The sequence below is a fragment of the Pelobates fuscus genome, chromosome 6, assembly GCF_036172605.1.
Source record: "Pelobates fuscus isolate aPelFus1 chromosome 6, aPelFus1.pri, whole genome shotgun sequence".
NCBI classification, from domain to species: domain Eukaryota; kingdom Metazoa; phylum Chordata; class Amphibia; order Anura; family Pelobatidae; genus Pelobates; species Pelobates fuscus.
The window spans coordinates 178,901,888-179,164,064 of NC_086322.1; the positions used below are offsets into that span (position 1 = coordinate 178,901,888).

The following is a 262,177-nucleotide window of genomic DNA, read 5'->3' on the forward strand; positions in this document are numbered from 1 at the left end:
ATCCTGATGAAGGTGATGTAAGCCAATGAAACGTTCTCAGGCATACATTTTTTTACTCGCATTTTAGCACTTTATTTGCACTATACTGATGGTATTAGCAGGCATTTAGTTTATGTCTATTCCTCTTGCCCAGATATTGCCCAGATATTGGATATAGATATTGTAACGGAGATATCTGTACCCCTGGCTGGGTACCTCTGTCAAGGACTGCTTCCTAGCTGGAACAGGGGACAAACCGCAGCACTTCTGCCCACAGTCGCCGTGGCTTGACTGGGGCCCTTGAATCGCTCCCTCCTGGAGCCGAATGGGCAACCTGCGCTATCCACCCTCTGGCACTGGATGACACTCAGTCCTGGGAGCTCTAGTCCTTACAATGACTTTCCCCAATGAATCCTCCACACTGGAACAAGCTGGAGTAGTGATTAGCCCTTTCCCCTCCCAGTAACCAGACGACACATAGTTCTGGCAGTACAAACTGGAATGTTTTAATCTGGCCAGATGGCCTGCTTTTATACAATTTCAGACACAGTTAAGCATGCCCCTGACACTCCCACAAAACAGGATAATCCCTCTCCTGGGACTGAGAGGGGATTAGTTACACGTTAAAACTCCTCCTCTGTGCCTGAGAGATATTTGAGTCAGGAACTGAACTAACTCAATTATCTCCAGGCACAGAAAAACACACACTATTACAACACACCCCAAATCATTGGCGTACATACCGCGGTCGTAGGGGTCGCAGCTGCAACCGGGCCCGTCACTCCAGCGGGCCCGGCTGCCCTGCGGACCCCTGTGACCAGGTACCCGCCCTCATCTTTTGCAGCCCCCGGCCCGCGCAGCAAACCGCCGGGGTTGCCATCTAAGGGGTCCGTCGGGTGGCCCATCCTGTCAGGGCCACACGATGGATATGGCTTGTCAGGGGGCCCGGTCAGCACTGGGCACTTTAAGAGCGCGACCAGGCCCCCTGTGATGAGATAATCACTGCTGGGAGGAAGTGACTGCACTGTCTTTACCTGGCATAGATTCCCTATGACACTGTAAACCACTTACTAGATTAAAGCCACAGGGGACCTCAGGTGTTCTCATTAGTGACAGTACTAAGTTCAGGCTTGTCCCCCAGACCCCAGCAATATTAACTCCCCAGATGCCATTGCAAAAAGCGTTAACTGTTACTGTACTTTAGCTTCAATATGCTGTTTATTAATTAAGCCTGCATAAATAATTCATAATGTGCAACATATATCCTACCATTATAGCTGTCGTTACTAGTGATGCAATATCTTGGACATACATACTTCAGTGCTACTAGTCAAGACAAATGCACGTTCACTCTAGCATGCTAAACGCTACTATCTTTATGTTTAACTACCTGTATTCCTCATGTCATATATATATAAAAAAATGTGCTGTCTACACTGCAAACTGTTATGAAAATGTGTGCAGAAGCTGTTGTGGCTCTGCACTCCTGTTGTTAATCTGAGCACATGAAAAATAAAGAATAAAAAAAAAATTCAGAGTAGGGTTTAAGGAGTCAATAACTTTTTTTTATTAATGACAACAAAAAATGCAAAATGTAGTCAGTCTCAGTATATTCCTGAGACTAGTCACATATCTGGAAATATCTATAGCGATAGAGTGTAATCCAACAGTCCTGGCTTAAAAAACTGTAAATGTAACTAGAGACCCATAAACAGAAAAAATAATAATAATCAAATAAAGTGTGTACAAGTGGTACTAGAATTCCATGCCATGCAGAGGGGGTATAGGTAGGGATATAATTATGCCATATAGCATCATGTCTCAACCCTAATTATCAGCTTTATTATAATTCGCTATAAGGGTATGAGTATCAAATGGCTAAGTCCCAACCATAGATACCCCCTAGAAGATGTCAATTATTAGTATAACAGAAGCTCAAGATAGAGCTAACAGATATAGAGGGAGATGGAAAATAATATAAAGTTGTATTAACAGTCAAAAACTGATAGTTTGAATTACAAAAAGCCTCTCTCCCTGTAAATCTAACTAGACAGGCATAGGAAAGAAAAGAAGAAAATGAATACATTGAATTAAGTGATAATCATGGTGCTACAGCCACCAGTGCCCAGTGCTCATATACATAATATGAGAAGAAAAACGCCCAACGTACGTTTCGGTGCTAAAGAGAAGCACCTTCGTCAAAAAATTAACTTGCAAAAATTAACTTGCAAATAAGTTATTTACCTGTCAAATGTGTGAACATTCAGAATTTTGGCCCACACTGTATTTGAAACAAAACGATCACACTGCACAGGTAAAAGGTTTTTCTTTTTTTTTTTTTCAGTGAAAGCGTGTGTGTACAAAGAGAAGCAAGTTTACACTAAAACAGTTTTGTTACAAGCTTCAACAAAATACAATACTTTATCCCACCCATTGATATATGGGTTACATCATTTCAAAATTCTTTCTACCAGACACTGTCACAGCTTTGTGGTGATCCGAATAGATGTAAGGGTGTGAGTTTGACAGTTACATTTTTCAAATTCTCATTTTCATGGGTCTAAACAAACACATTATCAACATCTCGATGAAGAAGGAAATTTGTGTAATCACTGAGAGAAGCAATGTATCATACCTTAAACAGATGACGTGTACAGGTTTTGTAGCATAAGGGATGCAATTTATCACTGACAATGGAAGAACAGTGAGTCAAACACATTTTCTACCTAATTTGTCAAGCTATAATGTAGTAATGAGATGGATCTTAGGAATGTGGTGACATTCAGAGCCCCAGCACAGCTGGATTCAAATTGTCTTTTTTTTGCGTGTCACATAAAATTGTCTTCCCTGGATTAACATCACAAGGGGAAGTTTAAAAAGTTGAACCTGTTCATCCTGAGTCTATTTTAAAGCTAAACTACACTATTACATAATGTGTGTTATTCATTATTTTTTGGCAATAAACCGAAAAAGTAAAATTTTTTAAACCACTTGTGTTTTAATTTGGAGATTGACGAATAACGCTATGTAAAAGTACTTTGAATCCCTGGCAATTCACAATTTAGTGAATAGGATCCATAATGTATTTTTCATAGCATTTAGATTAATGATGTTATGTCGAATGAGAACACATAGAGGGATTTATCTACTAAAATTGAAATCCCAAATCTAGGCTGAAATATCTGATCTGGAAAAATGATCGCACTCATCAATACTCTAAGTCTACCATTCAGGTTTCAATTTAATACAATTTGGAATTTAGTGGATAAACCACCAGTGAATAATTCTGATAATCAATAAAAAGATTCACACACTGAATAAGTATCTCCTAGATTTTACCTGGTATGGCAAGCCTATTCAAAGAAGCAGTTCACATACACCTGTAGTGCTTGTCCCCAAAAAATGACTACTTTACTATTTAATACCTTCTACCAATGGTATTTAAGCCTCTTTAGTTTATAAAAAATTTGCCTGAGAGGGTATATGATAACATTATTGTAGTGAAAGCCACTTCGCCACTGTGTTTTGGAGGGGGCTGCTTGCCCGCCTCTTACCCTGTGACTACGGTCCCTGGGCGATTTGGCCCTTTATGCACGGTATTTGGGCATACTGTGGTTATTGGGCTGCCCCAGGATTATGGGCCCTGTCATCAGCCCATACGAAACTTAAACCCCATGGCGTTTGAACTGTGTTTGTGGCATCTGAGCGCTGTTTGGATATGTTGAGCGCTCAGATCCAAGCCATCTGGGGATGGGTTGAATGTGGGGGTTCTGTTTAGTATAACAGGAGTTATGTATTTTTATGTCTTTTGGTGGTTGCTGGTAACATGTGCTTAATGGAGGCTGTGTTTGTCCCTGGATATAATTAAATCAGCTTCTCCATTGTCTCCAGGATAGAGGATTCTGTGGAACTAGTTTGAGCTGGAAAAAACATGCTTCCAGAAGGTCAAATGCACATTTGTACTAACTTTTGAACCCCTGGTCCAATTCGTATGATTTTTGAGTATGTTGTTCCCCCGAATGGATTGATTGTGAATATGTATTTTTATGCGAATGTGATGTATATTTTGGGAGTTATGAATGTTGTGTAAAAACGGTATTTTCCCTACCTATGATAATTGTATGTTCCTGTGTGTACAGATAATTAGTTTACAGGTAGAGGGGAGGGCTATGTGTGGGATGTAACTATTGTGTGATTGGTTAATGTACGTTACTGTGTGCGTCCCTCCCCTTCATGGGAGCACCTAATAAAAAGGGCTGCAAGCTAGCAGCCAGAGAGTTCTATTTTTACCCTCAACTTGAGTCCTGTCTCTTATTGGGGGAATCTGCTACAAGGGATTGCTATGCTAGGCATATTCCCTTGCTATAATCACTGAGCTCTTGTAAGAGCTTGTTCCTGCTTCGTTCTGAAGGGAGATAGCTGCAGCCTGCGGTGCTTATGGTGTCTGGTGGAGTGCTTGGAGTCCTCTGGAAGCGCTAGGAGCATCTTTCAACGGAGGTACCCAGTCGGGGTGCCAGTCGATCCGTTACATTGGTGGCAAGCGGTGGGATGGCGTCCTAGTGCGAGGAGAAGCAGCTCAGAGACACCGGTAACGTGTGGAGTTGTGCAGCGTCCCTATCTTCAGCAACATAATGGAACCAGCAGTGGCTACAGCAAGCATGGCGTATAGCTACTCCGTACTAGAGTTTGGCACGATGGTAGGGTTGCACCTGAAGTTTTACGGACCCAATCCAGAGGAGAAATACGTGCGGTTCGTGTGGGACATGGTGACCCGGAACCTACAACACAGGGCGTTGAGGGAAGACCAGTGGGCACGTTGGGAGAAACTCCAGCCACAGGTAGAGTGGGACGAGGAAGAAACTGAGGTGGCCGGTGGAGATGGGACCGAGGTCTCTCTACCGGCCCTACAGGGATGCTGGGCACCTGGCCCAGATCCCCAGCGGCAGTATGTTTTACAGGGAGGGGAGACAGTCGGTCTCACTCCCCAGCGGCAGAATGTGTTATTGGAGGAAGAGACAACCGGTCTCCCTCCCCAACAGCAACCAGAGGTACCCGAGGTAGAGGACCTCATAGACTGGTCCTGGGAGGACCCCCTGCAGGCAGGTGGAGATGGGACCGAGATCTCTCCACCGGCCCTACAGGGATGCTGGGCAACCGGCCCAGATCCCCAACTAGAGCTGGAATTACAGAAAGTGGAGAGCATCGACCTCCCCCCCCCCCCAGCAGCAGCCGGAGTACCAGGGGGAGGTAAGTGATATTTCTCCTCCCCAGTCAACTCCTTTGTTCCCTGACCCTCCAGCAGAAGAGCTGGCAACTGGGCAGAGCGCCGCTGGCCTCTGTCCTCCCTTGTTTCCTTCCCCTGAGCCTGACTTTCTACAGGCTGCCCCAGCGGAAGAGCTGGCAACTGGGCAGAGCGCCACTGGCCTCTGTCCCTCCTTTTTTCCTTACCCTGAGACTACCCCAGCTCTGACCCCGTAGCAGAGCACATCGGGCATCTGGCCCCCAAGTACTCACAGCCATTTGCCCAGCAAGGCCGAGGGTGCCACAGTTTCACCCCACAACTTGGGACCTACAGGCCAGTATGACTTATTGTGGGGGGGCTATTCTGTGAATTCTTTATTGTGGGGGGGCTACACTGCTAAATTTGTTTTGTGGTTTAGACCCTCTGTGAACTATGTACCGTGGGTGGGCCATTCTGTGAATTCTTTATTGGGGGGGGCTACACTGCTAAATTTGTTTTGTGGGTGGGCTACTCTGCTAATTTTGTTTTATGGGTGGGCTGCCCGACTAATCTAGGTACTGACCGGCAGAAGGTCAGGTACCTGGTTAGTCTACCCCCGAATGGGAAGATATGTAGCGAAAGCCACTTCGCCACTGTGTTTTGGAGGGGGCTGCTTGCCCGCCTCTTACCCTGTGACTACGGTCCCTGGGCGATTTGGCCCTTTATGCACGGTATTTGGGCATACTGTGGTTATTGGGCTGCCCCAGGATTATGGGCCCTGTCATCAGCCCATACGTGTCAGGATCGGGTCAGGGATCCAACACGCAGAGTACAAAGAGTAGCAGATACGTATACCGGTCCTTAGAATGGCCGGACTAACGTAAAACTACAATAGAATGGTCAGAGACAAGCCGAGGTCGAGGGAACGAGAAGACAGGTAAGCGAGAGACAAGCCGGGTCAAGGATAACAGAAAGACAGGAGAGTAAATACCAAAGCCGGGTCAGAACCAAAAGGCAAGAGAATATCAGAGCACTGTGTGACTAGGCAGACTAGAACCACGACAGGGCAATGAGTAAATGAGAGAACCACTGTTAAGTATCCTGGTTAGAGAGAGAGGACACGCCTCCGGCGAGTCCTGATTCGTCTCCAGAGATTTGAGTGACAGAACGTTCCGGGTTGGCGTCACGACGTCGACCTCCGGTCCTCCTGCTATAAAAGGAAGTGACTCCCTCGCGGCCGGCGTTTGCAAGACCGGGTGAACCGCGAGGGACCGAGGAGACATGCCGTCCGGACGGATAAACTTCTAAGTCTCTACCTCTCTCAGAGGTAGAGGCTTCAGGTACCCTGACAGTACCCCCCCTCTCAGATACGCCCACCGGGCGGAAGGAGCCGGGGCGAGATGGAAAGCGGGAGTGAAATGCCCTGCGAAGGCGAGGAGCATGAACATCCTCTTGTGGTACCCAACTCCTCTCCTCAGGACCATAACCCTTCCAGTCAACCAAATATTGTACTCTCCCCCGGGAGACACGCGAATCAATAATGGAGTTAACCTCATACTCCTCCTGACCCTCCACCTGAACAGGGCGCGGAGGGGCGATTGTGGAGGAGAATCTGTTACAGATTAGAGGTTTCAGCAATGACACGTGAAAGGAGTTCGGGATGCGTAAAGTAGCTGGGAGAGCTAGACGATACGCTACTGGGTTAATTCGAGTCAAGATCCTGTAGGGACCAATATAACGAGGAGCGAATTTCATGGAAGGAACTTTAAGGCGAATATTCCTCGTACTCAACCAAACTCTATCGCCTGGAACAAAATTCGGAGCCGCCCTTCTACGTTTGTCAGCATGTTTCTTAACCAGCATAGAATTGTGTAGAAGAATCTGTCGAGTCTGATCCCACAACTTCCTCAAATTGGCCACATGGACATCAACCGACGGTACTCCTTGGGAAGGAGAAACCGAGGGAAGAATAGATGGATGAAAGCCATAGTTCATGAAGAAGGGGCTTGAATGCGTAGAGTCACAAACGAGATTGTTGTGCGCAAACTCTGCCCAAGGAATCAAACCGACCCAATCGTCCTGGTGTTCGGAAACAAAACAACGTAAGTATTGCTCAATCTTCTGGTTGGTTCGTTCGGCAGCTCCGTTAGACTGAGGATGATAGGCGGAAGAAAAATTCAATTTGATGCCTAATTGAGAACAGAATGATCTCCAAAAACGTGAAACAAATTGGGAGCCTCTATCAGAAGTGATCTCCGAAGGGATCCCATGCAAGCGAAAAATCTCTTTAGCAAATATCTCCGCCAATTCAGGAGAAGTCGGAAGTTTAGGCAAAGGTACGAAATGTGCCATCTTGGTAAACCTATCGACTACGGTGAGGATAACAGTGTGTCTTTTAGAAACAGGCAAATCCACAATAAAGTCCATTGCCACACAGGACCAAGGTTTGTCAGGAATTTCCAGAGGTTGTAGAAGACCACAAGGAAGCGAATGCGGTAGTTTAGTTTTAGTACAGACCTCACAAACTCCGATAAAATCCTTAATATCCTTCCGTAACGAAGGCCACCAGAAATCTTTGGAGATCAAAGAATACGTCTTGCGAACTCCCGGATGCCCAGCCACCTTACTCTCGTGAAGACACTGTAAGAGCTCCAGTTGGAGTTCAGGAGGAACGAAATGTCTGGAAGCAGGAGTCAGTCTAGGTGCCAGATGCTGCAAGCTCCTTATCTGATCAAGCAGCGGAGAGTGGACTTTGAGAGTAGTGTTAGCGATAATGTTACACTTGGGTACAATAGAGGACAAAACCGGCTCAGATATGGCAGCAGGTTCATATTGGCGAGACAAGGCATCGGCTTTAGAATTCTTAGAACCTGGCCTATATGTGAGTACGTAGTTGAAGTGAGTGAGGAATATGGACCAACGAGCCTGTCTAGATGATAGTCGTTTAGCCTCTCCAATATAGGATACGTTTTTATGATCTGTCAAAATAGTAACAGGATGTAAAGTACCCTCCAATAAATGTCTCCACTCCTTTAAGGCCATTATAACCGCTAGGAGTTCCCTGTCACCAATGTCATATCTGCTTTCAGTACCCGACAATTTTTTAGAAAAGTATCCACAAGGATGTAATGGTTTATCTACACCCAACCTTTGGGACAGAACGGCACCTATACCAGTCTCAGAAGCGTCAACTTCGAGTAGGAAAGGCAGCGTAGTATCAGGGTGAACTAAAATTGGTGCGGAAGCAAACAGCTCCTTGAGTGTCTTAAAAGCCAGAAGTGCTTCAGTAGACCAATTCTTAGTATCAGCCCCTTGTTTGGTCATATTGGTGATGGGAGCAATGATAGAGGAGTATCCCTTAATGAAACGTCAGTAATTGGAGAAACCAATAAATCTCTGGATAGCCTTGAGACCCTTAGGTAAAGGCCAATCTAATATGGATTGGAGCTTCTCCGGATCATTTCAAACCCCTCTCCAGAAATCACGTAACCAAGAAAGGTAGTTTGGGATTGGTCAAAGCTGCATTTCTCTAATTTGCAGTACAAGCCATGCTGAAGAAGTTTGTGTAAAACCCTTCTGACTTGTCCGTGGTGAGTTTCAATATCCCTGGAATGTATAAGTATATCATCAAGGTATACAATCACACAGTCATCTTGAAACTCCCTAAGAACCTCATTAATAAGGTCCTGAAATACCGCCGGGGCATTGCAGAGACCAAAAGGCATTACAGTATACTCATAGTGCCCATATCGAGTATTGAATGCAGTTTTCCACTCGTCTCCGTCGTGAATTCTCACCAAATTATAAGCACCTCTAAGGTCTAACTTAGTGAAAATCTTAGAATTTTTTAATCGATCAAAAAGCTCGGTGATCAAGGGAATCGGATATACATTTCTAATGGTTATCTTGTTAAGACCTCGGTAGTCAATGCAGGGTCTTAAAGAACCATCCTTCTTTTTAACAAAAAAAAATCCAGCCCCAGCAGGAGAGGAGGATCTTCTAATGAAGCCCTTGTCTAGGTTTTCACGAATATACTCCTCTAGAACTAAGTTCTCATTCGTAGACAAAGGGTATACATGACCCCTGGGGGGCATAGTACCAGAAAGTAAATTAATTTTGCAATCAAAAGGCCTATGTGGCGGTAAGGTATCAGCCTTTCCTTTGTCAAATACTGCCTTTAAATCTTGATACAAGGACGGTATCTGTACTTTGGTAGAGTCGGTAGCATTATTAAGTGCGTTGACACTACAGAGAGGTGACACTTTCTTTAAACAATTCTCTTGACAATCCTGACCCCACGAAACTATTTCCCCTGATCTCCAATCTATAACGGGGTTATGTCTCTTAAGCCAGGAGTATCCCAGGACTATGGGAACAGAAGGAGATGAAATGAGTAGTAGGGATATTTCCTCCTTGTGTAGAATACCAGTAGTTAAGTTAAGAGGTGTGGTCTCCCGGAAGATCACAGGCTCAACTAAAGGTCTACCATCAATGGCCTCAACAGCCAAGGGTGTCTTCCTTAACTGGGATGGGATAGCGTGTTTGGTGAGAAACTTTTGGTCGATAAAACTCTCAGCAGCGCCGGAGTCTATCAATGCCATAGTCTCTAAGGTTCCCCTCTCCCAAGTTAAAGAGACCGGTAATAGGAGTCTATGTTCTTTGCAGTTATGAGTAGAGGACAAAATCGAAACACCCAAGGTCTATCCTCTAGAGAAACTTAGGTGCGAGCGTTTCCCGGACGACTGGGACAGCTCAAACGTACATGACCTCTGACTCCACAATACATACATAGTCCCTCCCTTCTCCTGTACTGTCTTTCCTCCTCTGACAGACGAGTAAGGCCTAACTGCATAGGTTCTGAAACCTGTGGAGTCTGGGTTTCAGAAATTTGAAATGATGGTGCTAGTCTAAAGGAAGATTTACCGGTTCTATCTCGAGTATTCTGCCTCTCCCTTAGACGTTCGTCAATACGAGAGATAAAGGAAATTAAGTCTTCCAGGTTCTCGGGAAGCTCTCTTGTCGCTACCTCATCAAGTATTACATCGGATAATCCATTTAAAAATACGTCTATATAAGCCTGTTCATTCCATTTTACCTCTGCCGCCAAAGACCTGAACTCTAGTGCGTAATCCACAAGTGTTTGGTTGTCTTGTCTAAGGCGCAACAGTAATCTGGCTGCATTGACCCTCCTGCCAGGGGGATCAAAAGTTCTTTTAAAAGCAGCTACAAAGGCATTATAGTTATAGACTAATGGATTATCATTCTCCCACAACGGATTAGCCCTTCTCAGAGCTTTCTCAATGAGTAAGGTAATAATAAATCCCACTTTTGCCCTATCAGTAGGGTAGGAGCGGGGCTGTAGCTCGAAATGGATACTGATCTGGTTCAAAAACCCCCGACACCTCTCAGGAGAACCAGCATAACGTACAGGTGGGGTAACTCGGGAAGAAGCACCTACATTAGCTACCTCTAGTCCTGGACCCACAGAAGAAGCAGACGTATTACGCATCTCCTCAGGTGGATTAATAGGACGTGATAGCAGCGCCTGTAGTGCTAGAGCCATCTGATCCATCCTATGATCCATGGCGTCAAACCTAGGATCAGGAGAACCAAGCTGACAATTTGTACCTGCAGGATCCATGGCCCTGTCGTAATGTCAGGATCGGGTCAGGGATCCAACACGCAGAGTACAAAGAGTAGCAGATACGTATACCGGTCCTTAGAATGGCCGGACTAACGTAAAACTACAATAGAATGGTCAGAGACAAGCCGAGGTCGAGGGAACGAGAAGACAGGTAAGCGAGAGACAAGCCGGGTCAAGGATAACAGAAAGACAGGAGAGTAAATACCAAAGCCGGGTCAGAACCAAAAGGCAAGAGAATATCAGAGCACTGTGTGACTAGGCAGACTAGAACCACGACAGGGCAATGAGTAAATGAGAGAACCACTGTTAAGTATCCTGGTTAGAGAGAGAGGACACGCCTCCGGCGAGTCCTGATTCGTCTCCAGAGATTTGAGTGACAGAACGTTCCGGGTTGGCGTCACGACGTCGACCTCCGGTCCTCCTGCTATAAAAGGAAGTGACTCCCTCGCGGCCGGCGTTTGCAAGACCGGGTGAACCGCGAGGGACCGAGGAGACATGCCGTCCAGACGGATAAACTTCTAAGTCTCTACCTCTCTCAGAGGTAGAGGCTTCAGGTACCCTGACAATACGAAACTTAAACCCCATAGCGTTTGAACTGTGTTTGTGGCATCTGAGCGCTGTTTGGATATGTTGAGCGCTCAGATCCAAGCCATCTGGGGATGGGTTGAATGTGGGGGTTCTGTTTAGTATAACAGGAGTTATGTATTTTTATGTCTTTTGGTGGTTGCTGGTAACATGTGCTTAATGGAGGCTGTGTTTGTCCCTGGATATAATTAAATCAGCTTCTCCATTGTCTCCAGGATAGAGGATTCTGTGGAACTAGTTTGAGCTGGAAAAACCATGCTTCCAGAAGGTCAAATGCACATTTGTACTAACTTTTGAACCCCTGGTCCAATTCATATGATTTTTGAGTATGTTAGTTCCCCGAATGGATTGATTGTGAATATGTATTTTTATGCAAATGTGATGTATATTTTGGGAGTTATGAATGTTGTGTAAAAACGGTATTTTCCCTACCTATGATAATTGTATTTTCCTGTGTGTACAGATAATTAGTTTACAGGTAGAGGGGAGGGCTATGTGTGGGATGTAACTATTGTGTGATTGGTTAATGTACGTTACTGTGTGTGTCCCTCCCCTTCATGGGAGCACCTAATAAAAAGGGCTGCAAGCTAGCAGCCAGAGAGTTCTATTTTTACCCTCAACTTGAGTCCTGTCCCTTATTGGAGGAATCGGCTACAAGGGATTGCTATGCTAGGCATATTCCCTTGCTATAATCACTGAGCTCTTGTAAGAGCTTGTTCCTGCTTCGTTCTGAAGGGAGATAGCTGCAGCCTGCGGTGGTTATGGTGTCTGGTGGAGTGCTTGGAGTCCTCTGGAAGCGCTGGGAGCATCTTTCAACGGAGGTACCCAGTCGGGGTGCCAGTGGATCCGTTACAATTATACAAATATATTCGGGGCCAATACAAACTATTATCTGGAAATCTATTCATAAACCACTTTACATAGGACACGAGGTAATGTGTTTAGACTGGAAGAAAGAAGATTTCGTCCAAGGCAAAGAAAAGTTTTTTTACTGTCAGAACAATAAGGAGGTGGAATTCTCTGCCTGAAGAAGTGGTTTTATCAAAGTCCATACAGATGTTCAAACAGCAACTAGATGCATACTTGCAAAAACAGAATATTCAAGGATATAATTTTTCAATGTAGGGTAATAGCTGCTTGATCCAAGAATTAATCTGACTGCCATTCTGGGGTCAAGAAGGAATTGTTTTCCTAGTTTGTTGCAAGTGCTTCAAACTGTTTTTTTTTTTTTTTGCCTTCTTTTGGATCAACAGCAAAAAACAAATGTGAGGAAGGCTGAACTCTTTTCAGCTATGTGACTATGGTACTATGTATTCCATAAAAAATAAACTGTAATCCAATGCAGAAGAGCCTTAGGGTGGATGTTTAATGTTATGGAAACCAATACAATTATAAATTATAAAATCTTATAAAAATAAAAATATTACTGTTAAAGTATAACATTCAGTATTATATTCAGGGGGACGGGGCCTGACAGCCGACTGAAGTGGTTGCATGGTGCTGAAGCTCCTGCAGGAAATGTATTTATAATGCTTTAAACTGGGCTTAACTACTCTCTTTTTGGCAGAAATTAGGCTTTTCTACATGAGATGCACTCTGCTTCCAATTTGTGACTCCTGCCTGCAGCTGACAGACACAGACTTTGCAGGACTTCACTGCGGCCTACTGCTGGAATCGAGGACGGGGAGGCGGCTGATCCTTGGCCTTGATTTGCATCCTGCTTGTCTCACGCCCTGTCCCCCCCCCCCCCCCCCCTTTAGACCCGTGGGGGATATCCCGGTCCCCACTGGTGTACTTACAAGGTCATACCTCCGAAATCTCCAGCTACTGAGTGAGATGAAAGGGTCGAAGCCTGGCAATCAAAAAGGCTGCCCCGCCGGGGCTTGCAGATACAGACATCTCCCTGCAGACGCGCACGCATGTGGACAAGTTCACCCTGGCATTTGATGTTATTAGTGAGCACTTTTGGGCAAAGTTCAAGGATCGGAGACCTACCTCTGCTCCTGCTGCCTTGGCCGCAGCCCCCCAGAGCCATCCTGTGCCCAGAAGCCGCAAGTCTCCACGCTCCCCACATCTCCCTTAGGGGACTAGGAGGAGGTGCGTGAAACCATTGCGGTTGCCAACCATCATCCGGCCGCTCTGACCTTCCTGCCTACCGCAACTCACATCACCTATGGCATGGCGAATCCCTTCACCCACAGTACAGCCAGCCTCATAGGGAGGCATATACTTCAAGCCACATGACCAGAGAAGTGGAGGTGCCGAAACATCGATCCCCAGTTATCAGAGTAAGACACATAACACAGGACTGGTTAGCTGTTTGGAGCATATGGGGGAGCCTCCTGGGAATAGCCGACAAAGACAACATATGGGACTCACCATCTCTTGGCATCGGCTGAGGGGTCCAAAAGACTTTCCAGAAGTCTAGCAGTTCTCTCACTGTTTTCATAAGTACCACGTTAGCTGCAGCCCTGATATTTAAGTTTTTTTATGCTTTGACTACATGGCTACAAAAATCCACTCTACCTATCCAGTGGAATATTCTTCTTGTTATCTCATATAGCTCTATTCTACACCTTCTCTTACTCTCTCCTAGTTCAATCTCACAGCATGGTGCTCCTACTGTCTTCCTAAGTTCACTCTTCATTACTTTAAAAATGTGCACAGTTAGGGGGGCGGGGCCTGACTGCCATGCTGGGCAGACGTGTTTCACATGGGCTCCAAGCTAATTTGCCCAAAATGAGGTTTTCTACCCAAATAAACAACGAAAAATCATACCAAGCTGGCAGATTACACTCTGCGGCAAAACTGAACGCCGGAGAAGGGCTATGTTCCCACAGACCCAGATTTAGAGATGCAGCATGAACTCACGGGACAGATAATAACTAAGGCAAAGCACCGCAAACAACGTGTCGGCTAAGATGTCTACAGGTTTTGGCACTAATATCTTACCCATCACTATCCTGTTTGCCCTCAGTTAGCTTTACTTTACACTGGGGACTCTTACTTAATGTTTGCCTACACTGTCTTGGGGATTCTGCTTGTCCTGTAACTCTTAAGCTTAAACAACAACTATAAGCGGAGCCAAGCAGCCAAGCAGCCCAGACGTGTTTGGAGAGAGCTCCCATGTCTGGGGACAGAATACCGGGAATTAAACCCACAAATTCTTACCCACAAGCCGCAGATCAAGAGATCCACAACCGTGAGGGGCTGCTGCAGACCGAACATATCGAGGCCTGGGGCCTACTCGCGACCAAGCCACGAGGAGACAGCTGCTCCACAGCACGAGAGCAGGGAACAAAATCCCAGTGAAAAGTCTCCCGCCTCCCCCCCCAGGACCAGTGGGGGTCGTCCTGGTCCACACACCAGAGCGGAGAACAGTCAACCAAGCGCTGCACTTGGGCATGCGGCGGACAAGAGAGAGCCATGAGGCCCAATCAAAATGGCCGACGGCATCATCACTCAAACATCGCAACAGACCCCAAGCGACTGGGAGGCAGCCTCTAATGCAAGGTTCGAAGCCATGTGGGAGCAGTTCTGGGCTAAGCTAGCACATAAGCACCGGCTGACTCAGCCACTAAATCTTGGGAAGAAACCCAGAACACCCACGGTACGACAACCAGCCAGGGCCGTACACCCTAAGCAGCCCACAACCGGGACAAGCATACAGGCTACAAACCAGCAACAAGCCATCGCACCTGAGGGGCATGCACCCATTACTGCCCATCGGAGCTCCGGCAAGCATAGAGGTCTCGGCAACACCCCCACGCGATGGAAAAGTGGGAGGGGAAGACCCCAACAAGCCCAGCGTATTGGCACCCGAAGGTGGACGGGTCTACGCGGCTCGCAATACCCACGAGACTACATACCGTAGCCCGCTCAACAAGACCGGGGACATGCATGCAGACAAGCCGGGAGTCCAGCTCAAGTGGCTGCTCGCAGCTGGGAATGTACAGCCGCAACACAGGAGACGGCTATTACACGGAATGCCTCTGAATGCTCCCAGACCTATGCCGAAAGCCTACCGACCTCTGGTATAGGGTGAATCAGGACACTTGCAACAAGCTAGCATACTGATGTTATGCCTACTGTCCCTGGTTATACATTAGGGGTTCAATTGTTCAATTCTGTCTTACTGTCCCCTTTCTCTCCTTACGTCCCCATAGAATAGTTATCACCAACAAAGTTATATTTGCTTTGTACCAGAGGATAGTTCCTACCTACCGGTGCACGCAACTACAATCACATACGTTCACTTACAAGACACTGTTTTGATTAGTCTAGCATACTCTAACGGCTGCCCTGCTGAAATATCAACGAGAGCCTAGCATGTTACTCTGTTTTTTCCAACACAAATATGTCTCCCTACCGATGTTATTACTCGTCTGCATAACTATGTGTACATATTTGTACAATTGTTTTTATACGTCTATCGAAACACTGGCAACAGCTGTTGTGGCATTGCTAGCTTATATGTAATATGTATTACCTGTGCACAAAAAAAAATAAAGAATTAAAAGAAAAAAGTATTCATTCTCCAATCCTATTCTCTTCAAACGGTTACTGACTAAGACATCTCAATCAAATGGTTATGGTAAAAGCATGGCCCGGGCGCCATCCCTTGATTGCATGTCAGACTGACACAAATGTAAGGTCCCCTGAGTGCCTGTAGCACAGCATTTTGTTATTGTTAAACCTGTTTTCTCAATCAATGAATGCAATGCAAAAAATTGACTTAATGTATATTGCTAAAGAGGAAATATAACATCCAATAGCAAAGCCTATTGGAACCTCAGTTTGTGTCAAACTGCTCTTTTGTCTTAAAAATATACCGTGAACACCTTAAATGTGACCCAACCATAAGGTAAAGTGAGACAAAGTATAAGTGACTGCTTTTCGATCATGTTTAGAATGTGCATTATCTCTAGAGGAAAAAAACAATAGTCTGAGCAGACATCACTACTACAGGTGGATAAACAAATTGCAGACGTCCCTTTAAATGATAAGTTCAACTTTTCAACAAATACCATCTGGCATTTCAACGAAAATGGATTAAAGAAGTAGTTGGTATATGAAGATCCCCAGCCAGATCCTACCTTTAAAGATGCTAGCATAGGCTAAACAATGCTCAGCTTTCTCTTTGCAAGGAAGTTAGTCTGTATTGCAATGCAGAAACTCAACCAGACGACTGCAGTAACTAGTGCACCACAACATTTAGGATGTAAGTAAACCAACTTCATGTGATTCTTAAAAATCTTTCAATTTTATAATCCGTACAAAAACTTGTTTAAACTATAAACAAAAATGAGGAATGAAAATTGGTATGGGTTTTTTTCCCACTTAGACAATGCTCATACTATTGTAAAGCTTTGAGTGCATTAGTGTGTCCATTGGTCATTTTGTATCGTGATGAATGTATTTTCATTTTCCAGAACAGTTCACACAATCTCGTTACCTCCCTTATTCAATTCCAGATCTTCCTGAATTCCCTCATCCTTTTTATTATTGTTGTGTGCTCTTCTATAAGCTTTGTCATTTATAAACATCAGTCTAAGCACAAAGTACAAAATGAACAGAGACATCAAAAATAAAACCATCTTCAAAAATATTCTTGCATAAAATATACATTACAATCTAGCAGGCAACGCACATAATTGTTTTTTTTGTTTTTTTTTTATAACTTTATTTATTTACCAAGAACAAATTACGGTAACAACTTGATTTATTAAATTTATGAATAAAAAAAAATTCAACATTTAATGTTGTAAAAATATATATTTACACCTATGTTTTTGCAATATCATCTGTAAACTGAGAATAAAGAAACTTTACACTTTAAAATGAAACAATTTTTTAAAATTTCTTAATTTTTGTTTCTTTCATATAAGCAAAAATGAAAATAAATACACCAATATATAATTTTCTTATTTATTATATTCTTTATGCTTTCCTTTTCTGTATGTTTTATCATTTGAAAATGTCTTACTATGGCCTCTTTGGTATGCTGCAATGTTAATCAAAAATATAAAAAAAAATATTTAAAAAAACAACGCATAAGTATTTTAGCAGACACATATGATATTACATTCAGTTCTGCTTCACAGCTGGTCAAGCAAAGGATGGGCAGTTACATCATCAGTTGATGCAGAAGTAAGTGATTTCTGACCTCTGAACGTCATTTTATCTTGCGTTTAACACATTTAGAAGCTAGTGTACAACCCCACTATTAATAGAATATGATATAAAAATAGTGGTTTATGTTATCATTGTCATGAGGGTATAATTAATTGACAGTTCTACTTAATTTTCATTGTTTAACATGCTTCTGTAGCTGAAACAGTACCCAAAGTACTAGAATACGCAGTACAGATATAGTAGAGCAGGGGTAGGCAACCTTCGGCACTCCAGATATTGTGGACTACATCTCCCTTCATGCTTTGCCAGGATTATGGCTGTAAAAGTATTATGGAAGATGTAGTTAACAACATCTGGAGTGTCGAAGATTGCCTACCGCTGCAGACAGACCTTAAACTACTAGAATGTAAATATATTGCTATGTGGTTCTGAGATAAAGACGGTGACATGGGATCTACCTTGAATTGTCAACTGTGCTGTAAATGCAGAAACAATCTGTACCCCCAGCTATAATAGGCTACTATAGCTCCCTTGGCATTTGTCATGTCATGTCTGAGGGCCCTGTCATTCAGCATTGTCAGGAACATGAAGGAGCAATGATAACAATCTGAGAAGGAGGAAACACTGACTGATCATCATACATATTGAACACCATGGATGATATTCTGCTCACGTACCTACGAGATCTGACTTTATGTTTCAATAACTATTATGTATCACTTTTATTGTTATTATTAAATGGTGGATGTCGGGATAGTTTAAAACACTGAGGGTGGATGTTGTGTACAGCATAAAATGAATTAGAAAATTAGGAAGGAAAGCAAGATGAGACCCCTGCAACGCACAGTCTAGGAAGCCACAATGGGAATAATTGTGTCATATTTGACCAAATAGAGAAACCTAATAGAGTTGATGATACCATGTTATCTAAATATTATTTGTGTCACACATTGAGTCCGTGTCTTCATAAAGATCAGAGATTATTTAAACTAAAAATTGTGAAAGTCGTTTTTTGTGAGTTCCTGGGACTGAGTGACCAGACATAGAACAACTCAGTAAGTTCTTTGACATAGAGACAGTGAATATATGTAAAATGTCACTCAACGTGTTTTTTACATGTGGATTGGGTGTACCCAATATATGTTCTTCTCTCTACATCACCATCAATATAAGCCATGAGGAAAAGTTACCTGTAGAATATGTATTATATAACCCTAACATCATGCAGTGGTATGACTGATTTACTGCATCATGGATGGAAACCTAGATCGGTGGGAATGAATGACTTACAGCACTTGAGTGACAGCATTCCTGAGTAATTGGCATAGTTAAATGACAGTATTAGTGTGTGACCTCACCTGACATTGATTGACAGTGTGATTGAGTGACAGGCCTGTAAAGGTATGAGAAGAGGACATAACATCTTTGCCTGACTATGTACAGAGATGTATTAATATTCGACAATATTAACGCGATATGTCATTCCACTGAGATAATCCTATTACTATCTTACACTGTCACATTAACTTATCTACTAAAGTCTATTTCACTTGTTATAGTACACAGAACCGAATGTATCAATAAGTAAATAGAACTATAGACTCTCTGTTGCCATTTTGTCCAATCAGAAACAGCAGCTATCAATCAAGAATAGCTGTGTGAGAAGCCTGCAGGATCAACTCATCATTATAGGTTATTATGCATGCAGACATGGAATAACATCTGCATACATAAATCATCATTTAAATAAACTGTCTGAGTCTTCTCACATCATTGGGATTAAGCTGCGGGATATTGTGTTATTCAGATAGCAGATAAATATGGACTGGAAGGCAGGAATGTAATGTTGAGTGTTTCAATATGTGTATAAAATATATAGCTATACAAAAATCATGTGATTAAATGCAGTGTTCAGTGCTAATGGAAAGGAAAGTTATATTTTAATGTATTAAGATGATGCATTACCAATATTTATGGAAAAAAAATGTATATGTTTCACACACAATAAAAGAATGTGTAATGGGAATTTGTTCTATTTTCTTTATCTTCATCCACTAGTACAGTAATTAATAATTCAAAATAATATTAGTTCAATCATTTGTTAGGGGGTGTAGGATCTTTATAATGGCAAATATTAAATATAATTAATGTTGAGGTAAGTTTAAAAAATATCTGCTGTGTAAAATGAGTGCAGATGATAAATAACTTTAGTACATGAGCAATGCCAAAATCCAGCCATACATGTTCTTTGCAGTCTAAAAGAAGTGGGATGGTATATTAAGGGGATTGGTAAAGAATTAGGTGAGCACGAATAATCAATTGTGGACCTTGCATCCACTACGGTAGACATGTCTCTTAAATAGAACTGTTGCAGGTCCAGCCCTAGGAGCCTAGGCACATTAAGTGATTTCATTAACCTCCTAGATTAATATGCATTATTTTACACGGTTAGCCGTCAGCCCCTCTAGGTAGCTATTTAGTTCACACTTACTGACTGACCCTATTCCAATGATTTTATACATGTGTAACTTGCATTTGCAAACTTGCATTTGCATAATTGCATTATGTTTCCATGAATTAATTAGTGCTATCAGAAAGATGTAGATGTATGCTAAATACATCATGTAGCCTTGGTTATGACTTATAGTACCTCTTGACCATATGTAAAAAGTCCAAATTTTTCCAGATGGTAAAATCAGAGGTTGATCCTTTCTACATGCCACCAGGCTACCCACTTTTCTTATCTCCCCTGGCATTGATGGGGTACATGGTTCTGTATGTGTACATGCTCCAGTTACTGGAGCTATATTGCTATACTGTTAAGCTATACTGGCAAGGTACGTAGTTTAAAGTGTAAGTGAGTGAGTGTGTGTATGTATGTATGTATGTATGTATGTATGTATACTTGGTGATATGTATCCTGAGGGGCTGTATCCAAGGATTGGGTTTGCAGAGAGAAGTACTGTGTATTTGGAACCAAGCACAAGTTGTTGGCTCTGCTTATCCCCCATTTTGTTTCTCTCAAACCAGTTTCATAGGACTTTAGTGAGACTTGAAATATCTGCATGCACATTGTGGAGTTACATCAGGCAGAAATTGACAGAATCCAATGATAATATCAATGATTATGAATTTAGAAACGTTGGAACATCATAAAAACAACACTGTCTACTGAAAGGATGTTAGCCTTGTACTTGAAACACTCACAGTTCATGATATAAAATGAACATGTATCCTTTGGTACTGTGATACTCAGATAACCCTCTGTGTACCAACAATAGGGTGGCTACAATCAATTCATGTAGTAGTGACTTAATCTCTACCATGCAGTGCAAATCCAAGAACTGCAGATTCACGTGACACATTATTTGGGTGATTACCACTAAACAGCAAGTCAAATTAGATTACAGTCTACTATGTTGAAGACATTTTGCCGTCCATTGTGTATGGATTTTATCTCACTGTTTGAAGAAAAAACACCTTTGGCATCAAGTAAAACTTTGCAAATTAGGATGATGAAATCCTAACATTTAAATACATTTAGATTAAAACACTTATAGCATCTTTTAAGTTATTAAAAAACATTATAAAAACATTATATTTCTTTCTTCAAATCTTTTCACCTTGCATCATTCAAGAGCCATCAACGGTCATTTTCAACACTGGCGTCGTCATGCTCATTGTCACTACAAAAGAAATGTACGATTTATATAGTATCACAGTGATGCATATCGTAAAGCTGCTATTACACTATCCTATATTAGCAGTTTTTCATCCACAGGCCAAGTTATAATTCACATCATGTTTAGCCAACGAACTGTGAGAGAGAATGCAGCAGTTGTAGAGGAAATAAAAAACATATAGGTGTACTACTATGGCAAGTGGTATTTACAAATAGTGGCAAATAGGGTGTGCTTAGTAATTTTTAGGCTGTTTCAAGACCATTATTCTAAAATAGCAGGATGCCCTTAATGGACAAAACAAGCATACATTAATATTCACTATATATTTTGACCCATGCCAATAATTATTCTTTATACTACCCATTCTAATGTATACATCAACATGCCATATACATATTATCCACAGGGCATGTAATAATAATATAGCTATCTAGCTTACATTTTTGCAATTCAACGCACACATTTGGTATAGCATTGCTTAAAATGTGCTGAGATGAATCTTGTTAGCTACACACAATGCATCAGTAGTTCTAGGCTGCAAGAGAGCATGCTGAAATATAAATAAGGACAATCTGTTCACAGGTAATCGACTCAGACACAAAATCTGCTTTGAATACAGGCACATCTGGATTGTAATCATCTTCATGCTTTTCTCATTGTGCCAATTTGCTCTCTAGACTTTTACACACACATACAAAGCACTAATATCAGCAAGATGACCTTGAATGTTGACAGTCAAGGTTAAACGTGCACTCCCCTTTCTAATGGACTACATCAAGCTCAGTGTATCTGTATGCATTCCTACATTGCAAAGCAGTGATGGCTATCACTCAGAATAGGGAAGCTGGTTAAATAGGAATTCCAAGTCTGACAGCATGTCAGATACAAATAAGAGAATCTTGTTACTGATTCCTAGTTTTTCATTTAGAGATAGTCTAAACAAAATAGAATCCACAAGCTGGATAAAGAGGTTTAAAGGGGCAGCCACCACAGGAGACATCTATACAAATACGCAGCATCATGAGTCACCTTGATCTCCAATGTCTTCAGTGTGAGAACATGTTGCACATTAAAAATTTGGATATTAAGAATGAGAGAAAAAAATCTGCTCTCAAGCAATATGCATATATAACGTGGAAACTTGTTTGTGCAGGACCCTCAGCAAGTTTTGTCCCTGTATGTTTTTAAGGGTTCCTATAACCCTTTCCTCTCCAATTTGTTTAGCTTTATTATGCCTGATCTTATATTATACTGATCTTGTCCACCCGTCTTTTAATTGAAAAAAAAAAAACACTATTAAACAGATTAAAACTTACCTCCTTGCTTCATTTCCACGCTCAGTCTGTCATCACATAACATTATTAATGGTCTGATCAAATGCTTCTCATAGAGAAGCATCTGATTTTAACGTTTCACAGACTCGGAGAGCACGCACGCTCTCTAGACCAGTGAGGGGAGGCTTTGATAAAAGGAAGTCTGTTCCCAGCATGCAGTGCGTACTCATGACAGATGTTTTTGTGCACAGAATTGATATTAGACAGCAAAGAACTGAGTGTGCTGGGGTGCAACTAAAGTATGTGCAGCGTTTCACACAGAAACGCTGCACATACAGACTCCTACAATATTGACCATTTCTAAAAGTAGAAGTGGTCATGGTGGTTGGAGTAACCTTTAGCTTATCTTATTGCAACTATGTGTTTGTTGGTCTGTCTATTTTACAGTGTTACAAAATGTGTTATCGCTCTATAACGGACAACAATATTATATTCACGGATAGGCAGCCCCGTTAGTTGGCAATTAATAAATGGGGTATGCTAAAGGACCTTTCCTGCTGTAAAAGAAGGAAATTAACCATTTTCTATACAAAGAAAATAAAAACAACAATAAATAATATACTATTGTTCCTTTCATTTTCTACATTATTTTTGACTTTTACCACCATCTGGACAGTGTCCAATCAACACATCCAGGGTTAGTCTACATAGACTGGTACTCCCATGATCCACAGCCAGTCATTAGGTCATAGGTTACAGCAACAGGAATTCTAGAGGATGCCTATCACTGAAACAGCCAGCAATCTCTTCAGTTTAAATTGATCGCAGTGTACTGAGACATTCTACAAGGGAGGCTTAAATGTGACTTGTCTAAATAGCATAGTCGTTCAATAAAAATTCACTATTGCAAATTAATACAGTGCAGAATATGTCAGAAGAAATCATTATAGCAGTGGCATGGGAGCTGAATTTTCATTAGATATGTATTTTAACCCAAGAGAAAACACAGTTTTTTTTCACAACGTATATGCATAAAATGGTTTGCTCACTGGTACATTCTTACCTAACACTGAGACAGACGAACAATGCTATTGGGCGGATGCTATACAGGATTCCATTGACTCTACGCCAGACTGTGCTCTAGCAATCTTTATAAAATAATTGCCTAGCAACAGGGGTGCATGCTAGATAGGAGGATTGATTTTTTTTCTTCCTTTAATGAATCTCATGGTGGAGGCAGGAGGTTTGAAAATTGGCTGGGAATATAGAGTGGGTGCCAGTCTCAGTCCCTGCTGCTTTTTCAGACACGTAATAAGGACTTCTCTAATGATATACTATAACACATGTATCTTTATTTTTTCAATTGTTTAATGATTTTGAGTAACATTTTTTTGTTTTGTTTTGTATGACTTTCTTTTTACACTCAATTTCTGAGAAACTGCATTTCTAGAAAAAGATTTTTAGAAAATACTCCTGGATAATAATAAACGGATTAGTTATGAATGTACTTTCCCTAATAAAGAGGAAAATCTCAGAGGATGTAATTGGATATTTCCCTGAATGCTGATGAAGAATATTAGAGAATTTCAATGTTTAAGTATAAGACCCCTGGTGCTTGTTTGTGTCCTTCTGACAGACAGTCTATATTGATTTGCGAGTCTTACGTCAGTTGTGATGACTTATGGCTGTAACACCAGATTTATATTTTGCTTTTTTTAGTGTTAATGAAAATGGTGTCAATGATCTAGATCTAAAACATTTCTACTACATGGTCCAAAGTATGTTGGCATGTCCAGTGCATTTTCTATGTTATTTATTTATTCACCAACAGCACCCTTAGAAAGTATGCATGTTTAGTTGAGTGCAGCCATTCTTGTTTATAACAATAATTCATAGGGAGCCAAGATGGAGGCACTCATATGCAGGAAGACAATGTGTTGATTCACACATTTAATTGTAATACATAGTTCTTACACATACGGGTTAAGCAAGCATAATGTTCAAAATCCTGAGAAGCGATAGATCCCCTTTAAGGAGACACTCTAAGCACCAAAACCACTTTATCTTATTGATGTGGTTCTGTTGCCTAGATCCTGCACCTTATTTAAGAGAAAAGGCAATGCTTACATTTCTCCCAAAACACCCTCTAGTGATTGTTAGATTGACAGCTACTAGATGCACTTCTTCGTGAAGACCTTCAATTATTGATAGTCTTCATGTTTGCAGTTGTAGAGGTTTAAAAGCATTGGATTCAATGCATCCAGTTTATTGAACGAGGCAGTTGCTGAGCGTGTGCCATTAGAGGGGTATCTAGGTTTCATGGCACCTGGGATGGAAGTGCATTTTGGCACTCCCCCATCCGAACCGTAGACTTTTACTTTGTGTCTTACTCTGTACCCCAACCCCTTCTGTTGGCGAAATCACAGACATATTTTCATGTTAATATACATACACATTAATATTAACACATGCTTAGATTCATATACACACATACACACATATAAACAGACATACATATTAATATGCATAGGCACAGACCCATACACACAGACATTAATTTACATGCACAGCCTCAAACACACACACACTCTATTCTGTAGTCAAAGCTCATCCATGCAGTTCAGTGGTTTACTGCTGGGATCTCTCTGCACTAATTGCCAAGTGTCAGGAAGGTACAGAGTCCCCAACATGCAAATCTAAAACAGCAAATGGAAAAAGCATGTATTACCGATAGGGCTGGATTTACCAGTTTCCTCAATACGCCCCAGCCCGTCATATATATGAAGCTTGGTGTTTGTGATTGGATGGATGAATGGGACTGGTTTGAGGTATGTGATTGGACGGATGAATGTGAGTATTTTGAGTTGTGATTGGATGGATAAATGTGAGTAGTTTGGGGTATGACTATATGGTAAATATGACTAGGTGAGTGGTTGGATGGCAAGAAGTGCAAGGTGGGGTTACGTGATATATTATGTTGCTAAGTGTATGAATGTGAAAGGGTGAGTGGATATGACTGCGAGGTGAGATGGAACCATCTGACTCTGTGGATAAGGGAGTATGATTGATTCAGAGTATGTGGTTGGTTCTGTTGGTTGAGTGGCTGAATGGCTATCTGTAATGTTTTCCACCGGTTTCTTACTTGTTCACCACTTCTTTACCCCCACCCCTCACTTGTATCCCTCTTCTTTATCCTCGTTCCTTGATTGTTCCCCTCTTCTTCCCCATCCCTCTCTTGTACCCCTCTTTATCCCCATCCTTCACTTGTACCTCTCTTCTCTACTCCTTATATCACCTGTTCCACTCTTCTGACCGACAGACATAAACTCACTGACAGATACACACTCACTGACAGACACACACAGTCACAGACATGCAAACACTGACAGACACACAAATTACTGACATACACTCACTGACAGACACACAATTAACTGGCAGACACACACATCACTGACAGACACACTCTCTCACTGATTTGACACACATAGAAAGACACTCAAAGATACAAACACATTCACGGAACAAAAAAAAGGGATATTTTTCAGAACACTTTGATAAATTGTTTCCACACCTTTAAGGTTGCTTAAAGGGTTACTCACTGAGTTTTGAACCATCTGAAATTTAGAATTCTAGGCCAAAATATCTAATCTGAAAACATAGTGCAATCACACAATTTTATTTTTTAATTAGGTATTTTGGTCTACATTTTGAGATTCAATTTAAATTCAATATGAATTCCAAACAATTCACATTTTAGTGAATAACTCTGCAATATGCCAGTAAGCACATACAACACACTGTCCACAATTATGTGAATTCCATTTGTATGTGTGTGCTATTTTAATCATAACCTTTAAGCCAAAGCAACGGGTACAACTGGAAATATATATCAATATACTGTTCTGCAGTACTTTACAATGGGCAGACCAACAATCAAGTAATTATCTGGACCTACAGAAGGCTAGCCTTTTTTTAAATACATGGACGTCTCTTGTAGTAGGATCCACAGGAGAATGTGTCTGAGCTTGATAGTTGCTGGACACGCCCCTTCTAATTGTGTTTTGCGATTATTTGCCTTTAATTAAGTAGACGCTAATTAATGGCTTTTTTATTCACATGTTTAAGGTTTAGTAATCAGCTCTGACGTTGCACTGCAGCTATAATTAGTGATCCACAAAAATGCAACGAATCTGCCGCTTTTATTAAAGGATATATTTCTCTTTTTAGAAAACTAATTAACAGGACAGGTGAATAAAATGTATCCTATTTTTTTTAATTATTCCTATATTGATGTTATGGCACATATATTGATACAGCTAGTTGGTGTTTTGTGAGACTTTGATCACTTTTACAAGACTGTCTGTACTGCCAATACGCAGTGTTTACTGTTGTGTGATGAAAACTCAGCCCTCTTTCTGAGCGATGAATACCCTCTTACATCCAAAAAGATGATGACACAAGGTAACAACACATGTAATAATCCCAGCACGCACAGCTAACTTGTTATTTGATAAATGCAGCCTCCCTGACAGTCTGTGTAGCAGCTAGAGCCACCTAGTGGCAGCTATGTTGTAACTGTAACGATAAAGACATACCTCATTTGGAATTTGCTTTCTTCTTCTAATATGGACAAACGACTACCTGCACAAAAGAAACAAACAACATAAACAACAAGAATACCTACACAGGTCAGAATGTCTACAGTGTATAAATTAAATAATATCTTTAGCCCAGCATAGCATCTCTGTATTAGTTGTTTGCTGAGAAATATACGTTTCCCTCATAATATAATGTCAAGAAGTCTGTAGCGCAAAATAAACTTGCAAAAGGCAACTACAAAATATAACAAAGCAGCAGCACAATGACAGGAATCCACCTCTCAATATATCACCATCATCAATCATATGACTTAAAGGACAACAAACTTCAGATTCCATATTTGACTTCTTCTACATTTAATGGAACTTAATGATATATTTTTGAAATTATTGTATATTGATTTTTTGAGAAAATGTCGCTTTGTATCTGGTTAAGCAGCCTTTTTCTACAGTTATCTGACCAACTGCTGCTCAACCTAACTTGGCTGCTGCAGCGATTGTTCTAGGTGATACTGCAGCAGCTGGCAAGTTAGTCTGAGCAGAAACTGGAGAGAAACTAGATAATACCCAGTGTGTGTAGAGGAGGAGGCCGGGCACAGACTCAGACAGCTGAGGTGAGAAGTGAGCAAGATGATTTATTTACTGGGAAAATAGGATGGAAAGCTGACAGCATGGAGATCAGCAGGCGGTGGAGGTGACGTCTATAACAATATTGCGACCACCTAATGCACTCAGCAGTGTATATTTCACAGTATAGTGATCTCTATCTGTGCTCAACAGTGTATATTTCACAGTATTGTCAGGGTCGTCTTTAATATTGATTGGACCCTGAGCAAGCATCTGCTTGGGCCCCCTTTACCATGCTCTCCTAAAGGGGTAACTGCGGCAAGGTGAGTTTTCCAGGCCCCTAGAGGAGAATGAGACAGGGTTTGGCAGTAAGTGACAGGGTGGTGTGGCATGGTTGTGGGGTGAGTGTTACAGGGTTGGGGTGAATGTGGCATGGTTGGAGGAAGAAGTGCGAGAGCGAGGGGAGGTAAGCGTGACACGAGTAGAGGAGTGTAACGGATCCCCAATACTCCAACTGAGTATATCCACTATAGTTCTCCCAAATCCCAAGTGAAGCAGTGATTATAGCTCTGGTATACCCAAACATCAGCCTAAACTTGATGAAGGGTACAAGAAGACAGAATGACTAAGCATAAAACATAAATATGCCTAAAACCATCATAAAAATATATAATAACCACAGAAAAATTAAATCCTTAAGTAGCACTGATCTGAGTGCCCAAGTTCTCCAAATAGCGCTCTGATCCATGCAGTGTAGGGGAAACGCCACCGTGTCACATGGTCCTATGCTCAAAACGGTCCCAGGGCAATTAGTGCTATGGCCTGTGAACTTTTGGGAGCTCCTGTGGCCACAATACCGGGGGCTCTGCCTGGGTCTTGGGTAGGGTTTGTTCCCCTTAGTCACAGATACCTTCCCTCCAAACAGCGCTCCCCTGGCGGATCTCAAAGTCGTTCAAAACCCCGGACCAAGTTGTCCGGGAGCCGCACAGTCACGTCATGCTGAAATCAGTTACATAACATTCGCAGCTAAGTCCCGCTGAGGTGACCGGAAACCCACAAAGTCCTCATGCCAAATTTAGCTCCATAACGATTGCGGCTAAGTACCGCTGAGGACAATTCTCGGGTTTCTTCATGCGAACGGCCTCCAGGGAGCTAATGTTCGGTGCCATTCAAATTAAGGGAAAGTGCGGAATCAGGGGCACCCAGGGAAAGCTGCTAATGGCAGCTGGGGAGATTTAACTCCCGAACAGGGTCTTTGTATGTGGCCCAATGTCTTTGGGCAGGAGACTAGTTAGCAGACTCCTCCAGGAGTTCATGACAAACGTCCAAGGTAAGGAGCGTTTGTCACAGGGAGCTTTATGTAAAAGGGTGTGTATTGCATAGTTAGGGGATGAGTATGACAGAATTGGAGGGGTTAATGTGATAGGGTGAGTGTGGCAGGCTCAAAGGGAATTAGTGTGACAGGGTTTAGGGGTGAATGTGACAGTGCGAGAGAAGGTGAGTGTGACAGGATTAGGTGGATTAATGTGTTAGGATGAGTGTGGCAGAGCGAGAGAAAGTGAGTGTGAAAGGATTGGGGGAGCTAATGTGAGTTTTGTAGGGTGAAGGGGGTGGCATTGTGTGGAGGTGACAGGGGTATATTTGTGTGCAGTGTTGGCATTGGAATGCAGGTATTTTTGCACTGTCACATGCATAGATATGCACACACACTCAGAAACAGACAAATACATAGGAGCTATAAAAAACACAGACACATAGATACACATATGCACTAATACAAGTACAGAAACACACAGGTACACATACACACAGGTACACATACACGCTGCCGCACAAGTACACATACACAGAAACACAGGCAGGGCCTGCCTTTGGGGTGTGCGAGCTGTGCGGCTGCACAGGGCACCAGAGCAACAGGGGTGCCAGGCAGCCAACGCAGCTCGCAGTCGATCACTCACTGTCCCGAGTTATGTGTCTGCGGTAGTGCAGAGCAAGTCAAGTGCATAGTGCTGCTTTGCACTTGACTTGCGAATGGTGAGGGGAGAGCTGCGGCCGGGAATCCACTTGGGTGATGCAGAGGTCCGGTATGTGGAGGAGAAGGAGTGTGAGGGCAGGAGATTGGTAAAGGGGGGCTGGGGATTTGATGAAGGGGGGCAGGGGATTTGTTAAGGGGACTGGTGAAGGGGGGCAGGTGACTGGTGAAGGGGGCAGGGAATTGGTAAAGGGGACTGGTGAAGGGGGCAAGGGATTTGATGAAGGGGGCAGGGGATTGGTAAAGGGAGGGCTAAAGACAGGTGAAGGGGGGCTGGGACTGGTGAAGGGGGCAGGAAACAGGTGAAGGGGTGCAGGGGATGGGTGAAAGGGGGCAGGAACTTGGTAAAGGGGGGTAGGAAATTGTTAAAGGGGGCTGTGGATTTGATGAAAGGGGCAAGGGATTGGTAAAGGGGACCGACTGGTGACGGAGGGCTGGGGACTGGTTAAGGGAGCTGGGGACTGATGAAGGGGCAGGGGTCTGGCGAAAGGGGGCAGGGGACTGGTGAAGGGGGTAGGGGATTGGTAAAGGGGGGCAGTGGATTGGTAAAGAGGGGCAGGGGATGGTGAAGGGGGATGGGAATGGTGGTGGGGGAACAAAGACACAGGGGCCCAACTGCGGCCCGTGGGTAAACACAGAGATTGAGGCCCGGCTGCGGGGGATCACTGTGACAAGGGCTGGCCGTGGCCCACGGGGAAAGAAAATGATAGGGGCCTGGCCACGGCCCGCGTGGGAATACAGTGAAGGAGCCCAGTGTGGTGAAATATTAAAGCACCTAAATAAACTGTTGCTGGGCTCAAGGGGCAGCTGCTTTGGGCCCCCAAGGGATAAATGGGCCCGGGGCACCTTTTGCCCTGCGTTAAAGATGGCCCTGAGTATTGTGATCCATCTCTGCACTCAGCAGTCTATATTTTACAGTACTGTGATCTCACTCTGTGCTCAGCAGTCTATATTTCATAGTATTGTTATCACTCGGTGTTCAGCAATGTATATTTCGCAGTGTTGTTACCAATGTATATTTCGCAGTGTTGCCAGGGTTCAAAAAAATTCCTGAATTTTGCTGCTTTAAGTGAATTCACTCTTGTGTGCACCTTTAGATGTATATTGAGAGACTTTTGTCTTTTAGTTTTTGACTATATTTGGTGGATTGACATTCCATTGACATTGACATGGTTCAATATATTTGTGGATTTTAGCTAGAACAGTTAATCTCAAGTTATTTCTTTCCAGTTTTCGCTTTTATTCTGCTAGTGGAATAATATTCTTTTGAATTAAATATCAATTTGCAGTTGCCTGCAAACGGGATATACTTGTTTAACTTCCTACTATATATTGGTTTTACTATACTGCGTAATAGTATGATAAAGCACTTCCCTCTGTGAGCATACTGCAAAAGTGTAGAATATTGATTTAAAATCATCTAATCCTACTGAGGAAGTAAGTTAACAACATTTTAATTCGCCTATTTATGAGATGTGCTCATTTATTGATGCCTCTGTGTCTAAGTCAGTACAGGAGGAATTCTTTAAAGGAACACTGTAGACATTACAACATCATCTTATTGATTAAATTATAGTGTCTTCAGCCCCACCTCTCAAGTCCTACTCCCCAAAACCTTTTGTTTTAATAATTAGAAAGCATGGATTTGTGGCTTCAAGCCAAGTCTCCAGGCCATTTGTGTATGAGAGCCAGTACTTCCTGGCTCATCATTGACGCATCATGGCAACTGTCGTACATGCGCGACCACGGTCCTTAATACTCCTCTATGAGGAGCACAGGATGCTGGAGGCGTCCGACATGGAGAATATCAGACAATGAGGTGGCTCGGTGCTGGATAGAAGGAAAGTAATTTTATTTTCTTAATTTTCTTTTTTCATTTAAATTCTTTATTTTTGATGTGCATGTTAAGGACAAAGCAGTAAACGGTCTACACCTTTGAAGCATAAAAAGTATAACATATTTCAGGAGATGAGGTGTATAATAAGCACATTTTTAGAAATAGGGAATAAAGACAAGAGTGAGTAAAGTACACCTGGTCATCTTGGTCTGTGATTATTTGCAAGGGTGAGCGTATAACTCTACACGTCGGACTCCACACCAGGTAAGATCCTGACACTTGGCTTCTGATATCCAGTACTCTTTTTACAAGTCTTGCTTGGTTTTTCTGGTTTTCTATTCTATGTCTGGTTTTCTTTCTGCTGAGTTTTCTGTGTTCATTCCTATATTCCGTTCCTGGAATTCCCAGTCTCCTGGATTCCTTTAAATGTTTGTGTGACGGACCGCCTGGCACTCCGACCGGGTGCCTCTGCCAATTGATGCTCCTTGTGCTCATCGAGTACTCCAAGCACTCCACCAGACACCATCAGCACTGTAGTCCCCACTTCCAGCATTACAGCTTGGTTGGGGTCTCGCTGTCCTTCACCCACCCTAGACCCAAGACCAGGATCCAGCTTCCAGTGGGTAGACCTCTCCTCCAAGAGAGTATAACAATATTCTCTTAAAAGAGCAAGTGATTATAGCCTCGGGGAGTATCGTGATATAGCAATCCCCAAAGCAGATACAGCTGTTCCCCCCCACACATGAGATGAGACTCTATGTTGAGGGTAGGCAGGAACTTGTTTATTGGTTGCCACGACTGGCCTTATATGCAAGTCCCCATGCTAGGGGCACTCCCCACTGGACCGGAGAGTAAACCACAGCAGAAACAAATACACAATTACATTGGCTCTCAGATCCAGGACACTCCCATACATAATGAGGCAATCCCTCCCCTGTGGAGATAATTGAGTCATGGACTGTACTAACTCAATTATCTCCAGGCAGAAAAACACACATTTCAGCAGTACCATGAAAGTACCCCTAAGACCCATGGAAACCCCACAAATGTTACATCCCCTGATAGCCCCGATCTGGGTGACCAACATATGCAAAAATGAGGATATCCATGGAAGTCATATTTTGACCGACCGCACACGAGGCTCCTGCACAAAAGAGTTCCATGAATTCAGGCTGTGCGTTCGGTCTCTTCCAGGAATACCCAATGTAGTGCAAAACACCGAACGTAACAGTTCGTGGGTAGATTCAGTCTATGCCTCTCATTTGGGAGCTTGCTCCCACCGAACGCCACTCTTCTCATTAGAACGCCACCGAACATACTTGGAGATGGAAGTCCCAGCAGTATTCGCGCTGTCGAGTGTCCGATTATAGTTCCATGGACTCGATGACCAAACACCGCTGTATGTGTTCGCGGCTAAAGATGGCTGCAGCCACATGTTCGCACATACGAACGACGGCCACCCAGCTAACCACATAGAACGTTGCGGTTAAGGTGTTGATAGGGGTCAAAAGAGTCAACAAGCAGCACACGACCTTTCTGGGTGGTCGGTCCGTTCGACGGTTCATTCGGTATACGAACAACATTAGTCTGATGCGTTCGGCAACCCCAAATACCGAACCATACAAGTACAAAAGGCACGAACAGTGTCTGCAAGCAAGGTTTATCACAGGTGCCATAGTCCTGGGGCAAGAGGCTGGCAAGCAAGCCCCTCCAAGAACCAGTGGCAACATTCCTTTCGCCACAGTTTGTTTTTGTTGCCACACACAATCACACTTTGCCATTTACCTTTTCTGTCAGAGTGTTTCCTGCTAGCAGTGGTCTCATTTCCTCCACACCTTTCCTTGCAGGTAAGTACTGTGTGTGTTTTATTGTTGTACATTTAGTCATGCATATCTAGGTAGTTAGGACCCATCGTAATTGGTATACTTTGGCGCAGTTGTGGGCTGCATACATCTTGGCCATTTATGTATGTCTAAATCTCCAATGTTTATTATATATAGTACTTAGTTATGTCTTCTCTTGTCTTGCCTTGTATCTCTTGTCTTGTTTTATTTTGACTTGTATTCCCAGTTCATGTACAGTCCTGTCCTGTCCTGCCCTGTCCAGGTCCTGTTCTTGTTTCCCTTATTTATTGTGTGCATGTTCTGAGTTCTGCTTTCTGTCCAGCTCCGGTTCTGGGTTCTTCTAGTCTTGTCTTGTTTTCTTGTTTGGTGCCTGTTCTAGTCTTACCTTGTTTCTAGTACTGGATACATATCAGCTAGCTCCTGGCTTCTGCTAAAGCTGCATCAGGGCCCTGGTATGTGGCCGCACAAACCCAACACCAGGGGCTATGTGGTTACACTGCACCAGACCCTGATAGTCCTTTTCCATGCTGAGACTCCTATCATCATAAGGCATACATGGGTCCCGGTCTTCGGACCGCCACACGTGACAGTAATTGTCTCGATTAAGGGCAGTGTAAGCCAAAAGTTAGCTCAGTTTTGTCGGAGCGTTCAAAAGATGCGTCTGGCCATTTGCCCAACTGTGATGTTTCACAATATAAAGAAATCTGAGTCTACTAAATTCAGAAGTAAATTCAAAGAACTTTTGCGACCCATTAACTAATCGCACATGCTAGTGTCCAGGTCCAGAAGTATTATTGGTAGATATTAAATGCTTGATTTTAGCCAGCCACTCACACTTACCGTATGTATGAATGAATTCACCACGCAGACCTATTTTTCAATTTTGGAGTATTTTTTGTGAATTACAAATTTCTATAAGATGAGAATTTGACTATTTTAAATACGGTATATCTACAGTATGTGATGGGGTTTTACAGGATACTGTACATATAATCACAAATCCTTCCTTATTTATGTGAGTGAAGGCAAAATGAAAATTGAGTAAAAATATATAATCCACATTTTTTAGTATCCTTTTAGCAGTGACCTCTGTATGAAATCTCTGCTTTTCCCGAGTTGCATGGCATTTATTCCAGGTTTAAAACAAGTTTAAGCATTTTTTTTTTTTTTTAAATAAATGATGCAAACTTGGTATTTAAGTGGTTATATCCATCAGAGAATTTGCAATATTGACTAGAAAAACACATGGTCCATGTAATTTGTTCATAGCCAAATCACGATTTGCAATGCATTTTCATGCATTTTCTTGATTTCATCAACAATATGTACAACTGAAGCAATGTACCCTTAAAATAAGTCTACAAGTAAGACGTGAGACTCAGTGTTTTGATAACTGAACATATATAGCTACAAGAACAGCAGACCAATAAAAAAAAATATGTTGCCATAGCAACAATGAGCACTATAATTTTTTTAAAGTAATTTTTTTAAAAAGATTTTTCTAATTAGGGATAATGTTCTATATCTCTGCATCTTAACACAAATGCAGGGGCTCCTCTTCAATTACCTTTCCATGCAGTTATTTGTCAAATAGTACCAAAGTACCTGAGCCCAGCATGCTAACCTACTATCTAACAAAGGACACAGCAGGCATCTGTGGCATTAAAAAGCTTAAAAGCTGTTCTTATTTTTTTTCAAGCCAATACACACATTGTATATTTATGACTTTATAAACTTTAACATAAGAATGTGTGAGAAAAACTCTTCGATCTGTAAAAGTGACTGGATTTGCAAGAGATAAGAGTCTGGAATGGAAAAGAAAAAAACAACAAAAAAAAGATTGTACCATTTTTACGCATATTGTTCATCCACTTGTCGAGCTCTTCCATTTCAATTTCCATGACAGATGGTGTATCTTCTTCAAATATAGGGCTGAAACAAAATGAAAGAGCAAGAGTTCAAAGTTAGGGAAGCAAACCAAGACATAATGGAGTACCACTATGACTTAAAAAATACAAACAAATGACGAATTATAACTGCTGTACATATACTTAACCCCTTAAGGACACATGACATGTGTGACATGTCATGATTCCCTTTTATTCCAGAAATTTGGTCCTTAAGGGGCTAATGTTGTTATTTTTTTATATCCCTGAATAGCAATCTATACACTAAACAGCCTTTTAGCTGATGTTTACGCACTAGCTATACATACTACTGTATAATTGATGAACAAATACATTTTATTTTACAAGAACTGGGTAGTTAAAGTGTCTAAAATAAGGCTTTGCTCATCCAAACATTAGAGCCCTACCTGTTGGATGTGTTCAGAGTTTTGTAAGCATTCAGAAAGAGTTAAGCTACGGTAGTGATTAGCCATAAACACTAAAGAATTCATGGAATATATGTGAAAGATAATACATTGCGAACAGAAAAGGCTGGTAAGGATGGAATATCTAGAATATTATACTGGATGAATACAGGGAGTGCAGAATTATTAGGCAAATGAGTATTTTGACCACATCATCCTCTTTATGCATGTTGTCTTACTCCAAGCTGTATAGGCTCGAAAGCCTACTACCAATTAAGCATATTAGGTGATGTGCATCTCTGTAATGAGAAGGGGTGTGGTCTAATGACATCAACACCCTATATCAGGTGTGCATAATTATTAGGCAACTTCCTTTCCTTTGGCAAAATGGGTCAAAAGAAGGACTTGACAGGCTCAGAAAAGTCAAAAATAGTGAGATATCTTGCAGAGGGATGCAGCACTCTTAAAATTGCAAAGCTTCTGAAGCGTGATCATCGAACAATCAAGCGTTTCATTCAAAATAGTCAACAGGGTTGCAAGAAGCGTGTGGAGAAACCATGGCGCAAAATAACTGCCCATGAACTGAGAAAAGTCAAGCGTGCAGCTGCCAAGATGCCACTTGCCACCAGTTTGGCCATATTTCAGAGCTGCAACATCACTGGAGTGCCCAAAAGCACAAGGTGTGCAATACTCAGAGACATGGCCAAGGTAAGAAAGGCTGAAAGACGACCACCACTGAACAAGACACACAAGCTGAAACGTCAAGACTGGGCCAAGAAATATCTCAAGACTGATTTTTCTAAGGTTTTATGGACTGATGAAATGAGAGTGAGTCTTGATGGGCCAGATGGATGGATTGGTAAAGGGCAGAGAGCTCCAGTCCGACTCAGACGCCAGCAAGGTGGAGGTGGAGTACTGGTTTGGGCTGGTATCATCAAAGATGAGCTTGTGGGGCCTTTTCGGGTTGAGGATGGAGTCAAGCTCAACTCCCAGTCCTACTGCCAGTTTCTGGAAGACACCTTCTTCAAGCAGTGGTACAGGAAGAAGTCTGCATCCTTCAAGAAAAACATGATTTTCATGCAGGACAATGCTCTATCACACGCGTCCAAGTACGCCACAGCGTGGCTGGCAAGAAAGGGTATAAAAGAAGAAAATCTAATGACATGGCCTCCTTGTTCACCTGATCTGAACCCCATTGAGAACCTGTGGTCCATCATCAAATGTGAGATTTACAAGGAGGGAAAACAGTACACCTCTCTGAACAGTGTCTGGGAGGCTGTGGTTGCTGCTGCACGCAATGTTGATGGTGAACAGATCAAAACACTGTCAGAATCCATGGATGGCAGGCTTTTGAGTGTCCTTGCAAAGAAAGGTGGCTATATTGGTCACTGATTTGTTTTTGTTATGTTTTTGAATGTCAGAAATGTATATTTGTGAATGTTGAGATGTTATATTGGTTTCACTGGTAAAAATAAATAATTGAAATGGGTATATATTTGTTTTTTGTTAAGTTGCCTAATAATTATGCACAGTAATAGTCACCTGCACACACAGATATCCCCCTAAAATAGCTATAACTAAAAACAAACTAAAAACTACTTCCAAAAATATTCAGCTTTGATATTAATGAGTTTTTTGGGTTCATTGAGAACATGGTTGTTGTTCAATAATAAAATTAATCCTCAAAAATACAACTTGCCTAATAATTCTGCACTCCCTGTAGTAGCAAGCCAAATTGCCGGTTATACTCATATCTTATCTTGCAGAATACAGAAGACAATAGCTTTAACATAGCAACAAACTGAAATATATAATATATATATATATATATATATATATATATATATATATATATACATATTAAAAATTTTATTGTTACCTTTTGATGTTTTCATCTCTGGTCCTATCTGAAATGAAATAAATATATCTAAACAAAAATAGAAAATAAATTGTTCTATGTCACAGGTCCTCAATGTTTACTTAAAGGCCCTGAACAAATGTAAGGATAGAAGCATTGGATATGCACAAAGAGTGTTATCTATCAAACTCTGAAAGTAATCCAACTTGCAAAATCCATATATAATAGTTGACAAAAAAAGCAATAATATACCGGTAATTATCCAAAAAGAAAAGCCATATGAGGGAAATCCTATAGGACCCATTAATAAACACAATTCCATTCTGCTTCTTCCATTTATACGAGGTGGAGAGCATGTTAGAGACATATGGGAAGTAAAGGGGAAAATGTGAAACCAGTCAAAGAGAGGAAGACAGCCATAGAAGGTGGTGGGTACGATGGATGAATAGCTGAAAGACAGAAACAAGAGCTTTGAAGAAGAGTGAGAAGAGCAATAGACAAAAGGAAGAAACAGTATTAAAGGGAGGTATAGAATTAAATTGGATTGTAGTGAAATCAGAAGAAGTGAGAAATGCATATAGAAGAGAGAGGAGACAACGGAGAGAGTAAAAAGCCCTAGGTAATGAGGTCACTTATCAAATACATGAAGAATATAGGTAAGAGGCCACGTTAATGAGATATAGCGTAGACGGGAGATGAGAAAACTTCTACAAGAGGTCTGGGTTCTGCTGGTAAGAGTCCTAGACATTTAGAGTAACAAGGATGAAGCTACAAGACCTATGGGAATCAAATTTAAAAAAAGGAGTCTAAAAATAACATAAATAGGTAATGGGTCTCATAAATCTTATCCAGAAAAGATTGATAATCACCGAAACAGACTGCCTAACTGACATGAGCTGGTGCATACCATGAAATTCTCTAGATGCATTTAATTATTTTTTTACATTTTCAAATGACAGATTCTCTTTTGATTTGATCAAGATTTAGTTATTATGAGTAACTTTTATGTTCACTAGCTCATGCCAATTCTAACCCTGTGCTATGCAATACAAGTCTACCAGCGGAGATATTGATTTGAATATTGCAGCTCCGCTACACTATATAACAAAAGACTGTAGCTAGTATCACATTTGGATAAAAATTAATCTAGAAATTAACCAGGGCATTCGGGACTTTTAAAACTGAGTTATAAAACGTTCGGTGAGAAGTTGCTGTTTCGTTTTTCTTTTTTTAATTCTTTATTTTTCGTGTTTGGTTTGTTATTTCAACAAGATCATCAGTTTCACACGGCAAAAGAAGTACAAGGTTAATGGTGTTTTGCTTGTGGAACATTTTGGTTAACAACAAAAAGAGAAACATTTACATGGGGGTATTAAGCACATTTTCTTATTACTAACAGGTGAGGTGACAGACCCGGGGTAGGCATAGTATTAACAAAGTTGAAGAGATGCATGATGTGTCCCTGGGATTCTCCAAGTGTGGGAAATTGAGTATGCTCATAGAGTGGATCCATGATGGAAGAAGTGTGAGAGCATAAATGTGTGCAAAATCAAGCTAGATCACGTGTGCAAGTTAGATGCCTGCGTGTGCTAGTCGACTGAGTGCCATGCATAGTATGTCTGGTCAGGTTGGATTGCTCTGTATGGGCGCTACTCAGAGACACAGGGAAAATAATTTGGCATCATAGCTGTTACCCCTAGCCATTGGGGTGGCGAGGGGAGAGGGGCGGTTAGTTAAGATAGACTCCATCAATCTGTTGGTAGTAGAGGAAATATAAACCTCTGTTGAAATTAGTAAGGGCTCCATTAAACCGTTCAGGGTATCTGGTACTGTCATTGCTGTTGAGAGACTGTTTCAGATTTTGAAGGGTACATATACCAAAATTATATTTTCACAAACTGCAGAACCTGCTGATTTTCCTCTGTAAACATTGGGATATTTAAAATGAAATGTTTCAATCTTGCAACATAATAAATTACAAATACCAATACGTTTACTCATATGAAAGGGATAGAAAACTACACAATATCTAAATGTGAATGGGCAGTATCTGCAGAATAGCAACAGCATGTAGTAATCTATCTCGTAATATGCTAAATAAGGATTCCCTGCTATAGCAGTAACATCGCATGTGGTGTACTATGATGATGTTTCAAATAGTGGATTAAGAATCAAATTATTTATTCCACTTTTCCTACTGTAATTCTTTCAACACAATGTTTCGGTAGCCTCCCTGATAATTCCTTACCTACTCTCCTACCATGTAAAATTCCTTAATACAATGGCTCTTTTGGTCTTTTCCTTTGTCTGCACTGGCAAACTTTCTAGAATTGCCTGTGACTGGGGCAGTTTAGAAAAGGCTTCAGTCAGTTAACAGCTAATAATAAGTTCTTTTTTTTTTTAAATTCTTTATTTATTACAAGGCGTGAAACCACAAGCATGTGAAAACAGTAGGAAATAACACAAAGTGCGGTAATACATTATCATATATAAGAACACTGAGAATAACAATACATAAAAGCATTGAAAACATTTATGCTGAGGAGAGTAGAAATGATGATCAATCCGAGGTTTTCATAACAAATAAGTGTTCCGTAGCCATAGGTGTGTAAAAGTTTATGGCATTACACCTTGTTAGTTTTATTTTATTAAAATAAGAAAATATCGGACATCCCCTGTACACCTGTCAGGCCTATGTATATCCCACGTTTATTAGGGTATCGGGCACGGGCTCTCGCCCAAAAAACCTAGTAGCTCAAATCCAGTAGGCCCCCTCTCGTCTTAGCCCTATAGTGAACGTTTCGGGAGATCCTGTGTCTTTTGTTTTGCCAAATGAATTTCCCCATCGCCTGTTGGAGTGCGCATAGATCAGATTTGGTCACTTTGACCGGGAGGGCCTGGAACAAGAACAAAATCCTGGGGAAAATGTTCATCTTCACCGAGTGGATTCTGCCGATCCAAGAGATCGGTTTATCTAGCCATTTCTCCATATCTGTCATCAGGGTGCGAATCAGAGGTGTATAGTTTTGTGTGTATAGCCGGGCAGGATCCGCCGTTAACCACACCCCTAAGTATTTGACATGGTCTCTCGCTATGCGAATCCGATATGTGGTGTCCATGGAGGCTATGTCAGGTTCAGTCATGCAGATAGGTAGTGCGCTAGATTTAGGCATGTTTACCTTGTATCCAGCCAGTCTACCGTAGGCAGCAAGGACATCCGCCAGCGCCTTTATTGACTGAAGCGGATCCGTCAGGGTCAGCAATATGTTGTCGGCGAAACCCGACACAACATACCGCTGGCCCCCAACCGAGATCCCATGGATATCCGGACTATTTCGTATCTCCTGCAGAAGAGGTTCTAAGGAGAGGACGAACAGCAAAGGAGACAAAGGGCACCCGCCTGGTACCGTTCCCCAAGCCAAAGGGCGTCACCTTCGCCCCGATATCCGCACCCGTGCCTTAACATCCGTATACTTTGCCTGCACAGCAGTTATAAATGTGTCCGGCAGGCCAAAATGTCGAAGGACCTCAAAAAGATAGGGCCATTTAACCCTATCAAAGGCCTTCTCAGCGTCAAGGGATAAAAACAATGTCGGGATTTTCCTATTCGTTTGCCTCCAAATGAGGTCAATATTCCGCCGGGTATTTTCAAAAAGTTGCCGGCCAGGCACAAATCCCACTTGGTCAGGGTGTATCAACTTTGTTAATAAGGGGTTTAGTCGGTTAGCCAAGATTTTCGCCAGGATCTTGGAGTCGTGATTGATCAACGAGAACGGGCGGAAATTGCCCGGGACGAGATCATCCTTGCCCGGTTTTGGTAGGAGTACTACATCCGCCAACGACATATCCCGGTCTGGGACGCCACCCCCCATGAGGTCATTAAACTATGACTCCAAGTAGGGAACTAGCTCCTCACGAAAAACCTTGTAATAACTACTCTCAAAACCGTCCGGACCTGGAGCTTTGTTGCCTTTCAGCATTGAAATTGCATCATCTATCTCCTCAGCGGAGATGCGAGCTCCGAGAGCCGCAGATTCTTCACCCCGTAATTTTGACAGGGAGAGGCGAGACAAAAAGGTACGGGTATTGTCCGCTTCGCGTTGAAGGTCCCAAGCAGTTCCGTTGGAATGATTGTATAAATTGGTATAATACTCCGTGAAGACCCTAGCAATTTCAGTGGGGTCCGTACAGAAATTACCTGAGGCGTCTTTAATTCTCGTGATATGCGAGTGTCCCTGTCTCGGGCGGAGAGACCTGGCCAACAGTGTATCCATTTTGTTGGATTTCTTGTAAAAGGTCCTTTTGGACCATGTTATGGCCCTGGCGGTCTCGTCTATGAGTGTGTCGCGGACCGAGGATCTTAAGTTTTGAACGTCCGCCAGAGTGTCTGATGATGGGAGAGCCTTATGCTTTTCTTCAGCTTTCCCCAATGCCTCCAATAGTGATGACAACAATTGTGTTTTACGCTTTTTCTTCAGAGTGGCCTCGCGAATCAAAATACCCCTAATAACCGCTTTATGTGCGGCCCACACCGTAGCCGGTCGAACGCCAGCAAACGCATTCCTTGCGAAATAATCGAGCAATTCCCTGCGAACAGTCTCCACCACGGCCGGGTCTTGCAGTAAAGAAGTGTTTAATTTCCAAGACCATGGGGAGGCCACACACAACTTGCCCAAAGTCAGCGTGACCTCCGCATGGTCCGACCACGTGATAGAGCCGATCGCAGTACCTGAAACTCTGGATGCGGAACAGGATTTAACCAGGAATGAGTCTATTCTAGAGTAAGTTTTGTGGGGTGCTGAGTAAAAGGTATAATCACGACTGTCAGGGTGATGTGCTCTCCAGATATCTATGAGGCCCGTGCGGTGTAGAAAGGAACTAAGCAATTTGTCCTGGCGACCTCTCCCGTGCGACCTCGGGAGTCCGCCTCGTAGGCTCCTGTCTACCGCAGGGCACGGGGCAGCGTTAAGGTCGCCCCCCACAATTACCATGCCGTGAGGCAAACTGTTCACCACCTGGATCATGTTGTCCCAGAAGTCTACAGAGGGGTCATTAGGGGCGTAGATATTCAGAATATGGATGGTATGAGAATACAGAGTTCCAGATATTAATATAAAACGCCCACTCGGGTCAGCTGTGACAGTCCCCACTCGGAGCGGGCATCTATGGTGTATAAGCACCGCCACCCCATTCCGTTTGTTTAATGCCCTTGCTTCGTGGGCAGTCCGAAAGGTATGGTCCCTGAGAGCAAACTTCGCTGAAATCGGTATATGTGTCTCCTGCAGGAGTGCTATATCCGGGTTTATGCGCTTAAGTTCCCTAAACATAAGGCGACGTTTACTTGGTGCATTCAGGCCCTTAACGTTCAGGGATAATAGTTTCAGTGGCATTGATGTTGATCAAGGGGGAGGCCTAACCTACAAGCCATTTTCACCAGGGGCTGGTGATAAAGGAGTAATAAACAGAGTGGTATCGTAGAGCAGTTGTCCATGCCACATGGGCCAGGGCAGAATATCAAATCACAGCTAATTGTACCAACGTCCCCTCCTAAAGGGAATATCAGAGAGGAAGTGGGGAAGGGGGGGAAGGGGGGGAGGGTAAGAAGGATTAGAGGGAAAGGGAAAGAGAGAAGCAGAAAAAGAGATAAAGAGCAACATGAAGAACAAACTCCTGGTCTTACTTGTAGCCAGGGTCAATAGGGGAATACGTTGAAGCTCCTCCAAAGTCCATAAAAGGCTCCAGAGTAGCAAAAACATAGACCAACGAAGAACGGGCACCCACAGGGTGCCAATACAAATAACTTAAGTAAGAAAAACGATACAAAAATAAACGATATGTATTGTGATCCTGCCAAAACCAGCCCGGGAGGCCCCCTGCCCCACCCCGTCAGCCCACCTCCGTGAAAGACACTGTGTTCCCCTTCCCCCCCCCCCCCCCCCGTTCCCAGGAGGGATAACCCCCTCCGAAACCGACAAGCGGGCGGAGTGGGGAGGAACAGCTAAGAAGATGTATTGGAATGGGATGGATGAGGGGTATATAGTGAGGGGGGGGGGTAGTCTCCGCCCCGGGGAGTCTCTGCACTGACGCCGGGATATGGGTACCCAAGCGCCAGGTCCCGGAACCGTGAGTGAATCAGTAACAGGGTATAAAACGTAACATAATATAGCATAATATGATATAACATAGCAGGCCTGGGGCATACAGCAGCCCAAGGAGAAGAAAAACTCAAGCCCTCCCGCCACCCCCGAGGGAGTACCGCCCCCACCGCATAGTCCCGGGAGGGAACAGACTCGAGTGGGCACAAACCTGAAAACTTAAAATGGGGGATGGAGTATAATACACACAGTGGAGGAGGGGGGGGAAGCACCGGCCATAAGGACTGTATCTCTGCAATGGTCGGCTAAAAAGAGGCCGGGAGATAAGCCGTGATTCCAACCCCCCAGAGCGCCATATACATTGTAAATTCAATAGGGATATCCCGGCAAAAATTATCACTCGGTGTATATTGTAAAACAGTCGACCCACCCCCCCCCACCCCCTAGAAAAACTGAGGCATCCCGCATAAAAAAGCAAAAGTTCAGTATATAACAGGTGTTAACCATGAAAAGTAAAAAGTACGCCCGTTGCCGCCACGATCTTGCAGGGGCAATCAGGGAGAGCCCTCCACCGCCATGCCTTCGATCACCCCCCTTCCCGGGGTCACAGAAGCGCATATGGGCTAAGGGCCAAAACAAAAGGAACGGCAGGGGATGTGAAGGTATACTTGTGGGTGAGGGGGAAACCCCTAGCCCACCCCAAACATAGTAACCCCCCCCCGACGAAATGAAGAGAAGCCGCATTGGGGCGACCCTATAAGGGATCCCTGGAACCCGGGTGAAAACAAAAATGGGGGAGGATAAGGAACCCCCGCAACCCTCCCTCCCAAACAACAGGGGCCCACCCGGAAAAGCTCACCGCCCGGATCCACCGACAGCTCACCCAGTGCTGCATTAGAGGGGCCGACATCATTCGCCCGCCGCATACCACTCGCGAGGCAGGGCAGGAAGGACCTCCGCCGACGACCTCAGGACTGCGAAACCCTCCGGAAGACGGATCCCGAGCTCCGATAGGAAAGTCGCCGGATCGCCATCAGCATGCAGAACTTTCGTGCGACCATCTTTGAAGGCCAGTAGCCGAAAAGGGTGACCCCATGCATATTTAATGGATTCCTGCTGCAGGATTTCGGTTACAGGGCGCCATTCACGCCTTTTCCGCAGGGTAGCAGGGGTCAAGTCTTGATATAAGGCAAGGTCTGTCCCTTTGTAAGTAATTGGGCCTTATCTGCCCTGTTTCATTAAGGCCTCTTTTGTCTGAAAGGACAGGAACTTAATGATGACGTCCCTCGGTCTCCTATCATCCACCCTCCTGGCTCGAAGCGCACGATGAGCCCGCTCGATGTGCCATAGATGTTCCAGCACGTCGGGGAGAAGCGGTTTAAAAATATTCGAGACCACCTCCACTAGGGACCCTTCCCCCTCCTGCTCCGGGAGGCCACGGAGACGGATATTATTCCGTCGCGACCTGTTACCCAAGTCGTCGATCGCCGCCGCAGCCATCTGTAGTTGGGATGTCAGGGTATTAATTTGAGCAGCCGATTCGTTGTGGGCCAGCACAGTAGACTCCATCCTTTGCTCGAGTGCCGCCGTCCTCGTGCCCAGGGCCTGGATCTCGGCCTTCACTTCCGCTGTAGTACGAACGATTTCTGTGGCCAGGTAAGTGCGTACCTCCGACAGCTTGGCTAATATTTGGTTGGTATCTGTGTCTGATGTCCCCGCAGCGACACTGCCTCCTGGGCTCGCAGGAGAGTGAGGCGTTCCCATGCCGTCCCGTCCGCCATCTTGGGTGGACAGCCTCGCGGCGTGTGTGGCCGCAAACATTTCGGGGACCGATGTCACCGATTACGAGGGTTTTTTCACCTGCTTTCTCTGGGTCCGTTTATCCATCTCGGTCCCCCGTGCTGGTAGGCCAAAATAAGATCGATTTTCAGCTTTTGTATGCTGTTGGCACTGTGGTTACAGTGGAGCTCTAGCCAGACACGTCCAGCTCGCTCGGCTGCAAACCACGCCCCCCCCCCGTAATAATAAGTTCTAAAGCAGCATTCACTGACTATCATAGATTCTCCAGCACAGATGGAAAAATATCCATAGTACCCTTGACCTTAATTACGTTGCTCAGCATGAACATACATTCCATAACACCTGAGCTTCACGTACCCTTTGTAAAAACATTAACCAAATGGCTAAATCCTACTGTAACCTCCAAGATGAATATACAACATCCTTCTTTCGCCAAGTACTTTTGGCATGGCTTTGAGTATCACCAACTCAGCAAGCACCCAAACACCAAAGCAAAGTTTATCTAAATTTCTAACAGTTCCACGGATTCTACACCAAAGAACCAGGGCCGGATTAAGCGCCTATCAAGCCTGCTGCTGAAAATTATGATTTGCCTAATTACAGAGTCTTATCGACAGAAAACAATAAAACATACCTCCCAAGTGTCTTGTACCTGGTGGAGGTGGAGTCAGAAGGAAAATCACAGGATGCATTTATAAGGATACACATTCCCTATGCTAATCTCTCACTTTTATCTCTCAACTAAGTCCATGTCCCCAACACTGGCGTCCTCTTAAGTGGGACGCTGGTGGGGTAAAAGAAAGTAGGCCAGTGATGCAAATCACGTCACTTGCACTGTCCAAAGGGGCAGACCTTCCCAAAGAATTGGAATGTTAGTCTAGTACGAATGCAATGCAGGCCTGCCAAATAAGGGCAAATTATGCAAACAGCACTGTTTCAGCGCCCTGAGCTTCCCGCAAAAACATTTAATGTTGCACTTGCTCTACACTTTCTGGAGACAGTTCCATGGTGTCACTCAATACTAACTTATCCACTCCTCTCCTCCCCTTCTAAATAGTAAGCAGTAGCTCCTGGTAAGCAGTGTGTGACAGAGAAAAAGATGGATCTAGTGAGTGTAGGAGCATGGGAATATGCTGCACTGTAGTGAGACCTAAGCAGGGCCGGTACAAGGATTTTTGACTACACAGGCGAAGATGTATTTTGCTGCCCCTCCTCCGCCAAAAATGCCTCTTCACTTGTGTGTCATGTAACCCCCTCCCCTCCTTTTGAATTTCCTACCCCTTTCAGTGTTTTATATCCTATCATTCGAATATCTTACTCCCTTTTTCTCCTTTGTGTGTCTTTCACCCGCTTTGCTGTGTTTTATCTCCTCGTGTCTCTCTTACACTTGTGTGTGTTTTTTTAATTACTCCAGCCCCTTTGTCTGCCTCTTTCTTCTCCCCAGCTCCTTTGTGTGGCTCTTTCCCCCCCCTCATTCCCTTTGTATGTCTCTTTGCCCCCCCCCCCCCCGTGTGTCTTTATCCCCATTCAGCCTCTATGAGTTTCTCTTAGTGCCTGTGCCTTTCAATGGCCCCCCCTTTACCTTTCACTGTCCCACCTCCCCTCCTGTAACTCTTCTTGTCCCCCCCTACTGTAACTCATATTGTCCCCCCTCCTGTAACTCATATTGTCCTTCCCCTCCCCTCCTGTAACTCTGATTGTCCCCCCTTTGGTAACTCGTATTGTCCCTCCCCTCCTGTAACTCTTGTTGCCCCCCTCCTGTAACTCTTCTTGTCCCCCCTCCTGTAACTCTTATTCCCCCCTCCCATAACTTTTATTCCCCCCTCCCAAAAGTCTTATTGCCCACCCTCCAACTCTTATTCCCCCCTCCCATAACTCTTCTTGTCCCCCCTGTAACTTTTATTGTCCCCAACTCCCCTCCTACCTTTCATTGTGCCCCCTTCTTCTCTCCATGTAGTGTGGTTGAGCAGCCGGTACGCAGTAGAGGATCCTGTTTCCTGTCCCGGTCTGACAGGAAGCAGTTTGTTGCATCTCCTATCAGACCAGGTAATCCGCAGCCGCTCTACATGCAATGACCGGCAGGAGGGGAGCACTATGCAGGGTGCTCTCCTCCTGGCGGTCACCAGAGGACCGCGTGCCCCAGGCCCTAAGGCGGCCGCTTGTGCCACCTTATGGTAGCGCCGGCCCTTGACCTAAACAGCAAGAGTTTTGCACTAGTAAAGTCAGCTTTTTGTTAACTAATTTATATTCAGCCAGTCCACACTAGTTTTGTTCCCCTGCATTCCTTCTACGTTCCTATACTTAATTCCCTCTGCACAAAGCAAGAGCATGTAAAAAGTAGTACAAAATATATATTTTTTTAAATCAACGAGTCTATAATAGGAGCATGGGCCTGGAGGTTTAGCTTTTTTAGCCGCTATGTTAACACGGCCCTGCAAAGAACATCATACCAAAAACAAGACTATCAGATTAAGCCATTGGTAGAAAACCGACTGCTGTCATAAATTTCTGTTCTTTACATTTAGACATGAAACCTGGTAGAAACCATTATTTTCTCACTATACTTTAGAGTTGTGATGATATTTTGCTAATTAATAATTATTTTTTTATATTACATATATTTTATAAACACTTGATTTTTTTACCTTCATCCTCCTTTCTCCATCGTTTCCGTTTAATAATGTAATAAATCAGTGGTATTAGCAGCAGCAGGACAACTATAGGAATGATGAAGAGCAGGATTGTCATAATGCTTATAGTATTGGGGTGCAATGAGCTATTATCATTTGATGTTGTTGTCTCTAAACTCTCATTACTCAGGTATTCCACTGTGGGATCAAGTACTTCATTCTCTTCATCACCAGAAGGTGCTATAGCAGTAGGTTCAATGAATGTTGTGGTAGAGTGTTCCGTAGATGTGAATTCGCCTGTAAAACATACAATAATATTATAAAATGTTTGTATTGTGTATATGCTGCTAACAGGGGACCTGTCCTTCTCAATGAATGAGAGTCATTTTGAAATACTTACATTCATTCAATGTAATGGTGTACTTCAAATGTCAATTTTAAAATGCAGAGTGCAAAGTCAAATTTCATAACTAATGGTTTGGTCAGGGTCACATGATGCAGGCTCTATAAACTCATATTCTCTCAGGTGTGAGTTATATCCATGTCAGTGGACAAAGGGGTAAGTGACTGTTTCAGGAATGTCACACACCAATCATTTTAAGTCCCACTGGTGGCAAAAATTCCAAAGTAAACTCACCTTTTTAACAGAAGGAACCCCGTCAGAAGGAACACCGTGGCAGAAGGAACCTCGTCACCTAAACGGTGACCTGGGCACTATAGCATTAGGAATACACATTCATGTTCCTATACCTATTGTGTCCTTTTTATATTAAGAGCTGATAATTGATCAAATTTAAACGATAATTGATCAAATTTAGAAGATATTCCACATGGATGGAGAGTATACAGAAGAAAACATATATTTCTTAAAGGTAATTAAGTGTATTTTTGGCAAAATACTAAGTTTTTACATAACGCTACATGCATTTTCTACTGTAGAATATTTGATACAGATTTAGATTTTCATCAGCCTGTTGAAATTTGTTTGCACCTAAAACCGTTCTTCCTGTGTGTTATTGCAAGATGCTTTTGTTCCTCTTTCTGATTGTGGATGCTACATCAGTGGCGGATCCAGAGCCTGATCTCGGGAGGGGCACTTGTAGATTATTTAAAGAAATAATCCAGGCACAATAACCACTACAGCTCAGTGTAGTTGTTATGGTGCCAGTAGTGCCAGGATCCCATCCCAGAGTAAGTAGTCAAACCGTTTAAGAACAGTTTGACAACTTATCTGGGGTCTGCTGGGATATAGGGCATAGGAGCAGTGGTATGTGTGAGGGGTGAAGTGTGTGTGAAAGGTGCAGTGTGTGTGAGGGGTGAAGTGTGTGTGAAAGGTGCAGTGTGAGTGTGTGTGTGTGTGTGTATGTGTGAGCGGTGAAGTGTGTGTGTGTGTGTGTGTGTGAGTGTGGCAGTGTATGTCAGGGTTGCAGTGTGTGTGTTAGGGAGCAGTGTGTGTGTGTTAGTGGTGCAGTGTGTGTGAGAGTTGCAGTGTATGTGTGTTTGGGCAGTGTGTGTATGGGGGCACTGTATGTGTGTGTATGGGGGGCACTGTATATGTGTGTGGGGCAGTGTATGTATGGGGGCAATGTGTGTGTATGGGGGCAGTGTGTATGGGGGCAATGTGTGTGTGAGGCAGTGTATGTATGGGGGCAATGTGTGTGTATGGGGGGGGCAATGTGTGTGTGAGGCAGTATATGTATGGGGGGGCAGTGTGTGTATGAGGGCAATGTGTGTGTGAGGCAGTGTATGTATGGGGGGGCAGTGTGTGTGTGAGGCAGTGTATGTATGGGGGCAGTGTATGTATGGGGGGGCAGTGTGTGTGTTGGGGCAGTGTATGTATGGGGGGCAGTGTGTGTGTTGGGGCAGTGTATGTATGGGGGGCAGTGTGTGTGTGTTGGGGCAGTGTGTGTGTGTGGGGGGAAGGAGGGTAGGCAGGATTTTTAATAATGTATTTTTTTAAATTTAATTTAAATAAATACATTTATGCCCCCCCTCCCTTCTTACCGTTACTGAGGGAGGAGGGGGGACATTTCTCCATCCCTGGTGGTCCAGTGGGGATTCCCTGGTGGTCCAGTGGTGAGAGTGAACTCTAGCCTGTAGCTGCAAGGCTAGAGTTCACGCTCGCGAGAGTAGGACCCGGAGGAGTTGCAGGCTGAGCTCCAGGGTCCCCTCTCCCTCCCCTGCCAGCACAGTGCCTGCGGACCGGGGAGGGAGATCACTTGGACAATGCCCCCCCCCCCCCCCCGATCCGCCACTGTGCTACATTAATGCATTTCTACTTAATGAACAATATAAAGAAGGTGTTCTGTGTACAAGAGGCGCTTAGTGAGTTGACAGAATAACTGTAAGTGGGTGAACAGCAGCTCTACACATGTGTAAATACCCCCAAAATTACACACAAATAGTATTGACGAACAGGTGAATCAGGTGGAACAAACCACCAAAAGAGTACACTTAGTAGAGCGCTATAGCAAAAGTGGACTTACCCCGGGGGGTGTGGCCTGACCGCGAGGGAAGCTGGACGCGTCTGACTAGAGCTCTGCTCCAATCACACTGCAATTAGCTCACAAAAGCACTAAAACTACGCAAACCAACCTTAAAATATGGAGAAAAGGCACCCTAAGAAGACTGCTAAAAAAGGCACGGAAAGCGGGAACACGGTGATGGGCCTCTTTGCAAGCCCAGAGAGCCGGGCAGCAGGAGAATCAAGATGGCGCTGGAGAGGGCTTATCATCCCCACCACCGTCACCACATGCAGCCCTTGTGGGGGACATGTCCTCAGGGGACTCAACCCAGATACTAACCAGACTTGCGGAGGTCCGATCTTACTTGGCTGGGGAGATTGAAAAATCTACGTCCACGTTGAGGCCGGACTAGAAACCACCACCATGGCTCACAATGCGGTGGTTGCACAAGTAAACCGCCTCTCTAGCCGCATGGCAGAGCCAGAACTGATGATGGAGGATATGGCCAATAGATCGAGGCGCAACAACATTCGCCTGCGAGGCCTCCCCGAGAAGGAGAACAAGGGCCCCGTCCGAGACCTCGTACTGGAAGTCCTACAGCCCCTACTACCGGATATCCTGGCGGAGCACTACGCACCCGGAGAGTGGATGCTGCCTTCCCTCGGGATGTGGTTGTTCGTTTCCTCCATTTCAAAACAAAAGAGGCCCTGTTACAGAAGAGCAGAGACGGGCCCATAAAACATGGAGGAGCTGAGATTTCCCTGTATCAGGACCTGGCGCCCGGCACCCTACAGCGTCTCCGGGAATGGAAACTCATAACCGAGGCCCTGTGATGGGCGGGATCAGCTACGCTTGGGGTTTTCCTTTCAAGCTCCTGGCCTTCAAGGACGGCCGAACACATGTGCTTGCACCCGGCGGGGACCCGCAGCACCTATTCCAAGGCCTGGGACTCCCACCCCCTCTCAACTTACCTGCAGTTCCACCAACGTCGGAGGACTTGAGCTGTCTACCTACTGAATGGCAGGAGGTCGGAGATGAGAGACAGTAGCAACCGTGATGGGTATCGTATGATACCCATCACGGCTGGGGCCGACTGTAACTGACCTGGGGACTGCCTGCGTTTGCAGGCGACTCGAGGGGATTGATGCGGGACACTTGGGTGGGGTATGGGGGGGTAGGGAACTACCCATTGGGCCTTGTTCAGCTCACCGGGCCTTCACTGGGACCAACATGCCCAATACATCGGGGGCCGTGAATGTGGCTTGCAGCCAGGGGTGGAGGGCCACCTTTTACTTGGGGCGGGGGACGGGGACATTTTTGTCCAGAGCAGTCACGCTGAGCCTACACCGGTGAGCACCTCAGACATGCCTAAGCACTGACATCAAGCCCACTCAGGGCTATCATGAAAGCACCGGGGCCTCTGCAGAATACCCTAATGGGCACAAGGCGGACTAAGGGCTCTCACCTACTGACCTGGGCTTCCCCGATATGTATGGGACACAGGTCACTGGGTACTCATGCACCTCGGCCATGGTTCGCCAGGGAGGAACTGGCACACTCATGGTTTGCTATAGCTATACCCCACAGAGCCAACACAGGCACAAGAGTGTAATATACAATGCTAACAGTGTACCTCACACTAGCACCCATCAGCACACTATGGGTACAGAGGGAGCAGAGGTGGGCGTACTGATTCGCAAACAGCCCGTATCACATTTATGGTTTTAAATATCACTTCATTGAATGTGAAGGGCCTAAACGCCCCTGCAAAGCGGCGCCTATTGTTCTGCGAATTAAAAAGGATGAAATCGGACATTGCATTCATTCAGGAGACCCACCTACCTAGACACGTTCAATTTAGACAACGTGATCACACATATGGTACTACATATGAAGCACAGGCACATCGAAAACGCAACTGGATGGCAATATTAATACGCAATAGCTGCCCTTTACGGTTTTCAAAAGCTGAAACCGACCCAGAGGGAAGGTACATCATCTTATTCGGTACCTTACTCTCACATACAGTCCACCTCATCAACATATACGCACCCAATCAACCAGAACCAAGGTTCTGGTACCAACTACAGAATGCGCTGCAATGGGTACTTTAATGCGGGGCCGTGTCCCGCCATTGACAGAAGCGCACACCGGGGAGTTCCTAGGTCTCAAGGGAGAGGGGGACAAGATAAATTGCTGCATGAGTTTATATCCAAAGCGGGCCTGATAGACGTGTGGAGAGCTCATCATCCCGGCGTGGTCGACTACACCTTTTACTCAGCACCACATGGCACATACTCCAGGATAGACCTCTTCCCTGTTAATGATTGCAGCCTGGCAATGGTCACAAACTCATCTGTGGATCGATAGCATCGTCCGACCACGCAGAGGTGACATTAACATTAGGGAACCTATGCATAGCAACCCCATGGACGTGGAGGATGAACACATCCCTCCTAAGAGACACTGAAATCACAAAACAAATAGGTACGGAAATCCTGGAGTATTTCGCCACGAATGATAGCCCTGATATGAAAGCACTACATGGGCAGCCCACAAAGCAGTAATACGGGGCGCACTTATTCGCCAGGTGACTAGAAAGAAAAAACAAAAATCACAAACCTTAGAATGACTTCTCTCGGAGTTACTGACACTAGAGCAGGCACACCAACTGCACCCAGACGGGGAGACTTTCCGACGTCTAGACACAGTGAGACACACTATCCGAACCCTGGTAAGCCAAAGCCATGACTTACACTAGACGAACATTCTACGAGAAAGCCAATAAAATGGACACATTGCTGGCCAAGACCCTGAACCCCTGACAGAGATGCACGCACATTACCTCTATTCGACACACAGACGGAACTATCAAAACCACACCGGCTGACGTAGCGTCAGTCTTCACAGATTTTTACAAAAATCTGTATAACCACTCACCACAGTCAGAGGGGGGTAACGAAATAGATGAGACACAGATTCACAGTTTTTTTAGGGATTTGGGGATTCCCAAACTATCACCAGAAGCGATAGCTACTCTAGCCGCCGAAATCACAGGCAAGAAATAGACCAGGCTATCACAGCACTTAAAGGGACAAAGCCCCCGGGCCCGACGGATTTGATGGAGGGTACTACAAAACATTCCAAGAGGAACTCATACCTCACCTCCTAAAACTATTCAAGGAACTTAGAGAGGGGGGCACTCCAGACCGGGACAAGTCTTACCAGCAAGCTATAGGCCCATTTCCCTTCTTAACCATGACATGAACCCTTTCCTATCGACACTAATAGATGCTGACCAGGTTGGCTTTATCCACGGTAGACAGCTATTTGAAAATACACGTCGCAACATAGACTAAAAATATATTAATGCATCTACAATATTAGTCATGCAATTTAAAGGAAATATATAAATTCAAGAATGTATACAGGGGAAAATATATAAAAATATATAATATATAATAAAAGAGTTAAAAATGGACTATAGAGTTACTGATATCTTTTAAAGGGAACAAAAAATATATATTAAAAAGTATAATATATATATATATATATATATATATATATATGTATAAAGAATCAGGAAAAAAGGAAAAAAGGGGGGGGGGTTAAAAAAATAGGGACACCCGCATAATCGATTAGATAAGTGCAGACATCTCAAAGTCGACATTGAGACCACTGGGAGAGAGGATATCCAAATTATATATCCACTTCATCTCACAGCGGCTCAATGTCGACTCCAGACTATCCCCCCTCCAATGATTCAGCATCATTTGAATGCCAAAAAACTGGAGTCCAGTGGGGTCTCCTCCATGGCTATTTAAAAAATGGAGTGTGCCAGTATGTATTAGTGAGTTTGTATGTGCCTGTGTGTGTGTATCTGAGTGTGTCAGTGTGTCAGTGTGTATCTGTGGGTGCAAGTGTGTGTATTTGTGAGTCAAGGTGTGTGTATCTGTGTGTCAGTGTGTATCTGTGTGCCAGTGTGTGTGTATATCTGTGTGTCAGATACATATACACACTGACACAGAGATACACACACTGGTGCATACAAACACAGATATACACACCTTGACACACACCGGCACATGCAAACACAGATACACACACCTTGACACACAGATACATACATACACACACAGATACACACAGTGTGTTAAGGTGTGTGTATCTGTGTGCCACTATCTGCCAGTGTGTGTATCTGTGTGTCAGATTCATATACACTGGCACATACAAACACAGATACACACACCTTGATACACAGACACATACAAACACAGATACACAGACTTTGAAACAGACGCACACACCTTGACACACAGATACATACATACATACATACACACACACAGATACACACTGTGTGTCAGGGTGTATGTATCTGTGTCAGTGTGTGTATCTGTGTGCGACTATCTGCCAGTGTGTATCTGTGTGTCAGATTCATACACACCTGCACATACAAACACAAATACACACACCATGACACACAGACACACACCTTGACACACAGATAGATAGATACATACATACATCCACACACACAGATACACATTGTGTATCAAGGTGTGTGTATCTGTCAGTGTGTGTATCTGTGTGCCACTATCTGCCAGTGTGTGTATCTGTGTGTCAGATTCATACACACTGGCACATACAAACACACACACACACACCTTGACACACAGATACACACACTGTGTGTGTATCTGTGTGTCAGATATGCAACTGGTACATACAAACACAGATATACACACCTTGACACACACCGGCACACCGGCACATTTAAAAAAAACAAAAAAACGTCGCAATTTAAAAAAAAATCGGGGGGGGGGGGAGGGGGGGAGGCGGGTTCCACGATGTTAATACACTATATCCGTCACGGAACTTTTGCACGATATTCTAATTTTTCGCGTATCACCTGTATATAATAGTATTGACTATGCATTAACCCCTGGTTAACCACATGATGTGTAAATAAACAGATAATATCTACTAAACAGTTGACCAGAAATGCCATATGTGAATTATCCTAGAGCCTCTTTCTTAAAATATAATTGTTAGCCCAGACTAAAAATTATCTGTCATACAGACCATAAATTAAAATAGATAAAATCAAAAACACTAAAACATCCAACGTAAAAACTACATTATTGTCAGAAAAAAAAAAAGTTAAAAAGCAGTTATAAGAAGTGACAAAGTTCAAAGTTGTTAATTAGACAATTTGGTTGAAGTGTGTTTAAATTAAAAATCCACTCCCATTTTTTTTTACAATGTCGTCACTTCTCCAATTAAAATTAACCTTTAGAATACCCATAAAGTTCATGAAGGTTGGGTCACTATTGTGTTTTATTTTAAAATGTAAAGACACACTGTGTTTAGTGAAGCCATTTTTAATATTGCGGATATGCTCCTGAATTCGAACTTGTAGGGGTCGAGTGGTACGACCTATGTAAGAAAGTTTACATGTACATGTGATCATATAGATCACATGTTTTGAATGACAAGTAATAATTTCGTTAATTTTAAAATTCGAATTGTCATTTAGTGGATGTGCAAATTATTTTATATTTCTTTTTGTGCTTTTTGTATCTCTACATACTCCATACATCCCACACCTGTAAAAACCTTTAGACCCTGAAGGGTCGAAACGTTGATGGATAGGTGGTGATTTTTTTTTTTAAATACAATTGAAAAACCAAGAGTGCTCCTGTCGTTACTTTGTTTATATATATATTAGGGAAAATGTATTCATACTTACCGTAATTTTCTTTTCCTGGCTATTATTCATGGCAGCATTTAACATAACCTCTAACCCTCAGGACAGGAAACAAAAATAATTAAACAATTAAGCATACCTTCCCCTGGTATAATAGGAACCCCATCAGCCATCACACCTCAGTCAAGTAACAAGAAGTAAATCCAAGAGAGGGTGGGAAACCAAATGCTGCCATGAATAATAGCCAGGAAAAGAAAATTACGGTAAGTATGAATACATTTTCCCTATTCCTGGCTAATCATGGCAGCATTTAACATATGGGATTCCCCAAGCAATAATAACACAGGGAGGGAAATGCATGCTACAAAAATTGTTTAGTATAGAAATCAGCTATGCGGATTAAAGGAGTTCAGGACCGACAGGCCAAACTCTGAATCCGAGCGAGACGCAATATCCACTTTGTAGTAATTCACAAAGGTCTTTAGAGATGACCAATTGGCAGCCTTACAGATTCTCCCTGCAGGAACTCCTGACTCTGCAGCCCATGAAGTAGCGATGGATCTTGTGGAATGAGCCCTGATGTTTTTTCGGAATAGGAACATTACACGCTCCATAAGCCCTGGAAATAGCAGAAACTGTCCAGGAACGAAGAGTGGAGACTGGGTTCACCTTTGCGAGAACCCCAAGGTACAATGAACAATTGAGAGGATTTCCTCCAAGCAGCAGAGCGCTCTATATACATTAGTAAACATCTACGAAGATCCAGCATATGACACCTTGACTCCTCAGGGGTAGAAGGATGCTGAAAATAGGCAGGCAAGACAATTTCTTGATTGAGATGGAAAGATGTAACAACCTTGGGAAGAAATTCAGGTCTCGGTCGGAGAACGACCCTACCGTGTTTCCCCGAAAATACACCCTACCCTGAAAATAAGCCCTAGCTGAATTATCGGGGTGGGCTGCAATATAAGCCCTACCCCGAAAATAAGACCTAGGCATTGCACCTTTGCAGCCCGGCGGGACTTCCTTCTTCTATGAGGAGGAGGGGGAGGAGCGTTGCGGGCCGCGGCATCGCGCAACGTGATGACCACGCGCGCAGCGCCGTCAGTCTGCCTTCACGGATCTTCAGCGGAAGGATCCATTTCCGGGCGGTGAGGCACCCAGTGGTCGGACTCTGCAGGCAAGGAAGGCATCTTTGAAATGTGAGTAGATATTTTATGTCTGGGACTGAATTAATTAAAGGGGGCGGTGAATTAATTAAAGGGGGGGTGAATTAATTAAAGTGGGCAGTGAATTAATTAAAGGGGGGGTGAATTAATTAAAGGGGGGCTGGATTAATTAGTGGGGGGTGGATTAATTAAAGGGGGTGGATTAATTAGAGGGGGTGGGTTAATTAGAGGGGGTGGATTTATTAAAGGAGGGGTGGATTAATTAGAGGGGGGTGGATTAATTAGAGGGGGTGGATTTATTAAAGGGGGTGGATATTATTAAAGGGGGGTGATTAATTAAAGGGGGGTGGATTAATTAAAGGGGGGTTCAATGTACATACCGGTGCCGTAAATAAATAAGCCCTACCCTGAAAATAGGCCCTAGTGTGTTTTTTGTGACTAAAATTAATATAAGACCCGGTCTTATTTTCGGAGAAACACGGTATCATCGAAGAATGAAGTGTAAGGTTCCTCGGCTGATAAAGCCCTGATGTCAGACATTCTTCTGGCAGAGACTAGAGCCAGTAATAATAGTGTCTTCTGAGAAAGGATCTGCATATGTATGTCCCCAATAGGTTCGAAGGGAGGCTCCATTAGAGCCTGCAGCACCAGAGGCAAATTCCAAGGAGACGCCAGTTGTCTGATAGGAGGTCTAATACGTAAAACGGCCTTGAAAAAAATGAACCACCATTGGATGAAGTGCCCATCGAATGCCAGAAAGAGCAGAGATAGCTGAGCAGTGAACTTTCAGGGTGTTCAGTCTAAGACCCTTCTCCAGGCCTGCTTGTAGGAAACCTAAGACTTGAGAGACAGTAGGAGGACTCATGTTCTGTACAGAAGAGTTCAACCATACCGCAAAGGCTTCCCTATTCTGTGGTAAGTAGAAGAAGTGGAGATCTTCCTGGAACATAAAAGGGTAGAGACCACCTGTTCCGATAAGCCTTATTTCATCAGGGATTGCCTTTCAGAAGCCATGCATGAAGCCTGAGCTTGTAAGGTTCTGGATGAACCACCGGGCCTTGTGTCAGTAGATCCTCCGAGACCGGAATCTCCCAAGGATCCTCCATTGCCAACCTCCTCAGAAGAGGAAACCAAGGACGTCTTGGCCAGAAGGGGATCACTGCAATCACTTTGCAACGCTCTCTGGAAATCTTCCATATGCAAGACATATGCAAGATGAAAGTGCCATTTGATTGACAGAGCATCTTGATCCAGCGCCTTCAGATGGAATCTCCTTGAAACAAAACAAGGAACTTGAGCGTTCTGAACCGTAGCCATGAGATCCACTTGGGGAAGACCCCACCTCTGGACCAATTGCTGAAACACAGTTCTTGAAAGGTGCCATTCTGTGGCTTCTACCTGGTGTCTGCTGAGGAAGTCCGCCAAGACATTCTCCTTTCCTGGAAGATAGACCGCACGTAGACCTTCCACATGTATTTGTGCCCAGGTCATGATTGCTGTCACTTCTTTCATCAGTGCGACGCTCCTGGTGCCCCCTTGATGGTTGATGTAGGCGGCAGCCGCTTTGTTGTCCACTCTCAACTTCAGCCAGGCTCCTTTGATCAGGTGCTGAAAATGAAGAAGAGCCAGAAACGTTGCCCTCAATTCTCTTATATTTGAAGGCAGGTACTGAGAACTCTGAGTCCATTCTGCTTGAACGAAGGAATTTCCCAGATGTGCACCCCAACCAAATCGACTGCCATCTGTCGTGATGACTACCCAGTCGACTTCCTTCAAAGGAAAACCTCTGGAAATGTGTTCTTCTTTCATCCACCAACGAAGCTTCCTTTTCAGGGTGAGAGGGATGTGGATATGTTTTTCCCAGTCCTCTGACCTGGTTTCGAAGTTCCTCAGGAGATACTGTTGAAGCGGACGAAGATTCCAATGTGCCCATCTAACCAGATCTATAGTAGAGGTCAGGGTACCCAGGAGTTTCATAAACTCCCTTGCGGAAGCAGAAGCCTTTTGAAGAAAAACCTGAATACGATTCTGCAGTTTCAACTTTCTTTCTTGGGCGAGAGATACAATCGCCATGAGGGTATTGAAGTTTGCCCCTAAGAACACCAGCTCCCTTGATGGTTGAAGATGACTCTTCTCGTGGTTGATGAGCTACCCAAACTGAGAGATGGTCTCGAGTACTAGATGTCTGTGTTGGAGTAAAATCTCAATGTCTGAGGCCACTACCAGAATGTCGTCGAGGTAGTGGTAAATGGCTACATCCATCTTCTCAGGAAAGCAATCACCGTGACCAGTATCTTCGAGAAGGTCCTCGGGGCCGTACTTATCCCAAAGGGAAGAGCCTGAAACTGGAAGTGATCCTTCTTTACACAGAATCAAATAAACTTCTGATGTCTTTCTGTGACAGGAACATGGAAGTAGGCATCTTTTAGGTCTATGGAGATTAACCAGTCTCTGTGGTGTATCACTGGAATGATGGAACGGATGGATTCCATGCAAAACTTTCTTATCCTCAAGAAGAGATTGAGCTGATGTAGATCTAGAATAGGTCTCCACTTTCCTCCTGGTTTCTTTACCAAGAACAGGGGAGAATAGAACCCTTGGAACCTCTCTCTCACAGGTACCGGAACAATGACCCATTCTAGAAATAGATTGGCAACATAATGGGTCAAGACTTCTCTTTTTTGTCTGTCGACAGGGAGTCTTGTTCTGATGAATCTTGGTGGAGAGAATACCCTGCGGTGATTACGGAATTCACCCAAGCATCTGGAATCACACTCCAGATCCTCCAGAAGAACGAAAGGCGTGCTCCTACATGGGGAACCAGGCGTAAGCCACCTTCAGAACTGTCTGGTGGGGCAAAAGGAGGAATTTTGAGCCTTTGGTCTGGAAGATTTTCTGGTTTGACCACACTTCCAATTGGAGAGCCGAGTATATTCTCTGCCAGGTCGATAGGTTTTACTATCTCTATAGCCTCCCTGTGTCCTGTAAGGACGATGGTCCTGTTGTGGTCTCTTTGGACGCCTGTCTTGTGGAAGCAAGATTTGCTTGACCTCAGCCACTTTTTTTAATAGCATCCTCCAGTGGTCTGCCAAAAAGCACCTCTCCCAGAAATGGTAAGGTACATAAATTATTCTTGGAAGAGAGGTCAGCTCCCCAGGATCTCAACCAAAGAGCCCTTCTGGCAGTAACAGAGTGTGCCATGACTTTAGAAAAAATCCTGATGAGGTCTGTGGAGGATTCCAACAGCCAATCACTGGCGAGTTTGATCTCCTTCAAGGAGTCCGTCATGCGACGTCTACTCACGCCTCTCTCATTATCCTCTTCTAAATCAAGGATCCATGAACGTAATGCTCTGGACAAAGCAGAGATAGAGACTGCTGGGTGACAACCCAAGCCTGCTCTCGTGAAGACTTTAGAAAGATCTGCATCAATTCTCTTATCCATGGGTTCCTTGAGAGAAGCATTACTATCAATCGGCAGAGTTGATCTTTTTGCCACTTTAATAATCGGAGCATCAACCTTTGGGACCGCCGTCCACATTCTTGAATCCTCCTCCTTAATAGGATACAATTTAGATAATCTACCCTGACTTGTAATCCTTCTTCCAGGAGTATTCCACTCTGAGCGAATCAGTTCTTTAATGGATCTGTGCACTGGAAAGGAAGGTTTCCTCTTATGGAGATCTCCGATATGTCTATCAGAAGTAGAAACTTCCTTGACTTCTTCTGGCAAATCTAGAGTCTTTCTCACTGCCTTGATCAGATGCTCCATAGCCTTAGTGTCCAATGAATACGGTTGTTCCGTGGACTCTTCCTCACTAGAAGAGATAAGCTCCAAATCCAAGGAACCAGCAGGGTGTCTGAAGTCTTCTTCAGATAGGTCGGATTCTTGGCCAAAGCTCTCACGCCTGGGTCTTTTACCTCTATTGGATTCTGAAATCCCTTCCACCACTGCTTGCTTAATCCAATAAGCTATGTCCTGAGTTGAGGACGTAGAGGCTTGAGGAGACCTGCGATGTTCCGACTCTCCTGCGATCATGGATAAACATTTGCGGCATAACCTGCAGTTATCTAAAGGCCTTGCGCCACATCCAGGGCAGGCCGCCGGTTTATCCCTCCTCTTAGATGGAGATCTAGGGCCAGACGGGTCTTGAGGGCTGTAAAACACAGAAGTCATATGACTGTACCCTCCATGCACTCTTTTTAAATGTAATAAATAGTAATACAAATGAATGCTCACCTATGACCTATTGTAGATCTTGTTGACTTAGCAGATGGAGATGCTGGATCCATCCTAGTAGAAGGGCTGTATAACAAAGGTGTCACAATGAACTTCATGCAGCCAAACTTGAACAGAATATGGCACTAGAGAGCACTGTACAACGGAGGGAAATGAAAACGCTAGCTTATTTGCAGAAATACCGCCATTTTCAAATTTCCCGCTCTGCGCCTTTAAGGAGGCGCACATGCGCCGATTGGCCGCAAGTCCGCGAGTCCGCCATTTTAGATAAGGGCAAATATGCCAAAAATCCGGCCCTGGCCATTGCGCATGCGCGGGCGTCTTACCGGACGGATGATCGTCTGATCGAGGTCTGGAGGCTTTAATCCTGGCAAACTCAGGCTCCAGATGCCAGGGGAACTACCCACCATGGCTCCCAGGGGTTCCCTACTCATGGAGAGAAAGGGCTACATGTGCCTGGGCTTCCTGTGGAGGGAGGCTGACCTCTACAGAGTGAAGATCATAGCAGCATGATCAGGTGAGCATAAAGAAAAACTTTACCCTTTAGAAAATCAGGGAGGAAAAAAAAAAAGATAACAACTGTCCTAGGGCTATGAGGACAGGAAAAAAAGACTGAGGTGTGATGGCTGATGGGGTTCCTATTATACCAGGGGAAGGTTTGCTTAATTGTTTAATTGTTTGTGTTTCCTGTCCTGAGGGTTAGAGGGAGGAGCTAAACCCATATGTTAAATGCTGCCATGATTAGCCAGGAAATATATTTTGGAAGTGCGCTAGTGACTTACTCTGAGGCATTTAACCCCTTAAAGACACAGCATCAGAAGTAAAAGACCAGTGTGATGAAAAATTTCCATAATGTCCTTAAGGGGTCAAATATTTATATACAGTGAGACCTCGGTTTACAAACAACACGGTTAACATAATTTTCGGTTTACAAATAAAAATGCATTGAAAATAATGCCTCGGTTTACAAAAATAGCAAGGGTTGGAATTATGGGTAAGTAGGATTGGCTATTTAAATGAGCAGCCATTTTAGGTGAGTCATTCTAACTTTCTACCTGGTTGAGTTTGTGTTCACCTCGGTGTGCGCGGACTTTGCTTGGCCGGATTTCTTTTGTCTCCTCTGCAGGGCCAATGGACGACGTGGAGCGTTTGCTGGAGGGGATCAGGTCGGCAGCACGGCATCAGGGTGCGGACTGGCTATGGGCCCAGCTAGGCCCTGCCCTGGCGGAGGCGGCGGATCGGGACGGCGATGGCGGTAGACCGGTTCGGGCCCGGAGGCCCCCGAGGAGGCTAAGCCCGGGCGCGGGGCCCGGTGAAGTTATCCCCGGAGGCAGTGGAGTTTCGGTTGCGGCCGGCAGCAGGCCCGGTAGCCGCGTGGTCGAGGCCTTGCCTCCCCGCGTGCGGCCGGAGCCTCGGATGAGCACTCGGAGGCAGAAGGATATCGTGGACGGGGGCGCTGCTGCTTTCGGGTCGGAGGTGACCGGGCGGCCCCCTGGTGGTTCGGGAACCACGGAGGGGAGGTCCAGGAGGGCTTCCCCCCTATCGGAGAGTGATGAAGATGATGAGTCTGGATCCGGGAGACCGCATGGCCGGCCTAGGAGGCAACAGGCAAGTGCAGAGGGCTCCGGCCGGGGCCCTCTTGGCGGGAAGGACACTAGGGGGAGCTCTGCCACAGGGGGGGGCAGGAGTAGGCCAGTAGAGGGTGCCCGGGCCCTAGTCGTAAGGGGGGAGGGTCCTGGGGCCCCTAAGAGAAAGTGTGGTTTAAAAGGGGTGAGTTCCAAGGGCGGTGAGGGTTCTCGGGGAGCGGCCAGGTCAGTGAGCGGGTCCCCCAAGGGGGTGGATGGTAGGTCTGGGCTGGCAGGGTCTGGTAAGCATGGGGGGAAGGGTAAAGGGGCTGTGGCAGTTGGTGCGGGGAAGGAGGTCCCGGAGGTAGATAGGCAGAGAAGTGGGGTAGGCGGGGGATTGGGATCCTCTGTAGTGGGTGGGCGGCGGGGGGGCAGTGGCCTACGGGGGGGGCCCAGGTTCTGGGAGTAGTAGTGGCAGCCCCTCGCCAGTTAGATCTCCGGGGTCCCGTGATACTCGGGGGAGGTCAGGTCGGCACTGCTCCCCCTCGGACAGCTCGGCAGGGGATGGTGAGGCAGCCGCTAGGTATGGTCGGCGGGGGCGGCCTACTGGTAGAGACGGGAGGAGTCGTAGCCCATGGGGTTCCCAGGTGCCGCGGGGTAGTAGAGCTCAGCGGGAGGCTTCGGTGCAGAGCAGGCGCTCCCGGGGTCGTGACGGGAGGGGAATTGATGTTCGTTACACCCTACCCAGGACTTCTTCTCCTTGTCCTAGGTCTCGGAGCCGTTCCGCCTCCTCGCAGGCAGGACACCGGGTGGGCTCCCCGGTCGGCGAGACAGCGGCGGAAGTTCCTCTTCCTGGACGTCGGGCGATCAGCACTGCAGCCCCCACCGTTCAGGTGTCAGGGGGCTTGGCCGGTGAGTCCAGTGGGTCACTACACTCCAGCGCTTTAGTTACCACACTTCAGGCACTACTCCACTCATTGGGGGCGGGGGGTGACACTAGCGGCATTGGTCAGGTGTGGGCTCCAGGAGCTGTGGCTACGGGCTCTCGGGTCGGGAATTCCACAGGGCCTAGTTCGGGCGGGGACATGGTGGTGCCGCAGGAAGTAGGGGAGGCTGGGAGTGAGCGGGCTGAGTTGACTGGGGGTATCCCCGACGCGGCTAGGCAGCACGCGTATGTATCTTTTGCGGGCCCGCTGGGGGTTCACTTGAAACAGGACGTAAAGGATAAGATATGGAAGGGTGAGTTCTGTGAGATTTTCTCCCTCCTCCCATTAGAGGACTTTATTGACCTCAAAGAGGAGGATAAGAAGGATGAGAAAAAGGAGGAGGAGGAAAAGAGGAAGCGGTATCGCAAGATTCCCAAATCCTTTGGTAATTGGTTGAGGGCCTTTTGCGTGCTGGCTAGCGTGCTCGGCGAGAAATCGCCGGGGTTATGCTCGTCTCTGTTTTGCTATCTGGATGGCATTTGGGAAGCGTACCGTACTTACGGGGGGTTGGCGTGGTGGCGGTATGACGAGCAGTTTAGGCAACGGCTGGCGGCTAATCCAGGTATGAGGTGGGATCAGATGGACCTGCCGCTCTGGATGAAGCTGATGATGGCGCAGAAGGCGCAGCCCTTTCAGAACTCGGCCGGCGCAAGGGTGCAGTCCGCCTCGTCGGCCACCTTACAAAAGGGCTTATGCTGGCTCTATAATGAGGGCCAATGCAAATGGGGGGCCACCTGTCGTTTCAAGCACGAGTGCTCCGGCTGCGGGGGCGCTCATGGGCTCAACCGCTGCTTCAAGAAGGGTAAGTCCGGAGGCGCCGGTGCGGCTGTCGCGGCCGGGGGAGGGGGTGCATCCGCTTCCCCGGGGCTTAACCCCAGTGAGGCTAAGCGCGATGGAGCCGTGGCTAAGCCGCTACGGTAACAGGGCGGATGCTGCTGTGCTCCTGGCGGGTTTTGCGACGTTTTTCCGTTTCAGGAGCGGGAGGGGGGATCGGGGAGGCTGCGCAACCTGAAGTCTGTTGCTGACTTCCCGGACGTGGTGAGGGAGAAGCTGGGCAAAGAAGTCGGGCTGGGCCGCATGGCGGGCCCGTTCGCAGTGCCTCCGATGGAGGGCCTGCGGATTTCCCCACTTGGGGTGGTTCCCAAGAAGAAGCCGGGTAAATTTAGACTCATTCACCATCTCTCATACCCGAAGGGGGAGTCGGTGAATGACGGTATTAGTAAGGACTTATGCTCGGTGTCGTATGCATCTTTCGACCGGGCGGTCGAACTGGTCAGGCGGGCCGGGCATGGGGCTCTGATGGCTAAAGTGGACATTGAAGCGGCGTTTCGGCTGCTGCCGGTCCACTCGGACTGTCATCACCTACTGGGGTGTTTCTTCGAAGGGGCCTACTTCGTGGACTTGTGCCTGCCCATGGGTTGTTCCATTTCGTGCTCCTATTTTGAGAAATTTAGCACTTTTCTCGAATGGGTGGTACGGGAGGAGGCGGGGAATCGTTCTATGGTGCATTATTTGGATGATTTTCTGTGTGTGGGGCCGGCTGATTCCTTGGAATGCCTGCGCCTGCTGCGGACGGTTGAGTGGGTGGCGGGCCACTTCGGGGTTCCGCTGGCGGCGGATAAAACTGAAGGCCCGACCACGTGTCTGAGTTTCCTGGGACTGGAGATTGACTCAGGGCTGGGCGAATGTCGGCTGTCCCGGGATAAGCTGGACAGGCTTCGAGGGGCAGTGGGTGCTGTAGCTGGGGCGCGCAAGGTTACCCTGCGGCAGCTGAAGTCTTTGATTGGGCTGCTCAATTTTGCATGCCGGGTCATACCAATGGGGAGGGTCTTCAGTCGCAGTTTGTCGGCTGCTACCGCGGGGGTTCGGTCCCCGCACCATTTCATCCGGGTGTCGGCGGCCATGAGAGCGGACTTGGGCATCTGGGATGCCTTCTTGCGGGATTTTAATGGGACGGTGTTGTTCCGGCAGGAGGGCCAGTCGTCGGCCGAGCTGGAGCTTTTCACGGATGCATCAGGCAGTGTGGGTTTGGGGGCATATTTTGGTGGCTGCTGGTGCGCGGAGAGGTGGCCGGAATCTTGGGGATCGAGCCCTCTTATGCGCAACTTGGCTTTCCTTGAGTTGTTCCCGTTGGTCGTTGCAATGGCACTGTGGGGCGACGGGCTGCGCGATCGGAAGGTGGTCTTTTTCTCGGACAACATGGCAGTGGTACACGCGGTGAATCGTCAGTCTGCGGCCTCAAAGCCGGTGGTTAAGCTGCTTAGGCGACTTGTATTGTTGTGTATGTCTCGGAATGTTGTTTTTCGCGCGCGCCATGTTCCAGGCTATTTGAATGAGGTGGCTGATGCTCTGTCTCATTTTCAGTGGTCCCGATTCTGGCTGGCGGCGCCGGGAGCATCGAAGGAAGGGCAGGCCCGGACGAGATTTGGCAGCTGGGAGCATCCTGCTTGGAGGACTTGTGAAGGCTTCTCTGGCACCGGCCACTTGGGCCTCGTACAGTAAGGTTTGGGGCTTGTGGGAGCGGTCCCTGGACGGGTTGACCATAGACGGCGGGGAAGCCCTGCGGGATTCTTTCCTGTGGTACACCTGTCAGTTGCTGGCAAAAGGGCCGTCCCCTGCCGTGGTGGACAGGTCCATGGCGGCGATGGCGTTTTGGTTTAGGTGGCATGGGAAGGAGGACTTTACCAAGACCTTCGTCATCAGGCAAGCCCTGAAGGGTTATCGCAAGGGACGCAGGTCGCCAGATACCAGGCGCCCGGTGTCGGTTAAGCTATTGGGGGATTTGGTGGGTCTATTGCCTGAGGTCTGTTTCGATGGGTTCAAGGCTTCGCTGTTCAAGGTGGCGTTTATTTTGGCGTTTTTTGGGGCATTCCGAATAGGCGAATTGGTGAGTGCTAATAAGATGGTGCAGGGGGGTCTGCAATTTTCGGGGGTTCGTGTTTTGGATAGGAAGGTAGTAGTGCACCTTGGCAGATCCAAAACAGACGTCCGCGGCGTGGGCCGGGACGTGACACTGTGGGCCTTGCCGGGCTCGGCTTTGTGCCCGTTGGCTGCTACGACCGAGTACCTGGCGCGGAGGCCGGCGATTGGGGGTTCCTTGTTGGTACATGCTGACGGATCGTCCCTTTCTCGGTTCCAGTTCACGAAAGTTTTTCGGTTGGGCCTAGGTAAGTTGGGGCTTCGGGCTGAACAATTTGGAACGCACTCGTTCCGTATTGGGGCGGCCACGGAGGCAGCACGGTTGGGATTGGGGGACGAGGTGGTGAAGCGGATAGGGAGGTGGGAATCGGTAAGATTCCGTTCCTATGTCCGGTTGGGTTTGTTGGAGTGATGGACTTGGGGACTGTATATAAAAAAAAAAAAAAAAAAGGATAACTGAATAAATTAAAATGGAACACTTCGATGTTTTGGGCTGGGGTGGGGGTCTCTGTTAGACTTCCCTCACCATTTGTTTTCTCCTCCCCAGGGCGTGTGGCATGGATCGTGGGCCATTCGTTTGTCTTCTGGGCCGAGAGGAGGGCCGCAGCTCGAGCACAAGGCCAGCAGCTGGTTTTTCCGAGAGGCCAGTTGGCAGTTCGTTGGTTTGGGTATCGGGGGTTTTGCTGGGGGGATGTTTGTGGTGCACTGTTTAGGATGCTGGCGGCGGGGTACGCACCGGACTTGCTGGTCCTACACGTGGGGGGTAATGACCTGGGCCTTACGCCGCAACGCCGGCTGGTAAAGTGGATGAAGCAGGACATTAACAAGTTGAGAGGCCTGCTTCCGGGGGTCATGTTAGTTTGGTCGGAAATTGTCCCGCGGCGCCGGTGGCGGCACGCACGGGATCCGATGGCTATGGATAGGTGCAGGAAGAAAGTGAACAGCTTGATGGCAAACTTTGTCCGGAAGGTGGGGGGTGTGGTGGTGAGGCACCTTGAGCTGGAGGAAGGGTTGCCAGGATACTACCGCTCGGATGGTGTTCATCTCTCGGATGTGGGTTTGGACCTGCTCAACTTGGGTTGGCAGGATGGTATACGGATGGCACTGTTTCTTCGAGGTGGCGGAGCTCAGACAGCTTAAGGGGTCAAGGTCTGAGCTTGTGGCGGGACGGGGAGCTGAAGGAGAGGAAATAGGCTCCCCAGGATGAACGTGAGGTGGAATAAACAAATTGTGGTCATCGGTGGTTGAGAGGTTTCGAGTCCTGGAGGTGGCTCAGAACCTGGTGGGGCAGGGGTATCCGGGTATACCCCTGCCGTGGTTAATGGATGGTTGGCACTTTTACAATTGGTGGATTGGAATAATGTTGGTGTATGTTATAAATATGTATATGTGTTATTATATGGGGGTCATTGCCTTTTGTATGGTAGCCGAAGGAACAGGATGCGAGGGGGCGGAGTATGGGGGGCAATGACCCATGTTTATCTGTTAATTTATTATCGTTATTATTATTATTATTATTATTATGATTATTAATATTATTATTATTGGTTAATAAAGCTGTGGACAAATTTCCCCATATTACTTAGTGTCTGTGTGTTATTGGGTTAGGATATGGGTTTGGTTTGTCCTGGATTCCGACTGCCCAAAATGGCGACTATACACCTGTCATGGAAATTGTATTCAGTTGTTTTGGGACTTTTTGGTGCATTTCTCAAGCTGTGGAAAGGTAGGGAGCTGAGCTTTGTCATTTGCATGCCTTTTATTGTGTGTTCTGCATTGTGGGTTGGTTTCCATGTCAGCTCATTTTTACTTTTTTCTGACCTCCAGAACGGATTAATTGGTTTTCAATGCATTCCTTTGGGCAACCGCGTTTTGGTTTTCAAATGTTTTGCAATAAGAAACGTCCCAGAGGACGCATTAAATTCATAAACCGAGGTCCCACTGTTTGCTGTTTAGTGGGGTTTAATTTCAGGGTTAAGGTAGAGGACGGGTTTAGTGTTATATTAGTATAGGGGATTAATGGTTAGGGTAGTGTAGCGTAGGGGATATTTTAATCCTAAGCAACTTTCCAGGCCTTTACTTGCTACTGCAAGCATTAAGGGTTCACTGCACACTTTACCAATTGTGAGGGCTAAATTTTGACTTGCCAATGACTAGTAGCAATTTTGAGCTTTGGCATAGAGTAGTGCTATGTTTTATGGTAATTTAGTATAACACAGGGGTTGGAACTTTACTGTAAGGGAAGCCCTGGAACAAACATTAAGTTACTTTAAACTGCACACGATGTGTCTGTGCTTTTAAATAACACTCAGTGTAAATGATCACACTTAAAAGCTAACATTCACAGTAGTTGAGAATAATTCACATAGTCTCAATAATAATAAACAAAAAGGAAAAAAGAAACAATATATAGTGGAAATCTGCAAAAATAGCTAAAGGGCAAATAAAAGGGTGCCGGAATTCAAAAGCAAGGAGCGGGTAAGTACTGCCCACATTATAAGTGGGATTTAAAACTATTATTACTAACTAAGTTAAATCTTATCTCACTACATAATCTATTTATGTAGCTACTGCTTTAAAGCTTTTCGAAATGATTTATATACATGCTGTGGGAATGTCAATTTTCATTGTATTTAAATTTAATGCACAGTTTATTGATATATGTATTCTCATTTTTTCATTTATGCCCCAATAATTTTTTCTGCATGCTTGACACCAATGAGGACATCTTTACAATATACAAGATATATGTACATCCTTCTACTTGCCTAATACAAATTGTAAAAAAATATGGGTTAAAGGGCATAAGGGAAGTGACAGGCACGAATATATGGTACTCTGCTACTTTCCCTACTTATTGCCCACAAGTAAAATGGCGACTGCAATACTGCAAGTGATGTCACTGCCGGTTACGAACAGAATAAATAAAAAAAAATTAAAAAAAACGGACTTTGGCAAGCCACACTACACTCCCCCCAAACGAGTGATGTGATTAGCTAAATGTGGAAATCTACCAATGAAGAACCGGACCAGGATATTTAAACCAGAATGAGGAGAAGAGCAGTGAACACCGATTGAGAAAGCCCTCAAGTAGGGTGAAACGCGTCTCAGAAGTGAAGGATATTTATGGGACATTTTTTTATTCTGTTTTAATTGTTTGTATTTTACTGCCTGCTGGCAAAATACATTTTTATTTTTAATTCAAGTCTCCTCTGATCTTCACCAAACCTGCTCCAAGAAGGGAAAGTGTCTCCCTTATTGACACTCAAGCTGGTAAACTCAGAGCCGAGTACTTGGCTCTGAATAAGGTGAGCACCTATTTAAAGATACAGTATACTCATCTTTATAACCTAAGTTACTACACTATATTATCTCCTGTATCTCTTATCTCTGAGGGATTCCACCAACGCTTCAAAAAAAGGGGACAAGTACCACCAGACGGTACTAAAGCGCAAGTGATTTGAGCCTATCCCATCTTAGGCTCAAAAAAATGTGAGTTAGCATTCTGTTTTGATCACTGCACAATGGTTAATTACCATACAGATTTGCATAATTATTTCCCTGTATATGTTTTTCTTTCTATGTTTATATACGCTGAATTTAAAGTGATACTGCTACAATATCAGGACTAGACGACCCTTGTTATAGGGAAGGTATCCATTACTATCACTGTATGCTCCACTCATATAGGTGAACTGCCTCTGGCTTTTCTACCTTTCTTCTAGTTTCTACAATTTGAAGTGGGTGTGAGGGACCCCCACAAGAGTGTTGTAGCATCTACACGATTTTCAATATTTTATAAGCACCTTTTATACACAGTTTTCTTTGTCTTTTTCGCTTCAAATTATACTGTCCAGCAAATCTCAAATATGTAGCAGGAGTAACCTTCATCTGTATCTACAGCCAAACAACCAGCAAATTTCCATATTGTGTAATTCAGTTTATTCAGAAATCTTTCAAATCAGCAGCATAAACGAAATAAAATTAAAAAAAAACACTCAACTCTATAAGTCGTCAACAGCAAGTTCAATAGGATAAGGTAACCTTAAATCCAGTTATCATGGTCTTTGACCTACACACTCTCCAAACTCACTTGCCGGTGGGGCTTGCACAATGATGTGTTTCAACTGAGGGAAACAGCTTGCTCACAACACTCTACTGCAGTGGTTCCCAACACTGTCCTCAAGTACCCCCTAACAGTCCAGGATTTAGGAATTAGTTGTATTTAAGGCGTTTTTAGAAAAAAAGCAAACAAAAATACTTTAGACAAAACAGAGTAATCCCTAAATCATGGACTGGAAGTGGGTACTTGACCACTGTGTTGGGAACCCCTGCTCTAATGAATACCCGTTTGTGCCATCTTTTAAAAATATATTCCACTTAAGGGTGCTGCTAAGCAGCATAATGCTTCCTCCGTTACTAGACCAGGGTAGAGGAACAACCAATGTTCAGACATCATAATCTACATAGCAAAATATCAATATTCTGATATATTTATGTAAATACGTATTAGAAATACCAACAATTAAGCACTTAATAAAACAATAATGTTTATATCCAGTGAAGTGGAAATGGTGCCCAGAGTGTTCCTTTAACATAATTATATTACAGTTCTTTTAAAGTGAGGATAACACTCGCTCATCCATGCAGATCAAGTCGGTTTTATCCAAGGCAGGCAATTGTTTGAAAACACCAGGAGGAATATTGATTTGATTTGGAAACAAGTGGCCATGGGGACACCTACTCTGGTGGTGTCCATAGACGCGGAAAAGGCCTTTGACAGGGTCAGATGGCAATTTATTTTCCCGGTACGGAGGAGTATGAGCTTCCCGGAGGGATATCTGGCAATAACGAGAGCAATGTACCATAATGTGCGGGCACAGGTGCAGAAAACGGGAGCCCCACGGACCCCTTTTCAGCTATATAATGGAACCAGACAGGGGTGCCCTCTTTCCCCCCTCCTCTTGGCTTTAGAGCCTTTGCTGCAAGCTATACATCGGCATCCGAACATTGGAGGAGTTAGGGTGGGTGACAAAGAATTTACGGTATCGGCCTACGCAGACGATGTCCTCCTGACCGTTACGAACCCGATGGAATCGATGTCAGCATTACAGGAGGTCATGATAGAATACGGTACGTTACCAGGATACAAGGCAAACATCCAGAAGTCCAGAGCTCTTCCGGTCTGTCTCACGGAGGCAGATACAGCTCGGATTAGGGAGACCTATCAAATCCGGATGGAAACAGACTCTTATCCGGATGGAAACTGACGGCTGATCCCGGGCGCCTGTACCTTGCTAATTACGTCCTGATGATTAGAGCCCTGATAGGAGACCTAGACAAGTGGATGGATAAACCTATCTCTTGGATAGGCCGTATCAATTCTGTGAAGATGAAGATACTTCCACGTATACTATTCTTGTTTCAGGCATTACCCGTCCGCGTCACAAAAACTCAATTGATTCCTCTGCAAAGATCGATGGGGGACTTTATTTGGCAGAATAAGAGGCATAGAATCTCCAGACAAGTACTGTATAGACGTAAAGACAGGGGAGGGTTGGGCCTCCCGAATTTATATTTCTACTATCTCGCGGCTCAATTGACGCAGGTGGCCATGTGGCACTCCCTGCCGGAAGAGAGAAGGTGGGTGGATATTGAGTCTATGTTGGGGGGGGTGGATGTCCCCCAGTTTACGATGTGGGTTCCCAAGGAACATAGACCTGCAATAAGGATAACATGTCCAGCTATACTCAACTCTATCCGAATTTGGGACACATGTAATACCAAATATGGGCTAGCAGCGCCCCCCTCCCCTATTACTCCAATCCTTAGAAACAGAGAGTTTCTCCCTGGCATGGCACCGAGAGAATTTCGTAATATAGAAAGGAAATGGAGAGGTTATTCAATTTGCAGAACTCCAACAAGGCTCCCACTAACTCCCGCTGATTTTTTTCGATATGTTCAGATTCGCGATTTTGCTAGAAGACCTCACATTAAAACAGCAGCCTTGGGAAAGCTGACCTTCTATGCGAGGCTTTGCTTGGATGGGGCAGCCCCCAAAGGTATGATCACGCTTTTATACGCTCATCTTAGTGCGGAAAATGGAGAATGGGGAAGTTTGACTTATACAGATCAATGGGAAACGGACCTCGGGGAAGTCTTGGAGGGAGTCGAGTGGCAGGATATTTGGGAGGCAAATGCTACTGTTTCAATATGTGTCACTCTTCAGGAGCAAGCATGGAAAACTATGCTTCGGTGGTATACCACGCCAGTTAAATTATATTGAATGCACAAATTGGATACTGACGACTGTTGGCGGGGTTGTGGATCCCGAGGCACATATATTCACATGTGGTGGGACTGCCCGAAGATAAGTAGCTTCTGGAGGTCCGTGGAGGATCTTTTGAGACAGACGTTCAACAGGCCCCTGGGCATGGACCAATGGATATACCTGTTAAACAGATCTCTGGACGGATGGACTAGGAGAGAACAGAAATTAGTACATAAGATAACTCTAAGCGCACGCCATGCTATAGCGGCCGCATGGCTCTCGCCAGAGCACCCAGAATTCTCTGGGGTAATATCTAGGATCAGAGAATGTAGAATCATGGACGACTTGACAGCAAGAGTAAGAGGGACTATAGCGACGTTTCAAAAAATTTGGGAACCAGGGGACAACAGTTTAGTGGGCTTAAACGGAGACTGACAAGGCCTTTTCTTGGGGGTTATGTCCCGATTTAGAGGGGATCCCTCCTTGAGTGGGACATGATTCCTGCACTGTCGTTGCAGGGTTTCCGCCCTCCCCACCCCCCTCCCACCCCCGCCTCCCTTTCTTTTTTCTTCTTTCTATCCTCTCTGCTCTCCCTCTTTTGGCTACATCCTTTTTCCTAGACTTTCACACATATTCGGTCTCATCTTATTTTGTGATCTTATTTTTTTACTTTTTATGGCCCTTCCCCTGGCATCTACTCGGAAAGTGGCATTTATATTTTTTCCAGGCATGATTATTCGGTTTGAGGAACAAGGTAGCACATGAGCAAGTTTAGTACTCAAATAGAACGGGCTACTGGTATCGCCTAAATGCCTGTCCTTTATTATAAAAACCCTCAATGGACGGCAAGTATCGAAGATATTTTAATGAATGGGCATGTATTGTATTTGTTGACATGCATTATGTTTTTGAGAATTGTATTCATGTTGACTTTTGGGCACGCCCAAAGTGAATGTACACTTGCTATGTTTTATTGAGTGTAAAATAAAGAATATTAAAAAAATAAATAAAGTGAGGATAACAAATTCAGCCTAGAATAACCCTGGATTGCTACTAAAACAGGACAAGATTCCTTCAAGCAAAACACTTTAATTGCCTGTATTTTACTTCCTAATCTCATAATTCCCCTCCATTAGACACTTCAACACTTCTGCAACTGAAAATGAGATTTACAATCTGACAGAGGAACGTCTGCAGTATTGCTAGATAATTTAACTCACATGCAAGGAAAATTATGTATATTTATTTATTTACTTTATTAGATTTTACTTATGCATTTTAACTAACGCAGAGTTTCTAAGTGGTTGCAATATGGAGAGAGGGGAATAAAAGACAAAAAGTAATTCAGCTCTCTAAATTGTGAACAGCATTTTTTTCTCAGTTTTAATAATCATATTAGATATTTTTATGGAGCTTTTTAATGAGATTTTATATGATTTTTAAGTAACTTAAATCAAAGCGACAAGCTTATTGTATATCTTTAGACAGAACATATCTAATTGAGATTTCATTAAACTGACTCTCGAACACCCACGATGCAATCTAGATATATGCCTATTACCTGATGGGTATTATGGGCCTGTCTGGGGAACCAGATGGAATAGATTATATTTTCGAAAAGCTGCAAGAAGTCAATTGCCGTGCCATTGTCCATGCCTCAGTCTGCCATCCATTGACATGTTGGAAACAAGGCCTGAGCTCAAGATCTCAGTCTTCTGAATTTGTATTTATTTTTTTAAATTTCTCCACTGGAAAGCCCCTGATTGGTCTCTCCGCTCTGCCGGTGACCTTCTACTGTCCGCTGCTCGCACCCATACTGCTAACTCGCGCTTGCCTACCTACCCCACCAGACTCTCCCCTAGTCTTCAATCATTTAAGAAGTCTCTCAAAACCCATCTGTTCGGGGGGGCGGAGCCAGCGCCTGAGCGAGAGAGTCGCAGCTTTCAACAGCTCCGACACCGAGGCCCGTTAAACTTGGTGTTTTAACCCTAAAAGCGAATTCCGGGACCAATTATTTGGACCTCCGGACTCCTCAAGATATGGGGAAAAAGACAAAAAAAAGCCGGGCTGATCCTACCTCCGGATCGCAAGATATCGGCAACTTTCTACGCCCGACTCAAAGAAACGAGCCCGCCAAGATGGCGCCGCATGAGGCCTACACCACGCAATCCTCAGATGAGGAGAGCCTGTCCGACCCTGCCTGCGTTCCCGGCAGGACACTACACAAAGCCCCACAGTCGCACGACCTCGGAGACGCAGCTCCAGCTACAAAAGCTGATATAAAGACCCTGATGCTGAACATAAAAGCAATGTTTGACGCCGACATGGCGCTCGTCCGCAGTGAGATCTCCACGCTGTCTGGCCGCATGACAACGGCTGAGGAGTCCCTCAAGAGTACCAGGGTGGCACAATCAGCCACGGATGCATCGTTGGGGTCTCTCCAAAAACAATGCGCGACGCTGACGGCCCAGATGGCAGGCATGGAGGACAAGGCAAAGGCCAGAAACCTGAGAATCAGGGGGGTGCCCGAATCGGTTACTAACGCAGAGCTGCCGCACTACTGCAGGAGGCTTGTGGCTACGCTGCTGATCCCAAAGCAGGCCAAGCAAGTGGGGCTAGACTCCTGCTTCCGACTGCCTAAAGCTGCTAAAGCGCCAGAGGAAGCACCCAGGGACGTGCTCATCAAATTTAACCGGGACTCAGACAGAGGGACTTTGATGGGCGCCGCTAAGGGCTCCCCAACGGTGACCTTTGAGGGGGACACCCTGACGTTCTATAGGGACCTCTCCAGGCAGACCCTCACATGGCGTAGATCCCTCCGACAGGTTACTACACTGCTGCGAGAGAATTCCATCACGTACAAATGGGGGCAACACCGCCTCATCATGGAGCAGGCCGGCAAGACCTCTTACCTCTCCCATATCTCCGAGGCACCAAGCTTCCTCAGACCGCTAGGACTTACTCTCCCTACAGCATCTGCGAGTACTCGGCCAACGTGGAACGTAGAGGACATAACCCCGTTTGCGCCCAGAGACTTGGTCCCGAAGGCGGCAGGCCGTTTGACCTGAGCTCATGGCCCAGCGGACTTACTACCCACTTTTGACCCACACGGGTCGATAATACAGGACGTTGACCTGGACTCTCTGTTAAAGCCTAAGCACTTGTGTTACCACAGCAGTTTTATTTTACATTACTATATGTTTAATTTTTGAGCGCATGTTTAGCCTTAGTTCATACCATACCCCCATTATGGCACTACAATTCTAGCATTAAGCGTCAATGGTAGTCACTAACGCATGCTCACTGGCTCCGTAAGCAAACAGGGTGAGATGACATTTAAGCCGTTTCCTCCCCACCTTTCTTTGGTTGCTCAGGCGGCCTAAGGCCACATTCCCATGAGTTGTTAACTCTAAACCTGAGGGCCCCTTTAAATACTACACCCCGACGTCCTTGAGCAGGGCCCACCTAGCTGGCGCCACGCACCCTCACACCAAACGGCATTCTGGCTAACAACCAGGCAAGAGGTGTACTAGCTTAGATAATATCAATAAAAAAGGGTAGCCTAGCAAATGTGTAATAGATGCCATTAGACTTTCTTGTTAGTCTTATATGTGTTGTACAATATGAAAATATTACACTTGATGTACAGTTGACTTATACTCTGCATACCCGCAAAAATAAAGAATTTAAAAAAAAAAAAAAAAAAAAAAAAAACCCATCTGTTCAGAAATGTTTATGGCCTCCCAGAGTAACTTCTACATCACAAATCTGTCTCTTGCCCTCTACTAAAGAGCCACACTCCACTCTCACATCCAGTTCTGCTACTTTCCCACCTTGTTTGTTTGCTCCTTTGATGCCCTTCCTATTGTATTTATATAATCCACTCTTCTAGACTGCAATATCGTTTGAGTAGGGTCCTAATCACCCTATTGTTCCTGTAACATTTTGTAATTGTTTTATTTATTTTTACATTTCCCCCTTTCATAATATTGTAAAGCGCTGCGCAATAAATACCAATAATAATAATTGCATCTTCACAGTGGAGTGTTAAAGGGGGACAGCACCAGAAGGTGAGATGCCAAATTAATTTGCCCATCATACTGCTTCTTCTTATTGTAAACCAAAATAGTTCCAGGAGCAGTGAAAGGGACAGAACACAGGCAGACACATTTTTACTCGAGAATCCAAGTCAAGCCCCAGGTTAATCTGTGGTGGCAAGTCACATGGGAAAAGAGGATGGTGGAGATTGTAGTGGGGCCAAGTGGGCTCGAGAGGGAGGCTAAAATTGGAATTGGGGCATGTGGCATGGAGAGAGAGAATGGTAATGCAGGCAGGTGGATAATGTAAGGGAGGGCAGTGGATTACAATCAGCACAATTTCTGTAAAATAAAATATATCAAAGAATAATATAACTGAAAATGTGTAAGAATAAATCAAGCAGTGCAAGCTAGTAGGCAAATTACTACAAAAATATGTGGGTGTTGTATGAAACCCACCCACAGATGCTACCGCAACTCCAAATAATATGTCTTAAATGTCAGGTGAAATAATCCTGAGCTCAAGACCTCGATAGGGTTAATTCCGGTGCTGGGCTAGCCCACATATGCAGTAAGTGACAAAAAAACAAAATGCAGTCCACATTTAGGAGTAAACCCTTATGATCCACAGAAAAATACACAGAAATAATGAAAAAGTGCACATATATTGATATAAAAATTGTAGCAATGTATGGCAGAAAATAGTCATGTCAGCACTTCAAAAAGCTGAATATAGGAGTAGGAATATTGAGTAATGCAAACAGCATATAATAATCACAAGATGAATATACAGATATCCAAACAATACACTTGCAAAAATAGGAACACTTATGGAATGAAATATTAGGTAGTTGTGATACCTGCTGCTGCCAGACGTGAGGAAGACCACCTAAACTGCCACCCACAAAAAGGTAAGCGTTAGTACCCTGGACGCGTTTCACACCCCCTGGTGCTTTCTCAACATAAGTGAACATAGGAAATTCTGGAGATATATAGGAGGAATCCATTCAAAGTGAGGCTACTTATAATACAAACCACCAACACCTGAATCTAGACATGGGTGAAAGGAAACTAAGGCAGACATACTAAAGTGGCGGAGTGGATTAGTACGATAAAGGAATATATACCAGAAATAGGCTAGGATTCATTTATCTGGTCTATCTCCAACTGTTCCGTCAAGTGCCTCTCTACAGAACCTCTCAAGTTTCCAATATGTCTGTCCTTGCACTACCCCATCCCGTGGACCACTAAGGACGGGGAGTGGAGCTTTAGAGTGTTGTGGAGAGAGAGGAACACTAAGGGATGGGGAGGGGACACTAAGAGACAGGGAAGGGAAGGTAAAAGGAACTCTAAGGGAGGGGCACTAAAAGAGAGAGAAGGGAGGGGGAGGAACACTAATAGGGATGGGTGGCACTATGAGACAGGGGAGGGAAGGGAAAAGGAAAACTAAGGGGGGCACTAAAAGAGAGGGGAGAGGACCTTAAGGGGTTAAACCCTGTAATGGCAGGTCCAAAATTACAGCCAGGGACATGGCACAGAGGCCACTTCACTGCGTAGAAATGGTCTGGGTACCTACAGTTTCCCTTTAAAGACTTTTGTTCACTTATTAAAAAATAATTGTGGTTATACGGCCCTGGCGTCTCTGGCCCTGAAGGTGGATCAGTGGACCAGGAGTCTATTCCGCTAGCTTGCCTGGCGAACTTCTACCCTGAGCTCTAGGAGCATGGTTGAGTCTACTTGAAAAGCAGGATGCACTGCAGAGTTGCTCCGGGTATAACAGGATATTCTATCTAACTAAAAACCACTAGCTATTCTCCTATGAGCGATCAAACTATAGCAGACTGTAGATAGTTACAACAAAGAAAGAGACACGCAAGCTTGTTCTTCATGTAAAAGCGAACTCCAATGATCTAGTTTATTGTATGAGCACATAGCGTTTTCTACATTTACAGGCATGGCACACTTGTATGCATAATACAGGGAGGAGACTGCAGGTACAGTAATTACAGTGGGAAAATGGTGAGAGCCAGCTCTTGCAATTTCATGGGTCTCCTTGACCATCTTACTTTAAAGGGACACTATACAACCTGTTCCAAAATATTATGCAAATTCTATTTAAGTGTCACAATGATTAAATATTTACTTTTTCAGTTTAACTAATGGATGACATTGTGTCTCAGGGCTCTTTTGATCATTGAAAACAATCTCGGACACCTGTGATAATTAGATTGCCAGGTGAGCCCAATTTAAGGAAAAACTACTAAAGGAGGGTGTTCCACATTATTAAGCAGAGCACCATTTTCATGCAATATGGGGAAGAAAAAGGATCTCTCTGCTGCCGAAAAGAGTGAAATAGTTCAATGCCTTGGATGAGGTATGAAAACATTAGATATTTCACGAAAACTTAAGCGTGATCATCGCACTATTAAGAGATTTGTGGCGGACTCAGAGCACAGACGGGTTCGTGCAGATAAAGGCACATTGAGGAAGAATTCTGCCAGATCCATGCATCAGATCAAGAGAGCAGCTGCTAAAATACCATTACATAGCAGCAAACAGATATTTGAAACTGCTGGTGCCTCTGGAGTCCCACGGACATCAAGGTGTAGAGTCCACCAGAGTCTTGCAACTGTACATAAACCTTCTATTCGGCCACCACTAACCAATGCTCACAAGCAGAAATGGCTGCATTGGGCAGAAAAATACATGAAGACTAATTTTCAAACAGTCCTGTTCACTGATGAGTGCCGTGCAACCCTGGATGGTCCAGATGGATGGAGTAGTGGATGGTTGGTGGACGGCCACCCTGTTCCAACAAGGCTGCGACGTCAGCAAGGCGGTGGTGGAGTCATGTTTTGGTCCGGAATCATGGGAAGAGAGCTGGTCGGCCCCTTTAGGGTCCCCGAAGGTGTAAAGATGACCTCTGCAAAGTATGTTGAGTTTCTGACTGACCACTTTCTTCCCTGGTACAGAAGGAAGAACTATGCTTTCCGTAATAAAATTATCTTTATGCATGACAATGCACCATCTCATGCTGCAAAGAATACCTCTGCATCAATGGCTGCTATGGGGATAAAAGGAGAGAAAGTCATGGTGTGGCCTCCATCCTCCCCTGACCTCAATCCTATTGAGAACCTTTGGAGCATCCTCAAGCAAAAGATCTATGATGGTGGGAGGCAGTTTACATCCAAACAGCAGCTCTGGGAGGCTATTCTGACATCTTGCAAACAAATTCAAGCAGAAACTGTCCAAAAACTCACAAGTTCAATGGATGCAAGACTTGTGAAGCTGCTATCAAATAAGGGGTCCTATGTTAAAATGTAACGTAACCTGTTAAAATGTTTAAAAAGTTAAAATGTTGTTATACGTTTGATTGAAATAGCTTTTGATTTCAGTAAATATGCTGCAAACACAACAAATGACAATTTTCAGTTCTTTACAACCTATAAAGTGTTTTAAAACTTACTGTGCGTAATAATTTGGAACAGTGCATTGTAAGTTTTTTATGTTTAAAAAAAATACTGTTATCATTAGGAGGTTTGTTCAATAAAATTTGAATTGTACTCTTAATAGTTGATAACATGAGAATTATGCGGACTGTTATTTACATCAATTATTTAGGTAAATGAGAAAAATATAATTTGCATAATAATTTGGAACAGGGTGTAGTCACCAGATCAACTACAGCTTATTGTATTTGTTTTGGTGAGGAGAATGCAGTGTTTACATTTGGAGAGAAAATGCAGTGTTTACATTTCAGCCGACGGTTACCTTCACTCCTCAGATGGCTGCTGGAGGTGCTTCCTGCAGTGCTGCAAGGGATGTGTTTGGCTTGTGCTGGCTGAGCCAGCAGCAGCAGCAGACTAGAGTAAATGTAAGATTATATTATATTTAGGGGGGCAAAGGGGGTGGGGCCCAGGGGGGCTAGACAGTGTTTGTAACACTATAGGGTCAAGAATACCTGTTTGTGTTCCTGACCCTATAGTGTTCCTTTAAGCTTACAATAGACAGGATGTGACACTATTGACTCAGTCCCAACTCCCACTGTGCTGGCTAAACATCTTACAATGTCTTGCTATGTACGTTTCCTAATTATTATTATTATTATTATCTTATTATTTATATAGTGCCAGCAAATTCCATAGCGCTCCCATCTGACATCCTGGCAGCTAGCTGAGGCCATTTCAGATCAAGAGTGAACACATTACACATACATTATTATTATTGTTTATATATATATATATATATATATATATATATATATATACATACATATATACATATACATTATTGTTACATGTAGGATTACAAGAGGGAAATGGAACAGCTATGCTAGTTATTGTAAAGCACTGCAGAATTAGTTGGCTATACAGGGAGTGCAGAATTATTAGGCAAGTTGTATTTTTGAGGATTAATTTTATTATTGAACAACAACCATGTTCCCAATGAAACCAAAAAACTCATTAATATCAAAGCTGAATATTTTTGGAAGTAGTTTTTAGTTTGTTTTTAGTTATAGCTATTTTAGGGGGATATCTGTGTGTGCAGGTGACTATTACTGTGCATAATTATTAGGCAACTTAACAAAAAACAAATATATACCCATTTCAATTATTTATTTTTACCAGTGTAACCAATATAACATCTCAACATTCACAAATATACATTTCTGACATTCAAAAACATAACAAAAACAAATCAGTGACCAATATAGCCACCTTTCTTTGCAATGACACTCAAAAGCCTGCCATCCATGGATTCTGTCAGTGTTTTGATCTGTTCCCCATCAACATTGTGTGCAGCAGCAACCACAGCCTCCCAGACACTGTTCAGAGAGGTGTACTGTTTTCCATCCTTGTAAATCTCACATTTGATGATGGACCACAGGTTCTCAATGGGGTTCAGATCAGGTGAACAAGGAGGCCATGTCATTAGATTTTCTTCTTTTATACCCTTTCTTGCCAGCCACGCTGTGGAGTACTTGGACCGTGTGAGCATTGTCCTGCATGAAAATCACGTTTTTCTTGAAGGATGCAGACTTCTTCCTGTACCACTGCTTGAAGAAGGTGTCTTCCAGAAACTGGGAGTTGAGCTTGACTCCATCCTCAACCGGAAAAGGCCCCACAAGCTCATCTTTGATGATACCAGCCCAAACCAGTACTCCACCTCCACCTTGCTGGCGTCTGAGTCGGACTGGAGCTCTCTGCCCTTTACCAATCCATCCATCTGGCCCATCAAGACTCACTCTCATTTCATCAGTCCATAAAACCTTAGAAAAATCAGTCTTGAGATATTTCTTGGCCCAGTCTTGACGTTTCAGCTTGTGTGTCTTGTTCAGTGGTGGTCGTCTTTCAGCCTTTCTTACCTTGGCCATGTCTCTGAGTATTGCACACCTTGTGCTTTCGGGCACTCCAGTGATGTTGCAGCTCTGAAATATGGCCAAACTGGTGGCAAGTAGCATCTTGGCAGCTGCACGCTTGACTTTTCTCAGTTCATGGGCAGTTATTTTGCGCCTTGGTTTCTCCACACGCTTCTTGCGACCCTGTTGACTATTTTGAATGAAACACTTGATTGTTCGATGATCACGCTTCAGAAGCTTTGCAATTTTAAGAGTGCTGCATCCCTCTGCAAGATATCTCACTATTTTTGACTTTTCTGAGCCTGTCAAGTCCTTCTTTTGACCCATTTTGCCAAAGGAAAGGAAGTTGCCTAATAATTATGCACACCTGATATAGGGTGTTGATATCATTAGACCACACCCCTTCTCATTACAGAGATGCACATCACCTAATATGCTTAATTGGTAGTAGGCTTTCGAGCCTATACAGCTTGGAGTAAGACAACATGCATAAAGAGGATGATGTGGTCAAAATACTCATTTGCCTAATAATTCTGCACACAGTGTATATATATATATATATATATATATATATAGCCAACTAATTCTGCAGTGCTTTATATATATATATATAGCCAAATAATTCTGCAGTGCTTTACAATAACTAGCATAGCTGTTCCATTTCCCTCTTGCAATCCTACATGTAACAATAATGTAGAACACAAATCTACAATTTAACACTGTCCTGAGATCATCATATGTCTGCCCTGCTTCTGCGGGCGAGGGTAGTGGCATGAACTACACTCTAGTTCTTAACCTGTACGCATTCCATCGCTAGCGATGGTAGCCAAATGCTGCTGTGAGTTCTCGAATGGAGAAAGGGCAGATAGGCCATTTGTAACAATAATGTATGGCTATCTTTTATTTGTTATTAATAATCCTGTCTCTCAAACTGGACTTCTGACTCTAATCTGATTCGCGGTCCGGTGTGAATTTCTGACTCTCACACTTATGAATACCAAATAGTTGGCATATATCACTTACAGATAGGGATGAGTAATGAGGAACAGGAGAGAGAGAAAGATGAAGACATGGTAGGAGATTCTGGGAAAAACCTTTGAAAAATAAAGTAAAAATAAAACTATATGAGCGATGGATGAGGGAGACAGAAGAAAAGACTGGGAAGAGAGAGATCAAAGGGACACTAAAGCACCCAGACCACGTTATCCAAATGAAGTGGCCGGGGTTAACATGCAATTGCTCACAATAAAGATCTTTCCACTTATATTTTTGCATTTTCTTGCTGAAGTGTACCTGTTTTAAAAGCTAAATAAAGAAGATTAGCAACTTCTTTAAAAAAAGGTTTTTCCTCATTCCTTTTAAGCAATAAAACATAATACTATATGTAAACAATATAAAACATTATTTTGAGAGCTAAACCCAGTGGCGTAGCTAGAGCTTTTGCCACATGGGGCGGTCCCTAAGTTAGCCACCCTACTCAATACACGCAAAAAATACGACAAAAAGTCAACACGACTTAGGGAAATAAATAAAATAGGGAAATAAATGAAAACACTATGTTCATTTTACACTCACGACAGGCACTCAAACAGCGACAAGACACATACATACAGTGACATGCACACTGACAAATTTACAAATACTTCCACACACTCACAAATAATTGTATTTTTTGTGGCTTTATTTTTTCAGCCTTTCCAGCCTCCCTACCTTTGGGAGAGCTGGGTGGGTCCTCAACCTGGGGTCCAATGGAGATCTACTCCCTGTGGTCCAGTGGGGATCTACTTCCTGTGGTCCAGTGGGGATCTACTCCCTGTGGTCCAGTGGTTCTGGTAATCTTTCAGATCCTCTCCCTCGCGCTGTTTAGTGATACCAGGGTCGGAGTGCCATCATATTCTGGCTCCCAGCATCACCACAGAGGGTGTGAGAGAAAGCAGTGAGGAACTAGAAGACTATCATTGTTCCCTTGCTGCCTGCCTGCTCTCTCCCCCGCCCTACCCAATATATTTGGCAGAGTAGGCACCTGCTATCCAGGTAAGCAGGTGCCGACTCTGCCTTGGTAAATACGTTTTTGCCCTCGAGGTGCACTAAGGTGGTCAGTCTGCCACCTCCTGGACCCCCTGTGACAAGTCATTGGCCCTCTCCTCGTGCCACCCCCAAAAAGTGTCACTTTGGGCTGAACCTTACACCCCCCCCCCCCCTTCCGTTATGCTTCTGGCTACATCATTATGATGGGGGGTAGCTTACCACTTTTATCCCCACACTAGGTTTTCTTGGGGGGTTTGTCCCTCCCAATCGCCTCTGCTTCCTACACCCGTGCTTCTAACAGTCTGGCATCTTCCTGGATCATACTGATTTAGGGCATCTGTAACCATTTTACCACCATTCTGGATTGGTTTCTTGGCATCTTGCATCTGGGCACACCATGGATCTGACCCAGCAAGAGCAAAGTGAGAGTTTTACTACATGCGTTTACGCTGTGCTGAATGGTGGTCTGGCCCGAGTGTGGCCGGTCAGGCAGACTGTCATGTAAGCAAAACTGTCCATTTTACGTGTTGCAAATAATGTCACTGGCATGTCCTTATAGAGTCATCCATCTCCTTTCCTGATTTCATACATCCCAATGTTGGAATTTATTATACTGTACATAAATACAATAGATCAAGCATATCGGTCTCTGGTGGCTATAGTGAAGACAGGAAGCAACACCACCTAGAAACCACTATAACATGCTGTAGTGGTGATGGTACTTGGAGAGTTGCTTTAACTAAAGTGCGGCTAATTGTAACATCTTAGAACATACATGGTTTTTTTTTACTTAGCTAACAGAATTTTGGAGTGACAAAAATCTCTTTTCCTGTATTCTTATGAGACAAGCAATAGTGAGTGAGTCAATGTGATAGAGTGTAATAAGAATTCAAGTTTAAACTTTTTAAAGAGCTAAAGAACAGCCAGGTTAAACCTTCCCTTTTCTAAGACAAATAGGTATCTACACGTTTGACCTTTGTACAGAAAATCCTCAGACTGGTTTCTGAAAAAAACATTGTAATCTAAATGAACAGACAAGCTAGGGATTGCTCATACAGTAACCCCTAGAGACTAGTATATACTTAAACAATGCCATATGCCAAAGGCACTTACCAGCAACATGCAGAAAAAGGGCAAACGAGGTGGCACAGAGGTACTTCAGCATGCCTGCACAGATGCTCTTTTCTGACTCTCTATAATTACTTCTTTTCTCCAACACTTTCTCTGAGGAACACTAACATTTCCTGTTTCCTTTCTCTCTATCTTTGAATATTTTCTCATCTGAGCTATGGAGACACATTCAACTGTGTGCTTAGGAAGTGATGTAATTCATGCTGGGCTTGTTGAAACAGCTACATGCAAAAGAAGAAAAAAAAACAATTCATTCTAAGCACCTGGATTTCTAGCTAGCCGTAAATATTTTTTTAGTTTAGTTTTTTTTACATTGTTTCCCCCTCCCCCTCACCATATTTAAAAGGATACTCCGACCACCATGGCCACGCAAGTGATTTACAGTGGTTATGGTGCTGGGAATCTGTATGTGCAGCATTTCTGCTGGAAATGCTGCACATACAGAGTAATCTGCACTTGTGTGTCAGTGGCCAGTTGCACCCCCGGCTCACGTGACTTTGGCAGCACAGAAATCTGTTTTGGTCTATTTAATGTCAATTCTGTGCATAAAAAAAAATCAGTCATCAGCGCGCATAGCGCTGGACGTTTTCAGTTTTTTCCCCCTCCCCACCTCCCAATAATATAGCTTGTTCAAATAACAAAATAAATCACGCCACCCCCATGCCACTTGTGCTTCGATCTGGCAAAATGGTCTCCATATGAGAAACCTGTGATTGGACCACGTAAGGCACTGTCTGATTTTATTAATGGGTGTGGAAGGTAGCGCAGAGAGATTCACCCAGCTCTAGATTCCAGTTAAGTAAAAGTATTTTTTTGTAGGTTTATTGCACAAAGGGGGAGTGGAGGGAAGTCTTAGTAATACTTCCCAAATAAAGTATATTATATAGGGAAAGGTTCCCCTGGCCCTCCTCCAAAAAAAGGGTTGGATTAAGCCTTTAACACAATGCAGGCTTGGTTGCAGAGGTTACCAAGATAATGCTACGTACTTTTTACATAATTTATACCTTTTGCTGAAATAGCTTTTGCTGTATAATTTGTAGCTAGCTTAATAAACTTGGTAACACCAATGCCTTTTTTACATTCCACCTGCACACAAAAAAGTAACTGAAGTGTAACAAGACTGTCTCTCTATCAGTGTCAAATAGAAATCCTTAAGGTATCATGGTTCAATGAACCAAGAGAATATCTGTCGCAGCAGAATTGAAGACAATCAATATCACAAACCAGAAACAAATGAGAAACATATTGTATGTCAAGCATGTCAAACTCGACCCACAATGGATCTCTTTGCGGCCCGTCGAGCCACGAGTACATGCTTCGTGTTAAAGCAGAATAAGAACCCACATTGCAGGTGCCTACTCTGATAAACCTTTCCCCTGCCAGGGAGGAGAGGTCACTGGCAGCAGCGAGGGAGCTCAGTCTTCCTGCTCCTCAATTCTCCCTTGCACGCGCCGTCTGAAGTGATGCTGGGTGCCGGAATATGATGTCATATTCCGGCACCCGTCATCACTAAACTGCGCGTGAGGGAGCATTGAGGAGCAGAAAGACTGAGCTCCAGATAGAAAATCCCAAAATCCCAATCCGTGGACCTCAGGAAATTATGTGAGTGTGTGCAAGTATTTGTAAATGTGTGTGTGTGTCTGTCAATGAGTGTGTGTGTGTGTCTGTCTGTGTGTTTGTCAGTGTGTGTGTCTGTCTGTCAGTGAGTGGGTCTGTCAGTGTGTGTGTCTGTCAGTGTGTCTGTCTGTCAGTGTGTCTGTCTGTCAGTGTGTCTGTCTGTGTGTCTGTCTGTGTATTTTAGTGTGTATGTCAGTGTGTGTGTCTGTGTGTCAGTGTGCGTGTGTCTGTCAGTGAGTGTGTGTGTGTCTGCCAGTGAATGTGTCTGTGTGTCAGTGAGTGTGTGTCGGTCAGTGATGTGATGGCCGCGGCTGGACAGTGGAGTACCTGGAGGTGCACAGAGGTACGCAGCGCTACATCACATTCTGACGTTACGTTGATGTGCTCCACCTTCACAGGGTTTCAAGAAGTAGTGGGAGGTTCCGCTTTGGCACATGGTGCGGCCAGCGCCATTTGGGGTATACCAGAGGCCGGACTCCGGAGTCGCATACTGGCAGCGGCAATGTGAGTAGAGTCTGCTTATTGGCTAGAAGGGGGGTGCTGGGATTTAGTATAGGGGGAGGACTGGGATTTAGTATAGGGGGAGGACTGAGATTTAGTAGAGGAGATGCTGTGGTTTAGTAGAGGGGGATGCTAGGGTTTTTTTTTATACTGTACTTTAAAAAATAAACCTACGTTTCTATGAAAATTTAAGTTGTTTTAAGTGTGACATGTCATGATTCCCTTTTATTCCAGAAGTTTGGTCCTTAAGGGGTTAAAGGTGATTCACATTCATTACTATAGTTACTATAGTGCATATTTGTGATAATATCATTATGCAGTCAATGTTAGCTACTCACACAAACATGATCTTTAAAAGTGATTGTTTATATCCTGTACTGGAATGCGAGGAAAACCTGTTTTACCAGTCTGCCAAATGGACCATGTCAAAGGGCATACATAGAAATAAATGAATATATGTCTCCTTTTAATTACTAATTACCAAGAGTGCTATATTAACCCCCTAAGGACACATGCCGGAAATATATCCAGAAGTTGTGTCCTTAAGGGGTTAACAGAGTTCCATATCAGAACAACATGCCTATAATTGTACATGGATTTTGATACATTTACCTTCATCTTAATTTTGGACCATTTGTATATTTGTCCAATGGACAGATGATGAATGGATGGAGCCCAAAGTCAATAAATTCATCCATGCAATTCATTATTCGTTATTAATCAATTTAAAGGAGTGAGCTCTGGAATTGATACTGGGTACAGTGTGATGACAGGTATGTTCTGAGTCTCAAAGAAAGAGAGGTGCACTTGCATTTGGCTTGCAAGGGGTGGCCCGGCTATCCCTCTACATTCCTTTATCAAACCGAGACAAATACTTGTCACAATATTTAGCTTATTTAAAAAAGGCCAATAATTTAACCTCTCAAAAACCTACCAAATTATCTTTCCTCTTCTAGTGTTTAACCCTCTGTGGCGGATGGTGAAGAATTAAGATAGTGGAATATTAGACATGACCCCTTAAATTTGACTCCATCCACACCTTCAATAAACCTACAATATGACCCGTTGGACTCCAAAAATATCAAAATGGCTGAAGAACAGCAAATTGGCTGAAGAACATATATATACATACACACACATTTTGTAAATATTTTATTATATCTTTTCATGTGACAACACTGAAGAAATGACACTGCTACAATGTAAAATAGTAAGTGTACAGCCTGTATTACAGTGTAAATGTGCTGTCCCCTAAAAATAACTCAACACACAGCCATTAATGTATAAACCGTTGGCAACAAAAGTGAGTACACCCCTAAGTGGAAATGTCCAAATTGGGCCCAAAGTGTCAATATTTTGTGTGACCACCATTATTTTCCAGCACTGCCTTAACCCTCATGGGCATGGAGTTCACCAGAGCTTCACAGGTTGCCACTGGAGTCCTCTTCCTCTCCTCCATGACGACATCACGGAGCTGGTGGATGTTAGAGACCTTACGCATCCCCACCTTCCATTTGAGGATGCCCCACAGATGCTCAATAAATAGGGTTTAGGTCTGGAGACATGCTTGGCCTGTCCATCACCTTTACCTTCAGCTTCTTTAGCAAGGCAGTGGTCGTCTTGGAGGTGTGTTTAAGGTCGTTATCATGTTGGAATACTGCGCTGCGGACCAGTCTTCGAAGGGAGGGGATTATGCTCTGCTTCAATATGTCACAGTACATATTGGCATTCATGGTTTCCTCAATGGACTCTAGCTTCCCAGTGCCAGCAGCACTAATGCAGGCCCTGACCATGACACTCCAACCACCATGCTTGACTGTAGGCAAGACACGCTTGTCTTTGTACTCTTCACCTGGTTGCCGCCACACACGCTTGACACCATCTGAACCAAATAAGTTTGTGCAGCATATGGTCTGAGCACTGACAGGCTGACCCCCCACCCCTTCAACCTCTGCAGCAATGCTGGCAGAACTCACACATCTATTTCCCAAAGACAACCCCTGGATATGACCCTGAGCACGTGCACTCAACTTCTTTGGTTGACCATGGTGAGGTGAGTTGTGAGTGGAACCTGTCCTGTGAAACCACTGTATGGTCTTGTCCACTGTTCTGCAGCTCAGTTTCAGGGTCTTGGCAATCTTCTAGTAGCCTAGGCCATCTTTATGTAGAGCAACAATTTTTTTTTCAGATCCTCATAGAGTTCTTTGCCATGAGGTGCCATGTTGAACTTCCAGTGACCAGTATGAGAGAGTGTGAGAGCGATAACACCAGATTTAACACACCTGCTCCCCATTTACACCTTTTGGCTTACTCCTGACAACGCTAACACTGCTGTGTTTTTAACCCTCTGGCTTAATTCTGACAACGCTGACCTCTCCTTAGGGCCGGACTGGCCCACCAGGATACCGGGAAATTTCCCGGTGGGCCGTCGGCACCTGGGGCCGGGCAGGCAGCTGGCTCACCTGCGGCCGCAGAGGGAGCTCTTTTGGCAGCCGCAGGGGGAGCTGGCTCTTCTGGCGGCCGCAGGGGAAGCTCTTCTGGCGGCCGCAGGGGGAGATGGCTGTTCTGTCTCTGCACCCCTGCCCCAGCGCGCAGCTTAATGAGACCGGGGCCGGAATATGACGTCATATTCCGACCCCGGTCTCTTTCTAGCGCGCTGGGGCGGGAGAGCAGAGACAGAACAGCCAGCTCCCCCTGCGGGCGCCAGAAGAGCCAGCTCCCCCATGCGGCCGCCAGAAGAGCCAGCTCCCCCATGCGGCCACCATCAAACTGAGCTCCCCCTGCGGCCGCCAGCACAAAGGTAAAAATGATGTGTGTCAGTGTGAGTGTATGTGTGTGTGTCTGTGTCATGGTGTGTGTGTGTCTGTCTGTGTCATTGTGTGTGTGTGTGTGTGTGTCTGTGTCATGGTGTGTGTGTGTCTGTGTCATGGTGTGTGTGTGTCTCTGTCATGATGTGTGTGTCTGTCTGTGTCATGCAATGTGTGTCTGTGTCATTGTGTGTGTGTGTGTGTCTGTCATGTAATGTGTGTCTGTCTGTGTCATGGTCTGTCTGTGTCATGGTGTGTGTGTTTGTCATGGAATGTGTGTGTGTGTCTGTCTGTGTCATCTAATGTGTGTCTGTCTGTGTCATGGTGTGTGTGTGTGTGTGTGTCTGTGTCACGGTCTCTCTGTGTCATAGTGTGTGTGTCTGCATGTGTCATGTAATGTGTGTCTGTGTCACAGTGTGTGTGTGTTTGTGTCACGGTCTGTCTGTGTTATGGTGTGTGTGTGTGTCAAGGTGTGTGTGTGTGTCTTTTTTAAGGTGTGTGTCTGTCATGGTATGTGTGTGTGTCTGTCATGGTATGTGTGTGTCTCTGTCATGGTGTGTGCATCTGTCTGTGTCATGGTGTGTCTGTGTTTCTGTCTGTGTCACGGTGTGTGTTTCTGTCTGTGTCATGGTGTGTGTCTGTGTCATTGTGTGTGTCTGTCATGCTATGTGTGTGTGTATGTGTGTTTTTACTCACCTTTTTCTTTCCCACGTCGTGCTGGTCTCCCCTCGACTGGCCCTGCCTCTATGGCTGAGATCATCAAGCTTGATGATCTCAGCCAATCCGCACTGACACAGGAAAACCTATATTTTATATTGGAAAAAGCAATATATATATATATATATATATATATATATATATATATAATCAATCATCTAGGGTGGCAAGACATAGCCTTACATATTACATGCGACAATATATGGCGCAATGACTTATGGGGCTGGCATAGAATTTTTACCAGGGCTGCTTTGTAATCTCCAGTCCGGCCCTGCCTCTCCTCTCCCAGACTTCGGAACAGACATCCCCACTTCCTCTATTCCTCTACATACTTCAAGGAACCATATCCAGGGCCGGCGCGTCCATAAGGCGGCCTTAGGGCGCACCGGCCTGGGGGCGCAAAAGTCCGGGTGACCGGCAGGAGGGAAGCGCACAGCTCCCCTCTCCTGCCAGTCACTTCTTGTAGCGTGGCCGAGCCCAAGCCGGCAGTGCCGCGGACTGTGTGGAGGGGGCGGGGATATGAACACGTCATATCCCTGCTCCCTCTGTAGCACACAGCGCGGCTGGTGCCCAGCAGGGGCGGAGCTACCGCCGGCCCCCTCACGTCAGCATGGGAGGAAGTCCTCCCAAGAAGAGAGCAGAGAGGAGGCAGAGAGGAGGCAGAGAGGAGGGGGCTGGGCAGGACCAGCTCCTCCAACTCCCAACTACCTCAGGCAGCACTTTGGATCCCAGGTAAGCCACCCTCCTGAACCTGTCTGTCTGTGTGTATGTCTGTCTGTCAGTGTGTGTGTGTCTGTCTGTCAGTGTGTGAGTCTGTCTGTCAGTGTATGTCTGTCTGTGTGTGTGTGTATGTCTGCCTGTCAGTGTGGGTGTGTGTGTCTGTCTGTCAGTGTGTGTGTGTCTGTCTGTCTGTGTGTGTGTCTGTCTGTCTGTGTGTGTGTCTGTCTGTCTGTCAGTGTGTGTGTGTGTGTCTGTCTGTCAGTGTGTCTGTGTGTCAACTGTCAGTGTGTGTATGTCTGTCTGTCAGTGTGTGTGTGTTTCTGTCTGTCTGTCAGTGTGTGTGTGTGTGTGTCTGTCAGTGTGTGTATGTCTGTCAGTGTGTGTGTATGTCGATCAGTGTGTGTGTATTTCTGTCTGTCAGCGTGTGTGTATTTCTGTCTGTCAGTGTGTGTGTATTTCTGTCAGTGTGTGTCTGTCTGTCTGTCAGTGTGTGTCTGTCTGTCTGTCAGTGTGTGTGTGTCTGTCTGTCAGTGTGTGTGTGTGTGTGTGCCTGTCTGTCAGTGTGTATGTGTGTCTGTCTGTCAGTGTGTGTGTGTGTGTGAGTGTATATGTCTGTCAGTGCATGTGTGTGTGAGTGTATATGTCTGTCAGTGTGTGTGTGTATATGTCTGTCAGCGTGTGTGTGTGTGTCTGTCTGTCAGTGTTTGTGTGTGTATGTGTCTGTCTGTCAGTGTGTGTGTATGTCTGTCAGTGTTTGTGTGTATATGTCTGTCAGTGTGTGTGTATTTCTGTCTGTCAGTGTGTGTGTATTTCTGTCAGTGTGTGTGTCTGTCTGTCTGTCAGTGTGTGTGTGTGTGTGTCTGTCTGTCAGTGTGTGTGTGTCTGTCTGTCTGTCAGTAAGTGTGTGTGCATGTGCCTGTCTGTCAGTGTGTATGTGTGTGAGTGTATGTCTGTCAGTGTGTGTGTGTGTCTGTCAGTCAGTGTTTGTGTGTGTATGTGTCTGTCTGTCAGTGTGTGTGTATGTCTGTCAGTGTTTGTGTGTATATAAAACAATATACACACTCGAATAGACTGTGCAAACACAATATAAATAATAAATAAATAAATAAATAAACTTAACAACAGCTTCCCAACGGCAACTTTCCACATAGGTGCCAAAATAGAACAAATGGGTATACAAATAGGGGAAATCGCTGTCTGAACCTATAAAAAATTAATAAAACATAGTGAAGACTGTTACAAATATGAAATAACAGACACGTTCTTGAGTGCACTCACAAGATGTAGGAAGGCAAATCGCTCTGAAATAGCCACCACCTACTCCTGTAGGGGGGTCACACTGAGAATTCACTGGATTTTGTAGCTATTAAAATCCGGAAACCAAAAGTAGAGCAGGAACAAAGTATGGTAGAAAAAAGTATTTATTCTTAAATACAATAAAAGGCACTGGTCCAACGCGTTTCGTTCAAACAGAACTTCATCAGGGACCTTTCAAGTTAAAAATAATCATACAAATACCATACATAAAAATTCCCGCTGTACCCTCCCTTATCCCACAGTCCCAATATATAAGACAGCTACTAATCCCATTGGTGGTGTGGTGGGTGTGTTCGAACTTGGTTCCGGATTCCTCAATCACTTGCCGACTCACAGCTGATCGTCAAATTCTTTTCCCGCTTCTCGGGTTTCCAAAGTGTCGCCGGAAGTGACGTCTGCGTTCCAAAATCACACTTCCGTGCGTTCCATCTATGGTTTCACGTCCGCGTGAAAAGTGATCCTCGTGAGTCCCCATAGTTATGCATGCACATGCGTGATCGGCAGAAAGCCAAACTTAGACAAAAAATGATCAGTAACTTGCTATTAACATAGCCCATTGGAAAAAAGAAAAAAGTATCAATATCAAATCATAAAAATGTATCAATTGCAATCATTGCTTCAAATTTAATTAATATAGTGTCTATTTTCAATAGTTTTAAACCCTTTGATCCAATGCATAAATATTGAAAGATATGTATAATAATAATAATCATAATATGCACTCTGAATATTAAATAGTACGTGAAAGAAAATATGAATAAAGCTAATAATAATTCCCATAAAATTAAACAAAAATACTCCATACAGCTCAAACAATAATTATAATACTACAAATGCCTAGTCATCAAGAAAACAAATCAAATCAATGTCCACATTTAACCCCTTTGGCTCCAGTGTCTGTAAACAGTGTATCCAATAAGTTTCTTTCTGTCGAAGTCGTTTTCATCTATCACCTCCTCTCCAGTGAGGGGGGATATATTCAATGCCCTTACACAAAAAAAATTTAAAATTAAATGCAGGACATGACTGACAGTGTAATGGAACCGAGTGGGTTGTGAGACGCTTTTTAATATTATTTAGATGCTCCATGAATCTGACTTTCAGCAATCTCTTGGTGCGTCCCACATATTGCCTGCCGCACGGACACTGCAGTAAATATACTACAAAATCCGTGCGACAGCCAATCAGGGATTTAATGGGAAATGAACTCCCTGTTGTGGTACTCTGAAAGGAGTCAGAATCTAGTAGAGAGGCCGTGCCACATGCCACACATCCTCTACAGCCTCTAAAACCCTTTATAATAGTATTCGGGATTGGTTTATTAATAGGTTTAATATAGCTTGGTGCTAGCATATTCTTCAAATTTTTGTTCTTCCTATAAATCATTTTTGTATTGTCCGGCAACAATTGTCCCATAACGGGGTCATTTTGTAAGATAGACCAATGTTTCCTAAACACTTTTCTAATTTCATTATGTTGGGTATTGAATCTTGTCTTAAATGCAAAGTAAAATTTGGATGTTAAATTCTTCTTAGATTTATCCGTGTCCTTAAGTAACTCTTCTCTCTCCCCAATACCAATAATTCTCCCACCAATGGGATTAGTAGCTGTCTTATATATTGGGACTGTGGGATAAGGGAGGGTACAGCGGGAATTTTTATGTATGGTATTTGTATGATTATTTTTAACTTGAAAGGTCCCTGATGAAGTTCTGTTTGAACGAAACGCGTTGGACCAGTGCCTTTTATTGTATTTAAGAATAAATACTTTTTTCTACCATACTTTGTTCCTGCTCTACTTTTGGTTTCCGGATTTTAATATCTACAAAATCCAGTGAATTCTCAGTGTGACCCCCCTACAGGAGTAGGTGGTGGCTATTTCAGAGCGATTTGCCTTCCTACATCTTGTGAGTGCACTCAAGAACGTGTCTGTTATTTCATATTTGTAACAGTCTTCACTATGTTTTATTAATTTTTTATAGGTTCAGACAGCGATTTCCCCTATTTGTATACCCGTTTGTGTGTATATGTCTGTCTGTCAGTGTGTGTGTATATGTCTGTCAGTCAGTGTGTGTGTTTGTATATGTCTGTCAGTGTGTGTGCATATCTGTTTGTCAGTGTGTGTGTGTATATGTCTCAGTGTGTGTGTGTCTGTCAGTGTGTGTGTGTGTGTGTATATGTATGTCTGTCAGTGTGTGTGTGTATGTCTGTCTGTATCATTGTGTACGTATGTCTCTATATGCCTCTCTGTTTCTTTATGTCTGTGTCTGTATTTCTGTGTGTGCCTGTGTCTGTATGGATGTATGTCTGTGTTTGCACGACAATGTACCTGTATGTGTAGATTGTATGACTGTGTTTGTTTGATTGTGTGCCTTTTATGACTGTGTGTCTGTATATCTTTGTGACTGTGTGCCTGAATAATTATGTCTGTGTGCTTGTATGGTTGTGTGTCTGTATGTTTGTGTATTTGTGCATGTATGTATTTTTGCCTGTATCCATGTCTATGTGGGAGAAAAAGAGAGATAGATAGGGGCTGGGGGGAAGAAAGAGACAGAAAGGGGCTGGCGGGGAAGTAAGAAATACATAAGAGGGGTTGTAGGAGCACACTAAAGGGCACAAAAGGGCCAAAGGGGTAAGACATTGAAGAGGTTGGATATGCAACACTAATGGGGGTAAGAAATTAAAAAGGGGGCTACGAGACACAGAGGTGAAGATGCATTGTTTATTTTTGGGGGGGAGGCGTGGGGTGGGGTGTCAAAATGCATCTTCGCCTGTGTAGTCAAAAATCCTAGCACCGGCCCTGACCATATCCCTTATGAATTCTAGAAAGTACTTCAATGCACATCATTCACAGTAAGCAAAATAAGTTATTCAGTTCATTATTAATTGCAAAATATGCATTACTCAACTTGTACAACATTGCCAAGTCTAATTTATGTTGCAATACATTAACCTGTACTTATTGCCCCCCAGCAGCACCCCATTTAAGCATGTTTAGGTGAGTGCAGCCAGCCCCTTGTTTTCCAATACATTAACCTAAAATATAAAATTACTTAATTTGACATCACAAAAAAAAAGTTGTCTTAAAGATACAGGATAAGACGATAAATGTATGAACTGCTGCTCCTGTAAATCTAGGGTTAGTCTGGCAAATCATCACGCAGCACTAATATTTTCAGAAGACACAAACACTGTGCTGGTAATGGGAGACACATTTAAGTGGATACATAAAACAGGGACATGAAGGGACACATTTCCAAAAGACAAATCCTCGGAGAGACTACCTTTTAACAAATAAAACATTAAAAAAATCACATACCATTTATAAAAAATAGTTATGTCTTCACAGGCTATACTCTAAGTACCAAAGCAACTTTTGCTTAATTAAGCATTTATGTTGTATAGATCATGCACATGCAATCACACCTGTCAATTCTCTGTTATTTAGGAGTTAAAGGAACAGTTTAGGCAGGGCCATCTTTAATATTGATAGGACCCTGGACAAAGCATTTGCTTGGGGCCCCTGGTACCCTCTACCCAGGTGTGAAATCACGTCCTCCATCCCAACGCAGTGGCAGACCTAGTAGAGAGGTGCAAGAATTTTCTTGAGCCTCCCAATCGCACGGGTGATTAAAAGGTAGTTCCCCATCTGTCGTGCAACTCAAGGATTGCATTGACAGCTGGGGCTCTACCATTTACCCATGTTTGAAGGTTTGTATTTAGCACTAAGCTGTTTTTATGTGTTTGAATGTAAACAGGTTTTTGTATGGAATATGCTTGTATGTGGTGTTGGCGTACTTGCATGCATGTATTTATGTGTAGTGTTGGTTTTTGAATGCAGGGGTGTGTTTACATATAATTTTGGTGTGTAACACAGACGTGTGTTTGTACGTAGTGTTGGAGTTTGAATGCAGGGGTGTATTTGTATGTAGTGTTAGTGTGTGAATGCTGAGATGTATGCACATATACACACACATAGATATATATACACACACACACACACTGAAACACATGCAGACACACAGATATACACACTGGCACACATGTAGATATACAGACACACACAAAGACAGCATACAGATACACACTGATACACATACAGACACACAGATATACAGACACATATAGACAGACAAACTGACACATACATACATACTGACATATGGACACCGACACAGACATGCTGACAGACACATACTGAGACATACTGACATACATTCACAGACACACACACACACACAGACCTACTGACAGACACACATACATACTGGCACACACAGACACATACTGACACACACACAGACAGACATAGTGGCACACACACACAGACATACTGATACCCAGGCAGACATACTGGCACACTGACACACAGACATACTGGCACACACACAGACAGACCTACTGACAGACACACACACAGACCTACTGACAGGCACACAGACAAACTGACACACACATACCTACTGACACATACATACAGACCTATTGACAGAAACAAACACAGACCTAGTGACACACACACAGACCTACTGACAGACACAAACACAGACCTAGTGACAGACAGACACATACACACACACACTGACACACACACACACACACACAGACTGACACACACACAGACTGACTGACACACACACACAAACAGACCTATTTAAAGACACAATCACAGAACTAGTGACAGACTTACACACACAGAAAGACACACACACACACAGACTGACACACACACCTACTGACAGACATAAACACACACATACTGACATACACATGGGCAAACTGTAAAGCCCCCTCCAGTTTCCTACCTTCCCTGGGGTTCGGTGTGCTGCCTTGGGTGGTTGGGAGTTGGGGACTGGCTCTCTTTGCTCAGTCCCCCTCCTCGCTGCCTCCTGGCTCAGTCTCCCTCCCGCGCGGCTCATCATCTCTGAGGGAGGAAGTGACTTGTGGACGTCACTTCCTCCCAGGCTGCTGTAAAGCAGGAGGCCCGGTCGTGCTGTTAAAGGGCCACAGCATCTGACCGGGCCCCTGCTGAAAAGTGCTCACCGGGTGGCCCTATGTGTATAGGCCACCCAGTGAGCCCCCTTAGAGTATGGGCCCTGGTGCAGCCGCAATACAAGCACCGCGGGCCCATGGGTGGGGAAGGACATTTTTCTTGTGCAGGCTATGGGCGGCGGGGCCATGGGGCAGCTGTTTTGGGTCCCCCAGGAGTAACTGGGCCCGGGGCAGCTGCCCCGTTTGCCCCGCGTTAAAGACGGCCCTGAGTTTAGGAATCATAACAACTTCACCTAAATTTGCCTCCAGCGCAAATCTAAACTCCACTCAGGTGGCGTCTGCCTTCTGAAATTTCAGTTTCAGAAAGAGTAGAGTGCCACCAGGCAGGGGCCCCAGTGATTGGCTGAGAGAGGTCAGCTGATACTCTCTGCTATTCAGTGACTCCCCATTCATAAAATTAGCTTGGAATGGCAGGTACTTGAAACTTACCTTTTCCAAGCCAGTTTTATGAATGGGGAGTCACTAATTGGCATCTGACCGCTCTCAGTCAATCAGTGGTGCACTATAGTGAACTTTGGGGTTAAAGCAATTGAGAACGGTTTGATCCCTTGAGAGAAGAGTGCGTCAAGGGGGCCTCCTCGCACAATAACAACTTAATTTAGATGAAATAGTTATGGTGTCTGGAATGTTCCTTTAAATCACTTTGTTTATACAAAATGAGCCATGCCTCCCCTGAATATGTCTCAAGAAAAAGAGCTGAGCTCTTTCAACTTCCCTTATTGCACAGTGTGCTTAATTCAGAATTTCTTATCTCTAATCTCTTAATCTGTTAATTGCCACCTAAAGCCTACAATAGTCTCTGGTACATGATTAATGTTGATTTAACAGAGCAGAAGATAAGAACTTCTAAATACACTGTGCTGTAAAAAAAAAAAAAAAATTCATGGAGGCTGTGAGAGTCACAGCAAGGGGAGGTGTGGCACTGGCTAGGACTACATAAACACAGACCAAAGTGATTGTCAGAGAATTGAAGATTATGCTAGCGCAGTGTACTAATAATCTTAATTTTAATAATGACAGGAGGCAAGTATTTTGCATTAACTTTCTTTACTAATAGCAGCAAAGAAAAAACAGTTTAAATAAAGAACCAATGAGAATACAGTCAGAGTCTATATAAGTAGAAGTACATCCGTATCACTTCCTCTTGATGAATGCAACATCACAAGTCCATAACTAACTGATTAACTTGTCAGCTCCAACTTGAAGAACCGGAAATGTAAACAGAATCCATCCGGAATTGATACGGAACCATACGGAACCAACCGTATGAACTTATGATTTATGATATTTTAAGCTGTTATTAGAAATTAAAATGATTAAACATACAAAAAAGTCAATACCACATTTTGCCTTAACATTATGCAATCTATAGTAATACTCATAGCAGTAAAAAGACATAATCCAAATTTGAATTCTTCCACGTCTTAAACCCTAATGCCTTACCTCAGCCCAGGGTTGGGAACATCAAGACAAAAAAAAGGGGGTGGGGACACTGCGCTAGCATAATCTTCAATTTCATAACATGACAGGAGGGTTCATATTTAGCAATTTTCCGCTGCTTGTAAGATATCCGACAGCGACGCACCTGCCATAAATGCCGACGATGCCGTTGCTCCTCGCACAGAATTGGCACCGAAAGACGGGCCTATTCCGGCGAGGGTGAGGAGCCATCTAATCCATCTGGACAGTGTGGTGACCGAAACCGGACTGTGAGGACTAACATATGATACCAGTAATTGCCGAGATGTAGACCGTTGCAACGTCTCCGTTGCCGCCATAGATGCTCACAAAGCCACAACCACACATAGTTGAGGAGGTATAAAACAGATGGAAGACTGATGACGAATTGCATTTGGTTCGTCATGAAATGCGGAATGTGACCCCTCCCGGGCCGATAGTAAAGGCGTCCAAATCGAATGCCCGTACGTCCGAGACTCGACAGAACAAGACAAGGCACAATAAGAAGGTGAATTTTGCTGTCAATTGTTGTAAGGACAGAAGTTCGTTAGGTGGCCATCCCCTCAGGAATAAGAGTACCACATCCACATCCCATAGGTGTTGGTACTTGGGTGCCGGAGGTTTGTTCCCTTTTAGTAGTCGACAGATCAGGGGGTCTTGGCCAACCGCTCTTCCTTGGGACCGTATATGGGCTGCTGATATAGCTGACCTGATGACATTGATGGTGCGATATGACTTACCCTCCTTGAAGATGGAATAGAGGAAATTCATGATCTCGGAAACAGGAGCTTTAAAGGGATCCAGATCCCATCCCATGCACCAACTGGATTAGATCGCCAGGCAGATAGGTAGCTCTTTCGTGTTCCTGGGGCCCAGGAGTCCCACAATAGGTCTTTAGTTGTTGACAACAATTCATGGGTACACCATGCACCCCTGAAATAGTCCAGGCCACCAAGGATAGGCGTTCGTCCAGAAGCATAGGGTGTGGATTCCCCACTGGGTCCGGGAGTAGGGTTGGGTCGTTTATCAGGAGGATTGGATCCATGCAAGACATTTCGAGGAGGTCTGGGAATCAGGGTTGGCCCGGCCATAGTGGTGTCAGAATAGTTAGCATCAGTTTCCATCTCCGAATGTGGTGGAGTACTCTTGCAATCATTGCAAAAGGGGGAAAGACATAAGCCCCTTGTGTGGGCCAGTGTTGAGTGAAGGCATCCACCGCCGTGCAGTCTGGAAGCCAGCTGTAAAACCGTGGTAGCTGATGGTTGTTGCGCGATGCGAACAGATCTAATAGGAATGGACCTCTCCGATCGTTCAGGTAAGCGAATATCTGTGGATTCAATTGCCAATCGCTGGCATCTCTCCAATGTCTGAAGTACCAATCTGTGGTGAGGTTCGACTACCCTGGTAGATGTTCGGCCCTGATCGTGATGTTGCGTGGGAGGCAATAGTCGAAGATTTACTTTGTTAGTTCCAAATGGTTGATGTACCGTACTGCAGAGACGTTGTCCATTCGGAGAAGGATACAACAGTTGGATTGCCCTTTTGTCAGGCTGCGTATAGCGAATGATGCAGCCTATAATTCCAGGCAGTTGATGTGCATCGCGAGTTCCTGTGTCGTCCATCTTCCAACCGTGGATGCATCCCCATCTGTGGCACCCCATCCCCATCGGCTCGCATCTGATTTCAGAATGAAATCCGGGTGGTTGCCAAAGATGGCTCGCCCATTCCATGCTTGCATGCAGTTGAGAAACCATTTGAGTGCTTGACGCACCTCGTCTGTCAGTGGGACCGGCTGATTGTATGTGGGATTTCGTCTGAGGAAGCGGGCCTTCAGTCGTTGCATAGCCAGATAACGCAGGGGGCCTGGAAATATGGCTTGGATTGAGGAGGAGAGTAGGCCAATGATCCGCGCCAGTTGTCGTAGCGGGATGGAGTCGAGCTTGAACACCTTGTGAATCTCTTTCCTGATGGCCGTCACATTGGTAAACGGGAGGTAGAGTGTGCAGGACCTGGAGTCTATTTCAAAGCCCAGGAATTGAATTGTTCGAGCGGGGGTCAGTGTGGACTTGGCACTGTTGACAATGAATCCCAGAGATTCTAATAACTGTATCGTATAGTCAGTATGATGTGAAGCCAGTTCGCTCATCTTGCAGAACAGGAGTATGTCATCCAAGTAGATGATACATCTGATCCCTCGAGTTCTGAGGTGGGCTACAACTAGTTTCAGCATTTTTGTGAAACACCACGGTGCTTAGATCAGCCCGAAAAGGGAGGCAAGTGAACTGCATTGGAAACCATGCCATAGGAACCGAAGGAAGGGACGACTGTCCTCGTGAATTGGAATCAACAGATATGAGTCTTTGAGGTCTAGATGCATAAACCAGTCTCCTTCTTGTAGGAGGTCCTGTAGTAAGTGTATGCCTTCCATTTTGAAGTGACAGTATGTAACGTGGACGTTCAGTTCCCTTAACGATATCACCAGTCTGAAGTCTCCAGTTTTCTTGCGGAGGAGAAACATGCTGCTGAAGAAGCCCCCTTGTTTGTGCGCGGGTTGTATCGCGCCTTTTGTGCGTAATTCGCAGAGCTCCAACTCTATGAGATGAGCATCTGTGTCGGAGAAGCATAGCGGACGAGGGGGTCACCTGTGTATGGGGAATGTCTGCAGTTCGATGTGGTAGCCTTTGACCGTCTGTAACACCCAAGCATCTGTGGATAGTTTTGCCCAATCCTGGGAAAAAAGAGAAACATGGCCGGCAGTCATGGTTAATAAAGGCATTAGCATGTTTTTGTTTCTTACCTGTGGGGAACCTTGTGCGGGCACGTCTGCGGCCTCCCCGGCCTCTGTCTGATCCCCTCTGGTAATAGGGGTGTTGTCTCAAACCCTATTCCGGGTAGGCTTGCTATGGGTAGAATTGTTGGGGGTGTCCCATACGGGGGCCTGATGGCCAAAATCGGCTGGTGGCACGGCCTCGTTGCCGACCAGCCCTGGAAACAACACCACTGGAAGGATTGCCTCTAAAAACATTACACATGAAGGTTTGGCCCCTGTTTAAAGAGGTGAACACGTTCACGTGTTTGTTCAGTTCTTTTATGAACGCCTCTCCAAAAAGTTTACCCTGTGCCTGTGGGCCTAATTCCTTCACCCCTAGATCCGCCAGTTTGGGGTCGATGCTCAGGGGTTGGGCCGGGGGGGAGGACAGTAGGTCCCCTCCCCATTATTTTACTTTAGGGCCCCCACCTGCCGCTCAGGGGTGGGGGCCTGGGGGGAGGACAATAGGTGTACCCCCTTATTCTAATTTAGGGCCCCCACCCACCACTCGGGGGTGAGGGCCGGTGGGGAGGACAATAGGTTCCCCCCCTCTTGAAGTAATTTAGGGCCCCCACCCACCGCTCAGGGGTGGGGGCCGGGGGGGAGGACAATAGGTCCCCCCCGTTGTTCTGATTTGGGGGGAGCACAGGCTGCTCACTGTTTAATAGACATGCTCCTACTTGCGGTATAGCGAGTAGGGGCAAAATGTACTAATACTAAGTAATTTTTACTTAGTAAATTTGGCTGAAAGACCAATTTAGGTCTTTCAGCCTTTTGGTAGATAACTCCCTAATACCGTGGGAATTAGGGAGTTATCTACTAAGCTGCTGCAAGAGAAGTCCACAGGTGCCGAAGTCCCAAAATTCTAAAATGCCGAAGTTCCGAAATTCCGAAGTGTTGAAGTTCTGAAGTGTCGAAGTTTCTAAGTGCCGAACCAAAGTGCCGAAATTTTCCCCATGCACATCCCTGGCGTCTATTAGTTACAATAAATCCTTTGTATACATACTATTTAATAGTATCCCTAAATTAACTGCTGATATTGTAATCCTAATGTCATTAGGTTTGCACACTATTAGGGTCTTCGCATTAAAAGTCAAAATATAGAACAATTGGCTAAAAGCCTAAAGACCACTGAAAAAGCTAGAAAATGCCGCAATTAGTATTATTAATAATAATAACAATAATAAGACAATAAACACCAATCGTCATGTCAATTTCCTAAATAGAAATAAACATTTAAGACATTCTAAGGCTTATATTTTTTTATTAAAAAAAAATGAAAAAAAATTCAAAACTATTTTGTGATGTAATTCCAGTAAAATACAAGTTTAGCAGGCTAAGATACTGTCATCACTGTACTGACCAGGTGCAGGAATGTAAGAACTGGAATTACGCGTCCCTCTCCTTTGTATCAGATGAGCCACGTGGTTAGACCGGATGGATGAGTTTAGACTCTATTCATTAAATAGGTTAAGGGTATGTGTGGGTGTAGTTAATTGTGGGAGGAGCTACAGTGCTATATAAGGAATGTACTCTATGTATTCAGGACTCAGACTTTGCTGTATTTTGGTGACGCTAGTCCCTCTGAGTCCCGATCGGTGATCCAATAAAGAATCTCTTCCTTCCTGAAGAAACCTGTGTCCATCTCTCTGTGCTTGGCTTCCGTCAGTTTCTCCGGTATCATTTGGTGCATTGGCCGGGAAGCTCATCGTTCAACGGTAGCTGAGAGGCAGAGGCGTGAGACGGTCTATCTTTGCCCACGTTCTCTACGGCTGCACCCCTGAACTTCTGCGTGGACCTCCCTTCGTCTCGGCGCCACTGGTCTGTTGTCCAGGAGATCATCGGCCTCTACGTGAGAAGTGCTGGGGTGTCCCCGTCGATGAGTGTGAACTCAGGTTCAGGAACGAGGAGGTAAGATAACTGCTGTTTTAGACGGCAGGACCCGCTAGGGGTATACCGATTGTGCGGTAGGCCCAAAGGGGTTTTTGAATCTGTATCTGCCCCCTCTGTCGGAGGGAAGGAGCGAAGGCGCACCGCTCGATCGAACGCTCTTTAGTCAGACCGTTTGATTTGGTTAGTCAGGCGGGGTCCTGGTGTAAATAGCCCTAGCCGGACACCGGTGTCTTGTCTAGACTAGCGTTCTAGGGTGTATATTACGTTCGCTAGGTCGGAGGGACCGGGAGACTAAGCGGCGCCTGTGTAAATTCGGTTCGCTAGTTCTCATCCTATCTGGGCTAAGTGGGAAGGCGTGTAAATTTGGAACCCACTAGACTTTTGATAGTACGACTAAGAGGCGCCTGTGTAAATTCGGTTCTCTAGCTCGTTGTATAGTGCGACTAAGAGGCGTCTGTGTAAATTCGGTTCTCTAGCTCGCTATATATGTGGTGATTGGGCAGTGTGGCTAACCAAAACGGGTGTATATAGTTTTAGGTAGTCCATTCAAGGTACTGGCCAATAGTTTAGTTGGGAATTGTAAATGTGTTAACGATTGTTTTAGTAAAGTGTATATCTTGTTAGATAGCGCGAGCTCAGCCGTCTAGCGAGAGTGTTAATAGTGTGTTGCTGTATTATAGTGCACGGTACCATAACCCTGTATATTTACTGACATTATATAATAAGTACTAATCATTGTCGTCCATTGCATGTTTAACACCATAACCACTAATAATTGTATTGTGACCTTAACTTGTGCTTTGACCTATGCTAACCGTACTGTAACCGCTATTTGTAAAAGACGATGTTACTGGGGTGTGTTATAGACGGGTAATTCGTATATAGAGAATTATAGCGTGGGTGACTGTGTAGTTACGCCAAAGGGCATAATATTGATTATATAGTGACTGGTGTAGCAGCTGTGTGTGTACGGGAATTCCCTGAGTGTTTATTGTTATTGTGTACGTTTCACTTGGTAACCGTACCACGTGGTGCTGTTGCCAGAGGAAACGGGTGTGACTGTTGAATAGTACGCGTGTATAGTAATCGTTGTCGACGACGTTCCACTGTTAAATATGGGTGCGTCGCAGTCAACGATTCCGGATCCCTTAGGATGTATGGTTAAGAATTTTAAAAAGGGATTCAAAGTTTGTGATTTTGGGGTTAAGATGTCCCCTGTACGTTTGGTCACTTTGTGCACTAGGGAGTGGCCTACTTTGGTTGCGGCATGGCCGCCACGTGGCAGTTTGGATCCAACTCTGGTACAGCGCTTACACGTGGCTGTATCAGGTAGGCCTGAACTTTACGGCCAGTTTCCTTATATTGATTGTTGGAGACAGGCCGTAAATGACTCGCCAAAATGGCTCCGGACATGCCACGAGGAACAGTGTCGCCTCATGGTAGCTAGGACTTGTTCGTCCACTAGGGCTGGTGTTAGGCCCATTTTGGACACGCCCCCTGAGTCCGAGATCCCTTTGCCGCCCCCTTACTTTCCGGTAAGAGGAAGTGACGCAAATACAGGAAGTCCTGTAACCCTTCCCTCATTACCCTCATCCACTTCCGCTTCCTCCTCCAGTACAGGATCCACCCCCCCTCGTACTAAATCTCCCCTTCCGGAACCAGAACCCACCCCCATTAGAAACGAATATCCTGATTTGGCGCCACTTCAGACTTCCGGTCAAGCTTCATCTAGCTCGGCCCGAAGTGTTCTATTTACCACCTTTTCCCAAAACCAACCTCCCACATCCCCATACCCTATCTCTCCCCGACCGGAACCCATGACTGACGCTTCCCTACGTAGCCCCATCCAAACCCGACAGTTGACTGGTGCCCAACAATTAAAGCACTATCAGATGCCTCTTCGCCTAAATCCCGGGTCAGCTTATATCGATGCCGCAGGTCAAATGGCACACGCTGACCCTGTCTTCGTATATGTCCCATTTACCACTACCGACCTTTTAAACTGGAAGACCCATAATTCCTCGTATACTGAGAAACCACAAGCCATGACTGATCTGTTCACCTCAATAGTACAGACGCATAATCCGACATGGGCTGATTGCCAGCAGTTACTAATGACTTTATTTAACAATGAGGAAAGGACAAGAATAAATCAAGCCGCCATTAAAGCATTAGAAGATAGAGCCCGTGCTTTGAACCAAGCTAATCCAGCAGCATGGGCCGCAACACACTATCCCAACACTGATCCCGATTGGAACGTAAATGGTGCTGATATGGTTCAACTCAGAGCCTATAGAGACGCTATAATTGCTGGCATGAAAGCCGGAGGAAAGAAAGCCATTAACATGTCGAAGACAGTTGAGGTGATCCAGAAAAGCGATGAAGCGCCCAGTGTCTTTTATGACCGATTATTGGAGGCGTACCGCTTGTACACCCCCTTTAATCCGGAAGACGCAGACAATTCCCGAATGGTTAACTCCGCCTTTGTCAGCCAAGCTTACGGAGATATTAAGCGCAAGCTACAAAAGTTAGAAGGGTTTGCAGGTATGTCAATCTCCCAACTAATGGAGGTAGCTAATAAGGTCTATATGAATAGGGAAACAGAAAGCAAGAAAGAGGAGGAGCGCAAGATGCGTAAAAAGGCTGATATGCTAGCGGTAGCGATCGCAGGCGTAGATAAACGGGGCCCAGATAGAGGCAATAATAGATGGAGTAGGGAGCCTTTGAGTAGGGATCAGTGTGCGTATTGCAAGGAAGAAGGGCATTGGAGGAACGAATGTCCGCAAAGAGAGCAGTACGAGAGAGACCAACCCAGGGCAGGCTACGGAAACTTTAGAGGCAGAGCGAGAGGTAGAGGAGGTCCCGGAGGGAGTAATGGTTATAGAGGGAGTAATGGGAACAGAGGAAGTGTTAGGGAAGACAGGTATATTCCAGCAGCGCAAAGGTCTCGCGATAGAGAAGGTAGGGACTTTGTAGGATTGGCTGACACGGTCATGGAGGACTATTGATACCGACCGGGCTCCATCCCCCTTGGTCGAGCGGAGCCTATGGTCGATGTATCAATAGGGGGGAAAAGGAGTGCGTTCATGATCGACACTGGTGCTGAACATTCAGTGGTGACTAATCTAGTTGCTCCTCCATCTGGAAGGACTATTACTGTGATAGGAGCAACTGGAAGAAGTGCTGAAAGACCGGTTCTTAAAAGTCGACTCTGTACATTGGGAGGCCACGTAGTAAAACACCAATTCCTTTATATGCCTGAATGTCCAGTCCAATTGCTGGGACGTGATATGCTATCCAAATTACAAGCGCAGATTACGTTCCTACCAGATGGAACAACATCTTTAAAGTTTAATGGACCTTCAGGTATTATGACTTTATCCATACCAAAGGAAGAAGAGTGGCGACTTTATACAGTGTTGACTAGCCAAAACCCTAGGAGTGATGAGACATTATTTAACATACCAGGAGTTTGGGCAGAGAACAACCCACCAGGACTGGCCCGCAATATTCCACCTATAAAAATTGAACTTAAACATGGGGTTTATCCAGTGAGCCTGAGACAATACCACATCCCGCAGAAGGCTAAGAAGAACATCCAATCCTATCTGGATAAGTTCATACGGTATGGTATCCTAAAATTCTGTACTTCCCCCTGGAACACCCCATTGCTGCCTGTTCAAAAGCCCGGTACAGATGAGTATCGACCTGTGCAGGACTTAAGAGCAGTCAATGATGCGGTTGTTAGCATACATCCAGTTGTACCCAATCCATATAACCTGCTTGCTTTAATTCCGGGCGGGGCTACTTACTTCACAGTCTTAGATCTCAAAGATGCCTTCTTTTGCCTCCGAATTGCCGCAGAAAGTCAATGTATTTTCGCTTTCCAATGGGAGAACGCTGTAACGGGCTCAAAACGCCAAATGACTTGGACAAGACTGCCCCAAGGGTTTAAAAATTCACCTACCCTATTTGGTTCAGCCCTAAGTCAAGATCTATTGGATTTCGAGTCCATCCCAGGAGAGTGTGTATTGTTACAGTATGTAGATGACTTGTTGATAGCAGCAGTTACAAAAGAAATCTGTCAGCAAGCAACGCACGATCTACTACACATTCTCTGGAAGGCAGGATACAAGGTGTCTAGAAAGAAGGCTCAGTTGTGTTTGCCAACTGTCAAGTATCTAGGATTCCATATCTCTGAAGGTCAAAGAATTATGGGGCCAGAGAGAAAAGAAGCTGTCTGCCAAATACCAATACCCAAGAATAGAAGACAAGTGCGAGAATTCTTGGGGGCAGCAGGCTTCTGTAGGATATGGATTCCCAGTTATGCGATACTAGCAAAACCTCTGTACGCAGCTATCAAAGGTACAGAGCACGACCCCTTCTTATGGACCCAAGAACAGCAAACGGCATTTGAAGATGTGAAGAAGGCTTTGATGAGTGCCCCAGCATTAGGTCTACCTGATCACACACGACCATTCTACCTGTATGTACACGAGCAAAGAAGAATGGCTGTGGGAGTATTGACACAGTACTTGGGATCATGGCAAAGACCTGTTGCCTACATGTCTAAGCAACTGGATGCAGTGGCCAGCGGACTTCCACCTTGTCTAAGAGCCGTAGCTGCAGCCGCCCTGCTAGTAGCTGAAGCCGATAAACTCACTCTGGGTCAAGAACTTTATGTACGAGTCCCACATGCAGTACAGACGTTGTTGGATTACAAAGGAAATCATTGGTTTAGTAATAGCCGTATGACCAAGTATCAAGCAATGTTGTGTGAAAACCCAAGAGTGCATTTAGAGACTGTAAACACCTTAAATCCAGCTACCCTTTTGCCACAACCTACTGAAAGTCAACATGATTGTTTGGAAGTAATGGATGAAGTATTCTCAAGTAGACCAGATCTTCGTGATTTTCCCATCCAGAACCCCGATGTTCAATATTACACCGACGGCAGTAGTTATGTGAAAGAAGGGATCCGCTATGCAGGATATGCAGTGACAACAATAGACAAGGTGATAGAAGCTCGGCCACTGGCGAAAGGAACATCAGCACAAAAGGCAGAATTAATAGCACTAACACGAGCGTTACAATTGGCTGAAGGTTTAAGAGTAAATATCTATACGGACTCTAAGTATGCGTTTTTAACCACTCATGCCCACGGAGCTTTGTATAAAGAAAGAGGACTACTGAATTCAGAAGGCAAAGAAATCAAGTACGCAGCTGAAATCCTACAACTATTGGAAGCAGTGTGGGAGCCGAAAGAAGTCGGTATCATACATTGTCGAGCACATCTGAGAGGTGATGGTGATGTAACCAAGGGAAATCGGATGGCAGATAGTGCAGCTAAGCGTGCTGCTGAATCAGGAAGACAGGAGTATGTAGGGCATATAGCTGCTCTTATACCAACTCCACTGTCCCAATGGACTCCAGTTTATACAGCTCAAGAAGAGGAGTGGTTAAAGACTGAACCGGGAAAGTATCTGGAGAACAAGTGGTATCAGCTAGAAGATGGAAGAATAGTTATACCAGCATCGCTAGCGGTAGAAATTGTCCAAAATTATCACAACGGGACACATTCTGGGAGAGACAGTACTGAAGAATCTCTTAGAAAACATTTCTACATACCAAGATTGTCCAACTTGACTCAGGCCATTGTACGCAGATGTGTAACGTGTGCTAAGAATAATGCAAGACAAGGACCAGTAAAGCCACCAGGAGTTCAGTTTATGGGGGGACTCCCCATGTCCGATCTACAAATAGACTTTACAGTGATGCCTAAATCGGGTGGACATCGTTACCTGCTGGTAATTGTGTGCACCTATTCAGGCTGGGTAGAAGCATGTCCTACTCGTACAGAGAAAGCAGGAGAAGTTGTGAGATTCCTGCTACGAGAAATAATACCCCGATATGGACTACCCTGTTCTATAGGATCGGACAATGGTCCAGCTTTTGTTCACCAGTGCCTACAACAACTGACTCATATGCTTGGTATAAAGTGGAGGCTTCATACTGCATATAGACCCCAGAGTTCTGGTAAGGTAGAGAGAATGAATAGAACTATAAAGAACCAGTTGGCTAAAATGTGTCAGGAAACCCAACTTAAGTGGAACGTTCTCTTACCCATAGCTTTATTGCGAATCCGCAGTACCCCTACCAGAAGGATGGGCCTCTCTCCTTTTGAAATCATGTATGGGCGACCACCTCCCGTACTTGGTAACTTAAGGGGGGACTTGAGTCAGTTGGGAGAAGGAATTACCCGGCAGCAGGTTGTAGAGTTGGGTAAGACTATGGAGGAGGTACAGAAATGGGTACAAGATAGATTACCTGTGAATATTTATCCCCCTGTTCATAGTTATCATCCAGGAGATCAAGTGTGGATTAAAGAGTGGAATAATGTACCGTTAGGGCCCAAGTGGAGAGGTCCTTATGTTGTTCTTTTGTCTACCCCTACAGCAATAAAAGTAGCAGAAGTGACTCCGTGGATACATCACTCCAGGGTTAAACCAGCAGCAGTCGATTCTTGGCAAGTTACAGCAGATCCAGAGAATCCCTGCAAGATCCGGTTAAAACGCACTACTCAGTCGGAGTAACGAGGAATTATTGTGGATTACAAATTTTATTGTTACAGGTGTGAGTGAGAAGGCCATAATAAAGCCTGTCCGCTTACCATCACATAGTGTATAAGCCAGGAAAGTCTCGAAGGGACACCTGTGAAGATGAGCAGAACTCCATTCCCTGCAGCCCCTCACATCCTGGAAGCTGAGGCGCCATCGCACGGACGAAGACTGAGGATGACGGCGAAAGATGTGCTTTTGATAGTGTTTATTTATATGTGTTTTTATATTCAGGAAGGTAGAGGTACCGACACTCCTAGCTGTGAGGTATGCATTAAGACTACGAGAACAGGTAACCATATTTCCCAAACCCTAATTTGGCATTCACAATACGAATGTAAAGGAGATGTATCGAGATGTAGATACTTAAATATAGATTATAGTGTGTGCCATTTAGGAGTAGGAGAACCTAAGTGCTTCAGTCCGGAGTATCAGCCTCGTACAATTTGGTTGACTCTCAGGAATGGAGATCCTCAGGGGACCCTAATTAATAAAACGGTGTTAGAATCCGTACATTCTTCGGGTGTTCTGCTATTTGATGCGTGTAAAGCGATATCGAGTGGTAGAAAGCCGTGGAATGTATGTGGGGATCTTAGATGGGAGAGGACGTATGGGTCTAACGATAAATATATTTGTCCCAGTAGCAAAAATAAATATGTAAGTCCTAGATGCCCAAATAGAGATTATAACTTTTGCCCATATTGGTCTTGTGTGGGGTGGGCAACTTGGGGACAGACAGTAGACAAAGACATGATAGTGACTAAGTTGCCGACTAGCCCTTATTGTAAGTCTATGGAATGCAACCCAGTCCATATACTCATTAATAACCCCGACAAGTTCTTAGATAAGTATGGAAATTTATTTGGGTTTCAAATATACGGGACGGGTTTAGATCCTGGGACATTATTGTTTATAGGAATAGAGACTGATACGGTATCCTCCCAGACTCATCAAGTATACCATTCCTTTTACGAAGAGATGAGTATAGATAATAAGATCCCCCATAATGCTAAAAACCTGTTCATCGATTTAGCTGAAAGTATTGCCGGTAGTCTTAATGTTACCAACTGCTATGTGTGTGGAGGTACTAACATGGGAGACCAATGGCCTTGGGAAGCAAAGGAGGTAATGTCCGGTTCTGAGGCAGTTGACCAATTAATATCTACACAAGCCGATTATCATATGAGTGTTAGAGGTAAATCTGAGTGGAGATTAAAGACCTCCATCATAGGTTATGTTTGCATAGCAAGGAAAGGAATAATGTATAATACTTCTGTAGGAGAATTAACTTGTCTAGGGCAAAAAGCTTATGATGATGATACAAAGAATACAACTTGGTGGTCGGCTTCAAATGTCTCAGAACCATCTAACCCGTTTGCTAGATATGCCAATTTAAAGGATGTGTGGTTTGATCTATCCATCACATCTACTTGGAGAGCCCCAGCAAATTTGTACTGGATCTGTGGTAAGAAAGCCTATTCGGAGCTGCCACAGGACTGGGAAGGGGCATGTGTGTTGGGTATGCTCAAACCATCCTTCTTCTTGTTACCGATTGAAACAGGTGAGACTTTAGGTGTTAAAGTGTATGATGTGAATCATAGGAAGAAAAGGGGACCCATAGAGATAGGCGCCTGGGAAGATGATGAATGGCCTCCCCAGCGTATTATAGATTACTATGGGCCAGCCACGTGGGCTGAGGATGGTACCTTTGGTTATAGAACCCCTATTTATATGCTCAACCGTATTATAAGATTACAGGCGGTGGTTGAGATTATCACAAATGAGACATCACAAGCGCTCAATCTTCTAGCGAAGCATAACACCAGGATGAGGACAGCAGTCTACCAAAATAGATTAGCCTTGGATTACCTTTTGGCAGTAGAGGGAGGTGTATGTGGGAAGTTTAACCTAAGTAATTGCTGTCTTCAAATAGATGACGAAGGGCAAGCAATAGCTGAGCTTACTAGCCATATGGTTAAACTAGCGCATGTGCCTACTCAGGTATGGAAAGGGTACAATCCAAGTAGTTGGTTTGGTAGCTGGTATGAGTGGTTTGGAGGGCTTAAGGCAGTGGTAGGTGGAGTCCTACTGATTTTACTGTTGTGTCTACTCCTACCGTGTCTTATACCCTTAGTAGTTAGGTCTGTGCAAAGCCTGATAGGAAGTATAGCAGAGAGGAAGGCTGCTGCACAGATAATGGCGATATATAAGTATAAGGCTCTAGATCAGGGAGAACCAATGCAAGAAGATGAATGTTGAAGATTCACATCATAAGATAAGTCTGGTCTGGTTCATGGTAACCTGAGGTATATGCAAACCAAGGTTAAGTGATGCCTCAAGTAATTGTGAAATATCAGAGGCATCAAAGGGGGGAATGTGATGTAATTCCAGTAAAATACAAGTTTAGCAGGCTAAGATACTGTCATCACTGTACTGACCAGGTGCAGGAATGTAAGAACTGGAATTACGCGTCCCTCTCCTTTGTATCAGATGAGCCACGTGGTTAGACCGGATGGATGAGTTTAGACTCTATTCATTAAATAGGTTAAGGGTATGTGTGGGTGTAGTTAATTGTGGGAGGAGCTACAGTGCTATATAAGGAATGTACTCTATGTATTCAGGACTCAGACTTTGCTGTATTTTGGTGACGCTAGTCCCTCTGAGTCCCGATCGGTGATCCAATAAAGAATCTCTTCCTTCCTGAAGAAACCTGTGTCCATCTCTCTGTGCTTGGCTTCCGTCAGTTTCTCCGGTATCAATTTGAGAGTCTGTTGGATGTGGAAGATAACAATATATATTTAACTTTTGTGTATTTATCATGACAGATATCTTCTGCACCAAGCATATTTACCTTTTTCCCCACGTATGGAAAGTGTATTTGTCATGCCTGTAATAAAATCATTGTCCATCAACTTGTGTCATGCCTCCCTGGCCTTGGGGGATAGAATTAAAACAATGTAACTAGCATGAAATAGTAGTGAAGCCTTATTTACTAAAAATAAAATAAAAAAAATAAAAAATCACATAGATATATTTATTTTCATTTCATATTTGGATAATTCACTAAATTGGGATCTGTAGAGAAAAAGACAAATAAAAATCTATTTTTGGGCAAAATAACCACAATTTAAAACAAAATATTTCTTTTTGGTTTGTTTGTTTTTTCGAATTTGGCAAAAACCGTAGTTTTGCAATTTTGACAAAATCTTTCACACTGAACAAAAAAAGAAGGAAATGCATTCATTGCTTTATCTTCTTGATATTGTCCCAGTAGGTAGCGTCTTCCAGCTTAGTGATCTCTGCGCAGTTCCACCTCCATCCAGGAGAGGGCGATCCCATCTATTAGCGACAATGGCGTCCCTCCATTATACTGGGGGCACAGAGCAATGCTGTGTCGGCTTCACTCCCTATGCATGCTATGGAGCCAACCATAGAGTTGGGTGTGCTTTGCCAGAACTACCTACTCTGGGCTGATTTACTCCGCTTCCGGGTGCTGAAGCTGTCTGAGCTGGAGGAGGAGGAGGATTGAATCCTGTTCGTTCAGATCCAGGGCCGGGGAGATCATTTTATTCAGCCCAAACTTCAGGTGGAGAGAAGCAGAAACAGCAATAGGTGAGCAGAGCAGTGTGTGTGTGCGCGCAGGTCAGTGTGCCTCTCACTGTGTGTGTATAATATCATAATATCCTGGGGAGCAACAGGTGAGGCACATACAGTCACACACCTTGGCTGCAGGGACAGGCTAGTCTGTGTCATCAATACACGGGGACAAACCCTGCTGGCTAAGGACTCAGGATTATTCACTAAAAGTGTGAATTGTTGGGAATTCTAAGTGAATGGCATCTTTTTGGTAAAAATAGCAGACTTAGAACAATTCTCCTAAGTCAGATAAGTTCCCAGTTTGGGTATTTGTGGCCTAAAATTTGAAGTTCTCTATAAATTCCCAACCATTGACACGTTAGTAAATAAGCCTGGCTGTATTTTTTTTGTACTTTAACCCAGTTTAGAAAATGGGAGGATGTACATGTGTCCAAGTATTTTTTTAAGGGGACAGCAGCAGGTGACATAGCATCATGTAGTTGTTGTAACAATCATTTTCCTTCTGTTTGTCCTTTTAAGGTATTTATTAATTTACCCCAAACCCTTTAAAACTAAACTGGTATGGCAGATTTTATATTTTGGTAGACTAAAGTATTTATTTATTTTTTTGGTGTTAGTTGACTATTTGTTAATGCAAGACAAATGCAGAACATACAGATTTACAGACTAAATACTTTCTTAAATATTACACAGGCATTCAAATACCAGATAATGTTATCTCGTGTTAATAAACTTATAATATCCTATATCCTGTTGTAAGTACAGAACAACTTCTTTTATTAAGCATTTTCCTACATACCTAACGTACGTTCTGTCAAGATAATGGGATCTGCTTAATGGAAATATTCCCTCTCAACTTAGAATTTGTATTTGCACACTTGAGACGTACTTGCTAAAACAGTGACTTCAAAACGGTATTGCAAAATCGAGGCTGAAAAAGTCCAGCTCGAACTATAGCAGAGTTTGGTAATTTTTCCAGCTCTGTTGTTTTTGCCTACGTTTTTCAATTTCTGATCATCATTTTTGTAACACTTTGATCCATCATGTATGTGAATCACAAGCAAATCGATCTGTAACTTTTTTTTTCCTAATTCAACATTTTTGTTTTAACATTTATGTGATGACATGACAAACATGTCTTGTATACATTTTTTTGGATATCTTTTTTTAAAAGTCAAGAGTTTGCTTTGTAAAAAAAAATGGCACCTGTTGTGAAGAATATATTAAATATCATACATAATTAATTTCTGCAAACATGGCAATTATTTTTGACCCTATTGAAAATGGCATTGATATGGTTAAAATGTAGAATGGTACAGTAGGCTGAGAGAGTGTGCTATTAAAACATTCACTTCTAATAACTTCTATACAAGAAATTCATATTTTATTCTGACTTTTCCCTTTGTTATTCTGTGACTATGCCTTTTTTTCCCACTGTCTTAAACATGGATCAACAAATATATCGTTGCCTGGTCATTAAATAATACGCTATGTAAATATATTGACAGTGAATGGGGTTAATCAGTAGATTTTAGAGTATTGTATGCCCTTGTACTACAAAGTAGAGGTAATTCAATTTTTTGTTATCTCGGAAATTAGTTTAATTTGTGTGGGAAAGGACCATACTAATATAGGCTAATTTATGATGTTTATAAATAATAGCAAACACGATTAGGAAATGAAATATGAAAGAAATATGATAATAACATTTGCATAGCTTTACCACTCTCCCCAAATGTACCAGATCTGCATTCCCACTCCTGAGAGATTTTGTTTGTAGATCTGGGTAGCTGTTGGTGTGGGCCCAGATTTGTATTAGTGAGATGGACAAAATTTGTGTTGGGATAAAAGGCATGCCCCAGACACCTTAACCCTACACCGACCCTCCCAAATGTAAGTAGTGACATTTTTTTGACGGTTTCAATTTTTACCTGGGGTCTATGTCGCTTCTCACCTTCATTACCATTACCATTCCCTGTGATCAGGATGTTCCTTAGCTGTTGGCTCTCTTGAGCTAAACCCTGCAATGCAAGGCAGCTGAGATTGTCAGCTGATTGCAATTTACAGCTGTTGTGGTTATGGTACTTTGAGTGTTCCTTTAAGACTTTAGGACTGTAATGCATCTGTGCGAACCGTCACGGAATGTATATGTACCTGTCTGTTCCTATCATAGTATTTGCATCCACTCGTCAATGGTTTGAAATGGATCACTAGAAAACCCTTCTAACTCTTATGAACTGTATTCTAAGGTTCTAAAAACCCATCCAGAATATATTATGCTATCATGTAATCCTTTACTTTTTTCCCAGGTTTTAAAGGGTTACTACAACCTTTTTGGGGGTGAGGGACCTTTTCTGTGTAAAATGCCACATTGGGCACTATGGTGAAGGTCTATCTCCCCCCATCCTCCCCCCCCCCCCCCCCCGTGTGCATTTTAACCTGCAAAATAACTCAGCTGGAATCAATCACCATACAAAGCTCCTGGCGCTGACTTCTCCTCCCACTCCAATGTCCGTAAAGCTTTGCACAGTACCTTTCGTATGCTCACAGCGGATGCACATGCTCTCAGCCAGTGAGGAGATGGAGTAGGCTGGGTTTAAAAAAAATGAATACTGAGAGCAATGGAGGGAGGCTGGAAGGAGAGTAAGCAAGCTTCGCCTTGCAGGCCTTCTAACTGCAAAGGAGAAGATTTTTAAGTCTGTTGTCAGGACGCTGTGTGCACTGACGAGAGATATTTTTCTGCACAGAATTGACATTGGTAGCCAGGAACAGTTCTGGGCTGCCAGTGTAACGTGTAACAGGGGTGAAAGTAGCTCTCAGCACACATCCAAAAATATCTCGGTATGTGCAGTGTTTCAAGCAGAAACACTGCATACAGACTGCTACCACCATTACCACTTTACATCACTGATGTGGTCATGGTGGTTGGAGTAACGCTTTAAGTGTAAGTATTGCCATCATTTTGCAGTTTGTGAAGTTCAGTATTCACAACTTGAGCGATCGTTAACCAGATAAAGGATTGTGGATTTTAAGTGCCATGCCTCCTGACCCCCGATCAACTGTTCATTTAAAGTAAGGGTCTTTCTGTGTACTTTGTAGTGGCACAGATTGTTTTAGTGTCCTCTTTATTTCTTATTTCTAACAGTATTTTGTTTGTAAATATCTTGCTAGTACACATATCCACTGAAATAATGCAAATCTCTGGGAAATATATTGGTGTTCTAAAAAATGATAATCAATATGTTTTACTGTATTGGTCTCTGTATCAGCGACTGTGGAGAAGGTTTTACTTTTGTGCACTTTGCACTTATTTCAGAGTTTTAGATAAGAAGAGGGAAGTACAAAAGCAGGATATCAAGTGAACAGTTGGCAATAGGTTGTATGAGGACATTTGGTGTCTAAAAATTCCTTGTAGGCAAGCATTGATTCAGTGCTTTCCTATGAGGAAGGCCTAATGCATGCGTGGAACTTGCCGCGCATGCGAATTAGATTCCCCCTTTGGCACTGACGTTGCAGGAGAAATGATCTTGGTGGCGGTGGAATAAGGCTATTGTTTAATGGGTTATTTAACCCTTTAACTGCCACAGTGGGTTAATATAGTGAGGGGAATACAGCTTTTCATTCCCAATACTATACTGTTTCTTTAATGAAATGTGTTTATCCTAAGCATGTTTAAGTAAATGTACTGATCTACTAGATCGCTGTTTACTAAGCCAAGCTTTTAATTACTAGTGAGAGGGAGATGGTATCTAAGCTAAGGCAGATTATTTAAGAGATTCCTTTTTTTTAATCTCTTCCCACTATACCTTTTTATATTACATATGTGTATGTAGGATTTCCACTGAAATAATGATGCAGCACCTAACAACATGACAACCCACAACATACACCTATAATGTCGAACTGTAAGCTTTACCCAAGTGTTCAGCATTTAGGCAGGGTGAGCCTCATGGGATATACAACCCACACTTTCAATGCCCAGCGTAGGTAGGGGTGTGTGTGTGTGTGTGTGTGTGTGTGTACAGTCACCATTGAGAAGGTTTAATTCACAGAACACCCCCAAATTAATCTCTCCGGTATAGGATTGTGTAGTAAATAACGCTTTTGCTGCAATAAAAAGACACTCCAGGATTTGTTTATAATTCCGTTTTTATGCAGTAAAAGCTAAACAAGCAATGCTTACCTCTGGCAAATCCCCGGGCTTTGTTCCAGGTATAGTTATGTCCTGTGAAACCAGTCATTGACACTGTTTACTGATCCATGTGTGTGAATGACTCTGTATGTGTATTTGCAATGCAACCATGAGTGACATCGCATTCACTTGGAAAAAATAATGGACTACAGAGGTCAATAGATGCATTCATTCACTGACTGAGATGCCTTAATTTGTGATGAGGACAGTGGTAAGGCTATATGTCTTACTATATTGTGCTAGGTCCTTGACACATTATTTTGGAGAGAGCATTATGCTTGTGATGTTTTCGGTTTGTGGTTTTTGTTTTTCTTCCAAAAAAATCTGCTGCTAGTGTAGACATTATTTTTTTAAATGGAATTTTTCTGTTTCTTTATTAAATGTCTGTGTTGTTTGACTTACTTTATTAGTTTGTGCAAGTGAATTCAGTTTTCAGTGTGTCCATTTCCTGCATCATAAACCAGGAATTGTTGGTTGTTTTGTGTTTCCAACACACAGAGAGAGAGAGACACACACACACACCACATAAAGATTTACTCTGCCTCAATATTGCATCATTTAACTCAGGGATACCACACTGTAATGTTTAAGCAGTAAAATAAATTCCAGCAACTCCTGTTCTTCTGTGGAGGTTATCTATTGAAAGCTTCCACAAAGTGCACCTGGCATTGTTTTGCATTGCATAGGGTCTTTGTCAAGCCTCATATAGTGCTTTATGGCAACAGTACCAGGTACCCTAATAAGCTAAAGGTGCACTCTAAGTACTACAACTGCCAGCAGCTTAAAGGGGCAGTCTATGCACCGTAACTACTACTGTCTTCTGTTGTAGTTATGGTGCAATGTATCACCTGGTGCTGCTTTACACTGAGTAGTCAATGGTCAAATGGTTTGACCTCTATCTTAGTTTGTCTATGTTAGTTAGTTTGTCTATGTTAGTTTTTGTCCCTACTAGGACTGGATTCATTGTTTGAGAGTGTCCTTTTATGTTTTAACTATTTACCATGCAATGTTTGCTAATGGACTCCTGATACCATAGCCAGTACAAGGGACTGAAGTAGTTATAGTGATTGGACTGTCCCTTTAATGTCGAGAGCAAAGAGTCTTTAGCTAACTGTTGTTGGAAGACTTAAGGTGAATAATGCAGTAATGAAAACTGCATATGATTTGAGAGGTATGCTGGGATTTAAATGCCAGTAGAGCCTCAGTTTTTGTCATGATATTTTACTAGTTATGGTGCTTGATTGCCCTTATAAATTTATCAAGGCCTACTGAATTTCTATCTCAGTGCCAGTATATTCTATAGTGCTGCATATTGGGTAGAGCAAAACATTTTTTCTATATTTGAAGCAATTCAATTAAAAGAATGTTCTTATATCGTGGAATCTATTGCCAGTAAAAAAAAAAAAAAGCACTAAATAATTTTTATATAGTAAATTAGATCAGGAATAGATTTTGCATATTATGCATGTAAAATGTGGCTTACTCTTAAAAGCAAACCACAATGTTGAATATACCGTTACCAAGTAGTTTTTTTATGAATGTGTTAATTTGGTACTTAGACTTCGTCCCCATAATGTTTATAATCTTGATGTCTTCAGTTGTAAAAGTAAGAAATACATAAATAGTCATAGCTGTGCTTTCAAGCTGATATTCTTTTGAAGAATAAAGAAATAGTTAGGTACTATAACAACTACATATCTATGTATTGTCCTTGTTTTTTTGACACCAGTTACTCGGGCACCTGCTTGCTTCTCGCTAATGCAGACGTTCCTCTTCTGCTTTATCAATATCAATTGCATTCATATTTGGATGGCATTGATTAGCTGAGCATGTCGGTTGAAGCACTTAACCTTCTAATGGATTTAAAATATGGACGAAATGGATATTGCTAGTGTGTAAGAGGAACTTCTGTTTTAGCCTTTTCATAGAAAAGGCAGTGTTTACATTGCTGCCTTGTAACCACTCTAGTGGCAGTCACTCAGGTGGCCACTAGAGGTGCTTCTTAGTGTCTTCACACTCTGCAAGGAGGCACTGAACATTCCCCATAGAGATGCATTTACTCAGTGCATCTCTATGAGGCGATACTGATTGGTGCTGTGTTTTGCTGCTCATGTGCAACAGCCTCCCAGTGATTTCCTGTGCAAAAGTATTGGATTGGCTGAGTTAAGTTGATCGGTTCCACGTGAATGAAAAGGTGAGTAAAATCACTTTTTTACTGAAATTGGAGGGTGAGCCAGGAACCTAAACAGACACTTCTATAATTGTATTACTGACACTATAGCGTTACTTTAAGAGCTGTTGAACTGGATAAATTGTTCAAGTCATTTATACTTCCATTATGGCTTTTTTGGCCTTAAATGTGAAATTTACCTCGAATTCCTGGCAATTTTCCCTTTAGTGAATAACCCTGACAAGGACAGAATTACTCAGAATCACACTCTTCAAAAAAAATGCTTTAACAAATAATGCCGGTCTCTGATTTAAGGCGTACACATCTTTGAGCTGTGAAAGTAAAATAGAAAAAAATAAGTGTTTCGTGTGTGATATATTTAAACGTCTTCAAATCAATGTTTTTTTTTTTTTATCTGTAGTGATCTAGTTTTAACCTTTACTTTTCCTATGTAACAATCCTCAATGATTGTATGTAAAAATTGTGCTTTAAAAAAACAACAATCCATCTAGTACCACATTAAAGCAGCGCTGTTGCTTGTTTAATTTCCTTTTTTTTCCCCTAAAAGAGATGCATTGCATCTTTATAGGAAATCTTGAGCATCTCCATGCAGAGCGTAGAAGCATTGACGTAGTAAGCACCTCCGAGTGGCTGCCACTAGAGGTGTAACTAGCCTACAATATAACGTTGTTGTTTTTTTGAAATGGCAGTGTTTACAGGCTACAGGCACCAGAACCCACTACATTAAGCTGTAGTAGCTTTGGTGACTATAGTGTCCCTTTAATTTCTCCCGGCATGACATTGTCATGCTTCTTCTTCTCTTGCCAACCTCGCCTTCCAGGAGCTGTTGTCACTATTGTACCCTTGAACATGTACGAGAGTACAAACTGAGGTCTTGTAATTGTGCAATATGGTGCATCTTGCAGTTCTCATGAACCTTTATGACTGCCAGCTGAAATCATAGCAGAAACTCATCTATTTGCTGAAGACTTCCATATACAAAAGTAGTCTTTACTTGTATGTCCATGTAGTATCCCTTTGTATGCCCTACATATCTACTGTAACAGCAACATAGTACTGTTGTCACTAAAAAGAAATTCCTGTTAATATTCTTGTTTTGTCTGTGGTTCCTGAAACAAATTTCTCACTTTGTTGTTGCAGTGTTTTGCTTATTATTGTCTCTCTGGTGTATGTATTAGTACATGCAAACAGTTGCTGCTGCAGTGCTAGACAGTGGAAGTCAGGCTGCCTGCTGGCATCTGTGGGAGGGGGTGTGGAGTACATCCAAGTGCTATTCTGTGACACATCTGCAGCCTCATCACCACTGCCGTGTACGTGTCCGGCACTCCCATTCAAAAAATAGGAGGGACTGTGGGAGGGACAGAGAAACCCAGAAGGGAGGGGGGTCAGGGACAATGCAAAAGAGGAAGAAAAGTGACATCGCTGAAGGAAGCAGGAAATTTGAAGTCAGTCAAAGCAATGCTCAAGCAAACTATTCTACATTCTAGATTAATTGGATGTCTTGTTCAACCAATGTCATTTTTCACTTGCTATTTAAAAGGAATGTTTATACATTCAGTTACTAGAAAGCTGCATTTCACTACTTCATAAAGGGTAATTGTAGTTGCATAGTCAGAGCGTGGTTGGGAAATACACAGTGCCCGATTTCACTTTCAGTAACTGACTTGTACACATTATTCAGCAGTTTATTTGTGTGCACTGAGAGTAAAAGCGCCTGCAGAATGTGTGCAGTCTTTTCACAGTATAGATGTATAAATCACAGTGATGCCATTTGTGATTATCATTTGACTTGGCCTTATGCTGTTTGCTGTGCCTAATGTTTGCTCTTGAAAAGTGTCCGTGAGTGAGAGGAACTCATTAAAAAGAAAAATGGAAGTTCTACTTGGTGTTTCAGTGTGAATCTGAGCTCCTCCTATTTGCCCCTAAAATAATCCATTAACATCTATCTCCTTGCACATCTATTAGTCTATTAGGCCAGGGCTTGACACATTTGCTTGGTTTTGAAAAAAATAAATAAAGCTTAATTTTTAGCAACAAAAATATAATTCTTAAAGTTACCAGAACCACTACAGCTTATTGTAGTGGTTTTGGTGTCTATAGTCTGTCCCTTCAGGCTTTTCAATGTAAACATTGCATTTTCAAAAAAAGGCATTGTTTACATTGCCGCCTAGTAACACCTCTAGGGGCATTCATTCAGAAGGCCACTAGAGGTGCGTCCTGGTGCACCTCTCGTTCAGCGTCTCCACTCTGCATAGAGGCGCTGAATGTTCCCCGTAGAGATGCATTGATTCAATGCATCTCTATGAAGAAATGCTGATTAGTGCATACACAATAGGCATTGATTGATTATCTCTGCCATGGAGGCGGGGCCAGCCACGGAGAGACTGGCACGGCGTTGGAAAAAAGGTAAGTAAAATTACTTTTCCCATGCAGTCAAATGGGGTATTTGTCCTACTTGAGGGAGCTATGTAACATCTGCATGATACAGTGCCACACTACTGGATCAATGTCGTGGCGTTATGGGGTGGTAAAATCACTTTGAATGTAGGGTGTAGTGGAGCAAAGTGTTTTTTGGGGGGCGGGGGGAGGGTAAAGGGGTTTCCTTTTACTTATCTTTGTTGCATTTTTCACTCCTGTAATGCTTTGATAGTATTTACTGTGGTAAGGAATATGTTGTAGAATGAGCTAAGCGATGCTAGTTTGTAAAGTTTTCCATGGCCAAATAGGTTTTGTTTATTTATCACTACCAATAAATCAATGTATACGCTATATATATATATATATATATATATATATATATATATATATATATATATATATATATATATAAATAAATAAATATGGTCTTATTGCTTTTGCAACCAAAAAAAAAAAAAAAAGAAACCATACCAGTTCCTTATTATTCTGAAATACATTCACACAATCTCTAGTAAATAGCCATTCATCGTAGAAAGATATCTATTCAAGGCCTGCTATTTAAAGGACCACTATAGGCACCCAGACCACTTCAGCTTAATGAGGTGGTCCAGCTAGGATTTTTTATAAATGGGTTAATCCAGCCTCTAGCGGCTGTCTCATTGACAGCCGCTAGAGGGCTTCCGCGCTTCTCACTGTGAAAATCACAGTGAGAAGACGCCAGCGTCCATAGGAAAGCATTGTGAATGCTTTCCTATGGACTGGCTGAATGCGCGCGCGACTCCTGCCGCGCATGCGCATTCAGCCGAGGAGGAGGAGAGGTGGCGGAGAGGAGGAGGAGAGCTCCCCGCCCGGCGCTGGAGAAAGAGGTAAGTTTAACTCCTTCCTCTCCCCAGAGCCCGGCGGGAGGGGGACCCTGAGGGTGGGGGCACCCTCAGGGCACTATAGTGCCTGGAAAACGAGGATGTTTTCCTGGCACTATAGTGGTCCTTTAAGGAAACATTTTGTGATGTTTCTGAGAGTACCATGATCTACTGTATTCCTTTGGTATATCCCTTTCCAATTGCAATTTAATATGATTAAATGGTTACTCCAACCACCATACTGTCAGGGTACCTGAAGTCTCTACCTCTGAGAGAGGTAGAGACTTAGAAGTTTATCCGTCCAGAAGGGCTGTTTCCTCCGTCCCTCGCGGTCCTTCCGGTCATTTACACGCCGGCCGCGAGGGATCCACTTCCTTTTGTAACACGACGCCCAGCAGTCGACGTCATGACGCCAACCCGGACCGACCTGTCACTCAGTTGTCTGGAAACTAATCAGGACTCGTCGGAGGCGTGTATACTCTCCTGAGCCAGGGTATTTAACAGTGCTTCTTCCATTTGCTCATTGCCCTGTCGTGGTTCTAGCCTGTCTAGTCACTCAGTGCTCTTGTATTCCAGTTATCCTTTTGGTTCCGACCCGGCTTGTTTGTATTACTCTGCTTATCTCTGTTACCCTTTGACTCGGCTTGTTCCTCGCTTACCTGTCTTCTCGTTCCTTCGACCTCGGCTTGCCTTTGACCATTCTCTCTATCTCCGTACGTTAGTCCGGCCATTCTAAGGTCCGGTATACGTACCTTTCTACTGTCTGTACTCTGCGTGTTGGATCCCTGTCCCGATCCTGACACATACCGACTTCAGTGATTTGATAGGCCATTTTGGCCACAGACCATCCATTGTAAAACAAAATAAGTGATTTTTCAATCTGGAATTATGTTCTAAGCATACAATTATGTTAATTATGCTGTTAATTATTTGCTAGGCACAAGAGACAAACCTAAATTGTACTGGTAAAAATCAAACTGCTGAAGCTCTTCTGAAATGGTCATTCTGTATTGGTTGAAATATATATAATTGATAAATTATCCATTATATCTTTCTAGACGTACAGCATGGCTAACGTTGACCTACTAACTTACATTTCTGTATATTTTGCTTATTATTGAAGGCCAAATTATAACATCTGACATTCAATACACTTCATGGGATATATGACTTGACTCAACACTTTAAGCACTGTACCGAGACCTTACACATTATGGCATGTAGAGTTTTATTTATTTATTTTCAAATTCTTTTTTAAATTCACTGCCAGAGGCTGTTGTTTGTGCTATTTAAACTCTAAGCAATGGCAAACATAACTGCAAATGCACTAATTGTAAAGAAATAAGGCTTAACTTATTTTATTATCCAGAGGCTTGTTAAAACGTATGGTTTATTATCCCCAGCGACGTTTGCACTTGTTTTTAGTTTCTTTTGTTTTCTTCTTTTCCTAGTTATTTAGGCGTATGACTGTATAGAGTTGCAAGCCACCCAATAATGACCCATAGCTGAGCTTATTTACTGTGCAGGTTCCATTGCATTAACCGAGAAAATGATAGCACCTGATTAGATTCCACCAACAGAGCAGTAAGTAAAATGAATGTGCGGTAAGAGGGAAAACTGAACAAGGGACACATAGGAAAACTGACATAGAAGAATGCATTGATGCAGCATAATTCAAGGTACATGGTCTTTCCAAAAACAGTTTGTTCTTGGTTCCACCCTCTTGTCTCTCTTTTCCAACTGCTATATCATGGCAAGTTAGGAACTTTACAGACAACACTTCTTTCCCAGAAACCCCTATGTAAAATTTGGATATTTCCTTGGACCTTGATTTTCCAAGTTCATGCATGCATATATATTTCTTCATTTAGTTACTGTATTGTCTCTGTGTAAAACTTTTCTAAAATGCAAAGTTTCCTTGTTACACAGTTCTGTGCTACACTTGTGTGGGGAAGGATATTTAGAATGTTCATACAAATCAGATTTCCTAGCACTCGCTAAAGTAAAAATTGTGCATGGTGGAAGTAGGTGTCCTTGTTGAAAACGTGATTTTTAACAATAAAGACACAGCCAATAATAGCCTGTGATTGAACTGTCAGCAAGACAGGATACGTTGTTTCTACTCAAGTTTTTTTTTTTTTTTTTTTATTCTTTATTTTTGTTGTGCAGGTGAGTACAAAAACACAGTCATGCGCCACAACAGCGTAAAATAATAGGGGAACATAGACAGGTGGAGCAGTGGCTCTGAGAACTTGCACATTTTTAAAGGTAATAGTAGTTACATAGGTATGCCTGAACGATGACCACTTAGTTAAGATTAAATATACCTGTAGCATCCTGACAGCTTTGGTAGATAGGATTACACATGATAAAGCAATATTCTAATACTCTAATATAAACATTCATGCCCTCATGTTTCATGTAGGATACAAGCCAGAGTAAAACTGACTAAGATAATATAAGATGAAATAGTCGCCGGATAACAATGGGCATATCGGCCTTTGTATTATGAATTTTGTTGGGTTAAATAAGGTTGAATTGTACAAGGGAGACCGTGCAAGCGTTGGGTCACATAAGGTGCCTTCTGGTAACTGCCTGGCTCGCCCACTAGGGCTTGTGCTCAATCTGGTTGCAAATTAAATGAAAGGTGAACAACTGGGCAGGGTGAAGGGGTACAAAATATTGCGGGGTGTCCGCGGCTGGGGTGTAGCGTATGCTAAAACATAACCTTATATTCAAACCTTATTTACACATTTCCCACAACAGTGGGGCAGATTTATGAGTGGATAGTGTGGCTCAGTCGGCCCACTAAGGGCACTCAGGTCGGGGCCACTGTCCTTGACCCCTTGGGACGAAAGTCTGAGTCAGCTGGGTTCCAGATGTGTGGTCTGGAGGGGATGTTTGGTTGCTGCAGAGCGTCTGGTGGAAGGCCCAAGGTAACCAGTTGTGTCTTAGCCTCCTGCAGGTCCGCTATGAGGCATGTGTTGTCTCCCTGGAACACCTGTAGCTTGTGTGGTGAACGCCAGTGATATTTAATGTTATGGGCGCGGAGTATAGTGTGAAGGGTCTCATGGTGGAGCGCCAGGCCATAGTTCCCCTGGATAAATCTGCGTATAATGAGAGGGCCATGTCCTCGAAGGGGTATGGTGTGTTTCCCCTGGTGGCGATCACAATCACTTCTTTGTCCTGCCGCTTTTGGAACTTAACTATCACGTCCCTAGGTGCCGCTGAAGGAGCCTTTGGCGGTTTGGGGATTCTGAATATGCCATCTAGGCCTACCGCTTTAGCTTGTTTCAGCTGGAGTATTTTGCCTACGAGGCACCTCATGAGGTGTGGGAGTTCCGAGTCTGAGACCGACTCCGCTATGCCACGGATTTTTATATTGTGGGCTCTGCGTGAGTCCTCCAGTACCGCCATTTTCTGTTCCACTTTCAGGTGCTGCAGCGATTTCACCTCCTGCTGGAGCGTGGCTACGGCCCTCGAGTGGTTGAGGGAGTCTTGTTCTACGATCCCCATGCGGTTCGTGAGGCCTTGTATGTCTTTCATCATGTCTGCTACATCCGCTTGGATATTCCAGCAGAACTCCGCCAGCAGCTCTCTCATTTCGGCCCTTGTAACCGGGGCTGTATCCAGCTGCGCTCTTGGTTGCACTGCCTCTTGCATTGCGGGTAAGTGTGAGACTTCTTGCTCCGAGAGTCGTTCATCGGAGTCGTCGAGGTAGGCGTCCATAGTGGGTTCCAAGGCGCCATGTGCTCGCCGCCATAGGTCCCCTATGCTGGTGCCCTGTCGGGGCAGTTCCTGTTTCGGTTTTTTGTTTTTCCTGCCCATTGATGTTGAGTCTGCTATAGTGGGGCAGTGTTGTTTGCCTTTTGAGGGGTAAAAATCGTTGGTTTTTGTGCCTTTTTCTCCGTTAATTCTCGGAGCTCTCAGAAGATGCGACCAGTCATTTCGGCAGTTTGCTCCGTCCCCCCTGACTGAGATGATTTTATGACCTCTACTCAAGTTTTGTTCCTCACATCAGTTGAGGCATAAAAGTCCTAAAGTTTAAAAAGTTAACAAAAATGAATTGTCTGAACAATACAAGGTATTTTCAATATTAACTGTAGTGTTGAAGAAAATGTTTGTATTGTATATTTTATTACTGTAACAATAAATGTACGTTATCTTCTGCCCTTGACTTTACTACAGTTTACCGCAGATTACACTATGGGAATACTTTAAAGGGACACTATAGTCACCGAAACAACTACAGTTTATTGAATTTGTTCTGGTGAGTAGAATCATTACCTGTGTTTACATTACAGCCTAGTGATAACTTCACTGGCCACTCCTCAGATAGCTGTTAGAGCTCCTTCCTGGATCATGGCTGCCTAAAATGCCTCCAAACATTCAGTATCTCCTCCCTCTGCATGCAGACACTGAACTTTCCTCATAGAGATTCATTGATTCAATTCATCTCTATGAGGAGATGCTGATTGGCCAGGGCTGTGTTTTGAATTGTGCAGCCTCTGCCCCTGATCTGCCTCTTTGTCAGTCTCAGACAATCGTATGGGGAAGCATTGTGATTGGATCAGGAAACAAGGAACAAAGTATGCAACTGCAGTCTTGAATACAAGTAAGATTTTACTATATTAGGGAGGCATGAGGGGACCAGGGTGGCTAGATGGTGGTTTTAACCCTATAGGGTCAGGAATACATGTTTGTGTTCCTGACTCTATAGTGCTCCTTTAAAAGTCTTTGTAGAGAAAATAGATACATGCACCAGCTATAAGTCCGGTAAAGCAATAATTTGAAAATAAAAGTATAAAAATACTGTGATGTTAATTACATGATTTTTGGAAAAAAAGCAATAAATCTGCAGTCTAGCTTCAATTCAAAGTGCAAACTTCACTGGCTTTAAACCATTTCAGTTTTTATTAATTTAGTTTGCTCAATTTGAATAGATGTTGGGTAGAATTAAAAGGTTTATTATTGGTATTTATATAGTGCCATCTTTTTCCGCAGCGCTTTACAATAAAAGGGGAATCACAGATATAGCCCCACAATCACAAAATTAAGTTCCACATAGGGATTTTTTTTATTTGCTGCTAATGGAAATGCTAGGTTTTCATTCACCAGTATACAACAGAATATGTTTTTTAAAGGTGTTTGACATAGATTACTATAAATAGTGTCCTAGACACTTTATTACTATTTGTACTAATTTCCTCTGACTGAAATTATTGTTCTATAGTAGCATAGCAAACCTTTTGCAATTACATCTTAGTTTTCTGTGCCTGTATTAAACCACTATAGGCATCCAGAGCACTTCACCTCAGTGGTCCTTTAGAGTATTTTTTGTTTAAAACACATGTTAACGTTGCAGGTTTAAATCCACCTCAAGTGGCTGTCTTACTGACAGCCACTACAAGAGTTTTCTCCTCATTGTGAAAATCAGAGGCTGCCTATAGCAGCATTTGATTGGAGGAGCAAGGAGTTTGGTGAGTGCATGACTATTACCAATCTATTGTATCTCTATGAGAAGCAGTGGATTGGAGGAGATCGCCAATGTTAATAGGCATTCAGACTCCTTCGGAGGAGGAGCTCAAGGCTGCTGAAGAGGAGTCCCGGTGCTGTAAAAAAGGTGAGTGGTATTTATTTTATTTTTCAAACATAAAGGACAGAAGATAATCTATAGTTCTGAAATACTGATTAATTTGGAGACTATAAGTGTCATTTAAGAGACAATAAAAAAAACACCAAGGGTTTATTCATTAAATGCCAAATTTACATTTCAAAGGCACTGTTACTAAATATTGTCTGAAAGGGTATCCATCAGTTGCCCTGTTACATTTACTGTTTTATTTATTTTCAATCAATTAAAGCTGCAAATATATAGTATTAACATTTGCAGAAATGTGGAGAGTTTACAATTGTTTACTGCAGAGATTGTGTTAAAATGATGCCAGCCCCCTTTTATCTGGTGATGTAAATTATTGCTATTCCAGATATATAGCAATGTTTATACATCCTGAAATGCTCATATAGTCACTTGCAGATAGACAGAAACTTCGTACTTATGACCTTCAACTTTCTTTTCACTTATAAAAACCATAAAACATATATTATTTGGTTAAGAGTGCTCAAATTTGCATATAACTATAAAAAGAACATTGTCAGATTTATTTTTCAGTTAATATACAGCTACAAAAAAATAAATTGGTGTTTGTATACCTAATGGTCATTGCACCAGAAAAAATGATTGACAGAAAGGTTTTATGAATGTCAGCTGGCAAAAGGCTTGCTTGCGTGGACCGCCATACTTGCCACAATGTTTTAATTGTTAGCTGTCATTTTGGAAGGTGTATAAAGTGTACTCAGAAAAGTATAGCATTTAATCAAATTCCCAGCACAATTCTTAGATTGAGTATACATGTGTGTCTGTCTATCTATTTATCTACATTTAAAGGACCACTATAGTGCCCTGAGGATGCCCCCACCCTCAGGGATCCCCTCCCGCCGGGCTCTGGGGTGAGGAAGGGGTTATACTTACCTCTTTCTCCAGCGCCGGGCGGGGAGCTCTCCGCCTCCTCTCCTCCTCTTCGGCTGAATGCGCAGGCGCGGCAGGAGCCGCGCGCATTCAGCCAGTCCATAGGAAACTATTTACAGTGCTTTCCTATGGACGCTGGCGTCTTCTCACTGTGAAAATCAGTGAGAAGTGCAGCCGCTAGAGGCTGGATTAGCCCATTTATAAACATAGCAGTTTCTCTGAAACTGCTATGTTTATAGAAAAAAGGGTTAAACCCAGCTGGACCAGGCACCCAGACCACCTCATTAAGCTGAAGTGGTCTGGGTGCCTATAGTGTTCCTTTAACTAAAGAACTGAATATGTTGCTTTTACATGGTGGGATGAAAGCGTAGGTGGCAATCTCAGGTTAATTTAGAGTAATCAATATTCCTTTCATGATCAGCTAATTGTAAGATAAAACATCAAACAGATACAGTGAAAGAGCATTGTTTAGGACTGCTACATCACACGGTTGTTTCTTCACACTTAAAGGGAGCTAATTACCGACAAGAATTATACATTAAGCAGCCTTCATTATTTCCACTTCATTTCCATGTGTAGCCTGTAACCGAAGGTTTGAACACTAGAAACAACTAATATATTTCAGCAGCTTTTGTTGCTAATGAATTGGAAAATGGAAAAAGAAACGTGATACCAATCGTAACAATATTAACTTTCAGATTAGAATAATTATATTAATGCAATTACTTTGATTCCAAACAGAATAAGATTTCAGTCAGTAATGAGATTGGACTTTTAATTTCTTTCTTCTCTACTGGAATATTTATTGACTGTATTTTGCTACCAGTGCTTGGCCAAAGAGTCAAGCAAGTCACCATTTATCATCTGATATTAAAGATTCTACCCAGAATTGTATTCTCAATTAAAAAAAAAAAAAAAAAAAAATGTAACCAGAGTTTTATTTACCATTGTGGTTAAATGCATAAATCATTGAATATGACTACAAATAATATCAGGGAGCTTTTCATTTGAGATGTTGGTATTTGTTTGCAGAATTTGGCTATTGGCCAGCACATGTGTACAAAATAACTGAGGTGATTATCATGTAAGTTCCACTTCTGCATTAGCGATGAGAATTTCATATGTATTTAGACAGCAGTAAAAGACTGTGCTCTCCATTCAAATTGGCAGTACTCTCCAATTATAATTGATATTGGTATTGCTAATGTGCAAGTCAGACTTTCACATTAGCAATATGGGAAGCAGGTACCAGGCCATAGGTGTCTTTGGGATCCCTATTGTTGACCAAAAGTTTTGACCTAGATCTGTGGATGGCACCACAACTGACTAGCACCATAACAACAACTACATCTAGTGAGTATTGTGCTTAGACAGCACCTTTATATGTAAACTTCATAGTGAATTTCACAACCATTTTAATCAATTATTAGCAATGCATTAAAATATATATATATATATATATATATAATTTTTATTTATTTTTTACATTTATTTTTGTTTAGATATTTATCAGTAATAGTGTTGCACCTATAGTGCTTGGATTATTACTTTAAACCAGTATTAGGGAATATATCATTGTGTATCAATCCAGCTGCCTTATATTGTTAGATTTGTGTCGGCTAATAAGGAAGCCAGAGGTTCAGGTTATTATGTATAAGTTGACATGGGTAAACCTACAAAGATTAAAGAACACTCCACCCCCACACCACATTCACACTCTGGAAAATATGTCTCCTCTGGAAAAAAAAAAGTCAATGGAAAATAAGAAAGTACAATCTAATAAATTACTTCAAATAACAGTCATTTAATTACTGCTGCAAACATACGGCTGGCTCTGGAAATGAATTGTGATCTCTGTGTGCGCAGTGGAGCTAATAACAGCTTCTATAATTGACCTGCCACTTGGCAATTGGTATAGCTGCCTGCACAGAAACACGACTGGTGAATCATTTATTGATCAAGAATGCGTTTTTGGCTGGATTCATTTAAAACACTGCTAGACTTTCAGATGATTTACATTGACATCTCGAATCAGAAGGACCTGGAATCATCCCATCTTACATACTTTATTGATATCTTAAATACAGACAGCGAGATCTTCAAAATTTAAAAAAAAAAAGGGTGAAAAACCTGAATATGGAAAATAGGAAAATATGTATAGGGGTTTACAGTGTCATTTGGCATTACTTAAAGTACCACATATGTGTACTTTTTGTTCACTTTATATTGGCACTTGGATAAAAAAAAAAAAAAAAAAAAAAAGTTATTTATTTACAGTGCAGATCTGTAAAAATAGTGATTAAAGGTGGTCTAGTGTATGGAGCCAGAAACTCTGCAACCTGGTAAAGGGCCCTCTGTCGTGGCACTGAGAAAATGATGATTAATCCTGGCACCAAATGTAATTACCGTATTTGCAGATATTTCACTGTGTAAAAGGAAGAGTGAACTTGATTTAAATCATTAATCTGTAAGACTTGATAAAATCGTAGTATTTAAACCTAAAGACTCATTCTTGCTGGTTGTTATAATTTTATTTTGCAACCAGGTGAAGATTTTATATTTAGAATAATAACTTTTCAGATTCTTTAACCCCTTAAGGACCAAACTTCTGGAATAAAAGGGAATCATGACATGTCACACATGTCATGTGTCCTTAAGGGGTTAAAGGTACCTTTTAGGCCCCAATCTTTATCTCATTGAAGTGGTCTGGGTGCAGTGTCCCAGTCTGTTTAACCCTGCTATGTAAACCAATGCTGTTTAAGAGAAACTGCAATTTTTATGTTGCAGGGTTAAGTCCACTATAGTGACTGTCTTTCAGACACTTTGCATGATGATATCGAACATCTTCAAATTCCCATCTGTGCTTTCCTATGGGGAAGCTTTAATGTGTGTGTGTGGCAAGTGCTGCGCATGCATATTAGGTCCAGCCATATCCATGACGTAGCGGGAGGACAAGACTTGGCCAGTGCGTGGTAGCGTTGGCGCTGGAAAAAGGTAAGTGGGGGAAAAAAAAATTAATAATTTATCATCGGACGCTGGGGGGAACCTAATAAATTAAGGGCAGGGACACTATAGCAGTATAAATACAGATTTGTTCATGATCTTAACCATTCCAATGCTTTCCAACAGGGAAGCCTTGGGAGGCTATTGCGCATGCGCAGCAAAACAACTTGAATCAATGCATCTCTATGAGGAACGTTCAGCGCTTTCATGCAGAGACGCTGGATGTCTGTGATGCATGTTGTGCAGCACTGACCAAGGAAGCACCTCTAGTGGCCTTTTGAGAGACTCTTAAAAGGCATTTTTTACAGCAAAAAAGCCTTCAGGGACAGGCTATACTCACCAGAACCACTACATTAAGCCATAGTTGTTATGGTGACTATAGTGTCACTTTATTCCTTAAAGGGACTCTGGAGATGCTTAAAACACTTTTCGTGTTAGACAGCCACTGTAGGAGGACTTAACCCTACAAGGTAATTATTGCAGTTTATAAAGACTACAATAATTACACTTGCAGGGTTAAGAGTGGTGGGAGTTGGCACCCAGACCACTCCAATGGACAGAAGTGGTCTGGGTGCCTGGAGTGTCCTTTTAAGGAGTTAGATTCCAGTATTACTAATGAAACAAAAAGCTAAATGTGTTTCTTTCTGCCCATTGCAGCCATGGATGATCTGATGGTTTTGTTTTCATACATTAGTGGGTTAGGATGGGGGAAATGTAATCTTTAGCAGGGTGTCATAATTCTGTAAAATAAAATAACAAATGAAGGACAGCTTGGATCTAGAAAATGGAATATCATTTTAATGGATGGATTAACATCTGTTTCACCCCTCCTTATAGGAATTGCCATATCATTTAATAAACAGTTTGCTCAATGCTACTGCTTATTTAAAAGAAAATATATATATAAAAATATATATATATATATACATATATATTCTGAGCAGTTAACTCCTGCTGCTTGTTGGAGGCCACTATGGTAGAGATTGTTAAAAGAATAGACTGATGGCACATTTTCTCTCAGTTACTACTGGATTTGCAGTTGCTAAAGCCAGAGGTGAGTGTATTGCCTGAGAGGGAAATGGGAAAATATATAATATCCGAGGCAAATATTTCACAAGGGTAATCCAGGATGTAAGGTCAGAAGTCCACGAGATCAGGATCCAGGCATCGCATCAGGTCATCAGTTAAACAGGTCATCAGTTTCTAGCTGCATCCTCCTCTCCCCTCTCCTAACCCTGTTGGGTGTCTCTACTGGCAAGTATGGGAGCCTGACATCAAAGACTAGAAGCCAGTGGGCAAGTGAGAGGATGGCCTCACTGTCTTTATTGCATCCAAGACACCCAACTGTGGACACGGCTGTCCGGAGCAGAGGGTGCATTACAAGGAGACCATGAAAGTGAGAAAAACGCAAGACTCTAGCTTGCTCTCCTTGAGTCAATGTAGAAGTGCAGAAAAGTACACTTAAAATGTTTAACTTACCTGGAGGACATATTAGAAATAAAAATTAAATCTACCAAAGGAACTTGAATTTCTCTTATTACTTTACTCTCTAAGATTGACTTTTCCTACTAGCTATTGCGTCATGGCTCCTTCCGCTGTCTAAATTATAAGTGACTTTTTCTTGGCTCATATGTTTAAATTCCTTATTTCTAAATACTACAGTTAGTTCTCAAACTGTAGATGAAGGTGTGTGTTGCCAAAGTATAAATCCAACTGGATACTTTGATCTGCATATACTATATAGGATATATAGTTTACTTCTCAATAACTGAAATTAAATATATTCATCTGCTATGTGAAATGCGGACTTGCAGAACTGAGCTCATTGCCACCGTACACTAACCCAGCTTGCTAACCGTTATGTAGATAGAATAATGAGAATGCATGCTCACCTTGTTTTATTTAATTTCAGATATGTCTGAGAACACAAGTGATACTACACCTAATGATGCAACTTTACCTGCTTCTGAAGAGGGTTATTCTGACCCCGAGGTCTGTTCATAAAATATTAAAAATATTAAATCTAAATCACAATCCTTAAAAAAAATAAAAATCTCCTCAAATCGCTTAAGTGGAGTAATTTAATCATAATTCTATTTTAAATGTGCTGCTTGTATGTATTATTTTTACATTCAGAGAGGTTAGCATTTTGTGATCACAGTTCTAGTATGCTTCAGTGATTGACAATTTTGCCAAATTAGTTTAAAGAACCTGTCTTGTTCTAATTCTCTTGCTTCAGGAAGTCTGTAGGCTATCATTTTTAAACTTAGTATTTCTGACTGGCTGAAACCTCAAAATGCCAAAAAAAAAATCTACCTGTAAATTTGAGGGATATTAAAATGCAGATCATGCTTCTAGCAATATGAAAAAGCAAGCCTCTATCACTTGCACGTACAGTACAAAGGGGCCTGCTGCCTCCATGCTGTAAAAAAATAAATCTAGAACTCTGTGTAAGAAATGCACATTTACAAGGTTATACTCTTGCTACTTTCAAAACTGGCACTGAAGCCATTTACATTTTTCTTATATATTTAAACTGCACTTTAGGCATTACTGCCCTTTTAACATCTCTATACCTAGAAATATTTAGTTTTTGCTCTAGACACTCATTCGCGTATTCGTGTATGTATGATTATGGTGTTGTTAGGCGGAAAGCTCCATCCCCATTTCTTTGAAAACATTTTTGAAGCAATGCGACCAATGAGTCATTGTTAGGATTAAAGGGACACTGTAGGCACCCAGACCACTTCAGCTAATTGAAGTGGTCTGGGTGCTGTGACCCTTTTGCACTTAGTGCTGCAATGTTAAACATTACGGTTCCAGAGAACTGCAATGTTTACATTGCAGTTCTAAGTCTGTCCCCCACTGGACCTCCAGCGTCTGATTTTCCCCATAGAAAAGCATTGAATAATTGCCATTGCCACGTATGCACATTAGGTCTTCCCCGTCAGCAGGGGAGGAGCGTGGGTGGAGCCTGACCCAGCAACGAGGGACATCGGCGCTGGATTCAGGTAAGTGGCTAAAGAGGTTTCAACCCAGTCAGCCCTGCGGGAGGGGGGGGGACACATATTATCCCTATTGTGCCAGGAAAATGGCTTTGTTTTCCTGGCACTATAAGATCCCTTTAAGGTAATAAAAAAATAAGCCACTTTTTATGGCTGAGCAATACAGTGTAATCTGAAAGGTTTACACAATGTGTCTCGTCACTGTGTGCTGTGTAGTTTTTACCATGTTTCAATGTTCTTAGTTTATTCCTTTATTAACATGTTTGCTTTGCCCTCAGCACAACATCTGATTAACCATTCTGTTTATAAAGTTATTATAGACATGCTGCTCTAGCTATTTTAATGGTTTGTAAAATGTGCATTTTAAGATAGAGGCTGGGGAAATGTGCCTATTCTGCATAAACAAAGTGCCTCCATTTCTCCTACTTCCTCTCTTTTTTTCAATCTCCTCTTTATTTTTTTCCCCCACAGTACTATACTTGGTCCCCTACTGTTCTCAGTCTGTACTGCCCCACTTAGTGAACTAATTAGTTGCTTTGGCTTCCAATATAACTTCAATGCTGAAGACTCATAAATCTGTCTATCCACTCCTGATCTTTCTCTGTGCCTCTTGGATCATGTTTCTACCTACATATCAGCTCTTTCTAACGGGATAGCAGCTCATTTCATTTAACTGTTTCTCCAAAACAGAACTTTCCTCCTTCGACCACTGCTACACCCATTCTAGGCAACAGCACTACCATCATTTCTACGTCACAGGCGTTCTACCGTGGCGTTATCTTCAATACTAACCTCTCCTTCGAGTCAATCACCAATTTCTGTTTCTTCCATCTCAATATGATAGCTGGCATCCTGCCCTACTGAACACCAGATGCAGCTAAGGTGTTCGTCCATGCTACTTTTATCTCTTGCCTTGATTACGGCAATCTGCTACTCTCTTCTGATCCTACTACACTCTAACATGAATGCTGCAGCAAGGGTCAACTTCCTGCCCTCCTACGCCTCCCCCTTTGTCAGTCCTTCTATTAGCTACCTGTTACATGTAGGCCTCAATTTAAAATTCTGGTCCTCATTTGCTATCTTCATAACACTATGTCCAGTCAAGGCCCCTATGACCTGCCAAAGTCCTGTGTCTATCCTCTATTTGTACTCGCTCCTCTTACTCTAGCCTTCAGTTTTCCCTCCCCAAACTTCACTAACCCTTTCCTGCAACTGTCAAAAAAATATATATAAAAAAACCCCAAATAATTGTACTTCATTGTAAACTAGCAACTTACTTTTCCATAACATGAAATATATCTTACCCTTATCCCTTGTGTCCTTTTACCTCACTCCCGTTAGAATGTAAACTTGTTTGAGCAGGGCCCTCTGCACCTTCTTTTCCTGTACGTCCAACTTCTCTTATAGCAACTCCTTCTTTGTTATTCCACCTATTGTACAGCACTGCTGAATTTGTTGGCACATTCTAAATAATGTCTAAATGGCAGAGAATTGAGCATTGAAACTGCAGGGAGATGATATGTACACTAAATACACATCGTTAAGTTTAAAAAAATAAAATAAAAACAATTTGTGCTTAGTGTTCCTTTAAAAAAAAAAAAAAAAGATGGTACTGTAAACCTTAATTGATGCTTGTCATGTTAGTTTTTCTATGCTGAAAGTCTGCTGTTAAGTGGACACAAAAAAATTATTATTTTTTGTACAGATGCTTACATATTAAGATTTGTCTTGGCGTTATACTTCATTCTGGCCTCACCTTTGAGCCTCACATCCAGTCTGTTACCAATTTCTGTAGGTTCCTCCTTAAAAACATAGCCCGCATCCGCCCCTTTCCTATGCAAGATGCTACTAAGGAGCTTGTCCATACTCTAGTAATCTCTCGCATGGATTATTGGAACTCTCTCCTAATTGGTCTTCGCAGAAGTCGTATTGCCCCACTACAGTCTGTAATGTCTGCAGCTAGACTGATTTTCCTCTCCTGTCACTCCTCTCTTACCTCTCCCCTTTCTCAGTCCTTACCTTGGCTTCCTGTTTCCTATAGTGTCAATTCAAGGTACTAATCCACACCTATAGAGCACTGACCAATTCAAGCCACTCCTTTATCTCTTCACAGATCCATAGGTATGTCCCTTCTCGGTCTCTACGCTATGCCCTTGACCTTCTCCTGTCCGCTGCTCGTACCCATACAGCCAACTCACGCTTGCAGGACTTCGTGCAGGCGGCTTCTTTCCTATGGAATAGACTGCCTACCACCATCAGGCTCTCCACTAGTCTTCAATCGTTAAAATGTGCCTCAAAACCTATCTCCTTAGGAAAGCTTATGGCCTCCCAGAATAACCTCTACCTCACATACCTGTCCCATGCTCTCTCCTATAGACCGTAAGATCGTTTGAGCAGGGTCCTCTTCATCCTATTGTTCCTGTAAGTTTTTGTAATGGTCTCATTTATTGTTAAAGGACCACTATAGTGCCAGGAAAACATACTCATTTTCCTGGCACTATAGTGCCCTGAGGGTGCCCCCACCCTCAGGGCCCCCCTCCCGCCGGGCTCTAGGGGGTGAAAGGAGTTAAATTTACCTCTTTTTCCAGCGCCTGGCAGGGGACTCTCCTCCTCCTCTCCTCCTCCTTGTCGTCGTCATCTGCTGAATGCGCATTCAGCCAGTCCATAGGAAAGCATTCTCAATGTTTTCCTATGGACGCTGGCGTCTTCTCACTGTGAAAATCACAGTGAGAAGCGTGGAAGCGCCACTAGCGGCGGTCAATGAGACAGCCACTAGAGGCTGGATTAACCCTATTATAAACATAGCAGTTTCTCTGAAACTGCTATGTTTATAGAAAAAAGGGATAAACCTAGCTGGACCTGGCACCCAGACCACTTCATTAAGTTGAAGTGGTCTGGGTGCCTATAGTGGTCCTTTAAATCTCCCTCTCTGATAAAGTGCTACGAAATATGCTGGTGCTATATAAATACCAGTAATAATAATCATAATATCCTGTGGTATTATCCACATTAAAACATATGTCGGTAATCTGTTTTTGCGAAGTCAAATGCTGTGTATGATAGCTTGTTAGCACTGTTCTCTCAGCACTGTGTACCTCTTCTCTTTGTCAAAGCCATTATTTATTCCATGGCTGCTTGTAAATAAGCAATGACCTGTGAAATGTATCTGTTACACTGTACGTTCACTCTTTACAGAACTGTGGGGTAACTGCTGTATAGGTTTTCTAATGGAAAGAATGAGCAATTCCTAGTTTACTTTTATGGCTCATTAAAGGGATACTCCAGTTTATTTTTTGTGTTTTTTTTTTTTTTTTAAATATGATTTTTCCATGAACACTGCATAGCATTAATCTCTTTGTGATCAATGGTGAAATGATTCCATCATAGTTGTCCTACCCTAAAGTACCCATGGCGGAATAATTCCATCATGCACAATTTAACCCCTTAAGGACCAAACCTCTGGAATAAAAGGGGTTAAAAAGGAAGGACTGTTTCCCTGCTGATAACTGGGAAGCCCAGGTATCATTTGATACCTTGGACTCCACTTTGTCAGCTGGAGCCAGAGTAAGTGGCTCCATGCTGACTGATAAGCTGTGTGCAAACCTTAAAGTGAGCACTGCATACAGTCCTTTAACCCCTTAAGGACACATGACGTGTGGCATGTCATGATTCCATTGTATTCCAGAAGTTTGGTCCTTAAGGGGTTAAATTATTATTTATATAGCGCCAACAAATTGTGCAGCGATGTACAATGGGTGGACTAACAAACACTTAATTGTAACCAGACGAGTTGGACGCACCGGAACAGAGAGGGTTGAGGGCCCTGCTTAAATGCTAGGAGTGGGGTAAAGTGACACAAAAGGTAGGTGTAGAAAAGTAGGTTGGTTGAATAGTATTGAAGTAGGATTTAAATCCCTGTGGCTACAACTTGGTTTGGGCATGGTTAATAGGCCCATCAACTTAATCTCTCAAAATTGTAACTGTGAAAACTGAAATGGTCATGTCCCTTATATGATACTGTAACTTCACCAGATTGTGGCAAATACATATTTTGGGGGTATTGTTATACTCAGAAAATGTAGTTGAACGTAATATGAGGTTTTATACAATCGCAAACATCAGATCGACACATTTAAAATAGCAGATAATCTATTTTTCTAAAATTGTTTAGCAGAGATTGGCAGTTAAATGTAAAAAGTATCAAAGTACCGCTGGGTATATACCCTGTGATGTCACCTTTAAAAATATTTACTTTTGTGTGCCAATTTTGTTTTCAGTGATGGCTATTGAATTTGGAAGACATACATACTAAATTCTCATATAGTCTTACTTTGAAATTGTATTATACTCCTTGTACAATAATAATATACACTACTTAATCAACAGCAAATCTGACTTCATAGTTACGTGTGCATTATTTTGTGCTTGTTTTCGTGCTTCTTTTTAAGCTCAAACTTAATTTAAAGAATGAAAGTCAAATCTATTTTGACATTTTTACAGCATGAGTTGAGCCTGCGGTTTTATGAGATAATTATTTGATCAGACTATTCATGTGAAGAGCACATTATCAACTAAATGCCTTGCATTTGAGGATTGCTGTCTTTATATACCCAGTGTTGTTTGGAGCAATTTTATATTATATTATTTATAATACCATAAGGAAGCAGCGCTCTGGGAACATCTTGTTCAGTTAAATATCTTTGTTCAATTTATTTTAGGTCAACATTTGTTTACAGAGAAACTTTCCTTTAAGATTCTAAACATATATTGATCTAAAGTAAAGTGGACAAAGAAAAGAACAAGGAATGCTATAGAATTAGACATACAAACCTGTATTCCTACCTCAATAGAATTCTCTCTAGATTCAAGGCCCCACTACATTTAATAAAACAAGGATTTTTCATAGTCTTGCTCTTCTTGTCCAATCGAATGCTTTTTTTTACAAGGCAGCATTGAATCCAATGCTACTCTATGACAAGCATTAGAGATGATCAACATCCTCATGCAACGAGTGAGAACGTTGAATGTCACATAAGTCTGAATCGGTTATAGCAGCAGAAGCACCTTCTAGTGGCTGTCAGGAATATCTGCAAAATGTAAGCTGGAATTGCAGAATTGAATGGCAATTTCCAGTTTCATGATGATGTCGTAAATTCTGCAATTCTCCAGTCTCCTCACTTTATTGCTACAACATTGCTCACATAGTGAAAACAACGTTCCATCAGTTATATTAGTCTACAAATCTGATCAGATCCTTGACATGTAAACACTGTTTTTATATGGTAAGCTATCTTTATGCTCACACATCATGGTAACAGCGTTTGTACAGAAAAAAACAAAACAAGAACGAATCCGTTGATGGCCAGAGTTTCGAAAAATCCCATGTTATACTGGCAGTTTTGTGTAGTACAGAAGGGGTTAAAGAGACACACACCAAAGTTTAGTAACCCTCTTTTATTGATTGTGTTATGCATGAAATTGTAATAAAATAATAAATTGCAGATGGTCAGTTTTGTTTTAAGCGTGTGAGTGGGTCCGTGACCAGGGGGTTGGCATTTCTGAAAAATGTAGGTGTCTTACCAATAATAAGGAATGGGGTGAAGAGTCAGCGCTACGTAGCCACAGAGAAATATAGTTTAAAACGGCTGCACACCTTAAAAGGGGAGTTCCCCTAATCCCCTTATATAAGTAACATAAAACACAAAAACAGAAAAGAAAAGGGTGCGCCTAACTTACATCAAAGTAATATTAATCATAAATAAAATAATAATAAAATAATAGTCCAAAGTCCTTCAATAAGTCCGAAGTGGTAAGTTCCACAAAGTATGGAGGATGCTTGAAGATGATGTCAGTCTTTACGCCTATGCACTTGTAGTTCGGTGATGATATGTGAAGATAAAAGCAGGAAAACAAAAATCCCAATGGTACAGTATGTCAGCAAGGTGAAAGGGGATAAAATAGTGATAATGAAAATTACTCACAATTTTCAGAGCTAAAATCCAGCTCTGATATTGTATGCGTGAAGTGGAATGATCCCCACTCAAGGATATATAGGGTGACGCTGGTGAAAAGTCCAGCGATGATCCGGCTCAGCCGATAATAAGAGAAAATAAAATATAGTGCTCTCTGTATGGCAGATAAAAATGCTAGAAGAAAATAAAAATATACTCACAGTATATAGAGCAGGCTGAACTGCTCGGTGTAAGCGTATGGGTGGTATAATCCCCACCTATGGATTCTTTGCGCTATTGCGTGGGTTATAAAATATAAGTAAGGTCAGGTTAAAAAAAGTAAAAAAGATATTTAAAGGAATATGGCAAACAGGATATTTTGGTGCCAAAAATTCCTTTATTACAAATATAAAATATAAAATGTATAATATCTAGACGCGTTTCGCCTAAAGAGGCTTCTTCAAGTAGATAATAGAAAGCATAACCTGACATACATGAACTTATATAGGGTACAATAGTATTAGTAAAATTTGAATATCCCGCCAAAATGGCGTCATTACCATAATTAGCATAAAACATAAATTATAATAAAAGTGTTTTTTAAACACAATAGGATAAAATATTATAAGAGGCCAATCTTATGGGACCAGAAAGAACAGGAAAAGAGGCTTTAATCCTGTAAAAAATGATATATTAAGAACGAATTCGGAAATTAGCATAAAAAAATAAAAATGACTTTTACAGGTATAGAAGTGAAGCTATAACCCAAACTAACTTAGTGGTAATATTGGTTTGTAAAAACGAAGCTTGTAGCTTGATAAATTGAAGAAAGAAAACTGTTCACGTTTCGTGTCACGTGACTGATGCGTTCCAAGCAAGTGGAACGCATACGTGTCGGCTGAATAGCCGACCAAAAAATATACAAGGTGTTTAAATATATTAGCATAGTCCCTGGAGGGGATAATAGGGATATAAACAGGGAGGGGGGATAAAACTTAGGCAAAGTGAGGGAAATGATAATTGTCAACAAATTTGATTAAGGTTAACATCATATATGTATATCTTGGGGAAGGTTAACTAAACTGTGAAATACAAAGTTTATAAAAACATAATAGAGATAATAAAATTAAGTTATTGTTACTGTGTAATAAAAAAATTTTTTTGTAATAAAATTTTTTTTTTATTGCTACCATCATTAATATCATAAAGGATTAGAGGGGCATTTTTTATTACCAATAATGATTTATGTAACTAAATGTAATTTTGAAGAACAATATACCTGATTTACTGATTTCTGAATTTTTTTTTTTAGTAGTTTAGGCACATTACTGTCAGTATTATTTCTGTGAAAGTTTTGTATAAATATAGACGCACATTCAATATGGAGCTCCTAGAAAAGGTCAAATAGATTTGGGCCCAAAATTGGGAATGTAACTCCTAAATAGGGACACTTGGGAGTTATGCAATCCCAGATTCTTGGAGGAGTAAGGAGCAGATTGGTTTATGGGCCGTTCTCAATGGAAATTGTTGTTCCGCTGCCATTAACCACTACTCTATCAAATCTTTTCCGAGCAGTTTGACAACATTTTTTAATAAAGACGTTATTTCACTGATTTCCCTCTTTGCCAAAATTATCTGAGTGCACAATCACTTCTAAATGATCTAAACACCCAATATGAACTGTTTTAATAGAACCATATTATTATTAATGTATGTATATATTGCTTCTCTAAAAAAACTACTTATTAAATCCATCCATCAGCCTCCGTTCCTTAAATAGACAAGGCTGTAACTTTTTTTTATTATTTTTTATTTTCCGTCCCTGAACTGTTGTACTGATTTCACCAGACAATATTTATTATTATAGGGCAAATTCGCAAATATTCAGCTAGACAAGCTTATTACACTTGACATAGCCCAATTCCAGTCTTCCGTTGAAAATATTAGAAACAACAGTATCCAATCTCTTACCTTATGGCTCCACTACACAGGAGCAGGGGTTACATTTCACCTCTATGATGAGATATTAAACATAAAAAAGTGCACTACTACACTTAATACATCATAATACATCATTCCTAACAAACAAATTGTAATTTTGAAGGTGCCCAATAAAGGTTGGAGTCAAAATATATATCTATTTTTTTTTTTTTTTTACCCCTCATACTTTTCTAGAAAGCAAAATAAATAAATCCTGGTTTACTACTGATGGATTTCACATTTTCCATACTAGTAAACCTAGTTCATTAAATGTCCATTTATCTTGGTTTGTAGTATTACCAGTTATTGCCAGCAGATGGTGATGTTAGCATGACAAATAATATGTGAGAATGTGATTGATATGGGCCTTAAATGAACACTCCAGAGCTTTAGAAATAAATACATTGACTTATAACACTGAAGTGTTGAATTGATGATTTAGCTTCCTAGCTCTCCCCACACCTGTTCCTGTAAAATAGAAGTATGTTCTCTCTAATCCAGTGGCAAGCCAGTCCCCCCTCCACAGCTTACTACTGAGAATCTCCTGTGAAATCAAATGCTTCTTATAGAGAATTGGGTGCTATGACACATGTGCGGCAATCCTCTGCTTCCAGCCACTAGGGAGCAACTTAGGCCATTTTATAAAAGTGCCACATTCAAGAGAATGTTTATAATAAGAAAGGTGGGACAACAATATCACCCCAAGACTTTTTTAGTGCTAGGGCTAGGCAATCTTTGGTACTCTAGATCTTGTGCACTACATCTTCCCTGATGTTTTGCCTGTATTATGTCTGCGAGAGCATTATGGGAGATGTAGTCCACACCATCTGGATTGCTAAAGGTTGCCTACCACTGGACTAGACTGTTCTTTTAACTGAATCTCTGAGTTATAGTTTGACTTAAGAAAAACTTTGTGGCTAAAATTATTTTTGTGTCATAGATGGAATAACTTAGCTTGGATTGCCCCCAGTGGGGCATGTGGTCTGTGGTTAATTTACTGTGTTATTAACAATAATTTGGGTCAGGGATTTGTGAAGTCTTCTGGATTAATAGATTGCTGTACTCTGCTCAGAAAAATGCTAGCATTTAATGTTTGTTAAATTTGGAATATTAAGAGAGCTACATAATATCTGGTCGCATGTATTTTGGTTGACAGCCATGTCTGTTGCTCGTTCTACTGATCACAATATTATTTGCATTGATATTTAAAGGATCAATAGGACACACTATTCCGTCAGCTATCCTTACTTCATCTAGTCTAGATTGCTTTTTATTTATGATTTTGTCAAGGAGGATCATCACTATACCGTAAAGCAGGGGTGGGCAATCTGTGGCCCTCCAGATGTTTTGGACAACATCTCCCTTGATGCTTTGCTAGCATTATGGCCCTAAGAGCATTATGGGAGATGTAGTCCAATACATCTGGAGGGCCACAGATTGCCCACCCCTGCTTTACGGTATAGTGATGATCCTCCTTGACAAAATCATAAATAAAAAGCAATCTAGACTGGAGTCACCATTTAGGCCAATGTAGCTAAACTGGAACGCTAGCTTACTGAATAACCCTGTCTGTGCGGTCATTACGTTTTTTCTTCAGAGTTTAATGTTCGATTAGGCCAATTGAATAAAAATAAACCTACACGTACATTTAATACATCAATCTGATATTAAGTCTTACTTAATCTTACTGGCAGAATTGCTTTTGCATGAGTAAAGATGTGCAGTTGACCCACTTTTAATATTCTTGTGTAGTTTTATCTGTAAAAGTATAGGGTACATGGCTAAATGACTACATGCTTGCTTACTTTATAGGAAACCACGGTATTTATCATCCTCGTGCAATTAAACCAGGATTTTTGTTAGCCTATATTTAAGTGTTACTGTGCCGTGTATTCATGCTACTTGCAAACAGTAGTATTTTGTAACATTCATAATGTATCAGAACGCTTTCATAAACATTGTTAATATTAAGATAGTTTGTGCTAGTTGTGTAATTTTTGACTATTTATTATTATATATTATACATACATGATAAATACAGAAAAAAAACATATAATTTCCACATTTGATCACAATGAAGTGCAGCGCTTCCGTCCTACGTCATCCCTCCCCCCCCCATACAACCGCACTAGTTGTTTAATTTTTGAATCTCCATAAATACTGGTGTTTGTTTGCACATATTGTTTTAATTTGCACAGTCTTCAGCGTTGGCAAGCTATTACATGTTCTGGTCACTCGCTTCACCTTTAACATTTTGTCTAATCTGTAGACAGTTCTCTATTTTGCGGCAGGAGATTGTATTTTTGAAGTCTGAGATTTGTAAATTATCTGGTAAACAAACTCAGGCTGGAACTGCTGCAAAGCCACTGCCGCAGAGACATACTAGGAATGGCAGATGGATTACTGTAGGATCTGGTAGACTTGGAGTTGTGGATAAAAGGCATATTGCACAGTCTGTTGCTCTACATAATTCATTTTCTGCACTTTCAGAGTGTAGTGGTGTCGTGGAGAGAGGCACTGAGGCTAGTGGTGTTGTGCAGAGAGGCACTGAGGCTAGTGGTGTTGTGCAGAGAGGCACTGAGGCTAGTGGTGTTGTTCAGAGAGGCACTGAGGCTAGTGGTGTTGTGCAGAGAGGCACTGAGGCTAGTGGTGTTGTGCAGAGAGGCACTGAGGCTAGTGGTGTTGTGCAGAGAGGCACTGAGGCTAGTGGTGTTGTGCAGAGAGGCACTGAGGCTAGTGGTGTTGTGCAGAGAGGCACTGAGGCTAGTGGTGTTGTGCAGAGAGGCACTGAGGCTAGTGGTGTTGTGCAGAGAGGCACTGAGGCTAGTGGTGTTGTGCAGAGAGGCACTGAGGCTAGTGGTGTTGTGCAGAGAGGCACTGAGGCTAGTGGTGTTGTGCAGAGAGGCACTGAGGCTAGTGGTGTTGTGCAGAGAGGCACTGAGGCTAGTGGTGTTGTGAAGAGAGGCACTGAGGCTAGTGATGTTGTGAAGAGAGGCACTGAGGCTAGTGATGTTGTGAAGAGAGGCACTGAGGCTAGTGGTGTTGTGAAGAGAGGCACTGAGGCTAGTGGTGTTGTGAAGAGAGGCACTGAGGCTAGTGGTGTTGTGAAGAGAGGCACTGAGGCTAGTGGTGTTGTGAAGAGAGGCACTGAGGCTAGTGGTGTTGTGAAGAGAGGCACTGAGGCTAGTGGTGTTGTGAAGAGAGGCACTGAGGCTAGTGGTGTTGTGAAGAGAGGCATTGAGGCTAGTGGTGTTGTGAAGAGAGGCATTGAGGCTAGTGGTGTTGTGCAGAGAGGCACTGAGGCTAGTGGTGTTGTGCAGAGAGGCACTGAGGCTAGTGGTGTTGTGCAGAGAGGCACTGAGGCTAGTGGTGTTGTGCAGAGAGGCTTGGTGAAGCCTAATAGAAAGCAGTTGTTGGTGGGGGATTCCATCATAAGAGGTGTGGAGATGGACAATGGTGGTCTTGTGAGGTGTCTTCCCGGAGCTACTGCTCACAGAGACAGGAGACGTATCGGTAATATTGTTAAGCAAGCAAAGCAGGAAGGGGAATTGGATGTACTTGTCCATTTAGGGACAAATGACTTGGCTTGCAATGAGGTTTCAGAGGTTAAGGAAGTTTTTAGTGTTTTTGCCAATGATATACGGCAGGTTGCTTCCACATTGTCATTCTCTGAAGTTCTGCCTGTGCATAACACTCAGAATGACAGGCGGATGCGTATTAGGGACTTTAACTTGTGGCTTGGTGAATGGTGTCGGGAGCAAGGATTTGGCTTTATTGCTCATGGTAGCTCTGTTTGGAATGGAAATAAACTGTACAAAAAAGATGGTTTGCATCTTTCTCAAAAGGGAACAAATGTTCTCAGTGAGCAGTTCAGAGGTTTTGCTAGGATGTATTTAAACTAGGAGGGGGGGGCAAAAAGGTGATAAAACATCAATCCAATTGTCCCCCAAAACAAGGACAGAAGGTGCCTGTAGCAAGTGTGTTAAAAAATGATAAGCTTAGAGTCATGTCTACAAATGCTCGCAGTTTAGGGAATAAGATCCATGAACTTGTGGCAATAATGCCAACTGATAGTGTAGATTTAGTCGCTGTTACTGAGACATGGTATAATGAGAAAAATGACTGGGACATAGCAATACCAGGGTACTCTTTATATAGAAAAGACAGGGAAGGCAAGAAAGGGGGAGGGGTGGCCCTGTATGTAAAGAATAGCATAAAATCTAGCCTAATAAAGGTTAGTGAGGCGAACATAGAGTCAGTTTGGGTTACGTTAGAATTTGGTAATCACACAGTAACTCGTGTAGGTGTAATTTATAGGCCCCCAGGACAAATTGAAGAGTTAGATAATCTACTAGTTGAAGAAATAGCTAAAATGACAATGAAGGGGGAAGTTATCATCATGGGTGACTTTAATCTTCCTGATATAAATTGGAAAACAAAAATAGCTACTTGTGCCAGGAGCACACATATTCTAAACTCCCTACTGGGATTGTCTCTAAAACAAGTCGTTGAGGAGCCAACTCGTAAAGAGGCCATACTAGATTTAGTGTTAACAAATGGAGATTTGGTATCAGATATTACTGTAGGTGAAAGTTTAGGATCCAGTGATCATCAGTCAGTGTGGTTTAATATAAGAACAGTGACTGAGTCACACCACACAAAAACAAAAGTTTTAGACTTTAGAAAAACAGACTTTTCCAAAATTAGAATATGTGTAAAGGAGTCATTATCAGACTGGAGCAATTTAAATGGAGTCCAAAAGAAATGGGATTATTTAAAAGTTGCACTACTGAAGGCAACAGAAAATTGCATTAGGCTTGTCAGTAAAAGCAAAAAATTCAAGAAACCACTGTGGTACTCCACAGATGTAGCCAAAATAGTAAAAAACAAAAAGTTAGCATTTAGTAATTATAAAAAAACCCAGAGTGAGGAAGATAGAATTACCTATAAGATTAGGCAGAAAGAGGCTAAGCAAGTTATAAGAGCTTCCAAATCACACACAGAAGAGAAAATAGCACAGTCAGTAAAAAAGGGGGACAAAACCTTTTTTAGATACATAAATGAGAAAAGAAAAGTAAAACAAGGATTAGTTAGATTAAAAACAAAAGAAGGAAGGTATGTAGAAGAGGATAAAGGTCTAGCTGACTGCCTCAATGAATATTTTTGTTCTGTATTTACAGATGAAAATGAAGGAAAGGGACCTCAGTTAAGAAAAAGGATAAATGAGTCATTTATTACACGTGAGTTTACAGAGGAAGAGGTTCTATTTCAACTGTCAAAAGTAAAGACAAATAAGTCAATGGGACCTGATGGAATACACCCAAAGCTATTAAAAGAGCTTAGTGGTGTACTAGCAAAACCATTAACAGATTTATTTAACCAATCATTGATAACAGGAGTAGTCCCAGAAGATTGGAAGTTAGCGAATGTTGTGCCCATTCACAAGAAAGGTAATAGGGAGGAGTCGGGCAACTATAGGCCAGTAAGCCTAACTTCAGTAGTGGGGAAAGTGATGGAAACCATGTTAAAGGATAGGATTGTTGAACATCTAAAAACACATGGATTTCAAGATCAGAGACAACATGGGTTTACTTCAGGGAGATCATGCCAAACTAATCTTATTGATTTTTTTGATTGGGTAACTAAAATTATAGATCAGGGTGGTGCAGTAGACATTGCTTACCTCGATTTCAGTAAGGCTTTTGACACTGTTGCACATAGAAGGCTTATCAACAAACTACAATCTTTGAGTTTGGATTCCAATATTGTTGAATGGGTAAGGCAGTGGCTGAGTGACAGGCAACAGAGGGTTGTAGTCAATGGTGTATATTCGAAGCTTGGGCTTGTCACCAGTGGGGTACCTCAGGGATCTGTACTTGGACCCATTCTCTTTAATATTTTTATTAGTGATATTGCAGAAGGTCTTGATGGTAAGGTGTGTCTTTTTGCGGATGATACTAAGATATGTAACAGGGTTGATGTTCCAGGAGGGATAAGCCAAATGGAAAATGATTTAGGTAGACTAGAAAAATGGTCAGCGTTGTGGCAACTGACATTTAATGTGGATAAGTGCAAGATAATGCATCTTGGACGTAAAAACCCAAGGGCAGAGTACAGAATATTTGATAGAGTCCTAACCTCAACATCTGAGGAAAGGGATTTAGGGGTGATTATTTCTGATGACTTAAAGGTAGGCAGACAATGTAATAGAGCAGCAGGAAATGCTAGCAGAATGCTTGGTTGTATAGGGAGAGGTATTAGCAGTAGAAAGAGGGAAGTGCTCATGCCATTGTACAGAACACTGGTGAGACCTCACTTGGAGTACTGTACACAGTACTGGAGACCCTATCTTCAGAAGGATATTGATACCTTAGAGAGAGTTCAAAGAAGGGCTACTAAACTGGTTCATGGATTGCAGGATAAAACTTACCAGGAAAGGTTAAAGGATCTTAACATGTATAGCATGGAGGAAAGACGAGACAGGGGGGATATGATAGAAACATTTAAATACATAAAGGGAATCAACACAGTAAAGGAGGAGACTATATTTAAAAGAAGAAAAACTACCACAACAAGAGGACATAGTCTTAAATTAGAGGGACAAAGGTTTAAAAATAATATCAGGAAGTATTACTTTACTGAGAGGGTAGTGGATGCATGGAATAGCCTTCCAGCTGAAGTGGTAGAGGTTAACACAGTAAAGGAGTTTAAGCATGCGTGGGATAGGCATAAGGCTATCCTAACTATAAGATAAGGCCAGGGACTAATGAAAGTATTTAGAAAACTGGGCAGACTAGATGGGCCGAATGGTTCTTATCTGCCGTCACATTCTATGTTTCTATGTTTCTATGTTTGATGTTTCTAGTTGATTTTGTCGCGATAGTGTGTCCAATTGGTGTCTGCTCAACCACTTATGCATGGTTTACTGTACCCAGCCTTTAACTGCTAAATATCTTTACATATATCTAGGCAGGTTCTGCTCAAAGAATCATTTAAGGATTCAAAAGAAATATTGGTTATTTAGTTTAAGACTTTTAGTATATATTTGACACACAAACAGAAAATTGAGCAACAATATGAAATCTGTTTTTTATACAATACTATGACATCTTCCAATACAAAAATGTTTTGCTTAACCAAGTTTAAGATTTAGATGTAATTCTTGTGAGCTTTAAACCCAGCAGATGGAAATTAAACGTAAAAAAAAAAACTTTACATGATCTTTGCCACTAGTGCTAGTAATGCTTTTTGCTGTCTCCATATCTGTTTTAGGTTTTCCAAGTTAACCAAATAACCTGCCACCACTATATTTATTTTGCAGAAGTAAAACTATAGGCTGCTTTCACAGGCATTTATTGACCATGTATTATGTTTATTATCCAAATTAATCTGTTGTTTCATTTTTCTTTTATTCATTTTAGGAGCTCACAATGGCTCAAGACTTCCCAAGAGGCACGGCAGCTGAAATCCCTGTTACCAGCAATGGAGAGATTGATGATCAAGTAGAACACAGCTACAACTTGGTAACTATATGCACACAACAGGACCTCAGCTGGTTCTCTGGCATGAGCTGAAAGGAATATTAATACTTTATGAAAATAAATTGGAAACAGTTCCATTATGGAATAAAACATTTATATCTCCAGCCAGGGTACACACAGTGTACGTATTAAAAACATTACCAGACTTTACTGACCTGTTCTTTTAGTTAAAAAAGGGAGAGTGCAAACTGAGCCCGACACAAGGCTACTCACATTACTACAGGGCTATGTGGGCTTCTGTGATAGCCTCTTTCACACCTTCATTACTGTGGAGCCCTGTCAAACACTTCCGTATGTGGCATATTGCTGAGGGTTTTATTGTTTTGGAGCTCTGTGAATGTTATACCTATGCTAGCATTAGAAACTACCACTCATTAACTTTCAAGTGACTTCTTAGAAATAAGCCCTGATAAGTAAAATCACAGATTTTTGCTATACATAACATTTTGTGAGCTGAAAGCTTTCCTGCTTCTGAATGGTAGCGCTTCGTTGTATATTAGCAGACTTAGCTGTTACTAAATCCGTCCGCTGCAGAAATAAAGGGATTATAGTATATACACGTCCCAGTATATACAAAACCCAGTCTTTGCTTCTGAATGTATGTAAGTTAAAGAAACTAACAATGCATGCATTCAGAACTGTGTGGACCATATGGCAGTGGAATAATCCGCTCGAGAGTGTGATTTGTCTTGCACATGCTGCACATACACTGCTAGAAATATCTAGTCACATTTATTGTCACACCTGGTATTTGGTGCCTGGCTTCTACTGTAATAACTGAAATCTATCCTATAACATCACCTGTTCATAGTACATCATTAATGTAAATATGTAACTTTGCAAGGATAAAGACCTAGTGGTGTTTGTGTGCATTTACATATGAAGCCATTTGATGGTGAACGTGATAATGTGGCTTTAGTATATCTTGGCTTGCGATGCCATGTCTAAATGCACCTAGATCTCTGAGAAGTTAACATGTATATGTATAGGGAACGTGTAACACCCACTAATCCTGTCTGCGAGCCTCAGCCGTGTTTATCCTTTCAGACTTTCAGGCTCCATATCGCTTAATTAACCTCTCATGTTTCAGTTGCTGCATAAACGGATTGCCGTCAATCACCCTGGATAGATAAATCTGATAAATCTGACAAAACAAGTGGGCTTGGGTATTTTTTTCTTCTTTATATGAAGAAAGTGTGCCAACAGGTTTATTTTTATTGGCAGCAGGGAGGGGCAGCAGCAGCAAAATACTAGGTGCAGCAAATTTGGCAGTGATGCAATCTCAAGGACCTGTCATTTTAATGTAAATGCTTAATAGGGCTGGAGGCTCCTTCAGCTTCCTCATGAATGGCTCCTGCTCTGATGGTGAAATCCTTCTGTGCAGAATATATCAGAGTCTGTAAATTAAGAAAATGCAGTTTTACCACAGCTTTATTTATCCAAAGTCATGGGAGCATACAGCTTTCTAGTTATGATAGATATTTGGTCATCTGGCTCATACTATAAGCACATGATTTAATTAAATGTTATTTTTGCTAGATGTGGACAATGATGCATGGGGAATACCATGTTGTATTTGTTTAAGGAAACTATGGAAATACCCAAACACTCCAAAGTATTTGTTAGTTTATCTTAGTTTGCTGACACAGGTAATATAGAAAATACATTTTGGGAGAATGACATCCGACTCTTAGTTGTGTGGTACAGAAATCACTTTACTGCACTTTACATCCAACCCAGATTACAGTGAAATAGAAGTGCTCAGCTTTGTCACAGCTAGTTACTCAGTCTAGTCATCCTAAGAAAACAGTGCAAACAGTAATGTGCTATGTAAAAACTATAAAACACCCGTGAGATTAACAGACTCAGATGATAGTTTGAATATTCATCCATAGTAACAGATTTACCGGTTATTGATTGGCATCATAGCAAATACTATGGTAAAATGCTAGCCACACACATTTGTCCTATGTTCCATGATCCGGTATAGTGTCTATGAAATGGTTAAAGTTTCAGCACATTGTCAGTGATGTTACTTTTTAAATTAATTTTGCTAGCTTATATATTCATTAGCTGCGTATATGTATATTTTTCTGCTCTTTGTAGTTCTCCAGTTAGGACAATCCTAATGTCCTTGCTTATGTGTAGGATATGTGCTATCTGAGGACCATCTTATGTTGGAGGAGCTGCTAGTTCCCTTCCTTCTGCATTTTCTTCGCAGTATAAGCAATTTTTGGGTATAAGCCATATTGTCAAGTATACATTGCTGGTAAATCACAAAGAGTGCCATTAAATCCATTAGTTGGAGAGCAGGCAGGTTTGTTTGTGTTTAATACAAGGGTTGGCAAATTTTTCGAGTTAGAGAGAGAGAGAGTTCGTGTGTGTGTTCGTGTGTGTGTTCGTGTGTCTGTTCGTGTGTCTGTTCGTGTGTCTGTTCGTGTGTCTGTTCGTGTGTCTGTTCGTGTGTCTGTTCGTGTGTGTTCATGTTCTGAATATCTGGTAATTAACACATTACCAGATATTTTAAGGGGCAGATTATGTTTCAAAACTTGTATGTCTCAGTACTGAGCAAAGAACTTCCCTTAAACTAGAAAAGAAAACCGTGTAAAAATATTGCTATATCATTATCAGAATACTTAGAATTTCATGTATACATATAATTCTAAGTGTTTAATATTTATATATAATTGGGGGGGCGGAGCCTGCTAGCACACGGCACCAGACGCCATTTTCCATCTCTCCCGAACCTACAACTTAATCCAGGCAAAATCCGCGAAAAGGGCACCCATCCAGCCCTACAACCCACATAATCGGAACCAGCAAGGCAAGAGGCACCGGTAGATGCCTTTTTTGCAGCCCCACAAGCTCCCCAAGCGGAAACGCAAAACCGGGGCCTACACCTCGCCGGTGATCCGGGACCTGAAGGAATTTCTGTTCCGGCCGCGAGCAGAGAGGGTAGGACCTCCACCACCCCCCCTCACCCACTGAAACGCCAGCGCTCATACCTACAATGGGACGCAGATCCCAAAAACCAGCACCTGATGGAGGGGATATCGGCGCGCTGCTGCAACGCCCGGCGCCACCGCGCCCCGCTCCCATGCCCGGGCGGAGAACAGGAGCCAGCTCACGCTCCCCACCAGGAGCTGAGGGGACAGGAGACCTCCCAGGCCACACGGCCAGCGCAGGTACAGCAGCCTGACTCCCCTGAAGATGCAGCACCAGCCACTAAGGGGGACCTTAAACTCCTGCTTGCTGACATCCACAAGCTTTTAGCAGCTGACACTGCCCTCCTCAAGACAGAGGTACAACTGGTTACAGATCGGGTAACTACCACAGAGCAAGAAGTAGGGGAGGTTAAAACACACCTGACAACACTAGATGAACAAGTCCTCACTATACAGCATCACCAAAAACTTATGGCACTTAAAATGGCGACCATAGAAGACAGACAAAGGAGAATGCACATCAAAATCAGGGGAATTCCAAATGCAATCACTGCAGAAGAACTGCCTCATTACGTAAGGCGTCTTCTAGCCAGCATACTCCCCCACGCAGCTGCAAAGAAAATCGCCATAGACGGCATCTACCGGCTCCCGACATACTCATCTGAAAACACCGGCAGCACGAGACGTCATCTTAAGGTGCGTCACGGTTCAGGACAAGCTCCATATTATGGCAGCGCTTAAAGACCGAACGCCACTGCCCTTTGAAGGCACAGAGCTAACCTTCTATCAGGACTTATCTAGGGCCACACTACTGTGGCGCAAATCATACGGCCCAACAGCAACACAGCTACGTGCCGCAGGCATAGCCTACAAGTGGGGAGCAGGAGGGTCTATGGAAGTCACCCGCCCAGGGACAACACACGTCCTCTCATTGCCTGAGGAAGCCTCCACATTTTTGAAAACCCTCGGATTGCAGCACCAGACCCCGAAACACCAAGGAGAACGCACGGAACGCATGACCGCCTCTCCTGATACCCCGGGAACAAGTGAACTGGGGGCACTGGGCACATGAACACTAACCGGTTGATAAAACACAAGATTTAATTACGATGGACTTTATGTTTTATTATGTTTATTATGCCTTTTATTTTAAGTTACTATATCGTTACCTGTAGGACGGATTACTCCGCTGACGCTACTTGAGTTATACTACCACTAAGACTGGTTGCCTTAAAAGCACCCAACTGGACACATAGTCCAACAAACACAACCCCCTCCCCCCCCCCACAACCCCCCCATGGTCAGGGGTGTCTTGTCCCCATGCCGAGGCAGAGCGCACCACCACGACACCATCCAAAGCCCTAACACGCTAGAACCTATCACATTTCTTACACTGCTGACAGAAGCTACTGTAGGGCCTGTAAACCACACAGACTGCCCAGCATGCAAGCCGTACCACAAACAGCTAGTCACATAGTAGACTACAACGTATCACACAGACTACTTAACCGACTACCACACACAGCTAGACCAACCCCACTGTGACTAATTTTCACTGTTACCCATTCCTGTTACGCCTTATCTGAAAATGTGCTTTTAACCTTATGCCATGTTTTATTTTGTTTAACATTATCTGTATACATATGTATAAGCTTGTTACCACTTAAATGGCAGCAAAGTGCTTGTTTGAAACCTAAGCACAACAAAATAAAGAATAAAAAAAAATATATATATATATATATATATATATATAATTATATATATTTTTTTATTGTTTATGTGCGTGGCAACCCAAGCAGTGTCACCATGATCACATGACTTGGATTGACTGCTGGGCTACTGCCAGGGTTGTCACACAGGTCCAACAATCCGAGGTAGGGCCCGATCATAAGGCAATCTATGCCTGGGCTTGACAAATCCCAAGCGCCAGGTCACCAGGATGACTACCACCTGGGATTGGTTGGCCCTTTCCTCTTCTCCTCCTTTCTCATAACGTGCAGCTTTTTGTGCGCCGGTATACTGGGAGGAAGTGAAGAGAACTGTATTTTCTTCCCTCCGGCGCTAAGGTTGCGCAGGGGAATGCTGAGCTGGCAGGAGACCAGGCAAAGAGTGGTCTTTTAGTTGCCAGCTTCTTTCCACAGAGCCTCCAGACCACCCCATTGCCCAGTGCCAGCCTCGAGCCTGCCCCCATCCTTCGCGGCCTCAGCACCAGAAGGGAGTAATTACAGTTCCCTTCACTTCCTCCCGGCATACAGAGAGCATGGGGCTGGAGAGACGGGAGAAGTGGGAGTCTGGAACAGCGGCAGCCTTCTCCCCTCAGTCGCAGCCAGCCCCCACTTGACTGCTGCACAGGAAAGCCACATCCCTGCGCCCACAATGTACTGTGCAATGCCACCCTAACTGTGTTAAGGTTCTTCTTTTGTAGGACATCATAGCATGCCCGAACATCAGGAAGCGGTTATAAAGGGCATATATTGTTGTCTGCCAAAGCAACCATTTTTCGTTTAACTTGAGAAAAGTTCACTTCTGTCATTGAATACCTTCCAAAAAAAAATGGTGAACTCTAGATGCAACACTAAAGGTATACAAGTTATCCTGTGCATATCTAAAATGTTGAAATTCCCACTTCATAATCTTATATCTCAGAATGACAAAATTTCTAGGTGAAGAAAAATACTTATGCACCTTCAGGCTCTAAATGAGAAAAAAATATGCTCAATAACAGATTTATGTAGGTCAATGAAGTCATTATCATATTTTCCATTAATATACTTCTTCAGCTTTTTCAGCCTTTTTTATTTTTTTATTTTTTTTAAACTATGTTTAAGTCTCTCTGCTGAACGGAGAGAATGGTGCAGGAATGGTTATCGACAATTCAGGGCATGTGAATATTGCTAACTTTGAGGAATACAGCCCTAATGAATGAATAGATGAAATTCCCGTTCGCATGCCCAAGTGTTTCACTGGGCATGTGCTGGAATCTCAGTGCTATCTAGTGTGAGCAGATGACGTGGGACTTCACCTACCCACACAAAGATGGCGGCGCCCTGAATATAGATCGGGGCAGAAAATAAAGATTAAAAAATAGGTAATCTGGGGGGTTTAGGGGCATTTGGGGGTGACTAAGGGGTCAATTGGATGTAGTGGAGGCGGGAGGGGGGTTAAAAAAAAAACAAAAAATAACGGGATTCAGCATGACTGTGCCACTTTAATTGTGTATGTTTTTTTTATTTATTTTTTTGTGACCTCACTCAAACCAGTCTGCTATCAAAGCCTCACTAACATCCAATGTATTTATTGACCACTAAGCAAGTCAGCTCTTATTTTGAAAACATTTTTCTTAAAAAGTAACAAAGCAGTGTGTAAGGTCTTTATATTCTGTCGCTTTTCCAGTCTGAATTGTGAATGCACAGATGTTATGTGACGTTTATGTAATTCTCTTGCTCCCTAGTTCAGTGACCTATCTTTTGTTCTTTTGGATAGGGAAGGGACTGCAGGAATGACTAATTGGAATTGCTGTGCCTGAGTATTTGTAGAAGGAAATCCATTAGAATGCTTTTGTGTGTTATTCTGTTAATTGCAGCCCTTAAACTTCTTCTGCATGTACTGCTCCATGAATAGTGTGGGAAAAGTAACTTCTTGACATTTTAATGCTTGCTCCTTTTTTTTTTTTTTTTTTCTTCACAGTCCCCATTCTGGGATTTAATGCCTCTGTCTGTCCTCTGGGGAGGAGGAGAATAGAATAGTTTTTTGGGATTTTAGTAGTATGTGCCTTACACAGGCAGTTAATGTCGAGATAATTGAAGTGAAAGGGTTACATGACACCTGCATATATACCTGTGTAAGTACATGTATATCTGCACTAACTAGTGAAGATTGTGTGAATAAAAATACATTCAATAACTACAGCTGATTTAAACATTGCTGTGTCAAAGCAATGATAGTTTGAGAATGTTTACAGCAGTACCATACATTTGAAAGTGAGTGATTGTCTTGGGACACAGATTTTTCAGTGATATGTTGTTCTCCTGTCATCTGATCCGTGTGAATCTCTCAGTGGGATTGCCACGCTGTTCTGATAAATAGGTGTTGCTCACAATCACAAATTAGCAGTTCCAGAACGTTTATTCAAATGACCACATGTTGAATGATCCAAAGTTCATTCTGAAAGGGCTGCTACTTACCTGAGATAAACAAGGCTCTCACTGAACCAGCAAGGTATCTGTAATCAGAACATCAGGATCAATCACATTATCAAATGCATTACAGATTTTGATAACAAAGAAAAAAATTGATGCTGCTGTGCACTTACCCAAAAAGGGGGGAAAAAACATACAATATGTACCTTTTTTTTTTTTTATTTCTATTTTATTAAAGATTTTGCATCAAAAATACAACTGTTACAGGGTATGTCAGTGAGGCAAGCATTGTGCTTTTGCCTCTTCTATAGGTCATGTAATGTAGGATTCTGCGACTCTTACATATAATGTCACACAGTCTACGTTCGTTGGGTCTTGTTATAGTCTGGTGTGTGTCCTCGTATCCTGTGGATTATGACGTGTTGTCTAGCCTGTGTGGTCCATTCTCTGTGTGTGCCAGTATGCCTATGTTGTCATTGGTGAACGTCAGGGCTATGTGGTTCTGCGTCTGATAGTATGTCTGAGGATCCAAGTGCCGTTAGTTGCCGTCTTGTGTGTCACACTGTAAAGCTATATGTGTTGCTGGTCGGGTAAGTCTTGTGTACTCTGTAAGGCGTGTAGCCTGAACGTGGGGCTAGTTAGGTCGTGAGTGAGTCCAAGTTATAGGGCTGCTTTGACCGCAGGTTCTTCGTTGAACTCTGTTGGCTTGCTCAATGTCAGGTCCCAGTGTTCTGTGGTTCCCTGCCTGGTATGTTCATGGTCTTCCAGAATGCCGTGGGGTCTTCCCCAGACGACAGGGTAAGTGTCTCACTTTCCTTTTGGACGTTCAGCGATCTATTTTCTCCCCATCGATATAAGTCCTCCGCCTCTCTGTTTCTTGGCCACAGGTGCCAGCTGTCTCCTTGACACTAGCGCCCCGAAGGAAGGTCCCCGTACATCAACACGCTGCAGGCCTCCAGTCGGAACGTCTTGAGCTCTCTGGATCTGTTGAGGATAGTGGTCCTCAAAGCAATATCTCTGGTGATGACTATCGTGTCTCTCGGCGCACCCGGGGGCGCTGCCGCCGCCTTGCGTGCTCTGAACGCTGAGATCACCACCCCCTTGGTCTCTACTTTTTAGGCCCATCGAGGACATCAGTCTCTTGGTGAAGGGTAATAGGGCTTCTTCACCCACTGTTTCTGGGATTCCTCGCATGCGTACATTCTTGCGCCTGTGGCGGGATTCCAGTGCAGTCACAGACCCGGTGAGTTTCTGCACCTGTGTGTCCAGGTCATCTGTTTGGTTGCGGGTGTCCTGCATCTGGTTTTCCCGGGACTGCTCTTTATTCTCTATTTCAGAAATTCTCTTGCGGAGGTCCCCTATATCTGCTTGGGCCTCTTTCAGGTCTGATTTCCAGACTTGCCTTATGTCCTGCAGGAGGTGTTTAATGTCCCCTTTAGTCACTGGGGAGGACTCCTCGTCGCAGTTGGTTTCTGGATAATCTTCTCCTGGTTCAGGTGAGGTGGATATATCTCCCTCCTCCTGGGATGCTTCCGAGGCCTCCTCTTCAGCACGGGCACCATTTTGGCGGGAGCCGCGATCCCAGCTGCAGGCCTCTCAAAGGAGAGCCTGATATCCCGCAATCTCTCGGTCGCCGGTGGCTGTTTTTTTCTGTTTTTGCGCCCCATGGTAGTCTCTGTTGGGGCGTGAGTAGGGATGCCGCCTGTGGGGTCTCTATAGTGCGGATGTTAGGTTCTATTTAGCGTTCTCTCTCGGAGCTCCAGAGGTGAGCGTCTGCTCTGTTGCTCGGCTAGCCACGCACCCCTCCCCCCCCCCCCCCCCCCCCCCCAATATGTACCTTTTAATTTGTAAAGCAGGGCTTGACAAATTTGTGTTGAATATATAGAAGCCAGCTAAAAATGTTAGGAGACAGTTTTTGGTTTTTTTAAACTAACAAAGCTTTATTTTCCATAACACAAATTAAGATCTTAAAGGGAACACTATAGTCACCAGAACCACTACAGCTTAATGTAGTGGTTCTGGTTTCTATAGTATATCCCTGCAGTCTTAGCACTGTAAACACTGCCTTTTTAGAGGAAAAGCAATGTTTACATTGCTGCCTAGCAACACCTCTAGATGCAGTTCCTCAGACAGTTACTAGAGGTGTTGCCTAGTCCACTGCTGCAGCATCTATGTACAGCGTCTCCACTCTTTGCATGAAGGTGCTGAACGTTCCTTATAGAGATGCATTGATTCAATGCATCTCTGAGAATATGCTAATTGGCATAGCATGGCGTTTTGTTGCGCATGCACAATAGCTTCACAGTGTTTTTGTATGGAAAGCATGGGATTGGCTGACATCATCAAAATTGATCATGTTGGCCCTGGAGAAGGGGCCAGCCACGGCGAGACCAGCTTGGTGTGGGAAAAAGATGAGTGAAAATACCATTTCCATGTGATTGGAGGGGGGTTTGTTAACAAACATAGTTAATTTTAACATTATGTCAGAAATACATACTTCCTGACACTAGTGTTCATTTGAATTTATACATAAAGACAACACCGTCAATGACACACACACACACACATTTTCTCATACACTCACAAATATTTATTTTTTATGTCCACCCAGCCTCCTTAACCTTGGAAAAGCTGGAGAGGATTCTTTCCCTGGGGTCCAGTGTGGCTCCTGTCATCTTCCTATTCTGATTGCTCTGCTCTCTCATGCGCCGTTTAGTAATGCATGGGCTGGGGGGATACCATATCTCTGCCTCAGGCATCATAGCAAGGCGTGCGGTAGAGTGCACCAAGAAAAGTTGGAAGATGACGGCTCCCTCGCCGCCTGGCTCTGTTTGGTACAGCCCTTCTGCCACAGGGGGAATGGGCTGACAAGATTCCTAGTTTCCATGGCGACCTGGTGCCTGGCATTTGATGAGCCTTGCTGTAAAGTGCTAATGGATTAGTTCTATATAGATTACACATATATATATATATATATATATATATATATATATATATATTTTTTTTTTAATTTTTTTTTCCATTCTTTCTTGGAATAAAGGAGGTTATGTATAAAAAAGTGTTGTGTTCTGAAAAGAGGTCTTAAGTACTTAAAGTGGGACAGTCACCATGGACCTGCAGTCACATTGCATTGATGTCTCCAACAAACACCCAGACACTTTTTATAAATAACCCCCATAGTAACTTTTCAACTATTGCAGCAGGAGCTGAATAATACATTTTAATTACATGCAATCACAGGTGGTGTTTCGTGTTTGTATTGTGTGAATTTAAATTTTGTAGCACGCACCCCTTCCGTGCAGCATCTTATGTCTTCATAGCTATTAGGTACTCTTGATATCGGAGTTAAATCCTTCCTCTTTAATGGAACTCTGTAGCATTAAGAATACAAACAGGGTTAAAACTAAGTTGCCACTGCACCAAGACCACTTCATTGCGAAGAAGTGTAATGGGTGCCTTTTAGTGGTCCTATCAAAGTCAAAGTCAACAGAACTCATTTGTTATAGTGAAATAAATAAACATAATAGAACGTGTCTTCAGCCAAACAAAACTGAGGGAGTCAAGTTATCATTTTGATTTTTTTGTTGTTGTAGTGTTAAAAAAATAAAATAAAAAATAAAGTATACCATTTTTGAATCACATTTATAAAAACCTCAATTTAAAACAATGGTTTTCAACTTGTTTTGCTTTCAAGGCGCGTCAAAGCGTGCCGTAACCTCATTAACTTCAGCGCTCTAATAGGCTGAATGGAGTTTGAAACCAGAAAAGGTTAGAACCGGTACTGACTTCTGTTCTATACCACCCTTTTCATGGGTGTAGGTAGCAAGGGGCATGGGATATGAACATTTGCAAAATGTATATTAAACCCATGCAGACATCTTTTTACATTTTAACAATGTTGGCGTTGAGCCACTGTTGAGAAAGTGGTTCATGTTTAGTTTTGTAATCTTCCATTGTGTGCTTTTTTTTTTTTTTTGTGTAATGTAATCTCCAGTGTGGAGCGCCCATTGACAAGTTGTAAATTAGTTTGTATAAAAAAAATAAAAGGGAGGATCCTTGACTATTCTTGTGGTAGGTAGTATTGCTTGTATAACCCGTATGCAAAATCAGACTTCCAGTAGTTGTTATACTTGTTTTCCGCAATATATTTTGACACTTCCCCCAACCCTTTGTCCCCATAAGTTTCCTCTCCATTCTGTTGAAGGCAGCTTGCAGATTAATGGTGGGTATCCGTATCACCATTTTTATTTTGTTCTTTTCCGATTGTGTATAAAGCCTTTCATTGGTTGGTATTAAAATACAAGCTTAGCTTTTCTCCAAGCACCTTAAGCTGTTTATCCAAGCAACTTAAAAATTTGACTTGCTCTATTAAATAGTCACTTTTTATAGAGAATGTTCATACAAGCGGTTGAAAGAGATTTGTAGTAAATTCATGGCAGTTGGAGAAACTAGATTTGCAGAGTAGTTTTGGCTAGAGATGGAAAGGCATGGTGTCTAAAAAAAAAAAAAAAAAACCCCAAAAAAACTCGAAACATTAAGGGGATTTAAAAAAAATTTAAAGCTGGAAAAAAAATTTTTTTCAAAGGGGTACGGAATATGTTTTTTTTTTTTTCTTTTTTTTTTTTTTTCAATATAATGAGAACATGTTTGACATGTTGTTCATACATTTAAATATCAAAGATCTTTCTATAAAAATATAAAACTCAAAGACTGTTATGAGTGGCTAATCTTTAATAATTGCAATTTCTGTACTGGGACGACATGCAAATCCTGAAATATAATTAAAATATAAATGTGAAATCAAGGTGGATCTCAAAATTCAAGGTAAAATAGCCACTGCCCGTGTACAGCTCTTCAAGCTGAAATGTTGCACATGCAGACTCTTGCCATCATGACTACTTCCAACATCAAAAGTGGTCATAGTGGTTGGAGTAACCCTTTAAATGTGAAATTCTATTTAATTCTCACTTTAGTGATTAATCCTGTATAAAAATACTGAGGTTGCACTAAATAAAAAAAAGAGAAATATGCATTTCTGTCTCTAGGGAAGTGTTTGTTTATTTTGCTTGTGGGCTCCATCTTGTTAGTATAGTTGATTTAGTTGTTTCTGTCCTCTCCTTTAGGCCTTAAAGGGACACTAATGGCACACAGATCTCTAAATATCAATGAAGTGGTCTTAAGTGCAGTGCCCTGTCATTATAGCCCTGCATGTTTCCATTGCAAAGCTAAACACACCTAGTGGCTGTCTATCTGACCATCAGTAGAGACGCTTCCACTGTGAGAACAGGGACAGACTTTGTTCTCACGTCACCTACTCTGGATCATTCTTCTCATCCCTAATGCTTTTCTATAAAACTGGTGGCTGCAATGAGTAAATAAAAGCTCTGGAGAAAATTAAGTAGAAAACATCTCCTCCTGCCTCCCCCCCTTTCAAAATTTAAATTAGGGAGTCTCCTGAATTTAAGTAGGTGGCTAATGTTATAGTATTCTTTTGATGAGCGGGGTTAGTGTAAATTCCTCTTAATTCTGAGTATTGATCTATATTTTAACTGCATTCGTTTCTCAATAACCTTTATCTAAATTCTGAAATGATTCCTACGAATGTTCTGCTTTGATAAAACTCTTTCTCCAGCCATTGCTGCAAATGTGCAGATCTGGTTGTGTGGTGGAATCTCGGTAAAAATAAATTTAGTAGGCCGAGATTACCACGTGGCATGCGTACGTGCATATGCTGACGTATCGGTCGGTTGCACGAGGCAAGATACGATCAGTAGTGTACGGAGCATGTGCAAGAATACCGGATGTAGTATTCCCCTCCTCCATTGTGCTGGACAAGCCATGCGGTCAAGCAGGAAGTTAATTCTTATTTGTTTTGATTGGTTAAGAGAATGTGCGGGTGGAGCTTAATATGGGAGGAGTTATGTGCCTATATAAGGAGCCTGCACTATTGTCCGGGGCTCAGAACTTGTTGTATTTTGGTGACATTAGTCCCTCTGAGTCCCGATCGGTGAACCGAATAAAGAATCTCTTCCTTCCTGAAGAAACCTGTGTCCATCTCTCTGTGCTTGGCTTCCGTCAGTTTCTCCGGTATCAGTTGGGAGATTATGATCAGTTGCCTAATCAGACTCTGTGAATAGTGAATGCTTTACTATGAGAAAACACACTAATCGAACTATAGTTCCCCTGTATTGAGAAAGGAAGCCCATTTGGTTTTGTTGTTTGGCTATTCCTCTGTAACAAGACCTAAGTTCATGACAACCCAAAGTACAGATCTACGTTTAAGCTTCCTTTCCCTTGTTCATAACCAACAGTACTTGACCAGCATGCCTAAACCCGTTCTACACTGTAACGATCACCCCTGGTCCACTTTCATCTCAGGTTAACCAGTCTTCTCATACTCTTCTCCACAGCTTTGGAGCAACCTTTCTGAAGAAATCAAATCTAGCACCAATTCCTGTAATACCAATATTAGCAGGTCTTACAGGTGATGTTTGATTTGAGCAGCTGCTTAGTATATAACTCTTGCAGTATTCAAATGTCTCAGCACATGTCTGCAAACAAGAGAAATTTAAATGTGAGATAATAAATAAATATATTTTTATTATTTTGTTTGTTCCAAGGCCTCTCTGACTAAGTTTCATATAACCAACCCTCACATTCTTTCCGTGCCTGTGTATATGTGTACAAGTTATCAGATGCTAACGTTGAGCATTTGTCTGCCGATTTATCAGTGATGATCTCCTTTCTGCTTTTGCCATGGAAAAACTGTGATTTGACAGACATAACTTTGATTTATTTGCTTTCATTGTAGAAAATGTCTCCCAAATGGAAAGAGACCCTCATTAAAGGGAAACTCCAGTGCCAGAAAAACGATCCGTTTTTCTGGCACTGGAGGGTCCCTCTTCCTCCCACCCACCAATCCCTGGTTACTGAAGGGGTGAAAACCCCTTCAGTCACTTACCTTGGACAGTGGCGATGTCCCTCGCCGCTGCCTCCGCGACGCTCCTCCCAGTGATTGCGTCGGCCGGTGGGCGAGACTGATCTCGCCCACCGGCCGAGGAGACGTAATGCGCATGCGCGGAAATGCCGCGCATGCGCATTACGTCTCCCCATAGGAAAGCATTGAAAAATAATTTCAATGCTTTCCTATGGGGTTTTGAGCGACGCTGGTGGTCCTCACACAGCGTGAGGACGTCCAGTGACGCTCTAGCACAGGTTTCCTGTGCTAGAACCCAGGAAGTGACCTCTAGTGGCTGTCTAGTAGACAGCCACTAGAGGTGGAGTTAACCCTGCAATGTAATTATTGCAGTTTATGAAAAACTGCAATAATTACAGTTGCAGGGTTAAGGGTAGTGGGAGTTGGCACCCAGACCACTCCAATGAGCAGAAGTGGTCTGGGTGCCTGGAGTGTCCCTTTAACATCCAAATAAGAATATGTAATCAACTGTCATGTGCTATAGTAAATAAATATACTATGTTATTTAGTGATAATTTTTCTGTAGAGTATGTAAGAATTACTTTATTTATTTATTTATTTTTTAGCATTGCGTTCCGTTAATATTTTATGGAATCCTTTTATGGATTTGAGTATCAGCAACAGCCTATGCCTGCTCTATTGGTTACACTGCCTCAGGTACCCCTGTGACTGTGTCTTTTTAACTGCAGCAATGTTCATTAATTGCAGTAGTAATAAGACTACCCTCGTGTCTAGTGAGGTAAAAGTCAGAATTTTACTTCCTGTTTTGCTGTGTATGAGACATGCATACAGTACACATTTCTTCTCTGCCCTGATTTCCAGTAGACAGAATATGTCTCCTGATTGTTGAGGTTTCTTTCTGGTCACAAATGAACTGCCTGCTGCTGCAGCTTGTATTTGCAAGTACAACAGCTTTACAGACTTTAAGAATTCTTGTTATTTGATATCCCTTTATATAATTTTTAATCCGTTAACTTGTCAAATGGATTAAAAATGTTTATTTTACCAACTGGTTTAACTTTATACACTGCAAACTCCTTAACAACAACTATTTAATGTTGTATTTAGTGTTGGGAAACACTCGTTTCAAATTTACATAATTTATCCTTGAAGTTTTTTGTTTGTTTTTTGTAATTTCATCTTGGTTTATAGAATTTTTAAAGGTAAGGTTTCAGTACCTGCTTCCAAGCACCATAAGCTTTGTAATAAACTGTACTGATTATGGTGTGCTTGAGTATCCCTTTCATTTATCAAGCTGTTTCCTAGTGGAATAGGGTCTTTAAAAGATTAGCAATGCCTTAATAGGAGGAATGGGTTTTGTATGAAACCGTACATCAAGTTACAAACACATACATATGTAAAAGCTGTAAGGCCGGTCTGTTACTCATTTTGCAGAAAGAAAACCTACATCTTTAGAGAAAGTGTGTAATACTAGGTCTCTGAGATTGATGTGGTAGTCTGCTTGGCTGCATGGAATTTCTTTTTGTCTTACTGGAATACAGATGCAAAGCAAATCCTAACCAGAGACCACAAAATGTGCATATGAGAATGAACTAATGGCAAGCCACTGTCTGCTATGAACTGCAGATCTCTGAAGCAGGGGAAGTTGGTGATGTGATGACATTTTTGTAAATATCTTCTGTGTTGTCATTTTATGTTTGAGCATATTTTATTAACATAATATTTTTAATACATTTATGTTGTAAAATGCATGAACAATAGGAGTGTTTTAAACATATTGCTTCCCTTTAATTTAACACCATATTTAACTTCATACACACCTTCTGGAGTTTTAACAGCTTTTACATGCTTACAATAACATCCACTATTGGTTCTTTAAAGGTTGGAATGAGAATTCTTTAAATAAAATGGGTATTGTTGGAGGTAGTATTTCCATATTTATTGTGATGGTTAGTGGAATATCGAGAGAATTTAAATATGAGAAAAGGCAGTGTTTACATTGGGTCCGAGTGTCATCTCTCGGAGCTATCACTTGGACAGCCACTAAATGGGTTTTCTGGTTGCGGTCTGCAGTCTTCATGCAAATGTTGAATGCTCCCCCCTATAGATGCATTGAGCCACTATCTGAAGATGTTGATTGGTGTAGTGCTGTGATTGCTGTGTATGTGCACTAGCCGTTAGAATGTGTCCCTTTGGGGAAAGATTGGATTGGCTGAGATCATCAGTGATGCTGATCTCAGGCAGAAGAGGAGTGGCGGATGTGGGTTGACTAAAGGTACGTAAGAACTAATTATTTAACTTAAGGTTGGCCCTGAATCTAAATAGTTTTTCTAACGCTCAAGAGTTGCTTTAGGCTTTATAAATGCCCAAAATAGAAAACTACAAACAGAATAATGTGTAATTCATTTATGTAATCAGCTTCTGTTCTCAGCAATTCTGTGCCCTTATTTCACAAAAGTAGATAACGGTATTGCAAGCCATGCTCTGTGCAGCTATGAGACACTGCGGTTACTACGATAATGCTCAAATTTGCTTTATGTGTGCTAACTTGAACTTTCTTTTTATATTTTTTTGTAAGGATCTCAACCGATCAATACCAGCGGGACTAGGCCTTTCCCAGACACAGATCACTGCACATGGCTTTGATAGCTGTAAAGAAGGAATTATTGAAGCTGGTCCCTTTCAAGGTAAAATAGCCTTTTCTTTTTTCTTTTCTGGTATTCTACTTGTAATTGGGTCTTACATAAAAAGATTTGGCACAATTCGGTAGGATTTAGTAACTGGTAATTTAACCTTTTGGCATTTGACAGCAATCAAATATATTTAATGATGTACTAATTACAGTACTGCAGATAATAAGCCTTGCATGATATACTTTACTCTGATCTGATTATACTCTCCTATTTTTGATATATTAAGTTATAAAGCCTTTTTTATGCTGCAGGACACGTTTCACCCAACAATTCAGATTGTTAGGGGTCTTACTGCATCAGTGTGAGATACTTTTTGAATGCTGTTATTACATCCTCCTAGAGCTTCGTGTGCGCATTATGTGAGAAAATAGAATGTCCTAGCACTGCAACTTTGCATATTTAGTTATTTATAACAAGACATGTTATAATTCATGTGAACTTTTATATTGAAACTATTTTTAAAGTAACACTCCAAACACTATAACCACTACAGTGTGCCATAGTGATTATGGTGCCTGAGGTGTCTTGGCATTCACCCATTGCAAGTTGTCCGTCTTTTTAACTTGGGTCTGCTAGGTGCCGATTCCCGCCTCCACTACTTATGATGGAGAGCGTCTGTAAGCTCTTCTGTGCTAAACATTGCAGTGCATGGCTAGCTCGGTAACGGAAAGCATCAGATGATTGCTCTCAGCCAAGGAGCTAAGCCCTGCACCACTGTGCTTAGCTCAGAGAGCTTCCAGAGCCCTGGTGTTTGTAGTGGAACCCCGGGGGAGTGTTCTAACTGTTGTAAAATAGTTTAACTAGTTGCAATGGGTGGGGGGCTGAGGGCAATTTTGATAATGGTGCTTGGAGTGTTTATTTAACACTTATCCTGGTATGAATACTCAGCTGTGGTTGTAGAAAGATTTGGCTAAATCTGATGTGCTGGTTGTTGAAAGAGTTATCAAAGCTGAACACTGATAAAGTTAATGAATTGTGCTTCTGATGTTGTAACCATTTTCAGGTAACTCTGTGGAGTCAATGCAGGTCGAGGGATGATCTGATTGATTCCCGACATGTGCTTTACATCCTGCTAAATCCAAGTCAAGGCTCCCAGGCGTGCAGAGGGGTGTGATTGGCATGCTAGATTATGCTATGCTGGTTTTTGTTCGGTCCCTATACTTTACTTGCACAGTTTGTGTATTTTGTGGCAAGTGTCCTCGCAACATAATCCTATTTTATAACAACGCAAAGATGCTTTTATACATGTGCAATGTAATATATTCCTAAAATTTAACAATGTGAATAAAGTTTAGGGAATTTATTAATTTTGTTGTTGTTGTGAGAATAGGATTATTTACTTAAAAATAATGTACAAAGTACAATATGACACTCCATAATCACACATGCAGTGCAGAGGTTGCTCGGTTCTAAACCTACAAATATAATTCATCTTGGAGCAGGTGTACACAATCATCAGATACATGTCTTATAAATTGTATAGGAAACTGTGCTGTTATCAATATATATGTTGATGTTTTAAAAAAACATAGGTCAAATTATGTATAGTTCTAAGAGGTGAAATCAAGGAGAGCACTGCACTAATGAGAATAAAGGGTGCAAGGGCTCTGACTTGGCCACATTGAAATAGCTTCCAGTACAAAAAATTATGTCCAACGCTCCTTATAATGTCAGAAATATTACTTTATTGGCAACCAGAAAAGTAGCTGCTTTTGGACTGCAAATAAATGGATATGTCTGACACACTAAGGAATGTAGGACATAATTTTTGTGCTGAAAAGAATAAATAATTGGCAAAAATATTCTTAAGAAAAAATGGGGGCAACAGTTGAACCTTGTGGGCTTCCCTGGAAAATTAGAGTGAACATAAGTCATTGTAAACATTAAAGGAACCCTATTGCTATAATAGGAGCATGTTGCTAGTGTCAGGCATACAAATGTATATTCCATTATAGCGCTAGAATGCAGCATTAGGTCCCTCAGACGCTTCTTTCTGGAAATTAAAGGTAATTTTACCTTTTCTCCCGAGACGTGCCGGTCTCGCTGCGGCTGGCCCTGCCTCTGTTGCTTAGATAATTAATATTGATGACTTTAGCCAATCCAATGCTTTCCCATAGGGAGGCTATTCTGCATGCGTGGCAAAGCACTGTGCGAATCAGCATCTTCTCATAGAGATACATTGAACCAATGCATTTCGATAGGGAAGGTTCAGCGCCTCTATGCAGTGGGAATGCTAAAAGCTAGTGCAACAGGAAGCACGTCTACTTGGCCGTTTGAGTGACTGCCACTAGAGGTGTAACTAACCAGAAAAAGAAACACTCTGATAATGCAGCATTTACAGTGCTCAGCCTGCAGGGAAATGCTGTAGACACAAGAACCACTACATTAAGCTATAGACCTTGAAGTCAGCTGAAATTTCATTGTGTTACATAAAAATGTTTGATTGTAAGGAAAAGTTCTATTATAAAGTGAAGCCTTTCCTTCATAACCTCTTGACAAGTTGAAAGATGCGCATAACAAGTGAACTGAGGAACACCCAGTCTGAGTCATGTGTAATTACACTGTCAGCACTGGTACAAATCAGGTCCGGGCTCAGCCCATTTATACCAGCTTCTCTCTATATGATTAAGAAGGGAAAAACAACACACAATTAAGAGAGACATTTATATTCTTCAATATAAATTTGTAATTTTTATAAAAATGTAAGGCACAACATATACATACTTTGTACTGAGAGGTTCATAATTGCTCTGTATTGTTATTGTGCCGAAAGTGAAGGATTCAACTGAGAAATGCCTCTATTGACAGCAACTATAGGAGGAGTTTTGGACAGATTTAAACTTTGCCTTTTCTCAGGAAATGGCAGTAATTTACACTGTCCAAAAAGGGGACATCATCAGTGCAACAAAAGTGTTTAGAGTGTTCTTTTAAGGGAAATACAATCTGCATTTGTTTTAACCATATCAGTGAAATATGTATTAAGTGTCACCATGCTGTTTTGATTAGATTAGATTTGGGATTATTTGATTCCATGTCATGATCCACCTTAAGTTCCTGTGTATTGAGCAGATATATTTTATAACGTTTTGTTGGCTCATAAAGTAAATGCATTCTAAGTTAACTGCCACCTTTGACTCATGTTGGTTGTATGTACCATCACATTATTTAAACCCCATCAAAATGCTAATGGTTATGTACATACAGTCTAGTAGCTAGTTAAAGTGTATAAGTGAATATTGTAATTTGTGGCATTTCTCACGGATGACACATTGCTTACCAAGTCAATCACCTGCGTGTTTTACCATGGAACGGACTGTGTTGCAGTTTTTTGTTAATTGAAAACGTAGGACCGGGGTTCCAAATAAACTCTAGAGCCAATCCTCTGCTTTAAAGGCATTGAGCAGAAGGGTGTCTGATATTATCCCAATGTTTATTCAACTCCCTTTGTGTTGCCCAGGAAATGTACCGTATTTTTCCGTGTATAAGACGACCCCTATTTTTTTAAGCCCACGATTAAGAAATCAGTATTTTAATCATCAAATAGAACAACTTTGATATTTACTCTGTGACGTTAATAGCTCTATAGTGCATGCTGGGAGACTATAGCTCCCACAACACTGCAGGTGGTGTGAGGGCATGCTGGGAAATCACAGTAGTACCCTCTGCTCCCTGACCCCCATTCTCTCCCCCCCCCCCCCCCCCCCCATAAATATAATTCAGGAAAGCAAGACCTACATGAGGTAGAGCAAACCTTAATATGGCTGCTCCTTTTATGGTGTGGCATGTCTCTGGAGCTCCGTTGATGGTAGTGCTGATGTCTGCTGCCACTCCCACGCATATAGGGACCTCTTCCTCCTTGCCACAGTATTCAGAAGTGGATCGGCAGGAGGGAGGACAGGTATGTGTGTAGGCCGTGGCACACTGAAATACTACAGGCGCCATCTTAACAAGTGTGTTTTTTTTTTTTTTTAATAAATATATATATTTTTTTTATTGAACCCCTGCAATGACATTTCGTGTATAAGACGACCCCCAATTTTAGACTAAACAAATTTAGAAAAATACATAGGCTTATACATGGAAAAATACTGTATTTAAGGAAATGTTTCTTTCTTCCCTAAGTCAAACACTTGTTTTGTTCTTCCCTATAAATCTTTAGTTCACTCTATGCTGTACTGTTTAAGAAGAACTATTGTGGAAGCTGCAAAGGTATTTTTAGTACACACCAGGTTATTTTCCAAACTCTCATTTGTGAGGTATTCAAAGTGAATGTCAAATGTTAGGGTAGAATAGCTGAATTTGAGATTTTCCTCCAATATTGCTACTTATTCACATTGAATTTTCCACTGTTCTCAGTTTACTGGATAACCTTTACACCGTGCTGTGATGGAAGTCTTTCTCTCAAGATGTAGATTGGATATAATGTAATGTATCCACATGCCTTTGTTATATAGTTGCAATTGGAAGTATTAAAAGACCACTATAATCACCCAGACCACTTCAGCTCAATGAAGTGGTCTGGGTGCCAGGTCCCCCAGGTTTTACCCCTGCAGCTGTAAACCTAGCAGTTTCAGAGGAACAGCTAAGTTTACATAGCAGTGTTAATCCAGCCTCTAGTGGCTGTCTTCCTCGCATTGAGCACGCAGAACATCTATAGTTGGTTGAATGTGTGTGCGGCTCTGGATGCGCATTCGGCTCCACTTGGGAGCTGACATCGGAGGGGGGAGGAGAGGTCACCTTAAGGTAAGTGGCTGAAAGGGGTTTTAACCCCTTCAGCCCAGTGGGAGTAGGGCCCTGAGGGTGGAGGGGACCTAAGGACTATATAGTGCCAGGAAAACAAGTTCGTTTTCCTGGCACTATAGTGGTCCATTAACACCTTAAATCCGGAGGGCGTACTATTACGCCCTGCAGGAGCCGTCTCTAAACGCCGGCGGGCGTAATCGTATGCCCTCGCTATAATGGCCGCCTACGTGGCCGGCGCTAATCGCCCGCTGCAGATCGCGGTCGGGGGGATGCCTGGCCCCCCAGGCAACCCCCCCGTGGCCGGTGACCGCGATCTGCAGTCTCTGATCGCAGTGACAGGCTGTCACTGCAATCAGTATTTTCCGTGTGTCAGCCTATTTCAAATCGGCTGACACACGTGGCCGGCGGCTCTCCCCTTGTGCAGATCGCGGTCGGGGGACTTACCTGGCCCCCCAGGCAGCCCCCCTGGGGTCAGTGACCGCAATCTGCACTGTCTGAGATTGCAGTGACAAGCTAATCACCTAATGGCTGATGCATGTAACAGGCGCAATGATCCCCCTGCAGATTGGTAGGGGGGAGTGCTTGTACCACCCAGGCACTCCCCCCTGTGGTCAATTACCCAATCTGCAGGAGGTGATCACAGTGACAGGCAGTCACTGTGATCACTGATCCTGTGTGTCAGTCAGTGATGTGAAATCACTGGCTGACACTGTCTCTGCCCCCTCTCCTGTAATAAGTGACCAAGTGGCTACTAAAAAAGACCGGACATACCCCATTTGCAATACCTTGGGTTGTCTACTATTGCAAATGGTATGCCATCATGGGGGTAATTCTCATTCCTGGGCTACCATACAGTCTCAAAGGCAACGTAACCAATCTGGCGAATTTCAATGTGAAAAAACTGAAAAGTGTAACATGCTATATTTGACCCTGTAACTTTCCAAAACACCATAAAACCTATATATAGGGGTTACTGTTTTACACGTGAGACATCGCTGAATACAAATATGTGTATTTTATTGCAGTATAAGCAAACAGTATTATGACAGTCACAGTTAGAATTCCACCTAGAACTAAACATGTTTTTAAAATTCCTATTTTTTCCTATTTTTCAATATTTTATTCATATTAAATTGTTTTATACCTAAATATTTGATGTTAAATGAAAGCCCTGTTTCCCCTGAATAAAATGATATATAATAAGGGGGGGTGCATTTAATATGAAAGAGGTGAATTACGGTTGGACAGACATATAGCGCAAATGCCAGGTTTTGTTTACGTTTTGTTCTGTTCACAACTTGTACATTTGGCTGCGGTCTTAGGGTGTTAAGGCTGATTATCCACATGGCAATCAATCGTGTAAAAATAGAGATTTAAACTTGTTTTGAAATGCTGTACTTTGTTTTCTGTCATATTTCTTTGTAAGAAAGACAACCATGAAATATTTATATTGGCTTATAGCCACACCTTAACTCTTGCATTCTGATAAAAACGTGGAAAAGTTACAAAGGATTATTTAATGCAAGGTTATTTGGGGGAAAAAAGAACCTTTAATAGAAAGTCTTAATCTTAAAAACATCTTTTCAGCAGTTAAAATGTTGTAACATATTTCAACTTACCTTCCATGTAAATAATTGTTCGATGCATTTGGAGCACCAGTTTCTATGGAAAGCATATGCTCTGTAGTGACTTTACATTCTAAACATCCAGATTTCTCCACCATCAGTAGCACATATAAGAAAATGCAAAGTGAGCAGTCATTGATGAACAGGTTACTCATGCTGATAGATGTTAATCTAAGCGGCATGAAATGTTTTAAGCATAAGTGAATACCAAAATGTGCAAATTGTGCTGTCCGTTTAATGGTATACAGGTATCAAACCTAATGTATGAGACAGTTCCTGAAGTCAATATGAAAACAAAGTGATTTCTCCCTAATATGTAATCAAAAGTTACATTGTCACAACTGATGCATATTGTTTATTCATTTTCTTTTTTTAACTGCAATTGTATAAGCCGTAATGATACTAATTTATGCAGTAATACCATTTATTGCAGATTCCATTTAACACGGTAGTGGGCCTGTGTCTCTGTTTCCTAATCCTGCCATTTAGCCAATCACAGTGTATCTGTAGGCTTGTAACATTTATGTCAAGCATAGTGTTCTATTTTTGAAACCTGTCACTGTTCATGAAACCTTTTCCAGGTTCCCTCTCCACACCCAGGTCTCCTGTAATCTCTCCTAGCAGTACAGCAGCTAGCAGACTGGCTGGACAAGAAGGAGATGTAAATGATCCATCAGGTATTGGCCACGCACACTACAGCACTGCCTTGGATCTGCTGGCGCTGCACTAATCTCTTCATTTCCTTTACCTAATACACTTTGATTACTGTTGAATTATAGGAGTGTGCTTCATACCTGCCCTGCTCCTGATTAACCCCCTTCTGAAATCAATTGCATTAACATAATACATGTCCTTTGCTGTTTTATCGGAGTGTCAACAAAACATCACTATGTCATTTAGGCTTGTCCAGAGCTTTCTTCAATATAAACCAGGGGAGTAAAAGCTGTGTAACTCTTAAATGGCAGAGAATTGGGCAGTGAGAATGCATGTGCTTGATCTATTTACCAACACCACACACCACTTAATTTGGCTAAAGTTTTTTTTTTTTTGTTTACCAAAGTTTTCCTTTAAATGATTAATTTCCAGTGAGTAATAAATAAATATGTAAATGGGGCATTGGTTCTTTGATCGCTTGCAGTGTTAAGTCACCTTGCTCTTCTGCCACTTTGGATCACAGCTACCATCATAACTGGGTAATAAAGTTTTACAGAAATAAGTAACGACCAAGTGTGTCTATACTATATGCCACACATGCTCATTATAGGGCACTTACTTTCTATTATCTTTTCGCAACATATGGAAGTGCTTTTACACTTTTAAATGATCATAGCGATGTTTTTTTGCAAATAATTGCTGATATGTAAAATAATGACTTCTTCGCTCATACATTTTGTATTTTCTGCAAGTGGTATTTTATTAAAAGCAAAAAAAGTAGGATCCTGCATTATGTTCATTTTGTGTCGGACTACTTTTTCAGGTGGGGTTAATAATGTGTTTTGTGAACGTTGTATCATCAGTAAATTGTATATAATTGCACTTATGTTTTCTCAATGTGGGTGACTCACTACGTGAGACTTCATTCTAACGCTCTGGTGTAATTTCAAGCTAAGGCTAATTAACAATGGCCTATTTTTCTCTATCTATAAATCACTTTTTAAATCAATGTTACAATTTAACGTTTGCTATAAAAAAGTAAATTGTAAAATAAGTAATTCTGTTTTGCAACTGTAGAAACTACCACCATCACATTTCGTTTTTTGAGCCTCTTGGAGGCTAGGGACAAAACGACAAAAAAACACATTTGGCGCAGGGAGGCATTATTGAAAACACTAGTGGCTGCTGTGTTTGTGCATTACATTGGATGTTCATATCCAAAACACTAAAGAAGATCAGGTTGTTTTATGTCCCTCTTATAGGAGAGCTAAAATAAGAACATGTATAGCATCTGCCTTTACATCTGTATCTATTTCTCTCATGTATCCGTGGTAAATACATTTTTTTTTTTACTATATTAGTCAAAGAGCATGTTTTTATTATGTTCAAAATGCTGCTTTCATGTAAATAATTCAAACGATGTGAACATATTTAACCAGAAAGGGAGCATTTTAGTCTTCAATTATATTGAAGTATGTACCAGGTTGTAGATATTGGTTCAAGTCATGCCTCTGTTGCAATCTAAAGATTTATTTTCTCTACGCAAGGGAAGTATGGTGGTGCAACCCATAGACCAAGGTTGCCCGAGGTAGTATTCCAAACAGTTTAGATGGTTCACAAGCCCTTTCCTTGGCCAGGCAAGCAACCAGAGGGTGACTTGACTTCCAGCAGTATATTCTTAATTAATAATGCTCTGCCACACTGAATATATGTGTTGCACGGTTTACTTTGCCACCACCAAAAGACCTTGCAACATTTTGACCCCATAAGAGGCCTTTAGAACGTCATCGTTGTCTCCTAGCAGAGCTGGACTGACTGGAAAACTAGAGGTTTTGAAAAGACCACAATTTCTACAAACTGCTCTCTTAGGGCATCCATATGACAAAATATAACAACAAGGGATTTAATGTATTTTTTGTTAATTTATTAGAACAAAGGACAGTAAAGTTTAAACCACATGTAAGATGGCATACGGATGAAAAAAAAGGAAACAAAAAATAATCTAACAAAAAGACTACAGGGTCTGAACTGCTGAGGATGCATCTTAGTAGACGCGAAATCCATTCAGTCACCCTACTATTTTAGTAAAAATAAAAAAAAAATTCTCCTCAAAATTAGGTTAGAATTATTGGTCAATATACGTAAACAGATGGGCCTGACCCTCAAATATTTAATGACCTGGATGAAACCCTTTATTAGTCAAATTTAAAATCATCCATCAGAATAAAAATAAAACAAAAAGTATAGTGAATATGAGAAAAATATACACCAACTAAATTGCAACCATATAGGGGGTGAATTGTAATGCTGGGGAGGGGAAGGGGGGATCTTCATATGTTTGTTAAGGTGTATGGACTTTGGCAAGGGTTGGTGGTTTGGTTTTTATATTTATCCCTTTGCAGTCTTGCTACATTTATCTGGTTTGCACTCTCTTTGCCATGCATGTAATTTTTTTTATAAATCGAAACGTCAGGAAATATGAATGTCATATGAATGCCCTAAGAGTGTAGTCTGAAGGATTTTCTGTCTATATTTATTATCTTAATGTGAAATAATATAACCAGCACCAGTGAAGTCTAGCCATGCAATCTAAAAAGAGTGATTTTTTTTTTTTCATTGGGCTAGTCAAACATTTGTTCGATTTGTAAAGATAACTCCTCTCTGTGTGCTGTGGAATGTTGATATGGTATAAAATAGAATGTGGAGTAAGAAGGAAGACCGCTTTCAGTAAGCGGCATCACCAGACCAATTTTCTGTCCAGTAGGCCCAGTGGCACTGTGCAGTGTCGGTCTGTTTGAATATAAGCTGGTTTTGTATGGAGTATGTATGTGTCTGTGAATATAGAGGTTTGTTTAAATGTAATTTGGCATTTGAATGCAAGCATGCTTTTATGTTTAGCATTTGTTTTTTAATGTAGGGGTGTGTGTGTGTGTGTATATACACTGACACACATACAGGTGCACAGAAGCACACACTGACTCCAATTGCTATCCCCACCTCTCCTCTGAGCTCTGGCTCCTCCCCCTTTTTTCTAGTCACAGGAGCCTGGTTGATCAGTCTTTAATGGCTGTTTTAAGTTTAAAAAAAAAAAAAAAAGAGTCCTGCATGGGCTGCAGACTGTGGTGCAAAGGCGAGGGTTCACTGTTCATACCTCATTGTGACCCCTTCGGTTGACCCTGTCAATGTATCTTTCTCTGATAGAAAGGAAGAGGCAGGGCCCTGTGTCAGACCACCCTCTTCTGCCCTACAAGCCAACGGAAAAAGCCCATTGCCAGTGGCGGCATAAATCAGTGGTGGAACTCCTGGCCCTGTGCTGGACCGCCTTACCGCTGCATTGGCAGTAGTTCTGCCACTGAAGATCTTAATGGGAGCGAGTGGTGTATGTTTCAGTAAGAGTAAGAGTCTTTTTGGTGAAGTCAGTAGTGTATTTTTTTTTTTTTAATTATTATTATTATTATCGCCATTTATATAGCGCCAACAGATTCCGTAGCGCTTTACAATATTATTAGAGGGGGGATTTAACTATAAATAGGACAATTACAAGAAAACTTACAGGAACAATAGGTTGAAGAGGACCCTGCTCAAACGAGCTTACATTCTATAGGAGGTGGGGTATAAACACATTAGGACAGGAAATAGCAATCAAATAAGGTGGGAGTGAAGCAGAGCTGGAGGAGAGAGTAGAGTGCTGCCCTTTAGGAGAGAGCAAGAGACAGGTATGTAAGGTAGAGGTTACTCTGGGAGGCCATAAGCTTTCCTAAAGAGATGGGTTTTAAGGCACTTCTTAAATGATTGAAGACTAGGGGAGAGTCTGATGGGGGTAGGCAGGCTATTCCATTGGAACATGAACTCTCTCTATAATTAAATTCTTATGATGTACTTTAAGATTAATACACTTGTTTCCTGTAAACGTTTGGAAACTCATGCCCAAAGACATGTCTTCACTGCCGACCTTTACAATATATTTTATAGATCTAGAAAACTGGTTCAAAAGATTTGAATCTTCTTATTTATTATTTTTTTTTTGTAATACACAGTTGTGAATGCAATAATATACCCGGCGCTAATTGAGCTGTTGCCATAGGAGCATAATAAAACTATAATGTTTTGGAAATATTGCAAGTGGTTCAGGGGCTTTTAACATGTTTATAGATGTCAACCAAATGTTTATGCTACACAATGAAAATGTATCAATCCTGTCTCCCAGTATTTATCACACACTCACACACACACACACTCATATCTTCTATGCATATCTGAAGGCGGAGTTGTTGTTTTTTTCCCCTTCTTGCGCTCAACTATTATATTGCTTTGTATTCACTCAGCATTTTTCTTCTTCTGTCTTTAATTTTATAGGGTGTTTTTATACCATTTTTAGAACTATCTTGGAAATGATCACTGAAATATTAACATATTTTGATCCATTGCAGCTTATTACAGCTATAATAATTACTTTTCTGACATTTATATTTTGTACTTTTCAGCAGATAGACAGATTACTCAACAGAAAAGTGGTCCAGTTGTCCTCTCAGAAGAACCAAGAAGCACTGCCATTGAAAAATTTGAACTAGTAAGAAGGTGGAGTTTAAATACATACAAGGTTAGTAAGCAAGATGCACATTGCCAACCCATTTCTAGCCAGAGTCTACAAGATTGTTTAAACATTCTTTGTGTTTTCATTGGTTCTACCTGCATCTTAAAGGGACACTATAGTCACCTGAACAACTTTAGCTTAATGAAGCAGTTTTGGTGTATAGAACATGCCCCCGCAGCCTCACTGCTCAATCCTCTGCCATGTAGGAGTTAAATCCCTTTGTTTATTAACCCTAGTCACGCCTCCCTGCATGTGACTTGCACAGCCTTCCATAAATACTTCCCGTAAAGAGAGCCCTATTTAGGCTTTCTTTATTGCAAGTTCTGTTTAATTAAGATTTTCTTATCCCCTGCTATGTTAATAGCTTGCTAGACCCTGCAAGAGCCTCCTGTATGTGATTAAAGTTCAATTTAGAGATTGAGATACAATTATTTAAGGTAAATTACATCTGTTTGAAAGTGAAACCAGTTTTTTTTTTCCATGCAGCTCTGTCAATCATAGCCAGGGGAGGTGTGGCTAGGGCTGCATAAACAGAAACAAAGTGATTTAACTCCTAAATGACAGTGAATTGAGCAGTGAAATTGCAGGGGAATGATCTATACCAGTGGTAGTCAACCTTTTTCTACCTACCGCCCACTAATGCATCTTTTTGGTTGAAAAAATTTCCTTACCGCCCACCAGTTTTCGCGCAAATGCAGAATATTTTTAAGAAATGGGGGTGTTTTTTTAAAAAAATAAATGTACGTACATTTATCTTTTTATTTCTACTTAATGCAGGTTTATAAGGTTTTTAACTTTATAACGTTTAATGAGAAAACAATAAAGTAAATTGAAATTACCTTTACTAGTGATTAATGAGATCCTTGAGGTTGATGCTGCGAGACTAAATATTTGATATCTGGTTCGATTTTCGTAAGGAACAAACAAAGGTCTCTTTCAGTGATATTCAGACGACTTCTCTGTTTGCGCATAATATGATTTCTCATTTGTGCGTCAGCTCATCTCCTCTCCCTCCTCAATTCCCCTCCCCACCTTTTATTCCCCCTTTTTTCTATTTTTTAACCGTCCTTATAGCAATGCCCAGTAGGAAGGCTGAGCTAGGTAGCCCACTTACTATAGTCCACTATAACATACAGACACACACACAGGACACACACACAGGACACACACACAAAGACACAGACAGGCACACATACAAAGACACAGACAGGCACACATACAAAGACACAGACAGGCACACATACACACACACACACACGTATGTGTGCCTGTCTATGTCTTTGTATGTGTGTCCTGTGTGTGTGTGTCCTGTGTGTGTGTGTCCTGTGTGTGTGTGTCCTGTGTGTGTGTGTCCTGTGTGTGTGTGTCCTGTGTGTGTGTGTGTCCTGTGTGTGTGTGTGTCCTGTGTGTGTGTGTGTCCTGTGTGTGTGTGTGTCCTGTGTGTGTGTGTGTCCTGTGTGTGTGTGTGTCTTGTGTGTGTGTGTCTTGTGTGTGTGTGTGTGTCTTGTGTGTGTCTTGTGTGTGTGTGTCTTGTGTGTGTCTTGTGTGTGTGTGTCTTGTGTGTGTGTCTTGTGTGTGTGTGTCTTGTGTGTGTGTGTCTTGTGTGTGTGTCTTGTGTGTGTGTGTCCTGTGTGTGTGTGTCTGTATGTGTGTGTCTGTATGTTATAGTGGACTATAGTAAGTGGGCTACCTAGCTCAGCCTTCCTACTGGGCATTGCTATAAGGATGGTTAAAAAATAGAAAAAAGGGGAAAAAAAGGTGGGGAGGGGAATTGAGGAGGGAGAGGAGATGAGCTGACGCACAAATGAGAAATCATATTATGCGCAAACAGAGAAGTCGTCTGAATATCACTGAAAGAGACCTTCGTTTGTTCCTTACGAAAATCGAACCAGATATCAAATATTTAGTCTCGCAGCATATACATACAAACAGACAGGCACACATACAAACAGACATGCACACACACATAAGACACACACACATGCAGACACACAAACAATGACACATACATACAAAGACAAGACACACATACATACAGACAGACACATACAGACAGACACATACACACACACACAAGACACATACAGACACACATACGACACACACAAGACATACATACAGACACAGACAGGCACATATACAGACACACAAGACACACATACATACACACACAAAGACACAGACAGGCACACATACACACAAGACACATACATACAAACAGACACACAGACATGCACACACACATGCAGACATACATAGACACACACACATGCAGACACAAGACACACATACAATGACACATACATACAAAGACAAGATACACATACATAAAGACACACACACAAATATATACACAGACAGACACATACACACACACAAGACATACATACAAAGACACATACAGACACACACACACATATATACACAGACAGACACACACACAAGACATACATACAAAGACAAGACACACATACATACAGAGACACACACACACATATATACACAGACACACATACACACACACACAAGACATACATACAAAGACACATACAGACACATACACACACACAAGACATACATACAAAGACACATACAGACACACACACACATATACACAGACAGACACATACACACACAAGACATACATACAAAGACACATAGAGACACACACAAGACATACCTACAAAGACACACACACACATTATATTTAAGTCACCCTCCTGTTTCCTACCTTTAAGGTGCAGGAGGGTGACTTTCCCTGGGGTCCAGTGGTGGCTCAGGTGGATGGGAGTCAGAGTTCCCACTCTGACTCCCTGGTGATCCTCCCGCGCGGCTCTCAGTTTTAGCTCAGGTGGATGGGAGTCAGAGTTCTCACACTGACTCCCTGGTGATCCTCCTGCGCGGCTCTCAGTTTTAGCTGGGAGGAGTGACCGGGGAATCACTTCCTCCCAGCTCTGATGTCATCACAGGGGGCCCGGTCGCGCTGTTAAAGCGCCCAGCACTGACCGGGCCCCCTTACAATCCGCATCCATCGGGTGGCCCTGACAGCATGGGCCACCCGATGGACACTTTGGAAGGCGGCCCCGGCGGTTTACCGGGCGGGCCGGAGCCGCAAATGGTCACGGCGGTACCCAGTCGCACGGGTACCGCCGGCTCGCACCCGCCCGATCAACCTGGAAATCCCTACCGCCCACCTGGAATCCTGAAACGCCCACTAGTGGGCGGTAGGGACCAGGTTGACGAACCATGATCTATACACTAAAACTGCTTTATTTAGCTAAAGTAATTTAGGTGACTATATAAAAGCACGTTCAGCTCGCTGAAACATGCCTTGTGTGTTGTTTAAAATATATTTGTCTAAGGTTCTAAATGTGACATCAAAAACTCCTTTTCTGCATTGACTGTATAGGCAGTGTTATATTATTATTATTATTATTATTAATATTATCAAATGTTAGCTTGGCCTTTGGAGAGCCGCTTACCGGCAAAACGCGCATCGGGGCTCATTAGACCTGACACCTTTAGCCTCCAATTACCATCATATCTATACTTTGCTTATCATAGCAGCTAACATTTAGATTGACTTATTGAATTGATTAACGTTATTTTTTCAGGTGGCTGGGGTGTGGGGTTGCTCATCCTTCTGCAAACCACGGCGAGAATATGCCGCCGATAGCACATGTTGGATAGTAATTCTTTTGTTGCGCTTTCGAGGAGATTTCTGTTAGGGTGATAGATGAGACCATATGAATGATAGGTGCCCTTGAAGGCACAGAGGGACACTTGGACATCCATTGGATGAACCTTTGAAGTACTAAATGGGCTCATACTAGCACTAACAGATAACATAGATTAGCAGACCTTTGAAAGACACTCCATTAAGTAGTATTCGATCATAAGCTGGCATATTACAGTGTATGCCATTCTGTCACTCAGATGACTTGTTTCTGCCCTATGACTTGGGGGATCCATACTAGCTTCCAATTTGTTTAAATTTGTAAAATCCCAATTAAAACCTGTTTTATTAACCCCTTAAGGACACACGACGTGTGTGACATGTCATTATTCCCTTTTATTCCAGAAGTTTGGTCCTTAAGGGGTTAAACGCATGCAAGTTTTAATTTGGGGAATATCTGCTGAACAATGATTTTTATTTATATTGTATTTGGGCAGTGGAGTGTTCCTCTAATAAGATGATGTGGGGGGCCTCTGTGTTTTCTCTAGCAGTGACTTACATGCACCAAGTATGCTTTGCAAGAGTAACTCATTTACATGATTTACCAGCTTTTATCCAGCAAAGCATTTAAATGCAAATAAAAGAAACAAAATGTTTATTTTAAATAATTTTAGCACAACATTATAGCTATCTTTTAGCTAGCTAGTATGTTGTGCTATAATTAATTAAATGAAAAATCCAATTTAAGATTTATACAGTTTGACTTTTTCACTGTTAATCACTATATAGTTGTTTTATGTTCTTGCTATGCTAAGTAGTCAGAAAACTTCTCCTGTTGTTTGTATAGAAAGGTAGTCTTATTTAACAAAGCACCTTCACCTATACGAGGTCTTGATCCAAATGCTACTTTATATTTGTGCATCACCAGTAAATAATAAGTCATTAAAATGAGGGATGTTCTAACTGTTTCCTTTATTTTGTTTTCTACAAATATAATTCCTTGGTTTAGTGTTGACCATAATACTACCAGCGTTTTTTAATTTCTTTGGAATTTCTAATGCTGCCCAGGCCCTTTTCATAATACGTTATGATAGAGTCTGCAAAGGTAATTCAAATTGTATGCAGCAATTACACTCTGTACAAAAATATGTAGCTCCAAATGAAAAATATAGCTTCTTCTTGATATTTCTCCCAATTGTGTCTCCAGCCGGTGTGGGGCTTGCAGCAAATAAAGTACTGGATGTATTCAGTACTTTAGTTTAAGGCTGCAGACAATGTCATAATACTCCTATTAGTTTTCTGTATGATTAATCGGTAAATAATATCCCCGACCCTCTGTCAATTTTTAATCCCCATGATTAGCACGCACAAGAATACTGATCACTTTTCAAAGTTTAACGTTGTACATAACTAGAGTAACCAGTTTCTAACCTGCTATAACTAACTCTCTTGTACACATGTGGTTTTTATTGCATCAGATAATGAATCATCTAAATGAATGAGTTAATCCTTTTCAGACTGCAGGAAGAAGTCAGTGTGTGACTCCCCCCATGGAGGCTACTAGAAGCCTTCTCCTTAATCTTAAACCCTAGGGCCAGGTTGCCTATCGACCATATCTAATTATAGACAGTGTCCTAGGTGGGGATTGATTAAATACACATCCTTAAGGAATAATAAACATACAACATAAGCAAAAGAGAAAACAGTTGTGAGACAACTTGAGTTGCTATTGATTTTCCGCATTCTATATAAGAGACCGTTATATATTGAGGTGAAGGCATGCAAGCGTAAAATAACTTTTTCTCATTTATTATAAGAGTACACAGAGTGTCTGAACTCCTGCTTTGTTTGCAGTTCCCTTTTTCAAATGTATTGCTTATCATAAAAAGCTTTCCTTTTTTATACTTTTACTATTTAGCTATGTGTATAGCAACTTCACCAGCAAGTATAAAGATAAAATGTATTACTTACTTTTATTTCTGTTGTGTTCCGTGGGCAGCATGTGCTCCTGTGCATTTTTACACTGGATCACAAAACCCATGCCAATGGGAAAGAGCATGTCTGCAGCCTTAAACAAAATCATACATCTGGTAACTTATTTGCTGTAAGCCCCCATCCCCAGTGGAGACACCATTGGGAGAAATATCAAGAAGCTATATTTTTAATTTGGAGCTACAGATTTTTGTACAGAGTGTAGATGCTGCATAAAACTCGAATTACAAGTGTATGGTAGTGTTTATATGACACCAGAAGTGCCTTGGCTGCCCCCCATTGTAGTCTTCACTTCTTCCATCAGAGAGCCTAATGCTGTCTGTCAAAGCAGGGTTTTGCTCATTGCATTAGAGAGATCAGCTGACACTCTCAGCCAATGAGCTAGTCCACTTGTAGGCCTCAGCACTGGAGATCTTATAGAAGCTTCTGCTCTCTGTCATTCGTAGTGGAGGTGAGTAGTGTCATCTGGTGGACCCCACGTGAGAAGTCAAACCATTGTAAAAGGGTTTGACTACTTACAATGGGTAGCACTAGTTCATTTCAGGCACCATAACTACTGTAGAGTTCTGTAGTGATTATGGTGTTTGATATATTCCTTTATATCTGGGTTTAGAGGTATCTTGTCTTTGTTTTTTTTTTTTTATTTACTTTTTTTTGTATCTATTTATCATGTATGAACGTCACATTATGTATACATATAAACTAGATAAATGAGTACAGATTAATTTGTCTCTAACAGTGATTGCTAAACCTGGCACTGGAGACTAAATGTCCGGATCAGTGCCATGTGAAATGTAGTTAACAAATATCTGTGGTGCCAATGTAGAGACTGTAGTGATTGCTGAATAAAAAAAGTATTATAAACCTGAGTTCTCTCTGCTCCTACTAAGGGGATTTGCTATACATGCCCTGGCTCTGGAAAGGGTTAATTTAACATTGATTTCAATAGGGATGTGGTTGAGACATTGGTGGTGTGCATATGTTAAACTCCTCATGTGTTTGCATTGACTTAAAGCATGCCCCATGTGACACAAGTAAACTCAATTCAGTATTGTGCAATTTCCCACCCTATAACTATGGGTTACTACAAGTGTTTTCAGAAGAGTGGTGGCATTCTGAAATAGTAATTTATGAGCAATTCTAAGTATATTTCTTAAGATGTTTCCTTTCTAATCCCATGTGCAGTGTACCCGCCAGATCCTCTCTGAAAAGCTAGGTCGAGGCTCCAGGACGGTTGATTTGGAATTGGAAGCACAGATAGAAGTACTTCGTGACAACAAAAAGAAGTATGAAAATGTACTGAAGCTGGCACAGACTCTTTCCGCTCAACTTTATCAGATGGTGCAAACCCAGAGGCAAATGGGTGATGCGTTTGCGGACCTCAGTTTAAAATCTTTAGAGCTACACGTAAGCATCTGTACACACTGAAACATTTAGCCATCCATTTAGTTGGCTTACTTTTTATTGGTAAACTTGTATCATTCTCCTTCTAAATTAATGGCTGAGAAATTTAACCTGGACCTGGGAACCAGCAAGTAAAATAAAAAGTCAGAGCTTTCACAAAGTAGAAATTTATGCTTGGCTTCTACCTTACATGACACATCACAACCACATGTCACTTATTACGAGACTAGGGCACATATCTCATTCAAACAAATTGGATCGTTTGTTAAATCAAGGGCAAACAAATCGATTAAATCATGATTTGCCAAATCAACATTTGATTTGTTCAGCACATCTGAACAGTGTGATTTGTGCACAAGTATACACAATATTAATATACACTTTATTTGTGTCACAGCACTCAGCATTTATATCAAATATAACCTCCATTTGTTATCTACATGATAGCATCCATATCCTTTACCATTGGTGGTCTGTCAGCAGAGAAGGTACAGCAGGGAAATTCTCTAGGTACCTGCTCAATGTTGATGAAGATATACTATTTCTTAAACTTGTATATTATTAACGCTCATTTATTAAGGTTGGACCTTCCACTGATTTAAAGCAACTTGAAGTTTTTCATGTGTTAAATTGCATTGTTACATAATTTTGTTTGAACACTTTGTTTTGGCTGTGTTATATTCTTGTTTGAGATCATTTTGTTCTAGATGTTTAATAGCAACAAATAAGGTTATGTAATGTGATGACAGGCCCAAACAAAACTTTTGCTCCTCATATCTGGTATTTCTAGACTTTAATCACTTTTCTGAAATTCAATTACTAATTTAGAGATGAGTTGTTCAATTGTCAAACCGGTTCTATGTTTTATAGTTCTTTTAATTTCTTAGCGGCACTTCTACAATTAGTTTGTTTTAATTCTTTACATTTGGAAGGACATTCGGTTATTATTTATAATTGTGTGTGTGTGTGTGTGTGTGTATATATATATATATATATATAATTATTTATTATAATTTTTTTGATGTCATTCTAGCTGTTAGATTTATTGGTATATACTCATGAAAGAGGGGCTTGCCTTTTGCATTGTCAATGTACACACTTATTCTCACAGATTGAGCCCAAGCTGGGAGTCCAGTGGTAGGGGGTCGGGGAAGAGGTTAAGGTGAGGTTTACTTACCTGAACCTGTCCTTGCGGCATGGCCATCTGGATCTGGCATGTCTTCTTCAGAGCCGATGACACTGCTGTAGCATTGTGGTCTATGGAGGATCCCACAAGAACCGGGGGGTCCTCTATAGACAGTCAATTCCCTGCACTTGCAAAAAGTGGCATACATCTAATCTAATGGATCTGCAAACCCTACATTTCTAAAAGCAAAGGTGACAAAACCTGAAAACCATTCCCTCGTAGTGTATAAATTATCTCTCTGTTAGGGTGGAAACAGCCACAGGTAGTTGTTAAATAACCAAATGCTGTCATTGACATCGATAATATAGTAGCATCATAAACCATATCCTGTTGCAAGGTTGGCAAACTTATGGCACGTCTACCAGATTTAACACGCCATCTCTGCTCCAACTGGGAAACATGGATATTTATTGTTGTGCATGTGCAGCTTGTGTAGATAGAACATTTGCAGCTTCCTGCAGGCCCCATTGCCAAACTCTGTGCCGGCGCAGTGGTGCAACATCTTGCAAGGAAATAAATATTTAAAATAAGAGCATGCAGTGTGTGTTCGTCAATGAGCATGTCTGTGTTAGTGTATATTTGTGTTTGTATGTGTCATTTAGTACAGACAGCACTGTGTTTTCATAAACTATATTTACATAGTTACAAGTTTGTGTTGGCACTTTAATTGGTTTCCTGTAAAAATATGGTCTCTCGGCACAAAAACTTTCACCATCGCTGTCCTATTGGAATCCACATTGTTCCTCACTATTCATGCCAATGCCGCTCCCATAGAAAAGTAAAAATAATGTCATTAAAGTATGCCTATTGTTATGTTACATCTGTGCAACTCCACGTGTATATCTGCTGTTTTTTTTTTGTTTTTATATTTTTATTTTTTTCCTGCTTTGAAAATTATAGCGGTGTGGATGGAATATAAAAATACCTATTTTGTTCAGCCATTGATTGCTGCGGAAAGGGTAATTTTGTTCCGATAATACATATATCTTCAGCTAGGGATAGTTTCCACAGCTCTGTGTTTAATTACTCCAGCCCCATTATCAGCAACCGTGCTGTCCTGCTGGTCACTTCCTGGTTACATGCAAGCTAGACAGTGTGTTTCCTTTAATTCCTGCTGTACCTGGAGCCCATGTCCTAGATTGTTGGTTTGCCCTGTTTTTTAAAGATATGATTTATTTGACATTTGAGCTTGACTTTGATCCCATATAATTGCCAGTCTACCCGCCCTGTGTTATTGTTCTGTGTGTGTGTTACTGCGCATATGACATCATTGTCTCTGATCTTCCTTTTGTGTAACGGTTTCATGTTCTATTTACAGCGCAGATGCTGATGGAGACCTAATTCTTTATAAATAGAAGTTTCCTTTTAAATTAATTTTTTTGGTTTTACATTCTTTTTTTCTACTTTTCTCCATACAGTCTTTATTGCTTATATGCTTTTTCCTCCACTCCTGGGTTTTTAAATAATATACTTTTGAGCAAGGTAATTAGTTTCAAGGAGAAGTAAATATGTCCTGCCTCTATATTATAAATCGTGGCATGCAGTTCTATGGTAGAACGCAATAAATCGGGAATAATTAGGGTTGGACATGCAATTAATTGTCAGATTTAGCTAAAGATCTTAACCAGCTGGCAAAGATGCATATATTAACTGAAACTCTGAGAATTTCAGCATTAATGAATGCTATTTGATTAAAGTGTCATATATTTCCATGTATCATCACATGCTGTATTGTTACTTCCAAGCATGGTGTTAATTCAAAAGTGCTAATACTAGTTTGCGGAGGGCGTTTATACATTAGAAAAGGGACAGGAGCACCAAAGTGTCTTTTTGATGTGCTCTTCTTTAAATTTGGGTTTCACAATTAGGCCCTTTCTCTGAAACTGTGCCTTGTTTTGTATCTAGTTTACTAGCCTTACATCTCTGCTGATTGAACCCTAGCAGTCTTAACATGTATGCTGCACTAGGTTTTTTAGATTTTTGTTCTTTTGGAACTGTGACCACACACTATTATCTACAATTTTTCTTCTAGGTTGCAATAGACAGATTAGATGCAACCTCTGTTGATGAGTTAATCAGTCAAGTGTAGTATGTGTATGGTATTATTTAACCAACATATACTAGGAATGTTTTAGGAAAAAAAAATTTAAGCCAATACAAAATATTTGATTATGAATAATAACTATGGTAGAGTTGAGGATTTTTTGCAAGAGTTAACAGGTTCTATAGCTTGCATTTGTGTCTCTAAGACATAATTCTGCTTCCTCCAGTGTAAGGCTATTTCTAGGAATTAACTAGAACCAATGGGACGTTTTTAACTAATGAATCATGCAAGCTCTGATGTGTGGAACTTTGCTGCATGTTAGTGAAAAACAGCAGAATTATGAAATTTTTTAGTTCTGGTTAATGTGTTTGGTTTAGTAGCTGTATCTGACGAATACGGATGAAAAGGCAATATTGGTCACCCTTTGCATTTTTAGCCAGATTCGGAGGCTGGTCACAGGGTTTAATCTCTAATTTCTTTAATGTATTCATTTAACGAGATGGTGACACTACCAGTCTAGACTCTATTTGCAGATATCTGTACAGAAGCCGGGTGAATGATCTATGAGAATGTACACTGATACCAGCTCTCCTTGGTGATTAGACAATGGTGAAAGGGATTCCCTTGAGCTTTGCTGTTTTAATGCACAGCAGAGGCACTGGATGTTTCTTATCTGATACTTCTTCTTTTATTCCTAATTTAATTCAGTTTAGCAGAATGAGAACAGCGTTTTGCTCACTGCATGGCATCCAAGTGATAAAAATTGTGGGGTTTTAACATCGGAAGTTCAGAGCGCTTGTATTACACCTGTCTGCATGTAAAATGGCATAACAAGCCATCAAAAACCTTTTAAAGACCATTTTCGGAGTGGTTCCGAGATTCAGGTCAAGTTTCAGTTACAGTAAAAGAACATACATCATACTTTGACTCCTTGTTCAATATATTTGGATCATTTCGTGGCAGTATTGTCAATTTTCATCATCAAGGACTGAAATCCAGCCATGGTTATAAAAAAATGTTTTACTTGATTTAATGATTTGTTGGATAGCTTTATAATGCATTAACCTGAAATCTTGGCATACATACACACCTAAGAATGGGTCTCTATTTGATTTATGTCTGTTGCTGTGACAACTCTTCGAATCATGAACCCACAAATCTACCCAGAGAGATGATGTATAATATTGAAAACTTTAATGGCTGATGTGTTTGCGCATTACATTGGAACATAATGTCCACAACACTAAAGCACCAACGAAGATAAGGTTCTTTTATGTCCCTCTTGTAGGAGTGCTAATATAAGAACATGTATAGCATTCTGCGTTTACCACTTAAATCTGCATGTGATGTTTATTCCCATGTAGATATACAGATTAGAGTATGCTTTCATTTAAGAAATATAAATAATAGAATACAATATACATGTTATTAAACTTCTTTCCACTATTCAATCTAAAATTATTCTGAAAAGCTTTGTTAACTTAAAACTTCCACAAATATCTTTAAACCCCATGAGTTGTAAAATATCTTTGTTCTAGTAAGCCCTTCCTCAAATTTTTTTGTTTTTGTTTTTACTATGTACAGTGTGGTTGGCAGGTCCTACAGTAAGCCATCACTGAACCGGGAAGTGTCTGAGCCAAATCTGATGCTATTGTTTTCTTCAGCAATAGTGGACTATACTAAATATATCCTAGCCAGCAGGGCTTTTGGAACATATAGTTCACTTTGCAGTTGTTCCATTTATGAACAGAACTGCTGCCTAAGCTGATGGCAGCTGAACCATTTCACAATTTTGTATATGAAGCCATTAGAGGCAATTGCGTGACAGCAGTTAGTATCCTTCACTATAAGCTGTGTGGGAGCCTATTAGAGTAGGTGGCAACTTGTATAAATGCAGTCCTTGATAGCTTCCTTGTGTCGAATAGTTTTATAAGAAGTGTACTTATAGCTTCTACAATTCTCCCTGTCTCCAATCACTACATTTTCAACTGAGTGCGTGCTGGGAAACCAAGAAAAGATATAGGTATACAACATGATAAACCTGATTTTAAAATTTAAAAAAAAAAGGTTTATTGGTACATTTTGATATTAACTGTTGGACTATTTTTTTTTATGTCAAACTGAGATTTTTATTTTATTTTTTTAAATTATTATATGCAAGACATTGTGGCATAGTTTGAGATTCAGTGTAAATCTAAAGATTTCCCTCAATTTCTTGCATGCATTTTTCTGCATACTGTATCCACTAGTGGAATAGGCAGAGAGGTTGTCTTTTGTTTCTCCTGAACGCCTCTGTGTCGTATCCCACTAGATATTTCAGGGGTTTTTACTGGGTGCGTCGATTTTATTCTTGAAATGCCGCGTACACTGCATTTTGTCAATCCACCTGTTTGAAACAAATATTGTTTTGTTAGAAAAATAGTTGAAAAGTTGTTGCCAACACTGATTACAAGTAAGCCTTATTTGTTGGTCTCTCATTGCAGGAGGAATTTGGATACAATGCAGAAACACAAAAACTTATTGCAAAGAATGGGGAAACTCTTCTAGGAGCCATCAACTTTTTCATCTCTGGTGTAAACACATTAGTAAATAAGACAATTGAAGATACTCTTGTTACTGTAAAGCAGTATGAAACAGCCAGGTAAGAACCAGTGCCAGTTATATTTGCTTACTAAGATCTCATTTAGAGATCATGCACCTTTGTATATGTGTAGGTACATGTATTGGTACTTGTGTGTGGATGTATGTGTAGGTGTGCATGTATATATATTCAGGCATTTGGTTGTATTTATATGTATATTGTTGTATGTACTTGTGTATACTTGTACATATACACTACTACCCTCTTTCGCAAGTGAGTGGTACCCACATCAGTCCATCCTTGCAAGCGCGCTGTCTTGGCGTTATACTTGATTCTAACTTCACATCTGAGCCTCACATCCAGTCTGTTAACAAATCCTGTAGATTCCACCTTAAAAACATAGCCCACATCCGCCCCTTTCCTATGCAAGATGCTACTAAGGAGCTTGTCCAGGCTCTAGTAATCTCTTGCATGGATTATTGTAACTCTTTCCTAATTGGTCTTCCCACAAGACGTATTCCCCCGCTACAGTCTGTAATGAATGCTGCAGCTACTGATTTTCTTCTCCTGTCGCTGCTCCCTCATGTCAGTCCTTACATTGGCTTCCTGTAGGAGTCAATTCAAGGTACTAATCCTTACATATAAAGCACTGACAAATACTAGCCTCTCTTATATTTCTTCACTGAACCGCAAGTATTCCCCTTCTCGGTCTCTCCGCTCTGCCCATGACCTTCTCCTGCCTGCTGCTCGCACCTGTACAGCCAACTCACGCTTGCAGGACTTCTTGCGGGTGGCTCCTTTCCTTTGGAATAGCCTGCCTACGACCATCAAGCTCTCCCCTAGTCTTCAATCATTTAAAAAGTGCCTCAAAACCCATCTCTTTAGGTAAGTTTATGGCCTTCCAGAGTAACCTCTACCTCACACACCTGTCCTTTGCTCTCTCCTAAAGGGCAGCACTCGATTCTCCCCTCCAGCACTGCTTCACTCCACCTTGTTTGATTGCTACCTCCTGTCCTGTTGTGTTTTACGCCCCACCTCCTATAGATTGTAAGCTCATTTGAGCAGGGCCCTCTTCAACCTATTGTTCCTGTAAGATTTTGTAATTGTCTCACTTATTGTGAAATCTCCCCCTTTGATAATATTGTAAAGCGCTGCGGAATATGCTGGCGCTATATAAATACCAGTAATAATATGTATATGTACGTGAGTGTGTGCTTGTGTCTGTGTATGCTGGACATAGGCCTTCATGCATATCCTGTCAATCTTGGATGGGAATTCATGCATTCTTAATATAAGTAATTATTTAGTTTGTACTCCCCCATTCGAGCACCATCCTCTGCACTGTTTGCTTGTTTTTGTTTCTCCTCTCCCCCCTTCACTCTGTGATCTTCATACAAGATATTTACGACCCTCTGCAAGAATGGTGTCTATTTTCTATCAAACCTGTGTCTTATCTGCACTCATGTCGCTTTAACCTCTGTATCACAACTCAACCTTGAATTCTATGTATCATCTTGCTCAGAAATGCTTTAGATTTGAGAAAGGGAGGTTCTCCCGAAAGGTTGTCATTAAAAAATTCCATTAGTCCAATAATAAAAAATGGTATTAAAAGATACAAATTTTCAGTTTTTTACATCTATATGTATATATAGAGATATTTATATATTTATATAAAATATAAACTTCCACCGTAGCTGCTGTGGTAAGAAGAAGGCCTTGGCTACGTGTCCTGTGAATATTTGAGCATTTTAGCTAATGTTCTGAATCTATCCCTAGACTTTAATTTCTGGTAACAGTATGTGTTGTTTAAAGGAACACTCCACTGCCCAAATACAAATCACTGTTTAATATATACTCCAAATGAAAACATGCATTTAATTATGCAATAATTCATTGGTTATATCTAAAAACATTTTATTAAAGTTGCAGATCTCTTGTCCTTTGCAAAACCTCCCCTTCTAACCCTGCCCACACTTTCTGTGGCTGTCCAATCACAGACTTCCCATTGCAGCTCATTCACGAGTCTTTGAAAGGCGGGTGCTCTGGGCAATTGCTGCCTCTTGAGTTTAGCTTCACTGAGCTAACTAAACCAGTAAGTAACAGAACCGGTTGTCTGCCTAAAAGCTGTACTTTTTCTACACACATAAAGCATTTCAGCAAGCTACAGTGTTTTAGGGGCCATAGTGTCCCTTTAGCATCATAAGGTTACAGCTTGTTGAGAACTTCAGTCACCTAACAAGTTCATTGATATTAGGGGGGTGAAGTGTCTCTTTAAAGAAACACAAATGGCACCAGTGTTACCTTACTTTCTCGAATGGTTGCCGCAGACCGTACTTGGTTTTCTAATAGTAAAACGCAGCCCAGTTCACTAATTAAGAACCTGACTGTGTATAAACTGATAGCAGCTGCGGTATAGATTTTATCAAATTATGTTTCAGTTCCAGTTATCCTATGTGGTGTAGTCTTTGGGAATAAACTACTTACCAAACCTTGCTGAACAGGGAGATTATACGATAAGATCAGTCGCTGTAGATCAGAATGAGACATTCCTGGTTGGAACATGCATTGTGGGACTCTTCAAAAGATGAATGATTTTATTTTTTTGCAGTGTCTTAATGCATAATCTATATACTGCATTAAAAACATATAGTCCAATTTTAATATACAAGTTACAATGCCTTATATTTTTTTTTGCCCGTTTACCCTGATTACTGTTTGTGTATTTTAATTTCAAAGTAACACGGGTAAGGTTTGGGGGTTGAGTTCTATGGCATTTATACTAGTGAATAACTTGCTTATTTTTTAAGTGGCTCTCCAAACACCATTTCCACAACAGCATATTGCCCCTTTTCTGTGTAGTGGTGTCTGTTTCTGTCTTTCATAGCTGAACCTGATACATTATACTATTCATTATTTTAATATGTTTACAAGACAGGAGAGCAATATGGAAAGCAGCCAGGAAGATAAAAGCATAGGTAATCCAGATGCAAAACCTAAATAAGCCTTCTGCACATCTAAACATCCATCTGATTGGACTTGCAACAACTTGCTCAAAGATGGGTGGTAGAATAAATTGCTGCTTGAGAAGAGCAGCAGCTAAGGAACAAAACATTTTTTTCTTTTTCAAAACAAAATTTTATTTTCCAACCTTTTTTGGGGGGGACCAGAAAATTTACACAGTTCTAGATTATACAGTAAAGTGCAAATTGCTGGGAAGTCCAGGTGAATTCAATGTGCATTTCAAATTTCAGATCTAAATAGCCAAAACAAAAAAAAACAAAAAAATAATAATAATAATAATCTGTGGGCTTGCTACATTTTCAGTTCTGTACAATTCCTGACAATTCACACACATTAGTAAGTAATCTTAAACCTTAAACCGTGTAGTAGTAATAAAGCACAGACGTATAGGAGTAAAATTTATTTTATAACGTACATTTATTAGCAATTAGGCTACTGCAGCATTTAAGTTGAATTGTATTATCTGTTAAAGGAACACTATAGTGCCAGGAAAACAAACTAGTTTTCCTGGCACTATGTAGTCCTTCGGGCCCCCCTTCAGCCACTTACCTTTCTCCAGTGCCGGGCTCCCTCTGGGCTGGGGAACTCTCCTCCTCCTGCTGACGTCAAAAAGGAATGTGCATGGGTGGGAAGAGCCGCGTGCGCATTCAAACTGGCCATAGGAAAGCATTACTCAATGCTTTCCTATGGACGTCAGCGTCTTCTAACTGTGATTTTCACAGTGAGAATCGCGGAAGCCGCCACTATAGTCTGGAATAACCCTCAGTGTAAACATAGCAGTTTCTCTGAAACTGCTCTGTTTTCAGCTGCAGGGTTAACACTAGGGGGACCTGGCACCAAGACCACTTTATTGAGCTGAAATGGTCTAGGTGCCTATAGTGGTCCTTTAAGGGATGCTGTGTTATATCTGAGTGATGGACACGTTGTTCTTTTTTTCCTTGCTGACTAGTTTTGGAGCTTTTCCCATAAAAACATAGAAAGACTAATGTATTTGTGTACAATATGTTAGGTTATTAAAGCTTAATCTTAGTAACATTACATGTAAGTTGAATGTCACCTTAAAATGAACTCTATAGTTACCAGAACCACTACAGCTTAATTATTTCCAAGTCGTGGTCTTTCCAGATCACAAAAGGCAGCCTAAAATTTCTCAACCTTTAGCAAAGTGTACATAAATAAGGAAATAATATATGGCCAAGAAAGTGAAGTATAATAAAGAAACACTCCAAACACCATAACCACTACAGTGCCATTTAATAGTTATGGTGCCAGGAGCACTCTGCATGGCTAGATTTGCTCAGTGATGGCTCTTCAAGCTTAGTTATAGCAATTGGTAGTGGTTATGGTGCTTTTAGGATTCCTTAATGATATTTTTAAAACAAAGTGTTAGAGGAACTCTTTAACCTCTGATGTATATACCTTTCAGATTTTTTTTACCCTTTTAATGTATTGTTCCTCAAGCCATGTCTCATTCATTTAATTCAGCAAACAATTCATATTCTTTTATTGTGGCCTCAGTCTTTAATGAAATGGAAGTTTAATTGCAGGTTGTGAAACCATTTTAATAGGTTCACATAACTGATGTTGATGTGTTCTGTAGTTGTAAAAAATTAAAAAGTCAGCCTCTCACAAGCCTATTCTTGTACAGTTCTGTACATCTGTACATCTGACGCTGCGATTTACGACCTAACCTGTTCATGTTCCTCCTGTCTGAGGAACTGTGACTGTCATGCAGCAGCCTTACCACAATCAGCAAATTAGCAAACAAAGCACTTAATTTATTCTCTTTTTTTGTTCGGTGACTAGAGTAATAATTATACGTTGTAACACATATGTTTCAACATAAAAGTTAACATTAACTTCAAAGTAGATCTGTCACTTCTGTAGAAACTACACCACTGAATTTAACATTGGAAATCGCCTATAATTGTGTGGGGGGGAAAGGAGGGGGGGAGGGTTTTTTTTTCCGTCAGTTATTTTCTCTTTATCCACTTCAGTCCAGGCACAGGCAAGGCAAACATTACTAATGAGGGGGAAAAAATGGAGGAGATTTATCCATTTGTTACTGACCCGTTTACATCTAATTTTCAGAATGTTGGCACTTCTAATTAAATCTATTGGAATTTGTAATTTTTTTTAGCGTCATTTTTTAACATTACATTTATTTTTTTATTTTTGTGATGCAACACATTTATAATATTATTATATTATATTAAGTTTCTGCTTTTTCACGCCACTCTAAATTTAGTGGTTTACTGAAATGGAAATGTATGCAGTAAAAAAAATAAAACAAAACTTTTATTAGTCATTTTTAGAATGCGCTAATAAATACGATCAAATAATGATAGGATGTAAGTCACTTTTAAGAACACTTTGATAAATGTTTTTATTTCTGTACAAGTTCTCAATGTTGATTGACTTATGGAACAATCAAGGCAAAAACTAATATGGCCTTAATCCAAAACACTTTATGCAACGGAACACTCCAAACATCTAAAACACTTTAGCTTTTAGATATATGCCCAGTGGGAAAAAAATGCATAATTAAATGCATGCATATTTTAATTGGGGCTATATCTACTACTTAGTGAGATATTTAGGTGTAGCGTAGCCCAAAGTGACATCAGAATCATCATTGTTGTCTTTTAGGAACCATATGTTGTACATATCCATCATTACACTGGTTGTATACTTATTTAACCCCTTAAGGACCAAACTTCTGGAATAAAAGGCAATCATGACATGTCACACATGTCATGTGTCCTTAAGGGGTTAAGGCCATAGTATGAAAGCTATGTCATGCAATAGCTGATGGGAAAATATCAAAAAAGCGTCCCCGTTTAGATCTAGAACTTTTGGTCATAGCGTTTATGGTAATAGTGCAACTTGCAAATATTCAATAGTGTTAAACTAAACATACCCCACTTCAAGCAGAGTGGAGTTGTTTGAGACCAAAGAAGGATTGTTGGAGTTCAGGTCTATGTTTTTATACTGCATATTCAGTGCCTAATAAGAATTAAATTGGACCTACCATATTTGATCTGACCCTATTTTCTTAGAAAATGTTTTGTACCAGCCAACATCGAATTTTATAATTCTATATTCTAAAAATATCAGTTTGGCAGTCCTGCACTGAAACCATTAATTGTTTAGGTGTGTCATTTTTAGGTGTTAAGACTGGGCACGTTTTCAGATGTAAAATATATATATGCAATCCTTTTGTTATTGAACTGTAAATTGTAAGAGGAAGTGGCAGTCAATTCATCTGACTCAGATTACATATGTTGAATTTCTTTTACAGTGAGGTGTACCAATATTGCCGAAAATACCGAATATCGTCCGATTATATCGGTAAAACCGATAATTGGTCGATCCCTAATTTTAATGTATTTACTTTCTATAGGAAAATCCCTCAGTTTGGAATATGTATTCTGTAGGTGCTGCAAGTTTAAAAATCACCAGTCAAAAAATAAAAATTCAATAATTCATTTAGCTGTGTTGATTTACTCCCACACAACAATCATTTCTCAGATTCAGACTGCATTAGTGCTTGATAGTTATCTTTTTTACATCACATTTATGCCTTGTCTGATGTCCATACAGACAGTCAGGCTCCAGGTCAATGATCAGCTTTTCCGTTGTCTTTCACCTAAAAGTAATGTACGGCTCATAAGATGAACAAATACAAGTGCAAGCCAATTAAATGTTAGTGGAGTGTTACATAGAAACATAGAATGTGACGGCAGATAAGAACCATTTAGCCCATCTAGTCTGCCCAGTTTTCTAAAGACTTTCATTAGTCCCTGGCCTTATCTTATAATTAGGATAGCCTTATGCCTATCCCACGCATGCTTAAACTCCTTTACTGTGTTAACCTCTACCACTTCAGCTGGAAGGCTATTCCATGCATCCACTACCCTCTCAGTAAAGTAATACTTCCTGGTATTATTTTTAAACCTTTGTCCCTCTAATTTAAGACTATGTCCTCTTGTTGTGGTAGTTTTTCTTCTTTTAAATATAGTCTCCTCCTTTACTGTGTTGATTCCCTTTATGTATTTAAATGTTTCTATCATATCCCCCCTGTCTCGTCTTTCCTCCAAGCTATACATGTTAAGATCCTTTAACCTTTCCTGGTAAGTTTTATCCTGCAATCCATGAACCAGTTTAGTAGCCCTTCTTTGAACTCTCTCTAAGGTATCAATATCCTTCTGAAGATATGGTCTCCAGTACTGTGTACAGTACTCCAAGTTACACTAATAAAACAAATTAGTGGAGGGTTTTACAGACATTACTTTCCTTGACTGTACAATAATTTTGTTAACAGAGTGCTTAGATATATGTTTACCTGGATATCTTATTAAAAATTGCAACGAAAACTGAGAATATGAATGGACAAAAGCTTAGAGAAACTCTTGTCCTTTGGTAAATCCCCACTCTGGTCTCAAAGTAGTTTTTCCTCACTTGTGCCATTACAGAGAGAACCAGTTACAGGGCACATCAAACTGATCTCACCCATAAAGGCAGTCCAGAACTAAAATGGCTACAAGTTTTTCCTTTCTTTGGGGCTCGTCAATGAGGTGTAGCTGAAAGCTCTCTAAGCACAGTGAGCACGGGGTCCTTATAAAGCCTATTAAAAATACCTTTAAAATTGTTTCCACAAATATTTTGAATAATACACTTTCTGTACAACTTTCCCAACCTCTTTTCATATTTCTCCACCCATTTCTACACAAGTTAGTGATTAAGAAAAAGTTAACTATTTGTGAGCAGTTCATTTTCATGTTTGCAAAAATGTGCATAGCTATGGCTTGATCCTCAGCACACTAGCTCAGCTCCGAAATTGCAAAACCTCATTTATTTTCGAGTTTCAACCAACCATTTACAATGAGCCCTGCACAAGTTGTTTCACAGTATGTAGGCCGCAATCTGTTATATGTTCTGTATTCCTAGAATGTAAATGCATTTTATAGACAATTGCACATTGAAATAAGGTCAAAACAATTAGAATTTCATACATATATAAACATTATCAGACCTGCTCATCTATCTCTGATGTCTCAATATAGCCCAGTAGTTTTTAATGGCATGTTATTCTAGTTTGGAATATGATCCCTAAAGGGACAGTATAGACACCAAAACAACATTGGTGTTACATCATGCCCCTGCAGCCTCGCTGCTCAAATATCTAAAGTTGCTTTAGTGCCTATAGCATCCCTTTAAAGTAAAGATTTTTATGCTAACATTGCTCTTTTGGCCTCAATTAACTTAGCTCTGTTCTGTTTCTCAGGATCGAGTATGACGCTTATCGCACAGACTTGGAGGAGCTTAACCTAGGACCCCGTGATACCACTACCATGCCAAAGATCGAGCAGTCACAGCAGCTTTTCCAAGCACACAAGGAGAAGTATGACAAAATGCGAAGTGACGTTTCCATCAAACTAAAATTTCTAGAAGAGAACAAGGTAACAAGTTGAAATGAAAAGATGTCTGATTAATGTTCTGGGCATCCAATGTGTTTAACTTGTCACAGTCATTAAAGCATAATCATTTTTAATCTTTTCTGTGTATTAGATCTGTACATGTTTGGAAGCCCTGGTGTACTGTTTAATGACTAACTGTCTTGATTCCATACTATGTGTTAAGTGATGTTTGGTAATGAGAAAACGGTGATAACCACTGAATTTGTTAATGAGCATTGGAATCAACTACTTTACTGCCTGTAATATGTATCTATTATACCCCAAACGTGTGACTTGTGCTGCTTGCACCTAGCATCTAGGCCCAATCAACATGAAAAGATTTTCAATAGATTTTACCTTAAAGGGAAACTCCAGTGCCAGAAAAACGATCCGTTTTTCTGGCACTGGAGGGTCCCTCTCCCTCCCACCCACCAATCCCCGGTTACTGAAGGGGTGAAAACCCCTTCAGTCACTTACCTGGGACAGCGGCGATGTCCCTCGCCGCTGTCTCCTCCTCCGCGACGCTCCTCCCAGTGATTACGTCGGCCGGTGGGCGAGACTAATCTCGCTCACCGGCCGAGGAGACCTAATGCGCATGCGCGGAAATGCCGCGCATGCGCATTACGTCTCCCCATAGGAAAGCATTGAAAAATCATTTCAATGCTTTCCTATGGGGTTTTGAGCGACGCTGGAGGTCCTCACACAGCGTGAGGACGTCCAGCGACGCTCTAGCACAGGAAACCTGTGCTAGAACCCAGGAAGTGACCTCTAGTGGCTGTCTAATAGACAGCCACTAGAGGTGGAGTTAACCCTGCAATGTAAATATTGCAGTTTATGAAAAACTGCAATAATTACACTTGCAGGGTTAAGGGTAGTGGGAGTTGGCACCCAGACCACTCCAATGAGCAGAAGTGGTCTGGGTGCCTGGAGTGTCCCTTTAATACACTTCTCCATATTAAAATAAATTTCTTCTCTAGAGCTTCAGTTAGTTTCCTTTTTTAACACAAAGGGATCATAAACCCTGAAATGAAAAAGCATCTAGAGGTTAATAAGTAGAATGGATCTTGGGCATATTTTTGGGAATGTTTGCATGCTGAAATATCCTTTGACACAGAAATGTCTTGAACATTCTACTATTTTATAAACCTACCTTAAAATAACCTACGGTATATTACAAAAATTGTCTTTGCACTTTGACATGATTTTTTTTAAATCTGTATGCATTGTCACAAGTCAATGGATATCATCTAGGCTGGGCATATGGTTTTTTTTTGTATCCCTAAATGCCTACATTAAAGTTTAGAGTACTGAGTTCTTTAAGTTAGCTTATTACAGTACCAAGCAGGGTGTGTGCATTTTAGTGAATGCTACCTTCTAAAATATCTTGAGGCGGATGGGTGTTTTATGATTGTAGAAGTATAAATAATGTGGACAGGTCGAAACACAGTGTGCCCTCTCCTTTTGGCTGACCTTCTTGAAAATCACATGTTTGAGGTGGAAACGTGCAGAGTTCTAAACCTGAACCTTCATACTAAATACTAGTAAAATTACAGTTTTCTCATTTGAAACATGACACATAGTTACATGAAAAGAGACTTGTGTCCATCAAGTTCAGCCTTCACACATATGTTTTGTCTGTTGATCCAAAAGAAGGCAAAAAAACTCAGTCTGAATTGCTTCCAATTTTGCAACAAACTAGGAAATAATTTACTTCTTGACCCCAAAATAGCAGTCAGATATCTCCTTGGATCAAGCAGCTATTACCCCACTAATTAGAAATTATATGCTTGTATGTTTTGTTTTTGGGAGTATTTATCCAATTGCTCTTTAAACATCTGTATGGACTCTGATAAAACCACATCTTCAGTCAGAGAATTCCATATCCTTATTGCTCTTACTGTAAAAAAAACCTTTTCTTGCCTTAGATTAAAGGACCACTATAGTGCCAGGAAAACAAACTTGTTTTCCTGGCTCTATAGTGTTAATAGGTCCCCCCCACCCTCAGGGTCCCACTACCGCTGGGCTGAAGGGGTTAAGACCGTTCTCCAGCGCTGGGAACTCTCCTCCCTCTGCCAACGTCGGTGCCGAATGCGCAGCAAGAGCCGCGCGTGCATTCAAATGGCCCATAGGAAAGCATTTCTCAATGCTTTCTAATGGACGTCCAGCGTCTTCTCACTGTGATTTTTACAGTGAGAAGCGCGGAAGTGCCTCTAGCGTCTGTCAGTGAGACAGCCACTAGAGGCTGGATTAACCCTCAGGGAAACATAGCAGTTTCTCTGAAACTGCTATGTTTTCAGCTGCAGGGTTAAAACTAGAGGGACCTGACACCCAGACCACTTCATTGAGATGAAGTTGTCTGGGTGCCTATAGTGGTCCTTTAAATCTCCTTTCTTCCAGCCTAAATGCGTGACCTTGTGTCCCATGTATAGGCTGTTTATGAATAGATTTCCAGATAATGGTTTGTACTGGCACCGAATATATTTGTATAATGTTATCATATCCCCTCTGAGTCGTCGTTTTTACAAACTAAAGAGGTTTACATTTTTAAACCTTTCTTCGTAACTAGAATGTTCCATTCCATTTATTAATTTTGTAGCTCGTGTCTGCACTTTTTCTAGTGACATGATATCCGTATTTAGAACAGGTGCCCAAAATTGCACAACATATTCAAAATTCCTTTATTACAAATATAAAATATAAAATATAAAATGTATAATATCTAGACGCGTTTCGCCTAAAGAGGCTTCTTCAAGTAGATAATTGAAAAAAATTTTTTTTCAATTATCTACTTGAAGAAGCCTCTTTAGGCGAAACGCGTCTAGATATTATACATTTTATATTTTATATTTTATATTTGTAATAAAGGAATTTTTGGCACCAAAATATCTTGTTTGCCATATTCCTTTAAATATCTTTTTTTTTTTTTTTTTTACCTTTTTTAACCTGACCTTACTTATAATTTATAAACCCACGCAATAGCGCAAAGAATCCATAGGTGAGGATTATACCACCCATACGCTTACACCGAGCAGTTCAGCCTGCTCTATATACTGTGAGTATATTTTTATTTTCTTCTAGCATTTTTATCTGCCATACAGAGAGCACTATATTTTATTTTCTCTTATTATCGGCCGAGCCGGATCATCGCTGGACTTTTCACCTGCACTACTTGCTGACCAGCGTCACCCTATATATCCTTGAGTGGGGATCATTCCACTTCATGCATATAATATCAGAGCTGGATTTTAGCTCTGAAAATTGTGAGTAATTTTCATTATCACTATTTTATCCCCTTTCACCTTGCTGACATACTGTACCATTGGGATTTTTGTTTTCCTGCTTTTATCTTCACATATCATCACCGAACTACAAGTGCATAGGCGTAAAGACTGACATCATTCTCAAGCATCCTCCATACTTTGTGGAACTTACCACTTCGGACTTATTGTAGGACTTTGGACTATTATTTTATTATTATTTTATTTATGCATAATATTATTTTTATGTAAGTTAGGCGCACCCTTTTCATTTCTGTTTTCGTGTTTTATGTTACTTATATAAGGGGATTAGGGGAACTCCCCTTTTAAGGTGTGCAGCCGTTCTAAACTATATTTCTCTGTGGCTACGTAGCGCTGACTCTTCACCCCATTCCTTTTTAAAATTATATTATCATCCTGAGAATTTATGCCCCTATTTATACATGACAAAACCTTACTGGCCTTGGCAACTGCAGATTGACATTGCATATTGTTACCTAATTTGTTGTCTGTTCCCAAATCCTTCTTGTGTGTTGTTATCCCTAATTTACTACCATTTAGTGTGTAAGTTGCTTGTGCATTCTTGACCCCGAAGTGCATAACTTTGCATTTCTCTACATTAAATTTCATCTGCTATATTAGTGCCCAGTCCCCCAATCTATCCAAATCCCTCTGCAGCAAAGCAATATCCTGCTCACATTTTATTACTTTACAAAGTTTTGTGTAATCTGCAAACACTGATACATGGCTTTCAATGCCCATTTCAAGATCATTTATAAATGTTAAATAGAAGCGGTCCCAAAACAGAACCCTGACAAACACTACTTACCACTTTTGTCCAAATTGAACATTTACCATTAATGAAAACTCTCTGTATTCTATATTTAAGTCAATGTTTTACCCAAGAAAAAGAATATTCATCTAGACCAATTTCTTTTAGTTTAAAGACTAACCTATTGTGAGGAACCGTATCAATTGCCTTGGCAAAATCCAAATAGATCACATCCACTGCAACACCCTGATCTAAACTTCTACTTACTTCTTCGTAGAATGCAATTAGGTTAGTTTGACATGACCTATGTTTCAATAAAAATTCCACAGATGCAGACTATAATAATTGTCTGCTCTGTCTAAGATACACTGGGTTCCCTTTTGCATACTTATACATGCTAGTTACATTTATTTTCTTTTTTTTGTTCTTAATTTTTTTTCCCTTAAATTTTTTTAGTTTTGCAATTTTATTGCAGTGTGTTATTACACATTTGTGAAATTGGGGTGTGTGTGTGTGTGTGTGTGTGTGTGTATATATATATATATATATATATATATATATATATATATATATATATATATATATATATAGAAAAATAACTCTTGCACTCCAACTTTGAAAATTGGTACCAGGTGCACAGTTCCAAATAGATATAAATAAGAAGAATTTTACCGGCACTCGTGGATTTTCTTTTCCAGTTTATTACGGTAGGTACTATTACAGTCAACGTTTCAGCTCCCGGTCGGAGCTTTCATCAGGACACCAAAGACATTTGTGTATCATGCAAAGCACACTTATAAAGGACATCTAAAATAACATAACCAATAGACACTCACCTGTTCAGCTGAAATCAGTTCATTCCGATTTTCGGCGTGCACTCAGCGTTACTGCGCATGTCAGATACCCGGCCTGTGCTTCCGTGTCACGTGACCGAGAGGAGGTTCAATCACTGGGTGCGTCACGGTTACTAGGCAACCGCTGATACAATCAGTCTGGTTTGCCTACTCTGTGATCAGCCGCTCTCTTAAGAGCTTTACCCCATGTTAGAATACTCCACCCGATGACAACGGATTGCAGTGCTCGATCGGCTGGTGCAGGACGAAAATATCAGATTAAACGAACTGATAACTCTAAAGTCCAATTCCTACCAAATTTAGACAAATCCTATCACCATAGTTTTAGATAAAGCTTAGACTAAACAGTCTGTAAGACAAAAGAAAGAGAAAGAGAAATTGTATATACATCTTGTAGTGACGTGACAAAATAATTGAATGCAAATAATGTGTTAAAATGTGTAAGTAAACTAAGTATTCGAGAAATTAACTTGCCATATATATAATGTCTTGATGGCTATGTGTCAAAATGTGACTCTATGAGATATATAGAGTGTATGAAGCATGTGCATGACATGTAATAAAAATGTGTATGAGGAAGGCTGTGTACAATACTTATATATAACTGGAGTGTGCCTGTAGTGAAAAAGCTAAGGAAGAAACTCCTATGTATGTAAATGTGCATAAGGGACATGTCTATTTAAAATAGTGATTGCTCTAGATAGACATATGTTGAAAAATCAGCATGAATAGAACAGGATGAGTGTCTATGGCGTAGTTATAACCATTTACTATACATATCCTCTTATTCTTATGGACAAAAGAATTGTCCAATATTAACATAAAACATATAATTAAAATTATAATAAAAAGGTATACCCTTAAGCCACATACAAGAGTGACTACCAGGTATTCCAATTCCATATACTCTATGTGAGAGGAAAAGAATATTAATTAATTGCTGAAAGTAGTGTGAAACCAGATATAGACATAATTTATAAAAAAGGACTGAAAGAACATTTTTCATTTAACCCTCTAGGGGAAACAGTGTCTAGTTCTACAATCCAGTGTGTTTCTCTTTGCAACAGAAGTTTCGCTCTATCCCCTCCTCTAGCTGCCACCGGCACATGGTCAAATGCCACGCAGCGCAAGGCTGAGAGTGGGTGTAGTTTTTCCAAGAAATGTCGGGCCACAGGTTTGTCCGACTTGCCATCACGATAGGCTAGTCGGATACTTGATCTGTGGCCCCTTATTCTTTCGCATAGAGCAGTTTCCGTCTTGCCAATATAACTCAGTCCACAAGGGCATGTGAGTTCATATATCACGAACTCTGTGCGACAATGTATCCTGTGTCTGATTTTATATGTTTTGCCTGTATGGGGGTGTGACAAAATTTTAGACGGGATAATGTGTCCACAAGTGACACAGCCTAGACACCTGACACAGCCATTGTTTGTTTTCACTGTTACAGGGGGGGTATAGCAGTGGATGGGGTCTGTTTTTACTAATAAATCTCTAAGATTTTTATTCCTCCTATAGCAAAACATAGGCTTATTTGTCAGTTCTGTTGGAAGTGTAGGGTCTTGTCGCAAGATGTTCCAGTTCCGGTTGACAGATTCGATAATTTCTTTGCTTGCGGTGTGTAGTTTCATTGGAAAAACAATCCGGTGAGTTGGTTCTTTTAAGGGGTCGTTTCCCTTCTGATATCGTTCTCTCGCTTGGCCCAGTGCTTTTTCCAATACTGGACGTCTATAACCTCTCTTCATAAATTTAGAGTACATCATTTTGAGTTGTTCCTCCCGTTGATCTTCCTGGGAATTGTTTCTGTGTACTCTAAGAAACTGAGAGAGGGGCAGAGACTCTTTCAGGTGCTGTGGATGGAAACTGTCAAAGTGAAGGATAGTGTTGCGGTCGGTCGGCTTAGTATAGAGTTTGAACTCTAGCTTATGGTTAATGACCATTAGGTCTAGATCCAAGAATTGGACATTTTTATGGTCAATGCATGAGGTCACTTTGATTGGTGTTGGCAACTCATTGATATATTTGGCAAATGTATTCGCTTCCTCTAGTGTGCCCTTCCATAGGATTAGTATATCGTCGATATAGCGATAATATCGGGCTATTTGCTCCTGGTATTGTGTGAGAATATACTTCTGTTCGAAGTCGAACATATATGTGTTAGCGTACATGGGGGCCATCGCTGCCCCCATGGATGTGCCAGAGACTTGTAGATACCATTGTGTCTCAAATCTGAAGTAATTGTTGTAGATATATTTTTTTTTTATGTATTTTTTCTGTGTTCATGCTATTTGTCAGGCGTATAGTCTTGTGAGAGTAAACCTACTATATAAGAGCTTTATAGTTTTGAATTTAATGCAACCTCCACGCGCCATAGGACTGGGAAGTGGGAAATTGTATACTGGGTTTGCAGTGCCTTGTCAGCGAGCCCAGTGATAACAGACATTGTTTTCCTGCGTTATATACATTTTAGGAATTCTTAATGAGATCCCTTAGACCCAAAGGGACAGAATATTAATACTAGTTAACTCTTCATAATTTGCCCCTAAAAAGCCTATTGCATACTGCCTATCCCTGATACCTTATTTCCTTCTCAACCTCCTACTATTTTCCTGTATGACATGCACAGACTTGGTTTGATTTTTGACACCAGAAAATATTGACACAAGATTTTGGAGGTAACAAAGTAATTGGCCCACATTTCACGTTAAGACATTACCAATGGTGTCAGGACCAACTGTACTACCAAGGTGATACCAAAAACCATGAACCTTTACTGTCAGCCTTGTTCTGTTTGCCATTTTATCACTACTGTACCTGAGCCTCCAAACCTGACCTTCTAGCCGATCACATAGCCAAACCACATTGCCATACCTGTGCTCTATATTGAAGACTACTGTTGTACACGTGACAGTATGTGAATAACCTGTGGGTTCAATATACTACATTTATATAATGTGACTATTATGTAATAGGCATTGGCAAAACTGTCTGCTGGATTAGTACATTCTATAGCATTTTAGATCCTACTTGGTCCAAATGTATTGTGTGCGGATTATATTTTGTCCTAGTAATGTTACCAGATATATTTATTTTGTCTCTCTTTTCTTTAATTGAGAAGCTTATTTAAGTATTCCCTAAATCGGCTATATTTGCTGGTTTTGATCAATTTCTGGTTACTCCTGTATATGCTATAGAAGAGTCACAAATTATGGTTAATTGACGGAAAAGAACACTGAGAATTCTGTAAAAATCACCATTGAGCTGCAGCGAAAAAATATTTTTTGGATTTCAGGAATATGTTGCTTACCTGACTGCTCTAGATTCTAAGAACATTATATGTGAGGGATTTAAATATGCTGTGGGGGAAGATTATAAAGCATTGTTCCAATGTTTCCGTAGAAAATTGCATGTTTGAGCTAAGCCAGGCGAAGCAGAGTTAGAAGAATTTTAGATCTTCAAAGACAAAAAGGTTCAATGCATTTGACACATCAACGATGATAGATCTGCATCAAATTCATCTTTATTGCACAAAATAATTGCACCTGGATACAAAGAAAGACTTTGGTTTTAGACATCTTGATGCCTAAAAAGTTAGTCACAAACCTGCCGAAAACAGGTATAATAATTTACTCATATTCTTCTTCCCCACATTGTGCAAATACATTACAAGCACATGCATAAAAATATATAGAAACTTGTTTAAAACAATGTTCACATTAAACTGTTATTTGTTCATACATGTATGCTGTATGCTGATCAATTCTAAATATGCAGTCCCCATTAAAATATATACTATTTGCTTGGGTGGATTGAAGAAGAGTTCTAAATGAAATGTTATAGACCAAGCTACATATTAAGCTAGTGTGTAAAGGAATCTCTTTTTAGTGTTGTTTTTTCATATTATAATTACATGGAACAGTGTAAACAAACTAGGATTTTAAAGTTGACCTGGGAGCTGAATGCACAATATTACTGCAGTTGTATTATATGCATATGTGTTGTGCTTGTATCATTGATTTTACCTGCTTACAAGAACTCAGCCAGTAAGCATGTATTGAACTCCTTAGTAGAATAAACATGCAAGTGCATGTTTGTACATTTTTAATGTTTTTTATTTCTCTTATATAGTTAATGTTTACATTATTTTAATATGTTTACATTATTAATCGGTAGTGAAACCCATTGTCTCTGACATCAAAAAATTAGAATTCAAAATAGCCAAGCTGTAAATATTATGTGTCCGCTTTCAGTCTGGCTACTCTGACCTTACATTTTAAATGTACTTTCAATTCTCTCTTTAGTAAATAACCCTGTGTATATGAGTCACTTTTTGACTCAGTATTCAATATTGGAAACTATGGATGTTTGTTTTTGGTTCCCTGAATTATTTTACCAGCTGTTCATCCAAAGGTAGTAATGCAACACCTGGAGGGATTGGTTAGGTCTGTAGAGTCAGAGACGATGCTGTTTATATTATGGCTTCCGATTTACAGCAACCTGGTCAGGTCAGTTTCTAAACAAATTCACTAAAGAAAGCCTACATAAGCTTCTCTCTTTGTACCTATTTACTGTAATCAAGGGATATGCAACTCTTCTGAAAAATGGTGCTCTAGCTGCACTATCCCCCCAAACAGAACTCAACAAACGGACAGATTCTCTAGCTATTTTGTTTTTTAAATTCATGTATGTTAGTCAACTTTGACCCAAAGATAAGAAGCTAAGAGTAGCAGTAATTGTGAGGATTTTACATTATTCCCACTTAAATATTTTGTAAAATTGAAAACGGCACCATATGGTAATCATTTAGCACTAAATTATACTGTTACTAAGGTATTTCTAGGTCAGGGCTTGTTTTGATGGACAGTTTATAATAATGGTAGACAATGATGTAGGACTAGCTATGATTGCTAGACTGCTTCACATGCATAAGGGCCTTAATTAACCCCTTAAGGACCAAGCTTCAGCTTTTTTGTTTTGTACTTACAGGAACTGTTTGTTATGGTGCTCAGAGGTCCCTGTTGCTTTTTTAAAAAAAATTTTTTTTTTTTACCTTGATGGCATAATCCATTCTCGAATGATTTAACCCCAAAGGTTGCTCTCCAGCGTCGGATCTCCTTCCCCCAGCGACATCTGACTTCTTCAGTTGACTTTCTGGAAGTGCATTGTGCCACCAAGCAGAGGGGTTGTGTCTAAGGTGTTTTTAGGAGAATTATAAAAAAAATATGTAAAACATTAGAAATCCCTAAATCCGGAAGGGTTTTTTATTTAGTTTTTTTAAACATAATGTGTGCTACTCTTATATAAAACCCCAAATTGTGTTCATCTACATCTTCTGATTACCATATGGCTCTGTTACTATCCTGTGGAGCTCCAGCGCTCTGGCCATTTCATATTTTACAGTTAGAATGTGATTAATTTTTTTAGGCCCATGTCTCGATAGAGGCATTGTAGCAGGTTTAGCTTTCAAATTACTCCATAAAGGCCCATCATATATGAAAGGAAAAACTGCAGTGCATCTCTCATATGGTATATACCTTATCACGCTGGCATTTTTTCATCACTTTGTCATAATTTCTTTACAAAGGTATTTTGTTTTTTTGTTTCCTTTTTCACACACTCATTGAGTTTTTTCCACATATTTTATATTTCTGATTTGTGCTACAGCAGTAAAACACTTTAAGGAGGCAATGTGGCAAACACCCCAGACTGTGACTTCTTCGCTGGGTGTCTATTGGCCATGGTGCAAGGGTAAGGGAGTTTTACTTAGCTGAATATGCCCCTCGCAGTTGCTGCCATAGTATTCCTGCCAGTCCACTCCATTTGCCAGGATCACACTTCAGTAACATTTTTAGTAACAGAGCCCCCTTTAATATCTTACCCAGCTATGTCTTTCGAGAACTATACCCCCATGTGGACGTTGATGGGGCATATTTGTTGCTTAACCATTTCAGTTTTTTTTTGTACGTTAAATTTTAATGCTCGATGTTCCACTTTGAAACATTTTCTATTTCAAACTAGTACATGAAGGCCTACCATTTCTTAAAGTAGGCACCCCAGGGTATATGTGGCTCTTGAAGGATCAATTTTAAAATACACATATTTCATATTTTCCCAAAATTTATGCTGGGTCTAATTTTAGATAATTTTAACAGCTCATGTTTGCAAATTATCCTACAAATGCAACATTTGTTTTTAAATATAAGCAGCTTATCCATTCAAATTATGAACAAAGGCATACCATTTGCTCTAAAAAGGGGAATGATTAGTGTAAAATTATTAGGGGGTACCCATTTAAAGCATCCAGTGACAGCATGAACTCCACAATCTCGCCAATCTAGCACTCATTTTAGCAAATCGTTTATTTGTCGTTAAGGTTTTTGATTTGCTATTGTGTGGTAGTAAATTTAGATTTTTGTAAACAATTATAATTTAAAGCATTTTAGCATAAGGCTACCACATAAAAATAAATTTTAAAATATGAAGGGGTCTGAATGTGTTGCGTATAACTTTGTAAGAAATAAAACATAGATAGGTAAAGTGTAAATTGTAGTAAAATTAAAATATATATATTTTTAATGATGTAAATTCTACTAATCTAAAGAGCGAGTCTACTGTCTACAGCTGAATACAGATTCACTCAAATCTGGGTTTCCTACAAAATGCTGCAATTCATATATTAAATATAGGCTCTAGGAAATAAAAATAAAAAAGACCGTGGATTTTCATATGTTGACATTCCAAAAGCTTTGCATGCACACAGTTTTTGAAAGTTTTGCAAAGAACAGACCTTAGTGAAAAATACTAAATGCCAACAGTAGCTGAAAAAGCCCTGCTACTTTGTGTATCACAGATAAAGCCATAACGATTAGGACCACTGTGTTCCTTTATTTGTGCGCCTGGAGAGACAGAATGGGCATTTAAACATTGGTGGTGAGGTAGTGTGAACTTTCAGTGGTGACATCATGCGGCTCCTGTCTCACAAAAGAATGGGAACAGAATTTAAGTCAGAACAAAGCATTCTTTTGCAGCTTGATGGTTATTAGTGTACGGAACTCTGCTATTTTGGTCACATTGACAATTTTGAGTAGCTTACCAGCCCAATGGTGGGGTACCTTAAGCAGTCTAAGTTGTGGGAAAGTGTTGTTTGCCTTGACATTTTGTTGAAAGACGATTAAATAAACTTATTACAAATTAAATATAAATAGTGGAAAGTGTTCTAATAGGATGCATAGAGCTCTATTTATTCTGCTTGAAAGGCAGCTCTTCATGGAAACAAAACATCCCAAGAGGGTGGTCGTAGTGCTTGGGATGTCACCCCCTTTTTTTTTACAGAAAAAAAGAAAAACTATTCATAATCTTTTCTTTAGTAGGATTCACCTACTTCAGTGGTTCTTCATCTTTATTGAATGTATTTATCTTTTTTGATGTTTAGAATTTTGGTAATTAAGGTTAGTGTGATTTTTAGTCAAGTTAATACTGAGATGCAAACCTTTAACACTATGTTTACAACCTTTAAAGGGACGCTATAGTGATTAGAACAACTACAGCTCAATGTAGTGATTCTGGTATCTATAGCCTGTTATTGAAGGCATTTTAATGTAAACACTGCCTTTTCAGAGAAAAGGCAGTGTTTACATTGTTCCCTAGGAACACCTCCAGTGGCAGTCACTCAGACATTCACTGTAGGTGCTTCCTATCTTGTACAGCATTGACGTTCAGCGCTGAACTTTCCCCATAGATATGCATTAGTTCAGTGAATCTCTATGAGGAGAAGCTGATTGATGATGAATTGATGGTTTCAACCAATCCAATACTTTCCTATAGGAAACATTTATTCCTGACCCTGTAGTGTTCCTTCAATGAATGAAGAATTATAATTGCTATTTATTTATATCCTCACTACCTTGATAATCAGTTTACGATATTTCATTATCAGATCACCATTAGTTGTGCATGTTCACTTGACAGCAATTGCTAATAATTTCAGAGATCACTGGTAGATGGGTGATTATAAAAAGACTGTATTGTAGCAATGACTAAAACCAGGCTTTAGCAGCCCCAACGTTTTCCATAGCTGATGTCAGACCTTAAACAGTATTAAACCCAATTATTATGGTGATGTCAGCTGTGCACCTCACGATAAGCAGAAACCAATCATATGTTTAAATAAACCCAGTGCTGTACATAACTTCTCCCCTGTCACACTCCCTCAACTGAAATTTTCTGTAGCTGCCTTGGCTGTTAATGGTACGAATACATAGGGAAGCAAGATTTGAGCTACTGATGGCACAGAGCTTGCTTCCTTTTCTCCCCGGAGTTTCATTCTTCTAAATAAGTTGGTGATCCTATCTTGCTTCTCATAAGGGCATGTGCAAAGATTTTTGGGTACATAGGCGAAGATGCATTTTTCCGCCTCTTCCCCCGCCCCCACCAAAAAATAACATCTTCACCTATGTGCCTCTTAACCAGCCCCTCTCCTCTCCCCTCCCCATCCATTAATGGTCCCGTCCCTTAGTGTTCCTCTCCCCCCCTCTTTTCCCTGTCCCTTGGTGCCTCCCCACCCACCCCTTTAGTGGTCACACTCCCCTTCCTGGTGTGCCTCCTACCTCTCTTGTAGCGTTGCCGAGCGGAGCAGATCCCCTACAGGAGCTTCAGTTTTCTTTACCCGGCCAGACTGACAGGAAGTTCTCTCTCAGTTAGCACCTCCTGTCAGTCTGGCCAGGTACAGGAAACACAAGCTCCTGTACCGTTCTCCGCTCCACCACGCTACACTCGGTGGTGTATACACACTGACAGTAACACACACTCAATGACAAACACGCAGACGTCACTGACAGACACAGACTCACTGATCTGACACACACTCATTCATTGACACACACACTTAAGAGACACACTGATAGTCACACACAGACTCAATGACAAACATACTTCCCTTACACTGACACACACTCTTTCACTGACACACACTCTTTCACTGACACACGCTCTTTCACTGACACACGCTCTTTCACTGACACACGCTCTTTCACTGACACACGCTCTTTCACTGACACACGCTCTTTCACTGACACACGCTCTTTCACTGACACACGCTCTTTCACTGACACACGCTCTTTCACTGACACACGCTCTTTCACTGACACACGCTCTTTCACTGACACACGCTCTTTCACTGACACACGCTCTTTCACTGACACACGCTCTTTCACTGACACACGCTCTTTCACTGACACACGCTCTTTCACTGACACACGCTCTTTCACTGACACACGCTCTTTCACTGACACACGCTCTTTCACTGACACACGCTCTTTCACTGACACACGCTCTTTCACTGACACACGCTCTTTCACTGACACACGCTCTTTCACTGACACACGCTCTTTCACTGACACACGCTCTTTCACTGACACACGCTCTTTCACTGACACACGCTCTTTCACTGACACACGCTCTTTCACTGACACACGCTCTTTCACTGACACACGCTCTTTCACTGACACACGCTCTTTCACTGACACACGCTCTTTCACTGACACACGCTCTTTCACTGACACACGCTCTTTCACTGACACACGCTCTTTCACTGACACACGCTCTTTCACTGACACACGCTCTTTCACTGACACACGCTCTTTCACTGACACACGCTCTTTCACTGACACACGCTCTTTCACTGACACACGCTCTTTCACTGACACACGCTCTTTCACTGACACACGCTCTTTCACTGACACACGCTCTTTCACTGACACACGCTCTTTCACTGACACACGCTCTTTCACTGACACACGCTCTTTCACTGACACACGCTCTTTCACTGACACACGCTCTTTCACTGACACACGCTCTTTCACTGACACACGCTCTTTCACTGACACACGCTCTTTCACTGACACACGTTCTTTCACTGACACACGTTCTTTCACTGACACACGTTCTTTCACTGACACACGTTCTTTCACTGACACACGTTCTTTCACTGACACACGTTCTTTCACTGACACACGTTCTTTCACTGACACACGTTCTTTCACTGACACACGTTCTTTCACTGACACACGTTCTTTCACTGACACACGTTCTTTCACTGACACACGTTCTTTCACTGACACACGTTCTTTCACTGACACACGTTCTTTCACTGACACACGTTCTTTCACTGACACACGTTCTTTCACTGACACACGTTCTTTCACTGACACACGTTCTTTCACTGACACACACTCTTTCACTGACACACACTCTTTCACTCACTCACAGGCACACATTCTCACTAATTATTATTTTTATAATTAAACATTTTTCACTCAGCCTCCCTACCTGGAGAGCTGGCGTGGATCACTCCCAGGGGGCCAGTGTGGCTGCTGGGAGGCGTGCGGCTGTGGTGTAAGGAAGGCGGTGAGGGAACTCTAATCTCTCTGGTCTGCTCCCTCGCGGGCTGTCTACTGATGCTGGGAGCAGGAATATGAGGGAGCAGAGCAGAGAGTTTAGAGCTCCCTCGTCACCTCTGATTATACCGCAGCCGCACCGGGTGGTCCAGAAGGTAGCCTGGTAGGAGGGAGCGCTTCCCTCCTGCTGGTCACTGAAATCTCGCGCCCCCAGAGCCGGTGTGCCCTAAGGTGGCCGCATGTCCCGCCTTATGGACGCGCCAGCCCTGCTTATCATGATAAACCTTTCTACTGCAACGAGGTTCCTTCAGTAATTCTTAGCATGGAGTTGTAAGGTCGAGTGCCCACTAATAGTGATCTCCAAACTCTGTCCTCAAAGATGATCCAAGATTTTGAAAGGATCTCCATTAGAACCAAATTGCCTTAGTCCGGGGATGTTAATGTGCCTTCAAGACTTAATTGGAAACCACAGTCTAACCGTAGCTGTTGTTTCTGCTCCAAATGGGAGATTAGAGAGTAACAGTATGCATGTTCTTATTGACTACAGTAACCAATACATGGCATCATCTCAATACATCTCAAATTACCCATTCTGATGCAGTGTTTTGTTTTATGTCATCCATTAAGTTAGACATGTTGAGTGGTTTTGTGCAAAGTTTTTTTGGAATTTCATTGCTATTTATTAAAATGATTGTATGTTTTGTTTTGTTTTTTTGTGTGTGTGTTTGTTTTTATTTTACCAGTTTTGACTTGTGCAAACATTTTACCCATTGACTGGAAACGAGCAAGGGCCTATTTAGAATAACATCTAAATAGCTATTATAGTTTAAACATAACTTGTTGCTTGCAATGCATATGTATTGGTTAAAAGAAAGCTATCTATAAAACTCAAAACAAAGGCCTATGTGAAACGTTTATTTCTTTGTAAATTTTTTTCCATGGTAATGAAAAATTTATCATCCTCTGTTATGATTTGCTAATGAAATAAATGGTCTCTGTGAGGGTTATTTACAGAGGGCAATTTTGGGGTAAATGATACAGACGTGAGCAGTTGCTTTGGAAACTAATGAGATGTCTTCGCTTGTGTCCCATTCTTAAATCTTTTGACCAGGAATTGTTCTACAACTCTCCTAGTGACACTTTTATAAATCTCCCCTATGGGTTTCTAAACGGTTTCTGTCAAGGTCTCCTCTGTAAACATAGTTTTAGTTTTTTGGGTTTTTTAAATTTCTTTATTATCTCAACAAAAACAATGGACAGACAATGATCTAGAAGTGAGAATGCCTTCGTGAAATTCTCTTTGGCAGTCAAAAGCCAGGGCAGCACTGAACAACACTGCTTTCATGAAGAATAGCATAGGATAAGAACACAACTTTAAAACACCGTGATTTAAATATGTTATAAATAGCTGTGTCTCTGTTTGTATTTCTGTATTTTGTTCTCTTTCTTAAATTTCTATATATATATATATATATATATATATATATATAATAATTTCGTCCTTATGGAATGATATCTCTTGGGTATCTCTAATGCATTAATACCCGGTTGTGGCATTCTCTGTCCTGGATGTGGCCCTCAAAGGGTTTTGTATGCTCCTCATCCTTCTTGAAAGGTCCATGGAATCTAATTGTATTACATCATTAAATTAATAGCGTCCAGCTCCCTAGCCAAAGGTTTTGAATAGCATGCTGCCCTTCACATAAACAAGTTGGGTAACTGATGAAATTGTGTGTTCAGTCTTTCATCGTTCGTAGCAAAAAGTAATGTGAACTAGTTAAAGGATTTTGTTAACAAAGCATGTAGAAGTTGCACTCCAATACATAATGCTGTAATCATGAATTAAGGATTTTTTATTCTCTCAATAAAATGCGTGAGAAAAAGGTTTACATGCGTTGTAATATAGATACATATCTATATTTCTTGACAAAACCTGTGCTAGGGAATCCTGACGCCAAAAATCCATACAGCTTATGTAAAACATTTCGATGGTCCTCTTTGGATCCTCAAAAATAAGTAAGGACGGTTGCAAAATATGACCGAGTAGGTGGAAATACATTCGTAGTTTGCAATAACGATAGTATATTGTATTCCACTTTTAAACATTTAACATATAAAAGAAGAAAATAAATTACATCTATATAGATAGATGTTTATTTTCTTCTTTTTCATGTTACATGTTTACTCTACAAGCAGAGTGTGTGTGTGTGTGTGTGTATATATATATATATATATATATATATATATATATTTGTTTGTTTATAACCTAGCAATGAAAGGTACATTCTCCTCCCCCCCCCCCCCCCCTCCCCTTTCTTACTAGCCTAATAGATTTGTCTACTTCTAGCAGAGGACTTATTTAACTCTGTTTTCTTCCCACAGGTAAAAGTGCTACACAATCAGCTTGTCTTGTTTCACAACGCAATTTCAGCTTACTTTGCCGGGAACCAAAAGCAGCTTGAACAGACCCTTAAAATGTTCCATGTCAAATTGAAAACCCCAGGAGTGGATGCCCCATCTTGGCTGGAAGAACAGTAGTAGAACTTCAAAGCAAGATAGAATTGTCTAATCCAGGCCGATTAAGTCTATTTTGAGCTGGAGATAAGAGTAAACAACCATCTTTTTGATTTATACACAGACAGCTTTCATTTTCATATTATAATACTTTAACAATCATTCTTAATGGCAAATGATGCTTTGATTGTATTCCATTGTGTCCATCTAAATTCTGTAATTAATTAGGCCAACACTTGTGTGGGAATTTGGGTTTTTTTTGGTTATATTTTTTTCTTTCCATATGGGAACAGTTGATTTCTTTTGTTAAAACGAATATACCTTAATATTGTACTTTTGCACTGAGAACCAAAATAAATATGGGAATTGGCTTGTATGTGGCCCAAAAGCTGGCCATTTGTAATATTTCCATGGTGGTTTAAAAGATTTGTACTGACTTATATCAGATTTTATATATATATAATTGTAGCTGACATCTTTAAAAGAGTTACTTTTATGTAATCGTGTGAGGAAAAAAAGCAACAGATATTTTGTGAACTGATTGAAAAATGTTTTTTAAGCCTGTAAATATTAAGAATTGTTGGTCAAGTAGTTGGCTAAGGTGGATAGGAGTTGGGATGCAATCGCCCATGTAGTAAATGTGCTCAATGACCACTTGGACTGTTCATTAGTAACAGAATGGCAGCAAATCCTTTGAAATCAAGCCATTTCATTAGGTAAATAAAAAATAAATAAAAAAAGACTTATTAATGAATGTGAATGTTTACAAAATAACTCAATTGCTTATCAGATCAGGTGAGGGTTCAACTTTAAGTGCAATGTCTTAGGTTGTTGTCTAGAGCAAAATCGGGGACCTTCATGACATCTTGGTTGCATCTATGATGCCAGCCATCAGCTGTGACAACTCTGAGAATATTGGGTGGTTATTTCTAAAGAACATTTTGTTGGGTTAAGGTTCTAGAAGTGAAGCAGACAACAGCAACATACCGTTGGTTTCCATGGTTATTGCTCCTCTTTTGAAAGCTGAGTTAAAATTGGTTTGTTATATATGAACCCCATGTTCATCAGATTGCTACCCTATTAAGTTGACTTTAATTGACCTTTCTTTTATGGCCGAAATTCATGTGAAGTCTCCATAAACGGATGCTGTGAGCTCCTTTCAAATTAGACTGCTATGATTCGTTCATAAACGTTTCTTTAGGCTCTTTCCAGGCATAAAAGGATTCTGACAAATCCATCTTGTATTCCTAACAAGGCTCACTTCCATGAATAACTATAATTGTTCTGGTGAACCACAGACATTATTGACCTCAATAAGTGGAACTCATGAAAGGAGACTCAGTCATGTTGTAGAATCATCACAAACCGGGCAAGGGATTTCTTTATGACCAGGATGCCGTTAATTCCTATAGCTTCCATATGGAATGTTGGAGAAAAGCTATCGTATAATATATCCTTCATAATATTGTCAGTTATTTTAAAGGGAAATGCATCACTTGACATATATTTTTAAACCAGCAAGCTTTTGTTACAAAACAAACAAACAATTTTTAACAAAAATACAAACCACCAAAATAAAGGTAATTTCCCCACAACTATCACTGGTGACGGTTGGGAAAAATGACCAGGCCTGACGGTGTTAGATCCACCCAGTGTCTAGAAGTGTCAGGCATAGGAAAAATATTGAGGCAAACAAGTCTCTACTTTATCTCAGTATATCTTTTAACTGGGTTGGAATTTCAGTGAAATTCCAACCCAGTCAATATGAGTATTTCATAAAGATTTTATCTTTATAAAATAATTATTTTGCCAGGGGGTGGTGACAGTGCTGCTTTAAGCTTACATTAAGTGAAACATTGCTCTTGATGGTTTTATTTGATTAGATAGGAAATCTGCAATATCTAGTTCTAACTAGATAATGTCAATGTGTGTTATTGGGTAGAGTGTCTACAAATTTCTTGGTACAATATATTTCTTGATATAGAACAAGAATTGTGCTGCTAAGGAACACTCCTGTTCGTATACTGCTGTGTTCGGCCATATACAGCAGACAGATCTTTATGAGCTATATATGTTACTTTGGTTTTTATTCAGTAAAAACCGTGCATTTAAAGTCGAATTACACATTTTAGACTAAAATAGGTATACTGGGGGGGGGGGGGGGGGGATCCAATCCAGCTTTTTCACCAGTTTGGCTAAATTTTGTACCCCAGCATTCAATTAACTGCAATTGGCAATGGCATTTCAGTGAACAATCACCATTTGTGTGGTTGCCGGGGTTAAAAGGTGACCATTGCAAATATTCCCATTATACCAGCTTTTAATCCAGTCATTTTTTTTGTAGACCAATAAAAAAAAAAATCAATTGCAAGTGTTTTAGGAGATATAAATAACCTGTGTCTTTTTCTCCTGCTCCAGTTTTGCAGAATTTACGATTTTTTCATTTGACACTTCACCTTGTCAGCTGTCTGCTACAGAGAAAAAAATAAATAAAATACATATTTATATCTTTTCTTTTTTTCCTAATTTCAAACATACTTTAACCTCCGTTTCCTCATGGCTTCTGATTGCCTTGTTTGAGGTTGTTTTGTTTTCTAAAAGTTTCAGTATAATACTGCATTTTCCTGTACTGGCCTAACCAATAAGTAGACAAGCTCTTTTAATATCAAATATGTTTTCTAAATCCAACGCTGACCTGTTGAATAGCACCAGGGTATTGCAGTCTCCATACCTGAAGAAGATCCAGAAGTAGACAGTTGGGTGGTAAAGAAGGGGAATTTCATAGAGATTCAAACCGTCTATGCCTTAATTCACAGTGATGTGCCTTTTACACTATGAACTGTGTGTACTTGTTCCATTGGACTTTCTACCAAACTCCCTTTTTCAGTTTGTTATCCATTGCACTACAATTGTCCTTTATCATTCATATTAATTTTAACAGGTTACTTAGCATCTTTAGTGTTGTCCAGATTTGGAGTTTTCAGACCTGTCGAAAAGTACCACCAACTAACCTTGTTATAAAAGATCATGGAACATGTAAGAGGGACTGTTTGATTTAACTAAGGGTATGCAAAGTTAGTTTCTAGTAACAGAAAACAGGTATAGAATAGAAGTGCTGTGCGAGACATATGTGTAAGAGGAGAAGTTACATCACTCCAACCAATGTATATTACTTTTTCTCACTTATTGTTCCACCTATTTACCTAAGTTATATAATGTTATTGTTCTTTTCTATTATGTTTATCATTCCTATTTTAAATCACTGTTTATTGGGTTCCAGATATGGACATGGTGTATTCTATGTATTTTTTTTTTTAAATCTGTTTCTATTAAATGAAGTATATCTTCATCACAGTATTTACTCAAATAGATTGTGATTTATGTACCATATGTTTAATAGATTGTGTAATACAGTAGTTGATTATATTATAATGATATTAACACTTGCATATGATATTCTCCGTTTCATGTTTCTGTAATATTTGGATATCCTGTTTTATTTTCTGTACTTCATTTTTGTTTTCTTACAATAGATTACTTTCTAGCTCTGGACATTGTCTCTGGTGTGAAATTTGTCTTCTTATTTAAAGTGTTTGCTGTATTCTATTTATGTTCCTGTTGCTATACCCATGCCGAGACCCTGATTCAGAAATGACCGTAGGTCAGATGGAAGGTGCTTTTCAGAGTAATGGGTGTGTTCTTGAATAAGAAGCAATGGTAAATTTAAGACCCTCTACATGTTTAGTATACTTATAGAAATGTCTTTAATGCAGACTATGGTTATACACATTCAACTCCTTAACCTACCAAACAATTCGCAAAAAAAACTGCCACAAGGATATTTTGGATGGCCTGGAAAGTAATGTTTAATGTATTTTTAATTCTCGTATGCATAGATGGCACATTTATTTAATGAAATCAAAATGAAAAAATTCAGATGTTAAAATTTAAAATGTTTTAATAATTTACCGAATAAAATTTAAATTTATCCCCACATTCTCAATTATTCTCTCACATATATTATTCCATATCTACTCATATTGTGTCCAAAACCATGACATTGCCCTTACAATATCAACCGACCTCTTTGGACTCACACACTCACTCACTCTCTCTCTTTCCCCTTCTCTTCCTCCAAGCAATATAACTAATTTTAATGAGATAAAATAGTTAGTTATTATTCATATCATAGGCATCCTTCAAGGGACTACATGCCTGAGGGTACCATCCACACTATAGGTACAGGTTGGTAGGTGAAACCTTGCCAAAAGTAATATGAAGTATTTTCAGCCTTAAAGCAACACTATAGGGCCAGGAATACAAATGTGTATTCCTGACACCATAGTCCTATTTAGGTAAAGGCCCCCCTTAAATCACAGTTAAAAGGTGATTTTACTCATCTTTTTCTCCCACACCTCATCTGGCTCATTGCGCATGAATAAAACGCTGTGCCAATTGGCATCTCCTCATAGATCTCTGTGGAGATCATTCCGTGTCTCCCTGCAGAGCGTGGAGACGCTGAATGCCAGTGTTGCACACTATTTTGGAGGCACCTCTAGTGGCTGTCTGAGTGACTGCCACTAGGGGTGTTACTAGGAACCAATGTCAACACTGCCTTTTCTCTGAAAAGGCAGTGTTTACAATGCCAACAGTGCAGGGACATGGTATAGACACCCTTAAACTATGCTAAACACAAGAATACAACGTTGAATCCTTTTGGTTGTGTTAAAATGGTTTGGTTTCACCTGATATATCTTATGTAGACGTGCATTGTATTATTGTAATTATGTTGATGAATGTAGTGCAAAGTGCAGTTTGTTTTTTAGAACTTTATTTATATCTACCTGCTAACACGTATCATGTGCCATTAACAACTCCCAATAATCTATTATCTGCTGATTGCTCAATTTTCCAATGTTAAGCTTACATTGATGCACTTGTCCGGGGTAATAAGAGTTTTTGTGTAATCTATTTGATTTTTTTTCTTTGAAAATTTAAATTTTTGATTCTATCCACATGAATATCAGTACATATAGAGACAGTGAGATAAAGCAGTAGTGTAAGAACATAAAACCCCTTAAGGACCAAACTTCTTGAATAAAAGGGAATCATGACATGTCATGTGTCCTTAAGGGGTTAAGAGAGAGGTACAGATTATCCGACCAATCTGGAAACGTAGCACCACATCCACATCCCACAGACGAGAATATTTTGTTGCTGCAGGTCTCGACAGTTTAGTACCCCGTAACAACTGACATTCTAATGGGTCCTGACCCACCGGAATGCCCCGTATGGGAACGTGTGCCAGCGAAATAGCCTAACCACATTGAGTGATCGGCCTATAGAGAAAAGATGTGAGGTAGTTGAGGATTAACTGGATAGGTGCAGTAAAGGGATCAGAATCCCTCTCCAGACAACAACTACTACAGGCAGACCGTGCTGTAATATAGCATTTCCTGGTGCCGGGAGCCCATGAATCCCATAAAAGGTCCTTAGCCGATTGCGATAGGCCATGGACTGACCAGGATCCCCTGCAATTATCCAGGCCACTAGGTCTAACTTCTGGTCTAGTGTGAGGATCCCCCCCCCCTCCCCGTGGTCCCATCAAAAGTAGAGGCAATGCTGGTAGAAGAAGCGGATAACTGTGGGACATGTCCAATAAGTTCGGAAACCATGCCTGACTCTGCCATAGTGGAGCTACGAGAAGGAGAGGTACCCTGTGGGTATGTGTGAGAGGGAGCACCCTCGATATCATGTAGAATGACCATGTTTGTAGGAATGCATCCACTGCTTCGCAATTCGGATCCAGGAGCCAGCTGTAGTAGTTCGGAAGCTGTTGATTGGTCCGGGAAGCAAATAATGGGTTCTTCAGATGATTCAATTCCTGGAAGATCCAGACGTTTTGCTTCCAGTTGCGGTTGTCCCGCCAATGGCGTGAGAACCAGGCTGCCATCAGGTTGGTAATTTCTGGCAGGTATTCCACCCAAAGCGTGATATTGTGAGAGAGACAGAACTTGTATATGTCCTTCATGGCTTCTGTGAGAGCCTGGGATCCATGCGTGGGTGGAGGCTGTGGATGGAGGTCTTGAACCACTGACGTGTATTGGAGGCGGAGGTGAGGTTTTAATGGGTTGAAAGTTAAATTCTGATGTAACCCTGTGCCGGCTGGAGTATCCAGGCATCTTTGGTGATCGCTTTCCAGTTCTGCAAGAAAAGAGAGGCTGCCAGCGGTAAAGTTGGAAGCAGGTAGTCGAACTCACCTGTAGAGCAGCGACCACGTCCACCCCCCTCTGGAGCCTCTGACTCTATCCGCGCCTCTGTAAAATGAGAACCTCTGAGTAGTGGCTGGGAAGAAGTTGGAGGACGGACGTTATGATCTGGTGCCTGTTGACCAGAAGCGGCTGGTGGCTTGGATCCGCTGCCGACCAGCCCTCCCAAAAACACCTCTTCCAGGTGGTTCACAGAAGACCTGCTTCAGGGATGATTGTGCCTTGTTTACGGTGGCAAACAAGATCACATGCCTCTTAAGTTCGGATATGAATGATTCACCAAACAGCAGGCCATTTGCTCCTGGGTCGAGTTCTTTTGATCCAAGTTCCAATAGCTTGTTGTCAATGCGGATAAAGGCAGATTTGCGTCGTTCGATGCATAGTGCCGCATTGGAATTGCCCAGTAGACATATTGAATGCTGAGCCCATTCACGGATAGCATTTGGGTTGAGGTGGGTGCCTTGAGACAGCACCAAATCTGCAAAGTAGAGCATCAGAGCGAGACATAAAGACCACAACCGTGGTGTCAAATTCAGGGGTAACGGCCACCTTGTTAGGTAGGAGTGGTCTAGGACATTCGGCTTTAAGGTATGCACAAACCTCTTTCTCTAAAGGCTTGCGTAGCCAATAACGTACGAATCGAGCCACGTGGTCAGGGAGGGTCCACTCTGATGACTGAGGGTGGTGAATGGTGCGAGGATTAAAGAGTGGCAACTCTTGCTCGTCCAGGAAGACCCCATTTTCGGCCACCATGGTTTTAGGGCCGCTCGGGATATCCCTGCGTTGGTCTTCTGAGAGTGAGCCATCTTCGCGCACACTCATCCAAGATGTTCAGGGCACGTAATGGGCTGTAGTCCTCCTCGTCGGAGGAAGGAGGTGGTGGGGCGATGGATTCCCGTTGTTCCGCTCGTTTGACAGGTGCTTTGCTTTTGACCCCTGAAGTTGGAGGGCTGGATCCCTTCCAAAGTCGTTTTGATTTTGACATTTCCGATCCTGAGGCCTCTGGCAAAACTGGGGAACCTGTGTCTCCATGGGATTGGGGTAGAGCTAGTAGCAGAGCCTTCTCAACAGAGACCGTCACAGGGGCATTAATCATTGCTTGGAAGTCGTGGGTTGGTTGTGGGGTGTCTTCCATGATTCGGTTCTGTCCTGTGTGAGAGACAGTGACAGTCAGCGGGGGTGCCAGACTCCTGGTGCAATTTGGGCTCGCTAAGGTTATTGTGGCCCAAAATGCCTCTGAGTGTATAATTTTTTTTTTAGTGCCAATGCGAGAGGGGCTCTCTCTCTACTGGTACCCAGGGGGGTTACCTGTGAGTGGTAGCCGAGACGTGACTGTCTCGTAGTAGCGGGGTGACCCGACATTTCCCTTTCACAGGGTATTGTACTCGTTTGAGGGTGACCCTCTAGTATGTGCCTGGTGTAGAAAAAGTGGTTCACCACAGTTGTACATCAGAGCTGTACCTCGCTTTGATAATTGTACGCTTGGTACAGAATATATATCGCTGTTAAAGAGTAATAGCGATTGCTCTCAGGCAGTATGTAATACACTCAGTCCAGAAATTCCACATACATCCAATTTCCACTACTGTTTGGTAATCTTGCATCAATTGTGAAATGAGAGGCAATGTAAACAATCCAGCCGTGTGAAGTACCTTTAGCTGATCTATATACTTGAATGGGGACTTTTTTTTTTTATTCTTTATTTTTGCTATGCAGGTGGGTACAATTGGAATCAACAGACGCCACAACAGCGTATTGCAAGATATACAATGGTTAAACCAGGGCTGTCCAACCTGCGGCCCCCCAGATTTTGCTGAACTACAACTCCCATGATTCTTTCAATTAAGGTTGGACAGCCCTGGGTTAAACAGTGGAATGAGAGTCTGCACATTTTTATATTTTTTAGCAAGCTTGGTTAAACAGTTGTATCGTTGGCGTGAGAATGGGGACAGTTTTTGTATTAATCTAAGTCCAGTGGGTCTCCTACAGTCCGGATCAAGTGATTCCTGGTCTGGAATAGAGAAACAAAATGGCCAATGTGAATCTTGCAGTACTCGCGAGATCCAAGATGGCTGCCGATGGCTGCCCTGTAAATGCGGGCCCGCCGAAATACGGCAAAATAAGCATCCCGGTCTCCCTCCAACCCGTTCCGAAGCCTGGTAGCCCTAATAGTGAAGACACCAATGGACCCGCAGCGGGGGCGCGGCAGTGACAGCCGTGACGCTCGCAGACCAAGGGGAGAGGTAAGAAAACACAGTCAGATCTGGGAAAATGACAGAGGGCTGAGGCAAGCAGAAGGATTAATTATATATGGGACAGTTGTAGAGACAGGTATGGGACATAGATAAGTGTAGGATAAAACATAAAATAAGAAGTAAATGGCAATTAATAGTTAAATCACAAGGGAGAACAAAATACTCGGGCCTGTGCCTAGGCTTGAGCAGCAAAGCAAAAGCTTAGGCTGTCAGGGCCTTTTGTGTATCAACTAAGATTTTTCTGATTGGTTGTTTCGTTTCTGTGCTGCTGGAGATTTTCAGTAAAGAGAGTTATGCAAATATGGAGCCTCCTGTCATGTGGTAAAATTCACTTTGTATCCCCAAAATCATTACAGTTTTGCAGCAGTTAGGATGCGAGAAGTCTACACACACACCATTCTTGGTTCTGTGTTAAACTGTTTTGGAGTGGTTTGACACACACCAAGAGTTTCCCAGGTGCTCTCAGCCTGGCCTTTCCTTTGCTGGATTGCTAACAGTGGTACTACTAGTTACCGGTATTTCACTTTCACATTAGTAATGTTAATTTTTCCCAACTCCCAATGCCATTGATTGGCTGACCATGCAAACTGACACAATTAGCAATCAAATGCAGGCCAGGCTTGTGTTAAACAACTAGAAAATCATTTGACATAGAACTGGGAATGACCGCTGCAGCCTCCTTGTTTTCTTTCAAACCACAAGAAAGATCTATAGGTTTGATGCTGAGAGGATCCCTTCAATGACTCCCAAAGGGAGCACAATACAGCATCTCTAATAATGTTAACTAAACAATCAAGAGAATTAAAACACTGCATTAAAAAGGAAATTACAAAAATGTTTTTTTTTTAAACTATATATATATATATATATATATATATATATAAATTAAAATATATATATATATTAAAAGTTAAAACACTCCCAAGTGCCCTGTAATGGGTATGGTGCCAGCTGTGGCCTGATGACCCCTTAATGCAAGTTGTCAAGGTGTTAATTGCAAGGTGTTTTAGAAGCATGGAACTGAGATCCTTAGGGCAGCGATCCTCATCACTATCACTGTCAGAGAGCTGGAGCCTCTTTCTGAGCTATTCCACTGCAGGGTGTTGCTCAAAATAGTTAATAAGCTCCTAACCTGAAGCTTCCTGCTCTCTGTTATGTGTAGTGGAGGGGACAAAAAAAAAGCACCTGGTTGATCCCACATAAGTAGTCAAACAATTTAAGATTATGCTAGCTTTAGTGTACTAATAATCTTAATTTTAATAAGGACAGGAGGCGAGTATTTTGCATTAACTCTCTTTACTAAACTCCACAGCAGTAAAGAAAAAACGTAAAGTAACAAGTAAATCACTGAGCAGCACAGTATATAAGGGTCATACAGTCTGCATAACTTCCTCTTTCTTGAAGCGACATCCAAGTCCAGATAGATGCTTGAACGTCCAGAAACTCAACGAAACTGTAACAGTGGTCTCTGGCGAGCGGAACTTGAGTAGACTCCTGATAACGAGGTAGGAGATAAGACCAAAACGAAGTCGTCATCCCAACTTACGGAGTCGTGAGGTTAATCAACCAGCGATCAGTGGAGGTCCTGAAGAGGGTTACACTGAAAGGAGAGTATAAAATCGGTTAGGTACTGAACCGGAACTGTTCACACCTGTGTGTTGTAACGGAATGGAGTAAGTCAATTCAACAAAGGCTGATTGTAAACTGATTATAGAGTAAAAAATGGTGTGAGATGTAAGTATGTTGTATGACTAGAGTGTCTGTCTAGATGGCCGTACAGGTATGGAGGTGGAGAGATACCGAATGTGTCCAGTTGGTAAGTAATCACTAAATAAATCCCAATATCCGTCACCTTCAGATCCACTCCCCCGAAGAGTCAGGGTGGGGAACAGAAGGGAGGGAAAATACTCGCCTCCTGTCCTTATTAAAATTAAGATTATTAGTACACTAAAGCTAGCATAATCTTAAATTTTATAACATGACAGGAGGCTTCCTATTTTGCAATTTTAACGCTGAAGAAGAGACATCCCAGCAGAAGGGGGAGTGCGAAAATAAAATGTACGGAAGGTGGATTCCCGAGACCAGTCCGCTGTTCGGAGAATATCCGAAAGGGACGCCCCTGCCATGAAGGCTGATGATGCCGCCGCACCGCGGACGGAGTGGGCGCCGAAAACGGGGTCTATACCTGCAAGGGAAAGGATCCAGCGGATCCATCGGGCTAGTGTGGTGACCGAGACTGGTGCATGAGGGCGTACGTAGGAGACTAGGAGTTGACCCGACGTAGAGGGGCGGAGTGAGGAGGTGACCGAGACATACCTACGGAGGGTGGACACGACGCAGAGCTGCGGGTCGTCGGGGAAGAAGGGGTAAAAAACCGAAGTCGATCCCGACTTAGTGCGACGAGAAATGCGGAAAGTGACCCCTTCAGGGGCCACCTCAAAGGCGTCAACATCGAAGGCCCGAACATCGGAAACCCGTCGAAAGGACACTAGGCAAAGGAGAAAAGCGAACTTAGCGGATAGTTGGCGTAGGGAGAGGCGGTCATTTGGAAGCCAATCCCTGAGAAAGCGAAGGACTAGACCCACATCCCATAGGTGAGGGTATTTGGGGGCCGGGGGGCGGCGGAGCCGCATACCGCGGAGTAGACGGCAGACCAGAGGGTCTTTGCCGACCGGGAGATCACCGACGGGGGTGTGAGCCGCCGAAATCGCGGAACGAACGACGTTGATCGAACGGTAGGAGCGGCCAGCTAAGAACAAGGAGGAGAGAAAATTAAGGATCATGGGAATAGGTGCAGTAAATGGATCGGAGTCCCGTTCCATGCACCAAGTAGACCAGGAGGCCCAAGCTGAAAGGTAACATCGTCTAGTTCCCGGGGCCCATGAGTCCCATAAGAGGTCCCTAGCCGCCTGCGATAGTTCGCTGACTCGCCAGGAACCCCGGAAAGAGACCAAGCCACCAGGGGTAGCCGGTCTTCCAGGAGGAGAGGGTGGAGACACCCTTTGGGATCCGTGAGAAGGTCCGGGAAGGATGGTAGGAGAAGAGGGTCCCTGTAGGATGAGGCCAGGAGGTCCGGGAACCATGGTTGGCTCTGCCACAAGGGTGTTATGACAACTAGTTTGATCCGTTGCGTCCGCATCTGGTGTAGCGTTCTCGCAAACATGGAGAATGGGGGAAAGGCGTAGGCTCCTGTCGTCGGCCATTGTTGGAGAAAGGCGTCCGTCGCCTTGCTCTCCGGGTCCGGGAGCCAGCTGAAGAATTCCGGAGTCTGGTGATTGTTGCGAGAAGCGAACAGATCCAGGTGAAATGGACCCCTCCGGGCTGCCAGGGCCCTGAAAATTCTCGTGTTTAGCTTCCAGTCGCTGACGTCTCTCCAGTGGCGAGAGAACCAGTCGGCTGTGAGATTGATCTCTCCCGGTAAGTATTCCGCTTGTAGAGTGATGTTGCGAGGAAGGCAGTAGTCGAAGATGTCCCTCGTGATATCCGACAGCAGGCCGTGAGCGAGCGCCTCCCAGGCGGTTGATGTACTGGACTGCGGACACGTTGTCCATGCGTAGGAGGATGCAGCAGTTGGTGCTTTCCCGGGCTAAGCTGCGGATCGCGAATGATCCTGCCAAGAGCTCGAGGCAGTTGATGTGCATGGAGAGCTCGTGCGCTGTCCATGTTCCTCCCGTGGAGACGGTTCCGTTGGTGGCACCCCAACCCCACAGACTGGCGTCTGATTCCAATACGAAGTCTGGGGTGTCTCCGAATATGGCCTTGCCGTTCCAGGCCTGCATGCTGTCCAGCCACCATGAGAGTTCCTCGCGAACCTCCGTCGTCACCGGGACGGGTTGGTCGTAAGTAGGCCTGTGGCGTAGGTATTTGGTCTTGAGACGTTGCATGGCCCTGTAGTGGAGGGGACCCGGAAATATGGCCTGGACGGAGGCGGATAGGAGACCCACAATCCTGGCCAGGTTGCGTAGTGGAATGGAGTCGAGTCGGAGAACCCTGCGAATCTCCTTGCGAATGGCTGTGATCTTTGAGGCTGGTAGTCTCAGAGTGCAAGTCGTCGAGTCGATCTCGAAGCCGAGGAATTGTATAGTTTGGGCAGGGGTCAGCTCCGACTTCTGTTGGTTTACCACGAAACCCAACGATTCCAGGAGGGACACTGACAGGCGAGTGTGTTGGCGTAGCCTGTGTTCGTCGGAGCAAAAGAGGAGAAGGTCGTCTAAGTAGATGATGCATCTCACGCCCCTGGATCTTAGGTGGGCCACCACTGGCTTCAGGAGTTTGGTGAAGCACCATGGGGCTGAGCTGAGTCCGAAAGGGAGGCAAGTGAACTGCCAAGGGCGTCCGTGCCAGAGGAAACGCAGGAGTGCTCGACAGTCCGGGTGTACCGGGACTGACAGGTAGGCGTCTTTTAGATCGAGCCTGGTGAACCAGTCGTGACTTCGAAGGAGGTCTCGTAGGAGGTGGATGCCTTCCATCTTGAAGTGGCGGTAGACCACATATGCGTTGAGGGCGCGTAGATTGATGGCGGGGCGGTATTCTCCTGACTTCTTCCGAACCAGGAAGATGTTGCTGAAGAAGCCACCCCTGTCGTGGGCCGGTTGGATAGCCCCTTTGTCTCGGAGCTCGCGAAGCTCCGCGTTGACAAGGTTGTGGTCGGAGGCTGACATGTGGATGGGGCGAGGGGGCTGAACCTGAAAGGGAGTCCCCGCTAGGTCTATGACATAACCCTGTACAGTCTGTAGAATCCATGTGTCTGAGCAAAGGGCGGCCCAATTCTGGAAAGAAAGGGAAATACGGCCCGCAGTGCGGGTACATGGTAACAGTGGAGGAATATGGGTTCTTACCTGCGGCAAAGCGGGAACGTCCGCGTCCGCGGGGTCCGCGACCTCTATCTGAGCCTCTTGAGAAGGGTTGTTGTCGGTAGTCCCTTGACGGGTAAAATGGTGTTGGCTGGGTGCGGGGGCCTGAAGGCCAAAATCGGCTGGCGGCACGGCCACGTTGCCGGCCAGCCCTTCCAAAAACCCCTCTGGTGGGGTTGCTTCGGAAAACTTTGCGCATGGATGACTGCGCCTTATTGAGGGAGGTGAACACGTTTACGTGTTTATTGAGTTCCTTGAGGAACGGTTCACCAAAAAGTTTTCCTTGTGCCTGGGGCCCAATCTCCTTTGTGCCAAGGTCTGCCAGTTTGCCGTTAATACGGTACAACGCTGCTTTTCGCCTCTCCGAAGAGAGCGTAACATTGGTGTTTCCGATGAAACAAAAACACCGTTGTGCCCATTCACGAACATCATGTGCCCATTCCCTGATGTCCTCGGAGGAGAAGGAGTCGGCTTTTGCGTAGGCGTCATCCGCCAGATACATAATGCGTGCCAGGGGGCCTACGGAATCCAGCAGGTTATCTTGGGCACCCCATAGGCCTTTCTCCACCCCACGGCGGGGGTCTCTACCACTACGCATCATGAAGGTCGACATGACCTTATCGAATTCCGGGGTCTGAGCGACTTTATCCGGCAGGGAAGGGCGTGGGCATTCAGACCTGAGTCGGCTGCGGACCTCCTTCTCAAGAGGTTTGCGAAGCCACAGGTGCATGAACCTGGCAAGGTGTTCTGGAGGCGACCAATCACCCGATCTGGGGTGCCGTATGTTACGGGGGTCGAACATCGCTTGACCCGAGGGGTCCAAAATAGTGTCTGAGTCGCGAGGTTCTGCGTCCGCAGTGTCCTCGGTACCTCCAGACTGGGCAGCACCCAGGAGGGTCTCTCGCATGAAAGCGGAGACAGACTTCTCATCCGAGCCCCAAGCGTCGTAGTCCGAGTCGGAAGCATCAGCCTGCCACTCATCCAGGACTGCCATGGACTGGGCAGGGTCCTGCTCTTCATCCGAAGAGTATTCCTGACGCGGGGCCGGGGTGTGTAATTTAGAGGGCTTGCGTTTGGCAGGTGCCTTACCCTTCGTCGATTTTGGTGTGAAACCTTCGCCTTTGTCATGGCGCTTTTTAGGGCGGGGATCGTCCCTTGACTGGTGGTCGGATAATTCAGATTCCGATTCGTGGCGGGAACGTCTGCGTTTTGGCACGTCAGGAGCCGCGGCTCGGGTCTTAGAGAGTGCCTTCTCCACAGAGGCAGCGACAGCTGCGTTAATCATGGCCTGAAAGTCCACAGGGAGGTTCTGGGAATCTTCCATGGCAAGGGTAGGCAAGTACGTCACTGAGGGCACAGTAAAAAACGGGCACCCAGGTCTTGGCAATAGGCTTAGGGTCAGATTGGTATAATGGTGGGAACAAGCCCAGAATAACCCCAGCAGGGTATGATAGTGACCTTATAAACTGGGGCTCACCCAGTTAGAGAGAACTGCGACAGCTAGTCTCCCAGTAAGCAGCGTATTTATAATGGGGGCTCACCCCGGTTGCACAGGGTTAGGACCCTTAAGTGCAGGTCACGGCAATAATAAACAGGCAGCAGCACTGACCTGACTGACCCAGCCACAGTATATCTTGATAGAAGATGATGAGACAGCAAAACAACAGCATATAGAGGTGATTGAGCAGGTAATCCTTCTGTTCAGACACAAAGGGTGTGAAAAACCGCAGTGCAGGCTGCAATAGCAGGTGAACACAGGCACACTGAGTCCCTAATGAGGTGCACAAGGCAAGGCTAAGATGGCCGCGAAATTCTCGCGAGATTCGCGATCCAAAATGGCGGCCGCGAGGTAGGCCGCAAAGCCGGGGACTAAATTTATCAGGCCGGCCGCGAGAGGAAGCGGGCCGGCGCGGAACCGGCCGCGAATGGAACCGGCCGCAAGGAGGGAGCCCAGGAGGGTACTCCAGGTAGGGGGGGGCGGTGGGGAGACCTGGGGGACCGGGGTAAAGCCAGGGAAGGGTCCCAGGAGGTGTAAAGGGGCAGAGAAGAGGGCCGAAAGGCCACAGAGAGCCCCTAGTCCCACAGCCCACTAATAAGTACAAAGGCTAATGTAAATAGCAATTCAGATGAAATAAACAGATAAATAGGACGAAAATGAAAATAAATATAAAAGCTCCAGAGGAGCAAATATTCTGACCTGTCTGCGATGGAGCAGTAAAGAAAGAGGAACTTATGCAGACTGTATGACCCTTATATACTGTGCTGCTCAGTGATTTACTTGTTACTTTACGTTTTTTCTTTACTGCTGTGGAGTTTAGTAAAGAGAGTTAATGCAAAATAGGAAGCCTCCTGTCATGTTATAAAATTCTTCAACAGTTTGACTACTTACACTGGGAGGAACCAGGACACTGCTGTTACAGAGTGCTATAGTGGTTATGGTGTTTGGAGGTTTCCTTTTAAATCACTGCGAATGCTCCAGTATACATAATTATCTAGAACAAACTAGTATAAAGAAAATAAATTCAAGTTATCATATATGCTGTACAAAAACAAACAAACAATAGCATATACTACATATCAGATCTGGGGACATGGGTAATCCAATATTAGTACTAGGACAGTACTAAAACGTGGTCTTTAGGAATTAAGAGGTTAACACCTTTAGAGAACTTTAGGTAAGTATGGGTTGTTTTTTTTATTCTTTATTTAAGATGCAGGAGAATACATCACTGTATACAATAAGCGTGTTATGTCCTGTGTAATTTTATACACCGAACTAAACAAAAACATGACAAAATGTGGTCTAATACAAACGCATACCAGATGTTAATATGTGAGGGTAAAGTGACATCCGAGTACCCCAGGCATTGTACAAAATTAGAGCTAAGTAATGAAAAATAGGATGCCCAGGAATAATTAAGGCATGTTAAGCATGTACTATAATACTTTGCTTCCAAACCAAGCTACATCAACTAGAGAAATATTTGGACAAAAGCACCACCACAAGAGCCTGAAATAGTTTGTCCCTACGATCCAGACATTGAGTATATTCATTCCAGAGGGACCATGTCTTTTAAAGACATGCCATCATATTTCTAATGGTGGTGGTTAACTTTTCCATGAGGTGGTTGTCTGCAATTTTCAGTTTAATTTTCTGCTCAGAGTGGACACACGACTCAACCCATTGGGCTGCCCGCACAGGATTTCGGAAGCCCTTAAAGGTCTAGATAACAATAGAGATCATGGATCCTGGTGAAATGGGTGGTTGGAACCTTTTTCTAATAAGTTCTTTACTTTAGACCAAAACCACAAGACGACACGAAAGCTTTACCACGTGTGAATGTAGGAAACCCTGTGTCGCAGCCCCTCCAGCAGAGATTGTGTGGAAGCTTACCCACGTGAAATAACCTGAATGGAATGGTATACCATTCCTGCAGGAGGCCAATTTGCAGTAAAGAGACTCCAAATAATTTTAAGATGGTATAAATAGCTGTATACGAGGGTCTTGGCTCAGAACGGTGATGGCCGCTTGAACTTTTCTGCTCCACTAGCTCATGTTACTTTGCACAATAATCCCAACTTCTTCACTCAAAATGAAGAAAAATAATAAACCCTCTGGCTCTGAGAAGGCTGCTGAACCTAAAAAGGGGGTGCTTTCCCAGTCTCTCCGCCGATACCTTTCCACCCCGACGGACCTCTCTACTCCAGCGGACCGTGTCGGAAGAGGCCTCGGACGAGTGCCAACAGTGCACTAATGGCCTCGATCCGGGCTGACATCCAGGCATTGCACAAGGATGTGCAGGGCCTGCGTGATCGGGTTGGCCGCCTGGAGTCCATGTGTGACCTGCTCTAGGAGGACCAGACACACACCAAAGAGGTGGTTGACCGGCAGACTGACTACTATCCACGTGGAGGACTTGGACGATCGTGGATGACTGAATAATTTGTGGCTGCGAGGTCTCCACGAGTCCGACAAAAGCCACGACCAACTATGCAGCACCCAGGAGGGGATCTTTAACAGACTGCTCCACAGGGATCCCTCCACTAGGATCGCATTCGTCGGAGCCTAGAGGACCGCCAGAGGACACCCTGTGTGACGTGATTTGCTTCCTGGAATCATTCGCAGAACGGGAGAGCATCCTGCGGGCGGCCAGGGACTGGCACTCTCAGTCACCTGTAGTCGGAACTGCAGTTTTTCCCGGACCTATCACCAGCTACACTACATTACCGCAGACTATTGCGACCCCTTACTCATACCTTACAGACTAAGGAAGTCCGATAGAGGTGGCAATTCCCAACGTGTTTGTCTGTGACCTCTCCTGATGGCCCAGTGATACTTAGATAGCACGCTGATCTGAACCACTTGAGGACTCTCATCTCCCTCCCGCCCCTGAATTTGAAATGGCCAGACCCGGACAAACACGTTGGAAGTAGGGCAGGTGGCAGTGGATGACCGGTGAGACAAAAGTAAGTTGTCGAACTGTTCTTAAATAGTTTTGGCTATTTCTCTGGAAGGGCGCCTGGGCACTTCAGTACACCAGGACCAAAATCTTTAAATGAGAGTGTCAGCTGAGTGCCCCTATCCAATGATTGTGGACCTACATTGCTCCAGTTTTGCTCAAAAATGGAAATTGGCTTCTCCAAATGTGATGTGGGTAACAGGTAAGTTATTTAACTGTCTAAACCTTTTTTTTTACTTTTTTGATATCCTACTGTAGATTGACTCCAGGGAACTCCTTGCATCATAACCACTACAGCAGGTTTTAGAGGTTCTAGTTCTTTGAGTTTCTCTTTAACTTGCTCCTGTTGATAAGTTATCATATATTTAATTGAACACAATGGTTTCTGATATCTTTTAAATATTTCATACTAATTAGTGTCACTTGTATTTTTAACCCCTGTTGTTTCCAGTTTTGCCCTGTTCAGTCAATGATTAGGAGACGCCTTGCTAAGTCTATATCACCTTGGACTGGCCCATGCATCCTCCAGTTTACTAACACAGGTTAAACTGGAGTGAAACAGATTAATTTCAAACAAAGCATTTTTATCGTAATCTACAACCCAAAAAGATAAACATAGTTTAACCTCTTAGTTCTTCAAATTTTCATTATGACACTAAACATGTGTGGTGAGAAAGCAACTTTGAAGGTGGCCGCTTGCTGCAAAAGCCTGCCTTATCAGTGGAGGTTAAGTTGTTTAGCAACTTAATTCTATGCTTATCAATAGTCAATAATCACCATAATTAACTGTCACTCAAGTTAGAGACCCCTGGCATCTTCCATGCTCTGTTTTCATGATGAGCACTAAAGCCTACATCTGTCATTAAAGGGACACTATAGTCACCTGAACAACTTTAGCTTAATGAAGCAGTTTTGGTGTATAGAACATGCCCCTGCAGCCTCAATGCTCAATCCTCTGCCATTTAGGAGTTAAATCCCTTTGTTTATGAACCCTAGTCACACCTCCCTGCATGTGACTTGCACAGCCTTCCATAAACACTTCCTATACAGAGAGCCCTATTTAGGCTTTCTTTATTGCAAGTCCTGTTTAATTAAGATTTTCTTATCCCCTGCTATGTTAATAGCTTGCTAGACCCTGCAAGAGCCTCCTGTATGTGATTAAAGTTCAATTTAGAGATTGAGATATAATTATTTAAGGTAAATTACATCTGTTTGAAAGGTTTTTTTTCATGCAGGCTCTGTCAATCATAGCCAGGGGAGGTGTGGCTAGGGCTGCATAAACAGAAACAAATTGATTTAACTCCTAAATGACAGTGAATTGAGCAGTAAAATTGCAGGGGATTGATCTATACACTAAACCTGCTTTATTTAGCTAAGGTAATTATGGTGACTATAGTGTTCCTTTAATACATTATAAACATCTGAAGACAGATGCAACATTATCGAACTACTAACCTATCATATATTTCCCTATTTAATCAAGTTCAGTTCATAAATTTTGCTGTTAGGCTGCAGATTAAAATCTTGGTAAATGATCATTTTAATTGAATTAAGAAAGAAAAGAATTCATTGTTCTATATTTGTATTTTGATTTTTTACTGTTATGGCTGCAAAGCCAATGACTGTGTATATTTTAAATTCTTCTTCTAATTCTTCAACTGTGGTAATAAGCCAGCTATTGAAAGATTATCTATTATTTACCCAGTCAGTATGCTTTCCGTGGCGTCAAGAAATTTCATTAAACGATATACTAGTGTTTGGTCAAGTTAAAAAATGATGTGATCTATTGAAACTTGCCCAGTTAAGAGTAGGTAAATATAGACAGAGTAATTAGCAATAGTTTTTAAAGGAGAAAAAAAAAAACTTTCCATCATCCTAATTAAGGAAAACAAATTAATGTTTTGAATGGCTAATTGACCTTGTTTAAGCATTAAGTGTGCTTCAGATAGACTTATCAATCAATAGAATGATTTTAAAAAACATCTCATTGTCCACAGTATTTGTATAATCTGAAAGTCAATGGAACATTCAGTCAGCAAGCCATTTAGACTTAAATGTAAATTTTATATTTGTTTGTGCAATTTGTTTTCTTCTGTTTTTTGTTATTCACATGAGTAAACTATATATTAACTGGATGTCCCCTTTGGCTTCATATAGAAAAGTTTCAATTTCAAGATAAATAGATGGCCCTGCTACTCATTTGGATCATGCAATAGATATAGATTTGACAAACTGAGGTTGCTGTTGCAATATGTGAAATCCTATATTCCTGAAACCTCCATCAATATAATCTGAACAGTGTGAAAAGAGCCTTTTCTAGAGATCTGAGCATGCCCAAGAGATGTAGATTGGTAGTATGACAACCAGGAAATATCCCAAAACACCAGCCATGTCCAGGAGAACACTATGTTTGCGGGCCACCAGTCTACACACAAACAGAGCTTGGTTAGCAATTACTCTGCAGAATTCCTGCCTCTTGCCTCACTCCGGCAGTACTGTGCCAAAATATTCAAACACCTCCTTTTAATCCATTTAAGGATGGTGTGAGATTACAGCCCACAATCCCTTGCCAGCCCTTCCATGGTGGGGGCCTTAGCAACTAATCACTAATAGAAACTCTGAAGCTGAAAGGGGAGGGGGTGATTTTTTTTTGTTACTAAAATGTTCTTTTAACTTTTTATATGGTGTATTTACATACTCCATGTGTTATTTCCAGGAATTAATGCAGTTGGCTACAGGTCTCCTGGAGCTTCTAGACTGCTATCATTACTCCCTCGCAGTCCAATACGCCAGGTTGACTTTACAGGTTGGGCATCATTGCTTTACAAAAAAAACGTGAGTTCCAGTTCTGTGGGAAATAAAAACTGTGACTAAAACGGATTTATAAAAATGATCCTACTGAGTTATAGTCAGAGTTTGTTTTTAACATAAATCTTCTTAATTCTATGAGATATGTTAAGGGACAGTGACTACAATTAAAGCTGAAAGAAAATACAGCATATTCTCACATAACCACTCTTAAAGCAGCACTGTCATGGCCGCATCCATATTTATTTTTATTTTTTAACACCCCCTGCCCCCACCCGACTCCACTACATCTAATTGCCCTCCTAGTCATCCCCAAATATACTTTTTTTTTTTTTTTAAATCTTTATTTCGTCCCTGGACCTAGGTTCTGGGTGCCGCCATCTTTGTGTGGGCAGATGAAGGCCCTGTGGGACACGTCATCTGCCCACAACAGATAGCACTATGAAATTCCTGCGCATGCCCAGTTAAACACTTGAGCATTCTCTATTATCCGAAATTCGGACGGGAATTTTGTCTACTCATTCGGCAGAAAGACGAATGAATGAATTTAAATTTCACACAAACAAAGACCGAATGTAACTATTCCGACATTACAAGGAGGGAGCTACCGGCTTGCAGCTCCCTCTTTGTAATATATAAAAATACACAGCTCCCCGCCACTTCCTAACCCTCCCCCCTCCCCATGGTCCCTCACACTTGATGGAGGTCAATATGAGGGGCATGTCTACTAAGCAGTGAGCAGCCTGAGTAAAAAAAAAAACCCTCCCCTCCAATAAAGTATTAAAATAATGAACTAGGAACATAGTGTTATTCAACTAAATGGTGACATAGGGTTCCCCCGGCCACCACCCAAGAGCGGCGGGTGGGGGCCCTAAGTGACCATTGGGGGGGAACCTACTGCCTCCCTCCCACGGCCCCCATACATGAGCGGCGGGTGGGGGCCCTAAGTGACAATAGGGGGCGAGGACCTATTGTCCCCCACACATGAGCGACGGGTGGAAGCTCTGAATGACAATAGGGAGGGGGAGAGGACCTATTGCCTCCCCACCCATGAGCGGCGGGTGGGGGCCCTAAATAACAACCTATTGCCCACCTCCAGGCCCCCACCCGTGAGCGGTGACGGGTGGGGGCTAAATGTAAAAATACCCCAACCCCAGGTGAATGAAATTCCGATCCGAACAAAAATTACTGAATTGCGTCCTAACACGAATGGACAAACTGTACTCATTCTGTTAGGACGAAATTCGGTAGTTTCGTTGGCGTCCTGTCTATATAACAGGACATTCAGGAATACTGAAAGGAGGCATTGCAAGATCACTGAGGAAAGGGTAAGTATTGTTGAAAAAATCCTTTTACTACAGGAAGTGGGTCAAAGCTGTCAAGCGTAGTCCCTAGATCAGAAAGGAAAACTAGATCTGAAAGGAAGAAAACAAGAACAGATGCTGAGAGAGGAAGAGAAGAGAAAGCGATTGGGGAAAGGTAAGTTCGGCATGACAATGTCGCTTTAACCATTTGATACGTTGTATCATTATTAGAATTTTTTTATCACCAACAATTTACAACACTCTTTACAATTATCAAATGGGACATTTCCGAAAAAGAATGACCTGCTAAAACGAGTTTACAAGCTATGAGAATCTGAAGATATATATCATTAGGTGTCCTACTGGTAAATTGATCTGACTGAGATTCAAATCTAGGTTTCCCAGTTCTGATGTTTAGAGCAGAGTGACATTATCTCTGCTCTAAACATCTTAGATAATAAGTGCAAAATGTGCCAAACCTCAGAGGTGATGGGTACAAGAGTGAAAATCAAGCTGGGTTGCACTCCAGGCTGGAAGGTTTTACTACAGTGAGAACAATTGTCTAATCTGAAAAATCTTAATGTCTCCCATAACATGCAGACAGTATGACTATAATTAGATTTAAAGGAACGCTATAATGTTAGGAATACAAATCTGTATTCCTTATATTACAGTGTTCCTGTCCATACTAGTATTAGGTGCCTACCCCCTTTCCCCAGACAGCACAGAAAGGGGATAAAAAGTGTTATACTTACCTTGTTCCAGCATGGAGGCTCTCTTTGTGCTGCACACTTTTCCTCCACTGGCGAGGTCATGGAGAAGATAGAGCAGAACTGCACATACTGATAGTAGGTAGGGGCCAAAACTTAAATAGGCTAAACTTGTTCGTGCCATAGGTTTTTAGTGCCTCACTTTCCAAGTAAAGGTAAAATGACATCTAAAAATACAGATACCCACACACACACGGATACATACTGACAGACATACAAATACATACACACAATGACACTGACAGACATATAGGTCAAAATATACACTTTTATAGCCACCCTCCAGTTTCCTACCTTTTGGGTGCTGGAGAGTTGCTTCCCTGGTGTCCAGTCTGCAGACTAACAGTGTTGGGAGTTAGGGGAGGAAGTAACCGACTGTCACTTTCTCCCAGGCTGCCGATAAGCAAGGGGCTTGGCCGCACTGTTAAAGGGCCACAGTGCTGATACATGCCCACTTGGTGGCCCTAAGGGCATGGGCTACACAATGGGCTCCCCTAGTGTGCAGGCTGCACAAAATCTTTTGGCGGGTCGTGTGTGTTGTGCAGGTCTGAGGTAGAGCATCCTTTGTTGTACTCCTATTCAATCCTTCTCATAGAGGAACATACACATGCATTCAATCTTTCCCATAGGAAAGCATTGAATTACCCTGTGTTAGCCAGTGAAATTACTGTTGCTGACCTATTCTCTCACGCTTTTTCACATAAATGTATGGTAGTGGTTATCAGGGGCGGACTGACCGGTCGGGCACTTCGGACATGGTCCGAGGGCCCGGCCGGGAGGGGGGCCCGCCATCAGTGGGCCCGGCCGCCCCTTTAAATGCTGCAGCCGCCTGAGCGCTCTCTTAAGAGCCTCAGGCGGCTGCAGCTTCTCACCTCCCCTCCCCTGTAGCTGTGCGGTCCGCGGTGCCCGGCCAGAGTGATAGGAAGGTGCTCAGTGTGCACCTTCCTGTCAGTCCGGCCGGGTACAGGAAACAGAAACTTCTGTTCCGCGCGGAACAGGAGTCTCTGTTTCCTGTACCCGGCCGGACTGACAGGAAGGTGCACACTGAGGTGCATCACTCCGGCCGGGCACCGCGGACCGCACAGCAGCTCGGCCACGCTACTGGGGAGGGGGTAAAAAGAGAGGGGGAGGGGGGGTGTTAAAAAGAGAGTGGGAGGGGGGGTGTTAAAAAGAGAGTGGGAGGGGGGGTGTTAAAAAGAGAGTGGGAGGGGGGGTTAAAAAGAGAGTGGGAGGGGGGGTTAAAAAGAGAGTGGGAGAGTGGGTGTTAAAATGAGAGTGGGAGGGGGGTTAAAAAGAGAGTGGGAGGGGGGGTTAAAAAGAGAGTGGGGGGGTTAAAAAGAGAGTGGGAGGGGGGTTTAAAAAGAGAGTGGGGGGTTAAAAAGAGAGTGGGAGGGGGGGTTACAAAGAGAGTGGGAGGGGGGGTTACAAAGAGAGTGGGAGGGGGGTTACAAAGAGAGTGGGAGGGGGGGTTAAAAAGAGAGTGGGGGGGGGTTAAAAAGAGAGTGGGAGGGGGGTTTAAAAAGAGAGTGGGGGGGTTAAAAAGAGAGTGGGAGGGGGGTTAAAAAGAGAGTGGGAGGGGGGTTAAAAAGAGAGTGGGAGGGGGGGTTACAAAGAGAGTGGGAGGGGGGTTACAAAGAGAGTGGGAGGCGGGTTAAAAAGAGAGTGGGAGGGGGGGTTAAAAAGAGAGTGGGAGGGGGGGTTGAAAAGAGAGTGGGAGGGGGGGTTGAAAAGAGAGTGGGAGGGGGGTAAAAAGAGAGTGGGAGGGGTGTAAAAAGAGAGTGGGAGGGGGTAAAAAGAGAGAGGGGGTGTAAAAAGAGGGAGGGAGGGAGGGTAAAAAGAGGGAGGGGGTAATAAGAGAGAGGGAGGGGGGTAAAAAGAGAGAGAGGGGGGTAAAAAGAGAGTGAGAGGGGGTAAAAAGAGAGAGGGGGTGTAAAAAGAGAGAGGGGGTGTAAAAAGAGAGAGGGAAGGGGGTAAAAGAGAGAGGGAGGGGGGTAAAAAGAGAGAGGGAGGGGGGTAAAAAGAGAGAGGGAGGGGGGTAAAAGAGATAGGGGGGTAAAAAGAGAGAGAGGGGGTAAGAAGAGAGGGGGGAGTACGAAGGGGGAGAGAAGAGTAAGAAGAGGGGGGAGTAAGAAGAGAGGGAGGGGGAAGTAAGAAGAGGGGGGGTAAGAAGAGAGGGGGGGAGTAAGAAGGGGGTAAGAAGAGGGGGAGGGGGGAGTAAGAAGAGGGGGAGTAAAAAGAGGAAGGGGGGAGTAAGAAGAGTGGGGAGCAGGGTAAGAAGAGGGGGGTAAGAAGAGGGGGAGGGGGAGTAAGAAGAGGGAGGAGTTAGAAGAGGTGGTAGTAAGAAGAGGGAGGAGTTAGAGGTGGGAGTAAGAAGAGGGGGAGGGGGGAGTAAGAAGAGGGGGAGAGTAAGAAGGGGGGTAAGAAGAGAGTGAGTAAGAAGAGGGTGGGAGTAAGAAGGGGGTAAGAAGAGGGGGAGGGGGGGTAAGAAGAGGGGGAGGGGGGAGTAAGAGGAGGGCAATTGCCCCCTCCCCTGTCCGCAGGCACCGTGCGGGCAGCCGGCAGGGGAGGGAGGAAGAGAGGACCCGGGAGCTCAGCCTGCAGCTCCTCTGGGTCCTTCTTGCGCGAGCACAGATCGTTGCCGCGGTTACCACGGCAACGTTACGGCTCTTGCGAGAGTAAACTCTAGCCCTGGAGCTACGGGCTAGAGTTCACTCTCAACACTGTGACCACCAGGGATTCCTGGTGGTCGCAGTGGTGAGAGTGAACTCTAGCCCCATAAACACACTGCCCCCACACACCGTACACATTCACACACTGCCCCCATACACACACACACTGCCCCCACACACACCATACACATTGCCTCACACACATATACACTGCCCACCCATACACACACAGCCCCCTCATACACACATTGCCCCACACACCCTACACATTCACACACTACACCCACTCACACACACTGAACCTTTCACACACACTGCACCCCTTACACATTGCACCACTGCTCCTATACCCTACTACAGCCTCATATCCCAGCAGACCCCAGGTAAGTTGTCAAACTGTTCTTAAACGGTTTGACTACTTACTCTGGGAGGGGGGCCCGGCCCTCCTGGCACCATAACGACTACACAGAGCAGTAGTGGTTATTGTGCATGGATTATTTCTTTAAATAATCTACAAGTGCCCCAGTAGCCAGCAAGCCAGCCAGCCCACAGGCCGGCCAGCCAGCCAGCCCACAGGCTGGCCAGTAGCCAGCCAGCCAGCCCACAGGCCACCAGTTAGGCTTACAGCCAGCAAGCCCACAGCCTGCCAACCGCAGCCAGCAAGCCACAGCCTGCCAGCCAGCAAGCCACAGCCTGCCAGCCGCAGCCAGCAAGCCCACAGCCTGCCAGTCGCAGCCAGCAAGCCCACAGCCTGCCGGCAGTAGCCAGCAAGCCCACAGCCTGCCGGCAGTAGCCAGCAAGCCCACAGCCTGCCGGCAGTAGCCAGCAAGCCCACAGCCTGCCAGCCGCAGCCAGTAAGCCCACAGCCTTCCAGCAAGCCCACAGACTGCCAGCCAGCAACAGTAATTAAGGTAAGAGGAGCCAACTTGGCCTAGGTATCAGCGAGCTATGTTGTGTTGCTATATTGTGAATAGGAACCAGAGTGTTGGAGACCCCCCTCCAGGCCCCATTAGACTCCATTGTAGTCTCTAATGGGACCTGGAGGAAATTCTAACACACTCTCTAAAGGACACTGAGATAGCCTCTGCTAGAATGCCCCCCCCCCCCCCTCCATGGCCCATTAGCCCTCAATTGTAGTCTCTACTGGGGCCTGGAGGCGACTGTTCCCAGCAGGGACACTGAGATGGCCTCTGTTAGAAAGACCCCCTTCCAAGCCTATTAGACTGCATTGTAGTCTCTAATAGGGCCTGGAGGGGATTCTTTCTAACACTCTCTAAAGGACACTGAGATAGCCTCTGCTAGAAAGACCCCGCTCCATGGCCCATTAGCCCTCAATTGTAGTCTCTACTGGGGCCTTGAAGGGATTATTGCACTTTTGTTCCTTGTGTCTAAAGATTGTGTAGGGTGTGGCTGGAGGCGGGACATGGGTGGCGCTTGCTGCGGAGTATAGGTGGGCCTGTAAGGGGGCCCTTGATTTATTTTGCCCTGGGGCCCTGAGAGTTCTCAGTCCGCCCCTGGTGGTTATAGATCTTGGAGAGTAATTTTAAATCTATAAACAGAGGTTAATTTTGAAGACATATAGATTAATTATTCAGCAAAAGATGTCACTTGGTATACTTATTCGTACTGCATCTTATTGGGATTAACATACACTTTTCAAAATAAAAAAGGCATTTTATTATACATTTGTTATACACACGTTTTGTAAAAAATGCTGTTTCTTCAAGTACTTTAATAAAAATGCTAAGCAAATATATATTCCAGTGCACTTGGTACTGATTTCTTAATCATCCCCACAATTGCATCGCTCCCAAATGAACTGAATATTCAGTGGAAACTCATTGGGAGAAATTATAAAATCAGTTTTCATTTTTACACATCTGTGTAATCTCTGCTAGGAAATATCAGTGCCTGGTCAGTAAAATATTTGCTGAGCAAACACTGCATAATTATATAGAATGGAGGAGATCATTCTCTGGGGAAGCGTATGTGGTATACTGCTAATAAAGCTGAGTTACACTAACATTACAGTGAAATCATTATAATGTGCTTTCCAGTATGTCATACAGCCACTTACAAATCATGTCAATTCTTTAATTTTACATCATAAACTACTGGCGTTCTTCTATGAAATATTAAACGTTTGAACTGTAATTATTATTCATATTTAGTGCCAAAATAATACGCAGTGCTCTATAGTTATAGAAGGGGATATCTGGGGGTGAATAAGGTCATGCTTAAAGGAGCTTACAATCTATGAGGATCTATGAGAGCTTCCAACTCACCCTTACCCTGCAATGGAGGCAGGAAGTGGTGCTCGGAATGATGTTACTATTTACGCTGCAAGGGGTCCTAGGCATTCCTGGTACCATCACCACTACTATACAATGTAGTGGTTATGGTGAAGTGCTTCTATAAAAGAACACTGTAGCGTGAGGAATACAAACAACGTTATAATGTCCTACTAACTATTTAGGTGACCGGCCCATTAACAATAAAAACCAAAGCAAAACAAAACAGTCAAGTTAAGCTGCACTTGTAAGCGTCATAACAATAATGAAGGAAGAGTACTTCTTCATTTGCTTTCCTGCAATTGTAAAACGCAGTGTACGGTGTATGAATTCTCCTGTACAGTGCTCACTATCTCTTCTTACAGTAAGAATTGCTAGAACATACTTATCTTCAGCAAATATATTATGGAAACTGAGATTCCAGGGGTTCCCACTGCAGAAGCATGAAGTCAATTTATATTTTCTTTTGCTAAATGGTGTGTTTCAGTTTGCGTTTAGTTTGCATTCTAACAAATCAAATTTATTGACTAAACTTCACATTTTAGCAAATTAAAAAAAAAATTCAAGCAAAGTACGCACTACTCCTAGCCCTGTAAACACCGTGGCTGAACGATCCTGCTCAGCCACTTTATTTTTTTCACTGCTCCCAGCCTGTCATTTGAAAAAACTAAATGGGAACTACAGTTAGTGTCCCAAGACTGACAGGAGAGCGATGAACAGAGCTCTAAGTGAGCACTACTGATATCCCTTTAAATGGATTTTAATGCCATGGTGGCACGATCACTCTATTGCAGTAGATTTAAAATTATAATGTCCCCCTCCAGCCTGGTATTGTCCCACCCTGTGTTATGGAGACCCTCCGGTTCTGAAAAGATGTCTCCTTGCTTGCCCCCTGCAGCACAATTGGGAGCTATCTCTCTTATGCTCACAGAGCTCTCTGTACTGTGTGAGCTGTGAAATCCCTCTGAAGTCAGTACTGACATTACCAGAGGATGGTACCTTGAGAGGATGGTTTGGGATTAAGACTTGGATTAGATAAAGGGTTGTGAGTAGGATTATGGATTGGATTAGGAGTTAGATTATGGGGTGGATTAGGGGTTGGCTTAGGGGCAGGGGATGGCTGAAGGGATTATATTATGGGTTGATTTTAGGTAGGGTTATAGAATCAATTAAGGGTTGGACTAAAGGTTGCATTAAAGAATTGGATTGCGGGTTGGATTAGGGAACAAAAGAAAAACAAAAACTATCTCTGTTCAGAGGTAGTAGTAGGTACGATATAGTGCCTAAACAAAAAGCAGCTCAACACATAAAGTGGAATAACCTTATTTCCACAATCAATCTTAAATGCCCAGAGAATATATGGTATAAAACATATACCAATTAGGTGAATGCTATATAAATAAAAAATTGTGCAGGGGTTCACTTACCCCATCAATTGAGTGTAACAACACACTTGAGAATACAAATTTGAAGGTATATATGAAAAAGAAAAAAACAGGGTTATATAGTGCAGATGATCTTAGATAGTAATTGGTGGTAAATAAATAACTAGAACCACTCACATGGTTTGGAGCCTATATGGTATTGGCTCTTTAAAGTAAACCTTTTTGGGGCAGCAAAACACCACTCTCTCAATGATGTTCCTCCAAAAATACATAAAAGAGAAAATACCATGTGTGTATCAGTAAGGTTGTCTGTAGTGAGCATGTGTATGAGCGTCAGTGAGCTTATCTGTTGTGAGATTGTGTGTGTTTCAATGAGCTTGTCTGTAGGGAGCTTGTCCGTAGTGAGCATATGTGTGTCAGTGAGCTTGTCTGTAGAGAGCATGTGTGTGTCAGTGAGCTTGTCTGTAGTGCGCTTGTGTGTGTCAGTGAGCTTGTCTATAGTGGTTGTTTGTGTCAGTGAGCTTGTCTGTTATGAGCTTGTGTTAGTGAGCATGTGTATGTATGTCAGTGAGCGTGTCTGTAGTAAGCATGTGTGGATCAGTGAGCTTGTCTGTAGCGAGCATGTGTATGTGGGTCAGTGAGCTTGTCTGTAGCGAGCATATGTGTGGCTGTGAGGGTATCTGTAGTGGGCATGTGTGTGTCAGTGAGCTTGTCTGTAGTGGTCATGTTTGTCAGTGAGCTTGTCTGTAGGGAGCATGTGTGTGTCAGTGAGCTTGTCTGTAGGGAGCATGTGTGTGTCAGTTAGCTTGTCTGTGGTGAGCTTGTGTGTGTGTGTGTCAGTGAGCTTGTCTGCAGTGAGTTTGTGTGTCAGTGAGCATGTGTGTGTTTCAGTGAACCTGTCTGTAGTGAGCTTGTGTGTCAGTGAAACTGTCTGTAGTAAGCATGTGCGTCAGTGAGCTTGTCTGTAGTGGACATGTGTGTGTCAGTGAGCATGTGTGTGTGTGTCAGTGAGCTTGCCTGCAGTGAGCATGTGTCTGTCAGTGAGATTGTCTTTAGTGAGTATGTGTCAGTGAGATTGTCTGTAGTGAGTATGTGTCAGTGAGATTGTCTGTAGTGAGTATGTGTCAGTGAGATTGTCTGTAGTGAGTATGTGTCAGTGAGATTGTCTGTAGTGAGCATGTGTATGTGTCAGTGAGATTGTCTGTAGTGAGCATGTGTATGTGTCAGTGAGATTGTCTGTAGTGAGCTTATGTTTGTGTGTCACTGAGCTTGTGTGTAGTGAGCATGCCGGGTGATACCAGGGCCAGCCTCGGGGGGCCCTGAGGTGGCCGGCTCCTGGGCCCCCCAGGAGAAGAGGCTTGCCACAGTGGATACATACCTGGGTCGCAGGGCGGCCGGGCCCCCTGGTGGGCCGGGCCCGGTCGCAGCCGCGACCCCGGTATGTATGCCACTGCTTCTGATGATGTCAGCAGACTGCTTGTTTTTTTGAGGCAAACAGCATGCAGATCTACAGCTTCTGGCTTGAATACAGTAAGATTTTGCAATATTTATGGAGGCATGAGGGGTCCAGATGGTGGTTTTAACACTATAGGGTCAGGAATACATGTTTGTGTTCCTGACTCTATAGTGATCCTTTAATGACAAAAAGCTGAACAAAGATGAAAAAAGAAAAAAAATTAATCAACAAAGATGAAGACTACTATTACCAAATATACAGAATGATGCACATTCTGTTAATTAATCTACAGTACTTAAGACAAAATTCCATAATATACACATATAAACTATATACACCCTATAGATATAATTTGATGAAGCTGGTAGTTCTTATACAGTCTGGTGGATACACCTATAATTAATCAATAATAGCAATTGATAGTCTGATCAGACAAAAAATATTTGGAAAAAATGAAAAAGGTGAAAAATAGAAAAATAGAAAAATAAACAGCTTTGTGAATGAAAAAAATTACCGTAGTTGGATCTCACCAGAGATCATTTGAAGCTGTAAATATAAGGTGCAGAGTGCTTGTGGATGGGTATAAAGCAGACCGGTGAGGTTCTCTGTGTTTTGGTGTAAGAGAATGTAGCTTTATCAGATAGATAGTGATAAAGGGTAGTCCCATCCGGTCCGGTCACTGTCTCCTGTCTCGTGTTGCCTGGGCTGCGCGCTTGGGACTGGAATGCCCCTTCGAAGGCCCTAGTTGCAGCAGTAAAATTACCATTCATTTATACCAAGTAATGGTGGCGGCCGGTGTAATTTAAGACATGGCCCGCCCATAAACGTGCCCACGTGATGACATGGTAATGCCCCATTATGCGCTCTCACGTCATGCATGGTGACGTCATTAAAACCAACTTTATTATTTGAACACAACATGTAATACAAGACAGTTCTATATATGTAATAGTTGACAATTGGTATCATTATGTCTATTCTTAATTGAAGAAGTGCAAATGGGATTATTTGGAATAAATACTATAGATAATGAACTAAATATAAATAGAGAATTATTATATCTGTCAAGGAACTAGCACACATTCAGAAATATTGCAACCAAAGACATAGCAATTTACCTGGCAATTGTTGGCGTTAAAGCATCTCTTTCAATGAACATATATTCTATTTCATATCCAGAAGGTAAAGTACTACAGTAAATATAATAAAAAAGGATATGGGATTCGTCAAATAAAGAAATGGAACCTGAACAAATTTCTTGGACAAAGGCCTTCCCGTACGGCTGGCAATATCTTTAGGACACACATATCATTACCAAGCTTCTAGCATAATTCATATCCCCCGCAGCAGGGGACCAAGGGCGACAAAATATGAAAAATTATGAAAAATAATAGAAAACTTGAAAATGAAACAAATTGAAAAAAGTTTTACAAAGTATTCTTAAATTTTTTCACATTTTTTTTTTTAGATGAAAATGAAAAACGTGAGAAAATATATATTTGAACTGAAGGAAAATTTTATTTTTTACAATTATTTTTTCAATTATAAAAAAAAAAAAGGATTACTAAAAAGTTTTATAATAAAAGGAATAATCGAAAAAACGATTATGAGTATGACTTACCAGTCGTACAATCTCTAAAAGAATCCCAAGATATTCAATTGGAGGGACCCTGCCAGGTATCTGCCAGGTAGCGGACCTTCGTAGGTCAAGCTGGGGCCGCGCAAGTGATTCGGATCAATCTTGGTCTAAAGGGAACACTGTAAGGAGCACAAGGTAAAAATTAGTTTAAATTGTCCACATGTGATTAAGAGTATAAACCACAGCCTATGAGGAAAAATTGTAGGAAGTATTTCAGATCATAATCCTCATTAAACCCAGATGGTGACAGAGTCTCCAAGATACTAATCCATTTCATCTCACTCTGTAGCAAGAGTTTCTATCTCCCCCTCTCTGCAGGGGTGGGACTCTGTCAATCACCTGGAACCTCAACTGATTGACCCCATGACCATGAGACCTAAAATGTCTAGGTACTGGGGATTCGCATATTCCTTGTTGTAAGGCTGCCCTGATACTCCTTTTGTGTTCACCTATACGCTCTTTAACGGGTCTGATGGTCTCCCCCACATACACATATCCACATGGACAATTTAAGATATACACAACAAAGTCAGAGTTGCATGTGTAAAAACATGAACAAAAAAATTCTCCCTTGATCACACTTTGTGTTAAAGGACCACTCTAGTGCCAGGAAAACATACTCGTTTTCCTGGCACTAGAGTGCCCTGAGGGTGCCCCCACCCTCAGGGACCCACTCCCGCCGGGCTCTGGGGGGAGGAAGGGGTTAAACTTACCTCTTTCTCCAGCGTCGGGCGGGGAGCTTTCCTCCTCCTCTCCTTCTGCCTTGCGACGTCATCGGCTGAATGCGCATGCGCGGCAGGAGCCGCGCTCGCATTCAGCCGGTCGCATAGGAAAGCATTTACAATGCTTTCCTATGGACGCTTGCGTGCTCTCACTGTGATTTTCACAGTGAGAAGCACGCAAGCGCCTCTAGCGGCTGTCAATGAGACAGCCACTAGAGGTTTTGGAGGCTGGATTAACCCTCAGTATAAACATAGCAGTTTCTCTGAAACTGCTATGTTTATAAAAAAAAGGGTTAATCCTAGAGGGACCTGGCACCCAGACCACCTCATTAAGCTGAAGTGGTCTGGGTGCCTAGAGTGGTCCTTTAAATCAGTTTTTATTGAAGTCAACACAATAAACAACAGTTTTCCCACGCAGGGGATGAAGTGTAAACAATGCATACGGTATGGAAAAACATATATATATGTACATGTGTAACACTTTTCATATGTTAGTACAGCATCATATCGACTTTATTTGTATTTAAAGAAAAATAATCGGAGACAGGCTTAGAGCAGTAGCATTGAGAACAACAAAAATTTAAAGGAAAAAATAGAAATAAAAAAGTTACTATTTCAGAGCAGAATTATGCGGAATAGATTATCAACACAGCACGATTTAGACATATGCAATCCTGGATGGCAAAGGTGTACCTTTGCATAGCACAGGTAATGCAAAAACGTATTAAGTTGGTAACTTTCATGTGAGCTCTGGATAGTGACTGCAGCTAGCCAGGTTTGTAGGCTGTAGAGCCATACAATTCTGAACTCATGAATAGATAAAAAAGAAAAAGGTAAGGGATCATAACTATAAATTAGGTAACTCGAGAGTATATGTTATAGATGTAGCCTGTTTGGGTAGTAGCGTAGGTCACGTGGTGACAGTGGCTCTTGTGCATGTATGGAACCGACATTTTCTGATCAATGCTGCCTATGCCCAAAAGGGATCAGGCCGTTGTATATTTTATGGAACTATGGTGGTAAGCATATTCTGGTTGAACTACATGAAAAATAATGGACATCCTAGATGTGAGTCTCTTAAAGCGTCTCCCGCCTTTCTGCAACATATCATGTGCATGCATGTTTTGTTTAGCATAATAAAACATCGAAACTATAAAACCTAACCTGGCTAAGAATGTGAATCACGAAATCACGGACATACAGGTTTGTGGTTTAACCGAGAGAATGTGCAATCTGGAAAGGGTTGAAGTATAGAGAGTTAGCGTTAAATGGGTACACGCACGCACAGAATTAATACGTCCGTACCATGGTTGAGAGCTGACAGCTCCGGGGACTCCCCTGACCGCTGAGTGGGAGGTAGCATATCCGATTAAGTAAATAAGGGTATAAATCAAAACCTATGGATTAATATTAAAAAAATTATATAACTAAGTAAAACATACTACAGATCCCCCCACAGCTACTTGCTGCTGAGAAGGGGTTGCAAACAGGGGCGTATTTGCCGCGAGGCAAACAAGGCATTTGCCTTGGGTGGCATTTTCCAGGGGGCGGCAAAAAAAGCCGCCCCCAAACGCCCAGGGCAAATGCCTTGTTAGCCTTGCGGCTAACAGACATCCTGGGCTGGTGGCTGCTGGGCTGGTTGCTGGGCGGGCGGGCGGCTGGCGAGGGAGCACTTCCTCTGAGCTGTCTGCTCAGCTCCCTCGCGCGCCGCAGAGTGAGGCTGGGAGCCGGAATATGACGTCATATTCCGGCTCCGCCTCCCAGCCTCACTCTGCGGCGCGAGGGAGCTGAGCAGACAGCTCAGAGGAAGTGCTCCCTCGCCAGCCGCCCGCCCAGCAACCAGCCCAGCAGCCCGACCGGCAGCCCCACTAGACCCCAGGGAGAGGGAGAACCCCCCCAGCATTCCCAAAGGTAAGGAGGCTGGGGGGGTAAATTAAAAAAAAATGAGTTAATGTGAGTGAGTGTGTCTGTTAGTGTGTGTCTGTTAGTGAGTGTGTCTGTTAGTGTGTGTGTGTGTCTGTTAGTGTGTGTGAGTGTGTCTGACTGTGTGTGTGTAACGAGTATATACCCCTACACGCAGGATCCAGCCTAACAGAAGACAGTACAGAGGAGAGATACGTCTACCGGACCTTAGAGTGGCCGGACTCGACGTAAAAGGATAAGACAGAGTCAGGAACGATCCGAGGTCAAGGGCACAAAGAGACAGCGTAAACGAAAACTAGCCGGGGACTGGTACACAGGAATCAGCAAGCCGGCAAACAGTACAGAATAGGATAAAGCGAAAACGAAGTCAGAATACAAAGCCAAGGTCAAATACGGAGAAACACAACTGAACACAACAAGCACCAAAGGGAACTGTAGCAGAAACCACGATAGGGCAAGGAACTAAGGGAAAAGGGTAAGAATAAGTAGCCTTCAAACTAATGTGATTGGCTCCTGTCACTTCCACTCCCCCAACAGGTAAGTGTATGGGGTGATTGGCATGACAGGAGCCAATGGGAACCTTTTTGCAATTTAGGCTCCCACTGTCTCTCTTTAAGAGCGCGCCCGAGATTCGCGGCGCGCTCTTAGCTGCAGGCGGGACACGTGACCGCTTCTCGCGGTCACTGCCCGCCTTCCTGTCTGAACAGTCGGACGAGCCGCGCGCGGCTCGTGCAGCCGCAGGACCGCGCGCGGCTTGAAGAGAGGACCGCGTCCGGCCCCCGGATAAGGTAAGTACCGCTACAGTACCCCCCCCTGAGGACACGCCCTCCGGGCGGGCAGGACCAGGCCTGGCAGGAAAACGCGAATGGAAAGAACGTACAAGGCGGGGAGCATGAACAGCATCCGCAGAAATCCAACTGCGCTCCTCAGGCCCATAACCCTTCCAATGTACCAAGTACTGAAGCCGACCCCTAAGAAAACTAGAGTCAATAACAGCAGATACTTCGAACTCCTCATGACCCTCCACAGAGACAGGAGGGGGAGGGGGAGTATGCCGGGTATAGCGGTTGCGTACGTAAGGCTTCAACAAAGAGGTGTGAAATACATTGGGTATACGCAGATTCTTAGGCAGACCCAAGGCATAAGAAACGGGATTAACCTTATGTATAATGCGATAAGGACCAATGAAGCGGGGAGCCAATTTCATAGAAGGCACCCGGAGGCGAATATTCCGTGTGGAAAGCAAAACCCTGTCCCCCACAACATAGGAAGGAGCCGCTCTGCGATGCTTGTCAGCCTGAGCCTTCTGGCGGGCAGCAGAGTCCACCAAAGAACGCTGAACCTGCTCCCAAGTATTACGCAAACCAGCCAAATGCTCATCCAGAACTGGCATGCCCTGAGAGGAGAATGCAGCCGGAAGAACAACGGGATGCTGGCCATAGACAACGTAAAAAGGGCTTTTGCCGGAAGAATCATGAGTGGCATTATTCCGAGCAAATTCAGCCCAAGGAAGCAGGTCAGACCAATTGTCCTGATGGTGAGACAGAAAACAACGGAGGTACTGCTCAAGAGACTGGTTGGCACGTTCAGCAGCTCCATTAGACTGGGGATGGTAAGCGGAAGAAAATGAGAGGGAAATACCCATCTCCGAACAAAAGGCTTTCCAGAACCTGGAAATAAATTGGCTACCCCTATCGGATACAATAGATAAGGGAATACCATGTAATCGAAACACTTCTCTAGCGAAGATAAGAGCCAATTCCTTGGAAGTGGGCAACTTGCGAAGAGACACAAAGTGAGCCATTTTGGAAAACCGATCTACTATCATTAGGATGACTGTGTTACCATTCGAAGGGGGTAATTCAACAATAAAATCCATTGATAGATTAGACCAAGGTCTCTCGGGAACGGGCAACGGATGCAACAGCCCACAAGGAACTCTACGAGAGGTTTTCATACATGCACAAGTAGTACAAGCACTTATATAGTCAGTAACATCCTTACGTAAGGTATCCCACCAGAAATACCGAGAAACGGCTGACACTGTTTTGGAAATACCAGGATGTCCAGCAGTCTTAGTATCGTGATAAAGTGACAGAATATCCCGTCTCTCGGGAATGTCAACGAACAATTTATCATTAGACCTCTCGCTGGGTGCCATGCCTTGTTTCGCTTGTATGGCCTGCAAGAGGGACGAGGAAATAGACAATATAGTAGTTGCTATTATCCTGTCTGGGGGAATGACAGGAGTGACATCAATCTCCTGTTTGTCAATAGTCTCGAATTGTCTGGACAGAGCGTCCGCTTTGGTGTTCCGGTCACCTGGTCTATAGGTGATTATATAATTAAAATGAGACAAGAACAGTGACCACCTAGCCTGCCTTGAAGACAATCTTTTAGCTTCGCTAAGGTAGGATAGGTTCTTATGATCTGTAAATATGAGAATAGGATCCTTAGTTCCTTCTAGCAAATGTCTCCATTCTTTGAGTGCTAAAATGATAGCAAGGAGTTCGCGATTACCCACATCATAATTCCTCTCTGCCTTGGACATTTGTTTAGAAAAGAAGCCACAAGGATGCAATGGCTTGTCTGGAGACTCTCTTTGGGATAAGACAGCACCTACCCCTATATCGGAAGCATCAACCTCAAGTATATATGGCAATGAGGGGACAGGATGCTGTAAAATAGGGGCAGAGGCGAACATAGTTTTAAGAAAGTCAAAAGCCTGAAGTGCCTCAGTAGACCAGACACGTGTATTGCCATCCTTTTTAGTCATACGAGTAATAGGCGCTACTATGGACGAAAAACCTTTGATAAAACGTCTATAATAATTAGAGAAACCCAGAAAACGCTGGATGGCTTTCAGACCTTGCGGCAGAGGCCATTCTATGACTGCAGCGAGCTTCTGGGGATCCATCCGAAAACCCTCGGCGGAAATCAAATACCCTAAAAACTGGACCTCGGACTGGTCGAATAGACATTTTTCTAATTTGCAATAAAGACCATTAGCAAGAAGGGTCTTCAGAACTGTTGTAACATGTCTGTGATGAGCGTGAATGTCAGTAGAATATATTAAAATGTCATCCAAGTACACAATAACAAATGAGTGAATAAAGTCCCTTAAGACATCATTAATAAATTCTTGGAACACTGCTGGGGCATTGCAAAGCCCAAATGGCATGACGGTATACTCATAATGACCTGACCGAGTGTTAAAGGCTGTCTTCCATTCGTGGTCCTTTTTAATACGTATCAAATTGTATGCTCCTCTAAGATCTAATTTGGTGAATACCGTAGCATGTTTGAGCCTGTCAAACAATTCTGTTATTAGAGGTATAGGGTAAGCATTTTTGATGGTGATCTTGTTAAGACCTCTATAATCAATGCAAGGTCTTAAATCACCTTCTTTCTTTGATACAAAGAAGAACCCCGCTCCAGCCGGAGAAGAGGATCTTCTAATAAATCCCTTGTCTAATGACTCTTTAATGTACTCCTCCATGACACGGTTTTCTTGAACCGATAGGGGGTACACCCTGCCCTTAGGAGGTATAGTACCAGGCAACAAATCAATAGCACAATCGTAGGGTCTGTGAGGCGGTAATTTGTCAGCCTCTCTTTTATCAAAGACAGTCTTTAAAGTTAAATACTGAGAGGGTATTGTCGTAGATAAAGGAGGAACAGTAGGAACGTTAATAGAATTCACAGGCGTGACTTCAATAGTACATGACTCATGGCAGGCTTCACTCCATGATTTTATCTGCCCTGTCTCCCAGTCAAAAATGGGATTGTGGGCACGTAACCATGGATACCCTAACACCAACTGTGAAGAGGGAGAGGTGATGACCTGGAACCGAATGGTTTCATAGTGTAGAACCCCTGTGTACATGTGTAGCGGTGCAGTCTCGTGAGTAACAACAGGAGATATCAATGGTCTACCATCTATGGCCTCAACGGCCAAGGGTATCTCCTTCTCTCTGATGGGAATATTGTTTCTCTTTACAAAACCAGAGTCTATAAAGTTCTCGGCTGCCCCAGAATCAACCAGGGCGTCTATGTTTTCAACTATACAACTCTCTCCCATATGTAAAGAAACAGGGAGAAGCAGTCGGTTAGGAGGCAATGTAGGAGACTTAGAAATCACACCCAAGGCCAGTCCCCTATAAGGTCTTAGGTGCGAGAGTTTTCCGGGAGCAGAGGACACTCCTTTACCATATGGTCTCTCTTACCACAATATAGGCAGAGTCCCTCCCTTCTCCTATGTAATTTCTCAGTATCTGAGAGTTTGGCAACCCCTAATTGCATAGGTTCCTCTTCAGATACTTTAACACTCTCCGGTATATTAACTCTGGGTTGAATAGGTGTAACAAAACGTCTATTCCTGTTCTTAGTATAGAGCCTGTCACGAATCCTATTATCTATATCGATGAGGTAGTCAATAAGGTCCTCTAAGGCAATAGGAAGCTCCTTAGCTGCTACCTCATCCAATATAGAGTCTGATAAACCTTCCATGAAGGCCGTAGTTAACCCATTATTGGTCCAATCGACCTGTGAGGCAAGGGTACGAAACTGTATAGCGTAATCAGCCACAGACCTAGAACCCTGTTTAACCCTCATTAATGCTCTAGCGGCATTCTTAGACCTTTTCATAGTATCAAAAGTTCTGCGAAAAGCTGTTAGGAAACTGTGAAAGTTATGCACCATAGGTCCATTAGCCTCCCAAATAGGGTTTGCCCATTCAAGTGCTTTGTCGGTAAGTTGGTGCATAAAGAACCCAACTTTAGACCTCTCTGTGGGAAATGAACGTGGATACATTTCAAAATGAAACTCTATTTGGTTAATGAACCCTCTGCATGTCTTAGAATCCCCTCCATACCTAGGAGGAGGCGTTAAATGTGCTGTAGCGTTAGGCATAGTCGATACTTCAGGAAGCAGGGGTGCAGGAGGGTTAGGTGCGGTTGCTGGAATGGTTCTAGCTAAGAGCGTCTGGAGAGCCTGAGCTATTTGATCCATACGGTGATCCTGCTCTACAAATCTAGCCTCATGGGTCGCCATCTGTTGAGCTAAATCTGCGGGGTCCATGGCCCTATCGTAATGTAACGAGTATATACCCCTACACGCAGGATCCAGCCTAACAGAAGACAGTACAGAGGAGAGATACGTCTACCGGACCTTAGAGTGGCCGGACTCGACGTAAAAGGATAAGACAGAGTCAGGAACGATCCGAGGTCAAGGGCACAAAGAGACAGCGTAAACGAAAACTAGCCGGGGACTGGTACACAGGAATCAGCAAGCCGGCAAACAGTACAGAATAGGATAAAGCGAAAACGAAGTCAGAATACAAAGCCAAGGTCAAATACGGAGAAACACAACTGAACACAACAAGCACCAAAGGGAACTGTAGCAGAAACCACGATAGGGCAAGGAACTAAGGGAAAAGGGTAAGAATAAGTAGCCTTCAAACTAATGTGATTGGCTCCTGTCACTTCCACTCCCCCAACAGGTAAGTGTATGGGGTGATTGGCATGACAGGAGCCAATGGGAGCCTTTTTGCAATTTAGGCTCCCACTGTCTCTTTAAGAGCGCGCCCGAGATTCACGGCGCGCTCTTAGCTGCAGGCGGGACACGTGACCGCTTCTCGCGGTCACTGCCCGCCTTCCTGTCTGAACAGTCGGACGAGCCGCGCGCGGCTCGTGCAGCCGCAGGACCGCGCGCGGCTTGAAGAGAGGACCGCGTCCGGCCCCCGGATAAGGTAAGTACCGCTACAGTGTGTCTGTTAGTGTGTGTGAGTGTGTCTGACTGTGTGTGTGAGTGTGTCTGTTAGTGTGTGTGAGTGTGTCTGACTGTGTGTGTCTGTTAGTGTGTGTGAGTGTGTCTGTTAGTGTGTGTGAGTGTGTCTGTTAGTGTGTGTGTGTGTCTGTTAGTGAGTGTGAGAGTGTGTGTGAGTGTGTCTGACTGTGTGTGTCTGTTAGTGTGTGTGAGTGTGTCTGTTAGTGTGTGTGAGTGTGTCTGTTAGTGTGTGTGTGTGTCTGTTAGTGAGTGTGAGAGTGTGTGTGAGTGTGTCTGACTGTGTGTGTCTGTTAGTGTGTGTGAGTGTGTCTGTTAGTGTGTGTGAGTGTGTGTGTCTGTTAGTGTGTGTCTGTTAGTGAGTGTGAGTGTGTCTGTTTGTCTGTTAGAGTGTGTGTGTGTGAGAGTGTGTCTGTTAGAGTGTGTGTGTGTGTGTCTGACTGTGTGTGTGTGTCTGTTAGTGTGTGTATGTCAGTGTGTGTGAGTGTGTCTGTTAGTGAGTGTGTGAGTGTGTCTGTTAGCAGCTAACAGACACACTCACACACTCACTAACAGACACTCACACACACTGACATACACACACTAACAGACACACACACTAACAGACACACTCACTAACAGACACACTCACACTCACTAACAGACACACTCACACACAGACACACTCATACACTCACACACACACACTGACAGATACGCATCCATTAGCTAACAGTTAGCTAATGGATGCGTATCTGTCAGTGTGTGTGTATTTAGAAGGCGGGGGAAGGGTTGGGTGGGGGTGAGGGGGGCGCCTGAGTTTTGTCCTGCCTAGGGCAGCACAAAACCAGGATACACCCCTGATTGCAAAGGAGTAAGTATGGCCTGCGTGATGGCCCCATCTCAGGCTCCATGGGAGATAATTCCCCTCGTCCCACAGGGTTTTGCAAAGTTCACGTATTGCCTGACATTTTGAAATGTCAAAGTAAGAGATGCAAAAAGAACTTAGCAAGGGTATGGGGAATTAAAAAGTAAGGAATGCAAGACACTTGCCCAGCTGGCCCCCACATCTCAACGTCCTCCATTTCCATTCCCCCCCCCCCCCCCCCCCCATCTTCCTTACCATTTCTATCATTATCTGTAACCCTGCATGCATTTACAAAGCTGCCTACACTAACTATACTCACAGATTGAAACACAATACATTACAAGCAGAGCACACACATACATGTATACCTATGCAGTTGACGAGTATGAAGATATATTTTTGAGATGTTTTATGCCTGCAATGTCCAGTACTCATTATTCTTAAATTTTCGATCATATTTTGGGGTTGGGGAGCAGGGTATGACTTGGAATTATGAGCCTAGAGGCACC

General features: G+C 42.5%; 2 protein-coding genes across 6 annotated transcripts; one reads left to right on the plus strand and one right to left on the minus strand.

Moving 5' to 3' along the window:
• Positions 1–21,163: 21,163 nt before the first annotated feature.
• On the minus strand, positions 21,164–86,132 carry TMEM154 (transmembrane protein 154). Its single transcript, XM_063458535.1, has 6 exons — positions 85,958–86,132; positions 48,112–48,393; positions 37,593–37,620; positions 35,249–35,334; positions 27,120–27,165; positions 21,164–21,250 (listed from the first exon to the last, which is right to left on the minus strand). The coding sequence occupies exons 1-6, from the start codon at positions 86,007–86,009 to the stop codon at positions 21,208–21,210; spliced, it is 537 nt and encodes a 178-aa protein (XP_063314605.1). The 5' UTR covers positions 86,010–86,132; the 3' UTR covers positions 21,164–21,207.
• Positions 86,133–114,921: 28,789 nt separating this feature from the next.
• On the plus strand, positions 114,922–220,609 carry ARFIP1 (ADP ribosylation factor interacting protein 1). 5 transcript variants are annotated; one of them, XM_063458527.1, is made up of 10 exons: positions 114,922–115,094; positions 136,185–136,264; positions 152,630–152,731; positions 169,349–169,457; positions 176,413–176,508; positions 180,970–181,085; positions 187,933–188,154; positions 193,865–194,022; positions 202,271–202,445; positions 220,102–220,609. In XM_063458527.1, the coding sequence occupies exons 2-10, from the start codon at positions 136,187–136,189 to the stop codon at positions 220,255–220,257; spliced, it is 1,212 nt and encodes a 403-aa protein (XP_063314597.1). In that variant the 5' UTR covers positions 114,922–115,094; positions 136,185–136,186; the 3' UTR covers positions 220,258–220,609. The 5 variants fall into 5 exon arrangements, with proteins under 5 accessions (XP_063314597.1, XP_063314598.1, XP_063314599.1 ...); XM_063458528.1 differs by having other exon boundaries at positions 180,973–181,085; XM_063458529.1 differs by lacking the exon at positions 136,185–136,264.
• Positions 220,610–262,177: the final 41,568 nt, after the last annotated feature.

Excerpts from the sequence above, each read along its gene's own strand:
- TMEM154 (XM_063458535.1), bottom strand. The coding sequence starts at position 86,009 with ATGCTGAAGTACCTCTGTGCCACCTCGTTTGCCCTTTTTCTGCATGTT. Across the intron at positions 37,621-48,111 it reads ATGGAGAAAGGAGGATGAAG|ATAGGACCAGAGATGAAAAC; the intron begins GTAAAAAAATCA and ends ATTTCATTTCAG. Across the intron at positions 27,166-35,248 it reads GAACAATATGCGTAAAAATG|GTAGTCGTTTGTCCATATTA; the intron begins GTACAATCTTTT and ends TCTTTTGTGCAG.
- ARFIP1 (XM_063458527.1), top strand. The coding sequence starts at position 136,187 with ATGTCTGAGAACACAAGTGATACTACACCTAATGATGCAACTTTACCT. Across the intron at positions 152,732-169,348 it reads TAGAACACAGCTACAACTTG|GATCTCAACCGATCAATACC; the intron begins GTAACTATATGC and ends TTTTTTTGTAAG. Across the intron at positions 202,446-220,101 it reads AATTTCTAGAAGAGAACAAG|GTAAAAGTGCTACACAATCA; the intron begins GTAACAAGTTGA and ends TTCTTCCCACAG.